This window comes from Momordica charantia (genome assembly GCF_013281855.1).
Source record: "Momordica charantia cultivar OHB3-1 chromosome 4 unlocalized genomic scaffold, Mcharantia_2.0 BLBB01000004.1, whole genome shotgun sequence".
In the NCBI taxonomy this organism is placed as follows: Eukaryota; Viridiplantae; Streptophyta; class Magnoliopsida; order Cucurbitales; family Cucurbitaceae; genus Momordica; species Momordica charantia.
In genome coordinates this window covers 21,002,973-21,216,842 of record NW_028275162.1, presented here as the reverse complement: position 1 = coordinate 21,216,842, position 213,870 = coordinate 21,002,973, and the positions used below count along the sequence as shown (strand labels likewise).

Genomic DNA, 213,870 nt, shown 5'->3' with positions numbered 1-213,870 from the left:
CGTATCAAGTAGATTTATAAGAAGCCAATTCTGGTATTTATCAACAATGCATAAGTAAATTAAAAAAATGTTAAAATATTAAAGACAAACTTTTCAGATAATATAGTTCAAATTAAAAAACTCCCCAAACATTAAAGATTAAAACATATACCTAATATAAAATCTATCATTAATATAATTGATATACATGTGAGTTATATTACTCACACTAAATATATAAATGATATATAATGTATCACTAATAAATTTTCTTGAAGTTTAAGATTTTGATTTGAGTTTAAAATATGTCCATAGCAATCTTTCGTGTAATTTTTATATTTAAAATGAAAATATGGAACGATGTCTTAGATTTGGACGTTGAACCCTCTAACTTAAATATGAACACATTTACGATACAAACCAATGGAATCTTTCGGTTTTTTTTTTCTTTTAATCTGGGTTTGATTTGTTCGAAAACGAAGAAAAATATGGACCAATCATCAATTGACAGCTTAAGCTCTTGCTGTTTTTATTTTTATTTTTTTTATTTTTTTGAAAAAGAACAATGCTTGTGCGTTTGAGTTTTGACTCTCGAACTAAATAAAATTATATATGTTAAAATATAACTTCAATTCTCTAAAATTTTGACAAATTTTCATTTTGTAGACCCTAAAATTTTTAGTTAATGTTTGTGAAGACTTGATGTCGTTTGCCTTCTTTCTCGTTATACTTTTCAATTGAGAAAGTCTTCTAATAATGAGGGATGATTTTTTCCAAACAATTAATAAATTGAATAATAGCACCATACATTTACGTGATTAACATGATTAAGTAGTGCATTTTAGATTTTTATTAGATTGAAATTTATTAAAACAATCAGTCACTTTGATTTAATCTTAATTTCAATTTAATTTCTACAATTTTTCATTATAGATAACGTTGGAAGGCATTCTTGCCTTTACACGTGGCCTACGCTGATTGGATCCCGAACATTCCACATGGCATACGTCGTTTATTTCCAAGTTTCATCACTTCTGTCACATGATTGTGGCCGAGCCAACGTCTTGAAGTGGCTGAGCCGATCTAATTAAGCTCCATTAGGTTTACTCTCATCAATCATGATGAAATACCTAGTTTTAACTCGATTCAGTCCCAAACTCCGACAAATTCTACGACAACACGTCGTGATTCACAACAATCTTAAAGAGTTGTTGAGGTACTGTCGGGACGATTGTCGAGGAAGTTGACTAATAGAAGTGTAAAATTAAATAAAAAGGGTTGAAACCAAAAGGTCAAGAATGAAAGAAAGTCAACAAAAGGGGACTATTGTAATTGGACGTCCACCGTTCCTTTGCTTTGGTCTTAAGTCGACGCGGCGAACCAAAAACTACTTTTTAGGACTAAAAAAATGTTTTAACATTATTTATTGATTTATTCATTTTCTAGATAGGATAGTTTTGTTTTCACAAGAAAAAGAGATATTTTTAATGAGCAAACCTTTAGATGAACATGAGGGTTTACCATCTAAGTATTGTCCAACGGGTTAAAACACTTATGTCAAATCGGAAGATCATTAATTAATTTGAATTCCTTCACCCCACACTTTGAGGTATGAGGGATCGAACCTCTAATCTTAAGTGAAAGAGTATATGTCAATTACCATTGAGTTACGTTCGCGTTGGCCATTACAAAGCATCTGAGTTGCATTATTACATGAAAAATATTTAGGTCCTTACTCGTAAGAGCTTATCTTATGTGGACCAATATTTAATAGTTTGATAATTAAGAGAGATAATTACAAAAGATAAATATTTTTTTTAATAGTTGTCACGTGGTCAACATAGAAATAGATTCTTCTTCCTCAAGATTTTCTGTTGGGAATTTTTTTTTTGGTTTCATGATTAAATATTAATAAATATTTTAAACATACATTTTAAGGTAGACTTAGAAGAAAAAAAAAATTCAAAAGTACTCATTATTTTTATCATCAATTTCACAAATAATTATTTAATTATAATAATTAATGTATGAGTAGAAAAGCTAACAAGTACATTTAACAAATAATTGAATAGTTGAAGGTGAGGGTGGAGAATTCATTGGCCTTTTCATACTCAAAATTAGATCGAGAAAAAAGTTTCTCCATTCTCAACTTTGTTCACAATTAATTAGGAAATCACCACCTCGTGTAGGGCAAGTTGGGTGGGAAAATTGCCGCATCCCTAAGTGTGAGCTTCTTAGTTTGGATGGTTAGACATAAGGGTGCACAATAAAATTTCAAACCAATCAATCGAGCTAAGTTGAATTGATTTTTATGATTTAGTCAGAGTTGTGATTCGGTTCACCAAATTTTTCATACCACTCACAACACTATATACGCATCGCTTGACTTCATTGCGCACCCCTAACATGAATACATGGTTTCAATATGCATTTTTGGTTCACTTACTTTCTCACTTATTAACTTATTCGGTTTATTCTTTCCAATTCTTTGTAGTTCCATTCTCCCACCCACATTCACATTCCATTACTTGCAGACTCCAACACTATTTATCGTCTGGTAAACCATTGAAACCCTAAGAGAAAGTGTTATGGATTGTAACCAAATATAGTTAGAAAGCCGAAATGGTGGTTAAGGCCCAATTGTCGATATAAACATTTCTCAAAGATGTATTTGGCAGTGGATTGAATTACAGAAATACAACTGCTCCCTCATCTCTCTCCACTCGTTTTATGGTATCAGAGCCTACGGAAGTCTAAACAACAATACAAAAGAATGATTCTACAGAAGTCAACTCGGAAGTCACCATGAATGCAGCCGCGCAAACAACAAACCCAGGTAACAAAATAACGACTCTGAAACTCAGTGACGAACATTTACTCATTTGGAAATTTCAGGTTCTTGCTGCGTTAGAAGGCCATGGATTGGAAGAATTCATTGATGAAGAGTCTGAAGCTCTACAAAGATACCTGATAATAACAGAAAATTCAGAATCAACACAAAGACTGAACGCAGCTTATACAAAATGGAAGAAGCAAGATAGACTCATTATGTCGTGGTTACTTGGTTCAATGGGAGAAGAAATTCTTGTTGATCTTCTCCATTGCAGGACATAAAAAGAAATATGGAGCAGTCTTGAACAGATGTTTACCAACAGAAATCTTGCCAAGGTGATGGAACTCAAAACCAAATTACAGAACATTAGAAAAGGAAATCTTGCACTTAAATATTACATGCGCCAAATCAAGAATCTAATTGATTATTTGAAAGCCACAGGTAAGACTATAACTACAGAAGACCACATACTACATATCCTATCAGGGTTAGGCTTAGAATACGAGTATACTATATCTGTAATCACTGCCAAAACTGGATCAGTAACAATGCAAGAAGTCACTTCTTTATTACCATCCCATGAAAGCCGAATGGAAAAAGAATTGACAGCAACAAATGCAAAAGACTATATTTTACCATCTGTCAATTTAGCACAACAGCAAAATACAGGTTCTCATTAGAATGAAAATCATAGAAATTATCATACACACCAATATGAAAGTCGAGGAAATTAAGAGAGGAGGAGGCAGACACTGGTATTCAAGGCCTAGAATACAATGTCAGATATGCCACAAGTTTGGTCACACAACCGATGAATGCTATTTTCGTGTACCCACTGATTCTAATTCTGGAATGAATTACAATGGCAGACTTCATCCATCTCAATCAGTAGCATCCTTTTTACAACAAAATAATATGTCAGCAACGGTAATGGCTTCTGATTTTAACAAGGATACAAACTGGTATCCTGACTCCAGTGCAACCAACCACATTACAAATGACCTGAATAATCTTACTGTGAAAAATGAAGTTCTGGATGGACAACAAATTCATACTATCAATGGGACAAGTATGTCTATTACTCACTTTGACCATTCCTCTATTCTCACTTATACTAATCATACATTTCATTTACAAAATCTACTCTATGTCTCATCAGTCACTAAAAACCTACTCAGTGTTAGTCAATTTGCTAGGAAAAATCAGGTCTGTCTTGAATTTCATCCTAACTTTTGTTTTGTCAAGGAACGCAACACTGGTAAAGTCCTACTTCAAAGTTCTCTCCACAATGAGCTCTACTCATTCAAGCTAAAGGCATCTCCCAAGGACTCTATACTCAATTCTAATTCCAGTCATGTTTTTCACACTACTTTAAAATATCCACCCATATCTTCTCTCCCAGAATGTAATTCTCCAATGGATGTATCGCACATACGATCAGTGCATCCCTCTAATCTTGTTGTAAACAAAGTTCTCAATGAATGTAATCTAAATTTTGCTCTTAATAAAAAACATTCTTTTTGTACTGCTTGTGCATTAGGCAGGAGTGATTCTTTACCATTTACACCTTCTCAAACCATATACACTGCCCATCTTCAACTGATTGTATCTGACCTATGGGGATCAGCCTCTAAAACATCTCGAAACAGTTTCAAATACTATATTACTTTCATAGATGTCTATTCCAAATATACTTGGATCTATTTCCTAGAAACAAAGTCTTAAGCTCTATCTGCATTTATTCAATTCAAGTCGTTCATTGAAAAACGATTAAATTTGTTTATACTCACTTTTCAATTTGATGAAGGGTGGTGAGTTCAAAGCCTTCACCCCCTATCTCAAATCTCATGGAATAGAACATCGTTTCTCTTGTCCTTACACATCCCAACAGAATGACATTGCAGAAAGAAAGCATCGTCACATAGTTGAGGTTGGTCTAACCCTATTATCTCACTCTTTTATGCCTCGGGAATTCAGGGATGAGGCCTTCTCATCTGTCACTTTCCTTATTAATAGACTACCTACGCCTATTCTTGAATGGGTAAGCCCTATGGAGAAAGTTTTTCATCAAAAACCCAACTACACATTCCTTAAAACTTTTGGCTGTTTATGCTTTCCCTGCCTTCGACCATATAACTCTCATAAATTTCAACCCCGCTCCATTCAATGCATTTTTCTTGGCTATAGTAACATTCACAAGGGATATAAATGTTTATCATCCACTGGACGCTCATACATCTCTCGAAATGTTACATTTAATGAAACATATTTTCCGTTCAAAATAAATACACCCTCTCCTATACCTTATTTCCCTAGTTCACCTACTGTCACCATGAGTCTACCTACACTTTCCACTATACCTACCATTGTTTCTCATTCTTCCCCTATTTCTCAACATAATTCAAATCCTACCTCTCCCAATAATTCAAATCCTACATCTTTTATCACCTCTTCCTATCACTAACCCTATCATTGAGTTTACTAATGAGCTTATTCCCGATTTAAACATTCTTCTAGAACCTATACCAACTACTCCACCCATCGACACTCCACAAATCACCACATATCCTACTCTATCTTCTATACAAAATACTCACAGTATGGTTGCTAGGGCAAAGAATGACATATTCAAACATAAAGCCTATCTTGCTAATCACAAAGAAATTGAGCCTACATCAGCTAATGAAGCATTGAAGCATGATCACCGAAAAAGGTAATGGAAGAAGAATACTCAGCCCTTATGAAAAATGGGACATGGGAATTGGTTACTCCCCTCCCAAATCAAAAGAGAGTGGGTTGTAAGTGGATTTTTAAAATAAAACATAATACGGATGGGTCTATTTCTTGTTACAAAGCAAGACTAGTGGCAAAAGGGTTCCATCAAACTGCAGACATCGACTATTCAGAGACATTTAGCCCGGTAGTTAAGCCTATTACTATTCGGGTTCTGTTCACACTAGCTCTAGCAAAAGGATGGTCTCTAAGACAAATCAATATTAACAATGTGTTCCTACATGGTCTTCTAAATGAGGCAGTTCTGATGGATCAACCTAGAGGTTTTATATCCTCTCATTCAACATCTTGTTTGCAAATTAAAGAAAGCACTTTATGGTCTTAAGCAGGCCCCTAGAGCCTGGTTTAAGCGGCTGAGTTCCTATCTTATTACTCTTGGGTTTATTGGTTCAAAGGTTGATCCGTCTCTATTTTACTAAATATATGGTATACACAACTGTTATATTCTGATTTACGTGGATAACATTGTCATAATAGGGAGTTCTGAGGTGGACATACAAAATCTGATCTCCATACTCCATAGAAAATTCTCCCTAAAAGATTTGGGAAAACTAAGTTACTTCCTCGACATCGAAGTTTCTTACCCCAATAATTATAGCATTTTTCTCTCACAATCCAAATATGTCACTGATCTCCTACAAAAGGCTAACATGATGGAAGCTAATGCTATTTCTACACCTATGGTGACTGGTTCTCTCTTATCTGCTCAACAAGGGGATCCGCTTCCTAATCCTTTTCAATACAGAAGCCTTGTGGGAGTGCTTCAATATGTCACACTCACCAGACTTGAGTTGTCCTTCTCAGTTAACAAAGCATGTCAATTCATGCATGCCCCTACCACTACTCACTGACAACTAGTTAAACACATACTTAGATACCTAAAAGGGACGTTTGACAATGGTCCTTTACTTCAAAAACGCTCTAGCATGACTCTTACGGCTTATTCTGATGCCGACTGGGCATCAGATCCAGACGACAGAAAGTCCACCTTTGGATTTTGTGTCTATCTTGGTGGTAATCCTATTTCGTGGGGATAAAAAAAAGCAAACAATAATTTCGAGGTCAAGTATAGAAGCTGAGTACCGTGCATTAGCCTTAGCTACGTCTAAACTAATTTGGCTGAAGACCCTATTTCACGAGCTTCGAATTGCGGTTTCTCAAATGCCAATCCTCTGGTGCGATAACCTAAGCTCTGTACATCTCAGCTCGAATCTCATCCTACACTCAAGAACGAAGCATGTGGAAATAGATATCTATTTTCTCAGAGATCTTGTTATAGCTAAGAACATCAAAGTATAGAACCTACCTTCGATTGCTTAGATAGCTGATCTACTCACGAAACCTCTGTCACCGCTGCGATTTCACGAGATTTCTACCAAACTCAATGTTCGAGCACCGCTCTTCATCGGCTTGAGGTGGGGGGGGGGGGGGGGTGTTAAGGTAAACCATTGAAACTCTAAGAGAAAGTGTTATGGATTGTAACCAAATATAGTTAGAAAGCCCAAATGGTGGTTAAGGTCCAATTGTCTATATAAACATTTCTCAAATATGTATTTGGTAGTGGATTGAATTACATAAATACAACTGCTCCCTCATCTCTCTTCATTCCTTTTATGTTCCACTCGCATGACATGCACAGTGCTGTCGTCGGATCATAGAGTTCTATGTTTGTAGTCGCTCCCTTTGTTGTTATGTCACCCTCGTTTGAAACTTTCCAGCTCGCCGTCAGCGTACCCTCATGCTAAAAAGACCGCCAAATCGGCAGTTGATTTATGATTAGGTACCATATAGTTTGCACTCCTTTAATTAACAGTTTGATCGGTTTTTGATTTCCATTTTCATATTAAAAATATATGACCTAACTAAATTGAACTGTAAACACCCTTAGTCATGATATGCTAGCTCCAGCGTAACTTTTATTATATATACAATACAAGTGACTCATAACAGTCCAAACCTCTTCAACTAGATTGCAAGGAACTATGTTGGATAAAAGGAACTTATGACCTTTATGAACTCGATTACGATAATAGTCTGAAACTTCTCTCCCGTTTTTATTGAGAGTAAACAAGATGAAAGTATTCTCAAATATTTGAAATTATCCTCAAAAAGCCCGTCTCCAAGTCAAAATCTAGGTAACCCATCCTTTTGGGACTAGGAGCCCAATAGCAATCATTGAATTAATGCAAATGATCGTAGATCTACAATCGTTGAGTATTACTAATGAAAATGATTAGAGATCACAACTCAACGCTTGGAGAAGGACTTCTAGCTGATGGTGATCAGTCAGAAGCGGGTAGCCTAGCTAAGGTTCGAATATTGGATGTTTTTTAATTAGCAAGCTTGCTATTATTATTGAATTAAAAAATAGTTTCAAGCGTTGATTTCAATGGCTCAGATGTTGCGTAAAAGGTCCTAGAATAGGAATTAGAAAAATCTAGGTATATAATATCAAAAAATGTGAATATTTTTTTTGTTTTAGCGACTTGAAGTATTTATATTATTTGAATTAGTTTTAGAATACCGTGACTACTTGTTCGTTTTTCCAGTAACTATTGATTATAGTAAATAATATTTTGCTTGTGTTGGATATAGTTTAAAAATTATAAATTTTAACTAGAAAAAGTAATTTAATTTTTCTAAAAAAATTAATATTAATTTCAAATACTATTATTCTACTTGATTTTTTTTGGAGGGTTTACAAACATCAATAAAGAACTTTCTTTTTTAAGGTTTTAAAATTGTTGAAAATAGGATTATGATGTTGAAAAATAGTAAAAACTGTCAAAAAGAAGTAATTGAGACAAACTAGTTATTGATAACTAATTTAACCATTATCAAAAACTTATAACTTTTAAAAAATATGAGTTTTTAAGGTTAACGAAACCTTTGAAAACGGACCTATTTCGACACTCTGTGAAAGTTGAATAAACCTCTAAAACAAGATATATTGAAAGTTTATTTTATATTTTTTTAAAGCTCACACATAGAAGGTAATAAGTATATAACAACGCACATAAATATTATGTGTAAATATGAAAACAATTCAAACATTATAACACACATTCAACTTTCAATTATTTAAGTGAAATTATTTCATAGCATAATTATAACATAAAGATCATCATTTTTTTTAGTACAACATGTTGGAGAGAAATTCGAACTCTCAATCTCTTGATGCTATTATATATATTGATAATATTTTTACTTCCAATCCCTTAATAAGCTATTGAATAACAAGAGGTAAAGATAGTATATCAAATATATTAGTTTAGATAATGAAGTGTAGAACTTACCTAAATGAATAAACATGATTGCTCGTTTTTTTTTTTTTTTTTTTGAAAAAAAGCGCACACACGAATATTCATTTTAATTAATTATATGTTTTAATAATTATTGAATAACATTTTTAATTTATTTTAATGATTACTACAAACTCTATATTTACAATCAATTATTAACAATGATACATCAAACTTGATTCTTGAATCAGAAACTGACCGTATTTCTTTTTCTATTGCCAATCGTTTTGATTCATATTCTAATATTATCTTAAACTTTATTTCAATTATAGTAAATAATCAATTCACATTTATATTATTATTATTATTATTTTGAAATGGTGAATTCACACCCCATTATCAATGAGTGTTTACGAACTAAATCAGTATTAAAATGATCAAATCATAGGAAATGATCTGCAATGCATGTCAATACGTGAAAAATGTTTTTATGAACAAATTTAAAACAATGATATAAAAATAAAGAATATAAAGACTAAAATATAGTTTTGAAATGTTTAACGTTGTGAGTGTGTGGATTGAATAATGAGCTTACTTCCACATTTCTTGCCGGCGGGACGGTTTTTGATGTTGCAGCGTTTGGGGATAGTAAGGCCAATTGCTGGGTTAACTCCTTGTTTTCTAGTCTTGGGAAAAAGGAGAATGGCACAAAAGCATTTTGGAGTAGCTTTAAGCATGGCCGCCACCCTGCTGCAGCACTCCGGCGAGACCTTAGCTTTCACATCCGCCACCGCCCCCGTGCACGATATCGGGCTATACGCCGCTGTCCCGATTGTCATCTTCCCGCACTCTCCGGCTGCCGTGGCTGGGTGAATGAAAGCCACCAGAATCAGAAAGCCGGCCGCCACAACCAAAGCCTTGCAAGTACTTCTGGAGGAGGCCATGGTGTTTAACTCTCAACTCTTAGCTTTGAGTTTTAGGAGAGTTTGGTTTTTGGATGAGGCTAAATGGGGAGCAAAACCACATATTTATGGTAGGAAAATACTTGGGTTAAGGACCGATTTGATCACCATACTATTAAATGTTTGATAATTAAAAAAGATCTATGTAGAAACTAAAAATATATTATAATGACGGTGAGTAATCCAAATTAAATTAAATTTTTTTTTTATGGTATATGCAACAAAAAAAAAACGGTGAAGTGTGTGGGATTATTATTAGGATTTTGAGGCGTCAATTAGATATGACCGAGTTAATATTTTCGAGGGACTATTTTAAAAACTTATTTTCACACATGTTTAAAGTTTTCTAACTTTACACTTTTAAATTTCTGTATATAACATTTTTTTAGAATACCGATTAATTAGTCTCTCCTTGTCTATATAAAATATATCCGGATATATTATCAATCCCATATAAACTTGGATATCTTACCATTATTTCCTCCTTTAATTAATACTCTAATTTTTTTCGACTCTGATTTTTTATTTCTCTATTTTAAAATTTTCCTAGGTTTGATTCCTTATTTTTCTCTTTCAAAATTTTTCTTAAATTCTTTATTTTGTTTTTCAAATTTTTTTATTCCTTAATTTTCTCGATAGAAAAAAAAAAGGAACAGATTGATAGGAAAAAAAAGGTATATTGATAGGAAAAAAAAGAGCCGATCGATAGGAAAGAAAAGAGAGCATATTGATAGAAAAAAAAAAACAGGTTGATAGAAAAAAAAAAGAGCAAATCGATAGAAAAAAACGAGTAGGTCGATAGCATAGAGAAAAAAAAAGCAGGTTGATAGAAAAAATCGAGCAGCGATAGAAGAAAAAAAAGATGCAGATCGAATCGATAGCAAAAAAGAATGAGCAGATCGATTGCAAAAAAAGAGAGTAGAAGGAACAGACCAATAGAAAAAAAAAAATTAGCGATTGATAGGAAAAAAAGGTAGCAAGGATCAATAGAAAAAAGGGAAGCTATGATTGTTGATCAATAGAAAAAAAAGGTATAACATAAAAAAAATGAGCCATAGAAAAAAAGATGTGCAAGTGAAAAGAGAATTCGAGATTGAAAACTAGAGAGGATAGAACAATATTTTTAGCGATAATAATAGGAAGGGAAAAAGAGATCATTAGCGAGAGGAGAGAGCAAATGATGAGATAAGGGAAGGGAGAGACAGAGGGAGAGATTGAGGGAAAATAAAAGATTTTGATTTTATTCCCGTGGTAAAAACTAAAAATTGAGGAATAAAAAGTAAATAAAATAAAATAATACAAAAATAAAATTCAAACCAAAAATAGTAAAAAAGAGAGTTGGAGATTGAAATATCTGAGTGATACTTATTCTAAATCCCACGTACTTAAATTTGAAATATTTTGATTTTAAATTTAGAGAAAAATGAGGAAAACGAAAAATACCAATTGAAAATTTTGTGTAAAGAAAAAAAAAAGAGAAAAATAGTGAAGGTAGAAGATGAAACGTAAATAATAAAGATGAGAAGACGAAGAAGAAAAGTTTAAAAAAAAAAATTATATTGTGTACTGTGCTGCAAGAAATAAATGAGGGACGAAAAAGTAATTTCGATGATGGTGACGCAACAAAAAATAACAGTAATAAGCTTTTTCACGTGGGTCATATCTCATTGTAAGCTTCAAATTAAAGTAATTTCCTCATTGTTTCGTTCGAGTTTTCTAAAGGTGCAATCATTTTGGAAGCCATTTATAGTGATAATATATATTTCAATTCTCAACCATCTATTTTTAGGTGATGTTTGCCTCTTGCTAGCTATCTTAATAAAACTATGTCCATGAAGTTAATTTAGTGGTGAGTAAGTATGTATTTATACAGGTTGATAAAGTGATATTCAACATTCTATTATGAAGTTGGCTATGTTAGGTCACGGTGTTAGTTGAGTTGGTTAAAAGAATTAGTTTTTCTCTTTATTTACCGTGTATTATTTAAGTGATTTGTGATGTGAAGTTAATCTCTCTTATACTTTACGTTCATCTAGAATAATAAAATCTCTCTCCCTCGTTGGAAGCTGTAGAGAGGCAAAACCATATTATTTTAATTCCTATAAAATAGTTCTTCTTCCCATTTCTCAACTTTAGTATTTAAAATACAAAATTCATAAGAGTGACTGTGCTTTGTTGAGTTTTCTCCCACAATAACAATATGACTCTCCTTAGTTATCCTTTTAGAAATCACAATTTAAAATTTTGTTTAAGTCAAAATTTCGATTCACGTCATTTAATTTAATTTAGTTGCGTTTGGAATCAATATACCAGCTACACTTTAAAATATTTATTGTCTAATATTAATAGCTATACCCATGGCAATTTTTTTCTTTTTTTTTTTTTTGTGTGTCATTCTTATATTTATAATAAAAATATGGAATTATCAATGTCTCATATTCCACGTTTAACCTTCTAATTTAAGAATGTCAATGAAAGTAAGTTGGGGTCATGGAGTATGAACACAATTAGAATACAAATCAGAATTTATTTTTTATTTGGGTTTGATTTGTTCACAATTAGAATACAACAAATGAAATATTTTCAAAATTAATTTTTATTTGGATTTGATTTGTTCTTGCAGAATAAAACGAAGAAATATATGGACCAATCATCAATAGTACACAGCTTAAGCTTTTGCTATTTTTTCGAAAGAGAACAAAAATGTGCATTTGAGTTCTGACCCTTTGGTTCGACGTCGTTTCAAACTAACTAAAATTATATATGTTAAAATATAACTTTAATTCCCTAAAATTTTAACAAACATTAATTGTTAATTCTAATTCATGTTTGTGAAGAGTTGGATGTAATTTGCCTTCCTTGTCACTATACTTTTCAATTGAGAAAGTCTTCTAATAACGAGGGATGATATTTTTTCCAAACAATTAATAAATTTAATAGCAACATTATAAACTTACGTGAATGAGTAGTGCATTTTAATTTTTTATTAGGTTGAAATTTATTAAAATAATTAGTCTCTCTAATTTTAATCTTAATTTTAATTGGACTTCTATAATTTTTCATTATAGTCTTTATAGTTTAATTAAATCTTTAGAACATTTAATAAAATGTGTGAGTTGTATGTGGAGTAACAAAAATTCTGAGCGTAACAAAGTTGTATTTCCATTCCAAACATGAAACCTAAATGAATAATAAATTTTATAGAATTATTATTTTACAATATATTATATTTTACATATTTTAATTTTAACAAAACTGAAATAAATTATATTTACCAAAGTTTTGATTTTTTTAATCTAATTATGAATTTTAATGTTTTAAAATTTGAATATAAAAATACTCCGAACATAACCAATGTTATTTTTAGAATTTCATTATTTAAAGTACATAATCTAAAAATAATTTTAAAATCTGTCCAAAAAAAAATTTACTGAATTTATTTGATTTAATAAATTTAAAAACAATAAGCAGCGTACGAAACAAACAATATTTGATTTAATAAAAGTGTGAAATTAAATGAGAAGAGTTGAAACCAAAATAAAATGAAAGAAAGTCAACAAAAGGGAACTATTGTGATTGGACGCCCAGCGTTCCTTTCTGTTCCTCTTCTTGCTTTGGTCCTTTGTCGACGTGGCAAACCAAAAACCACTTTTTATAATTTAAAAAAAAATGGTTAACATTATTTATTCATTTATTAATTTTCTAGATGTGATACTTTTCTTTTCAAAATAAAAAAAAAATTATTGAGTCAATTTTTGACGAGCTCAATTTATTAAGGTATCTAAATTCAATCAAAAGATCGCTAGTTCAAATCCCACCTCTACATGTTACTAAAAAAATATGTGACTGTTTACGGCCAAGTTAAGAACATCACATAAATATATGGAAAATACTTTGGTCCTTATCGGTATGGACTTATTTTAGGCTGACCAATGTTTGACCACTATGAAGGATAAATGTAAAAATAAAAAATTTTAAAAAATAATAAATTGTCAAATGTGCAATAGCAGTAAAAAAAATTACTAATAAATATCAATATTCGTAGGGTTCATCTTAAAATTAATTGAAAATGAACCAACTTATTTTATAAATTCTTGTTAGAGAATTTCGGATAGGAAATGAGGATTTTTTGTTGGGAAAATTTCTTACTTTTTCTTTTATTTGGTAACTAAATATTAGTAAATATTTTAAACATACATTTTAAGTTAGCTCAGAAGAAAGAAATAAATTAAAAAATACTTATTATTTTTATCATCAATTTCACAAATAATTTAATTATCATAATTAATGCATGAGTAGAAAAGCTAACATGTACATTTAACAAATAATTGAAGAGTTCAAGGTAAGGTGTGGAGAATTCATTGGCCTTTTCATACCAAAAATTAGATAGGGAAAAAAAATTCTCCATTATGGATTTTGATGACAAGTAAATTAGGAAATCACCTATTCATTTACCGAAGAATTCACGTTTTGTTAATATAAAAAGAAATTCATTCCAAATAAGTTGGATTCAGAAAGATTTGGAATTAAAAGGTAATTCAAAATTTACCTATTTTATAGTTCTTTCCTTTTTTTTAAAAATTTATCTCGCATCACTTCACCTTTGTTTTTTGTAAGTAAATTACATACTACGGACTATGGTTTTCTCTTTTGCATCCGTCCTACAGACATCTTTTTTTATCATCATTTAATCAAAATAGTAGTTGATTTTCTATTTTGATTGTCTTCGATTAGTTTTGTTTTCTTTTTATTTCAAATTTTATAACACTAATTTGGGTAAAAAAAAATTTCTATTCCAAATGGATTTGCATTCTTTGGTTTTTCTAACTATATGTGACTTTTTTTTAAACATTTTTATTAGTTGAATTATTGCTTTGAAAAGAAAATAAGGAAGAAGGGCCACCACATTAAAAAAAAAAAGAAAATAAATAGAAAAATATGAAGGAAAGTTGGACACTTTGTTCGGTTATAATAAATCGTATTGATTATTTTAGTTTAGATTTAAAATAAATTTGTGCCATGTGAGGGTGCACAACAAAACTGATTAAAAAAACCAATCGAATTGAGTTGAATTGATTTTTGTAATTTAGTCGAGTTGTGATACGGTTTGGTATGATGTATTTCTAAAACCGGGAGGTTCTATTTAGTTTCAATTTGGAGTTCAAAAATCGAACACTAACTCGAATCAAACTGAAATTTATATATTTATTTCGTATTTTTCTTTAAACTTCTTCCTTTCATTTCTCCAATATCGTTGTTACGTCATCCTCGTTCGAAACTTAATTCCTAGCTCGAGCCAGCGTATCCCCATGCTAAAAGAAGGCCAAATCAAGTAGTTGATTTATGATTAGGTTCGACATAAGATGCACTCCTTTAACCGTTTGATCTTGATTTCCATTTTCATATTAAAAAAATATGACCTAATTTAATCCAACCATAAACAACCCTAATCATGATATACTATTTCTAGTCTAAATTTACTACATATACAACACTAGTGACACATAATAATCCAAACATCTTCAACTCGAATGCAAAGAACTATGTTGGATTGCATTTCTTACTAGACATATATACTCCCATCAACTCATATTCATGAGTTTCTACTTAAATCTTTCACCTACTTTCAAAATAATTTCATGTGTATCATGTTTTTTTATAGGGGCACTTAGAAAAATAGCAAAAAAAATAATAAAGTAATAAATAATAACTATTTAGCAACCATATTTCAATTTTAGAAAGATAGCAAAATTTAGAGTCTCAATCATGTCTCTTGATTACTTTTATTTCTTAATAGTGTTGGTAAGAGATACCTACTTCCATAAGTACATAAGTTTTATCTACCTAATAATATGGTCCGCATTTGACTCGTTTGCAAGAGATTTAGTGGCCATGATCAAAATAATTGTTTTAAAAAAAATATATTATTATTACGCATACATAACTAACAATAGGAACAGAATCAAACCTGGAAAAGAACGTATTGGAAAGAAGAAAAATTGGAGAAAACTTGAGAGGATTGCTTGAAGAAATAGGTGGAGTTAAAGTGCTAATTTGCTTGAACAGGAAAATTCATTCATGTTTCACGTTTATACCCTAAGAGCATAAAGCAAAACCCACACTACACACCAAATTTTTAGAACTGCAATCTCATTCACATGTAATATATAATATAAATAAGATGAAAAAAAGTACATTCTTATAACTTTTTCTGTTGACATTCCTCAGGTTAACGCTCGGAATCTATTATAAATTATTTTTGGATTTTAAAGGATAGAAATAATTTCAAATTCTTAATTACTTTTGGAATCAAATTCATTTTGAATCATTGAATTTTATTTTATTTTTTATATTCACCAGAAATGAAAAGAAAAGTGTAATATTTTACTGTTATGCTTTTACCATTTTAAAATATATAATAATAATAATATATTTTAATATCAATTATATATAATCACGAAAGAATGCAAACATCTTTAATAAAATCAAAGTAATAAATTAAAATCTGACCATTTCGTATTTCTTGTAAAAGAACCTTGTAGATATCTTCACTCAAATAAGAAATACTAAAGTCGAATGACAAGCGAGACAATAATTTTATGAATGATGATACATTTCAAATATTTGAAGTTTGAAGTTGGTTGAGCAATGATACTCTTCTTGAAGGACCAGGGTACCCCGTATCTCTCCAATGGAGTGATATTGTTCGCTTTAGACTTTGGACATAACCCTCACCGCTTTGCTTTTGGTTTTATCCAAAAAGCCTCGTACCAATGGGGATAATTGTCATTTCTTATATAGTCATGATTATTTCCTTCTCTAGCCAATATTAGACTTTGTTTGCAATCACCTTACAAACTCAACATAGTCCAATATTGGTAACAAATTCTAATAATTCAAAAGTTACTCACACATGTTCCTATTAAAAAAAAAAGTTACTTATACGAACATAGCTCAATTAACTAAGGTTTGTATCTTTTAAAAGATCGTGAATTCAAATTCTTACTCCTAAAATAGTTGCTTATATATTGTTAAAGTTTGAAAAGTAAAAAAAAAAAAAAAAAATATAAACAAAAAGTTTGATTACAATAGAAACTTCATAAGTATTGAAGAACTAGATGGAGATGAAATCAAATCACGTGCCATGCAAATGGCAAATCTTCCTTGAGATATATGGATTGGCCATATAGGTTTGCATAAGTTATGGTATGCGTTAACTAAATAAGTTCAAAAATTTTTAGCATGAGTACTATTTTTTTAGTTAACCCATCATTTAGTCGGATTATAGTCTTAATCAATTGCACTAAGTTCTAGTCGTAAGCAAATTGGACAAATTAACATAAAAGTCACTCCTATCATTAGTATTCCATTATATAACGAATAAACATATTATTTTATTAGATGAGATCCACCACCCATTTATTTATTTGAATTTTTTAAAAAAGTAACATTTATAGTAATACTAGAATTTTAAACGTGGGGGTGGGAAACTCTCAACGTATATTGTTATTTGTCTCATGAATCTCCTCTCTTTCATATCAGTGGAAAGTTTTCTTTCTGATGGTGTGATTCTTCCTCCATTGTTTCCTCTATTGTTCTATTCGTTTTAGTCTATAAATTTAGGCAATTTCTTGAATGGAATAACAAGGGAAATGAGATATTAATTATTGTTGGCTTAATTTGTGTGGTAAATAATATGGAAGCAAAATGATTGACATTAAAATTTCGAAGGTACAATTATAAAAAGATTTTTTTGATCTCAAGTAGTCCTTCCCAAAAATAGCTGAAGACATTAGTAACCTCTCAACTTAAATCTACGCCCGAGCACTTGTGATGTTACATTCTGAAAAACAACCAAACTCCCCCAATTCATTTCTATAATTGGGTCCTTTTTTTTAGTTAGATTTTAATTATTTGATAATAAAAATTGTAAACTATCAAAATTAAAAAAAATATGCATATAATTGTAAGCGTGTCCCTCTTTTTATTTAATTCGCAACGACCGTAACTGAAGGACTAGCCTGATTAGCAGCATCCATCTCCATTTTTCTGGCCTTTGTCACGTTTCTCCAATGACTCACAATTTCCCTCTCTCTCTCCTCTGCAGTCTTCTTCTTCATCGCCTTCTCATTTTTACCGTTTTCTTCCTCTTCTAAGCTTCCGATTTTTCCACCATTTTTCGACGGAAGAGTATCAAGCTCTGCCAGAACCTTTATGACGTCAAGCACAAGCCGCTCCGCAAGGGTGCGAGAGAAGTCTTCTCTAATCACAACACGAAGAACTGACACGTGCTTGGCACCCTCCGGCATTGGGTACGCTGGCACGATCCACCCGAAGCGACGCAGCATCTCCGACACCTCAAACTCATCGTGGCGGCTTCGGTCTTTCAGAGAGAACGCCACCACTGGAACTCCCACGTCCTTTGACGCGATAGTGAACCGCCCTGTGTTCTCAAGTCCTTCCTTCAGAACCATTGCATTGTCGTGACAGTTTTGCATCACATTTCTGTATCCCTCGAAACCCAGACGGATCAGTTGGTAGTATTGGGCAATGATCTGGCTAGACCCTGAAAAAAATTGATTAAACAAATTATGTCATCATTATCTCACATGTGGAATCCAATTCAATTTACAATTCAATTGGAGAAAGTGGTGTTACCCTTGGAGAAATTGAGGGTGAATGTGGGCTGATCGGCTCCAAGGTAATTGATGTGGAAAATGAGCTCTTCGTGCAGATCCTCCTTGGTCCTCCAAATGACCCAACCAATTCCGGCGTAGACAAGCCCGTACTTGTGGCCACTCACGTTGATGCTCTTCACCAGAGGAAGCCTGAAGTCCCATTCCAGCTCTGGGTACAGGAACGGCGCTATGAACCCACCGCTGGCCGCGTCCACGTGGATGGGAGTGTCCCACCCAGTTTCCTTGTTCTTCTCCACCAGCAGATCGTTGAGCAGCTTCACATCCTCGAATTCCCCATTGTAAGTGGAGCCCAAGATGGCGGCAACGCAGATGGTGTTCTCGTCCACCATGTCGACGGCCTTGAGAGGGTCCATGACGTAGTACCCTTCACTCACATTAACTTCCTTGAGCTCCACCTCGAAGTACCTTGCGAACTTCTCCCAGCAGACCTGGACGTTGGAGCCAGTGACGATGTTGGGCCTGTCGATGGGCTTCCCCTGGGCCCTGCCTTTGTTCTGCCACTTCCTCTTGAAGGCCAGCCCCGCCAGCATGATGGCCTCCGATGACCCCACAGTGCCCACTCCCACGGCGGCGTCGGAGTCTCCGAGGGGGGCGTTGAAGAGATGGGCGATCATGTTGACGCAGCGGTTCTGGAGCTCGGTGGTGACGGGGTACTCGTCCATGTCCACGTAGTTCTTGTTGACAGAGTCCATGATGAGCTTGTCGCACTCGGGCTCCATCCAAGTGGTGACGAAGGAAGCCAGATTCAGCCTCGGATTGCAGTCAAGCATGAGCTCGTCGTTAATGATCTGGAAGGCGGCCTCCTTGGGCATGGAGTTTTCGGGCATGAGATACTTGGGGGCAGAGTCGCGGACATAGCGAGAGGCAAAGGTGGAATGTAGAGAGACATCGGACTGAGAAAAATTTCTGGGTAAGGCCATGGATTGAGAATTAGATTGAGATTGAGAGAGAGAAGATACGGAAGGGTTGAAATTGGTTAATATGGTGAGAAGAGTGAAGAGAAGGGAAGATGAAATTTATAGTGGGAATTGGGGAGAAGGTTAACGGTAGTGAAATGTGGAGAATGGAATCGAATGCCGGTTGGTTTGGTTGTGTGGATTGGAATGTTAAAATTGAAGGAGGTAATTAGAAGAATGTGGGTGTGGGTGTGGGTGTGGGAACTGTACTTTTTTGTCAGTGTGGATGAAACGGAGGGCTCATACCCAAACTACCTTGGAAACAGCATTTTACTTTACACCACATAAATTCAATAACGAATATTTTTGCTTTCAACCCGAAATTGTGATAAGGGTAATGTATTGATTTTTATTTTTGAAAGAGTGAGTGTTCTATGAACTAATAAAAAATAACTCAATGAATAATATATCTTATCTATTAAACTTTTTGTCGCTCAATTCCATGTCTCGAATTTATTATACTAGAAAATACAAAAACTAACAAAATTATACCACAATTATATAATTTAGAGAAGATATAACCGTTGAGACTTGAAAGGGACACTATTTCATTGTTTGATTGCAATAATTTTATATGCGAATAATGAAGTATTAAGTCATTAATAACGGTTAATGGTCTTATTATTTGAAAGCAACCCTCTACAGATTTGTTTGCTGATTCAATCAAAGAAATCGCACCAAATAAGGGCCATTTACTTGGCCTATGAAGCGGCTAAGCCAGCGGTAGAAGAAATCAAAGGAATCTGGTTAGAGGAAATCCTTGAGCCATTGTGCGCTTAAAGGTGGTTCCTACGAGTGCATCTAAGATTTCTACGTCTGTTTCCACAACTTTTATTTTTCCAGTTATGTATTGGAGAAAAGAGAAGGAAAAAAAGTCACTGGTAAGAGTGGGCCCAGCCAAACCCAGGAATCTCGGGTGGAGCTTTTATAAATAGAAAAAAGGGAAAAAAAAGAAATGTGTTTTGTTGTAAGAAAAATGGACAAAAGCCATGGTTGACCAAAATATATATATTATATTATATATTGTGTGAAACAATTCAAGTTTTTGCAGCATGTTGTTTTGTTTAATGTTTTGAAAGGAGAGAGAGAGAATGTCTGGTTTGGAATTGAAAAATCCAATGCCACCGACTCTTTCGAAATGAAGGAATTAATTAGGAGCTTTCCGGGGGAGGTTTGTTTTGGGAAAATCCCACCATTATCATAATTTTCTTTTCTTTTTTGGAGGGTAACATAACACCAAAATCGTAACCAAATCTGAACGTTAGAAATTTTTTGACAAAATTCCTTTATCTTAACTCTCCATATTCGTTTTTCAAACCTCATGGTAGGCATTGAATTAACAATGTTGGTATATTATATTGATATCATGAGTGGGAAACCAATGAATGGAATTAGTTTAAAGATCCATTATTTTCAATTAAGCGAACCCCATTGAGAATTTTTTGTTGGATTTGTGAGGTGATCGCAAACAAAGTCTCACGTTGACAAAGGAATGGAATGATCATGGATATATAAGAGAGGACAATTATTTCAATTGGTATGAGGCCTTTTGGATGAAACCAAAAGTAAAGCCGCAAGAGTTATGCTAAAAGCAATGGTACTCGAGGTACCACCGAGAAGAAATTACAAAACAACTCTTTAGTTTTTGCATTAAAAAATTTATTCGTGTAATTTCTGCAGCACCCATTACAGTTTGAGAGGGAATATTGTGCAATTTATTCAAATAAATTTACTAATGGTCTGTCAACATTCGACGTGTCCTTATATTAGTGGTAAAAAGGAAAACCTGGTTTGGATTAAAGCCACTTAAAAAATAGCAAAAAAATAACAAATAATTAATTGAAAAATATAGCAATCACTTTTGATTATAAAAAATTAGAGACCTTACCCAAATGAAAAAAGACCTTACCCACTTAAAAAATAGCAAAAAAGGAACCAATAATTAATTGGTAATTTTTTGGAAATAAAAAAACTCTAATATCAAGTTTTTCAGTAGTATCCTTCATCTAAATTAGTTCTAAGTGATGTATTTAGTATGATTGATATACTTGACATACTTGATATTGGGTATATCAACGATATAGGTACGGGTTGTTAGGTCAATAAAATAAATCTGCAATATTATACTTAAGCCACAATTTTCAATGTAACCTGAAGATGAGTATATCATTCATATAATTTGCATGATTAATATACTTCCTATTTTGTATATTAGTGATATACTTAATATTCCACATATCATTTATAAATGATATACCGAATATCAAGTAATTAATATATTTCATATATCAATCAGAAATCTACAAAATTACTAATGTCAAAATCTTGAGCCTGAAGAAGATTTACAACAATATACTTAAAATAAAGTATATCATTTCATTATGTTTTTCTGCCCTAAAACTCGTGGCTTATACTGTGAACAAATTATTTATTCAACAAAATAATGGTTATTTTATTTACATAACTCAAAATTCAATAAACGAACCTCCAAGGTTATTTGATGTAACTTGAACCGTATGTGGTCGACATACGGGTGGATCATGTTCTAGTAATAATCTAGTATATAGATGAGGTTGGGTACCTTATCTTAGTGACACTATGGATACGATCAACTTTGTAATAGTTACAAACGATTCGATCTAAATCATTTATGTAGAGGCATGCCAGTGGGAGCATTCAATACAATTAGTTTGTATAAGACTGGACTACAAAATAATTAATCTCACTTTATAACACCGTTGATTGAAGAGATTAATATTTCATAGGGTGATCATATGTAACTTGATCTTAACCCAAAGCGAGTTATGGACTCTTGCCTATGAGAGATTATCTTTTGATTTGTATGGGTGTGAGTGGCACGATTTGCCGACTCAATAAGCCTGCCATTTTGAAGACGAGATCGAGTGGGGAGTTGGGAACATAGCTACGCAAGATGGAATTCACTCCTTGTCCTATTTAGGGTAAGTAGATGAGTTGTTTCCTTAAGTGCTGATTCCGGGTCGTGAATAATGAGGCCTCATCCCCTCACTGGCTTGAGAGGGATTTAGTTTATAGTTGAATCATAAACAGACTGTTCATTATATGATTAATGGTACTTGAAGAATGAGAAGTAATTATAGGAATAAAACAGTAATTTGACCCAGTTGTAATTACGGACGACCGTGAAGGATTGACTTACTTGTAATGGTTATATTCATAGACACAACACGTTCTACAGTGCAGAAGAGTGCAACTATGAATCTTTAGTGTAATGCCCCATAGTTAATGAATGTTGATTAATTTAATGAGTTTAATTAATTAATCTCGAATCATTGGAGCTTATCTGTAGGTCCATTAGGTCTCCTTGCTAGCTCACAATGGACAAATTAAAACAAGGATCAAGAGTTTTGAAAGAATTTGAAATGTTCAAATTATAGAAGGAAATGTAGGTTAATCGTATAAGATACAATTAATACAATGTGTATATAGATACATTATCATTTTGTGATAAAAATTCAAAATTAAACCATATAATATGAGAGAGATATTTGAATAAGATTCAAATAATAATTAATATCCCATTCATATTAAAATTATAGGTTAAAATTATTTTGAAGGGGATGTTCATTTGAATTTGATTGAAATATATGATATTTAATTAAAATTAATTAATTAGTGAGTATTTAAATAATCACTTACATTTGAAAAAAAAAAGGTTTTTTTGTCCCCTCTCACTCTCAAATCTTTGCAAAAAAAAATTCCCACCCTTTTGGAAAGGTTCCCACGCAACTTGTCCTCACTAGAGAATAGCGAGGAAGGCCATTTGATGGCATTGGATTACTGAGATTTTGAATTACGGTCTTCAAGATATGTCTTCTCATTCCGTTAATGTTTATCACTTTTCTATATTTTTTTAAAGAAAAATTGAAGCAGTGCGTTCACACGCTTCCATTGTGGGATTTGATCCCTTCAATAATTAGTATTAAATATATTAGTTATATCAATGATTTATTTTATATAGTTGGTATATTAGGATACCCTATCAAGTATATTTCAGTGATATACTTTATTTATATTACTTGATATAATAATAAGAAATTTACCATATTTTTTTTTAGTACATATGTTACTCAAACTAAAATCTATGTATGTATGACATACATCAACCCAAAGACTAAAAGAAGTTAATTTTATGAAGTTAAAAAAAAAAAATTAATTTTATGAAGCCATTTTGGGTTAAAATAATCCAAATGTCATGAGTTCAAATCCTCGTCTCCTTATGTTGTACTAAAATGAAACTCTGATATTTTAATTAATGGATATGATAAACTAGAATTTTCATACCCTTTCTTTTATAAAATTTAGGATAAATAACTTAAATATTTCTTTTATAAAATTGAGGGACAAATATTTCAACTAACAAAACATACCTATTTTATAATATATTATTTAAGGTGGACAGATTTAGAGCTTGAACAAATTGCTTTTCATAAAAAATTCATCGGTTTAATCTACCAAACCGTAGGATTTTAAAAAACTAATTAAACAAAGGATTGAAATATTTTGATTCATTTTTCTTTTCAATCCCAAAAATGAAAATTCAACTATTTTGAATGTCGAATGAATTCGAAAATTTATGGAGTTGAAGCGAATGGTCAAAAAGGGCACAAAAGTCAACAAAAAGGTACGGGCAGCCGAGCAGGGCATCGAAGGCTAGGGCTGGGTCCCATTCCTAATTTCAATTTTGGACGCGGCGAATCTAATTCGCTTAATTATTTTACTTTTTAGGACCAAAAATATACTTTTCTTCATTTTACTTTTAAATTATTTTATTCATATCTTTAGTCTTTACTTGACCACATTCTTACCATGGTTCTTAAAATATGTCCACTATGAAATATTTTATTCCACGTTATTTGTGCTCTCGAATATTTTAGTTCATGTTTAATTCACCTTTTTTAATAAGAGAAATGCCATGTATATTTTCCATGGCTACATATTTAAATAAATATAAGGTAAAATTACAAAAAAACTATTTATGAACTTTATTATTCGTTTCGAAAAAATACTTCTATTCTTTGAAAAATTTCTATACTATCATTGACATTTTAGAACCATTTTAAAAATATTATTTGAACAAACATTCGTTAATATTTTAAACAGAAAATTGATACACTAGAATATAGAACGATGAGAAAATTAATGTGGAAGTTGAAGTGGAATATAGGTTTCAATTTGTCTTAAAAGTCTTCTTTCATTATTATTATTATTTTTTTTTTGTCGTCCAACCAATTTTGCCATAATTTATTTTTTTTCCTAATTTAATCCAAACAAGCCTCCATTTTAATTGTCACGTTGTTTAAATTATGTTATGTCAATTTTTTTGTTCAAAATATTAGTAGATCTTTGCAAATATTTTTTGAATGGTGATAAAGGAAGTTAAACATGTCTTCGGTTTACGATTTCGAAAGTCAACCCTAATGTCATGAGATAATTAGAATTTCTAACTTTTGAAAAATATCAAAGATAGAGGTAAATAGAAACATCACTTTGAGGATGGTACGGTAATTAAAATGTTATTAAAAATTTTAAACATAGTTTTGAGGGAGGAAAATACTTAAAATCCTCAATAGTAAGGGTCTATTTTAAATTATATTTTAATATTTATGTATTTTAATTATTAAATTTGTAGTAACGGCTAAAACAGGTATAGATTTTTAACATGTTAGAATTTAAACATTTTCGTAGTGAGAATGAGAAATATGGAAAATGAGAATTTGGTCGGGTCCTGGCCTCACTTTTCCCTTTGTTCCAAAAAAAACCTTCACCGGAAAGAAATTGTCTTTTTGAAATCAGACATCCGAAACCAAATGCTGCAAAACTAGAAAATTTCAAATGTATGGTCAACGACGACTGGTTGACCGTTTTGCTCTGGCACCCTTCTGGGGAAAAACCCCAAAGGAAACGATATTTATAAAATCCACCCCAGATTCGTGGGCTTTCTGGGCCCGCCAATGCGATTAAATTTTTTACTCAACTCATTTTTACTAATTAACCTAATAATTAAAAAAATTAATGAAAAAAAGACTCATAAATTTAATGAAATCAAACCTGCTTTTGTCTTAATCTATTAATTTCGTACTAAATATATATTTTATAATTCATTTGATACATAAGAATGTTTTTCTCAACAATTTTTCAAACAAAATATAATTTCATACTAAAAAATTATCATATTTTCCAAAGTTTAAGTGAAGATTGAATAATTGTTGAGGGTGAGGATTGTATCATTTATCCGAATGCAATTTTAAATTTTAAATTTATGGTGAAATTAATATACTTAAATCGATGTTTTTTAAAAAATATTTAATTTAGAACCAAAATGTGGGGACTCTCTATTAACCTATTGGTATATGCAAGTTCACGACTTTACAGTTCTTTATTAAAGCTTTAAAATCTCTCTATATCTAACTTTATAATTATATCTGATTGTTTTTTTTTTTAATTTTTAAATAATTATTCGATTTAGGTTTAATTTAACTCCTCAAATAAATTTCTCTTCAATATGGGAGACTGCTAGAAGTCAGAGTTTCCCTTTGATTCTACTATTCTCCTATAATTAAATTTGACCCGAATTGGTATTAATGCTCACCTTCTTCTTTCCTTCCTTCGATTCTGTTCTGACATTTCCCATTGAGGAACCACAACACGATTTTCCACATCTTTTTTGTACTATAAATACCATCCTCTGTTTTCCATTCTCCTCACCAATCAACCCAACTTCAAACACCATCTTCTCAATTCTCAATCTCTCTATTTCTCTCTTTCCATTCCGATTTCGAATTGATTTCCAAAATGGTGCTCTCTAAAACCTTTTCTGAATCGGATGTTTCTATACATTCAACATTTGCCTCTCGCTATGTCCGCGACTCTGCCCCGAGGTTCAGCATGCCCGAAAACTCCATGCCCAAGGAGGCCGCCTTCCAGATCATCAACGACGAGCTCATGCTCGACGGAAATCCCAGGCTGAATCTGGCTTCCTTCGTCACCACTTGGATGGAGCCCGAGTGCGACAAGCTCATCATGGACTCTGTCAACAAGAACTACGTGGACATGGACGAGTACCCCGTCACCACCGAGCTCCAGAACCGCTGCGTCAACATGATCGCCCATCTCTTCAATGCCCCCCTCGGAGACTCCGACGCCGCCGTGGGAGTGGGCACTGTGGGGTCATCGGAGGCCATCATGCTGGCGGGGCTGGCCTTCAAGAGGAAGTGGCAGAACAAGCGCAGGGCCCAGGGGAAGCCCATCGACAGGCCCAACATCGTCACTGGCTCCAACGTCCAGGTCTGCTGGGAGAAGTTCGCGAGGTACTTCGAGGTGGAGCTCAAGGAAGTTAATGTGAGTGAAGGGTACTACGTCATGGACCCTCTCAAGGCCGTCGACATGGTGGACGAGAACACCATCTGCGTTGCCGCCATCTTGGGCTCCACTTACAATGGGGAATTCGAGGATGTGAAGCTGCTCAACGATCTGCTGGTGGAGAAGAACAAGGAAACTGGGTGGGACACCCCCATCCACGTGGACGCGGCCAGCGGTGGGTTCATAGCGCCGTTCCTGTACCCAGAGCTGGAATGGGACTTCAGGCTTCCTCTGGTGAAGAGCATCAACGTGAGTGGCCACAAGTACGGGCTTGTCTACGCCGGAATTGGTTGGGTCATTTGGAGGACCAAGGAGGATCTGCCGGAAGAGCTCATTTTCCACATCAATTATCTTGGAGCCGATCAGCCCACATTCACCCTCAATTTCTCCAAGGGTAAGAGCACTTCTTCCAATTAAGTTGAATTGAATGGAATTGGATTCCACCCATGTGAGATAACGATGACATAATTTGTTTAATCAATTTTTTTCAGGGTCTAGCCAGATCATTGCCCAATACTACCAACTGATCCGTCTGGGTTTCGAGGGATACAGAAATGTGATGCAAAACTGTCACGACAATGCAATGGTTCTGAAGGAAGGACTTGAGAACACAGGGCGGTTCACTATCGCGTCAAAGGACGTGGGAGTTCCAGTGGTGGCGTTCTCTCTGAAAGACCGAAGCCGCCACGATGAGTTTGAGGTGTCGGAGATGCTGCGTCGCTTCGGGTGGATCGTGCCAGCGTACCCAATGCCGGAGGGTGCCAAGCACGTGTCAGTTCTTCGTGTTGTGATTAGAGAAGACTTCTCTCGGACCCTTGCGGAGCGGCTTGTGCTTGATATCGTTAAGGTTCTGGCAGAGCTTGATACTCTTCCACCGAAGAATAGTTCAGAAAATGGTGAGAAGGGGAAAATTGAGAGTGGAGTGAAGAAGACGGCAGAGGAAACAGAGAGGGAAATTGCGACTTATTGGAGGAATATAACGAAGGCCAGGAAAATAAAGCTTGCTGCTAATCAGACTGGTCCTTCAGTTACCGTCGTTGCCAAATAAATAAGAAGAGGACACCCACACGTTGGATGGATAGTACTAAATTTTGATGCAACAAGTATAAGAAAATAAATTTCTTTCGTTATTATTATTATTTTTTAATTTCTAAAAGTTTTGGTCCTAAGTTATAGCTAATGTTAGTTTACCTACCTTGACTTGACAATATTTGTGTAATGAGTTGTGAAATTGAGAAATAAAATAGTTTAATTTTGGCATGTATATGTAAACTGTAAAGACGTGGTTTCTATTCTATTTCTGCACCATTTTTAGAAAGAAAGAAAAACAGGTTTCTTGGGCACTAGAACAGCAACCTGTGGTTAATGGTTGAAAGGAGGACTGGGTAGCAGCAACTTTTTAACTCCTATATTCATTTGATTTGGTTTAATTGAATAAAAAGTTGGTAGGATTGAACAGTAAAACTCAATCATTTTGAGGACCTCTAAATATGGCTATAACCTATAACTATAACTACAAAATATATATTATATTAATGAAATGGTCAGTCTGAATATTCAAGTAAAAAAATGTCAATCAAAACATACAACTGTGAAAATAATGGAAAGTTTGATCCTCATTCCATATATAGGCTATGGGTTGCCAAAGCCTTCTTCTGTCTTGGAAGCACAACCCATGCCAACCATGTTGAATTAGGAATTAGGAAGTAAAATTACCCTTGGTCTCTTACATTCAAGAGATTATATAAAAATGTTATATTTTAAAGTTTTTCTTCTAATTTATCCTTTACACATCTAAAATACAAAACTAAATCCCTCGTAAAAATTTACAGTTGCACCATTTGTTTAAAATATATAGTTAAATGGGTAATACACGAAAAAATGACATGACATAGTTGATGTGGTAATTTTTAAATTTATGTGGCATATTTATTTATTCTTTTTTATTTAATTTATTTTCTCTGGCTGGCCGCCCCACCACACTAGAATAGGTATGGAACATATATGGTAGTTAAGTTCACATTCCATCCTTTTTTCATAAAGACCAGAATATATATATATATATATATATATATATATATATATATGTGTGGGGTAGAGTATTGCATTCTTTTAATATATTCCCTATACTAAAAAGAGGTAACTATTACTTTTCATAGCACTTGTTAAAAGTTAATAATATTTAATATAGATTAAAAATAATACAGACATATGTGTTAAAAGGATCTCGTATTAAAAATATAAAAAATTTATTAATAGAGGTAGATTATTTTTCTGATCCAATCGATTTTGAAATGTAATATTATGAATATTTATATATAAAACTAAGTATCAACATATAAAATTATATTAATTAATTCAAATGAGTTGATTTGCTGAGAAATCTTGCTGTTGATTATTATAACAATTAACAACCGACCTTAGATTTAATTTAAAGCCTATTAAATACTAAAAGAAAAAAAAAATTAAAGGCTATAAAATATAAATACAAATATAGGATTTTCACTTTACTGCCCGCCACGGCGTGATCAACTACACAATAACAAGTGTTCATAATTCTGCCTTAACGCGTGTAACGCTCATGATCCACCTGTATCTTAGTGGAAACATATCTATTCATCACTCCACTCCAATAAAATTTCCCACTATGCAATTTGCACCACATAATGTTATTTTTAAATCTTGAAAAAATTATTTCACAAAAAAGATCGCTTATCTTGATTTTAAATGAATAGCAATTGCTATTTTTGAAAAGTTTCTATAAAAAATAACAAAAATCTATTTATATTAGGATGTTCTATTTATTTATTATATATTCTTTTTTTTTGTTGAGGAAACCAACGTTACTATATAGTGTGTTTAAAAACATGTTCTATTTATGCTAAGTTACAAAAATTTGAGGTTGGTGTGTGAGTTTACTTATTTTCAAATTTGTTATAATCTCACCGGTCATATATAAATTCAAACTTGTAAGAATGTTTGTATTTGGTATTTTTTTTTATAATAACCTAAATTACTTAGGCTCCATTTCATAACAATTTTCCTTTTTATTTATTATTTTTCATATTTTAATTAAAAAATTAAAATATTCTAAAAAAAGATGAATTAACTTCTAAAAGCATGACACTAAAATAATGAAATCCTTATCAAGCATAATCTTATTCCAATGTGCACTTCCAAACACAAAGAATACAAATCCAAAACTTCATAAACTTGAACTTACATTAAAACCGTGATTTGAAAGACGTCCTATAAATACACATTCTACAACCATGATATTGTGCGTTTTGGTATCATACTTAAAAATTCTTCTGGAGATAATTATCCTCTCTTATATATCATAATCCTAACTTCGGAGTTAGTTTTGTACTCTAGGTAAACTCAAACACCTCACCTAAAATATGGATGAGAAAGGAAATATTTTCAATATAAATGGCTTCCAAATGATTGTACCATAAGAAAAACTGAAGCAAAGAATTCCCACGCACTTGTTCGAGATTTTTCTCCCCACAACCACCCCACTACTCGCAAATAAACACCCACTTTTGCCCATGTTTTCACATAGTGATTAGTGTAGTATAAATACGTGATTATTATGCAAAGCTATAGCTAGGACCATGGCTTCCTTCAGCACTACTTCTAAGGCTTTGATCGTGGCTGCCGGCCTTCTGATTCTGGTGGCTTCGGAGGGTTTCATTCACCGAGCCGGGGCGGCCGGAGAGTGCGGGAAGATGACGGTCGGGTTGGCCGCGGTGAGCCTGACGCCGTGCTTGGGGGCAGTCAAGGATGTGAGAGCTAAGGTTACGGCGGCGTGCTGCAGCAAGGTGGCGGGGATGTTTAATACTACTCCCAAATGCCTGTGCGCCATTCTTCTTTCGCCTATGGCTAAGCAAGCCGGAATCAACCCGGCCGTTGCCATTACCATCCCCAAACGTTGCAATATCAAAAACCGTCCCGCCGGCAAGAAGTGTGGAAGTAAGCTCATTACCAATCCCCTCATTCTTCATCCACACATCCATTATACTTAAAAGAGTACTATAATCTTTTTGTTCTTTATATCATTATTATTTTATGTTAATCATTTAACAAATATATACTATTATATTACTTTTTTAAATACGTGAAAATACTTGACTCCTAACGTGTTAAGGCCAATTCTATTTGATCTTGACAGGTGTGAAACTAAGTATTTTCCATATGTTTAATGTTTATTAGTATTTTGATATTGACGTGCATTGTAGCCTAGACACGTATTGGAGCCTCTAGATGCTATAATAATATTGACAAAAACTAAAATAGTTGTGTTTTTAAAGTTCATGTAAAGGATAAGAAAATAGTTTCTTTTATTAGAAAAAGAAATTAGAATAGATATATTAAAAATTTAGAGACCAAAATAAAAATATCTGACCAAATAAGGATTAAACTAAAACAAGGGAATTAATAAATTGAATATTTCCTAAGATTCGGTAATTTTAACAGTGACTCGGTTGGTAAATCTATCACTCATTGATAATGGGGTGAAATTGACCTTTTCAAAAAAAAAAAAAATTAATGGGTGAATTGAAATAAAGTTGACATAATTATTAAAAATAATATGATTGGCAATTGACCTTTGTTCATTTAGTAAATGCTATACTTCGGTATGTAAACAATATATTTGATACAATATCTTATTTTCTTGTTATTCAATAGCTTATTAAGGGAAATTAAAGTATCCTTCCGAAAAAATAAAGTAAATATATTATCAATATAATAGCATTAAATGTGTGAATATGGTTTTGATTTTGCAGAGTACACCCTCCCATGAGGATCAAAGGCAAGCAGCCCATAGCTACATGAGAAAATGATATTTATGTTATAATTATGCTATGAAATTTTACTCAAATAAAAAGATAAGATCGAGTGTGTGTTAAAATTTTTTAGTTGTTCCCATATCTACACGCATATTAGCTTGATCGTTGGGTTCGTAGGATGCCGCTGTTTGTGGACTTGAAGGACTTGACGCCATTATCAGAGCATGTATGGTATTGCGTCCTTTTTCTAATATTTAAGATATTGAATAAATTAAAGTTGCCTTTTCAAACTTCATTCATAATCACATTTTAAGTTACACTTTCAAATTTCGTTCATAATAATCATGTTTCTTTAAAATGACTTTCTATCAATGAGAAACAATGTCACAATTGAAGTGTTTGGAGCATACTATTATTGGACCTATTGTTTTTATCTCAACTTACAAGGGAAAGATAATAAGCATAAAGTAATTTGAAAAAAATATGAAGTTTGTGAAAATAGCTTCAAATCTCTGTGGCAACCTTACTTTTGACATTAATCGATTTCCACATTTTTTTTTCATAATGTGTAATTGTTATTAATCTCGTGTCAATATGAGTATAACTCAACCATAATAGATACTTTTTCCTTTGATGTCGGAAGTTTGAACTCTTGTACACCTAATTTGTTGAATTAAAAAAAATTATTATCATCTCGTCCACATAAACTGTGTAGGTGTGTTTATTGTATTCAATGACCACTTCTTTCCACCATTTGTCTATTATATTGGGTCAAATCAATCAAAATTTGTTTAATTAAAGATGTCATGTTACCATTTAATTAGAAGTATTAACCATTGTAATCTAAGTTCGAAAAGATACTTAAATTTTATTAAACTTCAAGGGACCATTTGTTTCGTGAGAATCCGACATTCCCGTTGGACAGACATCTGGATTCTCACGTTTGTTTTGCGGGGATGTAAGCTACACGTGAAAATCTTGAGATACTCGAGTATGCTAGGATGCTCATACGGTAGACATCTTACCGAGTTTTGGATGTCGTTTTGAAACATGGGTTTTCAAGATTCTTGTGTTGAGGGTATCCATTTTTACATTTTTGCCCTTCATTTTTTGTCCATATATTTTCTTTCATCAATTTTTTTTTAATTTTTCCTCAAAAAATTCTTTATTTTAATTTTTTAAATTTATAATTAAAATAAATTAATGTACTCTTATGTTATTGAGTATATTTTTACATTAGATTTATATGTAAAATAAATTGTAATTAAATTATATAATATCTCCATTTATTTTGAAGGAATTACATTATTAATAATATTTATTATCATAAATATATTTTACAACCAATATATCAGTGATATTTTTCTTCCTAAAAAATATAATGTGGTGATAGGATAAATAAATTTCACCCAAGATAGTATAAATTATATGATTGTTTTTTTGGAAAATTATTAAAGTTGAAAATGAAATATATATTAAGTAAAATATGAATTAATTTGTTCTACAAAATAACATAAAAAAATTAATTAATTCAAATAGATTTATTATATTAAATGAATTTATAAATTATATAAATATTCGTAAGGGTATTTTTTGAACATTCTATAAATTTAACACATTCCGAGAATAAATCCTACAAAACCAACGTTACTATTCAAATATTCTCAAATATCCTTATAAATATTTCTACGAGATTATCTGAAGATGTCGGACAATCTAAAATTTGAGACATCTATATTTCCAAAAAACAAACAGCCCTTAAGGACTAAATAAATATATCTATCAAAATGGAAGGAATATTCACTTTGAAATTAAACCTTTTATTATAATTGTTCATCCATAATTTTTTTGTTTGTAGGAGGGTAGAGATATGTACCAATTACTGCTGAGCTATGCTCGCTTTAACGTTTCCTTCAATTTTTAGACACTTTTAAATCATTAACAACACTCAAAATAAAAAAAATGGATTTTTCAATTTTTTTTTAGAGAAACTTAACTAGGATTTGAATTTTATTTCCAAAAAGCTGATAAGCTTATTAAATTATCAATTACGTTCTTAAAATGTCGCTTTCCCAAAATAATAATAATATATATATTTATATTTATATATTTTTTTTAAAAGCCATTTTCAAGAGCATAAGCGACACTTTTATATAATTACTTTATGAGCTTATAATCTCAACAAGTTATCTCATAATTTTAATTTCGAATCATGGATGTTAACAAATAAATAAATACGAGAGGGAACCACTTTACTTTGTTGTTATCAAAATAGAAAAAAACTCCACCTTTGAATGGGGCATTTTTTAATATTATTTTAAAAATGATTGTAGCTTTAATTAGTCGGGATATCGTCTCTTGAAGAATTAATTAATTATTTATTTGATTATTTAGAAAAAAATCAACTACATGCCCTTGGTGCCATCTCGATCACAACGGCCACACAGGGAGGCCACACTCTCGACCACCTCGATCATACAATGGAACAACCACGTCTTTGGACACCACAACCGCGCAAGGGGCGATGCCTTCAGTTCCACCTCGCCACCACGGTCGCACCAGACCATCACGCCCTCGTCGCCACCTCAAACATCTCGCCCTCGCAAACTATCTCGGCCTCAAGGGTCATCTCAGCCTCGAGCACTATCTTGACCTCGAGAAACCTCTCCGCCTTGAGTGTTACCTACGCCCCAATCATTATCTCGACTTCGAGAACCATCTCAGCCTCGAAAATTATCTCGACCTCAAGCATTATCTAGACCTCAAAAACTATCTCCACCTCGAGACCTATCTTAATCTTGAAAACTATCTCAACTTCAAGTGCTATCTCAGCATCGCCTTGCTTTAATCAAGCATAAAGCAACGATTGTAAGCTCAATGTTCAAAGACAAAGTTTAACGGTGATTAGAAACTTATCGGATCGAGCTAAAGATACTACTTCCGAAGTTTCGCTGCCCAAAAATACTACTTCCGAAGTTTGGCTACCCCTCGACTCATGTAAATGGCGATCTAATTCACCCAACTCGGAAGTGGGGGCACCATTGGGGTCATTAAAAACTGGGCAATAAATGCCCAAAAGATTGGAGGGCCATTGGAGGAAAGTTGGGCCCAAAATGGCCCAACTTGTTACCCAAAGACCGGCGCACAAACCATGTGCGCTGGCAGCACAATGCGCGGCTACAGAATCAACCCTCCAGCCGCACAATAAGGGCTGGGGGGCTCTTCTGCGGCCCACCATCTCAAGGATGGTGGGCCTTGAGTCTTGTGCGGCCCATTGGGTCGCCAACCCACCTTTGTGCACGTTTTGGGCCACCACCAACATGGTATCATTTAGGCTGCAGATTTCAGACATGGATCCACCTACTCCGTTTTGTCTCTATTGGTCTCATTATAGAGCCGAATATAGTGCGGGAGTTTACTTTAACAGCCTCATTAACTTTTCAAGGGTTCGTTTACACTGCCACCAAAAGTTATAAATAGAAAGGAGGTATGTCATTCTCCCTCAAACAATTCAACCCAAAACTTGCTCATTTCTTTCTCTTCTTCTCTTAAACTCATATAATGACGCTTTCACCTGTACTCCCAAACGACAAGATCTCATCATTCTCTTGCTCACAACCTACTGGGTTTCTGTTTCTTCTAGCTAGATCCAACCTCTCTTTGATCACTCGACAGTTGATCCGATTCACCGACTTCCGACCAACTTACCAAAAATTGGATCTAATAGTATGAAGTATTTCACTTAATTTTCCAATAAAAATTAAGTCTTTAGTGATATTTCTCATGTTATAGTGAACCTGAAACTATTTAAGAATAAAGCAAATTAAATTTGTGAAAAATGACAGATAATGAGATTTTGCCGACGCCCAATATACGAATATCTTAGTGGAAACATTATTCATCTCTCCAATATATCCAATTTCCCACCATGCACCTGCAATGTTATTTTCAAAATATTGAAAAAAGGATTTTGCACAAAAGAAATAAAAGGTTTATCTTTGATATTAAATGAATTGCAACCACACTATCCTTTAACAATTTCTTAAAAAAAAATTACAAAATTCTATTTATATTAGGATAGTGAAGTTTGTTGAAAGTACAGTTCTAAAAGTCATAGCAAATATCGACATTTTGGTTGACATGTCGCTATCCAACAAGGGAAAAAGCTTTTACCCCTATATCGTCCACTTCGACAAAATATCGTAAAATATCGATCTTTTCACATATTTTAGTGAAATACTGCCGACATTTTAAAAATATATATATATATATTTATTTAACTAATCTATATTATATATAAATGAAGCTGTTGAGGAGAATTTTTTTCTACCAGTTTTGCCCTCAATTTTTTAATATATATCAATTTTGCCCTTCAAACTTCGAGGGGATGCGATTGGTTGAGGTATCTATTGATCCAATAAACATGTCTTACACATGTCTATTTTGCCTTTCAGATTTCTATTAGATTCGATTATTTGGATATTTTTTAATATACATATTTTGCCCTTTAAACTTCGAGGTGATGTGATTGGTCGAGATGTTTATTGATCCAATAGGCATGTCTTACACATGTCTATTTTGTCTTTCAGATTTCTATGAGATTTGATTATTTGGATCAAGGTATCTATTGAGAGAATCGATGTGATCAAGACCGAAGAGTTTTCCTATTCGCATATTGGTGTGAAGGAGATTAGAAAATTGTGTCACACATCCTTTCACACATTAAAATGAGAAGTTAATATAATAGAAGTTCAACTCTTCAACGTAATGCGTCTATTCACATACAGATGCAATTGCAAACTATCTATAAAGTGAAAAAAAACTAAAATGGTCATACATAAAAATTATGTCTGTTCTTTTTTCTTTCCTCAAGAATGTATATGAAAGTTTTTTACTTTGATCAAATAATTCATTGATATTTAATTTGAATGTTCGTATCTATTATAAATGTGACTTTCTTAATTGATGTTGGTTTTAACTACTCTTAGAATTTGTTTATGTATGGTTTACATCTCTTTCGTTATTTTTTAGAATTTTTTTTATTAATTAACTTGGGTTTCTAAGCTGATGTGATAGCTTTGATTAATAATTTGTATACTGTGATCACATTTAGGTTTAATTGGTCATAAAACCAACAAAACAAGAGAACATCAAATCATCTTCTAGAAGAAAAAACACTCAAAGTCCGAGATCTTATCAAATTCTTGAAGGAAAATCAACAAAAATTGGAGGTCCTACAAATTTCGTGAAAAAAAAATCAACAAGAACTCCAGATTATATGAAAAGTAAGTCATCAATCTATTCTTTTTATGAAATTTTATAATTATCTTTTTAATTCATTTATTTTCCTTCTATTATCTTCAACAACCTCCTCATTTTTTCATACCAACAAGTTTCGATTTTTTTAATTTCAAACTAACTTATTATTTGATCTATATTGAACTTTTTTTTTTCATTTTAAATCATATGTATATTTCTAGATTTTAAAAAAATATTAATTCTACAACAATGTCATTGTGTCAAACATTTTTCAGAAAATTTTCGTGCATATGATTTATTTTTCCTAAAATTTGTAATGATAAAATTTTATAGTATCATTATTTTTTTTTTCTAATTTGTTTAATATCTTATTTTCTTTGACTAGATAAAATATTACTAACAATTTTAAAATATAATAGACAATAATTTATGAAAACAAGCCGTCATAAAAAGATTTAAAAAATAAGAGGTAGATTTTTTTTTCAAAAACTACAAATTTAACAGAGATTTAAAAATTAGGTTTAAAGTAATTATTTTCTTGCCTCTAAAAGTGTTATAAGTGAAATATATTTCATAATTTTAGAATGTAACCCAATATCTCTTTCATGAAAATACAATTTTTTTTAAAAATAATAATCATAAAGATTTAAAAGAAAAAACTAAAGAATTTACATTTCTTTTAATAAAGATCTCCCACAAAAAATATCTTGAATAAATAAAAGAAATTACTTACTCCACTTTTTGAATACAATAATTACCTATTTATCCTTACATGGCTATTCCACGATTCACATAATTCACATTTTTTTTAATTTTTAACTTTTTTTATGTCAATCATGTAGTATATTATTATTTTAAAAGAAGATTAATTCGAATTTTAGTATCAACTATTAACATGAAAAAATTTCTTCTAAAAAAGGTATGACGTTATACATATATATGAACTTACACTTTAATTATCTATGATATTTTTTTATTATTTTCTCGCTTTCATTATTTTAAAAATTTATGTAAAATATTTAATAGTTAAGCATTAATAAAATGTATATTCATTCAAATATAAAATCACCGTAAAAAATTATATTCTAAAAATGTTAACCCACGTGAATCTAACTAGTACAAGTAAAAAGCTCACAACGCTAAAGTTTGAAATATCGATGTCGATTAAAATGTCGAGCTCCTGATTTTACGGAAATGTTGATGAAAATATCCACGTCAACAAATATTTTAGAAATCATGGAATTTTATAGAAATTATTGGGAATCTGCCGGTGGAACTTAAATTGTGATTTAATTTGATTATAATTGACTATTTTTAATCCTCCTAAGTAAAAATAATAGTAATATTTTTATAGAAATTTTGAACATCGACAAAAAGTTTGGACAAAATAATGGCAAATATATTAAATTTCAATGAAAATTGTTTAAATGAGTTCATATGAATTGTGTGGTAGTTTTATGTTATAATTTATTCTATTAATTTAAATAGATATGTATTATACTATAATGTTATTAAGAATATAAAATATAGGTATAAAAAAATCATTATCTTTTAAATTAATATACATAAAATAAAATAAGATAGACCACTAAAAAGTCATAAAAATCAAACGTATGGATGAAAAGGGAGGAGAAAAAGAGGCGTGATGGGAGTGAAATGAGTTTTTTTTAAGTATGTGAGAGGTGGAAAATCGATCCTACAACCTCATGGTTGGAGGTATATGTCAATTACCGCAACTTGTTACTTAAATAATTACGTTATTTAAGGAAAAAAAAATTGTCCTACTCCCACTATTCCACATCCATCGAGTCATGGGAGGAGGAGTGGGGAGGAGTCTATAAAAACTCATTTTCCCCATAAATTAACTTTCATTGGTAAAATCTGTATTTTATTCTAACATAATATCTTTTGTAATTAATTTTCTGTATAACTTACTAAAAAAGTAAGATTTATGCACGATAACCTAAATTACTTATACTTAATTTGATAACAATTTTGTAAGTTATTTATACTCAATTTGATAACTATTTTGTTTTTAATTTTCTATTTCTATCTTAGAGACGTTGCCTTAACTTGTACGTTAACAACCTAAGTTTTCTACATTGCTTCTTTTATCTTACATTCAAGAGATTATTCTAAAAAAGAAAATGAAGTTATATTTAAAAGAATTTCTTCTAATTTATTCACTACGTAGATAAAAATATAAATTTTTAGTTACGTCATTTTTTGAAATAATTGAGGGTGAATCCAAATGAATGAATTAAATTTTTTTCTTCGAATAATTAGGTTCGTCTTTAATGGTATTTATGACGTCCGCCGTGAGATATTATTTGAATAATTATGAGTAAAGGAAATTAAATTTTTGAAAAATGAGAGATGATGAGAGATCGACCATGTCCAATACACAAACATCCTAGTGGACACATTATTCATCACGCCAATGCAATTTCCCATCATGGCCCCTGTAAAATATTCAAAATCTTGAAAAATGATTTTACAAAAAAAAAATTTAATTGATTAATTAATTGATTTAAGGTATATCTGGATATTAAATGAATTATTGCAACCACACTATATCTTTTAGTAGTTTCTTTTAAAATATAATTACAAAATTCTATTTATATTAGGATTTTCAAGTTGAAAGGTCACTGTGTTGTATATTATTTTATTTAGTACCGCATTAGGTTAACTCTACCTTATTTTTTTTTATGAAAAATACTTAGCTCCTCACTGGTAAGGAGGAATCTTGTCCACACCAACATTTAATATTTGACAATTCATCATTTTTTAAAAACATTTTTTTTGTTTTTGTATTTATCTTTTTTAATTGTCAAATATTAAATGATGGTATGAACAAGATTCCTCCTTACTAGTGAGTAGCCTAATGTTTTCCTTCTTTTATAACATTCCAAACATAACTAAATCACGTGAATCCTAACTTCTATAGACTTAAACGTTAATTGAATCCTATAATCTCAAGGTAAGTGATACTCTAAAGCTCCAAGTCTTTACTACACGCTATCTTAGAAGACAAAAAGTAGTTTAAGGTGAAAAAAAAAAGTAGAAACTCAACAAAGCATAATCAGTACTTTTATGCATTTTGTATTTGAAATAATAGTAAAGTTAAGAAATGGGAAGAAGAATCATTTTACAGTGGTTCAACTAATACCGTTTAGCTTCACAGTAGAATATTGAATATCAATTTAATCAACATGTATAAATACACACTTATATCAACCACTGAATTAACTTCATGGACATAGTTTTATTGAGATAGAAACGTCACCTAAAAATAAATTGGTTGAGAATGAAAATAATATATTTTCACTATAAATGGCTTCCAAAATGATTGCGAAAGAATAGTCCCACGCACTTCACCCCCACTACTCGCGAATAATAGACACCCAATTTTTCCCATTTTTGCAAATGCCATAATAAATATGTGGTTTTGCTCCCCAGTTAGCCTCATCCGAAAACCAAACTCTCCTAAAACTTAAAGCTAAGAGTTAAGAGTTAACACCATGGCCTCCTCCAACAGTACTTGCAAGGCTTTGGTTGTGGCGGCCGGCTTTCTGATTCTGGTGGCTTCTGAGGCTTTCATTCACCCAGCCGCGGCGGCCGGAGTGTGCGGGAAGATGACGATAGGATCGGCAGCGTATAGCCTGATATCGTGCACGGGGGCGGTGGCGGATGTGAAGGCTAAGGTCTCGCCGGAATGCTGCAGCAGGGTGGCGGCCATGCTTAAAACTACTCCAAAATGCTTTTGTGCCATTCTCCTTTTTCCCAAGACTAGAAAACAAGGAGTCAACCCAGCCATTGGGCTTACCATCCCAAAACGCTGTAACATCAAAAACCGTCCCGCCGGCAAGAAGTGTGGAAGTAAGCTCATTATTCAATCCACATATTCATGACGTTTAACATTTCAAAACTGTATTTTAGTCTTTATATCCTTTATTTTTATATCATTGTTTTAAATTTGTGTTTTAACATTTTGATGTATTGACATCCATTGCAGTCAAGCTGAGGTACGGATAATTAAAGTATATGGGTGGATATTGGATGATAAAATTCTATTAACCAGAACTAAAATAGTTGCACTTTTTTAAGTAAAAAACTAGAAGTGTAAAATAGGCCTTGTGAAAATTTGATGATTAAAATTGTTTTTTTTTCCTTTCAAAAAATTAAAGACTATAATAGATATATTGAAAATTGAGAGACACCAAAAAGAAAAAGAAAAAAAAAGATTGTTGCAGATCATTTCCTATGATTTGATAATTTTAATAGATTTGGTTTGTAAATACTCATTGATAATGGGGCACGGGTGTTCATGGGATAGGTTGGGTTAGAGGAGTTTTTTGGACCAATCCGAATTTTCGGGTTAGGTAGAGCAGAGAACCAATGGAACTGAATAAGAAAATCAACCCAACCCAACCCGTGAACACCCGTACCCATTATAATTGAAATCAAGTTTAAGACAATATTATAATTAACTAAAAACAATATAGAACAATATGATTCGCCATGGAAAAAGGAATAGTTAGTCAATGGTTTATGATTCAAGAATCAAGTCTGTAATGTATCATCGTTAATAATTGATTTACCTAATCTAAAGCGTCATAAATATAGAGGTTGTAATAATCATTAAAATAAATTAAACATGTTATCCAATAATTATTAAAACATATAATTAATTAAAATGATTATTTGTGTGTGTGCTTTTTTTCAGAAAAAAAAACAATTAATCATGTTTATTCATTTAGGTAAGTTCTATACTTCATTAATCTCAACAATATATTTGATATAATATCTTTATCTCTTGTTATTCAATAGTTTATTAAGGGATTCAATAAACTAAAGTAAATATATTATCAATATAATAGCATTAAAATATGTGTATATGGTTTTAATTTAATTTGCAGAGTACACTTACCCTTGAGGATCAAAGGCAAGCAGCCCGCAGGCACATCATTTATCTTTATGTTATAATTATGCTATGAATTATTTTCACTCAAATAATTGAAAATCGAATGTGTGTTATAATGTTTGAATTGTTTCCATATTTATGCATATTAACTGATGTGTGTTAGTGTTATATTTATTATCTTGTATGTGTACTGTACTACAAAAAAAATTTGAGTATTTTCAAAGATAACAATCTTTAAAAAGTATAAAATAAACCCTTCGATAAATCAAGTAACCATTGGAGATAAATCACAAACCCTGAATCTTTCATGATTCATGCTGCGTAAAGAATAATTTGAGGACTAGAAATCTTCTCTATGTTTTAGATGGTAGAAGTTGGAGAAGGGCAGTTACCTCAATTCAAAATTAAAATCTAAATAAATTAGAATTTTTATTTACATCAAATTTAAATAATTTATAAATTTTATATCTCCCACTTCCACATAATATACTTTCATTATAGGCGGACCACAAAAAAATCAATACGTCTCATCATCCTCTTATGAGGCTCTTTCATGTCTCAAAAAATAGGAAATATATATATTCCAGTTCACCAGCATAAAAATTTCATACAAGAAAATAGGTTGTGTGACCAATCATACTTTAATTTCGAGAACGAGTCACTTTACAACTGTTAAGTGTGTAAAGTAACTTGGATAATTGAGTAAAGTCACTATGAAGTGTCCTAGAGTCATCTAGTCACATTTATCACAACTCATGGTCTCTTTTAAAATATTAATTTTATATATGTGTGTTCACAATTATATTACAAAAATATAATTGGACGACCTGTGTGAATACACTATAATATAACACCCAAAAATGATCTTCCCTTTTCTAGAAGATTTTCATCCCAAAACAACTATTGGTAGATCCCATTAGATTGAATCCTTCATGACCATTGTATTAAAACTTCTAAATTTTAGTAAAAAATGTTGTAATGGTACTTATGGAGATTTCTTAATCTTCATGGGTCTCACACAATGAAGAAGTAGAAATCAATTAACTTTTGCTACCTTTGGTGGTCAAATTGTGCACATGTGGTATGAAACATGTTAGAGTATTTTACTATTTCTCATTAAAGCGTATATATGTCTCAATTAAATATTGTATAGATGATAGTTTAGATATACTGAATATCTAACTTGAGTCCACAACTCTACCTTAATATTATATCAACTAATGATAACAGGACTTCCACCTGGCATTCAACCACAATTTATGGGATATGTCACCTTCGATCATAATATGATCTTATCTTGATCACATATCAAGGCAATATCTCATTTCAAGCTAGCATATACTTTCATATTGATGGTGTTGTTACAACAATACAATCGTCTCATTTCTAACTGGCACACAATCAAAGAAGCGATTACTCGTGTGAGAGAATCAATCTACTGTCCAACATACTTCTCATAAAATTTATACATTTTGTGTATGTATGCATAATAAAGTACCAAATTTTATTTCATAATTCAAATAAGCAATACAATTTGTTCAGAACCACATAGTTAAAGCTTTCGCAATTCTAAAGATTTAATATGATTATTAAAAACATCTCTAGGAATAGGCTTCGTAAAGGTGTACGCAACCATGTTGCTTGCTGATATATATTGCACATTCTCTTCTTTTTGTTCAACCATATCTCTAACAAAATTGTATTTAATATCTATGTGCTTTATCTTAAAGTGATATTTGGGATCTTCGTGAAAGCTTTGACAGCCTGACTATCACAATTTACAAATACTGAGTCTGGCGTACTTTCTTTAAATCCCAAATGACTTCTTAAGTCATACTGCTGTCTTGTACCGCTGTTGAAAGTGTCACAAATTCAGCTTTCATTGTAGACAAGGCTATGCAGGTTTGTTTCTTACTACTCCAAATGACTTAAGAATCTGTTAAGTCATACTGCAAGTTTGTTTCCCTGCCACACCACTTCCTCCAATTTATCTTTTTTTTTTAAGAGTTAGAATATGTATAGTTTTTTCTCTTTTATTTCTATGAATTTATTATAACTTATGTTTAACTATTTATTATAACTTATGTTTAACTATAATTAATAAGGTAACTTTTTATTTTCTACGACTATATAAAGAGTTTTTTTTTCCTTACTCTTTCTCCCTACTTTTTTTTCTCACCAAAACTTAAGAATTCTTTATCCTTTGGTATGTTTTTGTCCTTTAATCAATCTCCTGTGTTATCTTATATTATAGTTAGATTGTTAGTCTAACGTTTAACTTTTAGTTTTTCTTTCAATGCAATGTTAATAACAGTAATTTCAAAAAATATTTGACTACCTACTATATATAAGTAATTTATTCAAAAAACTTACCAGACGACATGCTTTTTTTCCTGTATCATTCTTTTTTTCAATGATTTAAATAAGAAATTAAAACAAAGTTTTATTTACTTTTATGTATCGTTATATTTCGGAACAAACAAAATAATGAAAAATCCATGAATATGTGTTTTTTCTATGTAATTAATTTTTTGTTTTTATACTTTAAAAAATATAGAATTTCAAGTGCATCACATGTGTTTCAACTGTGATAATTAACTTTCACCAATTAAATTAATATTACCCACATAATATAGTTAGGTTATAATTTATCTCCATCTTTTTCTTGATTGATACAATGTGTTTAATTATTTGATTTCATATATAGGCTATGGGTTTGCCAAATGTCTGACCTCCTTCCATCTTTGAAACCAGAACCCATGCCAGCCTTGTTGAGCAAGAACAATTACCCTTTTCTTACATTCAAGATCAGATTAATTACTATATAAGAAGGAAAAATGTTATATTTTAAAACTTGTCTTCTAATTTATCCTCCACATATATAAAATATAAAACTAAACTCCTCGGAAAACATTCTAGCTACACCATTTGTTTGCGTAGGATAAATCCAAATGAATCAGTTAAGTTCATCTAAAAAAAAGGAAAGAAATCTACGAAGGATTATCAAAAAAAATTTCTCCTATCTACAGTGGCAACTGAGAGGGGGCTTAGACCCATTTTCCACTAAGCCAATCTAGAATTTTTATGTCTAGTTGAAACATTAGTTTGTAATAATCCTAACGTTTCAAAGTTGAGGGGACTCGAGCACCCTTCGACCTACAGTAGATCCGCCCCTGCCTACCTACCCATTCTATATTTATGATAGGTTATAGTCCAAATGTTTATATATTTGATCCAAATGTTTATATATTTGATCCATAATTTCTGTTTGAAGTATTTCATTTAATTCTTTAATGGTATTTTATCATGTCGTTGTGGATTTGAGATGAATAAAACAAATTAAATTTTGTGAAAAATGAGATATTGACCAGGTCCAAAATACACAAAACATCTCAGTGGAAACATTATTCATCATTCCAATATGTTCAATTTCCCACCATGCACCATGAAATGTTATTTTCCAACTCTTGAAAAATATGGTTTATCTCGATATTATTAAATGAATTGCAACCACACTATGTTTTAAAAGTTTCTTTAGAAAAAAAATTAAAACATCTATTTACATTACGTCATTGTATTGTACTGTGTATTTTATTTTAACACAGGGCATTATGGTAATTAAATTCTAAACACGTTTTTTCAGTACAAGTGGGGATGGAGGATCGAACTCACAACCTCTTAATTTGATACATATGTCAATTATCGCTGAATTATGCTAAAATCTTATCACGCTTTACATAAATACGAAGTTAAGGATAGTTGCAAATATGACAAAAATATTTAGTAAAATAAGCAAAATAGCAACCACATTTAGTTTTTTCAAATATAGCATTTTTTTCAACAAAAAACGGAGGTCCAATTTTAAAGTTACAACTTTACCCTGCAATATATCTGATATACATCTGTAATATATCTGCAATCTAATATATGCTTATGATCTGCCACTGACATAATAATGATATACAATCGATTTACTTCTTATATAATTATGATATCTAACTTCTAATACGATTATCACTGATATACTTATGATAACCAGTCGATACAACATTTATCTATCTGTGATATATACATTGATATGTCTCTAATTTACCATTGATATACAAATGATATACCACTTATATAACTTCTTATATATGATTATATGATTTACTACTAATATAACATTGATATATATTTAATATGCTTCTAATTTACCTCTGATATAACCATGATATCTACTAATATAATTATGATACATGTGTGTTGATATAATACTATTATATCCAATATTTTTTTCATATGAAAACAATGGTGCAAAAAAAAATTTAATATAAAGTTATTATATGAAAGGTTCATGTGGATCATGCACGTAAAAAAAAGTTTTAAAATTTTGATATACTTTATAAATTTAAACAATTGATATCTCTTATATTTAGTATCTAATTAATATTAATATAGAATAAATATTAGTGATATAGCAATCAACGTTATTGATAATTTTAGAATATCAATCAACAAATTGCAATGGTAAACTAGAATTTAAACAGCTGATATACCACTAAAAATTAAACATTTTATATACGTTATATTTAGTATATCAGTTGCAAATATATTTAGTATATCGTAAATTAGAGGTACATTAGATATATATATTAGAGGTATAATACATACATCTGATAATGTATATCATGAGTACATCTGATAATGTATATCAGGAGTACATCGGAGGTATGTCGGAAGTATATTAAAGGTATATCGGATGTATATCATATGTAGATTAGATGTATATCACATACATATATACATTGAATATATATAAGATATTACAAGGGTAAAATCGGAATAATAAAAATTTCGAAAATAAAAATTCAAATATTTTGTTATGTTTGAAATTTTGAAAAGCTGTAGACATTTTTTGAAATATATGAATTATTTTTGCTACCCACTATCATCATCCTTAAATCTATTTTTTCAAAATAATTAATTCTATCTGTCACCCCAAACACACCTTGAATCCAAATCAATCAATTAAAATTGTTTCTCCTATCTATATGGTAAAAAATTAAAGTTATATATATTTTTCATATTTTCTGTTTGAAGTATTTAGTGTAATTTTTCCTGTGAAAATTAGGTTCGTCATTAATGGTATTTATGACGTCGTTATGGACCTGAGATATTCTTTTGAATAATTATGAATAGCAAATTAAATTTGTAAGAAATGAGAGAGATAATGAGACATCGACGTTGTCCCCAATACACAAAGTGGATACATTATTCATCAAGCCAATCCAATTTCCCATCATGGACACTGTAATGTTATTTTAAAAATCTTGAACAACGATTTTATTAAAAAACTATATATATATCTTGATATTAAATGAATTGCAACCACACTATATTTTAGTAGTTTCTTTTAAAATATAATTACAAAAAATCTATTTATATTAGGATTTTCAAGTTGAAAAGTCATTGTGTTGTGTATTATTTTATTTATTTGGACATTATTAAGTACTTATTTCTTTGTATCATTCCAAACACAACTAAATTAATTACGTGGATCGAAACTTTGACTTAAAAGAGAATTTTAAACTAGGATTTATAAAAAGATAGCTAAGGAGGAGAGTGATATTGTTTTTAATTATGGTAGAAAACTCAACAAATATAATCACTCTTATAAATTTTGTATTTAAAATACTAGTAAAATTAAGAAAGGAGAAGAAGAATTATTTTACCCTGGTTCAAATAATATGGTTTACCTCCACAACTTTGTAGGAGGGAGAATGATTTTATTATTCGGACGTAAAGTATATGAGAGATTCATCATAAGTCACTTACCATGTAAATAAAGGGAAATTAAATATCGTGACCTGACAATAATGTGGTCAATTTGATAATAGAATATTGAATATCACTCTATCAACATAGATAAATATACGTCAAATGAACATAGTTCAAGGATAATAACACATATGTCCCACCAAAAGATTGTGAGAGTTGAATCTCCCACCCAGATGAATACTAAAGAAAGTGAAAAAAGAACTATGTATAAATACACAGTTATCAACCATTAAACATCACCTAAAAATAAATTGGTTGAGAATGAAAATAATATATTTTCACTATAAATGGCTTCCAAAATGATTGCGAAAGAATAATCCCTCGCACTTCACTCCCACTACTCCCGAATAGACCCCCCAATTTTTCCCATTTTTGCAAATGCCATAATAAATATGTGGTTTTGCTCCCCATTTAGCCTCATCCGAAAACCAAACTCTCCTAAAACTCAAAGCTAAGAGTCAAGAGTTAACACCATGGCCTCCTCCAGCAGTACTTGCAAGGCTTTGGTTGTGACGGCCGGCTTTCTAATTCTGGTGGCTTCTGAGGCTTTCATTCACCCACCTGGGGTGGCCGGGGTGTGTGGGAAGATGACGATCGGGTCGGCGGCGTATAGCCTGATATCGTGCACGGGGCGGTGGCAGATGTGAAGGCTAAGGTCTCGCCGGAGTGCTGCAGCAGGGTGGCGGCCATGCTTAAAACTACTCCCAAATGCTTCTGCACCATTCTTCTTTCAGCTGAGAATAGTAAATATAGAGTCAAACCAGCCATTGGGCTTACCATCCCGAAACGCTGCAACATCAAAAACCGTCCCGCCGGCAAGAAGTGTGGAAGTAAGCTCATTATTTAATCCACAAACTCATAACGTTAAACATTTCAAAACTATATTTTAGTCTTTATATCCTTTATTTTGATATCATTGTTTCAAATTTGCTTATTAACATTTTGACGTATTGACATGCATTGCAGTCATGCTGAGGCACGGATAATTAAAGTCTATGAGTGGATATTGGATGATAAAATTATATTAACCAGAATTAATTCAAAATTCCAAAAATTAAAGACCAAAATAAATGTATTGAAAATTTAGAGGGACCAAAATGAAATGTATTTATAAGTTATGTATTAAAATAAGATTTAAATAAAAAAAAAGGAAGATGTTGTATATTTCCTTTGATTTGATAATTTTGATAGTGATTTATTGTTTGTAAACACTCATTCGATAATGGGGTGTGAACTCACCTTTTCAAAAAATAATAATAATAATAATAATATTGGGTAATTGAAATAAAGTTTGAGATAATATTATAATTAATTAAAAATAATATGAAACAGTATGATTCGCAATGGAAAAATTAATTATAGTTAGTTAATGGTTTTCGGATTCAACAATCAAGTTTGATGTATCATTGTTAATAATTGATTTACTTGACCAAGCAAATATAACTCAACTGATATATCTCCCCAAGAGGTTATGAGTTCAATTTTCAATCCCCAAGAGGTTGTCAGTTCAATTTTCAATCCCACATGTTCTAACACAAAATGCTTTGTAAATAATATAGAGTTTGTAGTAATCACTAAAATAAATAAATTAAACATGTTATTCAATAATTATTAAAAACATATAATTAATTAAAATGACTATTTCTGTGTGTGTGTTTTTTCAAACAAAAAAAATCATGTTTATTGATTTTTTAGGTAAATCCTATATACTTCATTATCTAAACAATATATTTGATATAATATCATATTTTCTTGTGAAATATATTCTCAATATAAAATCATTAAATATGTGTACATGGTTTTAATTTAATTTGCAGAGTACACTTACCCTTGAGGATCAAAGGCAAGCAGCAGCCCATAACCAGATGGGAAAATGATCTCTATGTTATAATTATGCTTTGAAATTTCACTAAAATAATTGAAAATCGAATGTGTGTTATAATGTTTGAATTGTTTTTATAATTACACATATTGACTTTTATGTGTCAGTGTTACATTTATTACCTTGTATGTGTACTATTAAAAGTACATGTCCTTTCTTTAGTAATGAAAGATACTATGAATAAATAAAAATTTCATTTTCAAACTTCACTCATAATTCACATCTTTTTAAAACCACATTTTATTAAGAAACAAGATCAAGTTCAAAGGCTTAAATATTATTGGACCTATGTGGTCTCAACTTACAAAGACAAAGTAATAAGAGCATAAATTAATTCGTCAAAATGAATATAATTCAGTGGTAATTGACATATATCTCCAATTATGAAGTCAGTGAGTTCGACTCACACATGTTTGTACTACAAAAAATATAAAGTAATTCAACAAAAATATGAAGTTGGTGAAAGTAGCTTCAAAGTCTCGCAGGCAACATTCCTTCACATTAATGATTTTCATATTCTGTTCTTCATAGTGTGCAATTATATTATCAGCTTAGTTTATTTCCTCGTCTACCCACAACGTTTCTTTAATATATTTAACCATTAATCTCTACCCTTTATCTATTGCATTATATTAAATCAATTAAAGTTCGTTCAATTGATATATATATATATATATATATATATATATATATATATATATATATAATGTTATCATTTAATTAATGCTATTAACGCAACATTAAGAATTAAATAAATTTATTCTTTAACTCAATAATAATTGGTATGTATTTTTTCTTTCGAATTCAGGAGTTCGATCTCTCATATCTCCAAATTTTTGTACTAAAAAAATTATATTTATATAGATTTATTTTTCAAAATTGATGGGAGTTGAATTAAACCTAAATAATCATAAAATTAAATAGGAAATAATCGACTCTAAACTTGTAGGTAGAGCGTTCTTGTTGATGGTCGCCGCGCTTTCTCAAGTCTGGATGCAGCTGTTCGTTCAAGACCACGACTTCATGGGTCGTGATTCGTCGTCATCTTCGTCACAGGTGGGGATGGTCGCCGTTGCAGGGATGGTCGCAATCACCGCACTTTTCTCAGAGAGAGAGGGGGTGGGTTGCAACTTGCGGGAGTTGAGGGATTGATTGAGCCAACACTTATTTTTTCTAAGTTAGAAACAAAACCGAACGAACCGAACGGTTCGGTTCGGTTCGATTGAAACTTTATCTTAACCGATCTGAACCGAACCGGCTCAATTCGATTCGATAATCGAGTCGACCTGTATGGACACTTTTAAATCATTAACAACATTTTTAAAAAAAAAAATACAGTAGTTTTCATTTTTTTTAAAGAAATTTAGATTTGATTTCCAAAAAGTTGTTAAGCTTATGAAATTATCAATTGCACGTTCTTAAAAAGTCGCTTTTCAAAATATTAATATTTTAAAATTGTTAGATTGGCTATAATTTCAAAACCATAAACGACATTTATATATATATGATTACTTAGCTAATCATCTCATCAAGCTATCTCATGATTTAAAAAGAAAAAAAAAAGATATCTCATAATTCTGATTTCAAATCATGGTTGTCGACAAATAAATAAATACGAGAGGGAACAACTTTATGTTTTCGAAATATGAAAAGAAAAAAAAAACACCACCGTTGAAGAGGATCTCTTTAATATTATTTTTAAAGTATTGTAATTTCAATTAGCTGGTTCAAAATCATCTCTTGAATATATAATAAATTACTTTTTTGATTAATTAAAAACTCAAACTACTAATTTGATCTTTGGATTTAATTTTAATTTGTTTTTTAAAGTTGAAATTGGATTCCTATAATTTGAATTTAATTTTATTTTTCTCCCTATAATTTGAAAAGTTTCAATTCTATCTTTGTGATTTGGTCAAATCTTTGTTGGAATTGGTGGACTCAAAACGACGTCGGATCGAGCTACGAATGAGTCACGATCGAGTCTGGACACGGGTCGAAGTGGGGATGAAAAACAGGGAAGCTGGACGCTGCAGGCCACTTGGACCGAGAAGACAGTGCCGCGACACTAGGGGATAGCGCCGCAGCAATGTCTCTGTCACTGTGTCAACTTTATAAATACTATTGTTTCGGATTTTTAGGTTTACAAACCGAACAAGGGGTTATTTGCAGCCGTTTTTCAAAGGGTTTTGGCAGCAAATCAGTGGCAGCGACTCGGGTATTGATAGAAGGTTTGGGGTTAACCAAGATCGATATCGGGTAATTGTATCTTGATTCTGTGAATTTTTCATTCCTCTTCTAAGTATTAATTGTGTAAAATACTTAGAAGTTAATGGCCTTTTGTTGAGACCTAGGGATATTTTGGGGAGTGTTATTGTATCCAATCTTTAATAATATTGGTCAATTTCTGGAATATCGGACGTAGCCGTGAACCAATATAATTTGCTACTTCTATTTACTATTTTTCTTTCTATTTGCATATTCTTGATTGTGTTTGATATTTTCTGAGAAATGGAAAATTATTCAGGTTGGTTAATTTCTCAATAATCTCGTGACTTATTCATATTAAATACATATCATATATCTATTTAGCTGTAGATTAGTTAATATTTCCATTCAATTTCAGCTCATTCTATTAAGTTTAGAACTGCCAACAAAAATATAAGAAAATAGTTGAGTTTTTAAGGTGAATAATAAACAATCTAATTATATAACGAACCTATGGTAATCAAATTAAAAAAATATATATTCAAAACATGAAAATCAAATTGAAATTAAGCTCAAATCATAAGGATTAATTATGACTTCTTAAAAATGTCGTATTAAAACTAAGCGAAAGGATTAAAACCAAATCATTAATTTAACTTTTCGAAGAATCACGAAAGAAAGATTTTTTTTTCTTTTGCTTTTAGTGATATGAATTCAAATTTAAATGATCTATCTTACTTTTATCCCACTTATCAACGTAAATCATGCACCTAAACCACCTTCTTCTTTTTTTTTTCCTTTTTTTTCAAATAGTTGCGTTGAGAAATGATTATTCAATAGGAAAAATTTTTAACAATAAATAAAAAAAGAAAAGAGTTAGTCCAGCTGTGCATGGGCCTGGATCTCCATTACCTTGTGATTGGACTCCTTGTCTCGAGCTTTTTTTCAAAAAAAAAAAAGGAAATTACATTTTTCAATTTCCACGTTCTTGGCCGGCCCGGCCCGGCCCACCAAGCCCGTCTCCACGGTGGCACTCTCCGCACCGTCCGATTGTCCATTGGGAACAAAACACCAGAATTCCCATGCCCCCTCTCCCGTCCGATTCCGGGTCAATCAATCTCCTCACGAAATACAATGCGGCGATGTCCTCAAATCAAGACAAATTCTGGACCATTCAAACTCGCATCATCACCGAAAAATAAAAAATACAAAAAAAAAAGGATTGGTCCCACACAACCACCATGGAAAATCTTCCTCCTTCCCACCCACCATCATGGGCCCCACAAGCATGCCACACCCTAGGTCCCACCAAAAACACAAAACACATATATACACACATATTATAAGTTACAACAATACCCATTTTAATGAAAAACAAAAATATATATATAGCTAGACTAGGACTTCTAGATGTGTCTCATTAATTTTTGAACCAGACCCAATCTACATAATTATTCAACCCTAATTCTACTTACTTGCTATAATAAAGTTATTGTTGCCTATTTTACTCAAATAGCATTGTAACTATATGTTTATTGATTTACCATGTAATAAGTTAAAGAAAATAACCATATGAAAAAGTAATCGGATAAACTTTAATTTTTGTGGTTTAAATGTTTTGATAGCATATTTTGGTTTGATTAAACTTTATAAACCCAGTTAAAACCTCAAGAGGCTAAATTAAAAATAATTTGGTAATTTAACAAAGTGAAATGGTAGGAAGTTATGTTGAATGTGCAGTGAAGTTATATATATATATATATATTTTTTTTTTTTTTTTTGTAAAGTTGGAAAAAGGGGAAAGGGGGGTGTTTGAGCAACAGTTGGGGGTAGGAAAAACAAAAAGGAAAAGCTGAAATTTGAATTGTGTGTGTGTTGGGGAGGCCAAGTCAGTGTCCTTTCCATACACAAATCAAACATTGCTTTACATGCAGCAAACATTAAATCATAACATTTGCAATTATTTAGTCTCCCACATTTTTTTTAAATAAAAAGAACATCTAAATTCAAATATTCAAAAAGAAAAGAGAAAAAAAAAAAGTCACAATCCCATTTTCCGAATCCCGAGACTCTCTCTTCTCCACCCCCACACTTTTTTCTTCTTTCTTGCCGTTGACTGACCGCTTCTGTAATCATCAAAATCTCTCTCTTTCTCTCTCTGTCTGCTCTTTTTTCTCTTTTCAAAAATTTATATACACCCATTTTTGAAAAACCCAAGTGGTGGCCAGTTTCAGTTTCGGTTCACACAAATGAGTAGTGACCTCCACTCTCTGTCTTCGCCACTGGCTTTTGCAGTTATGGACGCCGCCACTGCCGCCGTCGCCGTCGCCGTCGACCCATGTTTCTCGCCGGAGCTTTCCACCGGTTATTTGGAAGACGCCTTGGTTGAGTTCACTTCAAAACGACGACGCTTGCTCCTCAACGATCACATTCACAATAATAATCTTGTTGATCAATTTCAATTTCCTCAGAGCTACTGGAGTTCGTATTGCACGTGGGGGGCGGACGCCGATAATGCCTCCGACACTTTCGATTGGACCAACCAAATTTACGATTTCAATAATTATGATGCAGTTTCAGCAGGTGGGGTTCTTTTTTTTCCCTTAAATTTTAATTTATGACGTACGATTCATAAGTTCATAATTAATTAATGACTATTTTGTGGAATTATGGTCATTATTATTGTGGGAGAAGCTTGTAATTTGAGTTAACTTTTTTGGCAAAAAGAAAACAAACGTACGGTTGGATGGGTTGGAAAAGTTTTGTTGGGATTTAATTGAATGAAGAAACTGAAATTGGTTTCGGTTTTGGTTGGGTTTAATTACTAATTGTTATTTATTATGTGCAGATGAGCTGATAAGCACTTCGCCGAAAAGCAGAATCAGTGAGGAAACCAATTATACGGATGTGTCAGCGATGAAAACGCCGGAAGTAGAAGCGTTTTCGACTCCTAATTATAATAATTACTGCTATGAACATCCAAATTCTTCTTCGTCTTCCTCTAAACACCAATTCCACGCTGAGTTTTTGGCTGATAAACAAACAATTTTATCCCTCTCCCGCAAGCTGCCTTTATCTTCAGGTGATCCACTTTTTTCTTTCTCTCTCTCTCTCAATTTTATATTTCGTTTTGATCGAAAAAAAGATATGGGTATTGAGCACTAGAATTGTAAACAAAAAGACGATCTTGGTGGGGTATTATATATTATATATAGAATATATAATGGCGTAATAGAATTATTTCTTAATAACTTTCATGGTTTTTTTTTTCTTCTTCAAATTTAGTTAATTAGAAAAGCTAAAAAAGATTAAATTTAAAATATTTTCATAATTTCTCTTAAGTTTTTTGTCTGCTGCATGTTGGAGCTTATATATTGGTATAATTTTGAAATATTAATTTGGGCTTTTTTTTTTGAATTAATTAATCAGGTGGTGGAAGTGAAACAAAAAACTTGAAGAAGAGGAAGGTGGTGTATCCATTTGCATTGGTAAAGCCAGGAGGCGTAGAAGGGGACATAACCTTAAATGACATAAACCAAAAAATCTTAATGCCTCCGACCCGGCCGGTCCGTCACCCGGTCGGAGATTTCGCATGTCGGCCGTGCGTGTCGGCGGACGGACCGGGTCTCTCCGGCAAAGCCGTGGTGGCGCTCACAAGAATCCACACTCAGGGAAGGAGAGGCAGCATCACCATTATTAGAACCAAAGGTTAATTAATCAAATATTAACCCAAATATTGCGCTAGAGTTGTGTATAGAGGAGAGAGAGAGAAAAATGTGTATGTAATATAATGATTGAGAGAGAGAGAGAGAGAGGGAAAAGTTAATGAATTTGTACTTAGTATATAGTTTAAGGCTGCACTGTAATTGATTAATGAATATTTGGGTCACATTATTCCTCTCAAAGCTCAAATCGCCATCAGAAGAGAAACAGTCTTTTTGGGTCTGAACCCAACAAGGCGTGCAACAGAAAAAAGGAGAAAGAAGTCCAAAATAAGAAAATTTGGAGTACAAAAAAACTGAAGGGAGGAGAGAAGAGAAATACACAAGAGAAAAGTAAAAAAAAAAATGCCCACTCTCTCCATAATTAAGAAGGATATAATGGACCACTATATGAACAATTAAAAAGTATCTTTTTAAAATATTCGGTCACGAGAACAATAATTTTTAGAGTGGACGATTACATTCACGAGAAATGTATATGTCATTCTCTCTAGCTAATAATACAATTAGTCACGCATTATCATCCCATAATAAATGATAGGTTCATAATATTTTTTTATTGAATTTTTTTCATTATTGCACACTATGGATATCACGCATGAATTGTCTACAAAATTGGCCGTGGCATTGGCTTTGGGCAATAACTTCATTAGCTATGATATTTACTTTGGAAATTAGCTTGTAGGTCTAAGAAACTAAATTTTTACCTATTCATTAGAACTCGTCATAGCTAACAAATGTCATAGCGAATGACGTCATATATTCAGCAATAGATTCTACATTAATTTTTACAATATTTGTTAAAAATTAAAATTTAAAAACAAAACATAATTATAATTTTCTTTTCATATGTTACGTTGAAGTGGGGTTGGATGGTGTCTGATTAAGATCAACTGCCAAAACTCAATATGAATATAGTTGAAAACGATCCGAATTTAAATTTCTATACATTATACATTGAAAACAAAAAAAAAAAAGAAATTTATTATATAATAATAAAACCTTAATAAAAGCAGCCATTTCGTATATGGTCGCAGTGACAGCCGCTGACACCAGAAAAAGGAATAAATACGAAACTCAGAATCCACTGCTGAATATATAATTGCACAATAAAAACACTATTATTAAATTACGAGTTTTGTTTATTTTTTCCAACGAAAGGAGAATTGGTATTGAAATTTGATAAATTTATAAAATATGGTTCATTCCAATGATTAGTGGAGGTGGAGTATATAATATTATTTATATATTTGAAAGTTTGGCCCTTGTCTGTTAAGCTGGGCACTGGCAGAGAAATTTGTTCTCTCCAATTGCATGTCGTCTTCTTCAAAGGTCAAAACTCGTTTATTTCAAAATTTCCAGACAGTATCCAACACGTGGGCCACCCCCTCTACTTCTTCCACTCTATAATTTTGCTACACCCACCCAACATCACAGCCGTCCAATCCCTTGACCTTCACCCCTCATCAGACGGTTGGGATGCAAATACACTCTAATCAGTCAGCCGACAAACAATGCAACATATCTATGCTTCCAAATAACGTCTGAGCTAAATTATAAATCTAGTCCCTACAATCCATTTTAATTTGATGACTTTAGAAGTTTTAATTTAATCCTCTATAATTTTTTAATTTATTCAGGTAGATTTAAAAGTTCCGTTTTAGTTTAGTTAATCTTAAAAAATTGTCCTTGCGGTTATTATATTAAGACATCATAATAAGCTAATATTTTTTATTTGAATAACAAATTGCTTCATTGGTAATATTTTCATTTCTTGTTTTAATGATTGTAGAAAGAATTTCTTCTCACTAACGAAGGATCACAATAAAGTAATAATAGTCCGGTGGTCTATAAAGCCAACTACTGAATATATATTGAAAAATGACTTACAAAGTTACAAAGTTTTATTCGTGTGGATAAAATATTGAAAAATGACTTACAAAGTTTAATAAAAAAATATCAAATTAAAAATTTTAAAATCATAGAAATCAAATTAAAATTAAATCTAAATGATGAGGACGATTGAAAATTTTAAAACTACCCGACTAAAAACTATACAAGTCCTAAAGATTATGAATTTAAATTGAAAGAGAGGATATCATATTATTAAAAAGAAAATCATTACCGTAAAGTCTGTTACATCCAATGGCTGTCATTCAATTAAAGTCAAAAAAGAAAAAATATGGAAGTGGAGAAGATTATAAAGTGAGGAAATGATATAAAAGCTGTATCGCATAATTGTGGAATGCAATACCTACTTGTTTGAACATTTTCAGCGATGACTGATTTGGATTCGGTTTTGTCCATTTTTCAAAATATAACATCTACTCTTATTTATTTATTTATGACATGGAAGTGCGGAATGCTCTCTCTCTATCTTCTTTTTTTTTTCTCTTTCTTTTTCTTTCTTTATAGTTTTGACTTTTATCTGACTTTTGGTAGGATGTGTTCGGTTAATTGAATGACAAATTTCATAATCAATTAATAATTAATCTTATTATTTGACACACATATTTTCAATTTATGTAGTTTGGAATTTGAAAACATCAAGTTCTAGATTTGATATATGATTTGAGTTTGTAATATCCATAATCTTGATTTTTTGTAATTCATCCCTATTTTACATTTTAACGTTTAGAAGATTTATGTCTCTAAAACTTTCAAAACTCATGGATTACTTTTCACAAAAAATAATAACAAATAAATAAAAGAATAAACATTATGGATTAAATGTTTGGTGTATGAAATTGTGAAGTGACATTATTCCTTTTCTAATTTTTATTATTTTTTACATATATAATTTTTTTAGAACAAGTATATAATTATTGAAATAGGATCATGTCAACATTTAAAGGGTGTAAATATCAATTTTTTTTTTAGAACAAGTATATAGTTATTGAAATAGGATCACGTCAGCCTTTAAAGGATGTAAATGTCAATTTTCATTGACAATATTATATAAATAATACATCAGTTAACCTAATCAACTAATTAAGTATTCATCAAATCTTAATTGACATCAAAAGATTAATTTATTTAATCTTTTAATATATAAAAAATATGTATTATGCACACACTTTAGGAATTTTTTTTCTCTAATATTAATATTTTAAAAACTATTTTCAACTAGACGAACATTTAATTAATAGTCATTTCTGGAAGAGACGACATCATTGCTTCAATGAAAACAAACAAACAAAATATTACAATATTATATAAATTGAAAATAGCACAACAATCATAGAATTAGGATTAGTATTCAAGACTTACATTGAATGTAGGCCCTAATTTTTTATTTTATATAATATTGTAATAGTTTTTTTTTAAAAAAAGATGACTTATTATTGCTGACTATAGAGAGATGACCAACTATTTTATGAACATTATTCTTAAAAATAGTTTCGTTTGATAACATATTTTTGAAAATAATGGTAAAAATAGTAATATTAAAAAAATAATAATAAAGTCCCACACTTTGGCCATTCAAATAAATAGATGGATTCTTTTATGGAAGAGGGTTCTTTTCCAGCTGGCGGTGAATATGAACCTTCTTGAACCTAAAAATGAAAAGGTAATAAATTTGTCTTTTTGTTGCTTTAATTTCTTTGGGATAACTTGGGGTTGAAGGAAACTCAAATTCTTCACCTCCATTTGGAAGCATAAATTTAGAAAGTAAGAAAAAAAAACAGTATTAATTTAAACTAGAAAATGAAAAAAAAAAAAGTGAAATTATACAAAAACCTATTAACAATATTTTAACTTAGAAATGAAAAACAAAAATAAAATAGGAGGGTCTGTTTCGTAGTTACCTAGGTGCCGGTATATATCTCTCATTTACCACAACTAAAATATTGACAGTTATTTATTATTTTCTTTTGTTTCTTTTTTAGGTATAAGTCTCTCAATTTCAAGAGATATTTACTTACTTACTTGGGAGCACTTCAATATTTTGTAATATTATGAATCGAAATTATAAAGTTGTCCCATTTGGATCTCAACCAATGATTGCTTTGTATTTAAAAAGTGGATTCTATTGTGTCACATGCCAACCATTAATTTTCAATATTAACTTTCTTCATTATTATAATCTAGTAGGGGAAGAAAAAAAAGAAAAGAAAAGAAAAGAAAAGAGAACCTATTTTTATTTTAGAAAAAGAAATGAAAGAAAATACTAGATATGCGTGAGAATGTCTGCTGCTTTTGCTTTAAATTTCTGTCTTTAATTTTTTTCCCCTTCTTCAAATCTCTAAAGATGAGAAAATTTGAATATATTTTTCTTTAATATCTCTTGGGATTTCAACTGTGAGTTTTTTTTTTCAAAAGTTATTTATGACGTCAACAGTATAGTTCATGATGTCGGATCCCACTATGGAAAACGACATTGGCGGATCATGATTGTGAGATATGGTGGGCCAAGCCCTTGCTACCTTGGGCCCAATAATGGCTCAGAAAATGGGCTTTGACGAATAAATCTTTTTATAGTAGGCCCAAGCACATACGTACCTTTGACCCATATTTAGTTGGATAAATTTGGAAGGGGAAACAAAAATATTACAAAGATTAACAAATATAATATATTTGAATAAACAATTGTAAACAGTACTAAAAAAAATGTTAAACATAGGGATTTCCTTTTAAAATTTATTAAATATTGATTAACTTCAATAATGGTAAATTAATTTTTTTAATAAGATAGCAATGGATAACTGAATTACTATTGATAATCTATAAGTATAACGGTAGGTTCTACCTAGCATGTAATTGTAATCCATATTTTGTCTACTTATAAATTAATTGTTTTTTAGTACAAAAAAATGTGGGGATTGAAGACTGAACCTTCCGCCTCTAAGAAATGAGCAATATATTTTAACTAGTGAACTATATTTATATTGGCTACCTATAAATTAATTGTATCACTAATTAACCTACGTATTTAATAGTTGTTTCGATAATTAACTAATATATTAAATATATATTATTGATTAGTCTATTTAGTTCAATCTTTTTATTTCATTAATACAAATTAATTAGAGATAAGTAATGTTTGACGAGCAAACATGAGTTTAGCTCGGTAATAATTGACATATAACTATGACCAAGAAGTTATGAGTTCAAATCTCCCCCTCAACTTGTTGTAAGGGGAAAAAAAGTAATATTTGATGGGTTGAAGTATATATATTATTTTTTTTAATACAACATGTAGGGGTGAGGATTGACAAAGTATATATATTATTGATTAGCAATTTAGCAGGTAGGTATTGGAATTTGTAATAGGTTTTAAATGTTGATGTCGATGAAAATGCACAGTCTCAATTTCATGAAAATATCGTTGCCGATAGATTTTTTTATTATAAAAATAAAAATTTCGTAAAAAATATTTAAATTAATAAATAAGCATTTCACCCATTCAAAATACATTTAAAATGATTAATATTATTATTAAGTCTGAGTGATATTTTGTTGATTTTTTTTTTTTTTTGTAATACTATGGAAATGTCAATTTATCTTTCATGTTGATGTCGAGCCCATAGATATATGAAAATATCGACATACCGACAGAAATTTAATATCATATTTTCAACTAATTATGTATTTTCATATTTAAAACAATATCATATTTATCGACACTGCAAAATAGAATTACTCTAACGTGACTTACCTTACTCCTTAATATTGAACAAACTCAACGAGCCTAAACTTGTTTAGGCTCCGCTTGGATCAAGCTAACCTAGCCGTGATTTAGCTTATTGGATCAAAATTCAGATTGGGCTAAAATTGAATTGTTGGATTGGGCCATGTTGAGCTTGGGCTATCTTTTGGGCCATTGCCCAATCTTCATGCATCTAAATAAAATATCACATTTTAAAGCTTTTATTTACCACCTTTCGCAAATCAAGTTGAATTTATATTACCATTCACTAACCCTAAAGATGTTTGGTAAATTGTAATCTGGAGATAAAAGATGAAGAAAGATTTTAATGGGTCACCATTCACATTTACATATTTGTAAATATAAAAAGAATAAAAATTATGCACCTATATTGTGTTTCTCTTTTGATCCTTATAAATTACTCATTTAGGTCTATTAGTCTATTAGTGATAGAATATAATATCACTCATAGACAGTCTATCATTGATATAGTCTATTACTCATATACGTCTTCACTAATAGTTGTCTGTTTTAGTACTTTCTATGAGTTTTATTTTTTTTTTAATTTAGAATTTTCTATATTTACAATTACTTTAAACTTATTTTGCCATATAAAGATTACTTTTAAAAGTATATGGATTAATTCTCATTATAGTTAAAGCAAAAGTATAATGTAATCTAATAAAAATTAGTTCGAGGGTGATTATATAATCTGATTGTTGGTATAATCTGATTGTTGGGAAATTGAAGACCGTGAATAATTTCTTCTTCCACAGAAATATCCAAACACACCAAAATATATGAAAATAGGAAGAAACTGTAAAAGCACAAGAATAACGACACAGCAAATTATACTGGTTCAGCCCTAAGGACTACGTCCAGTCTTCCACTTAAATGTGGGTAATTCACTAATAATTGTTCAACAATTATAATACAAAACTCTCCCCAAAAAATATCTCCTAGAGGTCCCAACAAAAGCCCTCTAGCTTCTAAGTATTATAACACACTATACTTAGATACATGAATGAAAAACACTCACTAAACCCACAGGATACAGAATCATTTTCGACACTGCCCACAACTACCTTTTATTTGGATTATGTACAAATGAAACCTTAACATAAGGCTCTATTTATAAGATGCCAAATATCCTAATTCTTATAGGAAAACAATATTGTAATCCTTATAAGACAACCCGGTAAGAATTGGTAATAGTGTTAAAAAATCCATTTTTTAATAGGACATGTGTTTTCTGTTTTGGCTCATCATCCCAAGGAGAGAAATTTGCAATAGATAATCTCAATAACTGTGTACATTTGTTAGAATTCAATTACATATTTTTCAGATTCCAGGATTAAGAAAAAAAACAATAACGAAATGGATCTTAACCTTGATGACCCAAATAATGAAGGAAGTTTGAACCTAAATGGAAATAATAAAATACAGAAAAATAGATTGAATGGAAACACTTTAAAATTATTTGGTCTATCCAACTTTGATGTCTTGATCTGCATTGAATGTGTGCAGCATTTGAATATGAGTCAGCTAAGTTGACCATTTTATTTTATAAAAAAAAAAAAAAAAAGCTCTTCATAATTAATAAATAATAAACTTTCAATTGTTATTGGGAAATATGAAGACCACAGAGGCTAGTGTGAGCCCTCAGTCAACATAGCCAACCAAGTTGCCAATTCTGTTACGTTTACTTCCCTCGGATTTTCTCGGGAATTCTCCTAATTTTCCGGGAAAATTTTGTACTCTCAGGCCCTTTTTTTTTCCTTCTTCGAAGATCAAAAAATTGGAATTTGCTTGATCGATCAGACACCATTTTTGGATCTCCACCCAACATTTTTGTACTATAAAAATCAAATTAAAACTTCTACATTACATCACATTTAAAGAAAGAAGGAACGAAAGAAGAAGTTAATCAATATCGTAATACAACGAAAGAATAAATCATAAAGAGAATTAAAAATTTTAAATTGGGGATTAATTTATGAAACAGAGCAGGAGGGTGGTCGCATCTCATTCTCCTCCGTCCGATTCAGAATCTGATGGTCGGTGGCGATGGAAGCACGGGCCGAGTGGAAGATTTAAATTTAATAATTTAATTTTGGGGGTTTCTAAGGAAAAACGCGAGAGGAGGAGGTTCGCGGAGGAGATCGCCGGGCGGCGGAAGAGTGACAGAAGAAGAAAAGCTTTTTAAGAACGCGGCGGAGGACTTGGCCGCGTTTTGGAATCCAGCGAGGAGCTGAGGTGGCAGCGGCGGTGGCGGCGGCGGTTGCCATTTGGCGAGGTGAGACGGTGGGTTTTGTTAGTAATAAAGTAACGGTTTTTTTGACAGTGGAGAGGGAAAGAGGAGGAAGCCAAGAGGAAAGTGCGTTGTGTGGTGAGGAAACTTAACCACCAAGATATAGGGGAGAACGTAAAGCTCGAAACGACGTCGTTGGAATGAAACGCGGCACTTGCACGCGTTTTGGGGTGTTTTGCTTTTGCTTAGACTTGTTCTACAATCCCAATACCGCCACCACACCATTTCTCTCGACCCAGTCTTTTTTTCCCCTACAATCTTTTTCCTTTTCTACCCCCTACACGCTTAGCTTAAATTTAGAGACCCGTAGCGCAATTAATTATTTGGTTTCTATATTTTCAACCAAAAAAAAGAATAAGGAAAAGAAGAAAAGAAATTATCTTGTTTTTATACTTTCTTACTTTTTTAAGTCTTTTGTATTTCCAAATTGTCATTTGATTTCTGTATTTTTTTTTTAAAAATGGTCATTTTCCTTGTGAGAATTTTAATTTAGCAACAATCTGAAGTTTAAGTATAAAATAATATGACAGGTAATTAGAGCATAGTTTAGCGGGTTAAGACATCTGTATCCAACCATGAAGTTGAGAGTTCGAATTTTCAATCTTACAGTAATGAAACTGTAAAGTAGTGTCCCAGAGTTGAGAGCATTGCGGTGCCATGCTCGCGGCCAAAAGACCCATCCATTATTGTCTATATTTTTCATCCATCCTCGTCCTGACATATCCCGACTCGACCCTAACTTGTTTCAACGTCGATTTAGCTCCACCAATTCCAACAAATATGTTTTAACCGGTTGAATTATATTCAAGCTAATTGGACTAATATATAGGTAAAAATATAAATATTCTGAAACTGAATAACATCACCACTGACACTTATATAAATTAATAAATAAGAAAGGAAAACACGTTTCTCCTTGTGTCTGTAGTGAGCGAAGAATATAATTAAATTTATTAAACAGTTTGTTTTAACTTTTAAGATAGATTAATAAATGAAGTGAACTATCCGAAGGAGATTTGTGAAAAATTAGATTCTGAGTTGTGAGTGAGGTGAGCTGTATAACGCGTGGGTTGTTTTAATTTTTATTTGTTCAAAACTCCAAATTAGTCTAAGCCTTGTGGGTTGCGTTCCCATTGAAATTTCAACCACTTCCTTTGGTCAAACTTTTTTTTTTTTTTTCCTTTTTCTTTCTTTCTTTTCTTTTTGTTGGATATTTAATGCACAAAAACTTGGGTTCATCACTTGCTTTTGTTCTCAAAAATTTAAAAGAGCAGAAGTGTTAGTGGCCTTCCTTTTGTGCATTTAATTACATAATCATGACTTACAAGCACTGTAAAAAGAGCCAGGAATCTTGTATTTTTATTTTATTAATTTGATTTTGTGTCTAGGTTCTAAGCATTTTAGTGATTGGGTTTGAGCATTTTATTTTTGTGACATGATTTTGAATGCTTTTATCAGTAGATTTTGGTACCATTTATTGATTGGCTCATAAGTAATTTGGTTTAAGAGTGTTGTTCACTGTAATATATATATTCAAGTTCAAGGTTTAATGCGATATAATCAAAAGATTATTATTGACTTGATGAGTTAAATATAATCCCCTCTATTTGAGCTATTTAATTGATATATTGGGTGATCGTGACTATGAACACATGACTTATATTTAGTGGTATGACTTGATTGGGTAGAAATCATTTTTTTTTATAAAGAGAAATCGGCTCCTTAATTTTAAGGGTTATAGAAAATCTATTATTGGTATATAAATATACATGGTTATAGTCTCAACACACCATGTCACTTGAGCCTCCTGTTCTCCCTGAGACGGAAATAATTATTCATATTTGGTTGGTTGAGAAAGACTACAAAAATCACAACTTTTTGCCGGTTAGGATCAATTAGTCTAATGTTTTCAAATAATTCTAATCTTCTAATAGATTTCTTCTACACTTAGATGGTTTGAATTATTCTTAAATTGTATGACCTTCTTTGAGAATAATTTAAATTAGAATTTCTTATTTTTTTGACATGCAAATCTCTCTTGAGTCAAAGGTCTTCAATGCTGCTGGATTACAGAGTGAACAAATTTGTTTATATTATGAATTTTTAAGTTAAATAGATGCCCACTAATTCTTGCAGTGTCCAAATTTTGAGGTGTCTCATAATCCATGCTCCATATGTCCTCTATGTATTTTTTATTCATAATCTCATATGTTCCATTATCCATGCACCATGTCTGGAAACCCTAATGCCGCATATGTCTCAATTTTAGACATTATTAGTGTCATGTAAATCACACCACATGCTTAAGTGTGGTGCTCATTGTTAGGGAGAATTGGTGAAAAATTAGTTGTGAGAAATTAGTGAGAAATTTGGTGGGAAATCAAGTTTGAAAATTGGTGGGAAATGCCATTTTGAATTTTGAATTTTCTTTTATTATTTGAATTGTTTTGTTTATTTTATTTCCCCGACGTTGCCTCGTTTCGTTCCTCAATTTTACAACACGTTATCAGCACGAGCCTCTGTCATTTCCCCTGTTGAAGGTAGGTTCCGAAGTGTCACCTGACAAATTTGACCAAATTAGAATTTGCCGCTCTTGATATCAATGGCAATAATTATTTGTCATGGGTACTAGATGCTGAAATCCATCTTGATGCCATAAACCTGGAAGAAACCGTCAAAGAAAGAAATACAACCACAAGTCAGGAAAAGGCAAAAGCCATGATTTTCCTTCGTCACCATCTTCACGATGGGTTGAAAATGAAGTATCTGACAATAAAAGACCCCCTTGCCTTGTGGCAAAATTTGAAAGAAAGATATGATCATCAAAAAATAGTTATTCTTCCTAAAGCTCGTTATGAATGGATGTATTTGAGGCTCCAAGACTTCAAATCAGTAAGTGATTATAATTCTGCACTGTTCAAAATCAGTTCAAAATTGAAGTTATGTGGAGAAAAAATTACTGATAGTGATATGCTAGAAAAGACATACTCAACCTTTCATGTCTCGAATATACTCTTGCAACAACAATATCGAGAGAAAGGTTTTAAGAAATATTATGAGCTCATATCATGCCTTCTGGTTGCTGAGCAAAATAATGAGCTATTAATGAAAAATCATGAATCTCGACCAATGGGAGCAACGCCATTCCCAGAGGCGAATGCTGTAAATTTCAATAATCGTGGTCGAGGTCGAGGTCGTGGTCGAGGGCGTGACCGTGGCAGAGGAAGAAATAACTTTTCATTTCGTGGTGGGCGTTAAATCGTCCAAATTTTAAAAGAACCACACGAAATGTTGATCATAAAGGAAAAGCTCCACAAGATCAAAATTCCAGAAGTGTTGAAAATAAGTGCTTCCGATGTGGTATGACTGGGCATTCGGCACATATTTGTCGTACGTCGAAACACTTAGTGGATCTTTATCAAGCTTCCTTGAAAGAAAAAGGAAAAAATGTGGAAGCAAATCTTGCCTACCAGGATGGTGATATCTTTGACGCTGCCAATATTACAAGTTTGAATGTGGCTGACTTTCTTGAATCTCCTGGAGAACAAATTGACACATTGAGCACAATGGATGGAATAACAAGTGCTTCTTTTGATTTTGAGAATATTCAGAACTAATGTTTTTTTTATATATTTTATGTATGTTTTGTATTTCAAGTTTTTTTCTTCTTCTTCTTCCTTTTTCTTATTGTAATTATTTTGTTTAATGAAGAAGCATGGACAATTTTCATATATTAGATGACTCGAAAATGAGCAATGGTGATCTATGTCTGGCAGACAGTGCAACTACGCACACAATACTTAAAAGTAGACAATATTTTTCTAAATTGACAATGCTGAAAGCAAAAGTCAATACTATATCAGGTTTTGCAAACTTGATTGAAGGTTTTGGAAAAGCAGACATAATTTTGCCTAGAGAACAAAATTTACAATTGACAATGCATTATTCTCTAGTCAATCAAAGAGAAATCTACTGAGTTTTAAAGATATACGTTACAATGGTTATCATATTGAGACTGATAACAAGAATAATATAGAATATCTCTATATTATATCTATTGTCTCACATAACAAACGTATATTTGAAAAGTTGCCTGCTTTATCTTCTGGATTATATTATACTCATATACGAGTAATGAAAACATATGCAACTACGAACTTGAAGTTCATAAATCCAGATATATTTACCAGTTGGCATGACCGATTAGGTCATCCTGGGTCCATAATGATGAGAAGAATCGTTGAAAATTCACATGGACATCCATTAAAGAACCAAAATATTCTCCAATCTAATGATTATCATGTGATGCTTGCTCTCAAGGCAAATTGATCATTAGACCATCACCATTTAAAGTAGGGACTGAATCACCTACATTTTTAGAACGAATTCATGGTGATATATGTGGACCTATTAATCCACCAAGCGGTCCTTTCAGATATTTTATGGTGTTAATAGACGCATCAAATAAATGGTCACATGTATGCTTATTATCAAGTCGAAACCTTGAATTTGCAAGACTACTTGCTCAAATAATAAAGTTACGAGCACAATTTCCTGATTATACAATTAAAAGTATTCGTCTTGATAATGCCAGTGAATTTACATCCCAATCATTTAATAATTACTGTATGGCAATTGGGATAAATGTTGAACATCCTGTAGCTCATGTTCATACACAAAATGGTTTAGCAGAATCATTTATAAAACGATTGCAGTTAATTGTTAGACCATTACTTATGAGAGCTAAGCTTCCTACATCTGTATGGGGACGTGCTATTTTACATGCAGTGTCGCTCATACGCTTTAGACCAACATCTTATCATAAATATTCCCCGTTACAATTAGTTTATGGCCAAGAGCCAAATATTTCCCATCTGAGAACTTTTGGATGTGCAGTATATGTTCCAATTGCTCCACCACAACGTCCTAAGATGGGTCCTCAAAGGAGGCTAGGAATATATGTTGGATTTGATTCCCCATCAATTATTAAATATCTTGAACCCTAGACGGGTGATGTATTTACTGCACGATTTGCTAATTGTCATTTTAATGAGACAAATTTTCCAACATTAGGGGGAGGAATAATGAAGTTGGAAAAAGAAATTACATGGAATGCATCGTTATTGTCTCATTTCGATCCCCGTACAGATCAATGTGAACTTGAAGTTCAGAAAATAATTTATTTGCAAAATATAGCAAATCAATTACCAGATGCATTTATTGATGCCAAAAAAGTGACTAAGTCACATATAACAGCTGCGAATGTTCCATCGAAAATTGATATCCCAATGCAGAAAGTTGTCATTAATGAATCTGCAACATGCCATAAGCGTGGTAGACCAATGAGTTCCAAAGATAAAAATCCTCGGAAAAGAAAAATAGTCAATAATCAAAATGACACAATTGAGAATGAGGATATTCCAGAAGAAATCCTAAACATGACTACTCATAAAGATATTGAGGAAAGTCAAGTATCTGAAGATAATAATGAGATTTCAATGAATTACGTTATGACTAGAAAAAGATGGAACCGAACTAATGTAGTTATTGATAACATTTTTGCTTATAATGTTGCTATTGACATTTTATCTAAAAGTGACGATTGTGAACCAAAATCTATGAAAGAATGTCAACATAGAAAAGATTGGCTTAAATGGAAAGAAGAAATTCAGGCAGAATTTAACTCACTTTCAAAACGTCAAGTTTTTGGACCAGTAGTCCGAACACCAGAAAATGTTAAGCCTGTGGGATACAAATGGGTATTCGTAAGAAAAAGAAATGAAAACAATGAGATTACAAGATATAAGGCAAGATTGGTTGCACAAGGTTTTTCACAAAGACCCGGTATTGATTATGAGGAGACATATTCTCCTGTGGTGGATGCAATTACACTGAGATATTTAATTGGCATGACTGTGTTTGAAAGTCTTGACATGCATCTTATAAATGTAGTCACTGCATATTTATATGGATCTCTTGATAATGATATTTATATGAAAATTTCTGAAGGATTTAAAGTACCCAATTCTAATGCTCGGGAATTGTATTCCATAAAGTTACAGAGATCATTATATGGATTAAAACAATCAGGACGAATGTGGTACAATAGTCTAAGTGGATATTTGTTGAAAGAAGGATATAAGAATAATCCAATATGTCCTTGTGTTTTTATAAAGAAATCACAGTCGGGATTTGCCATTATAACTGTATATGTTGATGATTTGAATCTAATTGGAATTCCTCAAGAACTTTCAAAGACAATAGAGTATCTTAAGAAAGAATTTGAGATGAAAGATCTCGGGAAAACAAAATTTTGTCTTGGCCTACAAATTGAGCATTTAGCATATGAGATATTTGTACATCAGTCAACTTATACAGAGAAAATTTTGAAAAGATTTTATATGGATAAAGCGCACCCATTAAATCTTCCAATGGAAGTTCGCTCACTTAATGTGAAAAAAGATATATTTAGACCTCGAGAAGGTAATGAAGAGCTTCTTGGTCCTGAAATACCATATCTTAGTGCAATTTGTGCACTTATGTATCTGGCTAATAACACAAGACCAGATATAGCATTTTCAGTTAATTTATTAGCTAGATATAGTACTTATCCTACAAAAAGACGTTGGAATGGGATTAAGCATATATTTCGCTATCTTTGAGGAACGACTGATATGGGTTGTTTTATTCAAACAAATCAAATTTCGATCTAGTTGGATACGCAGATTCTGGATATTTATCTGATCCACACAAAGCTAGATCTCAAACTGGTTATTTGTTCACATGTGGAGGAACTGCTATATCATGGCAATCAGTAAAACAAACCATAACAGCCATCTCCTCAAATCATGCTGAAATTCTTGCAATTCATGAAGCTAGTCGAGAATGTGTATGGTTAAGATCAATGACTCAACACATTCGTGAAACATGTGGTCTATCATCTAGTAAAAATCTTCCAACGATACTTTACGAACATAACACAGCATGTATAGCTCAAATCAAAGGATGGTATATTAAAGGAGATAGAACAAAACATATTTCACCAAAAATTTTCTATACTCATGATCTTGAAAAGAATGATACTATCACTGTTCAACAAATTTGTTCGAAAGAATACTTGGCAGATATATTCACAAAGGCATTACCTACAACAACCTTTGAAACATTGGTGGGCGACGTTGGAATACGATGACTCAGAGATCTCAAGTGATGTTTCGATGAGGGGGAGTTAAATATATTGTATTATTTTGGGTTTATTAGATTATATGAAATATGTACTCTTTTTCCTTCACTAGGTTTTTTCCCACTGGGTTTTTCCCTAGTAAGGTTTTAACGAGGCATATCTCATATATACAATGGGCATCTAAGGGGGAGTATTATGAATTTTTAAATTAAATAGATGCCCACTAACCCTTACTTAGTGTCCAAATCTTGAGGTGTCTCATAATCCATGCTCCATATGTCCTCTATGTGTTTTTTATTCATAACCTCATATGTTCCATCATCCATGCACCATGTGTGGAAACCCTAATGCTCCATATGTCTCAATTTTAAACATTATTAGTGTCATGTAAATCACACCACATGCTTATCCATGGCCTATAAATAAGGTCAATGTGGTGCTCATTGTTAGGGAGAATTAGTGAGAAATTAGTGGTGAAGAATTAGTGAGAAATTTGGTGGGAAATCAAGTTTGAAAATTGGTGGGAAATGCCATTTTGAATTTTGAATTTTCTTTTATTATTTGAATTGTTTTATTTAGTTTTATTTCCCTAACGTTGCCTCGTTTCGTTCCTCAATTTTACAACAGTTTACTTTTTCAACTTTTATTTTTGTTTTTTGTTTTTTTTTCCAGAGTGTGAAAACCTCCCTGATATAGTAATTATTTTAAATGGTGAACTTATTAGAACAACTTTTAACTTGAGAAATTTCCAACTTATTTTTAAACAACTTAAAAGTACGAACCATAAATAACAAGAATAGATATACAATAAATAAGAGAAAAGTAAGAATCACTTTTGAACATCTATATAAAAGGTGGGATGAGGAGAAACTTCTATATACTATTTTTGCCCTCTCATTATAACTCTTTTCATTTTTCTTTTGATGACAATTGTGTCATTTAAATACAATCTTTCTCTCTCAATTTATCTCTTCTCTCCGTCACGATCCCATCCCTCTAAATTCCCCTATTTTCTCTTACTAATCTTCTCTCTCTTAATTATTCTTTCATTAACTTCATCTTTCTCATTGATTTTTTTTTAACTCCTTTCATCTACCACATACCCTCCTCCAATCCTTTCATCTTCCTAACCCCCTTCCAATTATCACATACCCTCTCTCAATCCTTTCATCTTCCTAATCCCCTTCCAATCATATATAAATATGTGTCTTTTCTTTCTCATGCCAACCAAAAATCAAGAGGTGGTGGATGGAACAAAGTGGAAAATTTTCCAAGTGGTGTGAAGGTATGAAAATTACTCTCTTGCTTTAGCAACGACAACAACAATGCACATATGGGTGATCGAGAGGAGAATTGATAGTGAAGAGAAACCAAATTAAAGCTGAGTTGATGGCATCGGTTCACTTTCCCCAAATTTATCATTGTTCAGATTGAAAGAAATTCTAGAGTACGATGTGTCGAGATGGTGATTGATGGAATCGAGATAAAGCAAAATTCGATTATTCTCATAATTTGGATAATAAGAATGCTTATGAGTTTGATTTTTATTTATTTATTTTTTAAACTGATGCTTTTGATTTATATATGTGAAATGTTGTAATTATTTTTACAAAGTTAGGGCAAACAAACAATTTTTATCCCTCTCAATATCATCAGGTTGAACCTTTTAGGGTTACTCTTTCTCTCACTGTTACCTTTCTTTTTCATTCTAGAATGAACAAACTCAATGATTTAATGTCACACAATTTAACAAAGATAAAATGTAATATAATAATTTATAATCAAGAAAATTAGAGGTAAATTAAGAACGTTCATTCATTAAAAAAAAAAAACTTGCACGTTGGTGCTTTTTCATCTTTCTTACACTTCAAATTTGTACTTACTTTCCATGCTAATATTTCATCATATTCTTTTATTACAACAATATCATACCTTGAATTTATATTTATATAGAATCACTTTCTTTCTTTAAAATGATAATATTATAAACTTAAAAAATGCTATTTGTTTTACTTTAATTTAGAACTACAAGATTCTAAGTACAACGCACGTGTTTCTTACTAGTTTATAATAAAAAGTAAAAACTTTGGAGTTTTCTGGTTGGTAACAGACAAGGGAAAGTAAAACTTTGTTGGTTAAAAATATTTGAAAACTTTGTGCGACTCTTATCTCTCTTTTTTCAATAAATTATTTTTTAATGTAATTATTTATTGGAATTAATTAGTTAAAATATTTAAATTAAATTTATAATTAATAAAACAATATTGAAATTTTACCAATAATGTACTAAGTTCATTATTCTATTGTAATAAATTAATTTATTAAAATGTATACTTAATTTTTTATATAAAAAAATAATTAATTGATGCAATTAATAAGATGAAAATGACTAATTTTGTTAAATACATAAAACGATAATTATTAAGATGGATTGCTAAATAAAATCAACTACCTTAGATGTATTATTTTTTAATATATTTAAACATAATTGCTTAAAATAATTCTAATATTTTAACTTAATAAATATAAATTAATGTAAATTAATTATTGGAAGTTAATTTTGATTGATTTTAAAGCTTTATACAAATATGTCGTTCTGCTAAATATTTATATATTGAATTTTAATTAAATAACATTTACTATTAATTATTCAATTGATCATTGTGCTAAATTGTCAATTTAAAGTTTAGAATGCTAATATAAAATAATTTAATTTACATTATTTATTTTTTTGAATTAAATTTGATTTGTTATTAATCACTATTTATAATGCCATAAAATGTATCTTTTTAGAGTAATCACACAAAATAAACATATATATAATTTATTTTCAGATTACTTAATCTCAGACATATATATCATTGGATTTAAATATGTGAAAGAAAGTGAAATTTAAAAGAAATTATTCACATATACGTTGTGAATATTATTCTTTAATTTTTTTTCATTTGTAAGTTTTTTTTGTTTCTTTTTGTGTTAAAGTTACAAAGTTACACATTTGTAACTGTATATGTGTTAAAGCACCATTGTCATGCCTCAAGACCCATAACGAGATCAAGAGCCAAGAAGCTACAACAAGCTTTACTTTCTCATGCTCAATACTTGGTGAGCTCAGCTATGGATGATCAAGAGAGAGATGAAATTTTCCAAGTCAATATCTTCCAAGTAGAGCTTAAGGGAGACATTGCATTAAATGAACTCTAAGTTCATTTAAAGGAGCTGAAGTTGAAGTGGAGTTTAACTCAAGTTGCATTCAATAAAGCCAAGTTCAATTCAAGGAACTCAAGTTGCATTAAATGAACTTAAGTGCATCTCAAGCTTCATTTATTGCAAGTCATCCATCAATTAATGAAACTACACTTCAAACTACTTCAAGTGAAGCTTCATTTACAATTGGGAGGTTACACAGACTTTGAAGGGTGACCAAGACTTCAATTCTCGGATTTAAACCTCTTTTTATTATATTTTCAGTTTTAAACATTTCATTTATGTGTTTTAAGTTACATTTTAGCTAGTGGATGTTATGGCCATCATGTAATTGGGAGTTACAACCTTTCAAATGCCTTTAGGTTACTTTTAGGGTTGTTTTGGAGGTTATAAATAGCATAGTTTGTTTTCTTTGAAATACAGATTTTATGATTGAATGAAAGTTGCTATTTTGCTTCAAAGCCTAGAGCTTGTTTTTCTTTGCAATTCTTGAGTGTTAGATTTGCATGCTAGAGTCATTCAAGTAGCCTTGATCAAGCTATCTTGTGGAGTGATTCGAATCTTGAGTTTAGAAATAAGTTTTCTCTACTCTTGATCTTAATCATCAAGGTAAATTCGTTCTAACTTCTTCCTTGGGTTGAAATCATCTTGATTTTGGGGTTTAGCATTTGTGATCTAGGGGTTTGCATAACCATAAGAGTTCTTAGATCTAATTGGCTATTGTTTTCTTATCAGTTAAGCTTATTTCTTAAATAAGGAGTTGTTTTTATATTTACGGGTTAAAGTTACATATTTAAAAATGTTACATATGTGTTTAATTTTGTGTGAGAGGTTACATGTTTGGACAACTATATATAGTTGTGGTTTTTATCATTTGAGATATCAAGTTTTCTCATTTGAGTTCCTCCTCCCACAAGAATTCTCTCTTCTTTTTGGGGTCTTGTTCTTGTTTGTGTTGAAAGCAAGTGTCTAAGAATTCTTGCATATCCGAGTAGTTCAAAGTTGTTCTACTGGAGTTAGTCATTGTATCATGTTGAGACGATTGCTGCAGTCTACTACTATGTAGAGCGGATAATTGTCTTCAGCTTAGCTCATGCCCCTACTATATTTATCAAGTTTTGGTGTTGATCAAGTTGTCATAATCTGTATTGTTTGTAGCTAGTTACGTTGTAATATATTTGCTAGTGTTATTCAGTTTATATATACAACGTATATTTACCCAATATATACAACCAAATACAGTTATTTTTTTTTTAGACATCTTATTTCCAGGCATCTTTAATCGTTCCTAACAAGTAACTACAGTAAGGTAGGAAGAGGGATTTTTTTAAAAAAATAAAACTATTATTATTTTAAAAACTTATTTTAACAATAAATTATTTTCTGAACTATTTTGACAAATACAAAAGTTTTTAAAATATTCTTACTCAAATGTTGATGGCAAACAACATTTTAAATTTTGTTTGAAAAAAATATATTTTTTTAAATTCTTAAAATAACAGTATTTTAGAACTTACCCGTAGAAGGGAGGACTGTTGGGATTGTACTTGGACTCATAATGTATGGTGCTATAAAATTCTCTTTTTCTGTGTTTTCTTTTCTGTGTTTTCTTTTTTACATTCGTGAGTATTTAGACCAACTTTTTGTGGGATGGATTTGAATTCATTCTCTAAATTCTTTTGATTTATTTCTGCTCTCGCTCCGTATCTCGCAGAAAAGAGATAGCACCGATGGCAGACGGGTAGTCTATTGCCAAGGAGATCAAGTCGACAGCGACAGTAAAACTGGGTAATGAGGTGGAAGCGTACTGCTTTCAGGGGGAATGAAAAAAATGTCAGACATTTTTTTAGAGATTTTAGAGAGGAAAAAAATGTGAGGGGTGTGTGGAGGAGAGAGAAACCTATTTTTAGAGAGAGAAAGAAGGTGTGAGGAAGAGAGAATTAAAGTTTTGAAAATCTGTAAAAAGAGAGAATAAGAGAGAGAAAGAGAGTTAAAATTTAATAATTGAGTATAGAGAAGAGAAGGGAAAGAAGAAGATGGGGAAGAGAGAGAAAGAAACGGGAAAAGAGAGAGGGAGAGAGTTGGTGGATGAAAATAGGGAGAGAGAAGAGGGAAGAAGATGACAAATAGGAAGAAAAAGGAAAAGAAGAGAGATAAAATAAGATGGGATAATTTATAATTTCATAACGTAATCAAATTCTTATAAAACAAAAAATTTGGAGGTGGGAATATATTTCATAGTTGGCCTTTTTTAAAAAAGGCTACTCAGCTCAATTTCAGAAATAATTTTCAGTTAAAAGTGGGGGCTTCTAACCAATATAGTTTGGTGCGGCTGGCCAGGACTGGAGCCAGAAATCAAATATAAACTGGCTATACTAAATCCTGCTATTTTTTTTCTTTTTTTTAAGCGCAACAAGTAAGGATCGAAGATTCGAACTCACGACCTCTTAATCAAATATTTATGTCAATTACTGCTAAACTAAACTCAAGTTAACTAAATACTTCTAGTCAAACGTGCAAAAATTTGAAGTGGTTGATATTTCTCTATTTATATTACACATATGAGCCAATTTTAGAATCTCATCTTTCCAACATAATTCCTATTAATGCTTGAAATCGATATTCAAACCTTCGATCAAGATTTAAACTTCAACCAAGAGACATTGCAATTGAGATTTATTCAATGTGATGGCATGGTTATAAAATTTTAACTTTAACTTATATGGGAGCAAAAGCACTCTAAGTTATAATCTTAATCATTGAGTTTAGAAGTACCATAGAAGAAGTACCGAAAAATAATTTTGAAAAAAAAGAAGTCAATTTCTTTGTTATCATAACATTTTCCTTAAACATGAAGCTCGAAGCTCTAACTGCTAGAGTGAAAAGCATTTTAATAGCTAAAAAGTATGACCAAATATAAGTGGTTCATTATTTAAAATATTTTAAATTAAAATGGCTATAATTAAAGTAGTTTTTGTTAAATGCAGAATGCACATACATGTCTAGGATGCATCTACAAATATGTAAAAATCTGGGATAGAAAATAAACGCCTCATTTAACCTGTTGCCAGCAGTTAAAAGAGAATAGAAGTGTTCCACAACAAAAATGAAAACCAAAAAAGACACATAATTTCATGAGTGCCCACTGTAAACAAAGAATCAAAACACCAATTCAAGAAACTTCTTTCAATTGGCTTGATCATGCAATGTGAGGACTTCTGAACATGAATTTTTAATTATCTTACACCTCCTACATCATTCTGTAGTGACATACCCACTATTATTTGTCTCACAGGCACCAAAGACCAAACATGCTATAATTTCAACTTCTTTCATATATTCCATGATTTAAGATTTGGTTCAATCCACAACACAGTTGCATCTTGTCAAAATCACAAGAACAAGAGATTGTGGCATTCAAGTCACTCTAAAAGTCAGGCTAGGAGGAAAAGAAGGGATACCTCTGAGAAGTCCAGATTGTTTAAAAAATTCTCGAGAAGATGCCATGGTAACCATTGATCTTCTACAGCAGAATGTACAATCTCGATTCCAACTGTTGGCTTCATTCACAAAGAAAAAAGTGAGACAATGGTTTATTATTATTTGCACAAAGGTCAAACTACATCAGGCAACGACTTCATGATGGAATTATTTCCTGCAGGTCCAGTAGTAATATGAGAACTGCTCACTAAATAAATAACTTCAAACAAGCCTTCAACTTCAGTGCTAAACTAATGTTGCGAGCTAACAAGCCACCATGCCTAACCTTTGCCAGCCCTGCTATCAAATACACGCTTCCATTCATATGTTATGTATCCTTTACCACATGTAGACGACAAACAGACTAATTTACAAAGAAAAGGAAAGGGAACCACACCTAGTATAACTAATTTCTGAATTCAAGGAACCTGGTGAAATGAAAGCACACTTGGTGAATCAATTCTCACTATGACGTCATCCTCAGCACCTGATTCCTCACTTGAATCATCTCTTGTGTTGCTCGCATTAGGAACTCGGTTTTCTTGTGGAGGTCCAACGGGGTTTATTGGTAACTTTCTTGCATCAAGCCTCTTTTTCATTGTGGCAGATCCTTCTGATTTGACAGATGGAAGGGGAACACCTTTATATGAAGGAATTGCAGGATTTGACTGGCTAAGAGATGGTCCGGCAACATTGCTTGGAACACTCTTAGTCCGCTGACGAACATCGACCTTGCAGAAAGACATGAGGAAATCAAAACCAAATTGTAATGAAAGAAATATTATGAAAAACTAAAAACTACCAGTCCATTATCTGTGGTAGCCAAAGAATACCTTTTACTAGGTAGAGTAACAAAGAGTACTGAAGAATAATTAAGAAAAACACGTAGAATCCCTAAGAAGAAATCTTGTTCTTATCAAATACCCAAATGGAAAATAATGCCAAACGGAACTTAATAACTATGTTGAGATTAAGAGGATGTACTTATAAAGTGAAGTCTGACATATTACAATTGAACATACCATGCTACCGTATATGCTTAGCTGCATTGCCTTTGCAGACAAGCTATCGGCTGGACGCTCAGTTCTTTCAAAGTTCTGCTTCTGCGGTGGTCTTGGCTTGAAGAACTGTTCGGGCCAACTCATGAGACCAGAATGATCTCTGCTCAGAGATCTTTGAGGGTGATCGACAGAATGTATAAATGATGACGACCGATTCAGATTATTATCAGATTGAAGGGCAGAAATGTCAAAAACGATTACTCTTGATCTTGTTTCAACTTCATACCAGGAGCCTTGATGAGAAAAACTAGAACCACTCATCCCTGTTAGAATCAATTCAATAGCAAATATTAACAATTGTTTTCTTCTATGCACATGAAAAATTCAGGATAAGCATCCACTGTAAGTAACATAAAGAGTTATTCCAGGATCTAAGTCTTATCAAATAATTTGTTCAAGTTCTTCGCTAGTTATCATCACTAAATAAAGAAATTCAATGAGAACTAGTTAAGAAGAGTATTAATTACAAGTAAAAATACTACAGGTGCTAGTCAATTTGTAGGTGAAAATACACATAGGTAGCCACATTCAACCAACATTGTAACAGCAGTTTTAGCAAAGCGATTCCACATGGGCAGAAACAACTATCAATTCCAGCACTCCATTTCACTAACCTGACAACTACAATATTTCCATTGAGGTCCCATGCGTTTATTTGCTTCATTTGTACAAGTTTAAAAACACTTTCGATGTTCATGCGGGAACTGTAGATAAAGATAATGACAATTGTTGCAGGCAAATATTCGCAGTTCTTACTAACTTATTTTTAGAGTCGTTAATTTTGTTATATTTTATCTTGTTTGGATGCAATTTATCTCTATATTAAACAAATCTAGAAGTAGAAAGTTTAAATTGGAGATTATTTTTTTATAGTCTGTTAGTTTAAACTCTTGAGCCTTCAAGTTTAATTTAAATTCATAAATAATGTCTGTAGTCTAGTTCCCATGTAATATAAAATCAGCCCTTCCTCTCCATGGGGCTATGGCTGAAACGTTATAGAGTTCTGATAGGAACCAGAAGCAAATCCCCTTTTATTCATTTTTTAACGTCTTATAATATCTCCTCAGATACACCTTCAAATTTCAATAAGGCTGCTAGCAGCAACTTCAACCACTGTTAGTATTTCCCTAACTGGATGTCTCTGATTTGAGGGCAAGAAAATTTTCAGAGTGGGAGCCCTCTTTCAAGGATCAACAGTTGCCTCTCAACTCCATCCAACTCTGCAATGGTTAACATCAGTCCTATTCAAGCCAAGCAAGATCATCTCCTTCCACAGAAAAGAGTTATCACTTCAAATCGATTCCATCTCCCAGCTTATTCACGTGGAAGTATTGCTCCACCCTGTACATCTAGCTGTTCAAATCTATCCAATCAGATATGGGCGTCTCCAATTTTCTACTCTTCCTTCCTACTTTTGTTACTCCTATTACTAAGTCAAGCACTTCACTTGTTCGAGAAGATCCAACTCCAACAGTCAATTCTCTTATCATTTGGATCCATTCTGGTCTGAAGAGTTTCCTCTTTAATCATTACTTCCACTAATTTTAGGTAAAAGTTCAAATTTTACCCTTTACTTAGGTCCAAGTTAATTTTACCCTTAATTTTTAATTTCATCCTACACATGATTAAGTGATGCAATTTAAACCCTATACTTGGATAACTAGTGTAATTAATACCCTCAATTAATCAACTTTCCATTTTTATAAGATTTGTGACTAGCTATGGGTATTCTTAAGGTTGGACAAGAATATTTTTGTGGGTATAGATCCTTCCAATTGTGTTGGGTGCTTTTAGCTAGTTGAATTTGAACATTTTATTGCTAAGTTTGAGTGCTTTCTATTTACTTGATTTTGTTTCTGGTTTAGAGTATTTTGATGATTGGGTTTGGACATTTAAATGACATGATTTTGGGTATTTTGTTAGTTGACTTTTGTATGATTTTATTTCATTTTATTATTATTTTTTTAGTACAACATGTAGGGGTGGAGATTCGAATTCACGATTTTTTGGTCGGAAATAGGTACCTTAACCAGTTGAGTTATGCTCAGGTTAGCGACTTTTGTATGATTTATTGTTAGTTCATGGAAAATTTTATAATTAAGTTTTGAGGAGGTATTAATTGCGAACAATCATTCAAGCTTAGATTTTAATTAATCTTGTAAGTTGAAGCTTCAAATTTGCCAAACTGAGCTAATTACAGGGGTAGAAAATTAAATTCTCCCATGGTTCTTCTCGCACTTCTGACAACTCATTCAACACCATTTGATCCCCAATAACTTTACTACTACAGCTTCCAATCTTTGATTCGTTCTTTTTGCTAGGGAACACTCCTTGTTCACAAACTGCTACGAAACATGTTCATAAGAATTAGAAGCAAGTTCATAGTATCAAAAGGAAAATTATAATGCCAACTACAGAGTAAATATTCAAAAGTTTCCCCTCTCTCTTCTTGAGCCCAATCTATTTCGTATTCACCACCTAATAATTAAGTTATCCTTACTACTCCTGTAGTTTATTATCCAAACAAGAAATTAGTCCATATAGTTTACTGTCATTCAAAATAGCAGACAATAATAGTTTGATTACCTGAGTTTTCCATATTATGGAAGCTCTGATTCCCATGCGAAGAGAACAACACAGCAGGTGATGTTATCAGTTCCTCTTGGATGCCATGACTTCTGATAAATCCTTCTAATAAAAAGCCAATAGAATGGCGTGCAATTTCTATTCTTTCTCCTGCTATATATGTGGTCATTGTTGACCTTTCAACAACAAGAACTCTTAGATCTCTCATTTCCATTTTCTCGAATACTTGTGGAAGCAAAAGTTTGGCAAGAACAATGGAACTTTCCTGGAAGAAAACTCAACCAAAATAAGCATTGACAATTCTACTGATACATAATAACTTAATAAGTACGACAAATCTATGCGCCTTAAACACAATGGCTTCAAGTCTCCTGTTAGATCTAAATAACGGGATATCATAATGGATGAAACTCCATTATTTACTATTCAACGCTTGATAGGAAGTCAGGATCCGTAACAACAGTACTAGCAATGACAAAGTTCTGTGCTCAATGGAAATACCTGCCATAAGAAGTCTTCAACTGAAGGATCCGATCTAAGTACTGAGAGAATCTTGTCATGTTCAATAAAAAAACAGAGAACCACAGAACCTGTAATCATGTCACATATGCATGGCTTCCCAGTAAGCAATTCATACAGGCCTAAAGTACTTCCATGAGTAAATGTGGGATGCAAGGAGAACTTGTTTCTTGTGCTCTTACTTGCCCACTGGAATGAAAAAATTAAAATAAAACAAAGGGATAGGAAAGTAAAACTTACAATCAGCAAATCAGAAATGAAATAAACATGACATGATAAAATAAAAATCCTCCTACCTTCACCACTCCATTGGATATAAGCCAAACACCACTAAGCTTTGAACCTTCCTTGTAAAGCGTCACGCCACGTAGTTTCATTACTTCTTTCGTTGAAACTTCAAGTGGTTCACGCACTAAAGGAGGAAGTGCCCCAAGAAATGGATGTGCACTAATTAAGTTGCGCATTTTTGGAACCTTTACCAGAGGAGGATTTCTTAGAAGCCTTTTCAAGTCAGTCTGCAATGAATTAAGCGGCACTTTTTAAACAATATAATACCGAGCGGTAACACGATTTCAACCAAAAATAATTGATAGAAAGATCAGGAGAACCTGCACAGCATCATGAAGATGCAACATCTCTTTCTCTTCTAGTAGGCCAACCTTCTCTAGATTTTGTACATACTCAATTAAATGGTTGAGCACTGAATATGTTACTTGTCTAGTTTTAACAACACGCAGAACCTGAAAAGAAGTTTCCAAATAAGCATGTAATAGCAACTTGATAAGAGTTATAAATCGTGGGTAACTAACCAAAAAATGAGCAAAATGAAATGAACACATTATTACTTCTATCTATATACGAGCCAGCTCTCCTTTGGACTCTTTTCTATAGGGGAACAAATACCGCCGATAAAATCCAAAGGAAGCTTCCTCATTGGACCCTTTCCCCTTCAGTTTGTACCATGTGCATTAACAGCACGGAAACAGTGGATCATCTCTTCCTTCATTCTGCGTTCACTACTAGGGCTTGGAACTACGTAGCTTCTCTTTTTGATCTTGCAATCTGTGTTCCTAGGAGGATTGATGATTTTGTAGCGGAAGGTTTTGGTGGCTTCAGACTCAAAGGAAAAGCGTATGTTCTTTGGAATTGTGCAGCTAAAGCTCTTTTGTGGTTGCTATGGAAGGAACAAAACAATAGACTTTTTGAAGAGAAAGAGGCCTCTTTTTGACTCTTTTAGTGTGAATATTAAGCTTATAGCTTCTTGGTGGGCTTCGACTCACAAGAAGGTTTTTTGTAACTATGGTTTCTTTTTGATTTATCAAAGTTGGAACTCCTTGATTGTATAGTTTCCTCGGGGAGGGTCCCCTCGACCCTCTGCCACTAGGCTGTTCTGTTTGTCTCCGGGCTTCTTTTGATTCTGAATACAATCCCATTGTTTCTTATCAAAAAAAATATATACGATCCAGCTCTCTAAAACTTTTTCTTTTTTTTAATTTTCCGGAATCGATGCCGTGTGGCTTACACTTGTGGATCCCTATAACCGAGGCTCGTTGCCTGGCCGTGACCAGAGTTCATTCCGAATAAATTATAACATGGAAATCGTTCCGGAAGGTGTCTAACTGTTTGCTATAAAATGAATTTGAATAACTGGTGGCTGTTAGTATCACTAAGTCAAGTGGACAGTGAGAAGGGAGGTTTTTTAGAGCATAAACCAAATGGGTTTTGAATAAAGGGAGACACCTACCAGCAAGTAGCTTTTATCTCATTCATTAGAGTCATAAGTTATGCACATATATGAGAGCCTAAAGTAGTATGTTGTAAAACTACAATCAAAGTATTTTTTAATACAAAAAAGGTGGAAGATCTGCCAAAGCTAACGGATTACGGAAAGAACCTACCTATTTTCAAAAAAAAAAGAACCTTCCAATTAGCCAAAAGGCAAAAGATAAGTTAATCCATCGTTTGAAAAGGACGATAAGCACTTACCCCAAGCTAAAGCGAGGGTAAGAACTTGAATTCCAAAAATAATCAAAGGAGACGACTTTCTTGTCAAAGATGCGGTCATCCCTTTCTGACCATAACATCCAAAAAATGACCTAGATACATAAAGCCATAGAGGCACTTTTTCTTTTTTTGGAAGGATGGCACACCAAAACAGAACAAAGGAGGATATATGCGTTGCACTTCTCAACCAAAGATAGCCAAAATGAAGAACCATAATTTCTATAACTAAGATATTCACATCAATATAGAATAACATACATGTCTAACACTCCCCTTCAACTTGGAGAAAATATTATAATCATATCATATCCAAGTTGGTACAAGAATAGTTTATTGAAGCTCCATTGATAAATTTGTGTAGTATCTCTATAGTCTGCAACTCTGCATGTATCTTATACAGACTAAGCCTTGTTATATTCACACGGAGAGAATTATAATCAACTTCAATATTTTTTACTCATGAAATATAGGATAAAAGTAATATGAAAGGTGGCTTGATGTTACATCAAAGTGGGCAACCAAAATCACATATTCAAAGCATGTTCAAGTGGTCTGACGGTGCCGAACACTGAGTGCTCAAAATAGAATATCTGTGCCTTGTACAAAACCAGCTTGGGCTGTACTCTAAGCCCTAGGAGTATACCCATACAGTGGGCAGTCTAATGAACTAATTATCTGTTGATCCTTCACCAACCCAGGTATTTGATTCTTTCTTTTACGTCTTATAGAGAGAGAACAAAAGTTGGCTAAGGCTATGAGGGGAATAAAATGATATTAAAGCCAACGGCAAATATGAAAAGGGATAGCTCTTTTTTGAAATTGATCTAATACCACATAATCATAAATAATAAAGCTTAGTATCTTTCAAAGTTAGCTAAAGAATGTATGAAACACATGCAGAAAATATAGATTGAAAAATAAGCATGGATAAAAGAATGTGGCAAAGCAGTCTCTAGTTAATGTATGCTCTTTGTTAGATATCCCGTGATAAATGATCCTAACTCATTAACTTAAGCTTTTGGGTTCATCGGTCATTTATTCATATTTAATATGGTATCAGAGTAGGAGGTTCTGTGTTCGAACTTGTTTCCTCCCTATGTAATATTCATTTCTACTTGCTGGGCCTTGTGCATTTTTCCAAGTCCACAAGTGAAGGAGAGTATTAGATATCCAATATAAATGATTAAAATTATCCTAACCCATTAGATTAAGTTTTTGGGTTCATTGGTCGTTTATTCATGTTTAATACTCTTAACAAACAAAACAAAGAGAAATTTGTCCATGACAATGAACACGTACTATAACTGACCAAAACTTGCCCATGAAACATCCATACCAAACTTACAAACCTGAGGAAATGTCTCACGAACATCTTCCAAAAACTTTCGTGCTTCTTCACCTTCAACCTCACTTTCATTAACAACGGTAGAAGCAATAGCACTATCACCTGAAATATCATACAAGTACATGTTTATACATCATGTAGAATTTAAACTAACAAAATGATCATAAAAATAGAGCATTTCTAATGTCAAGAAAATTTGAACAAGGATCTAGATTCAGAGCTCTTCAAGTGGCTCACAGTAAGAAACCAAACTCAAAGTACAGAAGATTGAGATTTTCATGATAAGGTAGAGGCAGAAGAATGCTTCCAAATAGCTCCACCTTTGTTGAACTAGATTCATGACAACTTCATCAAAATTGACGAAAGTGAATGAGTTTTGACTAGGAAAGATATTTAGTAGCATGAAAAAGTTGATTCAATTGTCCAATGCAATGATGTAAAATATTTTCAATTAGGAAAAGTAAAAAGTACTTGGGGAATGTTTGGCAATCAATTTATATCATTACCGAGAAAAAAAAAATAGAAAATCATGTTCCTTTCCTGAACTCATCATATAGTGAACCATGTGATAATGCCAACTTTGCAACATGAGATAACCAACTGGAAAACAGATTTTTGAGGAAATAAAAAATGCACAAAATAAAGTAGAAAAAGTGTGCACACGACGCTAAATAATTGATTACAGAACTGATCAACGGCTTATTTTAATAATTACCACTAGATGACCATACATACGACATTACAGGGATTCCTTGTGCCAGGTTTCTATACTTGAGATATGAGACATTTCTTTTACTTTAATGAGAAAAGGTTTAAGTGGAACATAATTGACTAGGTGTAGAACTTGGAAGCAATTTGTTTTTCACTCCATATTTTGTAAACCTCATCCTCCGGAGGCAAGATACAGCAAGTAGATTGACTAAGTTCCTCATAAAAAGAGGGGAAAAAAAAGATCTACTGGCCACATATAAGGTCCATGAATTAAATTCCTTAGCAACTACTTGAATAATGCTATCATTCTTAAAGACATTCTGGTCCACAGGAAATGTATCCTTTAGTTTAGCATACAAGTTAGCCAAGGGAAAGTAGGGAGAAAAACCTACAAAAAATTCCTAGCCATCACAATGGAAGGTAGTTAGTTACCTATAAACTCATGAAGCTGTCGTCTTGCAATTCTATGTGCACGGAGAAATGCTGCACAAATATAACATGCTGATTCCAATCTTTCCACGGTGAAATACGTGACCAACTTCGGAGGGAAAATGCTTGTCTGAAGGAACTTATAATAATTTGGAAAGTGGACATTAGCTCTTAAACCTTTCCAATCACATAAGGGCTCATTTGCAACCAAATCAAGGGCTTCATCCACAGATTGCATCAAGATATTTGCAGTAGTTTGCGTTATTCTTCCCTCGTCAAGCATCCCCCAGTAAGCAGCTTGAACACCTAAAGATAAAGAACTTTTTTAGTTAATTGAGAGACACACTCGCATAGAATTAAGTGTAAAAGCAGAGAGCCAGATTCAAGAAAATATGGCACATATAAGTAACTAAACTTCTGTTTGACTTTGATATAGGTGAGCCGTTTACTAGTTTGGTTCAATAAATTTCAACAAAAAGTAAAAACTACTAACTAGAAAAAGTTTGGAAAGAAACACATCAATATTAAATAAACGTAGAGGAAACAACTAATCAAAATCACCTTGACAAATTTAATAAAATGAAGAGCTCGTCATTTAAAAAAAATTTGATATCTAAGTCCTTGAGTAAAGTACGCCAACTTGTGATCCTTTTAGCTGATAGCCTTGACAATTTGCAGAAAATATTATATTCATTTATACCCCATAAAGTACAATTACAATCAAGACGCAAGGAGGATGTTTCTACACACAAGGGAGACCAATGGGTAAACTTTTACAAGGAAAAGGAGCCAATCAAGGGAGAGAGATGGAGAAAGATATAAGGAAAAAATGAACAAAACTTGATAGACTGAGAATGTGCTTTCTCTTTTTCTCTGAGGGAAACAAAATTTTTTCATTGATGAAATAAAAATTACAAAAGCGTAGCAACAACTTACATGGAAAAAACCAACGAAAGGGCTGAGAATGTGCACTCAACAGTCAGGGTTCAGTCATTTAGCCCCATCAGGCTTATGTCCTTGGATTGTACATGTTAAGTTTCTAATACTTCGGCAGCTGTTAGTATTTAGCCCATTGGGCTCCAACCTTAGACTTCACACATAAGGCTGGTAGTCAAGCCTATCTTATCTGACACTTGACGAGTTCTATCATGTATAGATTCTTATTTTATTTTGACACATTTATCTTCCATTTACTGTTGTATTTTCTCTCATCTTCTGTAAATTAAAAATATGTTCGACAGCTCTGTATTTAGGGTAAATTTAGTCTTTTACTTCTGCCATTTCTCTATTTCATAAGCTGTTCAATCTGTATCTTTTGAAGTAATGAATTTGATCCAAGAACTGCGTACTTTATCTTTTATCAAAGCAGAAGTCCAAAAGTATTACTATGAAATGAATCTGGTACCTACCTTACCAATTATAAAAAAAAAATGACATTTTCAAGGTTAACATGGTTAAATCAAGAAAATGCCAGAATATTTTAATTTTGCACATAGCAAAATTAATAAATAAATAGACAAGCAGTGCCAAGTGCAACAAACATAAGCTAACTTTACCATTCAAAAGTCGCATACGAATGTCTCTCACATTCATAGAGTGAACATTTTGGTCGCTTTCAAATGCATTGTGCGGGTGCAGTGGTTCCCCCTCCACATGACTGAGACTTGTTATATATCTTTTCACCGTAGGCCAGTCAGCAGGTCCCAATTCCTCATCATCTCCAAGATCTCCAAAGGCCTCCAATGCTTTGTTCAACATTTCATATTTTGTATAGTCCAATATGCGTTTCTATAATGATAAGACAAATATAAAGAACAAGAGAAAAATACCAGTTGTCTTGATCTTTCTATTTATTGAAAAATTCATTAAGAAATGTTGGTCAAAAAGCTTTGTTATAAACTCACTTTAACAAACAAGCTAAATCTACCTACAGAGATCTACTGAATAATTAAGAGATTATGGATAATTTCATTAGCATTTAAGATTTAACTGAAGATTCCTTCATTATCCAAGGAGAATGGAGATTAGGTTGCATTTGTTTGATGGACATGAGAATGAAAGGGATCGGAGACCCCTTAGTTCCAATTTACTAGGTTTCTCTATGTCAAGTTTAAAAATAACCCCTTTTTTTCTTCCAGCACATCCAATAGCGAACAACTTCCTTGGCAATTAAAATGGGCATTTAGGATATACCTTCCCGCAAAAGCTGATTGGTAGATAGAAATGGTGTTGGGCAGCACATGGTAGATAGAAATGGTGCGGAAGCACATGTTAAGCCTCTCAACTATAACTTTGACAAGACTTGGTTGCATTGTACCTATCTGTCTGAAAAAACTATTTTATTTCTTCTTGGAAAGAATTATGACAAGATGCCAATTTGTCCACCATCAATATTTGCAGACTGCTTACAACTAAAGTGGACGATTGAAACTGAACAAACCATATGTAGGAATTTCCAAATTTGAAGGAGGAGGGGCGGGGGGAAATTTTGAGAATTGAAAGTTTGAAACCGCCCTTGGAAATTGCCAAAATGAATGGTTGAAGAATTATACGGGCAATCTATATGGCTATAATGAAAGCTGTCAAATCATCCCTGCAAGGCATCTACCTTGTAGGTGAGCTTTAAATGAAGACCTTTGATAATGTATTCATTTTTTGTAAGATTAAATAATCTACATGTTTACGAATAAATAACTGAAATGCAAAAAAATTAATAGAAAATAGAATTTTAAAACAAGTAGACCGAGAGACAGAAGATAAAAGCCAAAGGACATAAACGAGGAAAAAGAAGATACAAAAGTTGCACTCAAAAGATCAAATAGAGTTTCACCTTAGCCACAGAGAGCTTGTCCATATTCAGAAGATGTAAAATGAATTGTGTGGTTGAACCATTTACAATAAGTGTCAAGAATACAATTCCACCCGTGAAAAAAACGAACTGCAAAGAAGAAAAGTGCCACCAAATGTAAGCTTGTCATTTAGTAATCCCCTATTCTGATTCCAAGATTAATATAAATTCTGGAAGGTGTTACATATTAAAAGCTCCAACTACTAACCAGAGTTCCAGTTTCTGAACTGATGTACAACGACTGGTCACTTGATCGCTGAAACGAAAAAGTTTACAAATTAGACCAAAATGCATTTAAAGAATTATAATGCTACAATGGTGCGGGAACTAAAACTCGATAATATCATAAAAATCATTGAGGAATGAAGTAAATTTGCTTAAAATATTGATGAGCTATACAAGAATAATGTCATTGGACATGAGACTATGGAACAGGAATCCAGGTCATAAACAAAAGGTCTTCAATTACAGCCCAGATTTCTGAATTGTCACACAACTACATAGAACAAACATCTGCAAGACTAGAAGGTTCGTAGGCTAAGGGAGCATTAGATGAATGTTCAATTACCACTTACCCCCAAAGCTTAAAATCTTAAATTAGAGTGAACTTGATGTTTATTTTATCCTCAACACAACCTTTTGTTTGCAAGCTCAAATCTTAAGTTAATTAATAAAGTCGAATATGTACCTTTTTTTTTTATATCTATGAGTATCTGGGCCAGCTTGCATGTGCAATGATGATATTTGAATAAGTAACATAATAAAAATTTAAACTTATTGAGAATTACTACAAGTTCAAAAGCTAAAACTATTAGATATGATTAGGTTTGGTCATTTTACGTCAACGAGATATCAACTTCACATGCAAAGGTTGAAATGTAAGTTCATGCCATATCCTTTATACTTCTTATCTTGAATAATACGAATTTCCACTCAAATTTTGCTCATACTTCAACTAGATGGAAATAGTTTGTGACGAGATTCATTTTCTCCATTATACTTCCCACATTTGTGTTAGACCTCCTATCAATCAAGTGTACGTGAGAAAGAGGGACAGTAAAAATGGGAACTAAGTTAGTTCCTATTTTTATGGTTAATCATGTTTTAGTTTCTATTTTTATGGTTCAATCATGTTTTAAATTTTTTTTTTTTAGTTCTAACAATTTGCTTTTGTTTCCTATTGAGTTAAAAAAACCTCAAGAAAAATGATGTATCTTATACCATATTGAAATTTTAGTTCTTTTATCCTAGCGATTTGTGAAGTATTTTAATTGTCACCAAGAAAATCAAAATGCTAGTAAATGGAAACACGTGTTAATGTGCTTACTTAGGTGAGAAGACGATCAGTTTATGAATATAGATTGAAGATGCAGTATTGGCATTGATTTCAAAAGCTTGCCTTAACTGACAGTGAAAGTGACAGAGCAACAGCTCCACGCAGACCTGACCATATCAGTATTGTAGCTTCTCTCAAATCCAAGCCATATCCAAAATACCGAAGAAATGGATACAGTACTCCAACAACTATAACTCGAGAAGCTTGCACATAGACATAAAGCAGAATGAGGAAGCCCCATGAAGTTCCTGTAAAATAAAAATAGTGCTTGAGCCTTGGAAAAGCAAATGATTAGATCCACGCAGTAGATATATCTAAAATAGAACATGTAAGCACAAATATTGAAGAGCCATCTTCTCCTATATTATCAATTGAACAAAAGTATTAACGCAACAAAACCACATGATAGTAACACTAGCCCTCGTTAAACATTCGCAACTAAATCTTACCCTTACTCTCTCCCTCAACTTCCTTTCTTTTCTTTCTACTTCCTTTCTATTCTCGAGGCATTTCTAATTGATGCAGTGTGATTAGGAGTAATATTGTAATTTTGTTTGAGTTTGTTTTTTGTTGTTCGTTTCTAGTTGTTAATTGTTTTTAGATAGTTTCTTAATCTATGGGATGATATCCTGTACTCTTCAGTATCTTACTAGATTTTGAATGTTACTAAATACTTTCGAGTATTCTTGAAGATTATTCTCTTAATTGCTAGATTGCATCATTTTGGTATGAAAGCAAGACCAAATAGCCTGATTTAAGAACAAGACAGTAAGCAAGAATCAGGCAACGGAAAATGAAGGTTTCTGGATGGTATAATATTGTCCACTTTGTGCATAAGTCCTCGTAGCTTTGATTTTAATTTCACCCAGAAGTCCTCGTACCAATGGAGATCTTATCCCTCACTTATATGTCTATGATCTTCCTCTTTCCTATCTAATATGGGACTTTAGTCACATTCCCAACAATGACAAACAAGGCAAAAAACAGACTTTTTGGCACACTAGACAGTCACCTTTCCCTCTTTCTTCCAAAGATATTACCACTCACTTCATTGGAAAAATGCCACCAAATAGGCATACAACTGTATGATAACAGGACTTTATCCCCCCGGACCAATAATTCCGTAAATAGCAAATAAATGACTCCATTGAAAATCAGCAAAAGATAAATGTAACTATAAGTGATCCACAAATTCCCCATCCAAGACACACAAACAGCATATCTGCAGAACCAAACCAAAAAATGTGAACAATTTTTGGAAGTATATCATTTGTCATGGTTCCTACAAAAGCCAATGATATTAAGATGAGTTATATCATCTCCATCACTTTCAATTCCCAAGTTTCACGGTGCTTATATCTGTACTTGTCGAGAAAAGGAAAAAGCTTTTATGGAGTGAGCTTACCATCATCAAGAATTCCTTTGCTTCCAAGAACTCCTTCAGCTATAACAACTCCACTGCAAAAGCACATTATTGCTTAATTTATTAATAACAACTGTGGTACTTTTAGCAGGAAGTAACTACTTTTGTCGAACACAGCGAAGAAAATTTAAATAAAAGACTGGAATTAGAGGACATGTAATGGAAACTCTTATACTCTATAACTGCTTTCAAGGCAAGAAGTTAGATGGACTAACTAGCTCGTGGGTTTTATTTTATTAGAACTTACTGGCTTATGAATTAGACTGAGAAGAGTATGCAGATTGACTATTCGAAATGCAATTAAAAGTGACTAACTCATGCAATAATGTAGAAAAATAGGATCGCTCCTAAAAAAGAACAATGATAATGTAAGACTACTTGCAACAAGAAACCAATCCTGCAAAAGGGCCTTTGTGATTCTCTTAGCCATATTTTCTCAAACCTCAAAATGTCCCTTCCTGAGAGGAAATTGTCACTTGTTTCGTGCCTCTTGAGGAACTTTCCAATTTCCATCATCTCATACTTAAATTAGATATATGGATAATTAACTATAGGATATGAAATTAGCATTTTCAGAATAAATATATTACCACTTTTTAGTAAAGAAAAACGTTTGATAAAATGACCAAGAACCTAATCCACGCTACAAGCTTCATTCTGTGATTATAGTGTTCGAACGTATTTTAAGGCATTTCTTTTCTCATCCCAAAGGAATTAAAGGGAGGAAAAGCCATACTGAGAGTGGGATGGTACAGTTAATGTCGCATTCTGGAAAAATAAAGCTCAGGAGGAAATTCCCAAGAGTCTTTGAGATTTTACAAAATAAAGATATGTCAGAGTTTGAAGCTAGGATAATTCAAGATCGTGGAAAGATTTTGTGAAAAGAAACCTAAAGGATTAGTGCTGGGTGATATTTTGTTGCTTTAATACTGGTTAAGCGTTTCAGTTGTTGAAAGAGAAGATAAAAAGAAGTTGGCACTTGGATGCAGGTAATTTTTCAGTTAGGCCTTCCTTTACTCCCCACACCCAACTCAAATTTGAAAATCAATCTCATCTCATTCCTCCACTGCAACCTCATCAATCTCATTAATTATTTTACAATTTTATTTTTTCTTTGTTTATTAGTACTACTAATAATTTTACTTCTAATAAAAATTTATAAACTTTTATTGTGATTTTATTATAAAATATTAAAGATTTCTATTTAATTCCACTCTGTTATTATTCATTAATATTAATAAAATTGCTAAATAGAATTCATTATTATTATTCTTTTAGTAAAGAATTCATTATTATTAAATCTTAGAACAATAAAATTTAATGATTTTTTATATTAATTAGGGTTGTTCTAATAAAAATTGTATTAATCTTTTTTTATTGATGTAATTTTATTTTAATTATTTATTATTTGTTAATATTAAATACCGTGTTATAATTAAAATATTTATTATCAATAAAATAGTCATAAAATAAAATAAATTTTATTATTGTTTAATTAAAAATAATATTAGCACACCTTTTATTTGTAATTAGCAAGAAATAAGAAAAGGCATTCTAATAATTGTTATATATTTAATTTCTATTCTTATTTCAGATAGTTTTTATCAGTGAATTTTTTATTCAAATTCAACAAATTTCTAGTAAATATTAAACAACATCAAATAAATAACATTCTCATTTTAATTGATTTCCATTCCAATTCCCATCAAGTGAAGATCTCACTTCATTGTTTAAAGCATTGGCAGGCGGCCTTTCTATACCAAAGAGCATTGTTTATGCTTTGTGGAAAGTTAAATGCCCCATAAAAATTGTGGTATCTACTCCTTTCATTAAAGTCGGAGGTTCAAACTCTCATACCCGTACTGAAAAAAATGCCCCATAAAAGTTATTCCATTCTTTACTTGCACAAATTTCTAACTATCCCTTATAACCATCCATATGCACTAACTCACTTACAGCCTAATTAAGCTCCAATGCCTATCATTCATAGGTATTAGATCATATCACATTCACAAGCTCAGTGACTGGAGCATCATTGGCATCAAGGGCATGCCAGCGAAAAAAAGTGGTGGAGCATTCACAAACCAACCAAATAAGCTTGCAAAAATAGGAGAAAACATCTACTCACTCCAACCTTTATGTCATTCACCAAATAGAAGAGAAACAAGCATGCTCAAGTCAAGCTCTCACCTCAATATGAAAATTAATGTATTCGCTATGTAAGCAACCATTTCCCTGGGAAAAAAATAATTGAAATAAAAAATTAATCCATGTTTTTTGACAAGTAAAATTAATTGGATGTGATCTTGTCAACCTACATAAAATATGCATATATGTGTCAAATGACAGTGGAAATTTTTTACCAATATAAATATAAAAATAATGCAAATGTTCTTTTCTTTCCATCACAAAGATAACACAGAGTCGGATACTCAAGTTCATTCCTTCAAGGGCTTCAGGGAGGGATGATAATGATTAATGAGGTCAAACATTTTCATATCCAGTCTACAATCATTATTTGATCCACATTCAAATAACCATTATTAAACTACTACAAGCAATTACTGTAATTATGGCCTTAGAAAGACTTACCAGGCGAGCAAGCATGATTAAAACCTGGGTTACATGGATGACTCCCCACCATAAAACCTGACACACAAGCAGTCTTGATAGAGAAGGTTTTAAAAATAACCGGTACTTGTAACCTCCCCCACCCCACTTTTAAACAATTTCTGCTATTTGTATTACTCGCTCATCTAGGTCTGATACCAATGATTGGGATTTGGGAATTTAAAAACTTCGCATTGTGCGCAAATAATTAAAAAAAAAAAAGACTTCTTTTTTCCTCTCGCTTAAGCCCGAGGACTGGACATAATATGTGAGTGTGCTAAATTCATGAACTGTGAAATGGATAAGCTTTTTAACAATGACGAACAAATTAGATCAGAAGATAAAGAGGAGACAATAATCACGATGGAACAGTATACCAAAAATGATGTAAGCTTTGTTGACCATCGCCCTTAAAAGCTGTTCTTGCTACTGCAGCATAAAACCTGGTAAAATACTGTAACATCAGGAATCATATCATCGAAATTCAGATGGCATAGCATATAATCAGGCAAATAAACTTACATTCCTAAAGTCATCACCGCCAAAACACCTGAAACATCAGCTCCCTCTTGAGCCTATCATAAATATGACAAGAATCCCATACAAGATAAGAGGAAAGCCCAAAATAATTAAATAAAATAAATGATCGAAGAAACCAATTTGAAATCTTATTTATAAAATTATTTGACTACAGTTTGCTAGTAAAAATTATTTATTGAAAAAAAGAGATATAAGCCTATATCAATAGAATCACAAAGCAACTCCTTCAATAGAATGATATGTCGATTGTCTTAAAGAATATCAAAAATTATAATTAATTAATCAATCTCGGCAAAATGAAGTATTCAAGAAACCAAAGGAACAAATAATACAAATGGGGAGGGGAAGATGAGGAACAACCCAACCGAAAGGAGCTCAGAAAAAGCTACTCCTGTTAGCTTCAATAAAAAATTTTGAATGTCATTAAACTAGAAACAGTACAACAAGAGGAACCCAAAAGGATAACAAGAACCCAATTTTCGAAAAAAAAAAATTACGATTATCATGTAAGACTCTAAAATTCTCACTCCAAAGTACTTAATAAATAGCTCTAATTTATCCAAATCACTTTAGCTCTTCTCTTAAAAGGATGACCAAATAATGGTGGGCATATGTTGTCATTGGGACTCGGAGAAAAGCACCAGCTCAAACCAAACACCTTTAGTAGCCTTGTCCAGCATTCACAGGCCCTCCTATAATATGAAGCCTGCAATTAGCTTTGTGTAAATTTTTGTCCTTGGTGGTAAGGGATTAGCTTGGTGACCACTCATGGCAAACTTGTCTAACTTCTTCCAGCATGGAGCTTGGATGGGCTTCCCATTTGGTATTAAGACTTGGAGCCCAATCTAGTGACTGAAGGAGACTAATAAGACTGGATGGACTGGCCGATCCTAACATCATTTATGAGGAGCCGGATGACGAAGTCTCCTTCCTTACGTAAAGATGTCTCCAATGCGACTCTCCTGCAAGAACCATTTTTTCTATTGCAATATTTTTTGCAGCTTTCTTCAAGGAGAACACACAAAAGCACCCTAACATCCACTGCCAATTATCTTTTTACTTGTTAGGATAAAACATTTTTCGGTAAAGCTAAAAGTTTATCTCATTCCACAATTTCTACTTTTGAAAGTTGTCTTTTCAAGTGCAAGTCCCACCCCCCAGACACATTTATTTTATCTCCTTGTACAACAGTTATGCCCAACAAAAAAGCTTAAGAAACTTAGTGCTAAGCGGCTAGTACCCAAATCAAAAGTCCCCCAAGTCAAAAGAAACTTAGTACTCACAAGTCAGTCTGAAAATTTATACGTTCTCCTTTACCCAAATCAAAGCAGACAAGTGATTAATTAGATTCCAGAAGCTGAAATGAACATCCAAATGCATCTACTCATTCTAATACTTCGTTTCAGAGTAAACCAGCCAGAAGGAACATTGCCATTCTTCTTATCAGTTACCTTGGGCCATAAGGAGTCTACCTCCATTAGAGAATTCCAAAAACCATTCAGCAACCAGCACTACATTCTAAGTTTCTTAAACCCAATGCATTGAAAGTAATTCAATTCCAAATTACAATATCCATTACAAGACTAATGAGAGAGAGAGAGAGAGAGAGAGAGAGAGGGTCACATACAGTGAAGTAAGAGATATAGCTCACAGCAACGGTTAGTGCAATCTCTATCACTGTGTCGTTGAAGATGAACCCGAGCCATAAGACAGATGCAATCCCAAAAGCAAGACCAATTCCCACACTGGTTTTTAAAACATCAGCAAGACATGATTACAAGGACCATCCGATAATAAAGTTGAAAATCTACAATTTCTGGCTCAAATGATCAAATAGAACAAAAAGGGAAATGGTAATAAGAAGCTGGCCTAATGCACAAATATAATAAGGAAGAAAATGGTACATACGCCCCCAGCGAGACTTGCGTGAGATATTTGATTATAGCTCCCCAGTTAAAGCTCTTTCCAAGGACCATTTGGTAAAAGAGTTGATAAACCACAATTGCTGTTCTGGATGTTGAAATTAAACATTTTAAAAGAGGACCAGAATAATGAATAGATGAAATATTTAGTCTTTTCAAACCTATTAGTGTAACGACTTATTTGAAAAATAGTTTATTTAAAGGATCAAAATTAAAAAATAATTCAAAATTATACCCATCATTCATCAAGGATTCTCCTTCTATTATCGTATTCAGTTTTTTACTTGCACCTAGCTCTTTCAATAGGGCTACAACAGCCACAGGATCTGTGGCACTCAGAAGTCCCCCAAGCAACAATGATGTTTTCCAATTCCAATTATATGGAAAAGTGAGCTGTGGTAGGGCATCAAAAATTAATTACATATACATAGAGTAATTCTTACTATCTGAACTGATAGTCTGGTGATACCTTGAAAGCAGATCCAAGCAAGAAGGTTGAAATTAAAACACCTGGACCAGCTAATAAGATCATTTGCGCCATACACCTCTGCACCAAAGTTGCAAGAAATTAAGTGGGGCAGCATAAAGCATAGGCATGTGAAACTAGCTTTGTGCACTCACCTTGATTCTCTTATAAGCCAAAGTTTCACATTCAAGAGGGTTCAAGGGTTCGTAGTTGCTTGCATATAGAAGTGAAGCTATGAGTGGATGGGTTAGGACTAGACTAGGTTCCATCCTCCTCCGAGATAAGTTCAGATTGTCACATTCAAGGTGGAGAATGGCATGGATGACAATTCACACAAGCTAGCAGAGATTAAGGCCTTACCGAGCCATGCTGGCAAGCCCTTTATTTGTTTATAGTATTATGTCCATAGTGAGATTAATTTATCAAGATAACTTAAGGCGAGTTCCTTTTTTTTTTCTTGTGTGTGTGTTTATATGTGTGTCTGTGAGTGGTGAAACTGACGTAGGGATATCCATGTAATTGTGTAAGCTGTTATTCTGTTAATAGAAGCCATTAGTTGTAATGTTAAATGAGTTATCTACCACTGAACTAATGTAGCTTTTGAACTGCCATTAGCCCATTTGGATGGCAGATCAATTTGTATACAAATTTTCAGATACATCGAGGCAGATTAATATTGGTGCTACTGGAACAACTCTAGAGAGTCCGAAGTTCTTAGAAGACAAGTCCATTCAGAACGTATTCTTCAAAAATAATTAGATAAAGTGATTTGTCCAAAGAAGTATATAAGTTCTCTTGACAACAAGTTAAGTTAAAAGCAGGATGATAGTTTAAGAAAGCATAAACTGGCACCTTTATTTGGTGCACTTCCATTGAAAATGAACTCTCGAACAGCAGAGCAGGAAGGAAAACAGCCAACAACAGATCAGGATCAATTCTTGCCCCTGCAGTTTAGAAGCATTGAACCTGTTTTAACAGCTACGACTGATATTTTTAGACAGCACTAATCGATGATGAGGATGAGAAGTAAAAGGACAAACTTACAGAGACGAATGCCATCCCCTATCTTTCCCAATCGATGATGTGTGCCATATTCTGCGCATTATTACAGTTTGAGGAAAGAAAAGCATTGAGCGAGTCGTAGAAGTGTGGGCGAATGACAAATTAAAAGCATATACATAAATATAAATACAGAGCGAGAGAGAGCTAGCAATTTAATCATTCAGAAATGCAGTAATGGACCAACAGCAGATAATTTCATCGTGCCTACCATATTTAAATCAAACTCATATTTTAGGCATCTATCATAACCTTGAAATAAAAAAAACGGATACTGGATTTCATTGCAAGAGAACGAGAAACCACAGAGCAACCAGAAGGTGGACAACAAGTGGAGAATTTCAGTCAACTCCCGATATAAAAATACTGTTGAGGCTGCATACTTGATTTTATACTTCTCCTGTTAATCCACTCACTTGATTCAATTTTCCTACGATCTACTCTCTTCCCAACCAATCGAACTTATTCCATTCTTTTCCGGAAAATATTCCTTAGCGTTTAATTTTCACAACAGCTAGTTCAGAACTCAGGTATGATCTAAAATCCATGAAAACTAAAATTACACAATTAAAGAACAGTAAACAAGTAAATGAATACTGACTATGAACGATTAAATTTCCAAAATCTATGGCAACTGAAAGTATTAAGTCGCAACAATGAGCGAGCAAAGACCAGCAGAATACGAGGAATAACAAAAACAATCAAAATGAATGAAGGGAAGAGGCGCGAACCAATGGATCCAAGAACTATGCCAAGAACTAGCAAGGCAACGGTATAAGGAACTCTGGTGCCTCGCAATAGATGTCTGCAAGCAATCCCAAGCACCAAACTAAGTCCTACAAACAGCACGGCATCGGTTGGATTCCAATCGGATGAACCAGCAGCTCCCTCTTCCAGGTCCCGGTGTGGAAACAGGTCCAGCAATTCTACTCCCGCCATTAAAAGATTTTGCAGTCTACTCTTCTTCTTTCTCCTTCACTAAATTTAACGACCAGGATTTTGGTTACAGATTTTATGTACTCTGGAGCTCAGCTCTTTTTCTCTTTTCTAGTCGGCTCTCTCTCTCTCCCTCTCCCTCCGGATGCGCAGCTCAAGCATGCACGAAACTCAAAAGTAGCCGAAACCAGACAATTTTAGTAATGCGAATTAACAACGGAAAATAAGAAAATATATATAGTAAGTAAATAAATAACAAGAAGTATCTTTAATCTAGCATCTAATAATTACGAGATAAGTTACAAACATGAGCATATTTCTAGTTGAATCATACCTGTTGGAGCAAAACGTCGAAGGTTCTAATGTTTTTTTAGTTCAACAGGCGAAAGTAAAGGATTTGAATTCACGAATACCAAGATAAATTCGAACTCACCTCATCGGAGATAGGTTTGAACTCACACAACATAGGTTACATATGACAATTAATTATATTAATTTTTTTAAGAATTACGGTGGCTATTTATAAAATTAACCTGAGATATGCTCAAAGGTAATTGACACTTCTCTATGATCAACAGGTCTTGAGTTTAAATTTCCAACTCATGATACTTTAATCATCAATTTCGATTTTAATTTTTTTAGTTCAACAAATATGGTTTAGAGGATTAAATATTGAATTTTATGGAAGATAATTCTTTGATCTTAAGGAAACGAGTAGATGTTATTTGGCTGTGATTTAATACTTTTTCAATCAACAATATGTGGAAATGAGAATTCGAATGACTTTTCAAATTTTATCAGATATATATTTTTCAACCGATTAAGATATGTAAGGTTGCATGATGTGTTTATAAAATTATAATATTCACATAATGACATTATGTTTTTTGAAGCATGTGGTTGATATTCTTGATGGTAAATATTGTATAAAAGGAGAATAAATTAAAGGCGCACACTATATTCACTTTCGCCACAAACCTTTCTTTCTTTCCTAAAGCTGATTTGCTTACTTTAGAGTCAGACAAGACTCTCACCGAACCAAATTCTTTTATTTTAGTATAAAAATGTAGCATATAGATTTACGTATTTTATACCTTAAACAAGGAGATATTTTACTATTCAGCTATGTTCATATTAACATTCAATACAAAATTTATAATTTCAATATTTACCAATTTTTGAGTATAATATAAGAAGGTGAAATTTGAAAATAAAAGAAGACATTTGTTTTTATAAATATCATAACTTAAAGTTGAACTATTTAAAGTTAAAATTGGTTGAGTAGTTCTCAAGCTAAATTTAAAGAATTTAGAGATAACAAAAACAAATTGTGGCGGTGGTCAAAATTTATGAGTAGGTCTATCATTGTAGTCTAAACAAGTCTAAACATTATTCGTATTAAAAATGAAAAAAAAAAAAAAAAAGCCTAGTGCATACCACATTCACATGACTACATGAGATGTGGATCTATACATATAATATAGTTTGGCTATTTGTTTTGTAGTTTAAATATTATATATCAATAAAAATAAAGTCCGTTCGGTTTTTAGTGAATAGAAAATAGTAATTATTTACAAATAGAAAAAATAATAATAAAGGTAAAATTACAAATTTACAAATTTGACACTAGTTCATATGGTTTGACTTAATTTCAAATTAGTCTCAATTTAGTTCCAAATTATTTTCAATGATTTCAAAAATTTCAATTTGATCTCCATAAATCAATCCACAAATCGTTATTATTTTTTTTTTCAAACATACAAAAATCGTTCTTATTAATCGTTACAATATTGATAATTTTTTTCGTTGACGTAGTAATTTTTTTTTGTGGATAACTATGTTTTTTTAGTATTGGGTAACTATTTCAATAGAATGTATAAAGGTCTATGATCGACAGAAGATTGTGGATTTTTCAAGTGGATAAAACAAAATTTATGGGTGACTAGTAAAATTTAGCCAAACTATAGAGATTAATTTGAAACCTTCAAAACCAATAAGAACCAAATTGAGGATAAAACCAACCCATGAGGAATGAACTAAAACTTTTAAAATAACGGGACTGAATTCAAATTTTGTCTAAATAATATGGTAATTTAATCAATAATAGAAATAAAATAGTAATTTGTTAATCTTTTAATCTGTAAATTAAATTCCAAATAAAGCAAGTAAAAACCACCATTTTTTTTTTAGTACAAACCACTTTCATTCATTAGTATGACCACTTTCATTGATCATTAGTAATAATTCTTACAGAATTCATTTAATGTGAAAAGTTATAACGTTTGACTCTAACATAAATTCTGTTTAGGACAAACTACAGTTTTCAAATACACATAATTTAGTGTATCAAAAAAAAAATACACTTAATTTAGAACCAGAATGATTAACTTTTATCCTGTAAAAAATAATAATAATAATTAACTTTTATTTTTCACCAAGTATTATATTATTTTAACACTATAACCAATTTGAACCTAATTTAATGGATAAAATGTTCATTACATTTTTTAAGTTGAAAGTTCAATTTTCACCCACACTTATTAAACTTAAAAAATATATATATAGTTAAACTTTAAAGTTTGTTTTCATTCTTTCAAAATTGTGTCTAATTTATTCAATTTTGTGATAAATCCATCAGAACTTAAATATTTTTTACCGTTCATAAAATATTAGGGGATGTTTGGTTTCCCATTTTCAAAACGGGGAGTAGGGTACATGTTTGTCTCACAGTTTTATAAACCCATATTTATTTCAGTAAATACTATTTCAGTCCAGGTTTGTTAGAGTAAATACTATTTCACTCCACATGTTGCTATATTACTTTATCTCAACTTCTCAAGTTACTACAATGTATATTTTATTTTTATTCTCTCTTGTAAAATGCATTAATTTTTTAATTAATATATTAAATAAATGAAGAAATTAATTAATTATAATTAAATATAGTTATGGAAGTATCTACTCAAATTTTAATTTTATTTCATAATTTCATAATAATATTCTAAAATATAAGTACAATCTATTATATTTTTTTTTTTTGGGAAGGAATATAAGTACAATTTTTGGAGTACAATTTTGGGAGTATTATATCATCCACCACACACAAAAAAACAAAACAGAACAAAACATTGTATTGTGATAATTGAAATCTAATTTTGTTATGTAGCTGTTAAAAAAGGACAGGGAAGGTATAAGACGACGGAAAAAAGGCAAAATGGTCCTTTCATTTCAAAAAAAAAAAAAAAAGACAAAGAAAAAACGCAAAGTGATAATTTTCTTAAAGACAATTTAAAAAGCATCATCATTATCATCAATAAAATTCTCCAAATTGGACCTTTAATTTTCTACGTTGCAACAAATTTCCACTATTTTACACCTAATTTTATGTGTAGCTATTCTAGATTATCTTAAAAGACTACGATTTATTACTTTACAATAGTATCATTCCGAGTATTTACATTAAAAAAATTTCTTCTTTTGATCATATGTATCACTTCGAATATAGTTTCTAGTCGATAAAGACATTTTAAATTGAAGGTTGATGGTTCGATCCTCCACCATATAATTATTGAACTAAAAAAAGTAAAAATTAAAGAGGATAACATTTATTGGTCAAATATATTATCAACTAGTCTTACTTTCAAATTTTCCAACAACTTTTATTTTTTTAAAGGCCGACATGTTGTCATTTATATTACAAATTTTTCAAAAAAAATTATTTATAGCATTGACTTTGTGTTCTAAAATAATCAATCACATCATATATGATGCAATATGTTTTAGTGATTAAAGAGATAATCACATTTAAAAGTTTATTATATTCGACTAAAGATATATACGGCAATGCGTCTATTTCATCCATTAAAGTTTATCTTTATTTTATAAATATAGCTTTGGTTGTATTTGAATTATTTAATCTCTTATTTCATCATTTTATATAATTAAAAATATTATCAAATGAGACTTTATTAAAAGGTAAATTAAATTAAAAAAAAGGCAAAAAGCAAATTTGAGCTTTAGATAAAAAGTTCAAGTGAAATGCTGCAACTAATAAACAAATTATATGTTTTAACCAATAGAATTAAACTAAATTAGGAAAAAATAACAAGATTATTGGACTGGGATCTTATTTATTTAAAAATTGAGCATTATAGAAATATTTTACAATTTTTTTTTAAAAAGTAGGTTTTTAAAATTATGATTAGTTGAGTTTTTTTTTTCATTACAACAAGTAGGATGGACATTCAAACCTTAATTTTTTAGTCGATAACATATTCCTTAATAGGTAGGGTATATGCATTATTGAGTTATAAACATAAAAATAAGTTCAAATCTCATTTGGTTCGTAAAAGGTTTTTATTTCATTCTTATCCTTGGACCTTTAAAACATTTAGTTTAGTCACTAAATTATGTTGGAAATGCCAAAATGAAAAGAAAAAAAAATTTACAAAACTTTCTGTCTTTGTTGGTTTTAGAAGTTTGAAAGGTGTTTATATAGAGAGTTATTTTATTGGGTTTGTAAAAGTGTTTTAGGTAAGCCTAAGACCTCTCCCCACATGTGTGCTGTCAGTTGAATGGGTAGCTTCGGTTCGATTCGGTTCGGTTCGGTTCGGTTAACTCGTACTTGGGAACGTTTTGAACTCTTGCATGTATAAAGCAGTGGTTTTGGCAAATGGAAGATATAATTTCTCCATTTCGTTCTTCCCTCTCCAGCAATGTGTTTCTATTTTTTCTCTTCTTTGTTCGTCTTTTTCTTGCTCAACAAATTATTTTAAAATAACTATTTTTGTAATTACAATCATTATTTTTTCAATTGTTTAACAAATGAATGACATGCCTTTAGATGCGTGTATTCGAGTACTAAAAACAGACGTGTATCTGTAGAAATGTGCTTAATGAGTCTGTCATGTTAACAAAATTGGTTATTAAGTGACACCAACTAAACTTTTTTTCTTTATTTTAATGTTCGATGATTAAAATTGAAATTTTAGAAACTAAAATAAAATAAATTAAAAAAATTTAGGAGCTTAAATCTTGAAAATTATTTTATGTTCAAAATCATCATTTAAGATAAAAAAAAAAAACTCAAACCAGCTGCAAAAGCAAATTTTTAATGGGTTGTTTGATAACAATTTTATTTTTTATTTTGTGTTTTTAAGAATTATGTTTATTTTCTTACCATTTTTTCTCATGTTTTCCATTTTTATTAAAAATACATTTAAATTCTTAAATCTAATTTGAAAAAATAAAAAATATTTTTTGAAAACTATTTTTATTTTAAAATTTTAGTTTAGATTAAAAAAATACTTTTTAAAAAGCATATAATAAAATAAAAAAACAAAGCTTAGCTTTAGAAAAACTGGAAATTATTTTTTAACTTTTATTATAACAGCATAAGATTGATTCTAAACAGTCTTCCACTCAGTTCATTGTCTTTTACACGGTGAGTTCTCAGTTTTGGTTATGGATCAAACTAATAGATTACCATTATTATTAATATATTTGTGGGGAAAACAAATTTATTACCGTATCAATTTTTACTTTAAAATTTCAATTTCATCCTTTTTTTTTCCTTGTAATCTTTACCTTAAAGTTATCTATATATAGCAATATTCCTTTTTTACCTTCTAATAGATTTTCATTTGAAAATTGTTAAAAAAAAAAGTATTATCACACACTTAAATAAATTATAAAATAAAACATGTGTCTAGTACGAAATTGAGATTCTTTTTTTAATAATATTTTCTTTAAAACCTATTCCAAATATATATCATTGACCAAACTATTTTCAAGAATAATGTTAAGAAAATTGTAGGTGTCTCTAAGCCACTTCACGCTTTCCCAATTGCATGGTGCCTTAGCGCCATTTGTTTTTTTTCTTTTTAAAATTATGGCATGCGTCTTTTCAAGAAATGACCTATACCAAAATTATGCATATTTAATATTTTGCTGTCAACCTTTTAATCTAGAGGTCTTGGATCCAGTCTCCGCTACATCACTTTTTTTTTCATTTTTATTCAATACAATTTTATATTGCAAATTGTTTTCTCTTTTAAATAAATGTTACCTATTAAAATTTATCTTCTCTACTAAACAAAAATAATTATTAATTTTAAAAAAATATATATTATTTTAATATAAAAAATAGAATTTATTTTTGCCAACATAAGCATACTCAACATAATTAACACTTACTCATACTAAAAAATAAATAAAATATATTATATTACAACTATTTCTCCTTTAAACAAATTTAAATAAAGGTTAATTATTGAAATTTTATTTTCTAGAATAAAACAACTACTCATTCTTTAAAAAAATGATTACTATTAAAAATATATATTATTAAAACAACTGTTAATCCTAAAAAAAATGAAATATTTTATTTTATCAATTGAATAAATGAAATAAATTATATTAATGTTGTAATTATAGTTTGAAAATAAAAACATCTAATTACATTTTCTTAATAATATGTGTTTTAATAGTTATTATTTTATTTCTTTAGAATGAGTTGTTATTTTATTTTAGAAGAGAAGATAAATTTTAATAGGTAACATTTATTTAAATTGGTTTAAAAGAGAAAATAATTTGCAATATAACGATCTATTGAATAAAACGATTAAAAAGTAGATATACAACCACCGTAGAAAAATATTAAATATGTACAAATTTGACATACGTCGTCTCTCGAAAAGAAACATGCTAGAATTAAAAAACAAAAGAGAGAAAAACACATAGTGTCGGTAAGGCGCCAAGTAACTGGGAAAGCGTGAATTGACATAAAGACAACTTACAATTTACCAGCATTATTATTGGAAATAGTTGGGTGATAATATATATTTGGAATAAATTTAAAATAAAATATTATTACAAAATAATCTCTACAAAATCGACAGGATTTCGAACAAAAATGACAATAGAATTTATTTTCCTGAAATTTATGAATTTTACACGATTACTCAGTAATTTATTTTGTGCCACTTTTGATTTTTATTTAAATTAGCAAGTTCTTGGAGTCTGGTTTAATGAATTAGAAAATTTAAGTTGGAAATTGATACACAGTTTATGGGTAATAAATAACAATTGACTTTTTTTCCTCAAATATTTACAACAAAGAGCATAGTTGGTAGCAACAGTAGGCTGTTTGACCATCACATTTACTTTATTTTAACAATTATATTTTGAAATATTTCATTTTTCACAAAAAAATATTTTAATAATATTCTTATTGTGTTAAGTTAGTCATATTTTATATTAATAAATATTCATATTTTGTATAATGTTATAAATTTTTTTTAGTACGGGTGGTGTGAGATCGAAATCACAAAATATTGGTTGGAAATATATGCCAATTACCGTTAAATTATACTCGTTTTGGCTTATTATGTTGTAAAGTTAGTCGTGCACTTAATCCATTTCCCAAAAAATAAAACTAAAATTTGAGTTTTTCGGACGAAATACTTAACATAGCTAATTATATATATATAATAAAGAGAAAAAAAGGTAATGCCTCAAATATTTCATAGGACAAAAAGGTAATGATATTCGATTTTTTTCCTTTTTTTTTATAAAAATATTTCATAGTCCAAATCTATTAAATAGTCCGTCAACGTAATGATAGATCAACAATTAAGACAGTTTAAAAACAAGTACTTTAACTAATTGAGTAATGTTAATATTAGTAGAATAATTTATTTTTTAATTTTACAAATATGACAAAGATTTTAAAATTAGATTTTCATTATTTTAATTTTGCATTCGTATTTTTTTGCAATTAACTATTAATTTTTTGCTATATTTACAGGCAACCCAACCTGTTTAAAATATTTGTTCAATGCCTTCAAATTTCTTTACTATATTTAAAATTATCGGATGCCACTAAATGGAATTGAAAATTTTACTATATTTAAAATTATCGGATGCCACTAAATGGAATTGAAAATAGTAATTTTGAATAGGACAGAGTGATAAATTAATAATTATTTTATTTCTCCATTTCAACGATATATAGAAGATAGAGATGAGATACAAACCTCTAACTTTTTCTTGTTGATAAAATATGTATAGTTGATGTGAAAAAAAATCCACTAATTCTATCGTAGGAATAAGTAGAAAATAACTGAGAAATTTAAAGAAAGCAATAAAATAAAAAAAGCACAAGAATTAATGTAGAAAAAATCCAAACCGGAGAAAAAACCACGGCCCCAATTACACAAAACACTCTCTCAAATCAAATACATCTTAGTTAACTAGAGCTGATATACCAGACTTAAACTATTTCAATTGAGAGGATTAAAATCCAAGCCAATGAGTTCATTTTATAGTAGTTGGAACACACCCCCTCATTCTATTCTATTTTTCGATGTGGGACAACTTTTAGCATTTTGGAGACCATCAATATTGTACTCTTCCAATGTGAGACAACTTCCATTCCAGTATTTTGCCAAAACCTAACAAATTCCACGTTGGCAAGATATTGAAAAAATCCACAGCTTCTATTGCACGTATTGTTTTCACCGACAATCATAATTCTCAATTCAGAGAACTATAACCTACTCCATCATAAAGGTAGATCACTTGAAATGTCGCCTTCCAAGATTTTTCTTCCTCGTCACATGTTGATAAATCTTGCTGCGATTTATGGTGCAATTTCCACTTACTTGCCTCACTTGGAAATTTTTCAGTCATCGACATATCTTGTATCACACACATCTTGCATAACCGTCAAGCCAATGTCCATGTGTAAATCTGTGGAATCGCTAACATCATATCCTCTATCATGGTAAAGTCGGCATACCATGAGGATGAATTCTTTCTCTCTTCAGAGGAACTGATCATCGTCTCCCCTGAAGAGAGAAACACTGTCAACATCCGACTAGAGCCCTTTGACGAACCGGCTTTATTAGGACATTTTTTCTCTATGTGCCCAGATTGTTCGCATCCCCAACAACAAGCTTTCTTTTGCACGAAGTATTTCTTCTTCTTCCAATTGCTAGCCACCAGTGCTGATTCTTCATGTGAAGATATGACCCTTCACTCTTTAGCTTTCTTTCTTCTAACAACAGTTTACTAGTAGCCTCGACAAAGTTCAAAGTATCCTTCACATATATTAAGATCGACTTCATGTGTTCCTAAGAAGGTGGAAGCGACAAGATAAGCATGAGTGTCATATCTTCGTCATCTATCTTCACTTCAATCGCCTCCAGCTTAAAGGTGATGCTATTGAGATTACTAAAATGATGTGAAATTTTCGTACATTTCTCAATCCACAGCGTGTGAAACTGCTCCTTCAGGTACAACTGATTTGAGATGTCATTTGCTTAATACAACACTTCGAGCTTATCTCAAAGTTTTTTGGTTGTTGAAATTTCATGCACATTCACAAGAATATTCTTAGCCAAACTTGTTCGTATCGCGCTTGCAGCCCTCAAATCCATTTCCTCCCAATCTTCATCACTCATTGAACTTCTTAGAACCTCTATTGGAACCTCCACTGGACCACCATTACCCCTTAAATTTTCAGAAGCATCTTCACTCGGTCTTCCCTTTAATGCCTTGTGTAACCTAGATTGTATCATCATATCCTTGACTTGCATTTGCCACAAGCTGAAGTTGATCATTTTGTCAAATTTCTCCATGTCAATGTTTACTGGACTCATAAAGAATGACATATCTACTTCACACTCCTAGCGAATCTGTAAATAGTGAACAACCTACACTATTCACAGAACCGTAGCTCATTTCAAGAAATCTTTTCTAATGTGAAAGTTCAGATAATGCTGCATCCACAAAGCATACTCATAAATTTTAGAAACTACAAACCTAAAGCTTTGATACCACTTGATGGGAAAAAAATCTCCTACTTCTACTGCAGGAATAAGCAGAAAATAACTGAGAAATTTAAAGAAAGCAATAAAATAAAGAAACACAAGAATTAACGTGGAAAAACTTTAAATCGGAGAAAAACCACGGCCCACAAGGGAAAATCCACTATGTGAAAAATTTACAATCACACAAATTCTTCTCCCCGACCTCGATTACACAGAACACTCTTTTAAAGCAAATACCGTTCAGTTAACGAGAGATGATATACCATGCTTAAAGTATTTCAATTGGGAGGATTAAACCCAAGCCGTTTGCTCCTTTTAGAGTAGTTGGAACACACATCCTCCTTGTACTTTTCTAATGTGAGATAATTTCTAGCACTTGGAGATCATCATTGTACTCTTCCACGACAACTTCTATTCCAATATGTTGCCAAAATCCAACAATAATAACAAATTGGGTTATGCTCATCTTAAAATTGATAATTATTTGGTAACTTTTTTATTAATTCTCTTTTAAATAAAAAAATTAAAATTTTTACATGAACTTAAAAAAAGATCAAAATTATTTTTATTATATATATATATATATATATATATATTTGTTTATGTTTTAAAAAACTAACAACAACATTTTGAATTTTAAAAAAATTAGGGAGAATGAATTTAGACATGGTAGCCATCTACCTAAGATTTAATATTTTATGAATTTTCTTAAAAATCAAATGTAATATATGATAAAACGGTTATTCAATTAGATTAATTGCGGTGCGTGTAACCTAATACGACAAGTCAACGAATAAAAAAAAATAATAATAATAAATAATCATCTTACTTGATAGAAATACCTGACCAAGGTTTCTATTATTTAATCCTATAATCCGAGAGGCAGTTCAGTCTAAATCAGAAACTCACAATTTTGTCTGCATCAATTTAAAAAATAAATCACAGTTTGGGGTTTGATGAACTAAAAAAAAATTAATTTCAAGATTTCATTCTTTTTTTGTCCTCGCCCTTAATGGAAACACAAAAAAAAAAAAAAAATCCAAATTGGAACCTGACCGACAAAAGTGATTCAAACTAGACATAAAAAAGTGCCACATGGGCGTCCTACGTGGCTGGATACCGTTGAGATTTGGTCGCACACGACCCCTATGGTGGGTCCCCATCACACAGAATCTCTCTCACTCTCTCCAAACAGACGGTGGTGAACATAACATACCCATTCCATTCTATTCCTTTTTATCTTATTTATTTATTATAATTCACTCTCGGCTTCTCTTTCCCACTCCCATTTCTCCCTCTTTCTCGCCGGAGTATGAAGAACTCTCTGATCTTCTTCGTTTTCTGGATCGCTATCTGTGCCACTCCGGTGACACCAGATGCCTCCAATCACCGCTACAGCGAAGGTGATTTCGTCCCTCTTTACGCCAATAAGGTCGGCCCATTTCACAATCCCAGGTAATTCTGGATCCATAATTCTATCTACGGAAATCTAATTGTTGAATTCTCCAACATTTGTTGTTCCTCTGTCCCTGCATTCGCGTGCTTTTCTTAGATTTACAATCACCTGTATGTGTGCCTTCCTCTGTTTCGTTTTATTGAATTGACATGATTTGGAGGAAATTATTGCCACCTGAAACTTGAGGATGCGATATTCAATTGGAATAATAGAGGTTATTTGTGTGTGATTTCGGATTTGGGAAATGAAATGTGGCCAATGGCGGTTAAGGATTCGGTTTGAGTGTTACGAGTCGCAGGAGGATACATCGTGTGGTATGGTGGTTGATGTAATAAATGCGGAGGTGTAGATATGGTTATTTTATTCTGTTGAATCTTTGGATGAAAATTTTGGCGCGTAATTTGTGTTTGAGATGTTAATTTGCTGATGATCTTCTTGTTTTTTCTGTCTCGTTCCAGCGAAACCTACCGGTACTTTGATCTGCCTTTCTGCTCACCAGGTTTTTTCCTTTCCTTGTGTGTTTAGATGCTGGAATCTTGATCCAATGCGAACACATGGACATGCCTTTATGTACTTGAATGGCACCTGTGTGCGTGGAGATGACTTGGTTCTAGATACATTTAATTTCGGCTGTTTCTTGTTTTACCTCTAAAGTTGCTATGGTGGGGAGATGCGTAAAAACTGTGCAAATTCCACCATCTGCCTAATGATTGACCAATCAGATGATTTTCTCTTCGCTTTCTATTATTTTATTTTTTGCTTCCCCTCTATCATATCATTTTCAAGGTGAAGAACGAAGAAACCTTGCTTCATAGAGATGATTTTAAGTATTTGGTTTGCCCATTGTCTTTGTTCCCAATTTAGAAATCATTATATTAATTTACAAAGATTAATCAGATAACTTGGATTGAAAAAGGTTGTCATTAGAAGTGAATTGCTTCTTTTATCTCTCAGCTCAAATAGTATATGTATCCTATACATATTGTAATTGTGGACGAAAGAAATAATTACTGTATGCTTGAATGATGTCCTTTTGAAAATTTGTATAGTTTCAGTTCATAACTGTCATGTGACTACGGCAGGTGATGTAAAAGAGAAAAAGGAAGCTCTTGGTGAGGTGTTGAATGGAGACCGTCTTGTCAGTGCTCCTTACAAGCTTGATTTTAGAAGGGAGAAAGACACAGAAGTTGCTTGTAAAAGCAAGTTATCCAAGGAAGCAGTTGCTCAGTTTCGAGCTGCAGTGAAGAAAGATTATTACTTTCAGATGTATTATGATGACTTGCCTATATGGGGTTTTATTGGAAAGGTTGATAGAGAAGGCAGAGATGATCCGAGTGAATACAAATACTTTCTGTTCAAGCACATCCAATTTGATATTTCCTACAATAATGATCGTGTGATTGAAATTAGTGCTAGAATGGATCCTCATTCTGTGGTGGATCTGACAGAGGACAAGGATGTTGATGTTGAGTTCATGTATACTGTAAAGTGGAGGGAAACGGACACTCCCTTTGAGAAAAGGATGGATAAGTACTCGCAGTCCTCTTCGTTACCACATCACTTGGAAATTCATTGGTTTTCAATTATTAACTCATGTGTAACAGTTCTTCTTTTGACTGGTTTTCTTGCCACTATTCTGATGCGCGTCTTGAAGAATGATTTTATGAAGTAAGATTCAGAAGTTTATCTATTGAATAAATATCTCCCAAATTTTTTTGGAACTTTTATGAACGCAGTGCTAAACTATTCTCCAGGTATGCACAAGATGAGGAAGCGGCTGATGATCAAGAAGAGACTGGTTGGAAATACATCCATGGCGATGTCTTTCGATTTCCAAAATACAAATCATTGTTTGCTGCAGCCCTTGGTTCTGGCACCCAGTTGTTTACCCTGTAAGCAGTTTATCCTAATTTGTCTAAACTTCCTGTTACTTTTTGAGTCTCAGCTCATATCTTCTACTATTATTTTCATTTTTCAGCACAGTTTTTATATTTATGTTGGCTCTGGTTGGTGTGTTTTATCCATACAACCGAGGAGCTCTGTTTACCGCTCTGGTGGTCATATACGCACTCACGTCTGGGATTGCAGGATATACAGCATCCTCATTCTATTGCCAACTTGAAGGAAGCAACTGGGTATCTGGAGAATGATTATATTTTTATATTATGTAGCTTAACTTCTTAAAACTAAAATGTGATTGAATGATCTGATACCCTTTGTTTCCCCCTCTGTTTAAAAGGTGAGGAATCTGTTGCTGACGGGTTGCCTTTTCTGTGGGCCTCTGTTTTTCACATTCTGCTTTCTGAACACTGTGGCTATTGTTTACAAAGCAACCGCTGCACTTCCCTTCGGCACAATTGTGGTGATAGTTCTCATATGGACATTGGTAACATCACCATTGCTTGTTTTGGGTGGTATAGCAGGAAAAAATAGTAGGATCGAATTCCAAGCTCCATGCCGCACAACAAAGTATCCTCGAGAGATTCCACAGTTACCTTGGTATAGGAGTACTGTTCCTCAGATGGCAATGGCAGGGTTCCTTCCCTTCAGTGCTATATATATTGAGCTTTACTACATATTTGCTAGTGTCTGGGGTCACAAGATATACACAATTTACAGCATTCTTTTCATTGTCTTCATCATCCTTCTCATAGTGACTGCTTTCATTACCGTGGCTTTGACCTACTTTCAACTAACCGCTGAAGATCATGAATGGTGGTGGAGGTACAAAAATTTTCTTATTTCTCAATTGCACATTTTATTGGAATGCATCACTTGGACACTTGTTGTCTTGTAAGAATGATTCATACATTGTTTCCTTTTTGGAATTTCCATCTTTGATCATTTTCTTCCCTCATATTATATACTTGGACAGATTAATTCTTTTGCCTGAATTGTATTCTTGATATGGTTTCAGGTCTTTTCTATGTGGTGGGTCGACTGGCCTGTTCATCTACGGTTACTGCCTGTACTATTACTATGCTCGCTCGGATATGTCTGGTTTCATGCAAACCTCTTTCTTTTTTGGGTACATGGCTTGCATCTGCTATGGATTTTTTCTGATGCTCGGAACCGTAGGCTTTCGTGCAGCCCTGTTCTTTGTTCGCCACATCTACCGGTCGATCAAGTGCGAGTAGCAGATTTGGTCCCTTGTTTTTGCTTGGGAGGGAGGAAGGAAACACGTTGGTTCACTTTCATCCCTCTGTTTTAGTAAGAGGCTCCGCTCTTGTGTTGGCTTGTAGTTAGGTACAACTTACTGAACGTTTAGCATCTTCATTCTGGGATCTTTTCAGATTCCAAAGCTTTTTGACAGATTTTGGTCGTCTTTGTTCCTCGTTTTCAATTTTGTGGACGGAAGGATATCAGCTCTGTTAATCTCGATATTATTTATTCATGTAGAGAAGCAGCTTATGCCCCAAATATACAAAAATTTTCCTCAGAAACAAAATCTATTTGTTATTCTTTATTGTAATAAAGAAGTTCCATAGCTCCATCAAAGTTATATCCTATGTAGTCTACATAAGTCGACTAATACTCATGTTTCATTTTGTTATTGGATTTAGAAGAATTGAACGACAATGCCATACACCTTATTTTATCAAAAACATATTATAGGTACAGATAGAAGTGTTTATTTTTAGTAATTTGATGGTGGCAGAATCAGAGTTGTGAATCAAGTTGAAGAACCAGATGACGAGGACCAAAAATGGTAGGGAAAAATCCCAATGTTTTCTTCCATCCTCTCCCTGTTTGAACTCTTCACCAGCTCACTCACCTTCTGCTCGTAAACCCATCTCACTGCAATCTGTGCAGTTTAGCAAGTCAGTAAAAGACATAAATTGTAAAAATAATATTTGATTTTTATTTGTAGATCCTGAAAATTAGTTCCCAATTTAGATAAGAGATAATATCGGTTGACTATTTTAAGTATTTAGGACCATGACTCCTTACCTATGTCCAGGTATGGAAATAATAATAATAATAAAAAAAAAAGAATAAGACTTAACTTTTGTAAACAAGTTTTCTTGATGTCACGCAACTGTAAAGCCTCTATTTGCCATCCTCCTAAATGAAAACAAACGTAAATAAAGGAATCCAAAAGGATAAGCCATTTTCATTTTCACTTCTCTCGCTCTTCACATACAAACTAGGATTATTATTATTTTTTTAATTTTTTTTTTTTGCGAATAATAAAAGAATGAATTTATTTGGAGATAGTGTGTAATTTGAAGGAGTGGGATATGGGTGGTGGAGAAAGTCATGATGAAAAAGCATGCAATTTTCTTTTCGCCTTTTTAATTATATGAATCCAGATGTAGGAGGATGAGGATTCACTCTAAATATATATAATATTTGGTAGAGTTACATTATTATTATTATTATTATTATTTTGAACATACCAGAGTTAGATTATCTGTGGCCTTCAAATTCGTCAACTTTTAATTTGGAGCTCTTCACCAACTAATTGATTTAATAATAATAATAATTATTATTATTATACCCAATAATAATCAAAATTGAAGCAAAAGCTATAATCAAATTATTCTTGTAACTACAAATTTGCCTTAAAATGAGTCCATCCAATTTCTACCTTCGGCATTTAATTCATAACCACCTTCAAAAGTGTTCAATGAGAAATGAGATCTATAAAAAAAATAAGAGAATAAAATTTTTAATCTTAATTTTATATAATCATTCGAAATCTAAAATAGTTAGGGAAAAAGAATTGCCTCCCTCCTTTTTTTTTTCTTCTCTTAGTTCATGTTGGATATATGAATTAAGTTAGGCTCAGAGCACTCTTAGTTCATGTTTTCAATGTCTTTTTCCTTATTTTTGATTGTATTTGTTGAATTAGTTATAAGTTAGATGGGTACGTAGAATTATTATTTAATTGGTTAACATTATTATTTGCAATTTGCTGTAAGTCAGAAAGAGTATTTTGAGAAAATACTATTGTAAAGCTGTAGAAGAATCATTATCTTGAAAGCATTTTCGACACAACCTCGTGATAAATCGTATATCGAAAGAAAATCTGTGTCCCACCAAGAAAATTAATTTAGAAATGTTTTAACATAATTAATTTTAATAATTAAAAGACTTATTTGTCCAAAAAAATATAAACAACAAATAATAAAAATGTATTTCTTATTTCTGCGCAAGTGCGAGTTATCCAAGCCCGCCCATCCAAGTAGCGACAGCGTGACATGCATGTGGAGAGATGTCTTGGTTAACTCTAAACATATTTTACAAATCCCTGAAAAGGTATGCCTTATAAACCATTCTCCATCTTTACATGTAGTACATTTTTATCATTCTTGACATTAAATAAATATAACATAAAAACTTGAATATTTAAGTAAAAAAATTAAATTTCTTATAAAAAATTGAATTTCATTAATATAGAAATGATTTCTTGTTTCTCCTTCTCTAGAATTTTTATGTAGTCGGTCGGGGGCTGGCTTGGGTCATCGAGCACCGACTCCCTTTCTGGTTCGTGCCTTCCCTATCGCCTATAATGAATTTATGGACATATGTGGATGAGCTATGATACTATAATACAATTAAAGTACAAAGAAGTAGATAGAGTCATTTGATTTTGAAGTGAATACAAAAAAACCTTTTTATAGAACTTAAAGTACAACTAATTTACCCAAAATATTGAATAAAATCTTTTAATACTTTAACCAGCATTATTCCATATATTTTTGATAAAGAAAATAATGTGAGAAGCTTGAATGAAATTCAAATTACCTAATCATTAAACGAACCACTAACTTTAAGAGTAAAATTTATAGACGTGCACTCCAAAGGAATCACTTTCATCATTTGAAAACTCCCCCTTCGTTCTTTAATTTCTCATTTTTTTGTATTTTAATTTTAGAGAAAGAGGAAAAAAAAAAATGGTGAGTGTTTGGATTTAGGGATCGTCACCAATCATTTGGATTGTGTGTAAAAATCACATCACTGATAAGACCTCAAATTGGTCATTGGCGTGCAATCCACGACAATATTTCCCTTCTCAGTTATCTTCTTTTTCCTCCTCCACTCCCTTTTTTTCCCTTTGTTTTGGCATTAAAAGACTCGAAAAAACTCCCAAAGAATTTGCCAGAAACTGCTGCTGCTGCTGCAACGTGTTGAAAATCTAATGGACTGTGATGGTTTTGTTTGTTTGTTTGTTGCAAAACCTTGTAGTCCCCAAAAATTTTATACTAATGTCTTTTCCATATTCATTATGTTTTCTTTTTCTTGGGTTGTATAAGATATTTTTCGGGTTTTATGGACCATGATAGTTTTATTTATGATTTATTGTTTCTCGTTTTGTTTTTCTTGAAAATACAAAGTAATTAGTAATTATTCTATTTCTCATTTTTGCATAATTTTTAAAGGTCTCTAATTTACCTGCAACATCAAACGCACCCATCTTCATGTTGAATCTAACAACCTCAATGCCATCCAACTCATTAGAGGTAAAATTACAACTTTTGGAGATGAAACAAATTGATAGATTGATATCACTCGTCTACCCATAACACATTCGTGATAAGGTTGCTCATGTTTTGGTGAAATTTGATGTTCAACATTCTATCATGTTTTGCGAGTCTTAGCCCGTGCACCTCTTATTTAACCCTAGTGACAATTTCTTAATCAAGAGTCTTTCAACTTTAATTCATTTTAGTCCTCATAATTTCAAAAAGTGAATATTTTGATTGCTTAATTTTATTTTTAATCTCATTTTTCGATCACAATTTCAATACACTACTACATTCAATATGTTTATTGAAGTATAACAATAATTTTATATTAAAGGGTTTCTATAATGCATAAAATTTTGTATTAAAATTTTGAAAATATGGACTATTTAGTCCCTTTTTAAAAGCATAACAACCAAAACAAACAACAACTAGTATGAGCCAATTTAGAAAGTACCAAGATTAAAATGAATATTTTGAGAGTATATGATATGAACCAAATGAACCAAAGCTAAAAATACATAAATCAAAATAGTATTCATTTATTAAAAAAGAAAAAACAAAAAAAAAACAAGAGAGAGAAACGTTGCCAAATGAGCTATCCATTTATTCTCTCCTCTCAAAAACGGTGGCTTTTATAGTATCAAAAGAATCGCTTTCTCTTGTGACATTTTTAATAGTGACTAATCAATATTAGCTTTTCTTTCCTTTTTTCCTTTTTAGCAAATATGGTATGACAATTGACATCAAATTCAAAACTCTCTTTTCAACTTATTATAATTAATTGCATGATGTTTCCTTCACATACATGGAATTTCTACATAAAAAATCTCAAGTTGGTTTTATGACAACTTTAGTTTGTTCCAATCATTGTTTATTTTTTCTTGAAAAAAAATACAGTTTTTACCTTTAATTCTTAGTCAGTGGGTTAATTTTAACTTTAAAGTTCTCATTTTATCAAATTAAATTATAAACTTTATAATAAGTAAAATTAATATATCTCTCCTAATCCTCCTAATCCAGCTAGAGAATTGTTAAAAAGCATATAATAAGTGGACTAAAATCAAGCCACGTAAAACATAATCAAAATCTAATACCAAAATGTCCTTACATAGGATATCAATTCCATTAGCTATTTAGGTTTGATTTTTTTCCTTCTAATTTCTATGATATCTAAGTGAAATTATACGTATATATATATATAGTCAAATTATAAAGAAATCATTAATTAATTTGATGAGCTGAGTATTTGAAGGGGCCAAAAAATGAGATCCCCTTTCACTGACTATATGGTGTGGACATATATATATGTAATGGCATCCAGATTGTATCCCCAAAAAAAGGGAAATAAAAAGTCTTAATTATGGACCCAAAGCCAAAATGATTATTAAAAGAGCCACCAAAAGTAACACCATCTTCATCTTTGGATACTGAGATCTTAAATCTAATAATTACTCATTTCTACCACTCTGTTTCATGGTCAAAATCCCAATCACCATTATCACCATCTCTCCTCAACCACAACTCAAGATTTACACAAACTTATCATTTATCCAATGCCCATTTTCAACAACCACATCTCAAATATAATTCCTAAAGGAAAAGCACTGGTCCCAAAATCAGATGCAAAATGGAATGCTCCTCATTTTCACCTGCTCAATCAAATCTCAAGTATATATCAGTCTCTTTTATAAGAACTAAGAAGTACAGAATTCAAAACGCTAGCAAATGGACCCAAATTAATGCATTATGAGAAGATGGTGAATTTTTTTTTCCAGAGCTTGAAGTGAATTGCTTGAAGGAAAAGGAATGGAGAATAAAAACCATGCCAATGGACCAATTGAAACTTGAAAGCATCATTACCTCCCCATACCATTACCACTGACTGCATTCATGTTGTTCCTTGGTGGGCCTTTCATTTGTTTACTCTCTGATCCTTTTCTTTCTTCCTTTTTTCCTTTTAAAAAAATGTCATTTCCCTACTTTTTTATTTTTCTTTTAGGGGGAAAATTTTCACCAGTTGAACTGTATCATTGATTCTCCCAAAATTTCAGCATTTGGGCCCACACTGCACCACCACCTTCTTCTTTAAACCCCATAGCTTCTTTTTTCTCATCTTTTGTCAAAATTAAACATAAAAAAGAAAAGAAAGAAAAGGGGTGACTGAGCCTAATGTGATGATATGAAGTAGGCTTAGGGGGATAGGCTTTTGTGGGCTCAATATGAATATCAGGTGACTATAAGGGCATACCCACAAATACATCATTTTTAAATCTTTGATACTGTTTTAAAATATACAGAGTAAATTGACTTGCCATGATATGCTCTATATGCATATGCATATACATCCTCCTCTTTCCTAGAGATCCTATTTCTATTCACTTTCTTTAAGGATTCTTCAGACATTCTCTCTCACGCCTCACTGACACAAATTGACCTCTTGGATCATCCACTCGTCTAATTTTGTTTCTTTTATTACAAAAGACTCTGTCTTTTAAAGCAGCGCCGATCCTAAGATAGAGACCCTTTGTCTGTGGGGATGGGTGGGTCCTATTCCTTTTGACCAAAAGTAAACTCAACCCATTCTTCCCTCTCTCTCTCTCTCTCTGTACATAGTTCTTCATATAGATACGGTTTCATTTGTACAACAGAAGCCGTATCAGGACAATTTAGCACACCAACTTCCTTCTTCCCTTCTTTTTTTATATTCCATTTCCACTTTCCCTCCTTTACATTTTGCAAAAAAGACACATTGAAATAACAAAAGCAAATGTCTTGCTTCTTTTTTCTAAAGCTCCCCTCCTCCTTCTCATCATAGTCACCACACACAAACGCATTTTTCTAAATCTTCACTTCTACCCTTAAACTTTCCTTTCTTCCATCTTCTTCCTTTCTGTAACAGTGTCTCTTCTCAGCATTTGCTTCATCCAATGGAAAGCAACCTCTCTCAGCTTTCTCTTCCTCCTCTTACTTTGGCTGTGGTCTTTATCTTATTTGCTTTGGCTTCTTCAGCAGAACAAGAGGCTGCTACTTCAATAAAAACTGATGCAGCTGCTCTTCTTAAGTTCAGGGGTATGATTGACAAGGACCCAAAAGGAGTTTTGTCCAGTTGGAAGCTTGAAAACAATCTGTGTTCTTGGTACGGAGTTTCATGCCAATCTGGAAGAGCGATTTCTCTTGATCTCAGCGGCTGTAATCTTGGTGGGACTGTTTATTTTGATCCTCTGTCTTCTCTGGATATGTTGTTGGCTTTGAATTTGTCTACAAATTCTCTCACTATAAACTCTACTACTTTACTTCAGCTTCCTTATAATTTGCAGCAACTTGAGCTCTCTCTTGCCAAAGTTGTAGGTAGTGTGCCTGAGAATCTTTTCTCAAGGTGTCCAAATCTTGTGTTTGTGGATCTTACATTCAATAATCTGACAGGCTCTCTGCCTGAAAATCTCCTGTTGAATGCTGATAAGCTTCAAGATCTCGATCTCTCTTACAACAACCTAACTGGGCCAATCTCAGGGTTGAGAATGGATGAGAATTCTTGCAACTCCCTGTCGCGAGTTGATCTTTCCGGAAACCGAATTGCAGGTTCGATTCCAAATGCCATTTCGAACTGCACGAATCTGCAGACACTTATTTTGTCGTATAATTTTCTGACTGGGGAAATCCCAAGATCTTTAGGGGAGCTCAGCAGTTTGCAGAGAGTGGATCTGTCTCACAATCAGCTTACTGGTTGGCTCCCTTCTGATTGGAGAAATGCTTGCAATTCACTTCAAGAATTAAAACTTTGCTACAACAACATTTCTGGTGTAATCCCACCGTCCTTCTCTGCATGCTCTTGGTTGCAAAGTCTGGATATTTCAAATAACAACATATCAGGTCCTCTACCAGATTCCATCTTCAAGAACCTTGTCTCTTTACAGAGCTTGGTTTTGAGCAATAACATTATCTCTGGACCATTGCCTTCATCCATATCCCACTGCAAGAAACTTCAGCTTATAGATTTGAGTTCCAATAGGATTTCTGGTTTGATCCCACCAGAAATATGCCCAGGTGCTGAGTCACTCCAAGAACTGAAAATGCCAGACAATCTCATAACAGGAGGAATCCCATCTGAACTCTCACTGTGTCCACAGCTAAAGACAATTGATTTTAGTTTGAATTATCTGAATGGATCAATACCTGCAGAGCTTGGAAGGCTTCAGAATCTTGAACAGTTGATAGCATGGTTCAATAGCTTGGAAGGGAAGGTCCCTCCAGAATTGGGGAAGTGCAGGAGCTTGAAGGATCTTATACTTAATAACAATCGTATAAGCGGCGAAATTCCGACGGAATTGTTCAATTGCAGCAATCTTGAATGGGTTTCTCTCACGAGTAATGAACTTACGGGTGAGATCCCAAAGGAGTTTGGTCTTTTGTCAAGGTTGGCTGTTTTGCAACTGGGGAATAATAGCTTAAGTGGTCAGATACCAGCGGAGTTGGCAAACTGCAGCACTTTGGTTTGGTTGGACTTGAACAGCAATAAGCTTACTGGTGAAATCCCTCCTAGACTTGGTAGGCAGCTTGGAGCGAAATCATTGAATGGGATTCTTTTTGGAAACACTCTAGTGTTTGTCCGAAATGTCGGGAATTCGTGCAAAGGAGTTGGTGGTTTGTTAGAATTTGCTGGAATCAGACCTGAAAGACTGCAGCAAGAACCAACATTAAAGACCTGTGATTTCACTAGATTGTACTCCGGTCCAGTCCTCAGTCTGTTTACAAAGTACCAAACTTTGGAGTACTTGGATCTTTCTTACAATCAGCTTCGTGGGAGAATCCCAGAAGAGTTTGGAGATATGGTTGCCTTGCAGGTTCTAGAATTATCTCACAACCAACTCTCCGGCGAGATTCCAGATTCTTTCGGCCGCCTAAAGAACTTAGGTGTGTTTGATGCATCGCATAACAGACTGCAGGGTCATATTCCTGATTCATTCTCAAACTTATCATTCTTAGTCCAAATTGATCTATCTTATAATGAACTAACCGGGCGAATTCCATCGAGGGGACAGCTCAGCACACTCCCTGCAAGTCAGTATGCAAACAATCCAGGACTTTGTGGAGTTCCCTTACCTGAATGCCAGAGTGAAGACCAGCCCACGACAAGTCCTAATGTTGATGCCGGAAAGGGAAGAACAAAGCAAGAAGCTGGGTCCTGGGTTAATAGTATTGTTTTAGGTGTTCTTATTTCCATTGCCTGTGTCTGCATTTTGATTGTTTGGGCCATTGCTATGCGGGCAAGAAGAAAGGAAGCAGAGGAAGTGAAGATGCTTAATAGTTTACAAGCAATACATGCCCCTACTACATGGAAAATTGACAAAGAGAAAGAGCCACTGAGTATCAACGTGGCAACTTTCCAAAGACAACTAAGGAAGCTCAAGTTCTCCCAACTCATTGAAGCTACTAATGGCTTCTCAGCAGAAAGTCTCATTGGGAGTGGCGGGTTTGGTGAAGTGTTTAAAGCAACACTGAAGGATGGATCAAGTGTTGCAATCAAGAAGCTGATACGTCTTAGTTGCCAAGGAGACCGTGAATTCATGGCGGAGATGGAAACTCTGGGAAAGATCAAACATGGAAATTTAGTACCTCTTTTGGGGTATTGTAAAATAGGTGAGGAGAGGCTTCTAGTGTATGAGTTTATGGAGTTTGGTAGCCTAGAAGAGATGCTCCACGGACGGGCAAAGACGCAAGATCAACGAATACTAACGTGGGACGAAAGGAAAAAGATTGCCAGAGGTGCTGCTAAAGGACTCTGTTTCCTGCACCACAACTGCATTCCACACATAATACACAGAGACATGAAGTCAAGCAATGTACTTTTGGACCATGATTTAGAAGCAAGAGTTTCGGATTTCGGAATGGCGAGGCTAATAAGTGCTCTCGACACACATCTGAGCGTAAGCACACTTGCAGGCACACCTGGTTATGTCCCTCCTGAGTACTACCAAAGCTTCAGGTGCACAGCAAAAGGCGACGTCTATTCATTCGGTGTCGTCCTCCTAGAACTCTTGACAGGGAAACGACCAACCGATAAGGAGGATTTTGGGGATACCAACTTGGTGGGTTGGGTCAAAATGAAAGTGAAGGATGGAAAACAAATGGAAGTGATAGACCCAGAGTTGCTTTCAGTAACCAAAGCAAGCGACGAATCAGAAGCTGAAGAAGTCAAAGAAATGGTAAGATATTTGGAGATAACCCTTCAGTGTGTGGAAGAGTTTCCTTCCAAGAGGCCTAATATGTTGCAGGTGGTCGCCATGCTGAGAGAGTTGATGCCTGGATCAACCAATGGAAGCAGCAACAGTACTTGAATCAGGTTTTTTGTTTACTAAAATCTGATTTAGCTTTACCAAAACAAGCTTTGTAACATTTGTTTTTCAGCTGTGAAGAGTAATTACTTGTATTCTATTCTTCTTTTTGCTACCATTACAATCTCCACTCTTGATAGGAAACAAAAGAAATTATGATATAATTTCATAACAACATAAGATAAAAACATTCAGACATGACAAAGATGAGTGACATTCAGCTAGGCATTTCATCAAACAGAAGCCAATCAGTGACATTGTAGCAGCATTGGGATGAAGTTTGAACCAATAAATCTTACTTCATATAAAACCAAATCAACGGAGCAATATGTTAAGAAGATCACCAAACAGAAAATACAGTAATCTTCTTGGGAAAAAGAGTAACATTAAAGACATACATCGGAACATGAGGCAAATAACGTAGGACCTTGTTCCAGATGAAGCAACCTGGTTGTACTACTGGGCCAAACCTCAAAATGTAAACACATGAAGTAAACTAACAATAGTTTTTTTTTTTTTTTCTTTTTCTCTCTCTCATTTATTCATCCTTAAATTTCCTGTTACAAAAGTTATCTTCAACATTTTATCAATATCTTCAAATAAAAATTTGGTCTATGATCAGTTCTCTGACATTAAATTTAAGGCTCATGAAAAAGAACTATATATATGTTCTATATTGGATATTTGTGTCACGAGACAGTATATTAAACTGCTAATTAAGTTTTGCTATTTTAATCTTTTTAGTTGATGGCTTGGGCTCTCAAATTGTATTGGACCACATCTTGGGCTTCATACAAAGCCCATCTGCCTTTTTTGAAGGACAAATCGCTTTAAAAAAGAAGTAATATATCAATGTAGAATCCACAATTGTGAATGTTTTATATGTAATATTTTGGTTGAATGATCAATCTGGACCATATAGCTTGGATTTACTCTCAACTTAGTTCCTATGTTATAAAAGTTTCGGTTTAATTTTATGGATTGAGATTAGTTCTAGCATGTCTCATAATTTGATTAAACTTTTCACAAATTGTTTTTAAACAGCCCGAATTCTAATGTAGTCATCTAACATAGTCAGCCATATAGAAAATATATCATGCCAAACCATTGAAGACCAGTCTGCAACCTGAACCGTAATGTATCAATGTAACGATCTGTAACAACATGAATGATTGATAAAGTTTAACCAAACCATAGATTCAAATTGAAAATTTTAAATTGCAGGGACCAAATTGAAAATTAAACATAAACTATTGGGACTAAATTGAGCCTTCCAAAATTACAAGGATGAACTTGAAAATAATTCAAATTATAAGGATGAAATGGCTAATTTAACCTTTTGAAAAAAGAATCCATGGAAAGGCAATGGGGTAGGCACCTTGATTGAATGCCCTGACCACTAAGGACTCTCGAAGTGGCCTTCCAAGGACACTGCGTGCGTAGGCACTGTGCCAACATCCTTCCTCTTTTCAAGGCAATATCGTTTAGCTCCAACTTGCATCCTTATTTTCAAATTCTCCACTTTTCGATTGGTTTCATTTTAGTTTATGTATTTCAAATGTTTATTTTGATTCCTACCCCTTAAATTTTATTCATTTTAATTCACGTGCTTTTAAAAGGTTCGTCTTAATCTATTTTGAAGATTCTTCTTCCACTCATCGAGCAGCATGTCAGACGACTAAAAGTTTTAAGACTTTGTCTTCAAACACTAAACCAACAATTCAGAATCAGTCTCCACAAAAAGACATGAAGTCCTTGAAAAGGGGCAATTGCCTCTACAGCAAACACATTCTACGTAGGAAATTACAAATCGTGAAAACAAAACTTTAATGAGATTAGAACAATATTGTGTTACTATCTCTCTTATTAAAGGCTCGTTTCTTAATGTTCTCGTTTATTGTTTGTTTCTTAATTTTTAATAAAGAAAAATAGAATTGCATGTCCCCAACACCCATAGATTCAAAGATGATCAAATACAATTTATATGTATGTTTTGTAACAAATTGAAAACGGAAACTAAGAAACTTTTTTTTATTGTTTAAAAAATTTCTATACAATTTTGAGAATGTTTCCAAAAAAATGAAAAACAATAAACATAATTAGTTGCAAAATGCTTAACTTTCATAATAAAATTTTGAAATGAGAAACAAAAAATTGAGAATGTTACGGGTCCTAAATGAAATTACTTTGTTTGCTGGGATGCTAATGTCAAACAAGGATGTTTAGATTCAAAGATCGAGAGAACTTTTTTTTTTCCGGGGTGTTTTCCTTAATTCTTTCGAGGGGTCTAATATTCTTTGGAAAAGTATGTTTGTTGTAAATATTTGAGATTTATTCTTTTTGTCCATCCGTTTAATATTTTTTCAGAAAGACTATTTACAATTATAATGGAATTAACCAAACCCAAAGGGTTTCAAGACTATATTAAAAAAAGTTACACGTGTAAAGTTACATTTTTATAAGAGGTTTTAAAAACGAGAAAAATCGTGTCTTTACTTTTTTGTTAGAATTTACGACATGTTTGGTAACATTTATTTTCTTGTTTCATGTTTTTATAATTATTTCTACTTTTTTTTCTTATTTAATAAATTTTTTTCAAAATTATATAGAAATTTTAAAAATAACAAAATCAAAATTTTTTTCTTGTTTTTCGTTTTTTTTAAACATAAATAAAAACATAATATATAATAAGTATTAAAACATAAGTAACGTAAACAATTGAATATTTAATATAATTTTTTTTTAATTTACAATTTTAGAAAACGAGAAGTAAGAAACAATTACAAAACATATTTCTGTTTTTTTTAAATAAAGAACAAAAAAATAAGCGGATACAATTACCAAATACAATTTTACTTTTATTTATTACAAAAAAAAACAGCATTACAAAATGGGTCCTTAATAGCTCTAGTTTTGATCTCTCTTAGCGTGTTGGATGCGAATCCCGACCTGCCACGTGTCATGATCGAAAAGGTGAGATTGATTGAACACGCGGAGGGAGTGTAGAAATTGACTCCAAAATATTCAGGTCGGCAGTCAGGGTAGGACCTGCATTGCCGACCCGACTTAGTACAAAGTCCGTAACAATGTTTCTTCCGTACCCGACAACACGCCGCGATTTTAGGGTGTGTCAGAATCCCTGTCGGGCCCAGTTTCTATAAATAGAAATCCTAGCCTTAAATGCAAGGTACGCAATCCTGAGTAGACTCGACAAGTTAGCTCGGACCAGAACTAACTTGCTCATCGGAGTGCTAACTTTGTTTTGCAGGTCTCAAGAGTGTTCAGGGAAGGTGCGGGACCATTGGAGGTAGTTCGTCCTGAACGTACCGATCTAAGTCGCATCCGAGCTCATCAATTTCCGGCTCAAACATAGCGTAAACATTTCTTTGCTATTCATCAAAGTAAATTGGGTATAAATAAATTTCTAACAAAATTTTCGATGATAAGTTAAGTCTACCAAAAGCATAAATGAAATTGTATATTCACCCCCATATAAATAGATTTATTCCTTATGCTTTTTTTTTTTTTAAGAAGTATTCCTTATACATTTAAGCTACATACATGATGACATTCTTAAAATCACTCTTTTTTTTTTAATTTCTCTTAAGAATGGAATTTAGTGTGCACTTTTTTTTTTTTCCAAACATGGTCATACTCTTATGTCCATGTGCTGGTAAAAACGTAGACCATTAATCAAACATATAGAAACTTCTTTATTATAACATGCTTTTTAAATTCTATCAATATGTTTGAAGAAAGTAGGCTAACTTCTTAACTTTATTAAACCAAAGAAATTAGCCAATCGAAGTTCTAAGATTATAATTGTAATTATCATCTAAATGATTTCTATAATAGTTAAAGGTTGTACTTGAAAGAGCTTTTGAATAAGAATTTCTATCAAAGTTACAAATACTTTATTAAAAAAAAATTGCTTCATAATAAATCACTCACACTTTCTCATAATTAGTGCTTTTAAACAAGTAATGTTAATGCTTACTTCAACAAAATATCTCTACCATTTACAAACTACTAAATATGAGAACATTTATTATTTAGAAAAAATGAAATAAATTAAAGGGTAGTTCGTGTAGGGAGAAATGTTAAGGATCTCACGTTGAAAAAAAAGGGACCTAACAATGGTTTATAATAGACATGTATCATCACATTGTCAATTGGTTTTGAGATGGAACCCATGAATATTAATATGGTATTAAAAAAAAAATTGCGTTACACCTAATAATTTTTTATGAAATTTAATTTAAGGGTGAAAAGGAGTGTGAATTTAATTTTTTTGAGTTTGGGCAGAGGAAAAAATTTAATGTATTGCTTTAGCCATCATTGGTTTTGCCTCAAAAGAAGGATGGAAAATTGATGAGGTTGTAGATTTTAATTTCCTCCTATCCAATCAAACTTCCTTAAAATAATTGATTTCTAAAATACCATAATTACAAACATCAAGTATAAAGAAATCCTTTTCTTGATTAATATGAAACATCAAAGAATATTAATGAAGGATAATTTATAATATGGTTTTATTTTGAAAATGTTTTAGAAACCCTAAACAAATTTCATAAACTAAAACAACAATAGTTTTTAAAAAAATTAATCTATTTCTAGTATTTAGAAATTGGCCAAGATTTCAAAATGGTTTTTGAAAAGGTAAACCCTTAAAATGAAATTATTAGTAAATAAATATATTGCCTTAAAAAAATTAATATTATGTAAAATTATGAAAACTCTCATTTTTACTATGTAAATTATATATTTAAAACAACACCATTCTCTATTTTCACTCTATATACCCAATTTCTCTCTTTATATACCCTTCTATTTCATGCCTTGAAAAGGGCAAAAATGTCCATTTAAATTAGAAAAGTTCTAGCCCTAGAGTTGGAAATTTCAACCCTAGCTACTGTGCCCAACAATGAATGCCTTCATGATTAAAGGTAGAAGGGCCATATATATACTTTTCAAGAGTTTAGGGCCTTTTTTTCTTCAATTTTCTTATTAATCACTGCTCAAAAGAAGATTGATAAAAGAAAAAGAAAATATTAAAAATCCTGCTTCCAAAAAGAGTTCAACCCTTCAAAATTAAGAATGAAAGAAAATTAGTAAAATTCATAGTTTTTTTTTTCAGAATCGATATCGTGTGACTTATGAACTAAGCAACACTGCGCAAGACTTCGAGCTTGAGACCACAAGGTAGGTGATACCTTGAGCCCCAAACAAGAGAAAAAAATTTGTAGTAATTTTTAAAAAAATTATCTTCTGGTCTTGAAGTGAAAACTATATTCAATATTTATAGTAAAGATAATACTAAGTATTTCTACTAATAATTATAAAATTATCTAACCATTATTTAAAAAAGTAATTTTATTGTCGATCGGAGCATAGCTTTGGACACCTACCTAAATCAAAAGGTCATGAGTTCGAATTCTCTCTCCCACATGTTGTTAAAAAAAACCAATTTTACGTTTTTAATTATGTTTTATGCAAAAAAAGGTTAACGTAAAAGTTTGAAGTAGTTCAATTTCAAGATTTTCTAGCATATTTTGATTAACCTATGCTTCATAATAATAACATGGTTCTTTCTTAGCTTAATTATTTTGTGTTTACTAAACCACGCAAGAGAAAGTAAAAGCATACTTTTAGTCAGTAGAATTATAGTAGCCAGCCAAACAACTTTATTAATATAGATATAATATAACTAATTTTAACTCATCCATAACAAAAGTGCTCTTGTTACCTTCTTTATCTAGTTCATTTCCTATTAACTTATTTGTATCATATCCTTATAATATGAGCATTAGCTCATCGGGTCGATAGGGCCTATTTAGTAACATTCTTTGTTTCTTATTTTTTGTTTCCTCCTTTTCAATAAGGGAAAAAAAATTGTGTGTAGTAACTGTTTCTTATTTTTTGTTCTTTATTTTTTTAATTGAAAATAGAAACAAAAATATGTCTGTCTTGTTCTCTAAAATTTTAAATTAAAAATAAAAATTTTATATCAAAATTAACCTTTCAAATTAAATATTCAAAATTTGTATGTTATATTTATTATGCATTTTATTAGTAAAACAATGATAAAATAATATTTTTCATCTATATTTTGGAAACAAGAACAAGAAATAGAACAAGAAACAAGAAATCCAATTTTGTTATTTTCAAAGTATTCTACACAATTTTAGAAATGTTTTCTTATAAATGAGAGAAGAGAAATAAGAACAATTATCAAATGAAACTGAAATGGTAATATTATCAAACGGAGTCTTACTTTGCATTACTTACCTCCCTAAATAAGTTAAGGATGAAATTACCCCATCTAGATTAAACTGCAAAACATATATATTTTATATATATCATATATGGAAAAAAAGAAAAAAAGGAAAAAAAAAAACAAGTACAAAGTCTCCTAGTTAGTGGGTGAAGTCAAACTTTCTTGTTCCAAAGGAATATGATGTAAAGGAAAAGTTTGTGGTAAAAAAACAAAAAAAAAAGTAGAGAAAAAGAGGTAAAAAACACATGGTCCCAACAAAGTAAATTCAAAAGAGAGAGAGAAAAACCAAAACCCTTTCTTTTCTTTTCTTTCTTTCTTCTCTTTAATTTATTCCTTTAACTTGTGGTCGGAGTTAAAAATGATGAAGAAGAAGAAGAAAAAAAAAACCATAATTACACAGAAATTTTCATTCCCATACTCCTTTAAGACCCAAGCTTATATAATTATTACACAAGAGAAAAGAAAAGAAAAAATAATAAATAGGCCTCTCAATTTCTCAAATTAATTAGGATATTTTGTTTGAATGAGTGAGAGGGACGAGTGCCTGAGCATGAGGAAAAGCAACTGTGGCACTGAAAAACATGGTGGGTTTTAAATAAGCATTTACGTTTTACAAAGGAACACAAATGCAATGAAAACGACCTCACACATTTCTCTTTCCTTTCTCTTTTCCTTTTTTTTTTTTGAAATTACCTCTGCCTGGTAGATAGATCTTAAAATCAAAAATCAAAAACCCAAAGAAAAAAAAAAAAAAACACAAACACAAACACATACAGTAGTCAGTATATTCAGGAAGCTTTTTCTTTAATTTTCTTTGTTTGAAAGCTTCTTTCCTTTTAATACACTAGAATGGTCCCCAAACAAGAAATTCTTTATCTCTCCCTCAACCCCATATATGTATGTGTATTTAGATATATCCTTTTCCTTTCACTCCCTCATTCATTTCCTCCATTTATGATATGGGTCCATGTTTCCTTATGGAAACCACACTCCCCTCCTTTTTACCATCCCCATTTCAACCATCATCTCAAATATCACTCTTTTCTATTTCCCGCTCTTCTTGTTTAGTGTTTAATTGTCAACCGAGCACGGTATATAGACATGTATCATCGACTAAAAGATCAAAGGTTTAACTAAAAAAGCTTAGTGCTAACTGGTAGTTAGAATAAAAACGGTCTCAGAAATGTCACCAAATCAACCGCCATTCGGGATGCCCTTAGCATCGAGAATATAGATATAGATATAAATGTAACATCAAACATTTTCTTCGAAGTGTTATAACTTAAAAGATTTTAGTTCAAATTCTTGTAATGTATTTTTTTTAGGTTTAAATCTCGTTCTAATACTTTGACTTTCAAATACGTTCTTTTTTGTTCATTTTTAATCGAATGTGATCCATCATGTGTACGAATGCTTAAAAAGCACTTGCGGTAGGTCAAGTATCAGATTTTTAAATAAGAATGTGTTAAATGGTTTGTGATTATGATTAAAATAGTTTTATAAGTATAGTTTAAGGATTAAAATTGAAAATTTAAAGTTGAGGATCCAAAAACGTTGCTTATTTTTTAAGTTCAACAACAATTTTGAAAGTGGAGGAAAACTATATTCAACTTTTGAGATAGTACTAAGACAAACTGAAACAAAACTTCATAATTTAAAAAAGTTGTAGGGACTAAAATAGAAATAAGTACAAAAATTGGAATAGTACAAAATCAGGGAGTTTAAACCTTTTTTTTTCCTCCTTCATTCAACATATTAACTGTCTTATTGCAGATCATAGGGAGGATCTATCCCTCACAAATCACACAGCGGTAAAAATAGGAGAAAGGATGAAAATTCTTACCACGTTGGATACATTAAGAAAAAGAAAGAAAAAGTACTGAAAAAATGTTTCTTCTTCCCACACAATAATGAGTGATTCTTTTTTATTATTGTACTTTTTGAAGAATTCAAATAATAATAGATTTCTTCACTGCTAAAAACCAACATAAATTATTAAAACCTAACACCTCAAGTTTTTCGTCCCTCGAGACACTGCCAATAATCATCACATATACAATAATTCAATGAAAATCATGAGTCAAAAGAAAAAATAAACAACAAAACCCAACCCAAGTTTTGATCCAACCCACGACGTACATCTTAATTCAATTGTTCAACTTGGTCATATTCTTCGAGATCATCCTCTTCCACGTCGCTAGAAATCCTAAAACTTATTCAGCTTTAGTCCCCACACAATGTGATAATTAACGTACTTAATTATCAATACTGACTTAATACAACGTTTTTAGATAAGTGGATCCCACTAAAACTTGTTAGCCACTAAAAATACACAACACCACACGGTAAAAAATTCCTAATCTCCCACTAAATTTTTGACCGACAAGACAAGATATATGGAAACACAAGAATTTTCTGCTATCTCAAACTAGTTAGCAGCGAAGTATTGTTGTTCGGTATAATATCTCTCAGACTTCTCTCTGGTCACTCTCCATCTCCCTCGGTCGTGGCAGACGACATGTAGCTGATGGCGAGGGAGGTCTCCTCGGGAGCGGCACCGGAGCCCATGTGGAAGTGGTGGCGGCAAGTTTGGCACGTGATTTCCATAAGGGTGGAGGTCATTTTCCGGCTGGCTTCCTCCTTCAAGATCTTGGCCTTCTCCAACTCCGCCTGGGCCTGCTGCCGGATCATCTTAGCATTGGCGAACTCCACCTCGGCAATCTCGATCTGTCGTTTGGCCTCTCGTCGCGCTTCGTCGGCGTAGGCCTTCTCGGCCATGGCCAGCTCGAGCTGCTGATCGTCGTCGTTCGCCTCGACATTATTATTATTGGAGGTGGAGCCAATTGAGAGCTTGAGAAAGGCGGAGCTGGGAGAGGAGAGGTGGAGCTCGAGATCATGGTGGTCGGGTAAATTAATGTTGATGTTCCGATCTGGGTTTGACAAAATTGGGAACCCTCGAAGTGGAGTAGTACTGTTCATGTTGAATCTATTATAATGATGATCATTACTACTAGTGGAAGCGCCGCCGCAAGATATTGATCGTGAGTAGTAGTTTGGCGGCGGCAGCGGCGGCGCCTGCAACTGGCCGTCGGACCTCACTTGCCGGAGATTGCAAGCGTCTTGGTGCTCTATGAAGCTCTCCACTCTGAATTATGACCAAACAACACGCGAAAAAAATTCTTAAAAACTATATGTAAATGGGAAAATATTACTGTGTAATATTATATATATATAACTACAGTATTGAACAGAAACTATTTATACATACGAATATAACACAAACTTACACATTATTAGCCTATTTTTCTTTTCTTCCTGCCAAATTATACATGTTGAACTTCCCAAGAAAACAAAAGGTGGGTTTTGTTCAAAAAGCCAAATTTCATAAAATTTTGGAGGAAGAATTGGAAAATTTTCATTCCCAAACAACTACTTAATTAAACTCTCCTCATGATCATTCATATCACGATATTCGAATATAAACAATCGATAGAATTAAAATTAATATTAGATATATTTTATATATGAATTAAATTTATCGAATTCTTCGATCTAAAATTATCATTCTAAACCAAAAACTAAAACGGTTAAGTTAATAAATGGGATAAATTTAATTTATACATCAGATGTTTAACGAAGGTGAGATTACGGGGTGCGTAGAGGAGGGAGGAGAGAGAGGGGACCTGGAAAAGACACGACCGCAGTCACAAGAGTGGCCACGGGTGCCACAAGTTTTGAGGTGAGCTTTGAAGTCAGAGTGGACGGCGTAGGCTTTGGAGCACTTGTGGCAGACCCACTGCTTCTGGTTGCTGTGCTTTCTCCGGAAGTGCTTCTTGATCCCGACGAGGTCCCCGAGGGCGTGGCAAGGGTCGTGGTGGAGGCAGCTCGGCTCCGGGCACACGAACACCTTCTTCCTCGCCGCCTCCGCTGCCTCCGCCGCCGGCCTCTTCAGCAGCTTCCACGGCACCTTGTGGCGCCGCCGGTGCATCTGCAGATTCTGCTCCCTCTGGAACCCCTGGTTGCATATCTCGCACACGTACCGATCCGACTCCAGCAGCGTCTTCGGCGATAGCGACACCACTTCCGCATCCGGATCTGCCCAAATTCCCATTATTATTTCCAATTCTTATTCTCATTATTATTGTTTTGTATTAATTCTGAATATGTTTAGTTTACCTGGAGTCCCCGCGGGTCTTCTTTTTCTTTTGCTGGTGACCCCATTATTCTCAGAATTGGAGCCCAAAAACGCAGCTTCTTGATCGCCACCGCCGCTGCCACAACACCCTTTCAGCATCTTCTTCTTCTTCTAACTTCTGGGTTTTGGGGGAGTTCTTGGATTCATATATTGGGGATGAGGAGAAGAGGGTTTTAGTAGTAGGGCAAAAATTTGTGTTTTTTTTTGTTTTTTTGGTGTCTCTCTCTCTTTCCCTCTTTGTATTTGTGTGTGGTAATGTGTTGTGTGTACTGAAAAAAGATGATAAAAGGAGATAATTGGGAGGATGGGGCTGGCTGACCACCGAGATGACATTAGCTTGAAATGTTTCGGGGCCCCCCTTTTCTCTCTCTCTCTCTCCTCTGTGAATTTGGGAACAATAACAACAAAAAAAAACATATATCCTCCTCCTATTCCTACTCTTTCTGTAAAAATTATAAAAAAAAAAAAGAAAAGAAAGAAAAGTCATTCATTGATTATATGTATGTATCTATATATCTCTCGGCCGTGGTGTAACTTTTGCTCTCGGATAAAATACCTTAATTAAATGTATGTATTTTATATATCAATTGTGACTTTGCTTTGGTTCCTTTGCACGTGATCTTCCTTTTTCTCATCACGTGACCATGCTTAGAATATTTTGTTAATTTGTGTTTAGTTTATTATGATGTCTAGAGTTTTAAATTTTCTATTTTGGTATATCAACTTTTGTTTTAAATAGTTATTTTTATGTAATGTGGCTTTTGTAACATGGTATTGTGGAAATGGTGTTAGAGCTATAGTGAGACCGGTGTTGGGGGTGGGAGAGTGGTTGGTGACTGAGGATGAGAAAGGTTGAAATGGTTATTTAAAAGAAAGAGAGGTTATGGCATAGCTCGGGCGGTAGAGGTTGTGAGTTCGATCCCGACCCCACCTCTACATGTTGTACTAAGAAAAAGAAATAAAAGTTTAAGGATTGAAATTGTTACTTTTGAAATGAAATTTAAAAGTTTGAGTTGTATCTTTTTTTTAAGCCTAGAATCTTAATTTCTTTTAAAAAGTAAATTTATTAAAATGTTTTTTTTATGCTGTGAACATGGATCGAACATGTGACCTTCAAATCTTCAGTCTAACGCTCTCCAAACTAAGCTATCCCACTGTTGTTCTCCTCTTAGTCCATTAAATTGAGTTTTTTTTGTAATTACTACATTCTCAACCCTCTTTTTAAACTATGAGTACTTTTATTTAGAGTCTCCATTTGTTGTATGTTACCCACGTCCTTTTTAAATGAAATGTCTTGTCTCTCAAAAAAAAAATCTATTTAATATATATTTTTTATTTTTATATTTGGGGATAAGAAATGACTTCATTCATAGGTGCATATACATTAAAAGGAGGCTAATGTTTTTTTAGTTACTTGAGCTTTCTAAGTAAGTAATATATGTCTTTTGATCATAATTGAGTTCAGTTATGTCGATCCGTAATTTGTGATTTTATTGTTAAGCTTTTGTATTCTATTTAATATAGAAATCTTACTTCACATTATTGAAGGTTAAAATTTTAATGCTCAATCTCTACGGAAAGGTATAGATTAAATGCCTTAATTTATACTATCTGTTCTTTTTAGTACACACAACAAAATATGGGGTGGTGAGATTTTTTGAACCTTTCGAGCATTAGGAATGAGTAAGATGTTTCAATGGTGAATGAAAGTTCATGAATTAAATGTAAATTTAAATATTATTATTAAAAGCATTATTGTACAAATTTATTCTATGTTTTATTTTTCTACAAAGTTGAAACACAAAATATATACTTATATTGGAAATGTTTGTTTACTCACCTTCTAGATGGATAGTTTAAAATGAATTTTGTCCTTCTCTAACTCAAATATTTAACATCACAATGATAAATCTCTCAAAAACATGGTCAATCAATTTTAACATTTCAAGAATTTTCTAAACACGTGATCAATTAGCCCTTACATTGAACACCACAAGATCATATAATAATTAATGAACTAACTTGGCATTTTCTCGCATATATGTTCATTATTTGTAACTTAAATATATATATATATATTAATTAAAGTTTAGCAACCAAACAAACACAAATTAAGTACTATAAGATAACATCATATACAATTCTCTAAAATGATAAAAAAAAAGAGTTTATATATATGATTGTGTAGAACATAAAGTCAAAAGAAAATAAAACACCTCTCTTTTCTTTCTCTCTTTTCTTTTTTGCAATTACTCTTACAAAAAGTACAAATATGAAAATTAAAAAAATATATATTCTAAATAAAGCCAATACCCAATGAAAGTTTCTCCAATCTTTTTTCCTTCAACAACTAGTAAAAAGATTTCAACTTTAGATCATGTTCTTTTTCAATTGAGCTGTCATAGAGAGAGATAAATCAAAACACACACTTTTCACCAAAAAGAGAAAGGGAAGGGGGAGAAAAATAATCTTATAATATGATAAAAGTGAACATCCATTTTTAAAATACAATAAATGAGTTTGACTTGAAGGGTAGATATTAAAAAAAGGCACTTGTTTTCTATATATATACACATAAAAATTTAAACTTTGTTGAGTTGGAAAGAAGGGGAATAGAGGTGGGGGGGGGGGGGGGGGGGGGGGGGGGGGGGGGGCACACAAGCTGTCTTGTGAGGGGAAAAAAAAGCATAGGAGGACATAATTATGGCTCCCAAGTGTCTTGGATTCCAAATCTAATTAAACCTCCTTTTAGACTAATTTTAAACAACTTTAATTATAACAAAAACACACATACACTTTTTCACTTTTGTCTTAATCAAAACTTCACTAATTAACCCCCAAATTAATTCTTTAATTGACACCCTATAGCAAGCTAACTAATAATATATATAAACACAAATTTATTTTCTTCTATTCTAAAAGCTGCCAAAAAAGGAAAAGGTCCTTTTTCGCCAATTATATAAACATCAATTTTATTTAATACAGGAGAATTCTCCTTTTGATAGTACATTACGACAAACACGAAAAGATATGATAAATTGTAGGGGTGAAAGAAAATAAAAGAGTCTTTCTAGATCGATAACTAAGTAGTGGCATCTTTTTTGGTGCAATGCAATTGGATCTCTCCTTTGGAATCTCTATCTAGAAAGAAATAATCGTAGATTCGTTGATAAATCCAAATCTTACATTAATCTTTGGGAGGAAATCAAAGATTATGGCTTCATCGGTCTTATAAATCCCTCTATTTTTTTGTAATTATGATATTGTAACTATTTCTTTAAATTGTCGATATGAACTTAGCTAAGCTGAAATTGACACTTGTATCCGATCAAGAAGTCATGAATTTAATTTCTCCACCCCACTTGTTGTACTAAAAGACACTATTTCTTTAAATTTGAGTGTCTTTCTTTAAGGCCTCCCTTTTTGTATGTTTCTCATGTACCCATCAATAAAATGGTACCTCTTTTCCAAAAGAAACATATTTGGTCTCTAACTAACGTTTGTCACATTTTTCATTTTCTCCCTTTTTGAAATTTTAGCTTCATCTTTTATATACTGATTCTTTGCTTAAATGTAAAATTCAAGTAATTATACCGTCTTTAAAAAAATATGATGTGCAAAAGAAAAGAGAGTACTTTTCGTGAGCCTGTATATTGTTATTATGTTAGCATCTTTGTTGGGTCTCTTTTTTAATTCTAATAAATAAGTCATTTTGAGTTGCATAAGTTAATGCGAGGTAGGTTTTTGATTGGATAGATGGAGATATATGTCCATTTGTCAAATTAAAAATAGGATAATTTTATTTATTTATTTTTTTAGTATAATTTATGAGGCATGAGATCGAACTCACAACCTCTCTCTTAGTTGAAAATATATGTCGACTACATATTCTATAAAAATAGGATAATTTTAACTTATTGAATAAAATGTATTTTGACTTAAATACTAAAAATTTTAAAGTTTTGTGACGGTAAGGGACTTCCTGAATTAAAATTTTTTTAAAAGATTAAAATGAAGAAAAATGACAACTAAATTACATATCTAGAGAATTTTCTCCCTCACGCCTGTGGAAAGAGAAATAAACTAGACTAATTTACTTGAAGGTTTTAGGTTTGAATTCTTCGACCATGTCAAAGATGATAACTAAATCCCTTCATTGAGTGTTCGTGAACTATTTGTATTGGGATCAATCACAATAAATTTAGGTGGCCACACTGGCCCGATTGTACTCACTGGAATGAAATGGAACTCTCTAAAATATAGTCTTATGCAAAGCCAGTTTAAGGTCTAAACAAGTCTATTGCCTAAAGGGTTTAAGGTCTAATTCTAAGAACCCTCATATTTTAATATGATATATGTTGATGGAGAAATTTGGCCTTCTAGGATTCCGTCAAATTCGCATCAATCTTTTAGAATAAAGGGATCGACGAGACCTGCAAAACAGAATAGCATTAAAGACCGGTGTGGCTCTTGCCGCACAGACTCTGATGCTTAAGTCGGAATCGGAGTAGTCGAATATAAAGTATAGGGTGTTGTGAGCATACCTTTAGGGTTTGACTTACTCCAGTATTTATAGGAGTTGAATCCTAATCCTTTTAGGAACTGTGGAATTCGTACTAATATTAAATCTGGTTATCTGAATCTGGGGAGAATCTTGAGGCAATCAAGATATTTTCTTCTTTTGAATATAGGATATCTTCTCCTGAATCATAAGACCATCAATATATCTTTTCTTTTGAATTCCTTAAATTAAGGGAATCTGAATTGTAGAAAATTAGGATTTTCTCATCCATAACAATAACCTCCACTCTCAAAGTTGGAGATTGTCCGACTTCTACTTTGAGAGTATTTTGTCATTGTTGGTTTTCATCAAGTCTCTTAATACTGAGAGCACTTGTCGTTTTCCATTGTCGTTTTTTATGGGCTGACTGTCATAGCCCCATTTTCTTTTGTTGTAGTTGGCTGCAACCAAGTCCCTTAGTGTTGAGAGTATTTGTCGTTATCAGTTGTCGTTTTTATGAGTTGACCTATTATAGCCCTCATTTCCTTTTGTCGTAGTTGGCTGTAATCAAGTCTCTTGGTTTACTCTTGGATTTCCAACCTACTTGGCTTTTGCTAATGGTTTTATACCCTGAGTCCAGTCGATACCCTTTTGTCGGTCGTCCTTTTATGGGCTGGCTGTCATAGCCCCCATTCTGTTTTGCTGTAGTTGGTACGGTTAGTTTTAACCGTTAGATTTTGGCCTTGGGATATAACTTTCAACAGGGCTAGTGGTACTTCGTCCTTTGAGTTTCTAACATCTTTGGCTTTTGCAAATGACTTTTATACCCTGAGTTTAGTCGGCACCCTTAGGTTTCTAACATATTTGACTTCTACCGATTTTTTACCCCAAGTTAAATCAACACCCTCGGGTTTCTAACCAATTTTGGCTTTTGCCACATGGGTTTTTACTCGTGGGTTTCATTGATTGGTTAGACTTGCTTGCTTTCTGCTTGAATTGCTAGGCCTGTACGCATGCCTTTTTCAGCACTTCGGATTCTTTTCCCTAGTTTCACTGATTGGCTTTTAGTTTATCGGCCTACTTCTAGGTCTGTCCTTGTTCGAGTTCCTTGACCAGATGTTGATTTACTTACCCATGCCTCCACTTTAAGGATTTTCATTTAAAGTAAAAGATAAACGCTCAAAGTAATTAATTAAATTTCAGATGTTAGGAACTTTTTTAAATCATGAACAAGTAAGTATCTTTTGGCAACATAGTATTAACATGTAGTTACCAAAAAATCAGTCCTAAATTATACGATCTACTAAATATGCGGTTACCATAAAATTAAATCTAAACTCTTGTAATCATAAACAACTAGAATTACACAGCAAACACCATTGTTTAAAGTAGAAACTTCGTATGTTAATCAGTTGCTTTTTCTTTTTTGGGATTTGTTGACTCATTTATCCCAGAGTCTGTTTTCGAATCCATCGATTTATCTCATCCAGGATCTGTCCTGGAATTTGTTGATTCGTTCGTTCTGGGTCATATCTCAGAACTTATTGATTTGTTTTTTTCTCGGCTACCTCAGGTAGGGGAAGGCCCCAAGTCGTATGGCATTCATCGTTAGAAAGTTGTGGTCTGCCTCCAGAATACATGTCGATTCGTTTCTCCCGAGATCTCCTTGGATCTAAGTAGTTCTCATTCAATTCGTTGTCAATCGTCTTGACTTTTAGATCTTAGTCGTCATTGATTCAGAAATTTGGCCTTCTAGGATTCCTCCAAATTCGCACCAATCTTCTAGAATAAAGGGATCGACGAGACCTGCAAAACAGAATAGCATTAAAGACCTGTGTGGCTCCGATGCTTAAGTCAGAATCGGAGTAGTCGAGTATAAAATGTAGGGTGTTGTGAGCATACCAGGTTTGGCTTACTCCCCTATTTATAAGAGTCGAATCCTGATCCTTCTAGGAATTGTGGAATTCGAATACTGATACCAAATCTGGTTATCTGAATCTGAGGAGAATCTTGAGGCAATCAGAATATTTTCTCCTTTTGAATATAGGATATCTTCTCCTGAATCATAAGGTCATCAACATATATTTTTTTTTTTAATTCCAGGAAATCTGAACTGTAGAAAATATTTTCGCATCCATAACAATATATAATGTATATACTATTGTTATCTATTTATTTTAATTTTTAATTATAAATATAATTTAGAATATAAAATAATATATGTTTATAATTTTTTTTACTTATAATACAAATTAAGAATATATATAATTCTCTTAGTAAAAAAAAATTGTGGAAAAAGATTGGAAACCTCTCTAAAAAAAACTTATAATCAATGAGTAAATTATATTTCTCTCAATTTGAATTCTACCTTTCAAATTTGTTGAATTTTATTTTTTCTTCACAATGAAAATCTTTCAAATTTCTTTAAAAAAAACTCAACAATTAATATTAATCCCCTTAAAATTGTCTAAGTTGCATGGGGAGACCTTCCATATTCTTTCTTCTTTTATTATTTTTCTTCACTTAAAAACCTTTCAATTTCTCCTAAAAAAAACTCTATCATAAATATATATCAAGTGTGTCTTACTAATTTTAACTCAACTCTCTCTCCACCTCTCTCAACTCTTCATCTTCTTTATGGCTTTCCAACTCTTCAGGTGTGATTATCGATCACTAGAACATAAATCAAAGCTTCAAGTTTGTTATTTGCTCAAATTAATGTAGTGATTTCGAAGTTCTAAATTTTTTTTCGTACTTTTTAAAAATTTTATTTTATATTGTTTAATTTTGAGACTTGTTTGGATTTTCTTACTTTATCACTATAGAATATTAACATATGTCTACAAGAAAATATATGAATTAGCTGGATATGAAAAACAAGAAAATAAAATAGAAAAGGTGATTGAATCTAAAAGAGGTGATGTTAATAAACTTGTTATTGGAAAGTAAAAATAATAACAATATGAAATAATAGAATAAATGATAGGTATAGATAAACAAAATGTAAAATAAAAGTAGTAAATAATAATAGGGTTAAAATAAATTTTAGATGATATATTATATATTAAAGCTCCATATTAATCAAAAACCCAAATGAAAAGAAAAAAAAAGTGTAGAAATCAGGTGAAAAATGATATGACATGAAATGAAATGATATTACAAGAAAAGATTAGTTTTGAAGGAAAGAATTTGGAGAAAAATGACAGAGAGGGGACTCTTTTTTTCATTTGAAAAAGATGGATAAAGTCTGAAAATATTTTGCAGTGAGAAAACAAGAGAGTTTTGTCTTAATTCTCTTGTTGGTATCCAAAGAAGTGAACCAAACTTGGCATCTCTTCCCCTTCTCCTTCAACACTCCCACTGAAACTCAATCATAAACTCTCTCAATTAATGATCATACACACATAAAAAAAAAACCAAAGAAAAAAGAGCAAACATCCATCTCTCTCTTGTAATTTGTCTGTTTGTTTGTTTCAGATTGTTTGTTTTCTCTGGGTGTAAGGAATTTTCATTCTTGTTTTCCTTGAAATTTTGTGTCTCTCTGCTGTACTGTCACAAAAAACAATGAATTATGAGAGAGAGAGAGGCTGACAAAAGTTTTTTTGTTAGGTAAAGTCAGGTCTGATAACCCAACATGCTCAGATCTGCTGCCTCTAGTAATTAAAGTTCACACCAAAGACATAAAAACATCCATCTAATTCTTCCTTGATTGTTAAATAATTCTATTAATTTTCTGTTTCATCTTTGGTAATTTTATGCATGTATAGTATATACACCAACACACAACAAAACTATGTAGTATGCACTTCTAGCAAACCTTTTTTTTAGGTTAAAATAGTATTTCAGAGTTTTTTCAAAAATTTCATATTTTAGTTTATATACTTCCAACTTTGGTTTATTTTATTTTATTTATTATTTTTTTTAGTACAACATGTTGGGGAGTGGATTCGAACTCACAACCTAATAGTTGGAGGTATATGTCAATTATGCTGAACTATACTAGTTTTGGCGGTTCATTTTAGTTTTTATACTTTCAAAATATTTATTTTGGTTCCTATACATTTAAAAGTAACTATTTTGGTCTGATAAAAAAAAAGTAACTATTTTGGTCGTTATTTTCAAAATTTTAACATAAATTCTACACATAATATGAACTCTTTAATATAAAGTCATTAGATTTCAAGAAATATATTGAGTGTGTAGTGTGGTTTTGAAGTTGTGGTAGAAAAAATAAGATTAATTTTAAAAAATAGAGGAACTAACGTGAACATTTTGAGACTATAAAGACTAAGATAAACCAAAATTGAAACTCTAAAGATTAAAATGACCACTTGAAAAGTAGAGAGATCCGAATGAACATAAATCAAAATTGTAAGACCAAAATAATATTTTTAACAAAAAAAAAATTAAAATATACATAGAAATACCCGACTAGCCCCGTCGTATTCCGGGGTCGATTTTGGTCGATTTTATTCATCAAGAAACAGATCTTGTCCTCTGGCAAATTTGGAAACAAAACAAGTTTTTCCTTTGTTATCTATTTTTGTGTTGAATTATGGTGTGTCCAGGCATGAAAATCTCAGCAATGGGTGCATAGATACAATGGTAAAAATAAAAAATAATGATAATGGCAAAAGAAATCATGTCAAAACACAGCGCAGCAGACTGAGGTGGAAGTGAGGACTGAAGAGAAGATAGCCAACACAGAGAGTCAGAGAGACAAATATACCTCATTCATTTCCGGGCCATTTTTGTGTGGACCTCTCAATATAGCCTTTGATTTAAAATAATTCACTGCATGCCCCCCATTAATTTACTGCACCCCACTTTTTACCTTCATTATTTACCTTTCCTTTTCACAACTCACAGCCTCAACATGTGATCCACAGTGATCTCTCTATGGTATATAAATTAGGATTCGAAACTATCTGGATTCGACTATAGCTTAGTATATAAGTATTTATTACCGTCTTAGAAATAAGACATTGAAGTTGTATTTGATGGTATATTCCACGATGATAAAACAGTTGTGTTGTTTTCAGATATATATATATATATATATATATATTTTATTTCATAATCTGAAAAACTGTTTTAAAAACATCCCACAAAAACATATATCACGATCAAGTGACTTTGAATATGAATTATGTATTAAACAAGTCTTAATTAGTACTCATATTTTTTGCATGGTTGTTGCTCATTTTTTACATACGTTGAGATGTTTGCATCTCAATTTTAATAAGTTTGATATTATGTAGCTTATGTATTCTTTCCTTTTTTTTTAATCCATGTATGATACACCAAGTATACCCATAAACATAGACTTGGTATTGTAACTTGTGAGTCAAATGCCCTAGGTTTTTATTATATTTATCTCTCTAGTAATTGTTTATTAATCTGACCAAAAGATCGTGAGTCGAATTCACTCCTCCATATGTTATATTTAAAAAAGTAAATAGTTTATTAATTAATTTTTTTAAAAAAATATATAAATAAATGACCCAGGTAGCTGATACTAATAAAAAATTAAACGACACTATAAACAAAAATATATATATATATATATATATATATATATGAAGTTTATATGAAAGCACTTTTAACAACAAATTTTGTGGTTAATAATGAGAAAAGTTTTATATTGAAGTAGATTTAAGCTATTTATACAAAAACAACTCGGAAACTATAAACTATGTGTTCCCTTTATTCCTTACCTATTCTTGATTCATTTCTTTATAAACATGATTAACTGGTGATATATCATCAAGGGGATTTTCTTTTAGTACAACTAAAATTTGAAGTATGGAGATTTGAACCACCGATTTTAAGAAAATAAGTAGATGTCATTTGCTGTTAAGTTCACGATTACATCATCAAAAGGTTTATTACGAGAAGATCAGACAACTAGATTTGAGAGATGACTCACGAGTTTCTAAAAAGAAAATAATATAATATTACAAACGTGAAGATAAAGATTCCAAGTTTCAACCTTTAAGAAAAGCGATATTTTACCTGTCTTAATTAATCGAACCATGTTGATCTTAGGAAGAGGGGCTCAATTTTCCAACAACTATTCAAACCCACTTCCAAATTTTGCAGGCTTAAAATGGGTTGAAAGAATGAATTAAATAAATGGGCTATAATTTGAAACTTCAAAAATGGACTTGGGTTGAATGGCCCAAAACAGATGATGTGGACCACTCAGCCCAAATGAAAGCAATTCATGACTTGTGTAAGCAGGGGTAGAAATGTAAAAGCGTTCAATAGTTGCCGAGCCACTAAATAGTAAAATAAATGACAAAATATAACCCTCAAAATAATTAGTAAATTATTTCCAATTAATTGGCAACCATAAAATTATTAAGTTCCAACTTCAGTTTTTTTAATTTCAATTTCATCAAACTGTATTTCTTAAATTACACCTTAACTTGAATAAATGTTACCATCTTAACATTAACCTTTAAAAAGGTATTACAATTTTTACTTTCTAATAGATTTCTATTCGAAGAATTGTTATGTGTGTGATGAACTATAAAATATATATTTAGCATGAAATTGATAGATTTTTTTTTTCTTTTCAGTTTTGGTAGACTTATTTAAGGTCGATTTTGTGCATTAACCAAACTTTATTTTATACAAAATCTTACAGCTTTTACGTGATTCTCTCTCTTTTTTGGTTATAATTAGCGGATAAGTTAGCAGAATTTAAACATTAATGTAACATTTTCTAAGTTGAGGGTTTAATTTGACTAAATTGAAAGTCTAGGATGACGATTTATACAAACTCCCAAGTTGAAGGATAAAAGTGGATGCTTTCCTACTAAATAAAAGGAAACATTAATTCTTATTATGGATGTTTGAAATGTACAACAGTAGACACAATAATTTGGTAACCAAAATAAATGTAACTAAAAAAAAGTCAACCAATGGTGTTAGTAGATTAAACAATTATAGTACAATAAATTATAATAATCTTCTAATATATTAACAATTGCCCTAATCAATATTCAATCCCATGTATTTTGATGCCTATATTCGGTCAATAATCTATAATTATTACTCATTACAGTGGACCCAATAATCAATTTTAAGTTCATCACATATGAATAAGTCAAAATGGTCTATCATAGGCCATTTTAATTACTTTATAAAATTAAATTATATTTTTGACTCAATTTCTAATAAAATCTCGATTGGGTCAATATAATTTATTTATGTGAAAACTAGAAAGATTGTTTTTCTCTCTAACGCATTTGTCTTTTTGAGATTTCAAGAAAATCCACTAGCAATGTCTAATCAACAAATCGAAGTCTCTTTGTTTTGGTTTCACTCAAAAGACTTCATACCAATGAAGATAATTGTCATTCCGATGGATCACACATTTTCCTAACCAATGTGGGACTATGTTTGCACTCCTTACAAACCCAACTGTTCGAAAATTTGTAGAAGTCAAATTTAATGATCATCTTTCTAAATTCCATTCACTTTTTATTAAATTTTTATAGAAAATTTAGTTATATTTCTATAAAACAAACTTGTTAAATTATGAGTTTTATCATAAAACTAATAGATCTTCAAATTTTCAATTGTAAATCTAATAGATGTCTGTCAGTTTTTTTTGTCTTATATATATCTAATGTATTAGATTATTTTTAAAGTTTAAGAACCTAATAGATACAAAATTTATAGTTTAGAAACTTAGGTCTCGTTTGGTAATGTTCCTGTTTTTTGTTTTTGTTTCTTCATTTTTAATAAAGAAAAATGAATTGTATGGATCCAACATCCATGAATTTAAGTACGAATAAAATAATCTTTTTATTTATGTTTGGGACAAATTGGAAATGAGAACAAAAAAAGAAAAACTTGTTTGGATTGTTTCCAAAATTTCTATACTAGAATGTTCCCCCGAAAAAAAAAGACAAGAAACAAAATTAGTTACAAAATGTTAAGATTTTTTAAGAAAATTAGAAATGAGAAACGGAAACATAATCAATCGACCCTTATTTTACACTAAGAATCCGTCGGAAGCAAGTTTAAAGACAAATTTATAACTTATTAACTTCTTTGAACACTTTCTTCTACAAAAAAAAAGTGAAAAAAAACTTATGCACAAAACAATCTTCAAAAGCTACAAGCTCCATGTCAAAGAAGCAGAGATAAGACTTTTTTATCTAATAAAGCTCCAATTTACTTCGACGTGTCGCACACATTATTTCATGGAAGAACTTAATTGAGAAAAATCTATTGTCAATTCATAAAGGGTAAAATGGTCCAATTAAAAAGGTTAAAGCACTTTATTGAGAAAAATTCAAAACAGAATAGAAGAACATTTGATCTACTGAAGAAAGAAAAAACAAAAATTACAAAGAAGATATTAGAATGATAAGATTGAAAGGGTGGAAAGTGATGAGGTGTTCCAAAATTTTGAACATGTTTTTGTTTTGCTCTTTGCAGGGCATTAGATTTTCTTGGCCTTTGCCGTTTGCCTTCATTATATAACGCTCAGTTTTTCCACTTTCACTTTTCTAATCTTTTCTTTCATCTCTCTCTTCCTCTTCCTTCACTTTCTCTCTCCTCCAGGCAAAACCCTAAAGTGCCGTTTACTCCCACCCAAGTAAGTTTTCTCTCTCCTCTCTCTCTCTGTCTCTGTCTCCCCCCCCCTCTCTCTGAATATATATGGGGTCCTTTGTGTGCTCTTTGACCATCACTGACATTCATATATAAATATAGCTATACCCATTTTGTTCTTTAAACTTCTACTACATCCACACCAGATATATACATCTTACTTTTGTTTTTTTTGCTTTTGATGTGTCGAGATTTCGGATGGTTCGTGTAATCGAGTGATGAGACGTGAAATCTTTAATTTGGGTTCATTTTAGGGTTTTTGCTGGATGTTTATGTTGATGGATTAGAGGGACTTTAATAAGAACGATTAAAGAAAGCCCTTTTCTTTTAATTGATTGTGATTCTGGGATTTCCAATTTTGGACCTCTGAAGCATGAGGCGTTTAATAATCACCCGTTTTGGTTATCTGGATCTCGCAAGAACTAATTTTTAGTCCTCACTCCTCACTTTTGGTTTTAGAAAGATGGTTAATTTTTAAGTATTTGATCTCTTTCATTTTTCTCGGGAGTTCAATTGCAGCTCTATCTTTTAATTTTCAGGATTATCTAATTGGGTCCTAATTTTGTGGCATTCGCTTTCCATAATTCTTTGATATCTTGTGTAGTTGGAGCCCCTGTTCTTTTCCTTCTTAATCTTAGCTTCCGTATTTTGAATGTTTGTTTTTGCTCTCATATTTCCAGTACGGTTTGAGTATTTCTAACTCTCACTCAAAATGCTACAATTGGTGTGTTTACTACATGGGAGTTTTTGGAGCTTTGTAGTGAATTGTACTCACTGCTTATTTTGTTTACTCTGTAGTTATAATGGATGGTGATGCATTGAACATGCGTAATTGGGGTTACTATGAACCGTCCCTCAAAGCGCATCTTGGTCTGCATCTCATGTCTACAATTGCTGAGCGAGATGTGAAACATTTTTTGCCTGGTCGTGACCAGTCTGCTATTATTAACATGAATGGAGCATTTCATTCACGCGATTCTGCTGTTTCTGAAGCCCCGGTAACAGCAAACTGGGCAAGGGATGGTTGGATGAGTCAAAGAGACAAGTTTCTCAACATGTTACCCCCCAATCCAACTTACTCTGTTCTTACAGAAACTTCGGCTGCTCAACCTCTAGAAATGTTACAGCCTCCTGACACATCAAGAGATGAAATGGTCTGTAGGGTGGAAGAACCACCTGTGAAGAAGGAAGCTAAACAATCAAAGAAACGACAGAACGGAGGTGCTCCCAGAACCCCAAAACCAAGAAAGCCCCGTAAGCCCAAAAATGTTGATCCTTCAGTTCAGCAGGTGAAGGCACCAAAAAAGAAGATGGATCTTGTTATAAATGGGCTAGATATGGACATTTCTGGTATCCCAATTCCTGTATGCTCTTGCACTGGATCTCCTCATCAGTGTTATAGATGGGGTTATGGCGGCTGGCAATCAGCTTGTTGTACCACAACTTTGTCTATACATCCTTTGCCCATGAGCGAGAAGCGGCGTGGTGCAAGAATTGCTGGGCGAAAAATGAGTCAAGGTGCTTTTAAGAAGGTTTTGGAGAAACTAGCAGCTCAAGGTTATAACTTCTCTAACCCAATTGATTTAAGAAGCCATTGGGCAAGACATGGGACCAACAAGTTTGTCACTATCAGGTAGATTAACATGGTATGATGAGGATAGAGGGCCGAGTCTGTTTCACATGTACATATCTGTGGCCTTTTGCAGCAATCCTGGGGTAGCTTTAGCTGCTAACTTTGCTCTTTATAGTTTATCGGTTCGTGAAATTAGGAATTTCCATTCTCTTCGATCTTCATTTGTTTTGTAGGAGTTCATGATTTATTGGATTGTTCTTAATACTATTTCCTTTGGATCTTTTGTCTAAGATCAGTGATCTAATTATTATGTTAACTTTTTTCATTCCCGAGTGACAACAAAGTAAATTACATGGCAGCATAATTTTGTTGAAGTTCAACTGATTCAATGTAATGTACTCTCTTTTATCATTGTTGATCCATTTGGATGACCTCGGAGAGGCAGAACGCACAGCTGACTGTATGAACTTATTCAATATGTCTTCTCTGTCAACTTTTTCCCTTTAACAGAATCACAAAACACTTAAATATCATGGCATTTTAGATGGCCACGCATACCAAAATTTCTCTATCAACTGAGGGAGAAAGCGAAAAATACGAAAGCTTATTCAATTAGATTACTTGGGAAGATTATTTAGATTTTGACATGTTTATGTTGTAATTCTTATGAGTGGTCAGATACATGAACGTTGGATCTGATCTCTTGTTGTGACGTCTAATACATACTATCATCAGGCTGGCTTAATCTCAAACTCCCCCTGGTTTTAGGTATGAGTCTCATTTTTGTTCATGCATTTGATTCACATCTATGTCACTAGGAATCTTTGTCTCTGAAGTTTAGGACATTAGTGGAAATTCCTCAAGTTTTTGGTTCTACTAAGCTGTTGTCCATATATTCTGTTATTTTGCAGAGAGTCATCTGTAAAATAGCCAACTGATTCTATTCTGTTGATTATAGAAGTGAGATTTTCTTGAATCTACCTGAGCAAGAATGAATGTAGAGTTGAGTGATGAGATACTGAATATGTTTACAAAAGAAAGGATAGAAACTTGAGAAGGTTTGGGGCTTGAGATTACTGGAGGCTGAGAGATTTCATAAAGTAGTGATTACTGCACATGGTTTCTGTTAGTGTTATAAATATCTCTGAAATTAACTGAGGGTGGATTTGCAAAGGAGCAGGTTATAAACTGAGTTATCTTTTAGGTCCATAGACTTGAACTATAGTGTTGATCTATTTATGCTGTGCATAAGGTAAAGTTTTTTAACCTTGTATGTTGTAGAGTCAAGTTAGATAGCTCGAGTTGAAGTGCATGGGCTAGTTCAGACACTCGTCGTTAGTGAAAACAAAACAAATTCAAACTCGTCTCGATTGTTAGTTTCAAATGACTGTTAGAACGACTTGTAAATGTTGAAGTCATCTGGGAAGTTTGACATATTGGTGAGGACGGAAATTAAGAAAAAAACAAAAGAGAGCAGTTAACTAAGCATGTGTTCTACTGAATTCCCTAATTCTTATTTTGAAAGACTGCAAAACAGTTTGTAAAAGCAATTTTCAAAGATGCTGTTATGTTCAGTCAATTTTGAAACCCATAACATGAACAGAAAGATACCCATTTGAAAAGAGAGCAAATCTGAACTAATGTTTCATGTAGTGTTAGAGAGAAATTGCTGTATCTGAATACTCTGGTCTTGTACATGTCACTGCAGAACTTTGAATCTGATTGTGTTGTATGGTTAAGAAATCATTTTAATCTGATAATTAGTGTATAAAACTCCAATCTATAAGAAAAAGATGTCATTTATCGTGACACTGATTCTTTAACATGGAACTCTCAGTACAACTATTCTTTAAATTCAGCTACTTTCTAGAAGCCACCAAACAAGAATTTTCCTTCCTTTACCTTTTGAAATTAAAGTTAAGCCGTATTAGATATAGAAAATCTAAATACAACTCAGCAATAAAAGCGTGTGATCTAAATATCTCTCACAAACTCCATGGATGAATAAGATGGAGGGTGGAGCCCCAAAAAGAGAATGGAAGAAAAATAAGAAGTGAAGGGAATAATGATGGGGGAGAAGTAGTTTAGGGTTTATAATTAGAAGAGTAGAATTAAGAAGGCAAATGTTTGATTTGATTAGATAATACAGAAAAGGAAACAGGAGAAAAATGGAAGGTGGAGCCCTCAAAAATGAAGAGGGGAATGAGGGATAAGAATAAGAATAAGAAAAAAAAAAAAGAATAATAATAATAAGAAGAAGAATAATAATGGGTTGTCTCATGTGCAAAATTGCCCCTACTCCCAAACATGAAAACATGGTAGATATCGCTTTGCTCTCATTTGCTCATTTGCTCATTTGCTCATTTATATATATATATTTTTTAATTTAATATTTTGTTATTAAAAATTTTTAATTATTTTTAATTTGTTGCCCTTTCCCTCTCTCCTTATTTTAAAGCGACAACTACTTCTTTGATAGATACCCATTTTTAGCTCTCTCTCTCTCTGGTTTCTCTTTCCTCTCTCTCTCTCTCTCTCTCTCTCTGAGGTTTCTCTCTCCTCTCTCCTCTCTCCTCTCTCCTCTCTGTCTCTGTCTCTCTCTCTCCAGAAGGGCAAAACCCTAAAGAGCCGTTTACACCCACCCAAGTAAGTTCTCTCTCTCTCTCTCCACCCTTCTTTCTCTTTCTTCTCTCCCTTTCTCTCTCTCTAGTTTGAATATATGGGTCCTTCTTGTACTATTAGACCTGTTATCTGCAACCCCATATAAATATATGCATTTGCTTCTTCTATTGTTTATGTGAATTCCGGGATTTTGTTTTGCTGGGATCTGTGGGTTTTTTTTAGATTCCCAAGTTTTGAAACCCTAATCTGATTTTGCATGACGGAAGTCTGAGATCTGGAGTTTTCTTCTGGGGGTGACTTTTGGGGATCGGCTCCAGTTTATCTCTTGTTTTTTTGCTTCCGATGTTGTCAATGAGAATAAGTTTTTTTTTTTTTTAATTGATTGAAATGTTTGAATGTTCGATTTGTGGACCGCGGAGATGAGATCGTTACTCCAGTTTTCTTGATGGAAATTTTTCTCTGTTGTCCCTTTTATTGAATTGAATGTTGGATCTGGAATTCTATTTTGCCACGAAATATCTAGATTTTTCCTTCGTTTTCTCAGCTGCTCATTGAAGGTGGATCTTGATAGTAATTTTCGTCGTTTCCAATTTCTTGTACGATTTGAGCTGCTCGTTAATTGTTCTTCTTAATTGTCTTATCCCTTTTTCTATACCCCTTCCCCATTTGGATCTTTTGTTCTTTTGTCTGTTTTCATTTACGAACCATTATGATGTGGGTGAACAATCGCCATCCGAGTACTGCTAGTGGGAAGGTTCAAAACCTAAGAACTTTTCTCTTATTGTTGTTATGTTTGATATGTAGTTCTCATGGATGACGATGCGTTAAACATGCGCAATTGGGGCTACTATGAGCCGTCCTTTAAAGGCAATCTTGGCCTGCAGCTCATGTCCACCATTACCGAGCGGGACATGAAGCATTTCTTACCAGGCCGTGATCCCTCTGTTATGGTTAATGCTAATGGATTGTTTCATCCTCGGGATTGCGTTGTTTCGGAAGCACCAGTGCCAATGAACTATGTGAGGGACAATTGGGGGAACCCTAGAGATAGGTTTCTTAATATGTTACCTGCCAATCACAATTATCCTGTTCTTCCAGAAACTTCAGGTGCTCACTCCTTGCAGATCTTGCAAGCGCCCTCTTCATCTCGGGATGAGATAGCAGCAAGTAGAGTTGAAGAGCCTCCAGTGAAGAAGGAAGGTGGGAAAGCAAAGAAAAGACAGAGTGAGGCTGGTCCCAAAACCCCCAAAGCCAAAAAACCGAGGAAGCCAAAAGATAATAACGCTGCTGTGCAGCGTGTGAAACCACCAAAGAAGAATATCGATCTTGTTATAAATGGGATTGATATGGACATTTCCGGTATTCCAATCCCGGTCTGCTCTTGCACTGGAGCTCCTCATCAATGTTATAGGTGGGGATGTGGTGGTTGGCAGTCTGCTTGTTGTACTACGAACATATCAACTTATCCTTTGCCCATGAGCGACAAAAGACGAGGTGCGAGGATAGCTGGGCGAAAAATGAGTCAGGGTGCATTTAAGAAGGTACTCGAGAAACTAGCAGCTGATGGCTATAATTTTGCTAACCCAATCGATTTGAGGACTCATTGGGCGAGACATGGTACTAATAAGTTCGTCACAATCAGGTAGACTAATTCTGTTGGTACTTTCATGGATTTCCGGTTATGTCACGTCACGTCTGCTTGAATTGTGTATATATCTGCACCCTTCTGCAGAGTTCTGCTGGTAGTTTGTAGTTCATGAGTTTTATTAACATTTGATAATTGTTTTACGACATTTGGGACACTTTCGTTCTTTTATTTATTTTCCCCTTCAGCTTATGTGATACGTGCAAGCAAAAGAATTTATCTGGATGAACTTTCATTTATTGGAGATTCCTTTTGAAAGTATTTCATATTCTTTGATCCTTGTTGAAGATTAGTAACAGTTTCTCCTAACCATATTGTTGGAGCTTGTGATCTTCCCCTCCATGTAGCAAAGAGGAGGGGGAGGAAGAACACAGGCAATCTGAAACAAGTAAGTCTTCTGTTTCGCTTCAGGTAAGGCATATATGGATGATTTACTGGGTTGGTTCATGAATTAAAGTCCTGAAATAGTGTGTAACTAACATCTGTAAGATTTTGAAGTTCTTAAATTCACAAACACAACTACTGGGTAAGGTTGTGTTGTGTTTTGAACAGGTTCACTCATTCATGTGAGATCCTTTCTTGGGAAGGTGATTTCATTTTAGATCCTTTGAAATTGCTTCTGCTTTTATCTCAACTCTTGAAATTATTGAACAAGTTTTAAGTTATTTAGAATGGAAGTTGTTGGTTTGCTTTTATTCTGGATTTGTTTATTTTGGCTACCACATATCCTCCAGTTGAAGCAAAGTTGCAATCCTGCTTGACCTCTGTCTTTCTCCCAGACCAAGCAATCTCACTTTATCATGATGAAGTTTGCTGTGGTCGTGAGATATATAGAACTCTATTCTATGGACTTTTCTCGATCTTGTGTTCTGCAAGATTAAATGGAGATCTCTTGATATCAAATTCTTGTCAGATCTGCCCAATTTTTCTTAACATCGGATATAATAATGTATATGCTTCAGGAAACCTTAAAAAACAGGGGATCTGCTCATGTTGTCTTTTTCTGATTCTCATACTAACATTCAACTTGGCTGTTTTTTCCCTTCAAAATGAGGTGGAAATGAAGCAAAACCAAATCTTATATCAAATCAGAATGAAACCAATTGATTTCTTTGCCTGTTGTGACTTGGAAAACACATTTTATGCTGCTTGCCAGGGGTTGGGGCTTGCCTCTTGTCGATTTTACAACTGCTGAGGGAGTTGTTGGGGTGTCCACAAGATAGTTAAAAGAACGGCACAGCAGCACATCAAGATGAAAAGGATTACACTCAATATTCACAGAAAAACATCTGAAATATGCTTCTCCAAAAGATCAAGAATCTAAAATCAAATGGTTGCTTTTGTTTGAGAAAGATAAATATATACAACACATGAAAAACACTAACAAAATCCACATAACATCGTGGTCGGCACTCCCTACTATTATCAATCTTCCTATTTCAACATACAAGACTTTAGGTGCAATGGTTTCAAGCTACTTTATCTGTTATCGTTACTATCTATCTTATAACGTACATGGGGCTAAAAACACCGTCTTTATGCCTTTACGCCTTCTCGACCTCGTTAGTTGCAATCCTTCCTCCAAGCCGTCCTATCGAATCACAGTTGTAAAACTAGTTTACATTTTGTTTCCTATTCACAAGGTTGCTGCTGCTGCATTAGTTCAAAAGTATACAGATATCCAGTTTGTGACTGTTGAGTCTCTATCCTGCAGACATAACACGACCAAAAGCTAAAATCAAATCACAAATAGAGCAAAGTCAAAGAAAATAAAAGAGCTAAGTTTTAAAACTGAAGAAACCGAACGACCAACCAACCAACCAAACATTTGTGGGTATCTTTGGTTTTTATACAATTTTAAAGCTGAAAACATGTTAGTTCGTTTTGGTTTGCTTGATTACTAGTGGAGTTTTTTCGTTCAGATTTCGATTAGTCAGAAAAGAATATGTAGAGCATGATAACAAAAGAAATGGAATTGAGACTTGAGGATATTAGAATTGGGCAAACATACCATATGATGAGAGCCTTCGGATTTAACTTGGGGGAGGAGAACCTGGCTCAGATCCATAAATGGAAGCATATGACATTGTATCATCCTTGGATATGGCCACAAAATTCAACGGTGTAGTAGACAACCTCCTCATTTCTTTAAAGTATCCATTTTGGCGCCCAGAATAGGATCTAGGAGTCAGGAGCTCCGGAGTCGCACCACCCACAGAGTTTCGGCGAGGCGTGGGTGGCATCGATCCATTCCCATTTGCACGATATCCATTAGGCTTCCTAAAGCTGTTACTCTTCCGAGGGCTGGGTTTCGATCCGTACATAGCTTCCTTCTCTGTAAGGAGCAGATCTTGGAGCTTCTTTTGGTCCTGAGAATGGAAGATTCATCTTCTTTAAGCTAATTACAGTAAAGCAAATGAATTAACTTGGTAATTCAAAATGTGGGGAAGGGGTCGTAAACCCGTCTTCTATCGGTATAGAATGTTCAAATGGAAAAAGATATGGCATAAGGTAAAGTACCCTGTATCTCTTCTTCTCCTCTTCTCTGTGTTGTCTACTTAATTTGTAATCTTCAAGTATAGTCACCAATCTTGCCTGAATGAGGATGAACTGATGAACTTTCCAATACAACTAATGCAGATGACTAAAGAGAAAGGAGGGGAGCGCAAAACTTACCCCATCATAAAGAAACATAGTCTTCTTTTCGTCTTCCCAGGCCAGAGTTCTGTTTATCAGATTATCAACAATAGCTGAAAAGAAACAAAACACCATTAGTTACAGCATTCTCTTGTAGTTGTAGTTTTGGTTTTGGTTTTGGTTTTGGTTTTGGTTATGGTGGCTGTACTGCAGATTGGTTTTGAGTGGGTTATAAGTATTTTGAATATTTCTTTGCTATTTGATTCTGTGGCTGGATTTAAGACTTTTTCTGGTTGAGTGGGTGGATTTTGTATGTTTTGTTGGTTAGATTTTAAATGATTTAGTGATTAGTTTTTGGGACATCTTTTAGCTTCATTTTGTGGGAGGTATCAATTTCACCAGACGAGAAGTTGCTTCCTGAGAAAAATACCAGGGATTTTGCTAACAGTCACTCTAGCCCGCTCCGCACGCTTCAGATTAACATGTGAACCTCTCCCTGCATTGTAACGATTCTCGTCCTGCAATTCGAGTGACAAGATGTTAATGCAATAGAGCGAGCAAAAATAATCCCTTCGACTCTATATGCTAAACTAGTAGTACGGTTTGAGTAACTTTTATACATGCACGCGGTATAAAAAGTAATTGACATCTCTCAGATGTTGCAGACACAACCAAAATAATCAGCTTACTTGATTATACTCTTCAAGCCAATTTTCTTCTTCACATGCCAAGAGCCAGCGGTCTACTCTGTCCATTATTTCTTTTCGACTCGTCGCTTCTTCTTTTACTTTGACGATTTGCACTTCAATGTTTTCGAGAAGTTCAGAAGGATCTACTAGACCTATAAATCAGCAAAGCATGTAAAAGAATCAAGTTTCTTGTTTTTTGACCGGGATGAGACCAAGCAGTTGATTGTCATAATTGAGGAAGAGTAACTCTGTAGGAGATTTTAGCAACCTAGAACTTGAATACCTGAATCTATCAAAGCATTTGATTTCTCAGGAGCTGTGCTAGGATCGGCTTCGATATGAGTCATTCTACAAATCTCCTCCAACTCCGACCTCCTTTTCATTACGAGTTGTTTCATTCGACCCGCTTTAAATTTAGTTAACCTCTCCACTTCTGCTGATGCCTGGGGACGGCAAAATGGAACTTGAGCATATCGACATTTCGAAGGTTAGCATGAAAACCATAGTGAGAATGCTCCAAACCTGTTCGATAGTCTCTGCGGAGAGAAGACCCGGTTCCGTGACTTCGACTTCAGGTGCATGCATGATTGAAGTTATCCGAGAAAACTTTCTCTTTTCATCATGTGAAGAGTCCATCAAATTCCAAAGTTCAAATAACGATGTTACAATGTCCTTCAACTGCAGATGGAAGCAGATTCTATGCTTAATAGAAAAGACAAATGAAATCGAAATCTCGAGCGAGAATCTGCATGAGATTGATTACCTTCTGGATTCGAGCTTTCCTCTCTGCTTTCAGTGTCACAATGGTCTGCTCTAGGCCCTTCAATGTGCTGTTGCTGATATTTGTTGCTTGTTCCACACTAGTCGTGATTTCTAAGCTTGGATGAACATCACTTACAGTCTGGCCGAAATCCAAACCAAGAACACCACAGAGAGAATGAACCTCACTAACATGTTCCAAAACCATGTGAAGTCGATCGGACTGCAATGGACAGGAAAAAACACACAAATTTCTTGTCAATTGTCATTCAACCATAAGATATCGTATCGTTTAGTTAGTATTTTCAAACCTTCTCTTTTTGCAGGGCACGAAGATGACTTTGATATTCATTAAGCTTTCTCAGAGATAGGTCTGTTTCTTCCATGGTTAAAGAATTGATGATCATGTGATCATTAAGATGGCTGTATCCCGATATCTCGACACTAATCTTCTCGATTTGGGCTTTTATATCTCCGAATTGCTTCAAACGCTCTTCTTTCTTTGTCTTCAACTCTTCTACTAGGGGACTAATAGAAGCAAGCTTTTCTTTCAATGTCTTCGACCTCTTCTCAATCTGACTCTGTAACCAGCACAGGAAACAGATTAGAAACACAAGAGCCACCAAAATGGTCATTGAACATAATTCAAATCTTGCCAATCAAAATATGAACAATCACAATGACCCATAAGCCTGTCCTCGAATTCTATGAACTTAGACGTTCAACGGGAGAAACCTTTACCGGAGAATTTAATTCACCGAGAGCAGCCATCAAGGTTGCAACCTCGGCTTCCTTCGACGCAACGGATTGATGGAGTCGTGCCTTGGCATTCACAGCTTCCTCAACCTTTCTCCGATACACTTCCAAGCATTCCCGCTCCAATTCTAGTAGCATACGGTCTTTATCAGCTTCGCTCTCGCCAATGTCGCTCCATATTTGCTGATATCATAAGAATTGATAGATAGTCAGTAAGCTTCTATCAAATGAGGAACCGCAGATGAACAAGTACAGCAAAGAAAAGTTGAGAGAACAGTATCATTCAGACGAATTATGAAGATAAAAATGCATCAAATTCCCCCATATTATGCTTCTTACCAAGCATCACAAGAAAATGGAATTAAACCACCTCCCAACCAGATACAGTGAAATTTTAGGACAAAGCTAAAGAAAGAGAGGGAAAGGGAAGCAAAATTGGGAGGAATAGAGAAGGGGAAGGCAATCAATTTAGAGAACACCCACAAAAAGCATTCAGAAGAGAATCCTGAGTCCTTAAATGGATGAACAGTAAAAAATTAGTCTCCCCTGTCTTCAAAAGAATAATTAGCAGCTAACATATAGCCCCCAAACAACTCATCATGAGCCTCAATGGGAAGAAGCATAATAAAGGATAATTCTCACAACCCATCATTGTGAAGCAGATTGCAAAAGGAAACAAGAAAGAAGAGAGCAAAAGAAAAGAGAAAAAAAGAGAGATAGACCTGAAGTTCTCTGAGTAAAGCATTGCAACTAGAGCTCGTGCGCACACTGGTAAAAGGACTACCAATACCAACAGCCAGCATTTTTTTTTTCTTCCTTTCAACAGATCTCGATTTCACCAATCAATAAATCCCCAATTTGCCCAAGACCCAAAAGGGGGTGCTGAATTTTGACCAAACTGAAATTTCTCAACAGCTCTCAACAAACAGAGCTTCAAAACCTACAAAGAAAAAGCTACCAAGAAACTAGCATGGCAAGTGAGTGTTGATACTTGAAGGAACTCGAGAACAGACCAAGAAAACAAGACCCATTTCTAGTGTCTATGCCGCTTCAGAAATCCTCTGCTTCCTCAGATCTGAGAACCCAAAAGCCATTTCCCCACCACCAAGAAACCCATCTTCGTTCCTCTTCCAAATTCCTTCTCTTTTCACAAACCCCTTCCTTTCCAGCTCGAAAACCGAACAAAGAATGCTAAAGAAAATCTCAAAGAAGACACCCAAATGGGAGAGCTCAGAGAAACTGAGAGAAACAACAGAAAGAGAAATGGGTAAAGAAGAATCCGGGGAAGGAAATCATTGCCATCATTATTAGAAAAAAGAAATATATGCAAAGGGAAATGCAGCAGAAATTTTTTTTAAAAAAAAAAAAAGAAGAAGAGAGAGCTTTTTAATATAAAAAGAAGAAGAAGAAGAAGTGGAAACGGTGAAAAAATTGGAAAAGGATTTAAAAGAAAAGGAGAGAAGAAGAAAACATCACTTTTTGGAATTTGGAGGGCGTGCTAAAATGCGCCAACGTGGCAGGTAACGGTAACAGATACGCGGCGCACGTTAGCCAAATTGAAAATAAAAAAAATAAGAAAATAAAAAATAAAAATCAAGAAAATAAAAAATAGAAGCTTAAATTTTTTTAGTAATGAAGAAGGAAGGAAGCAGCTTGTTTTTATTACATTAAACAACGGAAATTCAATCCCCACTTTTCAACCCCGCACGTGTGGTGTACTTTCTACTAACACAAAGTGAGTGCGTTTCACATATTAAACCAGCGCGTGGATTTGATAAGTAGAACAGTCAATAGTCAGTCATGTTGCTGTTTTATTTTGGATTTTTTTAACTAATATTTTTGCCTATGTTTTAAAGAATATTTAAATATATATAGGTTAGAGTTAATAATAATAATAATAATAATAATAATAATAATAGTAACAATAATAATTAAGAGAGTTGTTTCGAGTCCATTTATAATCAAATGGATATTCACGCTTCGTATTAATTGGAATAAAAATAGGTAGACTGTAAATTGTTTTACAAATTTTTATATTCAATCAATTTCACCAATCTTTTTTCTTTCCCAATTTATGGCTTGCTTTACTAAAGTTTCAAAAAGAATTTCATAAAATTTATGAAATCCAAATTCAAAATTTGATAACATAATTCTTTTAGAGACGATGATTAAATTCGCGGTGCCTAAAGCATGGAGAAAACTAATAATTAATTAATTAATTAAAGGAGTGTGTCATTATCTAAATTATAGTGAAAGCTTAACCTATGCTAATAATACAATTAAATCCCAAATGAAACCTTCCTAATAACATCACATCAAACATGCTTTCATATTTGTGATTTGAGTTTTCTATTAATATAATTAAGTTAATTACATTGTATTTGTCCTAAAAAAATAAAAAAAATAAATTTACATGATACCTAGATTTCAAATTAAAAATTAAAGAAAAAACACGTGAAAACTAGGAGAGAGATATAATTGGAAGGTGTAGGACAATTATAATGATACATTATTATGACTAATCTTGAAAGTCAATATATGAAATTGTTAATTTTATTTTAAAAAAATCTTGAGGAATTTAAATTAATTTAATCATTCGTTACTTTTCAAGTGTGTGATGGGTTTTCTTCAAAAAAAAAAAAAAAAGTGTGTGATGGGTGCTGACAAAACTGCAAGGAGCATATTTTGGAATTTTTGCAATTTTTGACCTGAGTTTGAAAATGATTTACTAATTGTAAATGATTTCCAAGGTGACCTTTTATATAATCTTATCATATCATGGGGTAATAATATTATGATTTCAGAAAAAAAAAAAACACAGAATTCTATATTTATTTATATAAAAAAGTATCATATAAAAGCAACACTTTTGTGCGTACGTTTCTGATTGTGTTTGATGTTTTTTAGTTGGTTTGAGTCATTTTGGACAATATTGAGTTAAGTGGGGTTTGATTTGGAATTTGGTTTATTAATTGGTTCACTGAAATTTTAAAATTTTAAATTTAAGTTTTGAAGATATATATTAAAACACTATTTATTCAAATTTAGGATAATATAATTCGAAGAAATAGAAGTTTAAGCAAAAATTGAGTACTCAGTGAACTAAGTATAAGAGTAAAATAATGGTTTAAGAAAAGAAAAAAATCACTACTAAGATCCTATTTGTTCCCATGTTTTTTTTTTGGGTTAGAAATGGTAACATCATGGAGATAAAATTAGAAAAATTCCACAACATTCCCTAAATTTAAATACGTATTTTAAAAATGTTGGAATTCTTCGTCTTTGTCAAATATAGCGTAAGTGTAACTTTAACTTTGATTTAAATTATGCTATTTTTTTTTAATAAAATTTCAAACTTCCTAGGAAAATACATATTTATAAATATTTTATAATATTCATCTAAATACCTCTCCCATTTTAAAATTGGCAAACAACAAATATAAGAAACAAGAAATCTTTATATATTCTATTATAATTTCTAAAAGGAATAGAGAAACAAAAAAACATCACCAAACACAATTACTATTTCTCAAAATGTGAAGATAAGAAATAGGGAAACATGAAGCAAACATCATCAAATGAGCCATAGAAAATGACACATGAGAGAGAGAGAGAGAGAATGGCCAACATAGTTGAGTTCAATACAACTCTTTGTGAGTTGGCATTCAAAAACCCTAAAAAAAGTTCTTTTAACCCTTCAAACTTCAAAGATATAAATATGATCACTACATCTCTAAAAGTTGCATTAAAAAGAAACAATAATCACTCTCAACCTTTACAAAAAAGATCTTTAAAGAAAAAAAAAACACTTTAATGGTTAATTAATTAAACTCTCTCTCTCTCCTCTCTCCCCAAATCCAATGCCATTTCTCAACTTCCTAAGTTTGTTGATGAGTTAAATGAGAGACAAAGTTATAATGTTGCACATGGGATTGGTATAAAAATTTGGACAAAAAAAAATCCCCTTTTTCCTTTCCCTAAAAGAAAGTTTATTTAACTATATGCGATGCACATAAATTAAGCAAACACATGAATAGGAGAATCAGAAGTAGCAATGGCACATCCAAATATATATATATATATATCTATATATATATATATATATAAGTTTTCATATCATACAAAAAACCAAACCATTAAAGTAAATTCTTCAAACCCAACTTCAAAAAGGGAAAAAGGAGAAGTCTTTGACCAATTACATGAGAGGTTTTTTGGATTTTTTTTTGTTTTTTAATTATTATATATACATTTTTTTTATAAAGGAACCCATTATTATGTCTTTACTTTTGTGATATTTAACCTACAACTAATTGTGTAGGAATTAAAAAAGAAAGTAATAAACAATAAAAAAAACTAATTTATTTACATATATTATCTTATTAATTTACATATTTAAATTGAGTAACTAATAAGGTATTGGATTTATCTTTGGCACCCTCAAAATGAAAGTTACCAATTTTCTTATATTCTTTTCTAATAATATTTCTTTTTCCTAACATTTTTTTTAGTACAATAGCATATGTGAGAGTGTGTGGTTCAAACATTCGACCTCTTGACTGAGAATATATATATTGACCCGTTGGTTTAGAATATGACATTTTGATTGATTAAAAAATGGATAATATACAAAATATAAGGATGAACTAAATCAATGTTGAAAAGAAACATAGAGTAAGACCTAAAAACATGCAATGATTTAGGAAATGTTACAATTAATTAATTGGTTGGAGAATTGGGATGGGTAAAATTAATAATTTTACTGAGGAGGGTTTAAGTGGAAAAAACCAGCTTGAATTTGATGGACTGATAAGCCCTTTCATTTCTTGTTGCTGTGTTGGCCCCCCTTTGCCTACCATCTCCTTTCACAACTTGCCTCCTCATTATCCTCATACAGATGTGACATTTCATCTCTCCAAACACATAAAATTCCATTCTATGCCACATGGGTAAAAGAAAAAGTAGTTACAAAAAAGTAAATACATGATAGTAAAAAAATACATTATTTGAGTATGTCTTGTAGTTACAAAATTGATCTATGGATTGTTTAATTATACGAAGTTGTATCTAAGAGAATCCTGTTCGGAAATTATAATTTCCTCTCCCATAGAAAATATTCATGTACAATCACAATATTCAAATAGGAAGATAAACTGTAAAAACAAGAAAACGATACAATAAATTATAGTGGTTCACCACTAAGGACTACGTCTAGTCTTCCACTCAGATGTGGGTAATTCACTAGTAATTGTTTAAGGATTGGATACAAAACTCTCCCAAAAATATCTCCTAGAGGTCCTAACAAAAGTCCCCTAGCTTTTAAGTATTTTGTACAATTAATACTTAGGTACATGAATGAAAAACTCATAAGAATCAAGATACAATTACCCCGATAATGACGATCTTGATCAACCCCAAAGCCTTTGTCAATGCTCGAGCCACTGCCACCGATTTGCTGCCAAAACCTGTTTAAAATCGGCTGTAAATAACCCTCTTTTCGGCTGGTAAACCCTAAAACCTGTAAAGGAGTATTTGTAAACATCGAAACAGCGTCTTGGCACTACAGACGCAAAGACGAGCCCACATTCTGCAGCGGTGCCATGGTGCTGTCTTCTTGGCCCGAGTGGCCTGTAGCGTCCCGCTTTCTTGTTTTTCATCCCCACTTCGATCCCAACGCGTCCCAACTCCTAACTCATTTCTAACTCGTTACAACGTCGTTTTGACTCCACCAATCTCAACAAATTCTTTCTCATATACATTATTTACTATTTATGACTCTGTGTTCTTTTTGTCGTTCAAAAAGAATATTTGGAATTCATGACTTTATGTCGACTGTTTTGGAATATGTTCAAACCACGTAATAAAGATGTAGAGTGGTTTTCCTTTTTCTTTTCCTAATTATAAAAGTGTGTATAATATTTGTTTTAAAGATTCAAGAATTAAATGATTTGAATAGATGACTATTGGCTACTAAAAGAGATATATAGATATACGTTTATTAAAATAATCACGATTTGACAATATTGTTAACTAAAAGTATCCTATCTCTCTCCATTTTTTTTTCACCACTTGATAAGACAAATAAAAAAGTAAAGGGACATTGGGTGAAATTTTCCATTGACAATTAATGAAGAGGCCTTTTTTTTTCTATGATTGTTGCTATAGCTATTCAAAAAAAAAAAAAAAAAAATGAAAGTAGGGTCCTGCCTTTGTATATATTTCTCTAAGGCCAGCTATAGTTCCTTTGTCTCTATATATTTCTATAAATTTTTTTTATATTAAACTATTAAGTGTATACACTTTATTTTTCTCTCTATTTTTTTTTTCTAATTTGAAACTACTATGGTAAATATTAAAAAATATATATATATATTCCCACTCAAACAAAATATTATCCATTTATAAATAGGATTCTTTTAAATGAAATAGTATGTTGCAAAAATAAGAGATATTACAAAAAAAAAAAAAAAACTTTTCTCGACATTTTTGTTTTTGACGCAAAAATTCTAGAGAACTTTCAAGATATAAACATCTAATCATTTGAATTATTTTAGATTTGCACTAATTATGAACAAGGTTTGATATATATCATCTTCAAACAGAAAAAAAAAAATCTTAAAGATATTAGAAATAAAAGGTTTGTTATATTGTTGTTGGGAGAATTGGGTATGAACCAAATCCACAACCCCAACTAAATAATAATTGATGATTAAAAAAGCTTGATTATGAAGATGGAAGGAAAATTAAGTTTGGTAGATGAGATGTCAATCATATTTAATTAAGGTTTGATAGAGAGAGATGCATGGCTTAATTAATCAATTGGCATGAACTTGATTAATCCATTATTTCTTACCACACGTATGTAATACACGTGTTTGGTTGCTCGAAACTTAAAGAAAATTCCAAACATATACTTGATTTAATTTCTTTGAGAATAATGGTCTCCACATCACTTAATAGTATTATTATTGAGTTCAGAAGAATTTTTGAAGTTTTTCTTATGATTTTCGTGGAAATTCTTTGCCTACAAAGTCTATCCCTCAACTAAATAATGTTCTACCAAAACAAGCCGCCCCCATGCAAGGATGTGCAAGCATTAACTATGGGTTTGGCCAAAATTGATACTATTATAAGTTTAATCTTTAAATTTTGAGCCCTCGTTTTACTTGATCTTGAACTTTAAAAAAATTTCAAATAGGTATCAAATGATAAATCTTTGTGTCAATTCCATTAATTTAACAATTACATCACCAAATATCCGAACCTAACCCAAATTAATGAATCATGCCATGTGATTCTTAAAGTTCAGGACAAAGATTTGTTGAGCATAAAATTGAAAGTTCATGGATCTATTAGATACTTTTTCAAGTATAAGAAAATAAATATGACATTAAAAGTTTAGAGACCTATTAGAAAGTTTTTAAAGGAAAAATACTAAATAAACACAATCAAAAAGATCAAAAGTTAAACAATCTTTTTTAACTCAACAATTATGATGGTGAAGAACCTATGATGGTGGAGAATCGAATCATTGATCTTTGAAATCGTGATAAACCTCTTTTTTCTCTTGATTGACATTCAAAACTAATTGAGTTTGTCAAAATTCAACCAATTAACTTTTTTTCTTTATTTTATCAAATTATTTAGAGGGAGAGAGCATGTTAATAATTATATAATCTTATATATATTTGAAGGTAAATATAGAGAATGATTTAAGGTCGTGTGTCATGAGGACAAATCCTACTGTTAACTCTTCAAGTGGATACATATATATGAATTGAAAGGGTTTTGGATTATTGGTTATGAAATATATATATATATATATATATATATATATATATATATCATTAATTTGGCCGACATATTTGAAAGATTATACAAAAACTGGCTTGGATTAGACATAATAATGCTTGCATTCAAAAGCATCGCATTAATTCCTCTAAAGTTTGGTCACATACAGTAGTTTCATAAACCTTATCCATATTATTATATACTCCCACCAACTCAATCACTCACCATGTCAAACAAAAATAACATACCCTAAAAAACATGAAAGAAAATAAATCAAGCTAGCTAGCCAACTAAATATTATTGGAAGCAGAGAAATTTAAATATTTAAATATTTAATGATATTGTTCTTTAATTAAGTACATATTTTAATGATTTAAAATATGGATTGAATTTTAATCCACTTCCCTACATATGTATACAACTAATAAAAGAAAAAACTAATAGTAGAGTTTCTCTTTCTTGAGTGGAACTCCTAGGTTGAGGCGTTTGCTAAAATCTCTCATTTGAGTTCGAACTTCTTTAAAGAATGTTTTATCTTACTAAAGTTGTATTAAGGTGGTATTTTGTTAAGTGCACACAAACTTGAAATTGAATTTTTTTAATTAGAATGAGAATTCCTTACATTTACTTCACATTAAAGATATGTTCATATGATCTGGTCGAGATTAAGAAAAAACTTTTAGTTTAAATTGGGTTTGTAGAGGGTAGAGGGTAGAGAATGAAATCAAGTGAAGAGTTACTAAATTGAATATATCTATGGTTGGAGGACAAAATAGTACATGCCACATAGAAAGCAATGAAATTAGGTCGATCTACCAGATCTTTCCCATCGTCTCGAAAATACTTAGTGCTGACCTAATTAGCTCGACTAGAGTTTTGCGAAATAGCTCGATTTAGCCACACTGTTGGTCTTGAAAAGGCCATGTGCGTCAAGGTAAGGTGCCCAATTTTTTGTAATTGTGCAACAAACTCCGAAAATGGTTCAAAAGAACCGTTATGTGGAATAGGAGCATTAGTACTCAGGTATGAAATATGATTCATCATCTTGAGAGTTTAGATTGGACTCTTACTAACTTGAATGTAGGAGTACTTTTGCCTTTGTGTAGGTCCTTCCCATCATAATTTGACCTCGAATAACTTGACCATAGTCAATTCACATGAGTTCTTAGAATAGTTCAAAATTTCAGTACAAATATACATGTTTAACCATCGAACTATACTGATGTTAGTCATATTTCATCTTCTTATATTTATTAGTCGGCCCATAATTGCTTTAGGAAGTTTTGACCCACAAACCCTAATAAAAGGGACTCTTTGTTGAGAACAAGAGAGCTAATTTTGACAAAATTAAAGATTCGCGCTAAGAGTTGAACAAGTCAACTTTTGACACATAAAAGTCAACCATGCAATTTATTGATGCTAACTTGACATTCACACATTATCTCTCAGAAAAGGCCAACAGCTATGGCCTTGTTTGATCATTTATTTTTAAACTTCTTTATTGATTTAAAACAGTTAAACTAGTCAAACAAAATATCGGCAGAAACGATCAAATAACTCATAAATACCCTAAACAACTAGATCTATTGGAGGCGAATTTTCAATTAACATGTGGCAGGTCTTGATTTGGAGAGAATTATATGTGATCTTGAGTCCGTAAGGCCAAGATTCTTCACATCGGTCTTAACGATTATTAGCGAGTTGACGCTCTAGGTGGCCAAGCCGATCATGTCTTCCTTTGGTCTTGTTCCCGTTCTTCGGTCTAACCGAATTGAAGCTACTCTTCTTAGCCTCACTTTCCGACATATTCCATGACACAACGCTTCGACTCATGGTTACCTTAAAAGAGCCGTTAAAGTCCTATCAGAGGTCTTGTAAGAGAGAGTTCACTTATGAATAGAGACCACTCGGCTTTATCCCTGCAAGTACACAAAGACTGTACTCTCTCTCGAATATAGTTTGGCTACTCCCTGACTTGGATGTCGGCGTGTCTTCTATTTTGCAGGTTTCCTGTTCAACAAGCTTTCAGTTCATCTTCTAGGTCATCCTTCATCTGAGTCGAGGTTCATAAACTTGGTCATTTTTGTGATCAAACAAGATCCAAAACTGACATATCAAATTTTTTAAAATTATAATATTTAAATTGAAACTAAATTTAAATTATAGAGATAAGCTTGATAATTAGTCTATTAATTAACAAATAAGGTGTTACCAAAATAAACAATAAAGTTTAAAGCCTGAGATAGAATTATAAAACTTCGAATACAAATCATGGGAAGGGATCTTTTGAGAGAGAGTAGTCAAAGAACTAGCAAATTTAAGTTTGTGGTCAAAGAATTCGGAAATTGTGGCTATCAAACCTGCCCAATTCGCAAAGCAATGAAACAGATTTAGTAACTAAAGAAAAAAGAAAAGAAGGGAAAAAAAAAAGGAATTTATTTGTCGGCGATATTTTGAATGTGATCCACATTTTCCATGGCATTTTTCAGACAATCGGACTTTATTCATATATGGAAAATGGTCTTCGTATTTATTTATTTATTTTCTTCTTCGTATATTTGATATTTAAGTTTTCAAAAAACTTTCTAATAATTTTTAGAACCCGAAATATATTTATTTCTTTCGAAATCATTTTTAAATCATGGAAATGTTTACGAAGGGATCACCTAACCTAAAATTTTTCCCCTTTGATTTTAGAGTTTTTACCATTGAGTCATAAAAAAGAAAAAGTAGTGCTAAGTCATTCAATTTCATTATATATATTATTAGTATTTTATTATTAAAATGATATTTTAAAAATTTGAATTGGCCTCTTGTTATGAGTTAGCTGCCAACTACCTTGAAATATCTCCCTCAAATTATGGGTCGTTAGGTGGTTACATTTTTTTAAATAATTTTATTTCATCTTAATTCTTCTCGATGGAAGAAGAATTTAGGGAGAGAACTTTTTACAAAACCTGTGTTTTACATCAAGACACGGATTAAACCATTGGATAAGCTAGTAATGGTGTGATCTTTTTATGATTTTCAAATTTTATTGCTATGGTTGGAGGTACGTAATATTTAAATTTTATCTAATAGTAGTTACAATCAATTCAATCAAGTGATTTCAATATCTTTTTCATTTGGATGTGATATTGGTTATGTTATGGGAAGACAAAACTAGACTTGATAGACGAGCTACCTCACAGATCCATGACCCAAAACATGATTAGGTACAGGGCATGGCCAGATCCAAGGCATAGCCAGATCCTAGGCATGACCAGGTCCATAACATGACTAGATCATTTAGTGCGTAACCAGATCCAGGGCCCCACAAGATCCGACCGACCAGGTTCCGATTGTCCAAGTCTAGTTGTCCAACCATGTCTCGATCGACCTGATCCGACTACTGAAAAGTCAACTGCAGGTTACGATACCTCAGTTAAACATTTGGCGCACAAGATGCCCACAGCAGTAGGGTATGTTTCCTAAGAGTAAGCTAAAGGTACATCGAAATACCATACTCTTCATACTCGACTACTCAGATTTTAACTTAAGCATCAAAGCCTATGTGGCAATTCGAAGCTATTTGGTTTTGTAGGTATCGTCGATCTCTTTTATTCTAGAAGATCGGTGTGAATTTAGTAGAATCCCAAAAGGCCATATTTCTGAATGAACACATTTATTTATATACTTATTCTCTACCCATGATGTCACTGTCAAATTAGAGAATTAAAAAAAAAAAATTAAAACACCTATTATTATTCTAGATATTTTTGTAAGATTTCAAAAGAGATTATAAAAAGTAAAGGTTAATTTTTAAAAAGAGAAGTAAAAATGAAAATTATTTCCAAACCTAGTCTTACTTTTCTAAATTTTTAAGTGTTGAGTTTCTAATTACTCTAATCGACTTGGATTGGGAAGACTATCGTTGTACCTAAAAAATGACAAACACATAGCTTATTCTAATTTATTCGCCACCTATGTTGCATTTGAAATAATAAAAGAATTTATTAGGTAACATTCAATATAGTGATTGACTAGAGAATGTCCAAAAAGTAAGATGAGCAATTATGGTATAATGTGTAAAATGATTTTAGTTAAAAAAAAAAACATTGAATAAGCTTTATGAGATGACTAAAATTATTGAAGCATTCACAGATTTGACACTGTTTTGATAAAAAAATAAAACAATGAGCAGAAAAGAACAAGAAAAGACTCAAAATTCTCACTCCAATTTAATAGAGTACCAAACCAAATTACTTTTTTGCAGTAACTTGGGATTCTATAATTGCAACAACGATAATTTTTTGTTACATTAATTTTCTTGGATTCTATATATCCACTTCAAACCAATTATGTCAAATATTCATCATTGCCCCTATAATTTAATCTGTGTGTGACAGAGAGAATATAGTCATCATCTTTGATTATTCAATTTAATTTGTGTGGAATGACATGCATGCATGCATGTGCATAGTTGACATCAAATGCTTGCAAAGTGTGATATCATCATACATTGCATACTAAGGAATTCGACACCAAACTACCAATTTAAGCATAGTTTAGTGGTTAGAGATTTTCACTCAAAATGTAGTAGAAATAATTTACAAGTTAGCAAATAATAAGTATAATTTTTTTATTTATAAGAATGATAGTTTTTTATGCAATTAATTAAAATATAATTAATTAAAAATGTAAAATTATTTTTACTAATTTCTATTTATTCTTTTATATAAAAAAAGACTAAAATGCAAATTGTAATATTATATATTAATTATTAGATAAGTAATCCTCAAATTGTCACTCCTTTAGACTACAAAATTAAAAACATAATAATTTTGTTGAGATGAGACGACACTTAACCACTAAAATTGTGGGTTGTATATATTAGATATCCAATATATGAATTAAATTTACCCAACCCATCAGCTCAAGTTTTTGGGTTGATTGGTGGTTTATTCATCCTTAGCATGGTATCAGAACGGGAGGTCTTGTGTTTGAACCTTTTATCCAACCCATCAATTTAAGCTTTTGGGTTGAATGATTTTATTCATCCTTAATCGTTTAATGCAAAATTCTAATTAAAAAGTATAAGAACAATTGAATAGATATCGGTAAAATAGTTTATAGCAAAAATATTACTTATATGTAAGCGCAACATATGAATTGAAAATAAAAATAAGTATTAAAATTGAAAACAATAATTAAACAACAAATAGTATATTCATAAATGAAAAAAAAGAAAAAAATAGGTTATAAAACGGTAGGGTAGAGGCAGCACCATTTAAAAGCGTTTAAGGAAAAAAAAAATTCCTTTTAGAAAATTAGAATTTATCCCACCAACATATACCTTTTCTCTTTTTTTTTTTCTTTTTTAAAAGTAGACATATTTATATAAATAAAATTTTCATTTTTCCTATAAGAAATAAAAGAAACACGAATTTTATGATTTTTTTTCCTTTTTAAAAACTGATAAATTAGGCAAGTTTCATTCCACTTGTTGTGAGTGTTTTTTAAAAAATTACAAAATATATTAAACAAAATAACTTGAGAGTGTTTAGAAATCTGACAAAATAAATTGAAAATTGAGGTTGAAGGGACTGGAACCTAGGCGGTCAGGCTGTGGGTGTGTTTAAAAAATTGACAAAATATATTAAACAAATAGTTAGATAGTATTTAAAAGACTAACATAGAAAATTGAGATTTGAAGCAACTCGAATTAACAAGCGCATGACACTCTGCTAAAGGAGAATACTTTATAATTTATTACCAATAATATATATGTTATAAAGTTAAGTGGACTAGAACACGTAAGACTCTATGTAAATCTGTCCCGGTCGTAAGTTCAAATCCTCGTCTTATATTGACTTAAATATCGTAGTGTTATCTCTTTGGTATTGACACACTTTTCTTTTGTGTAGGTCATTGGGTTCAGTTGTTCGAGGTAAGAATCCACAATTCTCCTATTCACAACCCATCGAGTCAAATTCGACTCCCTTGATGCAACCCGACTCTCCAAATTACGTTACAATAACGCGAACCTAAAAATACAAATTTTAAAGATTTGTTACAAATTTCTAATAAGCAAATAGACAGGACCTTAAAAATTCAGAAGTCCACTTTTTGTAATTTGCAAAGCTGAGTGCTGGAATTGGATTCAATCACTAGAAAACTTTGGTTGGGGCCCGCCAGAGTTTAGAAGCTTTCGGAGACAGCTGGCAGTCCGCCGACGAAGAGAAATGAAAGAAATCCTGATTCCACGGTGTCAGTAGCAGTGATTGTGTACATCAGATGTACAGTTTGTACAATGGAACTGAGGCCACATTATGATTTGAGTTGGGCCACCTGATCCTCATCAGATGGTGGGGGCCCACTCTTCCCTTTCATCTAATAACTGAAAACCTTACACCCTGCCACACGGAATTACCTCCCTCTTTGTCAACCTTTGCGGGGCCCACATATTTTATCTCAAAAAACTTTTTGCTTCCCCATGCTCCCTTCCAAAGCTTTTTCTTGGACATTGTTTGGCCCAATAAATAAATAATGGGCCTTACCACTTATCCGAGGCCCACTCCTCCTGTTCACAATTTTAGATAATTACAAACAAATTATTGTGTACTATATATTACTGTTTTATCCCTTGTGTTCAATTTCTATTTTCCAATTCCGTTAAGTTTCTATATAGCAAATGAGGCTGTGAAGATTCAAACCTATACATTATTAATAGCTCAACCAAGTTAGTTATATAAATTTTATAATAATCATTTTTTTTACTTCAAAATTAGTGATTTATAAATAATCAAATGTCACGTGGACTACATTTGAAGATTTGATGCCAGTCAAAGAATTAAGAAGCCACAAAAGAAAAAGGCTATTCGAAGGAGCGGGAAGATAATGCTTATTTTGCTATTCGATCTACAATTGAGTATAAATCACAGTTTACATGAAAAACTTTGAGATCCAGAAAGTCTTTCCCCAACTCAATGACGTTTGAAGCATGCATAGCAGCTTTGCTTCTATTTATCTCCTCTCCATTTAATAACCGAGTTGCTTCTAAATAGTTGGGTTGAATAATAATCTTTAGAATTTTCAATCTCAATGCCAGCAGAAGTTGGTCCCAAATTGCTAGAATCTCTACATGTAGCAAAGTGTAACCAACCTCGAAGGATAGAGATATAGCGAAAGTAATGGAATATTAGTCTGTCCGAATCATAAAGGCAATTCTAGTAGGTTAAAATAGACTGTGAGAAGCGGCAATCACGGTTGATTATAGCATGCTAATAGTTGAGTGTGGCACACTCACATTTGATTCGTATACTATTTGTAAGACAACCATTTTGAAAGTTAATTACACACTTATCTTCGATTTCTTAATAAATTTTTGTTTGTTCTTACAATTGATTAGTTTGGGAGAGTCCTTTGATTTACAAGTCCTGTTAACGGAGAGAGCTTAGAAAAGCAATAAAATTGGAGAGAACAACAAAAGAATACAGAGCATAAATTCAATTTCTAGATCTAACCCTCTTGTTCTTATATATGTTACAATATGATATGAATAGATTAATACTTTTTTTTTTCTTATTTTTTTGGAGTGAATGTCATTTGAGATAGTTTGGAAACGTCGATTTATTATCGTATACGAAATCGACGGTCGAAAACATCTCATTATTGTCATCGTCGCTATCGTCCTCATGAACAAGTGAGCTACCAGAATGATTGACATGATCAAACCTGTTTGACAAAAAGAAGCTCTGCAAGGTTTTCAAATTTGTTAAGGTTTCAACTTGTGTTGTGAAAATTGCCATTACAGGCCTATGATCTGATAGCTTTGATTCCCCTCGGTTGTATGATACTTGTTTTAGCCCATTTCCATTCCATATAATTCGATCACACCTGAATTTACAAACCAAATTTGTCTTTAGCTCTTGTCAATGATATAGAGAGAAAAAAAAACAAAAAAACAAAAACAAAAAGTTGTGTCATTTTCTTTTATTTTTAGAGAATATTTCAATTTTTAGCCCGAATGTTATCAAATTTACCTAGTATAGAAAAGAGAAAAAACTTAAATCTCATTTTTGGTCTTGAACTTACAAAATATCTCATTTTTTCCATCAAAGTTTTTTTTTTCCTATCAAAATGTTTATTTTAGGCATTCAACTTAAAAATATAACTTATCTTCATGTGTACTAACATGTTAACATGAGCGTGTATTAATTAAACCATATAGATTGAGATGAGTATTTGATAAGCTCACTTTTGGGTAGAAAAATAATATAACAAAGATCAAAATTATTATATTTTGGGGACTAAAATAGATTATAAAATTTATGGACTAAAATGATTAATTCGTTTTGAAACTTCAAGAACAAAATTGGAACAATCCTAAAGGTTCAGGGAGCAAAATAGGATTCGAACCAAATATTAGTATGGTAATAATTTTGTTGTCTTATTTACTGATTTACCTCTTATACTTATGTTTTCTTCCTTTACTCTTGGTTACTTTTAAAAATTTAATAAGATTTTAAAAACTTAAAATAGATATTTTGAAATTTGGCTAGGGTTTCAAAAAGTAAGTAGATTAAGAACAAAGAAAATAGGTTCATAAATTAGCATGAATATTAGGAAATAAAAACGGCATTTTTTGAAGGTAAGGCAGAGAAAAAGAAGAAAATAAGAGCAAAGAAAAAAACTAGCTAATACAAACAAGATTTGAAGAGATAAAAAAAAGAATGGTTATCAAAGAGAGTTTAATAAATGAATTATGTTTTATTTTTAGTTCTTAAATTCGTGGATCATCAAATTATCATATAAAGGAACACTACTGGAAAAAAAGAAAAAAAATTAGAATGAAATAAAGAAAGTACCATGCAGGAGCTCTCCTTTTCTCAGCTTTTAGACCATTTAAAGTTCCATAATAAACCTCTGAATTTGGACAATATTTGTAAGTTGGTCCAAATTTTATGTTCCCTTCTTGCCATCCTTCCAATACTTGACCATTCATCATCTCCATCCTTAGCTTCATTTCCAACAAAATAATAAATAATCAAATAATAATATTTTGATAACGTGAGCATATGAGATTTATATACTCCATATTAGAAAACCTATGATTCGAAAAAAAAAATCATATACTATAACATAGGTTTGGCTTCCCAATTCTAATTAAGCTATATAATCCATAATGCTTCAAATATGTTATTTTAGAAAATGTTTGAGAATCTAACTTTGAATGGTAGTATTTAGATTGTTTTAAAAAATGAGTTCTATAAATATTTTTGGTTAATTTATCAACATAATTATAATTAATTACCTGGTCATTTTGTAGTAAAGTGTCCCAATCCTTTATTTCAACTAAAAATCTTGTAGTTGCTTCTGGTAAAGAAACTCTGTAATTCAAGTCCCCAAGCAATATTACTCGGCTGCATTCAGAAAAAGATCATAAGTAATAATTAATTAAAGCTTAGTTGCTTTTAATTTAATCTTTAATTCTTCCAATCAAGTCAACTCGAATAATTGTACAAATATGATCATTTGATTGACTTTTAATTACCAGATATTAAGTTACTGATTTTCAAGTGGTTTAATCTTCCCAAATTTAACAAAGAATAAATATTCCCCACTATACGTTATAAAATAATTAAAATTATGTTAAATTATAAGCTTTATAAACTTTCAAATTATACCGTCTAATAGATTCTTAAACTTTTAATTTTGTATTTAATAGGTAAACTTGGTGGATAGAATTTTGACCAATTGGATATTATTTTTTAGTCCTATAATAGATAAAATTTAATTTTGTATATAACATTCGGTGAAGATTGATTCCCACCCACATTTATTGTATACAAAGAAGAAAAAAGAAAACAATTCAAACAGTTGATGAACCAAAATTGTTGTTTAACTTTGTATATATTTTTTTAGAATAAAATATCGTTGTTTAACCTTAAAAAGGCAAATCAGTATTAAGTTTTAATTAGGATTAAAAAAAGATTTATTTATATATAGAAAAGTACAAAGGTATGAAGACAATTTCAACTTAGCAATAATGGAGCTGACCATTTATTTATTTCTCCACATTTAATTAATTTAGACTAATTAGCTTCCAGTTATTCAATTTGTCTCTGCAACTAAGTGAATATTCTAGAAACGAAATTTCTAATCAATGATTGCTAAATTTTAAAGCAATTAAATGCTCGATTGGTCAACCATGAATTAATAAATATAATTTACGTACTAATATAATGTATAAAATCATCATAATTTTTTTTAGTACAAAAAAGCAATCATGATTGAAACAAATCTACATATGGTTTCATGTCACTTGATTTGTTTATAATGCAATCAAACTGTTTACATTATTTCAGTTATTGATAAAAATTGATATTAAACGTCTATAGAAAACTAATCTTCAAAATACAGAAAACTAAAAATAAAAATCATCAAATCTAACTTTATTTTAATTTGTACTAAAAAAAAACTTTATTTTAATTTATATATTTTCAAGATTGGGTCTTAAAAATAATGAGCAAACCATAACTAAACATCGAATCATCGAGTTTTAGAATAGTAATAGGTATGTTAATCCGAAAATTGATTTAATTTATTTAGATTTAGAAAGGAAGGGTAAATAGAGCTTACTCATGATGGAGAATTTTTTTGGGCAAATCAAGGGAAGGGCCCTTTGGAAACTTGGTACGACATAAAATGTCACAAACATTTTCATTTCTGTTCTTCTCATCTCCTTCTTTTCCTCCTGAAGCCAAATGAGTGCAAACAAAGCAAAAGCTTGTTTCATGTAATCGAAATCTAACAGAAACTGATCCCTGAAATGTCAAAGTTATTAACCAATTTAATTATATTATTAGGCTTTCAATTATATAACAACAACACAACTTAAGTAAAGAGTTACATTCTTTGGGTTTGTGAAAAAACTATAAATAGGGGAGATAAAATTTCATTTGGTACGAGAGAGAAATTAAAACAAAACCCTAATTTCAATAATCTATGTTTTAAAACGTAGACGTTCCAAAGTGAAAATAATTGAACAGTAATTGACATATATCTCAAACTAAGAGGTTAAAAAAAACGTGACCTAAGAATAGAAAAATAGAATTGCATTTGGTAAGAGTTGTTTGTTGTTTATAATTCTAATTCTTTCTTTTTTTTATTGGAAAGGGAAATAGAAACATGAGTGGTAAGTCTTTCTTGTTTTTTATTCTCTAATGAAAACAAATGTAGAAGCTTTACTTTATATGAAGATTAATTTTTCAAATTAAGATTTTGTAAGTCAAAAATGATAAAATAATCCTTCCATCTATATTTTTTTAGAAAAATTTGGAAACATGAATGGGAAACTGAGACCCTTTTTTCCCTTCCCTTAATATATATGGCATCCTTGACTAATAGTTTGGACCCTACTACCTGTATAAAGCTTGCATCTTTGCTCAAGGAAAATGTCAAAGCTAGGGCTCATTTGGTAAAGTTATGTTCCTTGTTTTCAATTTTCTTTTTTTTAAATTGCATATCCCTCCACACCCATGGATTCAACAGTGATAAAACAAGATCTTATTTATGTCAGAACAAATTGGAAACATGAACAACTTTCTAGTTGTTGGAAACAACAAAAACAAGTTTTTTTTTTGGTTTCTTGTTTCCCTTTGAAATGTGTTCCAAAACATAAATAAAATGTTATTTTATCATTTTTGAATTCATGTGTATCAGAGTCATGCAATTTTATTTTTCCTTACTAAAAAGGAAGAAACAAAAACAATAAACGGAAACAACGGGCCCTTATTTTGTTGTTTTTAAAACATGTAATAATTTTGTAAACATGTTTTAAAAACGAAAAACCAAAACTAGGAGCAGTTACCAAATGTTCATTTTTCTCAAAAATTACAAATGAAAAATAAAACGAAAACGATAAGATTTCGAAATGATAGGATTGAAAAGAAGATGAATGTTTCAAATATAAATGAAATATACCTTGTTGCCAAGGCAGCCCATGATGCCACAACCGATGCAACAAACACTTGGATTCCTTATGAATGGATGAAGCTCACTTCGAACCCAAATTGAGATCATAATCCCAACCATTTGTTTGCTTATAATACACTTGAAATTTTGTCTCACTTTCTTCTTCAACGCCTCTCTTATCATCGAATTCCATTTTGTACAGATCTTTCTGTTCTCTGATCCAAACACATTCGAGGCTTTCAGAGGCACAATTTCTTGGAAACTGCACATGTGCACACAACTCGTGCATATAATTAAATTGAAATCACTAATTAACCCTAATTACTTAACTATAATCCCTTTATTCTGCATCTCTACTTTGAAAGAGTATCCTAACCATGACTGTCTAAATTTAATTTTCTAGGCTTCAGACATATAAATTAAAGAAATAAACATACCATACGAACAAATTTTTGAAAATATATAAGACCTATAGCAATTATTAGTTTTGTCTTTGCATTAGGGACCGAGTCATGGTCTTCAATCTTTATTTGAATAATATTTGTGTTTCTTTTTCATTTGAATGATATTCTTTAGGCACATGTTTTTACCGGAGTGTCTATTTCATTCCTATACCACCTAAAATGATACCCAAATTCAAAAAATCATGAAATGGTTGTCAAAGGAAATATTAAAGTAGAAATAACAAAAATGACCCCAATAGGGGAGAAAAAGAAAAATGAAAATTACCCAAAAACATAGATGTCACAAGAAATGTCCAACCAATCCTCCATGTCCAAATCTTGGCTTGGTGCAACACCTCCAACATTCCATGTACTAACAAAAACCCTGCCAAAAAAACAAGACATATAGCTTAAAGTTAGGGGAAGCATTTACAAAGATTAATGAAAAAACATATAATGGGAGAGATTACTTGTAAGTATGGATTGGAGGTTTATAGAAGGCATTTGGAACTGAAGAAGATTGAGCAAAGATTGGAATCTCAAGCAAATTGGCTTCTGAGTTGTTGTTGCTTGGAATGTCTGCCACAAAGTTATTGCTTCCCAATCTCTTCTTCAAGATCTTGTTGGCAACCAATCTTGGCCACATCACCTGAAAATTTGATTGAAAATTAGTTCACAATGCAAAAATGAGAGAGAGAAAGAGAGAGAAAGCTTAGTACTTCTCCATGCTTCCCAGCCATGGGGTTTGGAGAGAGAAAGAGGAGCTGCTGAGAGAATGAATGTTTAGTAGAAGAGAAAAAAAGAGATAAAAATAAGAATTTGCTGAGGAAGAGAAGGAGCTGTGCAAGTTGGGAGGCCGAGAAGGGCAACCCAATGACGTGGGTGATGATGTGGCTTCTCACTCAGGGCAAGAAAATGAGTCTTTTTTTATATTCACGAGTGTCTACGTCAGCTAACACGCACTTTAACTAATCTCACGAAGCAATCGTCTCATCCTACAACATTTGGTGTCTGAAAACACATGAGAATTGATTTCCTAAGTAGGTAGTTATCATGTGGTTTGAATTCATTTCCTCTCGTTTTACTCTAGTTCTTTTAGACCAATAAGTTATCCATAATAATTAAGGAAACATGGTCGGGACAGGCTTGATTTCAAATTTTTATTCTTTAATTGCTTTTTTGGTTCATTTGGTTGGGTTGTGATTTCGAAAGGGAAAGTTTTGGAAATTTGGATTTAAATAAGTGCGAGTGGGGGATGGATGGATCATGGATGGTCCAATCCAAACATATTCAATTTTGAAAATCCAGACTTCAGAGAAAATTTTATTGCCTCAATTACAGGGAACAACTCTTTATCTTTGCATATACATTTCAAGTTTTTTTCAACCCTTTGTTACTAGACCACATGTTTGGCAATTCTAATTTGCTTAATCAACTATTTTGATTTGTGTTCTTTTTTTTTTTTCTTCCTTCAGAAGTGGAGATTAGACTACATAACCTAAGGCATAAGATCATCCATGGAATTTATTCTATGTCCCAAAATAAGATTTTAATCACTCATCCTATATGAAACAATAACTTTAAGGTTAATGCATATATTTGTCTAATCTATGCAATTAATTGGCTTTTATAATGTTTTCATCTTCATAATTTTTGTTATCATATATACATTCAATAATTAGGTTGTTCATTCTATTAAAAAATTGGGAGATCGGCCTTTGGGACATGCTAGTTATATTGATTACCTCAATGTATAAGAAAACAAGATTAAAAAAAAGGATTAAATATATGTTTTAGTTGGTTGTGTATTTGAGTGTTTTTTTTTTCTCTTTTAATTTAGTCATTATATTTTAGTATTTTTCAATTTAGTATCTCATATTTTGTAAATGTTAAAATTGGTTATTAATATACTTACTTGATTTTTTCCTTAGTAGTAGTTAATATTTTTTTAATTAACAACCGATGGAAATTTAATTATTACATTTTTTTTACAAAATATAGAGACTAAATTATTATACATGGACCAAGCATAAAACGCACGAACGCATGTGTTTTGACATACTTTTATAAATGTTATATTTAATCAAAGTTTTCAACAGAGATGAAATCGATATTTTATCTCCTTTTGTACACTATTTAGAGTAAAACTTTATGGAACATATATAATGTCAACCATTTAGAGGAGAGAGGTATGATCATTGGTTACTATTCAATAATTAATTATATCTTTAAAGTACATAAAGTAGCTAGGACTCATTGTAGATAGTAGATCATAAAAGTTATACTCATTCCTCACAACAAGTCATGCATTAAGCATTATGTTATGCACTAAGCATTCAATTTAACAATTCCAAAGTTGATTTGGATGCTTTTGAATGTGGTTTCTAGAAAGGGTCGTTTTTATAATATGTTTAATCAACCAGTTGGTGGTGTAGTCGGTTTGTGACCAAATAGGTATATCCCCTTCCTGATTCGAATCTCATAGGGTACGTAGCTGGGGCTCCCCCACCTCAGAATAATGAGTGCCGCAACGCCGATTACAATATTGGATGCTCCTCAATTATAGAGATCTAATAGGCAAAGTCACATGACATCGATTCTCGAATTTATATATATATATATATAATCAATTATATTATAAAAATAATTCCCTTCCACTACTTACCAATTACCCATTACCAATTACCCATTACTACTCATGTATATGGACTTAAATTTAATCATTTGTGGTCCCTTTTTATTATCATTAAGAATATCTTAAGGCTCTTCTTCTAAAAAATAAATTGAACAAGTAAAAACAACTTTTAAAAACCTCACCGACCAAATTATTTTTCTATATTGAAAAGTAAATTTAACATTGTTTTAACATCATTCCTAAACAATTTCACTACAAAAATTATTAATATACTACAATCATAGTTATATGTTTATTCAAAGTAACTAATTAATTTTAAATATATTAATGAACAAACCAAGTTGGTTGGCAAAATAAAAGTAAAAAAAAAAAAAGAAAAAAGAAATTTTATTTTTTAAATTTTATTTATTTTGTTGTCATGTAATGGAACATAAAGTATGGTGACATAGGAACAGTATCCAACCTAACATTTGTAGTCTCAAATCTTAATATAAAAAAGAAATGTCTTTTTTACAATATACTTAAAATAATTCCAATAAACTAAATGACATATAAAAATAATAATAATAAACCACTTGGGCATTTTTAATAAAATTTGATTGCCAATTTGTTCGATGTGATAAGAGACAAAAAACCCCCAAATCACCAATGGGATGTAGTGTTTGGATTTTCTTAATCATAAGTGCAAATGGGGGAATGTGACATATCTTTATCTCCACTCTCATATTTTTTTAATAAAAAAATTGTTTTCAAATAAAAATAAATTAATTCATTGGTTGATTGATTGCATTTAGATTTAGATTTTTTAAAAATATTCTGTGCACCTTGGAAAATATGCTCATAAAAGTATTCTCCTTAGTCCAACCGTAATCAATATAAATAAATATTCCCAATTATCCAAATGTATAGTTGCATTAATTTTCTAATTGTTTCGGTAGTTATAAACTTATAAATATGGTATGTCAAATATCATATTACATAGTCTTATTGATACAACTATATTTTATTAATGGTGAAATATTGTCTTGAATTTTTAAGAAGTAGCGAGTAGTTTGTTTTATTCTTAGTCGTGGATTTGAAAATGAAAAGCTAAAATAAAACTAAAATTTTTTAAGCTCATTGAATACACATTTCATTTATTTATTTATTTTATTCTTTAAAAAATGAAAATTTTAGCTAGATTGAATAGGAAGAAAAAATTCTAAGAATTCTATTTCTTTTTTCTTTTATTTTTATCTTTGAAGTTTTAAAATCATGTTAAAAAAAATAAAGTGTTATAAATATTAAGGAATCCCACGTTGAAAAAGATAAAAATATTATAATATAAATGGACTAGCTCCTCTAATTGTTAATTGATTTTAAGATAGAACTACGCATAAATATTGATAATAAATTCAACTTTATTTTAATTAAAAATAAAATAATTATGAAATAAGTCTAATAAATATAATTTTATTTTGGGTTTTTAAAAAATCTACAGATGTCTTAGCCAATTTAATATATCTATGCTTTTCAACTTGACAATTTTGTTTTGGTTTTAAAGTTACAAAATAGATAAATAAGAAAGAGAGAAAGTTAATACTATTAAATTTATATTTTCTCAATTATGCCTATTGGAAGAAATGAAGATAAGTTATAATAATAATACCTATTATTATTTTTGCGTATGAAAAAAAAAAAAGACAGAAGACAAAATGATGCCAATGGTAGAATCTAGAATGAGGAAGTCCACTTGCAATCATTTTAAAATTCTTTTCTATTTTCTTAGTGGAACCGTGGAAAAAAAAGGACAGAATAGAGAGTTGCTTGAAAGTTCGTTTTTAAAGGTTAATTTATATATATTTTTAAAAAAATTAGTTTTGGGTTTTAAGTACAATATAGGAAGGTGTGGTTTGACGTGATGACAGGTACTTAACCAATTAAGCTATTCATGATGCTAAAATTTTTAGTATTAACTAGTTTATAACACGTGCACTGCATGCCTTATCAATTTTTTTTAAGAATTTCTTAACCATGCTTCCATGATCTCAGGATGTCTCCCATTCGAAAGTGATACCAGTATATCTATGTACCTCTACTCTATCCGGATCTGGTACCGATTGATCCATATATCCCTACTCTCTACCTGAGCGTCACATAAACATATTTTTTAATCATAAAATAACTTCAAATGTATCTAAATGAGGGATAGGTATCCCTGAGATTATTTTCTTGAACCACCACAGTCTTCCATGTTAATATAAGAGTGTTATAATAGGTCTTAGATATATATCACTATATTCCGATTTCTACAAAAATATTAGTGTGTTAGGTTATTATGTATGCTCTACACACATTAAATCTAGAATTTAGGAAAAAGGATTGATGGAGGAAGAAAAAAACACTTGAGAGGAGAAGAAATAAATTTTTTTGTAGAAAAAAATTGACGAAAAGGTATTTATATAGTTATAGAAGTTGGAGAGAGTTGCAATAATTACTAAAATTTTAAAACTTTTGAAATGTTATTAATAATTAGAATTAAAAATAAAGTCGTCAATTTTATAATTAACTTTATAAATAAATTAAAAATTTTTTATATTGAATATTTTCATTTTTAAAATTTTTACATTTGTGAATATATGAATTCATTTAAATTTTAAATGTTAATATATTTTTATACTTTTATTTTCAGAAATTATTTAACTATTAAAATCTCGGTGACATTTATAGGAGTATGTGAAAGAGTTTAATTTTAAAATTAAAAAAAAAAACAAAAAATATGTGAATTGACTTTATTTAGGAGAGAAGGTATATTTATATGTAGAAATTAAAAAATGAGAGAGGAAAATAGAGCACATCTCTCTCCAAAGTCCAATTCACATGAAGAGAGGGAAAAATAATCCAATCCATTAGAAACTCATAAATTTAGGTTTATTTTATTGCGGCACACAACTTTACCCAAATAATCTTCTCATTTTAGTTGCTATATTGAAAAATTAGATATATATATATATATATATATATATATATATATATATATATATATATATATTAATTAGGCTGAGTATAAATGAACTGCAACACAATATTAAAGTAAAAATACAAAAACTTAGTGAGTTCCCAAGATTTCAAAACTTTGATTGTAGAGGTGGAGAGTTTCATCATCTCTCAGATCTTCTTTGTCTCTCGACGTTTTTTGTTGTGAACATGTCATTGGAGAATGAATATTTAATTTCCTTTCTAAATCAATCAAATTATTCCATATTTATTTTAATTAAAATCAAACGGCCTAAAAAATTAAAATTGAAGCTAACTTGAATGTAGTTCAACTAGTTAACCTATATATCTCAATTAAAAGGTGATCACGGGTTCGAATCTTCATTGTTAAAAAAAATTATTTCATCTTCGTAGCATGTGATAAAATCCAAAGGTGCTTTCGGAAATTAAGTATTAATTATACTAATTAAGTGGGATTTGGAGGCATAATTTAACAAAGTAAATATAAAAAAGTGCATAATTGTTGTTAATTAAGCAAATTCTTTAATAGCTTATTTTGATAAAATTAATGCATTTTCTTGAAGTTGGTTGGTTGGTCACCTCAAAAGAAAGAGGCAATAAATTATTGTGCGACTTTTTTCTTCACCCAATCATATAAAAAGAGAAAAATATTACATCATCTATAATTATACATTAATTAATTAAAAATCATATTTTTATTTTAAAAAATATAAAATAAAATGGGAAAAGTTATCACTAGACGAGGATAAGTTTCTTTAATAGTTATTTTTTGTTTATGGAAGTGTGGGGTATGGAGATTTAAATTTGGGGTTTGGAAAGGAGAAATTATGACTCATTATTGTTTTTACATTTTTAATTTTTTTAAGAATTATATATATTTTGCAATTAATTATGTTTATTGTCTTTGATTTTTTTTTTTGGAACATTCTCAAAATTGTATAGAAATTTTAGAAACAATGGAATGGAAACAAGTTTATTCTTTTTTATTTTTTTTCAATTTATTTCAAAACATAAATAAAAAATTATTTTATCATACTTAAATTCATGGATGTTGGGGTCTGTGCAATTTCAAACGGGTCTTATATATCCTTTTTTTTTTTTTAATAAGGTCCTATATGTCTTTACAACTTAGTTATATTCGTTTAACAAAATGTAGGTTTTATTTTACTAATATACATATTTTATTAATATACAATTAGAGGAGGTTGGATTCAATGTGCAATAATATACTTTATACTTTTTTCGTGAAAAAAAAACTTATATTTTTCCTCTCATTGTGTTTTTTTATATATAATTATAATATTCCATAATTCTTAACCAGCCCCATTTAAAGAGGAGAATGTGTATCACACACTTAAATCTTATAAAATGAATAAAACAAAAATTGAGCGGGTAGCTTCATTTTTTTAAAACATATCAATAAATAATTTTTATAAATCTAATTATAAATATAACTTTTCTAAAAACCACATTTATAAAATGTTAAAAAGACTAATTTTGTTTATCTACTTCCAATTTTGGTTTTTTTAAGTCCTTTTAAAATATTTATTTTGATCAGTTCATTTTGATCCATGTATTTTTAAAATGTTCGTTTTAGTCTTCTACTTTTAAAAAATAACCACTTTGGTCTTTTAATTTTATTTTTAAACTCATTTTTTCTATCATAATTTCAATATCGCGTTACACTCGATATATTTCTTGAAATGTAATCATGATTTTATATTGAAAGATTTCCGTTATGTGGAGAATGTGTGTCAAAATTTTAAACATAAGGACTAGAATAGTCATTTTTTAAAATTACACTGATTAAACGAACATTTTGAAAATACACGAACTAAAATGACCAAAGTTAAAAATACATGAACCAAAAGGAATATTTTGAAAGTATAGATATCAAAATGAACTAAAGCTGAAAGATTGTCTTGAGAAAACTAAAGTCGTTTAGGGGCCGTTTGTTTTTTGGGAATGCAGGACATCTTCAGATGTCTGAAATTTCAAATGTCCGGATTTTAGATGTCTGGCATCTTCACATGGCCACATTTGTTTCGTATAAAAATATATAAGGATGTCCGAGAATATCTGAATAGTCACCTCTGTTTTGCATGATTTATTCATGAGAATGTTCTAAATTTGTAGAATGTTCCAAAAATGTCCTTACGAGTATTCATATAATTTGTACATTAATCTAACATAATTTTCATTTATATAATAGATTTTCTTAAAATTAATTTAATATTTTAGGTTTTTTTTACATCAATTGCACATATATATTAATTTTTGTACGTTATTAGGTAGAATTCATATTAATATAAGATTTTTTTTAAAAGTAATTAATATTGAATATAAATTTCATTTTTAACTTTAATATTTTTAAAAATATACAATTATATAATTAATGTTAGGTGGGGTAAAATTCATTTATTATATTATCATATTATATTCTTTTTAAGAAGAAAAATATCAAAGGTAAGCTTTAAAAAAATGTTGATTTCAAATTATATATTTAAGATGATAAGATATTCTTCATAAGAATTCACTCCAAATATTAAAATAAAATAGAAATATTATATAATTTAATTCAAGTTTATTTTTAAATATATTAGTTAATTGTTTATTAGTGAATGAGTATATTAATTTATTTAAACTATATTACAAATAAAAACCAAAGAAATTTTATAAAAGAAAATATATGAGAAAATAACGAAAGATAAAAAAATCAACATAGGATATCATCGACATGGAAGCATGGAAACCCATGTTCGGCATCTTAAGATATTTAGATATCTCGAGATACCTGGATATTTTACATTTACCACAAAACAAATATGGGAATCCAGATACTCGTCTCACAAGAATCTTTGATTCCCACGAAACAACTGGCCTCTTTAAGGTTAATTAAGTTTCAAGAAATGAGAGGAAGACGTTGTTCAAGGTTAAGTTTCTTTGTTGTTTAAGGTTAAGTTTCTTTTCTCTGTGTCTCACGAGGCTGTTTTTCGTCTCTATCTCGTTGGAAGCTTGATTTTAGCCAAAATCGATCGACCACTCAGTCGATGTTGCAAGCCTTTTAAAATTATCGAACTTCAACAAACGAAACATGACTGGTCGAATATTTATTACTATAATCTTTTTAGTACATCAAATTTGGAGTAGGGTGGGGTTGAATCAGAAATCAAATTGCAAACGTAACCCACCATGGTGTTTGTTTTTAACAAGGTCTTGTTTCCCTAAAAAAAAATAATTCCTAAGATTGGTTAGATACCAGAATCTCCCGACTGTTGTTAATTTAATAAAAGTAAAAAATTAAGTCCAGAACCACTTATTAAGTCCACATCTTGATAATTTTTCTTTCTTTTATTAAATTTAGGTGGGTGAAATCTTAAACTTTTAGTATGACAAATTAATACCTTTTCAAAATTAAAATTAAAATTAAATTTTTTTTTTCTGATGGTTTGGAGACAGTGTGACTGGTGAATGGGGAGATTTACAAAATCTGATGTTGCGAGTTGGGGGAAGAGATCGTCAATTTGGAGATGTTCTCCAGTGATTTAAAATTTTGTCAATATTTACTGTTCATTGAATGTGCAAGTTAACTTGTTGGCTAAACGTGTCATTTTTTAACCTCTTTCTGTTTTTTGACCTACGTTTTCCTCAATAGATTTTGAATGTGGTGAATGATAACCTCTCGTCCATTCTAATCTATAATGGTTTTATTTTGAATAAAATACCTTTTTCTTCAAAAAAAAAAAAAAAAAAATCTCATCAACCAACCAATAAATCATGTAAAATTTAACTAAAAAAGTACTTAAAGTCCTATTAAATAAATGCTACAACTCAACTATTAAAAATAAATTTAAGCGATCTAAAAAAATGGGAACTTTAACTCTCGAGGTATTAATTACACTATTTATTTATTATTATTATTATTCTTTTTCTTTCGAGACACAGGAGGGTTCGAATCTAGATCTTGGGGTGCTATTTATTATTATTTTTAGTACATTAATAAAGCGAAAAACAAAAAAACAAAAAATATTATTTTTGCAAAGGCAAATAAAATAAATAAAACTAAAAAATATTAAGGTAAGTTCCCTGAATCCCTTGTTTATATTAATGTCCACTTGTTGGCCGTGAGATATCCAATAAGTAAATATTAAATTTACCTAATCCATACGCTTAAACCTTTGGATTAATTGGTGGTATTAATCATCTTTAATAGTCATGCACCACAATAGTTTGGGATGAAAGAAAATCCGCGGGACCCAATCCCGGTGGGTACCTGACCCGATCGGGTCGGGGAATCCCCAATTTGACTAGGAATGGGGTCAAACCGGAAATCCTAATCGAAGATAGGGAGTTCTCCCCGCCTCGTCCCCGTCCTTATTTAATATTTTATTAATCATTATATATAATAATAAATACTATTTTAATTTTCTTTCTTTGAATTAAATTTTACTGTATTCCATAAAATTTTTTTATATTTTTTAAAGAATTAAAATACTTGGTCTCTGTCCCCAAATTATATATATATATATTAGGACGGATTCTTTGTCTCTGTCCCCAAAATTTCGGGAACTCATGATCTTTTAATAAAGACATGTGTCAATTACCACTAAATTTAGCTCAGGTTGTCAGAAAAAAAAATTAATAGCAAGAAAAAATAATTTTCTTTTTATCTTAGATTTTGACTAACAAAAGAATATAATTAAAATATATAAATTAAAAATTAAAAGTTAGAAAAGATATCAACTTGCTTATCATCGGATTTTATTATAAAAGAAAATTCGATTCTATTTTATTTTTCTTTTAAAAATTGGTATCAATTGTTCTATCTTGTATTATACGCTTATTTATTTGTTTGAGAGTATTAGACATTTACTTAGAGATTGTTTGGGAGTCCTTTTTCAATATCAACCCAATAATTTTTTGACTAATAAAAGTATATATAAGTCTTCCTAAATTTTTCATAGTATTAATTTGCGAGTCAGAATGTAGGTTTCAAAAAATAAAAAAATCTTAAGGTTATGTTTTGATTGATTTATGGGTTTTTAGTGTTTTGGTAAAACTTTAATTTACCAAAATCGGATAGCTTTTGACTTCCGTATTTACTAATAAACTCTTAAAATTTTATTTTATCTCTATCTCATCAATTTTTTAAAATTGTTTTGTATACTTCTAAATTTTTAATTCTTATTTAATACAATTTTTTTTTTACTTCGTTAATTTATTTTAATAACATTTTATTTGGCACGATTTATTTATAACAATTGTTTTTACAAATATTTATCAAATAACTTAAAATAAATAAAATGTAATCCGTTAGAATTCTATATAATTATCTTATAACAATTTTTAAATTAAATATCAATATAACATTAAAGATAGTTTGAAAACAAAACATAGGAACAAATACAAATACTATATCGTTGTTTCTACGTGTTTTCTAATTTTACTGTTAATTAGTTTATAAATTGATACTTTTTAAGTAAAACTAGATTTAAATGCATTATGATCTCAACTAAAAATATTAAAGAAATAAATTAAAGAAAAAAAGATTGAAACAACTATCATACACTATTTTTAAAATTAAAAACAAAGAAAACAATTAAAAAAGAACAGTTTATAAGCAGCAAATAGAAGCAAGGCCATTGTATGACAGGAAACTTCTGAGTATCTGAATTTGGGCTTTTAGGCCATATGGAAAGGTTTAGAAAATTGGGCTTTTATGCGAGCCATTGTTTTCAGGAAAATTTTGGACATTTGGGCCTTACAACGGAGACAAACAATGAAACCAACCAAAAAGCAAGCCCATAACTAAGTCAAATTCATCTTTGTTTCCTGAGTTAATGTCTTCTCATTAGCTTATTTTCACAAATGTCTAAAGTCTTCCAATTTTACACTTTTAGATTTTTGAACGTAGAATTTTTTTATAATACTAATTTTACCTTTATTTATTGCATTTATATTTATTATTGTTATTTTTCTTTTTTAAATCCCTAAATTGTAGACATAATCTTTTAATTATTGTGGCCCCTTACCAATTTTTTGCTTAATCACTTAATTCACTCGTTCATGTATTAATGAGATTAGTACATAGATAGCGTATATTAATTACAAAAAGATTCAATTTCTAAATTAATTAATGTGTAGATTTATACATGATTTCAAATTCAAAATAGTTGAAAAATATACCAACGATTTAATGATATTAGAAAGTATAACATCAAAAGTTTTCAGTAGCACAAAAAGCAACAGAACTGGATTGTATCTTGCAATTGGGTATTTAATAATAGATACAAAATATATCCGAATATAATCTTTTAACTATTGAAGTCTCAATCTCATATAAATTTATATAGTGTAGATACATATTATATCCGCATATAACATTAACCTATTCTATAAATTCAGAAACCCTAACACATGCTTCATTATTATGAGTGGCTCATATTAACATTAAGCTAACAAATGCAATCCAATACCATTACAAGATAAATCTAATATCATTACAAGATAAACCTATATGATAAATATAAAATATATTCGACTATTGAGTTCCTGTAACTACTAAAATGGCATTTAGTTGTACTATATATTATATCTGCATATATAGAAAAATTCACATCTAAATTTCGCACCACTCAAATCATATTTAAATTTTTCACAATATGGACTAAGAAAAAGCATAACTAAGTGTATTTCTTCATCGAACTTACAGTATGATAATAATGCCCTTGCAGATGACAATGTTATCTACAAAGATTCATTGACCACCCGCGACAAACGAACAGATTCGATGACACACTGATTTACGATGGATTTGCTATGACCTTCCGATCGGCGACTAAACAAGCCTTGGGATAAACGGAGTGCTTGAACAGTCGACGGGCGACCGACGACGAAGAAGAAGCTATAACGGTCTGCTCCAACGACAAAGAAGAAGCTCGAACGGACGGAAACAATGGTGTTTGTGGAAGGAGAGCAAACAAGATAGGAAGAAGAAATGGTGGAAGGAGGATGGTTTTTTCCAAAATTTGCAATAATGGAGGATTTTGGGGATTTTGGCAGTATTTCAGGGATTTGGTCATTTTTATTTTTGTAAAGTATAATTAGACATAAAATAAGAGACTTAAAATATATCCTTCCAAATAACCAATTTTGAATTTAAAAAATAATTAATATTTAGGTGTAAACATAAAATGATATAATGATAAATTAGTAATTGGTACCATCTTAAATTGGGTTATTTCATGACAAAAGTGTAAATTTTGCACATTGATTCATTTCATGTAATTATAGTCTCTCTAAATAACTATCAATGTACTCATGCCTCTTGGCCTTCTATTGCATCTTCTTCTTAAGCAAGGAACTTGGAACTTATGCCTTTGTTCGGATCATACTTTGTTTGGTAGCCAAATTTTGTTGGTCTCTTTAGCAACTTGATGTAAAGAAGGTCTTCTTACACGGTGAACGTCATGAGGAAGTATATATGGAGCAACCACAAGAGTTTGTTGGTCCTAAAGCTATAACCCATGTTCGTTAACTTCTTAAAGCTCTTTATGGTTCAAAGCAAGCAGTTCAGGCTTGGTTCGAAGGTTTTACTTCTCATCTTTTAATTTTGGTATTGAATTAAGCTGGAGCATTTTATTATTTTTCTTTTTTTAAATATATTTTTATATTTGAGTCTCACAGCCTAATTTGATTTGTTTGATATACATTTATTGTCTTGTAATCGAATCTCAACGTCAGCCTATTTTTATTTTTAAATATTGTTTTTTTAGAAAAATGAATTTTTAACTTTTATGTCTAATTAAGTTTTTTTTTTTTTAACAAAATATGTCTAATTAAGTTTATATCATGGAAAATATTTTTTAAAATAAATTTAAATTCATAACCCTAAAGTTAGATAAATGTCATAATTTTTATCCCTCTATTCAATAAAATGAAAATCTACAAAAAAAAAAAACTTACTAATTTGATAAAACTCAAGTTTCTCTAATTTTGTTTGATTAAAGGGTAAAATTTGCCACACATGTGAAAATTGAAACACTTGTAAGTTATAAGTGTAAGGTGCAAACCAATACATATCAAGTTCAAGTTTAAAATTAATATTTCATTACGTATATATGTATTTTTGTCGCCGACGTAAAATTATGGATCAACCACTACTGGCATCCTAAAGTTCTATTGAAGTTGATATCATGCCTTAGCCACTACTGTTAGCAAAGTTATTTTGGTTAAGGCAGCTCCTAATAAAATCTCCATGTGTTGGGTGCTATTCCTTTCGTGCTTTGGTGTACTGACTACACGTTAACTATTTAATTAGTTTGAAATCCTATCTTTTACGATCGAACAAAAACGTAATGAGATTGATGTTCATTTTAACAGAGAGTGTGTTACTCATCAGGATATTTCACTTCGTTTTATTTCAACTTCATCCCAACTTGTTGATATTTTTACGAAGCCCACCTTACCGGTGATCGATTGCTTTTCCTCAAGTCGAAACTCATCCCTTCATAGGACATTCGTTTGCAGGTGAATATTATGTATATGATGCTGAGCAATATAACTCTTTCACAAAACTGTGAAAGATTACAAGAAGAGACCACCAAGAAACTAGAAAATAAACCAAATGGTTGAAATATTGGAGATGTTGGAAATAGTGGAGGCAAAATGAGAAGCACACAAACTTAATTCTCTTTCATAATTCAATATTTCTTGGAGATACGAGAGGAGGCATCCAACAGTAACACTAGTTAACACCAATCTTTGCCAAATCATGAACTACATTTTTGAAAAGACTTTTGAAGCTACTTTTTCCCCTTCAAATAAACTCAAACAATTATCCAATCCACGAGAATCGGATCATAACAACTGTTTATTATTATTTTTCTTTATTGGAAAAAAAAACACAAAAAATGTGCATGTTATATATCTCCAAATAATCGGAAGAGAAATTTTAGAGGGTGAAAAAGAATAATTTTGGAGACAAAAATAAAATGAAGATTAAAAATTTAGAAAGAGATCAAAAAATTTTGGAGATAAAAAATTAGACAGAACAAACAAAATTAAGATAAACAAAGATAGGGAGACACAAAAATTTTAGAAAAAGAAAATTAAATTTTCTCAATTTTTTAAGGTGAAAATAAAGTGGAATATATATAAATACAAATTTTGAAATTTAAAACAATAACTATTTTAAACTATTTTTTTTTGTTACTAAAATTCAGATGGAGAATCACCCCACAAATCATTGACAGAAATCCTATAAATTGGTTTTAGATTTGTCCAAAATCACTCTTGAAACATTATATTTCAAAATGCAAGTCAAAATCACTTGAAAAAGGTCTAAAGTGGATATCGAGACACGTGTTTCCTAGCAAATGGTCCACGTGGCAGCTCCGAAAGCAACCTATAACCGATCATATTCTTTAAACTTCAATAAATAAAAGATCAGATTTTCTTTTGCATTTTCTCATAAGAATAATAAACCAATGGGGCAACTGGCTAGTGGCTGTATATATGGATTTGATTTTTTTTTTCTTTTTTATTTTTGGAAACATAAAGTATATGGATTTGATTTGGTTGTGCCACACATATTTTATATCCTTAAAATACTAGCAATAATTCTCATATATGTCCAAATATTATCAATATAATTATGTAATTTTATTGGAAAAAAAAACTTATTCCGATACTTAATCTTTTAATACTTATTTTATTTTTTATCATTAAATTTTTTGTAGACACCGTAATTGATCCGACTTATTTTACATTTTAAATTATATTATTGTATTTTTCTTTATTAAGTTTTATTTGAATTAAAAAATAACAAAAGTTTACCTCATTATTAGTTTTAATATAAAGTTTAAATTAAATTAAATTAAAAAATGTTAGATTTATTTAAATGTTTTTATTTATTAATAAGAAATTAAAAAAATGATCTTGTTTTATTTTAAGAAATTTGTTATAAATAAAGGATTTTTTTTTAACTAAAAATGATTTTGTTTTAAACAAACTTGATCTTTTCTCCGTCGAAGCTTTAACCACGTGTTGTTCCCTGCTTTCCGGTGCAGTGCAGAGCAGAGTTTTTTTTTTTTCCCTTTTCTCCACTCCATCTCATTTTCTCTCTAGAAATCAACCACCACCACCACCCTCATTCGTCTTCCTCCATTTCACTTAAAATCTCCCTCCACCTTGGCGATTAAATCTACGTTTTCCATTATATTGGTAAGTAAGGTGAGTTAAATGGGGTTTGTGTGTTTATATTTAATTGTGATTTCTGTGGTATTTTTTTTCGATTTTTTTCCCATTATATGAGATCATTTTTCATGTTTTTCATTGCTGAAAGTTGAAGGTTTTTGGAAGGTTTTGGGTTGTTTTATTACTGATTTTGAAGTGTTTATGAGTTGTATTTTTTTAAATATTAAAGATTTTGAAGTCGATTTATGGACGGTTTTCTTTTGGAATTTAGTAGATCTTTGAAGAATTCAGAAGCTTTTGCTTGATTTTGAGATTTTTTTTTATTTGAAAAGTGGTTATTCTTTTTTAATTAAAAATTTGTAGATTTGAAACTTTTTTTATTGTTTATTTTTTGGACTTTCAAATTTGTAATAAAAATAAAAAGGTTTTTTTTATTACACATTAAAGTTTTAAAAAGAAAATAAGTCTTTTAAATTGAGTTTTTAAAATAAGTTTTAGATTTTTTTTTTTACAATAAAATTAGTTTAAGTTTTTATTTTAAGTAAATAAAAAAGGTTGAATTTTAAAATAAAGGCATTTGTTTGTTTTTAAATAAGTTTCTTAAAAAAAAGAATAAAAGATTTGTCAAATCAGTTTTAAAAAAAATGAGCAAGATTTTTTAAATAAGTTTGGTTATAGAGATAAGATTTTTTTTAAATAAAAAAATTAAAAACGAATTTTAAACTCAAAATAAATTAAAGGTTTAATTTTTTTTCCTTTTTAATAAAGGATCCCGTTTATCTTTTTTTTTATTAAACAAAGTTTACGTATAAAGTTTTGTTGTTTAAAAAGAAATTTAAGTACGTATCCTATTGTATGACATAATGTTAAAAGCAAGAATTTGCAAGAGCCTAGGGTATTAACGACTACAATAAAAGTTTGAGTTTTTATGTGTGCCATGATTTCGTTTTATTTCTTTTTTTTATTTATCATTATTTTCTTACTAAATAATTATTTTGAAAACTCCAATGACAGAAATTGGGACCTTCTAATATTCTCGATGTGTCAAAATTTTTCTAACGGCCTTCGTGCCACTCATACCTATTAATTCAAATCTTATAACAAGGTGTGAATTAATATAACATGAGACATTTCAATTAAAACACAAAAATATTTTTTTCCTTGGACCAAATAAAATAATAGGATAATTTATGATAAAATGTTGTACCGTTTTCGAACGGGTGTCGTAGGGTGCTAACACCTCCCCTACGCTCAGTCGACCCCCGAACCAAAAATCTGTTTTCGTAGACCAAGTTTTTAAATAGGTGACCAATCATACATCGTAGATGATTGGTGACGACTCAAAACCCTTATCTCGAAAGAGACCCTTTAGGGGATGACATTGGCCGCTTCGCGTCACGATGACGTTGCAACATCTTGGCTACTTTGCTGGGGATATTTGAGAGTCAAGCCATCTATTTTGTCATTTATTATCCTATTGTAACATGTTTTTTGGTCCATTTTTTTGTTTGTTTTTTTTCCTTCATTTAATTGTATTATTATTTTATTTTGCATCATCATGCATTTGACACACATTCACAAGCCTCCTACCCGGACTTTACCTTTTAGAATTAGATCGGAGATTGAATAGTGTGACATTCGTGGAATTTCGGTTCCCATGCAGGCGCATGAAATTCTCCACTCAAGTCGACCATACAGCCAAAGCATATGGAAAATTTGGGGGCGATTATCCTTTTGGATGTATTAGTACATAATTTCACACCATATTCATATTACATTTATGTCGGTTGTTATGTTGTTCATGGCATATTGTTTGTTTTAATAAAAAAGTTTAGGATTGATTTAGAGTTTTAACCATAAGGTTTTAAATGAACCACTTTTTTTAAAAAATAAAGGAAAATAATAAAAAATCATTTACCTTACCATGTAGGCCCACAAAAAACTTTCGAATTTATTTACTTCTATCGAGAACTTAGGAATTCAGCTTTATAACCCTAGAGTTTAATTCTATGTACATATTCATGTTTCTCTCTCTTAGGGTGAATTAGAGTCTACCATTACATTTGCATGCAGTTAGAATGTACTAATTTATCTTGGGGCAATTTGTAGCATATTTAGATAACAATCTTTTTCCTCCTCAAAGAAAATAAATTAAAAAAAAACATAGTCTTCACATGCATCATTCTGCATGTTCATAGTATAAATTAAAAAAGTATATCTGTCTTTTGTTTGCATCCTTTTACATGTCTATATCATAAATTAAAAAATTTATTATTCTCTTGCATCATTCGCATGCATTGTTTCACATAAAGTTCCCCTAATTTGTGATCCAACATTTGCAGCACATCGTCTCATGCATATCAATTTCTATCTTAAAAAAATCAAAATCTATGCATTCTCCATTACATCATAATTAACACACTCTTAGAAAAAATAGCTCAATAACCACATATTTACTATTTGTTATATACAATGTACATAAAGCAGCATAACATGGAAGAATTTAATGCTGAGCTAAAGAAAATTAGAATCAAAATCCATAAACGGGTTATGGAAGAATTGAATAATGAGCTAAAGAAAATGAGAGAAGATATTCAAGAACAGGTTATGGAGGTGCAAAATGTTGAGCTAAAGAAGATGTGACAAGATATCGATAAGATTCAAGGGTAGGTCACAGAAATTTTCAATGTCTTAAAGTATATTGTTACAGCTGGGGACATTTCTCAACCTAATAATTTATTCGAACCTCATAATAATTCATCACCTAGGATGGACCCACCTCTTTGTCAGCCAACAGAGACTTTCTCCCAGCATTATCTGTCACATGAAACTCAGCTTTCCAAGAAAAGCTAACAAGCTCCTACAATATGTCAGGTTGAATTTACATTCCAAGATGAAGGTCATTCACTCAAATATTTTAAAAGGTAAAGAAAAAGAAAATGTTACCAATGGAAATGTTGAAGAAACTGCAGGGAAAGAATATGCTCAAAGATGGGGAAAAGCAACAGAGCAACTGCCCTGCCTTTAATTAATAAAAAGCCACATTCTGAAACGAATAGAAACTCTGTTAAAAGGAAAAATAAAGTCGAGACAGTAATCTCGAAGCGCAAGTGGATGCACCAGCAAGGACTTGTGGTATACAATCCTTCTACAGTACCCATAAACTCATTGGCTCAGCAGTATGACACACAACTAAGATTGCCAACATTACCTGACAATCATAGTAGTCGGAGACAACTAAAGCGAGAGAGCTTTTATCCGATCCCAATATCCTATACCGAGTTGTTATCCCAATTATTTCAAGGTAATCTATTAGCTCCAGTACCTGTAAAGCCATTACGACCACCTTATCCAAAGTTGTACGACCCGCAAGTCCACTGTGATTACCATGCAGGAGTTGTAGGTCATTCAACTGAGAACTGTACTTCACTAAATTTTTCAAAAGAAGATGGTCAACACATGAAGTACTAGAATCATGAGTGTACAAGATTATCAAAATCAACGTTGACCTATTGCTTTGCATTATCAATAAACCATATTTCTTCTTTGAAGTCCTCTTTGAGATTGCTAAGAATGAAAGATAGTGAACGACTCATGACTTGCTAATGTTAAAATGACAATGAAGTTTTATTCATCCATGATGTAGCTAAGTACTTGTAAAAAGAATGTGAGTATGTGGAAATTGAACTCTAACAAGTCAAAGTCATACATTCATCCATCCATACATCACTGCATATCATATCATTTGTTAAAAAAAAAAATGTTTTCTTTGAAAAGACTCTCGAAATAAACGAATGATCTTTGAAAAAACAAATTGATTATTTTTAACAAAATTAAAAAATAAAAAATTTGTTTTATAAAAAAGAATTTTAAATTGCATCACAAGGTCCTGGCACAGTGGCAAGAATTCAGGGTATTGACATATTTATTTTATTTATTCCACTTTCGTAGTTCTGTCCTGTAATATGTTACAAAATCTATATTTTTTCCTTTGTCATTAATTAGTTTTTTATTAATCATTTAAGAAAAAGACGAAACCTATTTTAAAATCCTACATTTGTCATGTTATATATACCTTCAAATATTTATCCACATAAATAATTGTTCATCAAATAAATGAATAAATAGTTTATCCCTTCATATTTTATTAAATAATTTATATTAAAAAAGAAAAAATTAATAGCATGGACTACAAAACTAATGACACGAACTAAAATAAATTTTGATGCACTGCTTTGAAAGTAAACATCATATCAAAAGTTTAAAAACTAAATTATAATAATCCATCTTTCTATACTTCTTTAATATGGAATCCATATCCGCCAACCAAACAAAAAAATATATATTTTAAATTTATGTATTTTAATTAATTCAACAAATATGATAATACAATCTCACACATGTTATACCACGTGATTAAAACTTATTCTATCATGTATTGATTTTAGTTTTACATAGTTAGTTCATGATAAAACTTTGATTCGATATTTTAGAACGAAAACATGTTTGATAATTGTTTGTCATTTGCTTTTCATTAAAATATAAGCATAAATATGTATTTAATTAGTTAATTATTTCTTTTTTCTTATTTCTTCAAATTTTAAATCAAACAAATTAAACTTCTATTCTATAAAAAATATATCTATTTTAAAAAACAAAACACATTCAAAACTATCATTTGTATCTAATATTTTTGGGTTAAATCCTACGTTAGCGCGTTAAAACATAAATTCGAAACAGAGATTATTAATCATTCGTCAACCATTAACAACAAAATAATAGTCATAATTAAAAAAAAACCAAAGACTAAAATAAACGTTTTAAAAGATAAAAGACCCACCTGACATAAACCTAAAAATTTATAAAACTAAAATAGACATTTTGAAAGTTATTTATAAGAAAAGAAGAATCTTAGTTTTTTCTTCTTTTATTTTACAATTTTGAAAACATTAATGCATGGTTATTCAAACGCATGAATCTCTTAATTAGTTTGATAGTATGTTAACTTAAAAACTAGATTAAGTTGCGAGCAAAGAACATCAACAAAATTTTACAATCAAATAGATAAATTGGAGATAATTTTTCGCGAAAAGTTTGTACGTATATAACAATGAATTATGGCACGGCGGTGTGGGAGATTGAATCATCCATTTTCAAAGGCTTTTAGGAAAGTTAATGTGATGGTGATAGGACAACAATAATGAAGGGCCAATCAGGTTTGAGATAAGTTTTCTGATTGGTCCATTTTGTCCATCTTCTTCTTATTCTCCATTCTCCATACTCTCCTCACAGCACACAGCTGCATCAATAATTTTCGCCTTCCACGTCCACAATTTTCACTCATTATTCTTCTTCTTTTTTCTTCTTTTCAATAAAAATTTTCTTTTCAATAATTGAACTATAACAAAGTAATCCAATAAAGTATTAGTATTGATATATATGGGGCTTGGGAGTAATGTATATATATATATATATATATACTCATGAAATAGGTGTATATATCCTAGTGTTTAAGCGTGAAATTAGACTATTTGAAGAACTAATTAAGAGAATTGGATCCAAGAAATACAAAGAAGACCTACAAAGAAAGAAAAGAGTTGTGATGCTCAAGTCAGTGGAATCCAAGATAAGTTTTCAAGACAATCAATTGAATTCGCATACTTGTGTGCGAATTCTATTCACCTATTTATATAGGAGTCGATGTGTGGGACCCACTCAAGTATTACTAAGCACGATCCGCTCAACGAAGTTTGTCCACTGTGGGATGATATATTTGAAGTCACAAATTCATACGAGTAAGAGAATATATATATATATATATATATATATATATATATATATATATAATTGTCTAATTTTTTTAAAAATATAAATAAAATATTATTAATATAAACATAATATTAATAAGAGTTTTCACTTTGTTTAAAAAAAGAAAGATAAAATATCTATTTATTAAATTAAATAATGTTTTATGATTTTTCATTTTTATGATTTTTTTAGAAATAACTATTCACATTGACATTTTATCGTATTTTCCAACAACAATTTCATAAATTGAGATGTCAATATTTTGATTGATATCAATATTTCTAATTCGGTTGTATATGGCTACCGTGAGATAATATATATATTTTTTATAGTTTGATAAGGGATTAATTAGAAATATGAAAACTTTACAAATAATTGATTAGCGGTTATATGGTCTTTATCCTTGGAACGATTGCACCTCATATCATTTTTCTCATGTCACTAGAGAAAAGTCGGCCCTTCAATAGAGAAGAAATTCAACAAAAACATGATTTATCTAGTAGTAAAAGATGAACATGTGATTTTACTTTTCCACAATGGATTCACTTTGCGTCTTTTTTTGGCTTATTTTCTTGATTCAATGATTTCCGATCTGTGATACACATAAGGAACATGTTTTTAGTTAAAGTTGTAGAATTCTTGGATACATAAACTTTATTATGCTTTTGTGACGGGTAAAAGACTCCCTTCAATTTTCTTTTCCATCGTTATAAACTGAACATTCGACTTTAAAATAGGTAATCGATGTCTTATCTACTCAAGTATACTCAATTGAAAAATATATATAGAGTAATGATTTAGGTTTTTGTCTTATAAAAAATTATCAATATGAATCATTTTAGGGAGTCGTTCCTAATTTTAGGAACAAAGTTCAATATTATTAGTTAAGATCTTATTTGATTATTATTTATGGGTTTAGTTTTTGGTTTCTTTTTTATGTTCTATTTTTTAAAAACAAAAATCATATTTGTTTGATGACTTTTTTTTGTTTTTATAAATAAAACAATAAACATGTTTTGATGGCTATTTTGATTTTCTATATATCTTAGAAAATTTTAAGTTAATAGATAGGCGAGAAAGAAAAAAATCTAAGTAAATTAAAGTTGGATAAGGGACAGGGTGGGGATGCCCTCCCCCATCCTCGGACCAATGGGGATCCCACCCCATTTTCCGATTTGGAGAATTAGGATTGAGGTCGAGGAATCACCATTTGAGATGGAATCTTACGGGAAAAATTACTCGTTTAGGTAATTAATTTTAATTAATTTTTAAATAAAAATGTTTAACAAATTTATATCAACTATTAAAAAAATGGTTTTATATTATTTACCAATATAAATTATTTATTTTAAAAATATTAAACTTTTTATTCATAATTTTGAAAAAAATTAGTATAAAAATATTTAACAAGTGAGAGATATATGAGAGAGAATATTAGTTAGAGAAATAGAAAGAAACATTAGAGATTTAAAAATTAGAGAAGAATGTGAGAACCATGATCTTTCCTAGGCACTGCTTCTACAACCATAGATAGAGGTCAGGTTTGTTTGTCATCTATGCCACTGCTCTCCAAAAGAGTATGAGAGCCTTTCAGCTCATACTGCTCACACTCCTAGATCTTCACGACATCTCCTCTGTCATAGTGTGAGTTGGGAATTGCTTTGAAAAGTGAGGTCTTTTTTTAAATTTGCTTTCAACAACACCACGAAAAAAGTTAACTATAGTAGCCCACGGATTTGATTATATATGAAATCTAATCCCTTGGCCTAAAAATTTTAGAGAGAAAAAGTCGGAGACAAAAAGATAAATTGAGAGACACAACTTTGAGAGCAAACAAACATGGTAGAGAAATAAATAATGAGAAATTAAAAAGAGAGAAAAAAAATGATAGTGAGAGATAAAATTGTCACAGTGGGCGAAATTTTATAGGACGAAAATGTTGATAAAATATAAAATTTTTCGAGAGAAATTGAGAAAGATGGGTTAAAACGGGAGAGAGAGAAAAATAAAAATATGTTGAAGATTAAAAAAATTTAGAGAGATAAAAGTAAAAGTAAATATTCAATAGATAAAAGTGGTGGAGAGATAAATTCTCTATCAAGACAAATTCAAAGAGTAAACAATTTTAAAGATAGAAAAATCTGTTAGAAAGAGATATATAGGGAAAAAATTAACATTAGAATAAAATAAATTAACTTTTTTTAAACATAAATATGTTTTCAGAAACTCTTTTTTATTATTATTATTGTTGAAATTTACTTAGAATTTTTTAAATCATTTTCGAAAAATAGAAAGCAAAAACTGAAATGCAAACAAGTCTATTATTCAAAAACTAAAAATAAAAAACAAATAAAAAATGAAAAGATTACTAAATACAATTGTTTTGTTTAGTACAACAAATTGGGACATGCGGTTTAAACCTTGGACCTCAAGAGAATGAGTGAATGCATGTCAATTACCACTAAGCTATGTTTGTATTACCTTAAACCCGAGTATCTACTTAGACTAATCAACGAGCCAAAAATAAGTTTTATTTTCTTAAGGAATTAAGACTTGATTGATGATGATCTATCTCGTACTGGTCATCATTAAATATTTGATAACTAAGACAAAGAAATGTAGAATCATATAATTTTTCTTAAATAATTAACTGTGAATTTATCGATCATGGTCAACAAAAGAGATAAAGTACTCAGTAATCAAAATCTAAACAATGGACAAATAAACGAGTTAGGAGATGTGAGATTTATGTTCTCTTATTTGTATGTACTATGTGCAACTTTTAGCTTAGATTAACCAAATATTTAACACACATATTAACCATTTTTTACATGGATTTTTGCAGTATTATTTTTATAAGTGTGTAACATTGTATTTTATCTAAAATTGTTTTTAGTCTAAAACAATTAAAATTAAATATGAAAAACTAAAATTTGAGAGAACATCTCAACTCAAGCATAATTCAAGTGGTTAACTAGACATCAACATCGACGCTTAAATTAAAAATAAAAGTTCAAATTTTATCGATGTACTTAAGTTACTTAGTCAATTTTAACTTTTAAATTTAATCCATTTAAACCTTACACTTGAACCAGTGGTACATTATTTTATACTCTACACTTGAATTAGCGATTCAATTAATTAACACCTTAAATTAGGACTCATCTTTTTATACTCTAGCTATGAGTTTTCTTATGATACACTCTTTTTTTACAGGTATTGATTCATAATTTATTTGTTGGTTGATGGACAATTTTCTAATTCACGTTTTATAAGGTATTTAAAAAATGTTTAAATACTATTTTGGTCCATTATACTTTCGACTTTGATTTATTTTAGTCATCGTATCTTCAAAATTTTCATTTTAATACTTTCAAATTCTATTCATCTTAGTTATTGTACTTTCAAAATATCTATTTCTTTGTACTTTCAAAAAGTTATGATTTTGGTTGCTTCATTTTTATTTTTATCTTATTTCTTTCGATTATAATTTAAGCATGATATTTTACTCACTAAATTTCTTTAAATATAGTCTCATAAATATTTATATTAAAGGGTTTTCATTGTGTATAAGTTTTGTGTTAAAATTTTACAAATAAGAATCAAATTGGTCATTTTTTAAAAGTAGAGAGACTTAAATAAACATTTTGAAAGTACAGTAACTAAAATGAAAAAAAAAAAAAAAAAAGTTGAGAAGACAAAGACAAAAATGAACTAATTCCATAAGTACAAAAGATCAAAATTATATTTAATTAATGCCAAAAGTAGAAGGATCAATTTTTAATTATCTTTAAATTTGGTATGGTAGGTCTATTTCTATCCTAATTTACAACTTCATCCAATCAGACTAGTGTTTTTTTCTTATATCAGTGAGTTGTCCGGGCCAGCTTATGCGCACCTCGATTAATTTCATGAGACAATCGTCTGATCCTACAATATTTGATGTCGGGAAACAAATAGAAATTACTAATTCATAAAGTAGGTGGTCATCATGAAATTTGAACTCATTCCCTCCCCATCCTTATTTTCGATTGGGATAAATTGTATATAGATATTTTCATTGTGGAAACTTATGTTCTGAAACTTCGTATATAAATATTTTATTATTATTCCTTTTTTTCCCAAAAAACTTTCACCGACCTTGTGAATTTCACGTAGAGATTCTTTCTGTTGTGGAAATTATAACTTTTTCATGAAATCATGTTGATCCAATATTTTATTCACAAAAATTATTTAGAAATAAAAAAAAATTTACTGAAAATGTAAGAGAGTTAGAAGATTAAAGTTAGAGTTATAACTTAGGTAAAGATTTAATATGAATTTGTTACATTGGATCCCATAAAAGAAAAAGAAATGTTGTGGGACCCAAAAGATAGGCATTCCAATCCAATCCCAATGAACCGATTGTACTGAATTTGTAATAAAGAAAGAGATTGAAAGTGGGAGCTGCCTCACATGGCACAGTTATTTAGCATAAAATAAAGAGAATAAATATGATTTGTTGTTGTGCCCTATGAGTTCATTTGTCTGTGTCATCCTCCTCTTGCTCTCACATCGCAAAGACAATTTAAAATATAGCAAAAAATAAAAGCTTGCATCTGCCTGCACTGCATAGTTCCAAATTTATGGATATGTACCGAATGGACACAATGATTCCAATTATAATATGATATTCCTTTTCTAAAAGAATAAGATATATAGAAATTACATCCGTCACTTATTTTGGACTTTCAATTTAGGGAATTCTTAGACTTTAAAGAACCCATCAAAGTCTTAAATACGAACTTAAGCACAAAACACAGAGTAAAATAAAAAATATGTTGTACTAAAAAAGAAAGATTTACGAGACATCTTAAGCATAAAAATACAAACAACAAAATTAAAAATTTGTTGTCCAAAAAAGGAAAGATTTATGAGACATCTTACGCATAAAAAAACACAGAGACCAAAATAAAAAATTAGGATCCAAGTAAATCTTTGGCTTGGCGTTTCAAGTTGAGATCAAAAGACGAGACTTGGAACTTCCCGCTGAATAATGCAGGCAATTTCCCTCTCCATCCTCTAATGATTTTTTTTTCTTTTTTTCTTTTTTTCTTTTTTCTTTTGCTCTAAAGATTTTTTTTTTAATAATGTATTTTTCCAAAAATTACATAATAGTAGTAAATTTAATTTGTGTTGGTATGGCTTTCAATTTTTTAGGGTTATTTTCTTTTTTATCGTTGTGACAAGTTTAAGTATTTTTTTTTCAATTTTTATGTTCTATTACATATGTTGGTTTTTTTTCGTCCCCGCGAAAATAGTTCCGCGATAATTAGTATTATGTTCACCGATAATTAACATATATCTCCAACCAAGAGTTGTGAATTCGATTTCTCACCCTGTATATTGTACTAAAAAAATTGTTTGTATATTTTTTTTACAAATTGAACCGATATGTTTTTTCTAATTTTTTTTATAAAACATTTTTTTTGTTACCGATGTAGATGGATGTGGATCTATATTTTTACTTATATATTCAAAATAGTCAAAATACTAATAAAATAAATAATATTTTGGTTGTAAAATAATAAAAAAAAAACAACCTAGTTATAAATATATTAAAACATATTTTCTCATCTTCATTGCTTTTGATTTCACCCAAAAATCTCAGACCAAAGAAGATAATATGTTAAAATTGATATGATAAAAATAGGTGAGATAAAAATAAAAATAATCCTCTTTTAAAGGTACAAAAACTAAAATAAATTGAAATTAAAAATATATATATCTAAATATACCTTTCAGTGAAACCTAAAATTACATAAACTAAAATAATATTTCGACCCTTCCGTAAATTATTTGTCATGCTTAGAAGAAAAAGAAAAACTTCAAATTTTTGTGTGAATTAATAATTCTAACAACTAGCAGCAAAAGAAGTGACGTGTCCATTAATTGTAAGGTGGCTACCTAGGAAGAAACTTCCAACCAATTTCGGTGGGGGATTAATTGACTCATTCAGTTTTTATAGAAATTATAATAATGATGATGATAAAGAAAGACGCATTTAAAAATTGTTTTTCCAAGTTTTCTTGATTTGTCAGCGATTTCGAAAACATGTTTACAAAATATATTATAAAATAAGTAAACTTTTGGCCAAAAAACTTATTTTTATTACATTAAAACCATAATCAATATCATCTAAGATAATATTACTTATAATTTTATAATGGGGTTGGCATATTTCTTCACCAATGAAATTGAACTCTTGACGAAATAAGAAATAACTTGCTCCATGATGATTATTGTAGAATGTTTCAATTTCACAAGAAAATAAATTTCAAAAAGAAGAAAATTCCATTGCCGTTTTCAATTTGAACATTGCCCTTTCTTTTAATTTAATTTAATTTAATTTTGTGTACATTGAACATTGCTTTTTTTTCGCTTAGCTAGGTTGAAATCCATCTAAATACTTTTCTCTCTCCCCAAGTATATTTTATTATATCCAATTTTTTAAGAACCATATAATAAAGGTATGTTTAAGAATAGGTTTCAACCCAAGTATACCAATGTGTTTAATATTATAATATTATTGTTTTTGTTCGATTTAGACTTGAAATTTGAATAGTATTTTATTTTGATGCATGTATTTTCTGCTTTGGTTTATTTTAAATTTTGTATTTTTGAAACGTTGATCCTTATATTTAAGAGGTTACTATTTTGGTCTCTTTATTTTCATTTTCGTTTCATTTATTTATTACATTTTGTAAATAGGAACCAAATTGATTAATTTTTAAAGGTAGATGGACCAAAGTTTTCAAAGTACAATGATTAAAATGAACAAAAGTTGAAATTACAGGAACAATATGAATATTTTGAATCTAAAAATTAAAATAAATAAAAGTCAAAATACAAGAACTAAAATAATTTTTAAACAAGGTTGGATTAGGCTAAGTTGCAAATAATGTAGAAATGTGAAGAAAATATATCATCTTTGAATTTGGTAACATAGTTCCATTTCTATCTTAATTTTCCAACTCCATTAAATTAGGCTAGGATAAATTTTATAATTTGTATATTTCACTAGGATTTTATTTAAATAATTATATACAGATGTTTTCGATATTGAAACCTCATAATTATTTTATGGTTTTTTTTTCTCATTTTAGTGCAATATATGGACATGAGGATGAACTCAGGCATCTACTCACTTTGGTAATTATTTTATTGTTATGGTTATCATATATGTGATATTATAATGATACAATTTGAAAATTGATGGTTTAGGCATTTTTATAAAAACTGAAGCTTTCGGAAAGCGCGGGATCACGTGTGGTTACATACCACCAGCCGAAGCCATCGAGCATGACACCTGTCCGCTCAGGTAGAAGGATATGACCACAAACGATTACATACCGTACGTAAGAATAGCATGGAACGCACGTTACTGGTACGAAGGGCACACCCCGTAGCCACAGGCGACAGACCTCAAGGTTGAGGGTGGTGGTGCCACCCCAACTTCCACAATATTGCCCACCGGAATCCCTACCACCTCCAACCGTCGTCCTTCGTCAAAGTATTTTAGGCAGTAAAGCAACTAGGAGGTCACCAGTCGAAGATTGCTCCAGGTCAAACACGCTTAACTTTGGAGTTCTTACGATTGAGTTATCGAAAAGGAAGGTACGTCTTGTTAATATAGGTAATAACTATTATTTCTTTTAAGCTTTCTTAACCATACTTTCTAGGGTCTCAGAAACCCTCTCATTCATATGTGGTATCGATTCATTCTAATCGGGCGTTACAATTACTATGTAGGCTTTCATAGTTATTCTAAAACAATAATTGATGCAATTTTTTGTACAGGATTGATGCATGATGCAATGATGGTGGAAACATATTTTGTAACCTTGGTTCGAATGGAGATGGAGAATGTTATTTGTAAATTTAGGTAGACATTTAGTTGTTTTTATTTCAGAAATTTCATTCTATATTTTTATACTCTAATTAAGTTGTTTTTATTTCTAGAAACTTGTAAATGTTTTGATTGATATATATTGTTAAATAATGAAATTTATATTATTAACTTTAGCAATTTGAAATTTTTAAATCTCGCGACGAATCTTGAGGTTGTTTAGACATTGTGTTGATTGATATGAAAATTCAGGTTTGCAAATAAGGAAAATTAATGTAAATAAAATAAAATTTAAAAAGTCACGAAAATGTGAATATGTCGAAACAAGGTGTAGGTGCGACAAAAGCAAAAGACCTCGATGTCAACTTGCGACGAAAAGCATTTTCGTCGCAAAAGTACATGTGCGACGAAAATAAATTTTCGTCGCAGAAATTCATGTGCAACGAAATAAATCACATTTTCGTCGTATATGCGACGAAAGCGTGTTTTCGTCGCAAATTTGCAACGAAGGCTCATTTTTGTCGCTTAAAGTCTTCAATGACTCTCTTTCAGCGACAGAGATTGCGACAAAAATATTTGCGTCGCTAATAACCTTCAGCGACAAAATATGCCTTTTAGCGACGAAATTTCGTAGTTGAAAGCCTTGATTTTTGTAGTGCTGGAAGTCCAAAAATAATATACTACCTCCCGATCTTTAGTTGAGGCAGAGTATTGAATTCGAGCACATGACCTCCCTCTCTAGAACCATGTTACTCAACCCAAAAGTTTAAGCTGATGGGTTGGGTAAATTTAATATTTCATATATTGTATATCTAACAAGTATATCTATAAACACCTGATCAATTAATGGAGAATATTGAAGGCCCGTTTGATAATGTTCTTGTTTCCTATTTTTCATTGGTGGGAAAAAATATAGATCAATTGATTCTCCTGTAAGTTTTTCAAATAGAAATTATTTGATTTTCTCATTCCAAAAGTTAAACCGGATAGGTAAGTAACAATAACAAATGAATAAAAGATATGAAGAGAAAAGCTTAACACCATGAGAATTATACCAATCTTGGAACTACGTCCAACCGGTTTTAGTATAGTTGGAATACTACAACAGACATCTCACTCAAGATATTACTCTACAATGACTATCTTTTCTTCTAAGTACCCTAACAATGGCTACCTCACGGGATACATTCTCTTTTTTAGTTTCTTTATTACAACTCGTGGAGTGAGATTCGAACCCCAACGGCCTCCTAACCAAGGATAAAGGTCTTAACTCTGGTTTTTTTTTATTTATTTGAGTACATCAAGTGAGGGTGAGAGATTCGAACTCATGACCTCGTAGTCAAAGACAGATGTCAATTACCGTTAGGCTATGTCTTAACTTATATTGAATTATTTTTATTTTTCATTAAAATAAAATTGAGTAGACATAATAGAAGAAGATATGATATATATGTTCTAAGAATATAATTCATTAAAGAAAATATAATTTATAATATAACTATATTTGCTATAAAATATAGGTTAGTACTAAAAAGAATAAATTTTCAAAATATTTTAATTTAATAAATAAAAAATATTTAAAAAATTAATGTTATTTTAAGATTTGAACTGGGCCGTCAAAGAGAATTCTGGATTGCAGGACGAGGTTGCATGAGCCAACAAACTAAATACCTATTACGAAAATTAATGTTGTTTATATAACTATTTAAAAAACAAAAACTATTTTTGTAGTTTTCAAGATGAGATTATCAAATAAGTTTGTTTCTCAAAAAAAATAAGAAGAATCACTACAAGAATTTCAATTTTCGGCCACGAAATGTTTGACGACGACATTTATTTCGTTGCCAAAAGTGACCTTCAGCGACTAAACTACATTTCGTCGCTGAAACTTGAACTTTCGGAGACGAAATCAGTTTTCGTCGCCTAATGTCACTTTCGACGACGAAATGTAGTTTCGTCTCCGAAAGTGTTCACTTTCGGAGACGAAATAAGTCTTTCGTCGCTGAAAGTGAACACTTTCAACGACGAAATTTAATTTCGTCCCCGAAAGTGACTCTTTCAGCAACGAAATCTAATTTCGTCACCGAAAGTGGACACTTTCGGAGACGAAATCAGTTTTCGTCTCCGAAAGTCCAATCTTGGCTGACTTTCGGCGACGACTTTTACAAATCGTCGTTGAAAGTTGTACCTTTCAGCGACGACTTTTATACATCGTCGCCGAAAGGGGAGCATCAGCGACGAATTTTAAATTCGTCGCCAAAGGTTAGGCGGCAAAAAAGCTGCCATTTTTTCGCTAAAGTTTCGGCGACGACATTTTCGACCTTCGACGACCAAATTAATTTCATCGCTGAAAGTCACCCAAAATCCCCAAATCCCTATCTCTTCTTTCATTTCGCGATTTCAGAACAAAACAGCCCCCCCCCCCCTCGCATCGTCTGCTCCGCCGCCGAGAAGTCACCAGCTTCCGTCTGCCGCCAACGTCGGACGACGCGTCCGGTCTGCCGCCTTCGCCCGCCGACACGTCCGGTCTGCCGCCTTCAGCCGACGACGCGTCCCGTCAGTGCCTCCGCCCAAAAAGAGACCTCGCATCGCCCCCCTTGCATTGTCCGCCCCTTCCCCTTGCGCTGTCCGCCCCTCGTACCGTCCAACATCGACGACGCCTTCCGTCTGCAACGGCCAACACGTTCCGTCCGCCACCGCCGCCACCTGACGCCGTCCATCCGCCACCGTCGCTGCCTCCCTCTCATTCTTTGGTATATTTTCTTTCTCCTTTTGTTTTTTTTTTTAATAAATTCTGGTTTATAGTTGTTAATTTCTTTTTTGTTTTAGTTTTATTGTATGTAGATGATATTGAATTAGTTAGGATTTGTTCTTTGAGGTTGTGAAATTAGTTGATAGTTGGTTTTGAGTTTGTGGAATTATAATTAGTTTGAATTTATTTTTTTAGGAGTTTGTGGAATTATAATTAGTTTGAATTTGTTTTTTGAAGAGTTTGTGGAATTATAATTAATTTGAATTCGTTGTTTGATGAGTTTGTGAAATGAGTTTTGAGTTGGTTTTGAGTTTGTGAAATTATAATGAGTTAGAAGTTGTTTGAGTTTGTTGAATTAGTTGGGAGTGTTTTTGAGTTTGTGGAATTAGTTTGGAGTTGTTTTTTTAGTTTGTGGAATTATAATTTGGAGGTTAATGTTTGAGTTTTTGGATTAGTTGAGAGTTTTTTTTTTTTAGTCTGTGAAATTATAATTAGTTGGGAGTTGTTGTTTGAGTTTGTGGAACCTAGTTGGAAGTTGTTTTTTAATTTTGGGATTTATAATTACTTGGAAGTTTTAGTTTTAATTTGTAGAATTAGTTGTGAGTTTTTTTTTTTTTTAAGTTTGTGGAATTATAATTAGTTGAAAGTTAATGTTTGAGTTTGTGGAATTAGGTGGAAGTTTTTTTTTTTTAATGTGAACGTTATAATGTTGCTTGTTTAATTTACTTTATCGGTTTGATAATGAAGTATTAACTATTTTAGTTTCGAGCATGTTGGTGTCATTGTGAACTCGTTAATTAAGTTGTCAGCGTTATTTTGGTTGTGAGCGTACTGATTTTATTCTGAATTCGTTATTTGATTGTGATCATGTTGATAATGGTTTATATTTCAAAAATCTTGAAAAAAAATATATGCAAAACATAGAAGTATCTAGGTGAGCCCTATAATTATATCGTAGTTCTTTACTTAGTGACTATATCTTAGGGATATATCTAAGCTTTCAATAATACTTTAAAAATATCCTTAGGTTGATGACAAGGAATTGACATTATTGCCCTATCTGGTTATTTTAGGAATCGACATTGCCTATTTATACTGAATTGGAGGTTCTTTAAAGAGTATTATCATTAAGAATGAATAAGGATTGGATTAAGGTTACAGATAGATTCTCGCCCGAGTATGTAGAATGAGTAAAACAGTTCATAGAATTGGCAAAACTTCACGTCAACAATATGGGAAAAACAAGATGTCCATGTAGATATTGTATGAATGTGAAGTGACATTCAGTTGATGGAATAGAAAGACTCTTGTTTATAAATGGAATATCACATTCCTATACTCAGTGGATATATCATGGAGAACAACTAGCCCCTTCAAGTAGTCATACAAGACACGAAACTCCTTTGCATAATGATTTAAGTAGGGAATCTAATGTTACGAATAATGAGGATGGTGAAATGTATGGTATGCTCAATGATATACAAGCCTCCATTGTAGAAGAAAATGTAGAAGGGGAACAATTTTGTTTTGATACGCCTCTAAACGAACGTGGAAGAGACACGTCTAACACTTTCGAGCAGTTGTTCAACAAAGCACGTGGTCAGTTGTACTCAGGTTGTACAAAATTTTCATCATTGAATTTTTTAGTAAAGTTGATGCATCTCAAGGTCATTAACAATTGGAGTAATAAATCGTTCGATATGTTACTCGAATTGTTAAAAGAAGCATTTCCGACCGGTGCATCCATACCTAGTACATCTTACGAGGCTAAAAGGAGACTGCGTGATTTAGGACTTTCATATGAGTCCATTCATGCCTGCAAGTACGACTGCATATTATTCAGGAAAGAATATTCTGAATGTCAAAGTTGTCCAGTATGTGGTGAGTCTCGTTATAAAAAAATAAATGGAAAAGACTCACAAGTCCCACAAAAAGTTTTACGACATTTTCTGTTGATACCAAAATTGAAACGGTTCTTTTCTTCCACTCATTTTGCTTCTGAAATGAGGTGGCATAGAGAAAAACGAGTTGAGACCGAGGGTGTGTTACGACATCCAGCTGACGCATTGGGGTGGAAACATCTAGATAGCACATTTCCTCAATTTGCTTCAGACCCACGAAATGTTCGCTTGGGACTAGCTTCAGATGGATTTAATCCATTTGGGAATATGAACAATTTGTACAGCATGTGGCCGGTAGTACTTAATATGTTTTATTATTTTTTATGATGTAGCAACAATAACAATCAACTTCGTTCGGTGTTTTTTTTCGTAGGGTCATTTCGATTTCGACGAGTCAGACCCAATTATGATGTCTTTCATCGAGCATGAAATGAAACAGACACATAAGGCGTATAGGTCAAAATTGCACAAATACTACCTAAATCAGCCCACGCTTGAGATTGCTCGCAACACTCCGCACGAGCGGTTGTTGGCAAGACCAGATGATTGGAATATGTTATGCGATAGATGAGAGTCAGATGAGTGGAAGGTAGTTTACAAATATAACTTATACTTGTTTCATATAATTTATATTCTAAATTTTGATGTAAATTTGTTTTGTTAGCAAAAATCTGAGACCAACAAACGCAACAGGGCGAAAATGCCATTCAACCATCGTGCAGGGCCGAAGGCGTTTGCTATAATTGCCAAGGAGAAGGTATAATTTAATAATATTTTTATTTCATATACTTATATTACTAATGATTGGTTATCAATAAGTATGTGTTATCAAGTACAGAAAGAGGAAGATGGAGGTGATAACTTCAGTGAAATCGATCTGTTCAGAGAGACGAGATACTCCGAATCTAAAGGTTGGGTTGAAGGCGCGGAGACAACTTATGTAAGTTTACTGCTTTTATAACAATTAACTTCAAATTACGCTTAAATTTGTGTGTGTCAACACTTTGATGTTGTTTAAATATGTATATGCAGCTAGATATGATGCGCATTAGAGAAGAATCTATGCAGGACGGCGGCGAACCCATGTCAGACTCAGAAGTACTGGAAACAGTTCTCGGTTATCGATTAGGATATATTAAAAATGCTGGTTGGGGCCCGAAACCTAAATCTCGCAGAGGTTCTGCTTCAAGTGTACATTCTTCACAGCGGGAACAAGAGTTGTCTCAAGAAATAAGTACACTAAGAGAAGAATTTGAGGACAGTCTCACACGAAAGAACAACGAGTTTGAGGAACGCCTTACACAGAAAGACAAAGAGTTTGCGGAGTTAAAGGAGTCTCTCGCAGACAAAGAGTCTGAGATTACGGGTCTACGTGGTGAAATAGGTACGTTCACCATGATGCTAGAATTTATGGGTCGTTCTAGTGGAGCCAGCTCATCAAAATAGGTACGTCTACTACTTGTTAGAATTGAATAGTTGTAAATGTGGCTATCCTGCAGTTATGGTAGCCATTTAAAACGTATATCACGAATGGATTAGTTATAGTTATGTTTAAGTGTTGTTTGATAATTCTGTTAAATTTGTAAAGTTTATTGGTGAGTATGCGTGTTTTACGTTGTAAGAGGAGGGGGGTGTGTTATACATACTTGGGGAGGGGTGCTCTAATATTTTTTTTCTTTTAGTTTATTGACTTTGTAAGATAATGTTTGGTGTTGGGGATGCTCTTATACTTTTCTTTTAGTTTGTGAAATTCTTACTTTGCGTTCATGACATAATAAGGATGTTTAAATGCTTCGTCGTTTGAGTTCATATGACATGTAAAGTGCGTTAGAATAAAAGTTTGTTAACTTTTAATAGATGTGGTGAGTTAACTTTTAATCTCTAGTTTGAGTTAAAACATGCTTGTGGAGTGAGATAGATCTTTTTATGACTTTTAAATTAGTTTTAAGAAAAAGATAAATTATTTTGCTAATATAAGTTTATTTTTCATTTAAATTTTCAGGTTTGTTCGATCCCTTTATGGAA

The 213,870-nt window shown here is 31.7% G+C and overlaps 15 protein-coding genes and 1 long non-coding RNA gene across 21 annotated transcripts; 10 read left to right on the top strand and 6 right to left on the bottom strand.

The window, feature by feature from the left end:
* Positions 1-9,289: 9,289 nt before the first annotated feature.
* On the bottom strand, positions 9,290-9,791 carry LOC111015596 (uncharacterized). The gene is made up of 2 exons (XM_022290676.1): positions 9,443-9,791; positions 9,290-9,303 (listed from the first exon to the last, which is right to left on the bottom strand). Exons 1-2 carry the CDS (start codon positions 9,789-9,791, stop codon positions 9,290-9,292), a joined length of 363 nt encoding a protein of 120 aa, XP_022146368.1.
* A 7,715-nt stretch (positions 9,792-17,506) lies between these two features.
* Positions 17,507-19,591, bottom strand: LOC111015680 (glutamate decarboxylase 4-like). The gene is made up of 2 exons (XM_088123514.1): positions 18,468-19,591; positions 17,507-18,375 (listed from the first exon to the last, which is right to left on the bottom strand). The coding sequence occupies exons 1-2, from the start codon at positions 19,426-19,428 to the stop codon at positions 17,798-17,800; spliced, it is 1,539 nt and encodes a 512-aa protein (XP_087979640.1). The 5' UTR covers positions 19,429-19,591; the 3' UTR covers positions 17,507-17,797.
* Positions 19,592-26,189: 6,598 nt separating this feature from the next.
* LOC111015551 (glutamate decarboxylase 4) lies at positions 26,190-28,129 on the top strand. Its single transcript, XM_022290620.2, has 2 exons — positions 26,190-27,259; positions 27,357-28,129. Exons 1-2 carry the CDS (start codon positions 26,299-26,301, stop codon positions 27,911-27,913), a joined length of 1,518 nt encoding a protein of 505 aa, XP_022146312.2. The 5' UTR covers positions 26,190-26,298; the 3' UTR covers positions 27,914-28,129.
* Positions 28,130-30,457: 2,328 nt separating this feature from the next.
* Positions 30,458-31,953, top strand: LOC111015552 (uncharacterized). Its single transcript, XM_022290621.2, has 2 exons — positions 30,458-30,840; positions 31,656-31,953. The coding sequence occupies exons 1-2, from the start codon at positions 30,483-30,485 to the stop codon at positions 31,670-31,672; spliced, it is 375 nt and encodes a 124-aa protein (XP_022146313.1). The 5' UTR covers positions 30,458-30,482; the 3' UTR covers positions 31,673-31,953.
* Positions 31,954-40,438: 8,485 nt separating this feature from the next.
* LOC111015576 (uncharacterized) lies at positions 40,439-40,952 on the top strand. Its single transcript, XM_088122987.1, has 2 exons — positions 40,439-40,796; positions 40,933-40,952. Exons 1-2 carry the CDS (start codon positions 40,439-40,441, stop codon positions 40,950-40,952), a joined length of 378 nt encoding a protein of 125 aa, XP_087979113.1.
* Positions 40,953-53,862: 12,910 nt separating this feature from the next.
* Positions 53,863-55,645, top strand: LOC111015652 (uncharacterized). The gene is made up of 3 exons (XM_022290744.2): positions 53,863-54,334; positions 54,600-54,833; positions 55,181-55,645. Exons 1-3 carry the CDS (start codon positions 54,001-54,003, stop codon positions 55,462-55,464), a joined length of 852 nt encoding a protein of 283 aa, XP_022146436.1. The 5' UTR covers positions 53,863-54,000; the 3' UTR covers positions 55,465-55,645.
* A 9,580-nt stretch (positions 55,646-65,225) lies between these two features.
* Positions 65,226-66,692, top strand: LOC148212010 (uncharacterized). Its single transcript, XM_088122986.1, has 2 exons — positions 65,226-65,318; positions 65,979-66,692. The coding sequence occupies exons 1-2, from the start codon at positions 65,226-65,228 to the stop codon at positions 66,690-66,692; spliced, it is 807 nt and encodes a 268-aa protein (XP_087979112.1).
* A 10,713-nt stretch (positions 66,693-77,405) lies between these two features.
* Positions 77,406-99,306, bottom strand: LOC111015590 (sodium/hydrogen exchanger 8). Of its 4 annotated transcripts, XM_022290668.2 has the most exons (23): positions 98,895-99,306; positions 98,149-98,199; positions 97,957-98,048; positions 97,108-97,185; positions 96,874-97,031; positions 96,625-96,726; positions 96,344-96,461; positions 94,699-94,751; positions 94,554-94,619; positions 93,757-93,801; positions 91,549-91,601; positions 90,207-90,391; positions 89,016-89,063; positions 88,790-88,897; positions 87,516-87,747; positions 85,963-86,265; positions 84,824-84,921; positions 82,079-82,210; positions 81,767-81,985; positions 81,453-81,659; positions 80,952-81,216; positions 78,327-78,628; positions 77,406-78,035 (listed from the first exon to the last, which is right to left on the bottom strand). In XM_022290668.2, exons 1-23 carry the CDS (start codon positions 99,100-99,102, stop codon positions 77,724-77,726), a joined length of 3,435 nt encoding a protein of 1,144 aa, XP_022146360.1. In that variant the 5' UTR covers positions 99,103-99,306; the 3' UTR covers positions 77,406-77,723. The 4 variants fall into 4 exon arrangements, with proteins under 4 accessions (XP_022146360.1, XP_022146361.1, XP_087978447.1 ...); XM_022290669.2 differs by lacking the exon at positions 93,757-93,801; XM_088122321.1 differs by lacking the exon at positions 98,895-99,306 and having other exon boundaries at positions 97,957-98,070; positions 98,149-98,183.
* Positions 99,307-110,170: 10,864 nt separating this feature from the next.
* Positions 110,171-113,895, top strand: LOC111015637 (Endomembrane protein 70 protein family). Its single transcript, XM_022290721.2, has 7 exons — positions 110,171-110,387; positions 110,847-110,887; positions 111,471-112,056; positions 112,143-112,280; positions 112,367-112,523; positions 112,628-113,112; positions 113,306-113,895. The coding sequence occupies exons 1-7, from the start codon at positions 110,245-110,247 to the stop codon at positions 113,523-113,525; spliced, it is 1,770 nt and encodes a 589-aa protein (XP_022146413.1). The 5' UTR covers positions 110,171-110,244; the 3' UTR covers positions 113,526-113,895.
* Positions 113,896-118,622: 4,727 nt separating this feature from the next.
* On the top strand, positions 118,623-123,293 carry BRL2 (BRI1-like 2). The gene has a single exon (XM_022290772.2). It carries the CDS (start codon positions 119,789-119,791, stop codon positions 123,194-123,196), a length of 3,408 nt encoding a protein of 1,135 aa, XP_022146464.1. The 5' UTR covers positions 118,623-119,788; the 3' UTR covers positions 123,197-123,293.
* Positions 123,294-131,708: 8,415 nt separating this feature from the next.
* On the bottom strand, positions 131,709-134,021 carry LOC111015595 (zinc finger protein SHOOT GRAVITROPISM 5-like). 2 transcript variants are annotated; one of them, XM_088122381.1, is made up of 4 exons: positions 133,782-134,021; positions 133,647-133,721; positions 133,154-133,565; positions 131,709-132,615 (listed from the first exon to the last, which is right to left on the bottom strand). In XM_088122381.1, exons 1-4 carry the CDS (start codon positions 133,996-133,998, stop codon positions 131,955-131,957), a joined length of 1,365 nt encoding a protein of 454 aa, XP_087978507.1. In that variant the 5' UTR covers positions 133,999-134,021; the 3' UTR covers positions 131,709-131,954. The 2 variants fall into 2 exon arrangements, with proteins under 2 accessions (XP_087978507.1, XP_022146367.2); XM_022290675.2 differs by having other exon boundaries at positions 133,647-133,905.
* Positions 134,022-146,582: 12,561 nt separating this feature from the next.
* Positions 146,583-148,750, top strand: LOC111015674 (protein BASIC PENTACYSTEINE2). Its single transcript, XM_022290771.2, has 2 exons — positions 146,583-146,783; positions 147,596-148,750. Exon 2 carries the CDS (start codon positions 147,601-147,603, stop codon positions 148,432-148,434), a length of 834 nt encoding a protein of 277 aa, XP_022146463.1. The 5' UTR covers positions 146,583-146,783; positions 147,596-147,600; the 3' UTR covers positions 148,435-148,750.
* Positions 148,751-150,852: 2,102 nt separating this feature from the next.
* Positions 150,853-152,898, top strand: LOC111015666 (protein BASIC PENTACYSTEINE2). The gene is made up of 2 exons (XM_022290760.2): positions 150,853-151,016; positions 151,797-152,898. Exon 2 carries the CDS (start codon positions 151,802-151,804, stop codon positions 152,636-152,638), a length of 837 nt encoding a protein of 278 aa, XP_022146452.1. The 5' UTR covers positions 150,853-151,016; positions 151,797-151,801; the 3' UTR covers positions 152,639-152,898.
* Positions 152,899-153,911: 1,013 nt separating this feature from the next.
* On the bottom strand, positions 153,912-158,881 carry MAP65-7 (microtubule-associated protein 65-7). The gene is made up of 12 exons (XM_022290759.2): positions 158,201-158,881; positions 157,464-157,661; positions 157,034-157,303; positions 156,727-156,945; positions 156,486-156,641; positions 156,247-156,406; positions 155,964-156,115; positions 155,705-155,792; positions 155,314-155,387; positions 155,158-155,232; positions 154,649-155,006; positions 153,912-154,345 (listed from the first exon to the last, which is right to left on the bottom strand). The coding sequence occupies exons 1-11, from the start codon at positions 158,279-158,281 to the stop codon at positions 154,671-154,673; spliced, it is 1,809 nt and encodes a 602-aa protein (XP_022146451.1). The 5' UTR covers positions 158,282-158,881; the 3' UTR covers positions 153,912-154,345; positions 154,649-154,670.
* LOC148212009 (uncharacterized) lies at positions 155,001-155,559 on the top strand. The gene is made up of 2 exons (XR_015790179.1): positions 155,001-155,148; positions 155,278-155,559. It is a non-coding gene; the product is annotated as an uncharacterized LOC148212009 (long non-coding RNA).
* Positions 158,882-172,725: 13,844 nt separating the features above from the next.
* Positions 172,726-178,491, bottom strand: LOC111015654 (DNAse I-like superfamily protein). 2 transcript variants are annotated; one of them, XM_022290745.2, is made up of 8 exons: positions 178,387-178,491; positions 178,138-178,316; positions 177,954-178,052; positions 177,234-177,486; positions 175,890-176,074; positions 174,562-174,670; positions 174,116-174,267; positions 172,726-173,144 (listed from the first exon to the last, which is right to left on the bottom strand). In XM_022290745.2, the coding sequence occupies exons 1-8, from the start codon at positions 178,405-178,407 to the stop codon at positions 172,850-172,852; spliced, it is 1,293 nt and encodes a 430-aa protein (XP_022146437.1). In that variant the 5' UTR covers positions 178,408-178,491; the 3' UTR covers positions 172,726-172,849. The 2 variants fall into 2 exon arrangements, with proteins under 2 accessions (XP_022146437.1, XP_022146438.1); XM_022290746.2 differs by lacking the exon at positions 178,387-178,491 and having other exon boundaries at positions 177,234-177,439; positions 178,138-178,254.
* Between the last annotated feature and the right edge of the window lie 35,379 nt (positions 178,492-213,870).

Bases quoted from the DNA above. Each gene is read 5' to 3' on its own strand.
- LOC111015596 (XM_022290676.1), bottom strand. From the start codon at position 9,791: ATGGCCTCCTCCAGAAGTACTTGCAAGGCTTTGGTTGTGGCGGCCGGC.
- LOC111015680 (XM_088123514.1), bottom strand. From the start codon at position 19,428: ATGGCCTTACCCAGAAATTTTTCTCAGTCCGATGTCTCTCTACATTCC. The intron at 18,376-18,467 runs GTAACACCACTT...AATTTTTTTCAG, and splicing joins CACCCTCAATTTCTCCAAGG to GGTCTAGCCAGATCATTGCC.
- LOC111015551 (XM_022290620.2), top strand. From the start codon at position 26,299: ATGGTGCTCTCTAAAACCTTTTCTGAATCGGATGTTTCTATACATTCA. The intron at 27,260-27,356 runs GTAAGAGCACTT...AATTTTTTTCAG, and splicing joins CACCCTCAATTTCTCCAAGG to GGTCTAGCCAGATCATTGCC.
- LOC111015552 (XM_022290621.2), top strand. From the start codon at position 30,483: ATGGCTTCCTTCAGCACTACTTCTAAGGCTTTGATCGTGGCTGCCGGC.
- LOC111015576 (XM_088122987.1), top strand. From the start codon at position 40,439: ATGGCCTCCTCCAACAGTACTTGCAAGGCTTTGGTTGTGGCGGCCGGC. The intron at 40,797-40,932 runs GTAAGCTCATTA...CATCCATTGCAG, and splicing joins CGCCGGCAAGAAGTGTGGAA to TCAAGCTGAGGTACGGATAA.
- LOC111015652 (XM_022290744.2), top strand. From the start codon at position 54,001: ATGAGTAGTGACCTCCACTCTCTGTCTTCGCCACTGGCTTTTGCAGTT. The intron at 54,335-54,599 runs GTGGGGTTCTTT...TATTATGTGCAG, and splicing joins TTATGATGCAGTTTCAGCAG to ATGAGCTGATAAGCACTTCG. The intron at 54,834-55,180 runs GTGATCCACTTT...TTAATTAATCAG, and splicing joins CAAGCTGCCTTTATCTTCAG to GTGGTGGAAGTGAAACAAAA.
- LOC148212010 (XM_088122986.1), top strand. From the start codon at position 65,226: ATGTCACTTGAGCCTCCTGTTCTCCCTGAGACGGAAATAATTATTCAT. The intron at 65,319-65,978 runs GTTAGGATCAAT...TGTTGAAGGTAG, and splicing joins AAAATCACAACTTTTTGCCG to GTTCCGAAGTGTCACCTGAC.
- LOC111015590 (XM_022290668.2), bottom strand. From the start codon at position 99,102: ATGGCGGGAGTAGAATTGCTGGACCTGTTTCCACACCGGGACCTGGAA. The intron at 89,064-90,206 runs GCAAGCTTTTGA...TTTTCGTTTCAG, and splicing joins CACTTTCACTGTCAGTTAAG to CGATCAAGTGACCAGTCGTT. The intron at 78,036-78,326 runs GTATGTTCAATT...TCTTTCTGCAAG, and splicing joins TAAGCATATACGGTAGCATG to GTCGATGTTCGTCAGCGGAC.
- LOC111015637 (XM_022290721.2), top strand. From the start codon at position 110,245: ATGAAGAACTCTCTGATCTTCTTCGTTTTCTGGATCGCTATCTGTGCC. The intron at 110,388-110,846 runs GTAATTCTGGAT...GTCTCGTTCCAG, and splicing joins GGCCCATTTCACAATCCCAG to CGAAACCTACCGGTACTTTG. The intron at 112,281-112,366 runs GTAAGCAGTTTA...TTCATTTTTCAG, and splicing joins GGCACCCAGTTGTTTACCCT to CACAGTTTTTATATTTATGT.
- BRL2 (XM_022290772.2), top strand. From the start codon at position 119,789: ATGGAAAGCAACCTCTCTCAGCTTTCTCTTCCTCCTCTTACTTTGGCT.
- LOC111015595 (XM_088122381.1), bottom strand. From the start codon at position 133,998: ATGTCATCTCGGTGGTCAGCCAGCCCCATCCTCCCAATTATCTCCTTT. The intron at 133,566-133,646 runs GTAAACTAAACA...GAATTTGGGCAG, and splicing joins AAGACCCGCGGGGACTCCAG to ATCCGGATGCGGAAGTGGTG. The intron at 132,616-133,153 runs GTCCCCTCTCTC...GTCATAATTCAG, and splicing joins TGCGGTCGTGTCTTTTCCAG to AGTGGAGAGCTTCATAGAGC.
- LOC111015674 (XM_022290771.2), top strand. From the start codon at position 147,601: ATGGATGGTGATGCATTGAACATGCGTAATTGGGGTTACTATGAACCG.
- LOC111015666 (XM_022290760.2), top strand. From the start codon at position 151,802: ATGGATGACGATGCGTTAAACATGCGCAATTGGGGCTACTATGAGCCG.
- MAP65-7 (XM_022290759.2), bottom strand. From the start codon at position 158,281: ATGCTGGCTGTTGGTATTGGTAGTCCTTTTACCAGTGTGCGCACGAGC. The intron at 156,407-156,485 runs GTTTGGAGCATT...TGCCGTCCCCAG, and splicing joins CCGCAGAGACTATCGAACAG to GCATCAGCAGAAGTGGAGAG. The intron at 156,116-156,246 runs GTATTCAAGTTC...GCTGATTTATAG, and splicing joins AAATGCTTTGATAGATTCAG to GTCTAGTAGATCCTTCTGAA.
- LOC111015654 (XM_022290745.2), bottom strand. From the start codon at position 178,407: ATGGCTGGGAAGCATGGAGAA. The intron at 176,075-177,233 runs GTATATTTCATT...TTGACATTTCAG, and splicing joins TGGGCTGCCTTGGCAACAAG to GGATCAGTTTCTGTTAGATT. The intron at 173,145-174,115 runs GTACTTTCTTTA...TTGTAAATTCAG, and splicing joins AAAAGGAGAGCTCCTGCATG to GTGTGATCGAATTATATGGA.